Here is a 229,315-nt window from a genome sequence, read left to right as displayed (position 1 = left end):
CTGGGATGCAGGAGGAGGGCACATGGAACCAAACCCCTTTCCGAGTGGAACAGATGGCTTTCTCCATGGTGGCCGCAGATGAAGACCATGGTGCGAGGAAGAACCCGCTCGCAGAGACCCTCCGAAGTTCCAGCGCGCTGCTTCGGTCGTTAGAGCAATTATCTCACTGCGCAGAGACACACTATTAGATCACACCTCCTGAAGGACAAAACCGATATTGTAGGGAAATAAAAGAAAGCAGAATTTGACATTAGCAGACAAGAATCATTATGGTTTTCCATCAAAGAGGATAAAGTATTATTTGGTGAAACTGGGATTAGGCAGAGGGAACAGAAACCCAATGCGATGACTCGGGATGCACGGCAGACGTACTCCCACATTTCCCCATGGATTTCAGGATAACACCACATTTTCAATAGCAGAGAATGCCCCCCCCCTTTCTTTTTTTCCCTGAAACAGCACAGCTCAACGTATAGAAGAGGATTAATCTAGTGTCTACCACTGGGTTTGGCACCAATTCACTTCACAGCTTGGAGGAACCCAAAGTGTCTCAGTTTACTTCTTTGTGAAATGCGTTTTGAGATCCGGTTCATTAGTACTTACATATTAGTCACAATAAATACTTACGCAGGATCCTAGTCCAGTCAAGTGCAGAACATAATTTTTCCAGTAAATATGAATACAGGATAAAGAATAAAATATTGACAAAGGAGGAAAGAAAACTAACGCATCAGCTAGACATTCTAAGAGTCATTCCCTTCCTGCTTTGTGTCTGAATTACAGACCCTATAAAGGCACCGGGTTCCCAGTTACATGTACAGCACCAATCAACAGTGAGACCCAGGATAACACTCATAGCCGTGTTTAGCAAATTTTAAACTTGAGACATCACTTGCCCTTTGCATACTGCACATGCTAAAAGGAGGCAGATTTTTTTTTTAAGTGGAAAAAAATGCTATTAAAAATGTTTTCTGCTTTTTTTATATAGGTTCTTACATATTATAGTTCTAATCTCTGCAACTTCCAGAACTGCACTAAGCTGCGTAATTAGCATCTGTCACATGTAGCCTTTTCTTTCCCTCTTCCTCTCCCTAGAGGGAAACTGCATGAAGAAATTTTAGTATAAATTTCAGTATATACACTGCAGTGCATTCATATTAGGAAAGATCCAGTTAAGTAAGTTTCTGCTCATTCCTAGGTTCATCTCTGTGTAATATAAACTTCACCAGTTTAAAAAAGAAATGCTACTGATCCAACTTAAAAATTAACTGGTCTTTTGGAAAGACAAGGGCGGTGGGGGTGGGGGTGAGATGATCCCCATTGCGTCAGATTTATACCGATGGAATTGCTGGGAATTGGGTGGTAAATGCCGGTCACTCGTCCTGGTGCACTCTCACATAGTCCCACTGAGACATCCAGCCCAAAGTAGGAAGGGATGGATGATATTCCCCTTTAGCCAAAAATATTTCTTTTGAAAGGAATAATCGTATTTTCAAAAACATCAGAACAAAAAGTAGGACTTCATATTGCTTTTTCATTCACATTAAAAGGCATTCCGCTCTTCAATATAAATAGTCAATGGGCACTGCGGCATCTCCTAGACAATCTCTGGACAACCTTAAGAGATGCTGCCTTTTAGCAGTAAAGACTGAAAAGAGAGAAATGCAGCTTGAGAACAATTGCAACACAAAAAACAATGACATTATTTAGCATTCAATTTCCAATTCAAACTCTCTTCTCATTTTTCAAAGTACTTATTTTCTACTTAATTAGTTCAAAAGAAAATTGAGATTATAGGATTGAACATACTGCCAACAACCTGAGGTATGAAGTGCAGACCGAATGCTCCAACTTCAGCTACAGCGGTGGTAATTATTGTAATTGGCCCACGTGAAGCACATATATCAAGTAGTGTAGAGTTCAAACTCATGCCAGTCAGTCTCCGGTTGGCACCGGCAGTTCTATCAGGAGGATACAGAGGTCTCAGCAGGACTTATTATTGGCAACTCTTCAAGAGTTCTCGTCTCCAAGTGGTGTCAAGGGGATTTGGGTGGGAAGAAAGATAATTTTTAACAAATTAAACTACCTAAAAATGGCGAGATGCCCAGAGCCACCTAGTCTGCATGAGTCACTACTACCAAACAACTTTAAAAAGAAGATTAAAAAAATATCATTGCTGTAAAAAAAAAAAACACCTATCCAGCTTTAACAATGTGATCAGATCACTGCAGACACCTACTGTACACCAGACTACATGTATACAAACATGTCAGGAATAAAAGCTACAGCAGAATCTGTACCCAGTATGTGTTTCTCAGCAAAAAAATAGCTCACATTACTGGAATCCAAGTGTTCTTATAAGGGCAGGCCATATAGTTTCAAGAAATTAGAAGACCGCTTACTTTTTAATTAAAAATGACAATAGCAAAGCCCCCACAGGAGATAAGATTAGGGGGGCTGTTTATTTCCCATTAGCATTTATCTTACAGCATTTGTAAGGTGTCCATAATTGCTGTAAAACATAATTTAGATTTGCAGTGAGAGTTTTCACAGGAGGCTCTGCTCTCTGCCATATTCATGTTCAGCTGCTTTGTTTAGATTTTGCAAGAATGCTTTTTTTCAAATGGTGAAAATGTCATTTTTTTAGCAGAGGTCTCTAAGAGAAGATTTGAGTTTCATGCACAGCAATAAAAAGAGGAGTATGAGAATCCTTGTTCTCTTTAGTGTCAGCTTTGGTTAAGACGTATGAATGCACATGAATAGTCTTGTCAGAATCTCTGGGGCTACAGCCATCCAAGATCTAACATATTATTCCTTCTGACCAGAACATGAGCTGCTATGCAGCAAGGAGAAGGGAAGAAGAAAAAGATCAGACCACTCCACAACCATGTATTTCTCCGCTTGGAAATCTCTGAATACAACTTTTTTGCAGTGAAAATACAAAGCTTATTTTCTCCAATCTCAATGACTGTGCAGACTCTTTAAATCTGCAGCAGGAAAAACAAAACAAATCATTGTTTAATGCCTGATCTTGCAGCTCTAACTCATGGAAAGGATCCTAATTAACTCATATAAATAAAGACTGTGCAAGCAAGGACACATGCTTATCAGAAGAAAGCTTCTAATCTTTCTAGCTGCTAACTCTATTTTTCACTTGAATTACTAGTTTCAGATAAAAATAAGATAATTAAATAATTTAGTTAAAATAAGGTAATTTTAATTCAAATGTCAGTATATATCAACTCTGGATACTACTACGAAGAGAAGGTTCATTCACCAGAGACAAAAATCTTACAATGTGCTTCTGGCTGAGTCAAGAGAAAATATATTTCAGATTTGTTGTTGTTGTTAGCAATTTGTTGCCAAATAAAGTGACATTATGCAAAAGCATTAAAATGAGTTTGTCTTCTGAAATTTGAGGTGAATGAGTACCTTTCATTTGTAGTGCAACAAAAGAGAATATCCTGTACTTTGCAACTCAAATGGCCTCTAGTGCACATCCAGGAGTTACAGCGCATCGGACAAAGAAACGGATTTGTTTGGTGCAATAAATGATAGCAGACCTTGCCGTATCTGAAGTGCAACAGATGGTCTTCCAAGAGCAGCATAATGACTGGCAGACAGCGCACTTCGTTAGAGTGGCTTGGAATGTCTTCAGCAATTACACAGAGAGTTCTGGGGGGAAGCCCTGTTGTCTCCATGATTCTCCTCATGTAAATAGCTGTGATTTTCCTGGTTAGATGCTAAAGAATTGTGTCTTCTAAAGCCTGACCAGCTGGTGAACTGGAGAAGGGAGAACCTTTCAAAACGAGGCTGCAAGGATTTTGTCACCTGAGAAAACAGATGTAAGTAAGAAATAAAAATAAATTAGCATTGAAAGGAAACAACTTTGGGGATGTCACTGTAAAGCTATGAATCCATAGCTGGGTATTCCATGGAACTGTAATTTATGGAAAAAGGAAGGTTTAAAACAAGGTCCTTCAGACATTTAGGAGCTGGAAGGTCTAGTCAGGGGGGCAAAAAGATGACAAAATTACTGAATTACAACCTCCTTCCTTCGGGAAACTGATGACTTTCAAAGAGTCCTTTTCAACTGTGGCTATGGCTCTTCAGGCAGGTTAAAGTGAGCTTTTTTGAGGCTGTGAGAGTCTTTTAATTTTGATAGACAAGCTACTCTATAAGACAGCAATTAAGTAAGAGTTATAATAAACGAAAAGAGTAATAAAGCGCTGATCTTAAATATTTCTAACCCATGTATACAGTATTAAACTTCTATCCCTTCCTCCCTTTCCCCTAATCCTAGAATGAGTCTTTTCTGTTATAAAATCTTCCTCACCAAATTCACCGTGAGTAAAATTTTGTGTGGCAACATAAACACAACTAAAATGTGTCCTTTAACTACGTAACTTAGATGTTGATGGAATCATAACTGCATTACTCCCTCTCCAATTAGCAGCGGCATTCTTTATGTTTGCTTATGAAGCGGAAACTGTTCGCTTGTCACTACAAAGACCTTCTGTAGAGGACTTAAAAAAACAGCCACAGCAATTAAAATGACAACAACAGAGGTGGATTGGTCACATTCTGACAGAAAATATCCAGCTGTTTCTTTCCAGCAAAAGGATACACCAACTATCTGAGATGCTATGACCAAATTTTGTCAGTCTACACCATGCTGATGGGTATTCTGGCAAAAGTACGGATTTCCAAGAGAGGAACAGGCTGATACAGAACTAAATCTAACCTCAGAGTCTGGTTTTGTTTGGGTTTTAGATGTGTTTTTGGGTTTTTTCCCACCCAATCAGGATTATTGGTCATCCTTTTTACCCCCACAAATTTCCCTTTCTGCCAGAACTATAGATACTCTGTATGTATAGATATTCTGTGATAAATCCTCTAAAAATAAGGGTAAGCAAGGGAAAAAGTAAAACTGATAGGGTTAGGACAAGTAAATTAGATTTTACACTTATTTGTTCTACTTGTGTTAAAAACATTCTCTTAGAATGTGAACCAGAACTTACAGGTACCTTATAACATTGGTCTTCTGAGTTGTGTTTGTCTCCAGCGGAACTGCCATAAGTGGGCAAAAACTTTAACGTCGTCTTCTTCATACCTTCAGCCACAATGTTTTTCATGAGAACTTACAGACTCAAGAAAATTACTGCAAAATACAGAGGACAAGGGGGGAAAAAATTAAAAGGCAAAACCAAAAAAAACCCAACTAATCAAACAAAACCACCTGTCTTTTCCCTTCCCCAAATTCCCAGAATTCACCTTCCAATTTCAGGCCTGTAAATGAGCTAAAATGTGTTCAGACTATATTACCCTTCTGAATGTCTCTTCTGATACAAATGCTTGACGCCATGCACCTCTTTCTTTGCAAGTATTCTGAAAACATAAACTTCAGGATTACAGCATCTGGAAGTACAACAGAGACGAAACCCCCATGTCTGTCAGGTAGAGCAGGAGCTTATGTCAACAAGAATCATGTGCTCGCATTATTGCTCAACAGATGTACTTGAACTAGAGAGACAAACTACTTAAAATATACACAGAAGGAATGTGCAAACTCTTTTGCCTCTTGTGCCTCTTTCGTTGCAGGGGAAGCGCACACTGGCCAGGACTCAGAATACCTTATTCTGCAGTAAGTGGGGGGGAAAAAAAAAAAACAAAACAAAAAAAGAGAAGAACAAAAGAATCTTGTCAGTACACAATCGTTTGGTGTACGACGAGATGGGAGGACAACCGTGATAAAGCACAAGCACAGATAAACCCAATACATATATAAACTAGACTATAGTAAGCACTCTTACCACTGCAAAAACAATGTAAGTAAATCTCTCTCCTGAGGAAGGCTTTAAGACTGTTTTCCTTTTTCCAAATCTACATCACCAGTGAAGTCCCATAAATGAATATTCTCTTGCAAATAAAGTGATCTTCATTTTTTGGCAGTTGCAGTAAGAACTGTCTTACAGGAAAGATCCCATAAGTACGTTTTATTCCTGTGAACAATCTCCTCAAAGAGCGAGGAGAAAACATGAGCTAAAATTACTTGCGCAATCATGTTTCATAACTGTTCCTAGCCTAGTGGTATTGGTCCTTCCCTTTTCCAAATACAAAAATGCACAAACTTTTCTCCCTCTTTTACTAAGGGGCTGGGGGTGGGGGGGAGGGAGGGAATAACGTGCTTATCCTTGGCTACTTACAGAGTTTGGAGGAGCTGTAAACAATGGAGCAGTGTGTGCCCACTCATCACATCGCCTCTGAAAAAAAAAAAGTATAGAAAAGAATGCACAAAATATGTAATTACTGTTTCGGAAGATAATTTCATTACTAATACATCCCCAAAGATAGCATGCACAGTACTGCAGTTTAATTAGATGATAACTGGAGGGGGTTAGAATTTATGAGGTAATAATTATATTTTGGACTAATAAACTCCAAGGCTGAAGTGTTTATTAATCTGGAAGATGAAGATTATATAGTTGATAGGAGACAACCTCAGGTTGCACCAAGATGCCTATTGTTTGTATATTTGAAAATTAATATTTTCCTTCTTTTGGGAGCTAGATCAGAAAGCCAAGATCATTGTGGATGGTACTGAACGATACTAGAAACTGTTGGCAAAGGCAAAGAATAATTAAGTTTCAGATGCTGTGGTTTTAAAGTTTCACCTTTTAATCCATTTGTCACCAAACTATTAAATACTGCAGATATACACTCTATACGTGCCTTCTGACAGCTGTCAAAGACTTATTCTGAGGGGAAGAAAGGGCAGATGCCTTTGCAGAATAACCAGAGCCTTTACAGGACTAACAGCCCCCTCTCCTGCTCCCCGGAAATACTCAATTCTGATTCTGTTTTCCTGCTTTTGGATTAACCTGCAGGACTACACCATGTGGTGAACGAGCACATCAGTTTTAATGTCTCATTAATTTTTTTCTTTCCTTAGTATTGTTCTATAAACTTTTTGCCTAGTGCAGCACACTAAGGATTTGGAAACTTAACTATTCACCACTGTGTGGATTTATATCCCAAACAGCTGTGCCAAGAAGTCAGAGGAATCAAATGGCATAATCTATTAATTTGTCCTCGGGCAGTTAGAACTAGAGCTTTATAAACTGCCATAGAGTTCAGCCCATTTAAACTACATTTCTGTGTTCTTTTCAAAATGTCAAAATCCCGCACAGGCAAGACAGGAGGCCAAATTTAGCCCAGGAAAAAGTGTGTGCGATTGAAGTCAAAGACCAGGTTGCTTAAGCCAAAGCTTAGGGAGCAGTTAGGCAATCTGGACATTCATAAATCCATGGGTCTGGATGGGATGCACCAGCAGGTGCTGAGGGAGCTGGCTGAGGTCATTGCTGGACCGCTCTCCATCATCTTTGCCAAGTCCTGGGAAACGGGAGAGGTGCCTGAGGACTGGAGGAAAGCAAATGTCACTGCAGTCTTCAAAAAGGGCAAGAAGGAGGACCTAGGTAACTATAGACCGGTCAGCTTCACCTCCATCCCTGGGAAACTGATGGAACAACTTCTCCTTGGTGCCATCTCAAGGCATATCAGGGATAAGAGGGTCATTAGGGGCAGTCAACATGGCTTCACCAAGGGGAAGCCGTGCTTGACCTGGGGGTCATGGTGGACAGCAGGGCGACCATGAGCCAGCACTGGGCTCTTGTGGCCAGGAAGGCCAATGGCATCCTGGGGTGTATTAGAAGGGGAGTGGTCAGTAGGTCAGAGAGGTTCTCCTGCCCCTCTACTCTGCCCTGGTGAGACCACATCTGGAATATTGTGGCCACTTGTGGGCCCCTCGGTTCCAGAAGGACAGGGAACTGCTGGAGAGAGTCCAGCGCAGGGCAACAAAGATGCTGAAGGGAGTGGAGCATCTCCCGTGTGAGGAAAGGCTGAGGGAGCTGGGGCTCTGGAGCTGGAGAAGAGGAGACTGAGGGGTGATCTCATTACTGTTTACAAATATATAAAGGGTGAGTGTCAGGAGGATGGAGCCAGGCTCTTCTTGGTGACAACCAATGACAGGACGAGGGGTAATGGGTTCAAACTGGAACACAAGAGGTTCCACTTAAATTTGAGAAGAAACTTCTCAGTGAGGGTGACAGACACTGGACCAGGCTGCCCAAGAGGGTTGTGGAGTCTCCTTCTCTGCAGACATTCAAACCCACCTGGACACCTTCCTGTGGAACCTCAGCTGGGTGTTCCTGCTCCGGTGGGGGGATTGCATTGGATGAGCTTTTAGGTCCCTTCCAATCCCTGACATTCTGTGATTCTGTGAATCTGAAAGAACCAGAGAGAAAGACAAAGGAAGAAACACCAGGAAACACCTCTCCTTGGTAATGAACCAAGAGTAACAAAGGCAAAGGGAACCCTGTGCACACGTGACATTAAGGGACAAACCCAGGCAAATCCTGGATGTGCCAGAAGAGCCAGAGCACACGGGGCCGCAGCAAGGAGGAAAGGGGCAACACTCATCACATATCACATTTACCTGCAAGAAAACATCCTGCTTCTCTGAACCCATCCGTGTTGAGTGATGGCAGCGAGGAAGTTGTGTTTCTGAGGGTGGCAAAGATTGAAAGATATTTAAGAAAATATTTATTAATTAGCTTAGGTGATCCAAATCCAATCGGCCACGTGTTCAGACAGCTTCCAGTCTGGCTCCGGAGTTCAGAGCAAAGGCCTCAACGCTGAATCTTGAGACGACTACACAGATAATTAACAGGAGATGACGACGATGGCCATTTCCAAAGCTCCTGGTTTTTAATTCCCAAGCTTATATACTCTCTGCGAATGAAACAAGCAACAGAGCTAACTTTCCAATATGAAATCTCTAGGCAGTACGTTATTCATACAGCTTATGTAGATGTCTTTACCCTCTGGAAAAACAAAGTTTAAGAAAAATGGTTCTATCTTTGGGGAACAGTTTAAGTCTCAGGATAACCACGTCAGGAAATCCAGCTCTATTACTTTGTATCTTACATTTTATTACTAGATTGGTAATAGGAAATTACCAAATAAAATTGCTATTTTACTTGGTAATTTTTTTCCATGGGCCTCGTCTAATATGAAAGATGGTGATCATCAAATTTATTCAAGTTTTCCTGTCAACAACATCATTAACCAAATCCCTCAATTTCAAAGTAAATAAAAGCATCTGGGCTTCTCGCACAGCAAGACTGACTTGCATATTTAAGCCTCATATATAGATGAATTTGCACTGGACCAAATTTGCATATTAATGAAGGACTAATTGCTCTTTGCAGTCAATTTTATGCAGATGAATTTACTCCTCTCAGTACAATTTTCATAATGTTCAGAAAGAACCAAAAAAATGTAAAACTTTTTAAAAGTACACAAATGTTAGACAATCAAGGAAGAAATATCATAATGACATCAAACAGCTTTACATTAAATTGTATATAATTCATCTTTTATATTGTTGCTTTATTCTAACAGCCTCCCACAAAGAACGGAACAATTCATAGAATAACTTCAGCATATTCCCCCTCCTCAGTCTCAAATTTTAACAGCTTGTAACAACCCATTATATGATCTTGTTTCCAGCTGGAAGGATGGAGCCTGGATTTTTAGGAGAAGTTAAATTTGCTGAACAGGAATTTATTTCCTTTCAGTCATCCTCATGCCACAGGTCAGTGATGAGATAGATACCCCACCCACCATGATTTTAAGGTAGTTTCTACCCACTTTTGCAATACTAAGAAAAAGCTCAAAAGCCCAAATCCCCATTTGGCCTCTCCTGAGCTAAAGTGCAAAATACCGAGACAAAGAGAGAAAGTACTTGGGAAAGAGAGATATCAATACATGCTGAGGAAAAAGCAGTAAGATTAGGGAGGAGATTTTCCTAATTCTGTCGGAACATAAGGGCAGAGTTGGGAGATGCATCAGGAATCGGAACTGAGAGGAAGGGAAAACGGCCAAGAAGCTTTCACTAGCATTCAGAAAAAAAAAAACAGGCCACAAAACTAAGACCATTTTAGTCATAAAATAATAACAGTAATAATTGGAAAAGAATGAAAAATACTCTACCAGGAAAATATTGCTGAAGAATTTTCACCAAGGAAACAAGACTCAGTTCAGCTGATCAGCCCGGAGGACTTGCTTTTGTAAGTTATTTGAAAACAAACTACAGTTCACTGTGTACTTTGAAAGGACAACTTCTATTCTGGCTTATGAATTCCAAATATCTTTCTATTTTGCTCAGGGAGAGGAACAAAGAGAAATGCACCTTCTTAATAACTTATATACACAGCATTTGAAAACCTGCTATGGGCACTCTCCCTTTTTTTCCAAAAGATGTCTGGTTCAAGTGATTAATGCCGGGTGAATGTAAACAAAGATAATTATTCAAACAAGAACAAGATGTTCCACCCCAAATGATCAGCTTTTTCAGTGGCTGAGATGCCTACTTCTAATCATCAAGAAAGGTTAACCTGACCAGATTTAATTAGCTACTAATACGATAATAAAGATGCATAGATAATTGGCAAGGAAAAGACTGCAGAAGCAACACTGAATCCTAAAGAATTCCTTCCCTCAAGGCCAAAGCCTGGGCTGTTAAATGATTGTACCAATGTAGGAATTCCCTCTATAGCCACTATAGGTACTTTTGCAATTGTCTATGTGGAATTTCACCTGATTAATAATAATAAACACATATTAAACAGACAAAAAACCAAGAAACAACATCCCTAAAAGTCAATGATAAAAACGAACCAAATGATGGTTTTTTAACACTGTGCTTCAAATAATCAAACAACTTGCAGGTATTTAAATGTTATATATTGGGAATACTGCAAAATAGAATTCGTCTCCAAGAACGTTAGGATATTTTATTAGCCTTGTATCTCTGGATAACATGTTTAGCACTTGCTGGTTGAGGCAGGTTGTAGCTCAAAGTGTTACCAAATAATGAGTTTTAAAGTGGAGGACCGGGCACTTTCTTTCAGTAAAGATTAAACATCCCTTCAAATAAACAATTCAGTGCAAACTAATGTATCTGATATTGATTTATTCTATTCATAAAAAGTAACAACGTAATGGTAAATCCAATCTATTCAATGAGAAGTTTATGAGCTTAAATATATCAAAAGGGCAATGAAAGCTAATATATAGTGATTAAATAACAATCTGCGTGAAAAAACCCACACAACTTTCAATTCCATTATACTGCAATCACATACTGACAAAAAGCAGGCTTTGAATTGTTTCAAAGGAAGCTGCAGCCATTTGCCCTTTCTAACAGCTTAGAAGTTTACAAGGAAATATTAATTTATCATTTAAGTGAAGGGTATCTCAAAGTTTTTGATTAAAATCTACATTTCTGAGCCTCCTGGCAGCACCAATATTGCTGAAACAGGACATCAGCTGCAACGCCAGCAATTCTGGAATGCAACGCCATAAACTGTAAATCAGTTTTGTCCCACTATAATATTGGTTTAACAATAAAAGAAGAACTTCGATGTTTAATATTTAAATAGTATAATTATTCCTTTAGAACTAAATCCAGAAGGACCCTTCATGGGCACATGATGTGAAATGACAACGCAGAGAATGTGGTTTTGCTACAGGATGAGGCGCTAATTTGTAGGAGCCACCCAAAAGGTCCAGCACAATCCCTGTGCTGCAGGAATCACAAAATGTTAGGGATTGGAATGGACCTGGAAAGACCATCCGGTCCAGGACTTCAAAAGCAATCTCCATCTCAGTTTTCTACAGTCTGATGATTTTTACACTCCATTCAATTAAAAGAAATTGCAACTTCCTTACTCTCACTGCCTAATTCCAAGGCAGATGTAACCTACCATATCTTTTGCTACCTCCTCTTTAAATTAATAACATTGTTTCTGTGCAGCCTTTCACAGAGTTCCCAGACAAAAAAAAACAGTGTCTAGTGCAGCGGGTCTGTTGTTTCTGGTTATTGCTCACACAGAGCCAGATACGATTCCTTCTTTTCTACCCCTATGTCTACATTGCAGCCAGAAGCACAACCCAATGCACCGAGACTCTTGGGCTGCGCCTCTGAAAAGCAGCAGCTCTGTGGCTGCAGCAGCAAACTGTAAGGTAACTTTCATGATTAAGAGGAGCTATCAATAATCATCTATTTTTAAGTACAGCATCCTATAAATCCTCCTAATTAGTAAACTAGATGTTGTCTTTTTAGCAAACAATCCCCAGCCTACTTCCTTATTTATTTTCTTGAATTCAATTATATTTGCCACCTGCTGGCCCAATCACCTAAATGACAGATTCTGGATGTAAGGTAGAAACTGGGCCATAAACAATAATTTCATTATAGTCCAATTTAAAATACTTGCCTGTACCTATTTTCTCTGCTTTATGAAGAATGTTTGTGCTGTTTCCCCGCAGGGCTCCGTGGCTGCAGGACCCTGCGCTCCTGGCCGGGGATGCAGCAGCAGCCTCAGCAAGAATTTTTCACTGTTCCTCCACTGCCCACCCCATAGGAAACCATAGAAATCAAAGCTGAGCATTTTCTGTAGGGAAGGGACCACTAGAGGCCAAATAAAGAATGGAAAAATGATTTCCAAACATGGACTGAAAAATTGCTAAAGGTACAAAAAATTCAGTCAGTTGCTAAAAAGGGCTCTTGGTAAAATAAATGTTAGCATATATTTATTTAGATGATAAAAATAACAAAACAACTTTTGACATTAAAAGAAATGGAGGAGACTGTACTCCTGTTGTTATTTAGCTATCATAGCGCACTGAAATCTACCTAGTCCATAAACCAAATTATTTACATTTACAAACATCTTCTTGAATGAAATCCAGCCTGTAAAATGCACATCTTGCAGACAAATAGTTTAACTTGAAGCACAAATTCAAATGCTTTGCTTGTTGTAGCGGATTGCTCTCCAGTTTGGTAAAGGTAACCGGGCACTGAAGCCATTCATTGCCAGAAGGGTGAAATGCCACGGAGGTGGGTTGACCTCCAACTGGGAAAGCACAGAGTCCTATCGCATGTGAGCGGGAGGAAAAAATCAAAGACTGAGATCTGGTTTGGTCCATTTTGTTCTTGACCAGAAACCCAGCAACATCCAAACCATCAGGATCCTACAGTTCAGGCCTTCGAAGAAACGCGCATTTCCTTCTATCACCTTTTGAAACATAACTTACAAACCTACCTTCAAAAACTCGCTGCTACCTTCTGAAGCCATTACACTACACCTGCCTCAAAACCACCAAAACCATCCGAAAGCTGCCCTTCTGAAACTGGGTTAACAAAACTCAGCGTGGTGATATGAGATGTTAAAAGTGATGACCCAGATTCTTGAGCATTTTCCCCACTTCCCACTATTACAAGATACAGAAATCCACGCTGCTTCCTTTATAATTGTGGAATATCTTCCATTTTATTTTCTTATAACTAGTGAAGAATGCACATAAACATGAGTTATTCTCTAGCAACTCATTTATTCCATGATTCTGTATCTTTCATTTCACCAGTCCTCTCCCAGATTTATTTTCCATTGATTTCGGGTTTGAAAATTAATGTTAAGCCAATATTGAGTAAAATTATTATTTTACCATACTTATTTTACAATAAATAGTAATTTGAGTGAGTGTGTAAAGCTGTATTATATATTAATGAAAACATTAACCGAACTGGAGGCCTACAGTCAGTTAATGCCCTAACAGAGGAGCCTTGGAGAGAGAAACTGCACAGTATTTTTATGTAGCATGTGGGAAAACTGTGCAGCATGGGAGTATTGAACATTAATACTGCAGCTGTACTAAATCTACTGTGTCAGCCTCTGTCTGCAAGCAAACCAGATTTAAGGAAGTCCATTTGCACTGCAGCATTGGAGGCTGAAAAATGGTTAACTTGGTTGGGTTCAACTTAAAAAAAAAAAATAGGTATGAATTCTGTGTACCTGCTAAATAGTTACAGACAAATAGCTCTGTTTGTAGACAATTACGTGACCTATATAAAGGTTCAAATTATGGATCAGAGTAATGCATTTTACAATTATATTTTAACACCATGGCAATGATGTCTGATAGAGAACAATTACTGTATCGGGATCTGAATGACAAAAAAATATAACACATTTTCATTGACCATAATTTCATTCCTAATGTCTTTTATCCACTCTCACATCTTTCTCTGAATGTACAACAAAATGTTGCACATATATCTGAGTGACCCTGGGTAGGATTCACAGATACTATTTTGCTGTAGCATTTTCGATTTTCTTATACAATAAAAGAAAAAAACCCATGTTCTATTGCACACAGAAATACACACAGGACAAATGCTGTTCAGCTGCTGTTATCACTGTGACGCATTTAAGAAATTTAAACACACCAAATCTGCAAGCCTTGAATTGCTTTTTTTTTTTTCCATAAGCACCAAACACAACGTTGGCCTCGCTGGAGACTCTGCAGAACACATTCTGCAGGCCCTTCCCAACAAGAGGCACAAAGAAATATCCTCTGTACAGAGAAGTTCCGTAAGACGGGATGTGTGACCAGGAAGTTTGGAAAAGTATGTATGCACACATACACACACATATGCAAAAATTTGGGGCATCTATTATATTTGGAGTCCTAACGGTGCTATGATGTCTAATTTAAAGGCTAATTTACCTGTATCTGTATGTACTCAACCACATGTTCCTTGTCCACAGCCCCTGCTCACACAGTTGACATCCCCATTTGGTCTTCTCTAGGAAGCTATAGTCAACATTATAACTGTGATGTTTTCAAAACCAACAAACACCCCCCCAAGCAGTGTGGCGTGATGAACCCAGCATCGAAAGCAGAAATGACAGAGTGGTAGATCAAACTTTTCAAATTGGAATGCCTGAAGTTACACATCCAGATCCTGATTTACACCCCTGAGGAAGCCTGATTTCCACTAGACACACTCAGGCCCCCCAGTTACCAGGACTTCTTGCATCACCCAAAAAAGGTTTTTTATTGCAGTACTTACTTATGGATTTCTTGCTTAACTTCAGACAACCAAGTCCTACAATTTTAACTTATAAACTGGCACTTTAGCTGCTACATTAAAAAAAATGAGTCTGTTGACTTACTGGAGCTTGAATGGCCCTCAGCAAACTTTTTATTTGTACTTTTGATCTGTGAGCAGAGATCTGGCTGAAATCGATGGACGAGACAGTCATTTTCTGCTGGAAACAGAAACTCCGCACTTGGAATCGTGCAAGCTTACACGCTTAATCGTTATAATGTCTTCCGGAAGAAGTTATATATGAGCCTAGAATTATTTCCAATATCCCTTCATCAGTGTTTTACTTTGTAAGTAGTCCTCAGTTAAGCAGTGAGTAGTCTTCCATTAATTCTCTCCATTAATGAAGAAAAGTACTGAGTGAGCTAGAATTCATTCTTACTTTAAGGTTAATTTTATCATAAACAGATGTTTTATTTGACAGTTTGAGGGATATGGGTGTGCTGTGATTTAGTTCAGAGACTATAGTTCATCTGAAGACTCAGACCATAAGATTAAATGAAATTAAATAGCCTCACCCTCATCTCCAATTGTATAAATCATAAAATCACTCTAAGGGACAGAATTGGAGATCTTTGCAGAAAGACACTAATTTTGTTTCATGACGTAAGTGCAAACATGCTGAATTTTCTCAGAACTAGCTTTAAGTACGACACTGCGAGAAAAGTGTACATTACAGCAAGATAACAAATGTGTCTTCTTAACAAACAACAGCCTTATCTCCTTTGAGCAGACACCAAGTAGGTGGCACTATCTCTTAACCATATGCTGCAGACAAAGCCTCTGGCAGGTTGAAAGTTGAACACCTCATACTATCATATATCCACTTACAATATAACTAAACCACTGAAAAATAAGCACACAGCCAACTATGACATACCTATGAAATGCACAGGGGAAAAACTCATTAGAAACATCATTAGAAAAAAGCATTAGAAACAGAGAATTTTATATATTGCCACCAAACTAAAAACAGTAAGTAAATATTAACTTCATGAAGCGCAGAACAAGTTTTATTGACCAGTGAGGTAAATATTGACTGAAGTGAAGCAAATATTTATGTGCTGACGTCAATGGGACAAATCCCATTCAACACGACAAATAAGATTTTGCCTACTGTATTTCTATGTTTGTACTCATTCTGAAAGTTCTGAAAGGAAATATCTGGAAATCTGTCTGTGGTAGCAATGCTTTTTGAAAAACAACTGTTTTTCCTTAGCAACTAAAATGGATATACATTGAGATGGCCAGAATATTACAGCCTTTCCCAGAGGTTTGACAAATCTTTTTCAGACAGAACGTGTTAACTCACTCAAGTCTGACCAGATAACAATATCCAAGGCCTCTGGTTAACTGATCTCTAAAAAGGTAAACAGAAAGTTGGTCAATTTGCAGCCACTTGTAAACCAAAACTTTTTTTACACATATAGTGGTAACCAGTGCCAGAAGATTCTTTATTTCACCATTTGTTCAGGTTACACTCAGTCAAAACTTTTTATGGCCGACGATCTCAATAATTACAAAGAAAGCAGACTTTTCTTCAGAGTCTGCCACCCTGATCAGAAAAGGGCTAAAGCAGTTATCTGGGTAATGAGGCACCAACAGGACTCACTTCAGTCAAATTGGGTTTGCTTCTGTTGACCACGCACCACAGAAGCCCTCTGCATGCCAATAAAAACCTTTCGCACCACAGAAACCCCCTGCATGCCAATAAAAACCTTTCGCACCACAGAAGCCCCCTGCATGCCAATAAAAATCTTTCCCACCCTAGAACACAAACTAATCTAAATTAATAAACCAATGTAACTTCTAAACATTTGTATTTATGAGTTATGTTAGAACATTCATTTGGGTTTTGAACCTAAAAGATATTAATATTTACCACGGAAAATAAAGAATAGTTATGGATATAACTATAAGCAAATACTACTGATTGAATATAAATTAACAAACCTATCTACCCTTCCCAGTAAATCCACTCAGGGAAAGTTTTTACATACCTTCATTATGCAACAGAACAATTCACACAAGTATTCACACCTTCAGATTAACATATTAGATTGGAAAAAAAAAAATAGTTTTGAGAAACGTCAGAGATTCTATTGAAATTCTAGCACCTTTCAGCATGCCTGTTAGAGAATACCAACGTCTTGCACAGTGGATGACCATTACAGTACATCTTCTAACCTAAATACCTTTGTAATGGTCTTACAACAGCAACTAACACACATATTCTAAAATTCTTTAACAGGTGATTTTTTTTTTTTTGAGTAAATGTATTTAACAGATCCTTCAACGTGACTACAAGAAAATATCAGTTCAGAAACCAGCTTCTCCACTTGGTTCTAATGACCATGGGAATCGCTCTTTCTTGCAGATTAAGGCAAAGGCTGAGCACCCTCCTGTGCAGGGAGCAAGAATTACAACTGCCCTTTGTGGCTCCGCTATCTCATGTCCATTCAAGGCTCTGCCTATACACAAAATCTAAGAGTCTGGGATCTAATTCACCAGTTTTAAAGCAATTATATGACACCATTGCCGTGGAACTACTCTCAGTTCAGGATGACTTAACGGAAACGAGCACACTGCTGTAAACAGCGAGCTAGTAAGACATCTAGAAACCTTGGGGAACAAGATGATGCCACTGCTTTATAAAAAATACCTGGTTCAAATTTCTTGTGAGTCTGCTTGACAAAGCTTACATGATCAGACTTCAACAGTGAAATCCAGGCTTCTCTGCCATAACTCAGAATCACAGAATGTTAGAGATTGAAAGGGACCTCGAAAGCTCATCCAGTCCAATCCCCCCGCCAGAGCAGGAACACCCAGCTGAGGTTCCACAGGAAGGTGTCCAGGCGGGTTTGAATGCCTGCAGAGAAGAAGACTCCACAATCCCCCTGGGCAGCCTGGTCCAGTGTCTGTCACCCTCACTGAGAAGAAGTTTCTTCTCAAATTGAAGTGGAACCTCTTGTGTTCCAGTTTGAACCCATTACCCCTTGTCCTACCATTGGTTGTCACCGAGAAGAGCCTGGCTCCATCCTCCTGACACTCACCCTTTATGTATCTGTAAACATTAATGAGGTCACCCCTCAGTCTCCTCTTCTCCAGCTCCAGAGCCTCAGCTCCCTCAGCCTTTCCTTATACGGGAGATGCTCCACTCCCTTCAGCATCTTTGTTGCCCTGCGCTGGACTCTCTGCAGCAGTTCCCTGTCCTTCTGGAACTGAGGGGCCACAACTGGACACAATATTCCAGGTGTGGTCTCCCCAGGGCAGAGCAGAGGGGCAGGAGAACCTCTCTGACCTACGGACCACCCCCCTTCTAATCCACCCCCGGTACCATTGGCCTTCCTGGCCACAAGGGCACAAACGTCAGGGAAGTTAAAATCCCCTATCACTTCACTCCAGTGAAGACTTTTCAAAACCAGTCTCTGTTCCTCAGTGCCTTAAATATGAGAGCACAGGAGCTGTTTTCTTGTGCTCAAAATTAAAACTGAAGTAATTGTTGTATAATTGCAGCAGCTAGTTTTTAAAAGATTGAGCATTCAAAGCCCAGGAAGCCTTCAAATTTTAAAGGTTATTTGAGCCTCTCGGCAAGACTTTCAAATCCTTCAATCAATTTAAACTAAACCCTCTTAATTTTACAGAAGTCTTCCATAATCAACCAACATTTTGTGTAGAATGAAGGCAAACAATAAAGCCTTTGAATATTCAGGACATTCTGCTATTTTACAGACTCCTGCAAGAAAACAAATTTTTATCATGTCATTAACTACAATTTCTTTCCACATCTGAGATCAGTTCCTTTAAGTTTCACTAAAGACGTATGCTGTTCATCTAATTGTAAAGGACTTGTTCCTTCCACACCTTCTGATGAAAAATAGTGACATTACAGTTAATTAGGAGGAATTCTGAAATCTTTCTTGCGTCAGTAGTTACTAAATCCAGAGGTCATTAACAGCACCATGAAAACATACCTGTTAAATAACAGCATCACTGAAGAGTTACATACCTTCTAATGAGCTGTGAATCGGAGATAAATCAGCAGGTGACCTGCATGAGCAAACATTATTGATTAACAAGCTGTCATTAATTAATTTTGTATTTCCAGTGCATATAACAATGAGAAGCAATTTGAGAACAACTTCGATTTAAAACTACATTTGTACTTCGATGCATTTTATAATCATAAAAATGAAACAGCTGAATGAGGCTTTTATATTTATACAGTTCCAAGCAATGTACAGAAGGCATGCATAATTTCCAACCACAAAGTACTATTTAAAAATAAAAGAGTTATAATTGCTTTTCCTGATTCGAGAATTAAATTAAGATTTTTCACATTGTCCTTCATAATCCAAACAGTATGTGGATGACTAACGGAGCGAAGAACAAGAGAATGAAGAATATGGCACAGCATAAGTCAAACACAATAGTTTTGTGTTATCCTTGGAAAGATGGGGACATAGCTATATAATTTTTACAGTGCTTCCAGCTGAGCATCTGATATCTGCATTGGTGCTGCTACTAAGCAGTATTGAGATAATTAGACAGAAGTACTATGCAAATTAGAAGGTCATCTTAGTTCAGAGGGCCTACAGCAACAGCAGGTTTGAGGGTTTGTTTAATACTCAGGCATTTTCTAGCCCAGGTTTCCTCCAACACACCAGCCACAGGCCAAGTGGAATAGAGAGGATAAGGCCTGAAATTTCCAGTCAAAAACTCAAGATGCAGACTCCAAACCTATCCTACAAACAGACCAAACTGCTGCAGATGCCTCCTTAACCTACCTCCAGCAGCGATGGAGATGTGTCCAGCATTTTCAGCTTCTTCCTCGAGTATAAAAGAGAAGGTTTAAGGTTAGATGGTTTGTGTTACTAAACACCCCTTAGGACTTTTAAACACTTATGTCTAAGTGTTTGTCCCTTCCCTCTCCCAGGGTTACTGACCCAACAGCGTTTCTGTATTCAAAACTTTGAATTAAAACAGTATTCCTATTTTAATTCAAAACAACACAGGAGTGTTTTTCAGAACTGCTCAGATATTAGGCACTGTTTTCCGTGTGAGCTGCATACCTAAACACTTTGAGAAAAACATCTGAGCCAAGGAAAACAGATGCCATTTCTGGATGCAAACTAATTTATTCAAGAGCACATTTTGAAAGAAAACTCTGTATCTATTTAATTTTAAGCTTCTCCTAAGAGCTAGAGCAGCATTAACTAGGGCAGCATTTTCCTCAGGTCTCCTAGGAGGCAAAGCCAATTTCCAGCCAGCAGGACTTCCCTGTGGTGAGCACAAATCGCCACTGAGAAGCAACGATACTGCAATATGTATATATACTTACATATATTTTAACATATCTATTAATTTCCTTCGTTATTATTGCCGTCGCAGATTAATTTTAATTGAGGCTTTAAATAAAAAGCAACAAGAACCGCCGCCACCCCCCGCCCCATTAGGTCCCCGGCACTGAGGTGATTTCCCCCCTCACCACCCCACACGGGACAGTCCCCGGCGGGGCGAAGGCCCCAGCCGGCCGCTCGTTGCCAGAGCAACGCCCAGCTCGGGGCCTTCCTCCTCCTCCTCCTCCCTTTATGGCTCCTCCTCTTCCTCCCCACCCACTCGGCCTCGGCAATGGAGGCGGCGAGCGGCCTGGGCAGCCCCAGCAGGGGGGGGGCGCCGGCCGCCTGATGAGGTACCGGGCGCGGGGAGGGCGGGAAAGGGGCTCCCGGCGGCCGCTCTCCTCAGAGCCCCGGGCGGGGTGTGTGTATGGGGGGGAAGGAAGCTCGGACGCGGCTCCGGGGTCGCTGCCGCCCTGCACCGGGGCTTCTGTGGAGGCCGGCGGGACCCCCGGCGCTGACCCGCCCCGAGGGGCCGGTGCGGGGAGCGGGGGAGGCCGGCGCGGCCCGGCGGGAGCGGCACAGCCGGGAAACCGCCTCCCCGGGCGCGGTGGGAGGCACAACCGGGAGAAGGGGAATGCTCGAGGAAAAAAGAGCTTTTATCCAAGATCTTATTTTATCTCATTAGCGGGAAAGAGGTTCTGGAAGCCGGCTGCTGCGCGCGGATTTCTTATGCTTTGAAATCGCGTCTAATAACTTAGTTATTTGAAAGTTCGTTCGGCAGAGGGAACCTGTCCTACTCCAACAATGAGATCACTTCTTTTTAAACACCAAAGTGTCAGTTTTTTTTCAGAAGCGGGCCCTAAAACACTAACTGAAGAGTCCTAATGAGTCCTAATGTTCTAAGAAACAGCATTCGCAGCCTGATCCTGCAGGCACACGGAGTAACACCGCTCACATAAGTTAATACTGTCTCCAGTCTATTTGCTTTACTCCTGTGCATAAAACTACAGAACACGAATTTTGGCTGAGATGTGATGTAATCTTGGGCCAACAAAAATATAGTAGTAGCAGCAGCTGCACGTCTAAGCAGCAGTGAGTTCCCCTATTCAGATATTGTTTAAATTCATGCAGTTTACTCTTCTGATCTCATCGCATCTCCATTTTAAAGGCTAAAGAATTCTAGGTTTGTGCAAATATATTAAGAACTTGTTGCAGGGCAAAAACAATTTTGCTTTAACCTTTTTGTATCCCCAGTGAAGCTGGCTGTGTATATACACTGCACTTTGGAAAAAATAATTTCAAAGAGGAATCTGTAAGACTTCGAATTATTGAAAAAGGATTATAACAGAATTCACAATATTTCAATTATATTATTTGATAGTAACAAGCATTGCGGCAAATCTGGCTTCAAAGCATTCTCCAAAATAATTCCTCTCACGTCACAACAGTCCAGAGAAATAGATTATAAACTATTTGACCAATGCAAAGACTGACAGAGAAGTGAAAAACTGTCCGGGAACACAACAGAAAAACGTCAGAGGAAAGAAATAAAAACTTATTTGGGTCCTACTGTTTGATTACAGCTTCCTGGCTGCATTTCTTTTTTCACTTAGACCATATGGTCCGGGTTCTTTTAAACACTTCTTACAAAATGGACTAAACTGGTTCTGCTCACTTACCTAGACAGGGTAATCTCATTAATCTCATAATGGCTCTCAGTTTTGAGCATGCACTGGCTTTTAACTCGACTTGTCTGAACAAATGCTCCCCGTTTCATGGATGCATGTAAATGTGCGCTTTGCTTCCTTCCTGTCATTGTTGCTCCTTCTTTGGCCTACTACTGTTACTATTTTTGTGAAATTATGCAGCACTTCCGAGATCCCTTCTGCACAAGTTAGTGTTGGGCTCCTGTTCAGGAGCTGTTGCTGTTCTGTTGCACTGAAGCAACTTTAGGTTTTGCTAAGGCAGGCGGGTTCACTGCAGGCCGGCAAATCTGCATGGGAACGAAAGGAAGTAATTTAGTTTGGCACACAGAAAGTTGCCCGACAGAGGCAGGGTGCAAACCCAGCACGCCAGCTTTCAGAACAAAGCCAGTATCTGTCCCAAAGAGGATCTTTACTTCGCCATTCTTAAACTTGATTTTTCCCCTGAACTAGTTATACTTTTCTTCCAACTGTGACTTTTTAACTGTCCCATAGGAGACACAGTAGCAAGAATCTGGACCAGGAAAAAAATCCCACCATGCAACCAAGCTACAGCCATCTCCACAACATCCAAGGGAGCGGGAACGACTCTTCCTCTTCTCAGAGCGCCCACGCAGCGAGGTTGTCAGGAGAGAGCTCGTGCCATCAGAGCGATGTTCGCATCCAGCTGAACTCTGCGGTGGGAGAAGCCAGAGAAAACGCAGGTGCCGGGCACTCCGGGGCAGGTTTCCAAAGCCACTCACATGGACAGGCCCAGGGAGAAGCAAGGGTGCTCGAGGATTCCGTTCCGGAGTTGGAGGAACACGGCGGCAGCTCCCTCTCCGAGCTCAAATACCTGCTCCGATGGCTGCACAAAAGTCTGCCGTATATCGTGATTCTGTGTGTCAAACTGATCATGCAGCATATAATTGGTACAGTATAACACAATAAGGTCTGAGAGGACAGATCCCTCCCCCCAAATAGATATACTAATAACCCTGCCTGAAATATAATTCAATTTATTTTTAGCTTTATTTTTATTTGCTTTATTAATCAGAGAGAGAGATTTTCTAAACCACATTTCAGTGGCTTCTGTTTCCTTTGCTGGTGTATGTACAATGTGCTTAATTTTTCTGCCTTGATAGTCCGAGCTATTAATTGTAATTACAAAGACATATTAGAAGTGGCGGGTTTTTTTAACCCAGTTTGGTAAATATTTTATTTTCTTGTGTATAACTGACCCTTTTTTCCTAATAGGCATTTCTGTTGGAATTGGGCTGCTAACAACTTATATGTATGCAAACAAAAGCATAGTAAATCAGGTTTTTCTAAGAGTAAGTATCACCCAAAGCAACAAAATTCTGTAAGTTAACCAAGACCTTTATTCATCAACTTTTGAAAGAAATATGAACAGAAATAGTTTTACTTACCTAATAATATTAGGTGTCAAGGTATCAAGAGGGAAGTCTGTACAGCGTAGAGCTGCTCAGATAAGGTTTGGAAAATTCAAAAAGGTGTTTTTCCTCCTCTGATTTTGAATATTGAAATAGCTTCAAGTGATAAAAGCTTTTTTGAAGTTATGGAAGAACTTCTGCATTATATTTGTATAATCCAGTAGCAGTTGGCAATTTCAACTGCTGCTGTCTCTGTTCTTTCCCAAAGGAAAAACTGTTGTTTCTTCAGAGTGGGGTGGGTTTTGGTTGTGTTTTTAGGAAAAAACCCTTGATACACATAGAAACTGTTATATTGAAAACATTAAATTTACAGCTTTACCTTTCCATTGAATTCTCGTATTTTATTTGACCTAAAACCACCAAGATAAAATCTTCTAGTGGTAAACCTCTGCTCAGGTGCAACAGACTTAGTGCTTTGGAGATATATTTAAGGCACTGACACTGAGATAAAGACTATATTATATCTTTATGGTTATCTTGCAGGAGCGGTGCTCCAAGCTGCAGTGTGCTTGGTTACTCCTATACCTGACTGGATCATCTCTCCTCCTCTATTACACCTTTCATTCTCAGTCACTGTATTACAGGTAAGTAGAGGAAAATCCCTACTCGCATCATAAATTACAACGAATTAAATATTAACTGGGAACGCTTTACGTGGGTAGCTGCTGGTTTTCTTTAGTTGTGGCCCTGGTTTCCCTTTCATTTTCATTTCTCCTCTTGTGCCAAACTGAACAGGTGAGATGAGGCCTCATACTCAAGTTAACGTTACTCCTGTACCGTGGGGAGCGGAGCTGGGTTGGATTCCTGGCTTTGACCCTGCCACCTTGCCTTGGGAACACCGACTGTGGCATTCTGGGGCTCTGGACATTATGTCACCAGTTTATTATTTTCTGTAGCTTCAGTCTTGGCTGTGGATCAGTCAAAGGTGGTATTTCAAGGTGACTCTAGAGGATGGGGCTCGTAGTGAAGATACAGGAGAGAGGGTTCCAAAATGCAAAGCTTGTCAGGGATCATAGAAATGATCAATTTACCATAAAGAGTTCATTTTCTCAGCAAATATTCTTCCTCTGTATAAACCAGGTTTCCTTTTCTAATGAAACCTGCCACGATAATCTCTAGTTATGCTTTCCTCTAAATAGGGTGCTCCACTAACTTCTAATACTTCTTTTGGTAGCTTAATCTTCTTAAATCCTACTGTGGATTTTATGAACTTCTGGGAGGTACTTTGGATTGTGGGAGTCACAGACTTTATTCTGAAATTCCTCTTCATGGGCTTCAAGTGCTTGATTCTCTTGGTGCCTGCTTTTATGATGTCCTTTAAATCCAAGGTAAGGAAACAAGCTATACTTTTGCTTCCGTATAAAGCACATTTTATGGTAAAATTAGCTCATTATTAAATTCTACCCAGAGAAAATTATTTTTCCTTAAAGGTCTGTATATGATCCACCACTACACTGTGGGTGACTAAACCCTGTGGATTTCATGTTCTCACCTGCTGGGTGCCAAGGAAGGCTTACAGTCTGATCTGAAACAATTGCTTGTATTATGTCATCGGATAAATGGGTTTATTTCTGTCTCTAAGGGGGAGAATGAAGAAACCTTTCATTTGCTGCAACATAAGAATGTATATACAGGCAGTTCGCATGGAGCAGCTGATGCATGGTGAATTTTTTTATGTGCTCGACAGTAACTGACATGGGAGGATTTTAAGACTGTGCAGGCAAACAGCTGTATTTTCTGTCTTCAAAAATAATTCTGGATTTTCTTTTTGTTAATAAGCAATATTTTTACCAGATCAATGAATCTGATTCGTAGATTGAGTCTTCAAAACAGTGAAGTTTAATAATGTTCACAGAATCACAGAATGTCAGGGATTGGAAGCGACCTTGGAAAGCTCATCCAGTGCAATCCCCCCGCCGGAGCAGGAACACCCAGATGAGGTGACACAGGAAGGTTACACAGAGCCTTCTGGCGTGTCAGCCGCTCCTCCCAGCTTGGTGTCATCAGCAAACTTGCTGACAGTCACTCTATTCCCTCGTCCAAATCATTGATGAATATATTGAATAATACAGGCCCCAGTACTGACCTTGAGGCACTGCACTAGATACAGGCCTCAACTGGACTCTGCCCCATTGACCACAAATTGACCACAAATTTTGATAGAAGACTACATTGGTTGGTTGGTTATCTATTTTTATCTGCTTCCCGAGGCGAGACATGCAAAACACAATTACATTTTATGTCAAGATAGCAAATCCTAGTACTGTTTAAAACAACAACAACAACAAACATGTAGTTTGTACCTGAAAACATTTGAACAGGATATATTGGTAGGTTTTATCTTTTCAGGAAAATAATTTGTAATTTATGTTTCATAAAAAAAGAATGGGGCTTACTCGTATTTTATTTCCTGAATGCAGGACACAACTCTGCTTATGACAAGCTTATGTGCACAACCAAATTTGTCTTACTTTCTTTTTTCATGTAACTTCTATTTTCTTTTGTAATGCTTATGAAATTAAGTCTGATATCATTGTTAAGTAAGCAAGCATCTGACAAAGCCATCCTGTTTTAGCCTAATAATTTGATTTTCTGCAGTACAGCAATCAGTTGTGTTACTGTTATTGGTACAGTTGCGGTGCGACTCATCATCTGGTCTTCACTCTTCTTCAGGCTCTGTATTTAGTTGTTTCAAGGTACCATGAGAGGAAATTACACAAAAACTAACAATGCAACTTTAACCTATATTTAAAAAAATCCTTTGTGTTTTTAATCTTGAGCGATTCCTTTGCATGTCTTGCTTAGGGCTACTGGTACATGCTGTTAGAAGAACTCTGCCAGTATTACCGTATGTTTGTCCCCATACCAGTTTGGTTCCGTTTTCTTATTGGCTATGGGGAGCCGGACAGCGGGCAAACATCAACCCTTGGGATATTGCTGGGCCTTCTCTACCTCATCCTAAAAGTACGTAAGCTTTACATTCTCCTCTTCAACTATTTTGCAGTAATTATCACTGGAGGGCTGGAGGCACATAAACACATTTCTGAATGTCTGCCTCTGTTTGAACTGGCTTGCAAGTCACTGCTTCGGTTGTCCCACCCCTTGTCCTACCATTGGTTGTCACCAAGAAGAGCCTGGCTCCATCCTCCTGACACTCACCCTTTATGTATCTGTAAACATTAATGAGATCACCCCTCAGTCTCCTCTTCTCCAGCTCCAGAGCCTCAGCTCCCTCAGCCTTTCCTCACACGGGAGATGCTCCACTGCCTTCAGCATCTTTGTTGCCCTGCGCTGGACTCTCTGCAGCAGTTCCCTGTCCTTCTGGAACTGAGGGGCCACAACTGGACACAATATTCCAGATGTGGTCTCCCCAGGGCAGAGTAGAGGGGCAGGAGAACCTCTCTGACCTACTGACCACCCCCCTTCCAATACATCTCAGGATATCACACTCAGTACACGTTCAGCTTTGAACATGAAAAATACTTTCTAGTTATAAGGTACCTTAATTACAAGTCTAAAGACTATTGCATATGTTGTAAAAATGCTGGTATATTTGCACTCAAGTACTTAATTTCATAACCTCAACACTATTTTAAAGAACAGACACACTGGGAAAAAAACTTCAGGCTAAGTTCTTAGTTTGGTTACATTTTAAGCAACTAAAATAGGGTCAGTCTGAACTACAGCTTGGCTTATGTTCCTGCCAACATCAACCTAGCAGTGAGACTTCTAGTGCTGGAATCTGCACAAAAGCTTGGAAGCTTTTCAGTTTACAGAGAAAAATACTAAGCATAACGTAGATTTTCTTTCCCGTTTCAGCTTTTGAGTTTTTTTGGACAACTGGGGAACTTCAGGCAGGTCTTACGGATATTTTGTACACGACCAGTAAGTACTGAATTTTCTTAATACGAAACAATAAGCCCAATTTACATGAAAATACTTTTTTTTAAATACCTCATTCCTCTATTACTTTCTATTGTTCTAGCAACAGACAACTGCATTTTTAAAGTAAATCCTGCATACTTCTCCCATCTCACTGTCTGAATTCCTTGACTACGCAATTATCTGTCATGTGAACAACACCAAAAAAAACTTGACATATCAGCCCTTATTCCCAATTCCTTTCCATCCTAGAATTCTTGTGTTTTGTTTTGGCTTCCCCAATGCCCCCCAGAAACTAATATCTGCCAAAAATATCTTGTTTTCCAGAACTATGGGGTGCCAGCCAGCAAGAGACAGTGTTCTGAGTCGGATGATATTTGTTCAATCTGCCAAGCTGAATTTCAGAAGCCTGTTCTGCTTCTCTGTCAGGTAATACACATCATCAGAACTATTTTTTGCAGACTTCTGAATAATTTAAAGACCCGATAAACAAAACTACATGAAGTTAGACTAGAGAGTGCGTGTCTCTGATTACTTTTAGAGTTCAGGCTATGCAAAAAACCGTCTTATAAATGGAAGAGCTTAAAAGCTCTAAGTTCTCATTCTTTTCATTACAGCACACATTTTGTGAAGAATGCATCTCTTTATGGTTTAATAGAGAAAAAACGTGTCCACTCTGCAGAACTGTTATTTCAGACCATGTTAACAAGTGGAAGGATGGAGCTACATCTATGCATCTACAGATTTTCTAAAGCGTGTCAAACAACTTGGTTTACAGTTTGTTTGTCCAAGCTAAGGTTTTTCAGTTTACTGCAGATTAAACTGTAGGTGGCACAAGGAATGAGTTTCTAAATTCTAGATATCAAGCTTCTATGAAATGTTCGGTATTTAAAACAGTGCGGAAAATGTTGACCTTCTTAAGCACAGAAACGTAAGTTTTCAGAATGAATGCAGAAAAGCCAGCATTGCTTCTCTTGTTGATTCCTGTAGGAAATAACCCAGTCCTTGCAAAATGCTGCGTTACTTCTTGCAGCAGCTTCTTAATTCAATATTTTGTTTAAAACTTTAACAGAGTTCCAGACTGTACTAAGTCTAAGTTGTATTTATCCTTCTAACATGACTCAACCCAAAAGGTCAACCTACCAATTTTATTAAGATTATAAGCAAATTTTATACTCTGGGCTACAGTGAGAACTAGAGCTACTTGTCACACTTGGCATTGAAGTTTCTTTAATGCTGGCCCAATGGATGGGAGAAATTAGCTTCTTATTCATGTGTCTGTAATAGCAACTATTTCTCACTGTACCTGGAGACAAGCCACAGGAATAAGACGTTTCCCCTTCAGGTTCTTGTAGACTCCTAATGGATCTTTGGCTTAATACATAAACCAACCACTGATGTTAGTTTTTTACTAAGCATTTTATAAAGTTGGTATTTTTAAACCAAATCTTTAATACTATATTTTTGTCATAGCAGGAACCAGATTTTCTTACAGGGGAGAATCTATTTTATACTATATTTGCAATTTGTAGTATGCATAAAAATCAGAGAGAATAAATGCATTTCAATCTATTTGTTTGGTGCATGTTGAATAAAGAAACAAGATTCATTATTGTTTCAGTATTAACTTATATGAAAACACCTGACAACAGCTCACTGCTAGGTATACTTTTCCTGTTGAATGATAATCTCTGAAAAACAAAAATCCTCCAAATGTTCCCACTTATTCATGACTAGTCTTTAAGCTAATTATAGAGCTAACTTACCTACAAATCGCACCTTTTTTTCCTCATCTTTTTTTTATCTTGCTATTCAGATAAGGCTGAAAAAACCCACTCAAATTATTCTGTTGCAGCAAAGTTAACTGGAGTTGCCATTAACGTCAGCTTTTCTGAACTGAGTACCTTTAGGAAACTTCTAAATTAGGGAAAAAGCAGAATTAAAAAGTTAAGCACTTACTTGAATGACATAGCAATCACACAGGCAGGGTGACTGAGTGCTACACGTTGCAGCTGACACGGCCACATTTATAGGGCTGAGAGCACCTGACAGGAGAGTGCCCTTAAAGGTACAGCTGAGTGTAACACTGGGAGAATTTACGGTTCTGAATCAAAATCTAAAGAGAGGGGAGATTAAAGCTAAGAGGCATCACTTCATGTTCAACCTAGGTTTATGCTCTAGCATGCTGTGCATTTGCTAATTGTATTTTTGTTTGAAGTTTACTGTAAACTGCGGCAAATGTGCCCTATGATTGTTCCGCCATGGTATCTGAGGGACTGCGGAAAAAGCCTCCAGCTTAAAGAAATCAGGCAAAAGCTCCTAAGTCTGTAATTGGGACCTTATGGGAGTAGAAGAGACTGGTTCTCACGGAAGCCTCTCCCAGCAGGTGAGGTACTTAGTTGGGAGAATGTGCAGCTGAATGGTGTTAGAGCAGTCCGGAGCGTGGCAGGGAAGAATCAGAGCTTGGCCAGAGCCCCAGCTTGTGCCTGTACCTCTGCTGCAGTCAGAACAAGCTGAAAAAAACAGTGAGTAACTTACATCCGTGACATCTCCTGTTCCGCCCGTCAGCATCGCGTGGTCAAGATGCGGCTCTTCCTTCTCCAGCCCTTCAGGCCAGGGTACCTGCCCCTGCCCACACACAGACACCCAGCACATCTGGCTCTGCAGGCGACAGAACAGACAAAAGGGTGACAAATGGCAATAAACAGCCACTTTCTTAGAGCCCAAGAATGCAGGCGAAGGTCCAGCCCTTGGTAAGCCAGAGCCAGCAGAACCAGCATCTGTCAGGTGCTTCAGGTGGAATTCCTCCTCCCTCCCTTTCCCTTCAAAGCTACCAGGAAAGACAATGATTTAGATCCACGGTTTTACTTAAGGCCTACCTACTTCCTTTAAAAAAAATAGGTCACTTGGATGTTTAAATTTGCATTTAATTGCTATTCACATCCATCTTATTCAGCAGTTGAATGTATTTAGTTCCAGTAAACTATGAAAGATGAAAAACAGAATAGGGATTACCTTTATTTCTACTAAGGCAGCTCAGGTTTGTTTCTTGAAGACGGCCACAAAGGCACGTTAATCTAGAAGAGAACAGTCTGTACAAGTTCATACATAGGAATTGCACACAGTGTGTATCATCAAGGATCTGCAGGAAGAATATTTAATAATTTGCGTTGTTCTTAATAACATCTCCTCTTTACCCTTAGGGCAAAGGGCTTCCCTCTAAACTGGGAAAAAGAAACAGCAATTATCCTGCTGTAGAGACAGGATTTCTTAGAAACAAAGCAAAGCCCAAGCGTCTGTCCTAAGAACAGCAGCAGTGTCCCTCAGTACTTGATGCATTTTGGATTAACAGTGAGAGAAGGTTGGGATTTAATACTAGAAAGAGAACAGACCCGAAGTAAACATCCATGGATAGTTAGACTCAAGTATTAAATGTTCTCCAGCAGTTCAGCTTTTAGATAGCAAGACAGAAAAAAAAAGGGCTATTCGAAAGAACAATTGACTCATTTATTTTTATCTTTTATTATGAGCTAATACCAGATGACATTCAAATGTCAGGATGGCACAATTAAGACAGTCTTGGTAGGAATTATTCCAGCATTCCCAAAATTACAATTTAGTACACGAATGGCATCAAATGTTATGCATCACTCCCACAGAGAAAAATGAGGAAATTCTGAATATCTTAGACCAGAATCGTTTCTGCATCAAATGGGAAAAGAACAACTGCTGGTAACACAGCTGAGCTAGAAACCTCTTGTGATCATGACCTGCGGAACAAAATATTTCCCTATTTAACATCTAGTAAAAAATAATATGACTTTTGTTCAAGTTTAAGATTTAATACTTTTATATGGTTAGCCACAACAGGTATTAACCTCAGTTTTACTATATTTTTGTAATGCTACAAAAATCCTATAAAATCAAATTATAGTGAATTTTTCAGTGATTATAATTAAAAAAGCGCAGCTTGTACAAAATAAAAAAAATAAGATTCTATACTCTAATGAAAAATTTAAGACATTTTTAAATGAACAAAAGAAAGCACTTGTTAAGCTCTCCAATATTCAATGCATTCTGCACTTATCTGAAATAGCCAAACAGGAGCAAGAACTCCACTCCCCTTAGTTCACAACTAGGAATTTTGACACTATTATATATATATAGAGGATCTATGTCTGATATTTTTACAAATAAATACAGGATAAACCATATTGCATAGTGTGTGCTTGCTGTCTGAGTCACACTCCAAAAGTTTCACAGTTATGGTAGGGAATTAAACTTAGAACCCATGGGATGAAACATTGACAGTACATGGAATTTAACTTTAATACCGATGAATTGTATCTGTAATTAATCAGTGAACTCAGACAAACAACTCTTGCCATTCTTGCCAGCCATATTAAACCAATTCTACTGGACAATTCTATCCAGCCAACCAAAAAGCAACTGTTAGCTGTTAACTAGGACCAAGAGAGATCTGGTTTTTTTAGACTAAGTTCCTTTATCCTCGGTGAACACGTTAGGAAACCCACGTGTGGCACAGAGAGGCACTGCTTGAGGTGTTGTGTATCTGCAAATCTGCAAAATACAAACACGAGAGCACTTGGATTGCAGTGTCACAACATGTCACCAGTGGCCATATTACCAAATGAACAACCGCGATCTTCCAGTACAGTTTATGTCAACAGAAGTTAACTTGCTTTTCCTTATAAAACTAAAGAATTTTTGCAACAAAAGGCTTATCAGGAAGAAAAAACACCTCTTGCTCAATCATTACCATCTTTTTTTGGTTCTTTCTTAGTATCACCAAGATATCAGTGAATCCTCCTGACTTGCAAATTTTAGAAAACAGCATTCTGATTGGATTCGACATGCTTCGAGTTTTATGGCTTGGATCCTATGGCTCAAAAAGATTCAGTATACACAGACTTAGCAGAATCTATTAAAAAATCCCTACTGTTGTGAAACGCTAGAAGTAGACTTTGCACAGTTTGACTAAAGATAATGCGACGTGTGGCAGGCAAAAAGTGACAGGACTTGTATGCGGCTGCATGATCATAAACACACGCACACACCATACACACTCTAACTAGTGTAAAGCTCTGCAGATATTAACCCTTTCACCAGCTATGTTCATGGAAATGCTTTCTTTAAGGCAGGAAGTATTTAAGTTAAGGTAAAGTTACCTTTATTTTATTCTTTGTACCTGTAAGTCATTTGTACAGATTGTGACAATTTCCAAAACATAAATAGTGTCCTTAGAACATGTTCGCTAAATGAATTTGCTAAAGTTCTGACCCACTGTGGAAGACATTCACTGAAAGGCCATTTAACTCTTCTTCTCATACAATCAGCAAATTTATTGCCCCAGCATAGAAAAAAATGTTGATAATTTAGACACGTATAATGGCAGGGAACTCCTATAAGCAAAATTGTATTTAAAAAAAAAAAGGAAAAAAATCCTCAAATTCTTACCCACCGGTTACAAAAAGGTTTATTTCCTTAGAACACGTAGAATTTGCGTATGTTTCCTGTGGTATTTCCTATGTGATTCTACTGACCTTGTACTTCAATGCACTTTTTCCTGCTCTTTTCTATGGGTAAGAATCTGAGCATATTCAGCTGTCTCCATCTCGGTGCCTAGCGCGTACAAAAGTGATGTTTCCCAGTGAAATGTCTGCTGAGGACAAGGATGAAATAAGCAGGACGTGTATTTGAGCCCCTGGCTTCCAGTTAAGCCTAGACCATAGCAGCAGCGCCGTTTGATTAGATCCGCTTGTCTTTGCAGGAACACAGATTTCAGCTGGGTAAGCAGGTGAAACAGTTCTCTCCCACCCCACACTGCCAAGCTGCTCACCGAGCGATTCGCTTTGTGATTTGTTGTTTCACGAGGAGAAGAATCAGAACTAGAGCCTTTAGTTTCTTCACAGCAACCAATTATTTTGCATTTTTAATTTTGGGATACTTTCCATAATGAGCTGAATCAAAAAATCTATTTGAAAAAAATATATTTATATATATATAAAAAACTCATTATGTTTCGAATGTGAAATACCAATTAATTTTATCTTTCATCTTTGATTCCACCCCATTGTAGGAAACCGCTTCACCAAGCTTGCATGCTAATTATTCCTCAGACGCAAGCATAGAGGCGTTTCAGACTTTGCCTAGTGAAAGGGCTAAACCCTCCTTGACACATTCACGACTAGACCAGTGATTCTGAAGCAACATCCTGACCCTTAATACTGTCAGTTTCGAGCTAGCAAGCTGAAAAATCCTTGATAAGGTGAGAAGATGTCACTGCGAATCAGTTAGATGATGTGCCTAGAGTTCTGCAATACCATTTCTAAAGTTTTTTTATGCACCATTGATTGACAGAAAAAAAGAATCCATTTTGCTTTGCTTTCCAAGTCGCTCTGTGCAATGACTGACTCTTTGATACTGTCACTTTTTAAAAGTAAACCATACAAGCCCTCGTATTTCAGCTTCAAGGGGGCTTCTGTCCGTTCTTGGTTTTCCACCTTCAAAGGCTTAAAAACAATTGTGTCGTCATAGATTCATGCGCAAGTGCTCCGGTCGTTTGGAAATCATGGGAAAAGCTTGTTTTTTATATGGCCCAGAGTTTGGTTGCCGGATTGGAAGTGGTGCTGAGGCCTCTCCACAGACTGTCACATCCATTTGTTCTATTCCACTCGTCTCCATTGGATATTCCACAGGTGGCTGAGTATTTGATGCGCTGGCAGAAGCACCTCTTCCCCAGAATTCCCCAGGGGAAAACTTTACAGGGCTTTAAAACAAGAAATATAAAAATCAGAGATGAGGATACACACAGCACCAAGGTACGTCCTTTACTCTGCAGGAAGCTGAACTCAAATGCCTATTGAGAAGCGTTTCTAATTCTTCCTTCCACTTCCAGAAGCCTGAGAGGGTTCCCATGTCTAGCTTCTACCAGTTTCTTGTAAAATTCTCTCATTTGAGTAGTCAGGATATATTTCTAGGTGATCGCAGAAAGAATTTTCTGTACTAACATGATTCTTTAGCAGCACATAAGTACTTAGGATGTTCTGAAACAGCTCTAGAGGAACAGTGCACCAAAGTCACCCGACTGAGAGGCTGGATCAGTGGTGAACAGCACGCAAATTAGTGCTGCTTGTGCTGCCAGCCACCACAGATTTGTCTCTAATCACGTGGCTTGTAAAATAGGTTCGATGCTGCACTTCTAATGGAAGTGATGGGCTTGCTGAGCAGAAAGGCCACATTTTTTATTTCTAGTGCAGGTCTATTTCAATTACTTGCCAAAAAGTGTATTACAAAAAAATGGGAAAAAAGAAGAGATACCTGACTGGTGTCCGAGGGCTCCCAATGAATCTGCGAGGTGAGCGGATTTTTGGTTCAAAAGAAAATTTCTCTTTTACGCTTTCAAGTACGGATGGAGCCACATACGTAAAACCCTGTGAAACAGGAATGAATGCACTGTAACTTATAGGCAAGATTTACAGTTGTAAGCACTTGTGCAGTTATGATTGTCATGAAATAGTAAATGAAAATTACAAAAAGGAGAGTAAATGTAGACAGAATCCCAGAATGTCAGGGATTGGAAGGGATCTCGAAAGCTCATCCAGTCCAGTCCCCCCCCGGAGCAAGAACACCCAGCTGAGGTTCCACAGGAAGGTGTCCAGGCGGGTTTGAATGTCTGCAGAGAAGGAGACTCCACAACCCCCCTGGGCAGCCTGGGCCAGGCTCTGCCACCCTCACCATGAAGTTGTTTCTTCTCAAATTTAAGTGGAACCTCTTGTGTTCCAGTTTGAACCCATTACCCCTTGTCCTATCACTGGTTGTCACCGAGAAGAGCCTGGCTCCATCCTCCTGACACTCACCCTTTAGATATCTGTAAACATTAATGAGGTCGCCCCTCAGTCTCTTCTTCTCTGCACCTGGGTGCCTGCACACCCCAGATATTTCTGCTCAGATCACAGATTCCCACAGGCATGCTCAATTTAAATAATTTTGATCTACAGAATGGACATTGTTCTCTCTGTGTGACTATGAAAGCAATCACATGTCCAGGGTTCATAATACAACTATGAATCAGAATGCTGACATTTCAGAAAGCGAGCAACTTTTGTTGGCTGTTTTATCTGTGTAAAGAAAACACCAGCAATATTCAAACGAAGCATTTTCAAAGCCCTTAAACATTTCAACCCTGTTGCAGAATTTGTGTTTCAAATTACGATAGTTTGCTTCAAGTATGGGGTGGTGAGATCCTGTAGAACTAATTTACCTGAAACGCCCTAATTATTTCCAAGTAACACAACATAGCTCTGCACAGTCGTTACACATTTTAACTTACCAGAAAGACCTGGTTGGCACTTTCACTGAGAGTAGAGTCATCTGGGCTATCAACAGGTGTCTGACGTGTAAACTTTGAATCAAACTGGCTCACATCCTCTTCAGATTGCTTTGCAAAAACAAAATGATTAAGGGTTTATATTACAGATATCAACCAAATGGCTTAGCGGTGGCTGGAGTTCATTCCATAGGCTTTTGGCAGAGCTCTGCTGGAGTAAAACCCTGGAGTGGTGTCGGAATCCTGTCGCTGCCAGTGGGATCTCTATGGGCACTGACACTGAGAAATAAAGGCAAGGGGGAGGGGCAAAAATTATGGATCAAAAAGGAACACAAAAATATGCCTTAAAAAAACCCTCTCAAATTACAAACATAAAACCTTTAGAAATACTAGGCCATTTTCTCGCAAGTTTAGCCCTCCTCACAACCAGCCCAGAACAGCTGCAACTATTTGTTTTTGGGAGCCTCTCCAGATAATTTAATCCCATTTTTGCTGATACAGAAGCGTTTATACTGTGAGGGATAGATGGCAACTCGGGTGTAAGTGACTATGAACAATATTGTTTTCTTCAGTCAAAGAACACCAGACATAATTCCAAGATCCCTTCTCTCATTCCTCTGTAACTGAAAAGGCAATATGGATTCATTTGTGCAGGCCTTCCCGCAACCAAAAACCATCTGGTTTGTACAAGCGACTTTTATAACATTTGCTAATAACAGAAAAACCCAAAACTATCTTCAAATAATTTGTTTGGAAATATCAGTCTGTTATTCTGAATTTCATTCAAAAGAGTGAGGGGAAAATAAGGTCTGGAGTCTGCATGCTGTAGCATGCTCCATATCAGTGACGCCCAAGTCCGTTTAAAGTGAGATTTTTAGTAGCTGGGAACTAAATGGGTGGCAATACCCACTGCTGCGGCCCCTAATTGTACCCAGAGGGAAAAAAAGAGACACCCCACACCATCAGAGTGTAACACAAGATAACAGAGGTTTATTCATCACATCACTGGTTCGAGGTAAACTTTAATTACTGCCCACAATGCACAGATGCATTGTAAATATTAATAAGCAAACATACAAATTGCTTAATTAGGTGACTTCATTTACTTTTGCTTATCAACTATTTATCATCTCAGTTTCAACTAAGTACTGACTTATTGGATGGTGTCTAGAAGCTGAAATTCAGAGAGAGCTGCACTTGCAAGTCTGTTTAACCTACAGATTAGAAGCAGGAGGAATTAACACTGAGGCAGAACCTTCTTCCCCCAGGAGACTGAACAGAAGGATAAATCAGCTTTTAGCTGCTTTTTGCCACCTTCTCACGTAAAAAAGCAAGATCCTATTGCAGTGACAGACTAATACCATGACTAGAGGGTAATATGACAGAACAGCACGCTCACGACAGCCAGCATTTCATACTGCGTGGAGATGTAAAGAGCTTTTTAAAAATGTTCATCCAGTATCAGTTCTCAGGGGGAAAAAATATATCTGCATCAGATAGTTTCTCTCTAATTTGACAAGAGTGAATCTGAAAACAAGGAACCTGAGTTGATTCATTTAACTATTTAAAGTACCAGAAATCAATGGCACTTCAGTTTGTAAGAGCGAACGTTTGTAAAGTTTTAGATTCCACATTGGTTTAGACCCTTCCTAAAGGCATCCAAGGAACATCTCACAGCGTTCTGAGTACATACCAATAAGGGTTTAAAAGGAGGTTCCACCTTCCGTGCCAACAGCTCATCCCAGTTAATGTGTCTGAAGAACGGGTGAGCCTACAAGAGTCAGCAATAGCAGAGTCACAATCCGCCCTCTGGGTACAAATCACAAAAATTGAAGAACGAAGCCTGTTCTTTTCAGACCCTCTCTGTGGTGTCTCTGTCCAAAATCACACATGATCTAGTGTAATATATTGTGCAGCACTACACCCAAGTAGCTGCAAGAGCTGAAAATTGATACCATACCCCCCAAGTCAGTCATTTTTAGATATCTAAAAATAATGATGAAACACTATATTAATGACAAATTATCAGAACTGGGCAATAAGGACATCAAGTCAAGCTGTAAGCAACAGGAACTAGGCCTCTGTCTTTCCACTGTGGAATACTGCAAACTAACAACACTTCTCCCTTGGAAGAGCTGCACTAAATGCAAGGGCTGGCAGGTTTTAAAGCATTCAAATTTTGATCAGTTGTCACATGAGGCTGCCTTAGTGCTCGTTACACTTCAAGACAGACACACTCTCCTTCCCTAATGTACCCTCAAAGGTAATGTAAGAATTCTTGAGTTAAGCAGGAGTTACCTGAACTTCTCCAGCATCTCCAGGACCAGCTCCTAGACGTGAGGCAGCATTTCTTTTTAGCAGCTTAAGGACAAATAACATCCAAAAGAGAAAAATTAGTTATACCGTTATGACTAACTAGTTCTGACATGAATCACCACTCGAATGAATCCCATGCAGAATGAATACAGAACAATCAAAATCTGCATTCGTTAGAAAACAGTTGTGTTTTCAAGGAAAATCACTTCCTGTACCACGTAAAAACAATACTGGCTTATAAGCAGTAAAACAAATATGGACTGAATAGCCATAATTGCATCATTATATTTTCTACATACACATGTACTGACATTCATTTAAACTCTACCTTTTTAAGCAGATCTCTGGCTTCTTGTGTGAGGTAGGGAGGCAAGTTGAGTTTACACTTGAGAATCTTGTCAATCGTTTTCTTTCTGTTCTCCCCAGTGAAAGGAGGCTGGAAAGCACCGCAGTCATGGGAGGAAAAACAGGACTTGTTCAGGTCTCTTATTTGCACACACACAACTCACTTCAGTAATTTATAAAGCAGATAAAATTACTGCAAATGGGACTTCCAAACAAGTGCCTGGATGAGAGCAGCTCATGACTGTAATCAACATAAGTGTAGCTGTATTTAGGTATTTCTTACTTGCAGTCTGTATATGTACAAATATATACCTATTTATGCATGCATCTGAATTAGAATACAGGTAACTACAAACTCTACAAAGAGAAATACATGCAATTGTAACTGTGCACCTACTGCTCCAGTCAGCATGTCATACATTAATGCCCCCAAACTCCACCAGTCCACAGCACGATTATGCCCACTCCTCATCAAGATTTCAGGGGCCCTATAATCAGAAAAATTGAAAATATGAACGTCTTTTAACAAGCTTAATACTAATTCTGACTACTGTTTTTCAAACAAAACCACATTTATCAAGTAAAGTGACTGAACATATAAACAATCAGTTAAAAAAGGCAAAACTCAGCCATTACCCCAGACCAGAGTAATACTTCTCTGTTTCATCATGCAGCTCACATGTATTCAATTGTTCCACAGAATGTGTGTGTGACTGTTCCATCGTGAATAGATTCTTTACATAACCCGAAGTCAGTCAGTTTTACATGACCTGAAATTAAATACACAAAATTTAAGACTTGCCAGAATTCTGACATTTGGATAAGTAACGTTAAAAAATAGCAATTTTTAACATGCATATGTAATAACTCTGAACTACTTCCAGGTATCTTCAATGGTCTGACAAAGCAATACAGCTATAAAACAGAATGAAGTAATCACACTTACACATAAAACCTCTGCATTATACCTGCATAAGAAAGTGTGGCAACTTGAAGAGAAACGTGACAAGCTACCAAAGCTTATTCACATACAGATAAATGTATTTAAAATGTATCATTCGTATAAGAATAAGTAGGCTATAGAATTGTATTGCTTGCTTTGAAGTTCAGAGAACAACCTTCAACAAAATGTAGAGTGCCCTGAAGAATTCAGTACAAAGACTTAGACTAAGTAAATAAGATAACATGAAAATACTGGAGTTGTGGTCAATGGGGCACAGTCCGGTTGAGGCCTGGATCTAGTGCAGTGCCTCAGGGGTCAGTGCTGGGGCCGGTATTATTCAATATATTCATCAATGACGTGGACGAGGGAATAGAGTGCACTATCAGCAAGTTTGGACTAGATGATCTTTCGAAGTCCCTTCCAATCCCTGACATTCTGTGATTCTGTGGATGGTATAGATTGCCAGACTAATCAGTGCATTCAGGAATTGCTACTACTGTCAGGTAAAGAGTCAACAGCAAGATAACTCATTTCAGCTACAGATTATTTGGCATCCTACCTAAATTGTCTTTCCTAACCAGCTTCTTTGGTCACTCCCATTGACTACAATGCCACCGATACTATGCTAAAGAGACAGATCTTTACATACTTCACAAAGACACAGCAGAAGAAGAAGTCCAGAGCTGCACAAATAGCACGTCAACCATTCAAAAAATGCCTGTGTCTAGAGACGTGGAACGTGGAGCTTGCTGTGGCCTATTAAACTGTGTCTAATGGCAAGCAATTAGCTTTGGCAATTCTTCAGTTATACCAAGAGTGCTAATGAACATGCTGTTGTTCTAAGGAAATTCGCGTAAGACTGAAGTGTTGTGACCTTTGAAAACGTGTTTTCAAATGACTGGCAACATAACGGTTACTGTATTTCTACCTTGATGATTAAGCATGATATTTTCTGGCTTCAGATCACGATAGATGATTCCTTTTTGATGCAAGTGCCCCAGTGCCATTGAGATTTCTGCCAAGTAAAAGCTGAAAAGAAACATATGCCACAAAATTAGACATATTCAATCATGCAAAGCGTCTTAAGCACTAAGACTATTATGTAGATAGCAACAGTTCCTTGAAAGTATCATTAGAAGTGTATGAGAGAATGAATGAGAGAAACGATGCCTTTGAGGCTGGTTTGCCAAAAGGTGCACAGACTGAATACAGATGAGCTGCAAAATTATGCCATTAGCTTGAGGTTTACCTGTTCAGTAGCTGTCTTATCATGAATATATCTAGAGGAATCCAAATTTACCAGTTAGTGGTTAAAATATGCGTCAAGCTGTGTTACCACATCTAGACGGCAAAGTTGAAGAACAAAAGATGAAGCTAAGGAGGTAGCGGGCAGCACCCAGAGTGCGAACAGTGGTACAGCCCCAGAGGGACACCAAAGCTTTTCTGAGGCACTATCAGCATCTGCTGTGGAAAGATACAACTGTATCTGGGAAAATTGTCTGTGGATCAAGAAAAACAACAACAAAAAAAGGCATTTCCAGCATGTCTTTTCTCCAACACCCCAAACACCTCCATTATCACAGCTCTGTGCAGTTTGGCCTCAGCAATGGACCCTCTTCAGTAACAACACTGGCACAAACCGGTAAGTACAGAACATGTACATCCTCCCACACCCCAGTGAACTGCTCTTTTCTCTAGACTATGAAATGAATGCAGGGTTATAGCTTTTCAAGTCAGAATGTACCATTTAGGCACTTGGGAAAAAAAACCCAAACAATTAATTTAACTTACCAGGCTGTGTCTTCCATAAATATCCCTTCTCTCTCTAACTGCATAAATAGTTCTCCTCCTGTCATGAGAAAAATGAGATTATACTCTATTGAAGTGCATTCTATCATTTTTAGTCAGTCAAAAGACTATTTTCTGGAAAAAGTAAAAGCAACAGGGATTGTTTTGCTCCACAGAAAGTTGTTTCACATAAAACAAATCCAAATTCTCAATTACATAAGATACCAAGAAACAAGTAACAGAATTTCATATACTGACCACTGAGATACTCAAGGATGAGGTAGAGTTTCCCACCAGTCTGAAAGGCATAAATTAAGTCTACGATGAAGGGATGTTTCACTTCCTCCAGTATATTCCGCTCTGCTTTTGTATGGGCTGTATCCTTTGCGTTCCTTACAATCATTGCCTACAAAAAGCAGTGATATGTGAGCACAAGAACGGGGAGGCTTTTATAGTGAATTCCCTTCTGAGTTTACTAAATCACAACACTACGTATGAGTCAGGAACATAATACGTCACCATTTTACCTGGATAACTGTATACATCACAGATAAAGTTTAATTTTAGGTATGTTATATAATTAGATAAATGTAACAGCTAAAGGGAGAGGTGGATTTTTTTAGATTCAGACAGAAGTGAAACACGGACATTCCAGTTACCTTTTTAAGAACTTTCATGGCAAATATCTTCCCGGTGTTTGCTCCGGTTACTTTTCGTACTTGAAACACCTACACAACATCAAGACAAAAGCAAACACACGTTATGACCACATCAGGTGTTATAAGTTAACAACAAAATTCAGTGACAGAGAGACGAGATCACGTAGAAACTGCAACCCTGCCTGAAGGAGAAGAGCTGGGGACTGGAACCAGAACCCGTTTGGGGCATTTTGGAGAGCCACCGGCTGGTGAGGCCCTGCCAGTGAACCCCTCAGCAGCCCCCAGGTTCCCTTCTGGTAGAATGGGAAGATCAGACCTTGCCAAGCCCTTTAAGCACCTCCAGTAGAACAGAGCTCCTTACCTTTCCGTAGCCGCCTTTGCCCAGCACGCGCAGTAACTCAAAGCACTCGGGCCGGATCTTTTCTGGACCTCTGTTTACACTAGTTTCTGAAATCTCAAATTTCTCACAATGCTCCATGCCGCTGGATAAAACCAAAACAAGAATATAAGACTACCTGATACTCAGAAAGGATCACATGAAAGTAAGCAAGCAAATTATTTTCTCAACAGCATACAGTGTATCTGACATAACTGAATGACTGCTTTGGAAACTGGGAGAATTCCCAGCATCAGAAATTTGATTTAGGTGTGCGCAAAGCAGTAAGCTGCAAATTGCACAGAAAATATTACCTGAAAATTTGGGGGATTTATAGGTTTAAGATTTCCTTCAGATTCCTAATACATAATAAATCTCTGTATAACACCAAAATTAAGTTTAAAAGACCAAAGCCTCAAACTAACTTAGATATTCCTACAAGACCTCAAGTAAATAAGCTGTTTTTAAGTTTCAGATGACATCCAGCAGCCCCAACAGTCATGGTAAAACTTCTATAACAAATACTTTGCAGAAAAAGCTGTAATAAAAAGAAGTCTCACAACTGAACATGCCACAAAAGAACGAACCATAATTTAATGATGCTTCTAAATTATGCTTCACTTCCGCAAAAGACTAACAGATTGATCCTGCTAAAGTAAATGTAACTGAGCTGTTTTAACTATCCCTGCTTTCCTCTCACAACATGACACGCAGAAACCACCTGGAAATCTCAAAATGAAGTGATGCTGAATGCAGCTGCCTCCTGAACATCAAATCAGAGCTTGTGAATCCTCACCTGCCTCAGTTGCTACGCAAACCTGCAACTGGAGCCTTTAGCAAATGAACAGAACAGGCAGGGTTCTGTAGACAGCGCATTGCATTGAGATTATGAATATTATTCGAGTACGATAGATAACGTTAGGAGAACCAAGGATTAAAAGACAACAGCAAGTTTCGCCAGAGATTTTTTTTATTATTATTATTTTATTCCAAGATACAATTCACAAATTTTAATGTTAAGAAATAGTGGAACTACTAGAAACAACTCAAAATTGAACAAGAATGACAAATTTTCTATTGAACTTAACAATGTAACAAAATCAGAAGTTTTACGTGGCTGGCATGAATGGTACAGAACATTTTCTAGCAGCAACTTACAGGTCATATTGGCCAACTCCTCCATGGTCCATGCTCTCACTTAACTGACCCTGGGGATGGGAGGGGTAGAAGGAAGATTAATTATAATAAAAGAAAAAAAGCAGTGTTAGAAACAAATGCACTGATGTGTTTTACAACTTCTTAAATTACATATATAGTAATTATATATAATTAGAATTTATATGTATATAATTAAATAAGCCTAAAGGTCAGGAATAATAAATTATCAGCAGAAGAAATCTACTAAATTCCGTACAAGATTTGCCATATTCCCACGTATCCCCAACGGCAACAGGTGGAAGCCCCGTTTTACCTGACTGCAGGGTTACTCCATCACTTAAACATTAGAGGCAACAATTTCACACGCCCCCAAGTGAATGCGAAAAATGTTAAGGAACTGCCTTTTTTTTTAACAGTTGCTCTTACATATGAATTTAAAAATCCTCTTATAGCATTACGGAAATTAGAATGGTAAAGATTATGTGAACAGTTCAACTGGGATTCATACACCCTAAAACCAAATGATCTATTGAGAAGGTTTTATTAGTCTCTATTAAGAGTAATCAAATCCCAGTCGTTACAAAAGAATTAAGCTTTACTCTAATGTTAAATATCTTTTCTGACCAATAATCACTCAGATTGATCAATGCATGCAAGTATTGCTAAAGAAGGCTCAGGCACTTCAGCATCAAACGAGTCACCATTAAAGAATGCAGTTCAATTTCGAAGAGGAATTTTCAACTTGATCCCTTATGCAAGATAATACTTCCCTATAATTGTGGCTCTACATGGCAAAACAAGTGCAAACCAAGCAGACAGCTGGAAAGAATACAAATAGAATTTAATGGGCGAGCTTCTTAGGAGCTTTAGACGATACCTTAATATTTGTATTTTTAAAAATGTACATAAAATAACAACTGCAAGTTAGTGAGAAACAGCCTGGAATCTGCAGACTGAATACTGATATATTGAGGGATGTGTGAAATTCAGAGAATCAGAAGGCAAAAGAAAGCGCATCTGGAGATCTGCAAAAAGCAGAGCAAGCCAAAGAGTGCACTTGTAAGTGACAGAAACTTCCAATAGCTTCAAAACATTGAAGTTTATGGAGGGTGGTCTATTTTGGTGGGTGATCTAGAGGGGAATTTCACTCCTGGTTCCACCTACTACCACCACAAGCAATTATGGAACCCAAAAGTTTGTTTCCGTGTCAGAGAGATGCTACTCACGTCCTCTTGGTAACATTCCTTAGAGAAATCCAGCTTATTGTCATCTGTTTCACAATAAAACCCACTAAAGCTGCCCTTGACCCTCTTGTTAGATGCCAACGAATTAATTTTAAAAAATTCAAACACAGAGAATAAACACCCATCCTATTCCTAGAACAACAACTCGAGTTACTCAACGGTTCTGGCAGAGTTTACACAAGCTGTTCTTGCCCCTGTGAACTATGGCTTTCATTCTTATTAACGTGAACAAAATTCACTTTAGATGCCATTCTGCTGCTTTCAGGGTTTCTTCTCATTTCACAAAACTAAGAAACGCAATGGTATTCTAGTGGTCCTTCAGTCTATGCTTATTGTTTCATTACAACCAGCACCACACAGATTAAACAGGATAGTCCAGACTTGATACCTCGCTCGCTGCCAGTTCAGTGATCCCAACTGCTCTGCCCTTGATTCCTGATCCCTGTAAGACACACATGTGCCTACAGAGAGAACTCCCAGTGAAACACCGGTCCCCTTCAGCTTCACTGATGCTCCCTCTTTTTTCCTGCTCTTATATTCCCTTCTTTTCAGTCCTATATTAATTTCAAGTCCATTCTAACCCTCCTTTATCTGTTTTCCACGACACCTGAGAACCAAATCAAGCTGCCAACGTGTGTTCACGTCCACAGCTCTGCCATGAAAATTTCAGTCATACCAACTTTCTAAAACCCACAATAAGTACTGATTTTTAAAAAAACTATTCCCCAAGACTGAATTAGTAGAACGTGAGCAAGAACAAATTCAACTTGACGCCCCCCCTTAGAACCTGTTCTTGGCAACATTAACAATGTGATGCAAGCAACATTTTTTAAAGCCAAGTACTTTATTGATTATTGAAGTGACAGACGGTGCTTTTTCCTGCAGGTTGAGAAGCGTTCGAGCCTTCAGCTGTCAAACAAAGTCTCGGTTTAAATGTAGTGTGGGTGTTCCAACTGTGGTACAGAGTATCTGGTTATCTCAAAGACTCCATTAGTATTTAAACAGCAAAAAATAAATGCGGTAGCAGTTTAAGCAATAGCAAATGTTTAATATACGAAACAATATAAAAAAAGCGACAGCAGCACTAGAAAAATATAAACAGAGATCTTGCAATAAAATTCCCCCAAAGCCTTAACAGAATCTATATGAACGTTACAAAGTGACAAACTACAGATCACAAGGTGAACCGTTGGTGAAAGCGTGAGATGCACGCTGACCCGTACAGGTGTCTAATGTAGCATTTGAAAGCTTTGCTTTTAATTTTGGCGCTAAAGCAACTTTATCCAGTTCCAGAAAGATTAGCGTTTCTGCACTGACGTTAAAACATGTGACAAGGAAAAAAAAGAAAAAGGAAAAAAAAAAAAACAAACCCAGAAGGCTGCGGCACTTGTGCTGGGAAACGCAACGCCAAACTTCCGAGGGAAAAAGCTCCCGCAAGTTTGGTGCAGCCCGCAGCCCCCGGCCGGGCTGAACCGCCGGCCCGAACCGCCCCGTGTTCTCCGCCGGACGGGAACTCCGGGCGCTGCGAGGCCGGGCCGGGCGCGGAGCCCGCGGCCGCCCCAGCGCTGCCTCCCCAGGCGCGGCTGCCGGGGCAGCGCGGCCGCCTCTGGCCGGACAGGGCGCGGCCGCCTCACCTGTGCGGGCCGGGGCGGCGGCCGCTGCGCTGCGCTCCGCCTCACCCGCTCCCGCCGCCGCAGCGCGGCCCCTGCCGCCTCCGCTCGTCCTCGCCGCCCGGATGTCCCCGGCGGGCTGTCCCCGGCGCGCTGTCCCCCGGCGTGCTGCCCGCGGGCCGCCTCCCGCTCCCTCCCCTCAGGCCTTGCCGCTGGCGCCGCTCCCCGCAGCGGCCTCCCGCTCCCTCCCCGCGCCGGCTCGGGCTCCCCCCTCTCACCCCCTCCTCCAGCTCCTCGTCCGAACCCGCGTCCTCAGGCTGGTCCAGGTCGATGTCGAACACGCCCGCCATGGCGCGGGTGCGAGCCGCGGCGCCGCCGCCCCTTCCCGGCTGTGCTGGGTGCGCGGGGCCTGGGCCGCCTCATGGGCCCGCACCCCCCAACTCCGCCACGGCCTCCATCACCGGCCGCCCAGCCCCAGCGCGCCTGCGCCCCCGCCCCGACTGCAGGCACCGCGCAGGCGCACAGCCCCTTCCGGCATTGGCTGCGGCCGCACTGAGCGTGCGCAGAGGGGACAGCTCTGGCCGGCCGGGCGTGGCGCCGGCACCGAGCATGCGAAACGCGCACCCGCCTTCCCTGCTCCTGGCACAGAGAGTGCGCAGAAGGCGCAGTGAAGCCGCTCGGGGGGAGCATGCGCAGTGCGCTTTGTGAAGCCCAGACGACTGACCCCTGCCCCCGGCCTGCCCGGATACCTTCTGAGCATGCGCGAAGCGGGTTGTTCGAAGGCGCGTCTGGGTCCGAAGCGGCGGGGAAGGGGCATGCGGCGGCCGCGCATGCGCGATCGGCAGCACAGCGCCTCAGCGAGGGGCGTCGAGGTCAGCGCGGGGCAGGGGCCGGCGGCGGCGGGGCTGAGGGCGGCCGGCGGGGCTGGGACCGGCGGTTAAACATCCCAGAGGGCAGCTGTACCGGCGGGGAGGCCCGGACGGGAGGGTATCGGTGAACAGAAAGCCTCTGGAAGCGGGGCAGGGGGCCGAGCGATGTGAGGACTGGGTGGCGGGCAGCACCGAACATGGCAGCCCTGGGGGGGTGGGCGGGAAACCACCGGGCAGGGCGGCTGTGGCCAGGGCTGTACCACACGAGTGGGTTGGACACGAGCCTTTTCGTAAAAATCATTCACAGATTTATTTATATCCTGCGGTGAGGAGGAACTCGGCCTTGCTGTAACACACAGGCCTTAGGTGCTGGGTGGCGGTAGCGGTGAAATCAAGCACAAGAATAAAAATATTGCACATACCTGCCTGCAAAACACAGCAGGATCAAGACATGCACACTGGCTGTTGTCTGAAGAATGCTCCGGCACAGCTGTGATGATAATGAAAAGTAGCAGCCCAGAATCATGAAGTGACTTGAAAAAAATTGATTGCATTTCTGGAAAGGAGAAAAAGTGCGAAGCCAAAGCTACTGCAAAATACTGAATGGGGGAAAACACCCGTCAAAACTTACTGGTACTTACTTTGCTCTCTGTGGGGAGCAAGGGGAATGCTCTGGGGAATCTGTTTGGCACCTCAGAAGATTTTGGCATCAGGCCCATAGCGGTACAGGACTGGAAAACGGGTCGATTTTTGAACAGGTTTCACATTTTTAAAAGCACATGGTAGTTTCTTATTATGTTTTTACAGCCTAATCCGGTAACCTTGTTGGAGTTACAATTATTTGTTTCTATCCTGGCTTGCCAAGCAAAAGTAAGAAAGCAAAGACATTCCTTGCTGTGTGGTTGGTTTCAGCTCCCTTCAGATGGATCCCAACTTAAACTGACTGATTTCCTGTAACCGGCCATCTGCCTTCTTCTGACATTCAGGAGAAAGTGCTGACAGCCCCTTTTTCCCCAGAAATAGCCAGTGGTTTTAGTGCAGCCTTTTCCTTCCCACTAGAAGTTCTCAAAAACTGCGAAACTGCTCAGAAATCTCCTTGTCAGACCTTCTTTTTCTTTCCTCTTTTTTGCAGTTACTGAAGGCATACTCTTCTTTTTTAGGCTTAAATGCAAATCGAATAAAGATGTCAATAGTCACAGTCCAGCTTGGCCAGTGTGGTAATCAGATTGGCCAGGAGGTGTTTAACGCCATCTGCGCTGATGTCCATGGCACACATGGGTTGTGTTCCAAGAAGGAGAATGAATCCTACCGTGATGCTTGCAAGGAATGCTTTTTCAGGGAGGAGGAGTCTGAAGGTACAGCATTTAAACGTTTCTTTCCCACAGAAGGTCTGGTTTCCAGACCTAATACAGATAAGAGGGCAGAAATATTAGATGTCTTTTACCTCCAGTTGAAGAATGGGTTTTACCTTCAGTCTTGACAAATTGTCACAACCCTCTGCCTTCACGATGTTAGTAACAACCATGGAAGCAAAATCAGCGTCTGAGGCCACAGAACAAGTCTGCCAGTAACACAGCTGGAAACCGAGCGTATATATAATAGATAATATATCCATCATGATCTTTCCTTCCAAACATCTGCATTTTCTACTGTAGATAGATCACACCATGGAGTAGGACCCAGAGTATCTGAATTTGGTGTTGTCAAACACTTTAAGTGGTTTATTTCCTGAAAGATTTGTGGTCTCTAGAGTTCAGATTTGTCTTTGGAGCAATAGCTGGTTCTCCAGAAATCCAGAGCACCGCCAAGTCCTTTCTGTACCTGCCTGTTCTGTCCCGTTAAGTTAATAATTGGGCTTATGTGTGTGGGAAGAATACAATCTGGTGCAAGTCTGTTAGTCTTACACAAACAAGCTCTAATATTGGCACATTACTCTTAGCTTTGTTTTTCTTCTTGTCCAGTGCCTGTTGCCCGAGCTGTGCTTGTTGACATGGAACCCAAAGTGATCAGCCAAACCTTATCAAGAGCTGCCAGGTCTGGCTGCTGGAAATACGATGATCGCTCGCACTTCTGTCAGAAGCAAGGGTCTGGGAACAACTGGGCAAACGGGTATGAACAACTGTTTCAAGGTTTGCTGAGGGAACTGGAGAGGTTGATGAGCTGTCTGGACTCTAGGAGTGGTACCATTGCAGCTGTGCGAGGTACAGAGTGTGTGAGTTAAGAAAAGTATCCTTTATGAACAAGCTTCATCTTGTGGCTGTTATTTTGATATAACCTGCCATCTCACTGTTTTGTCTTTTATTCAACAGTTATTCTGTTCACGGGCCTAGACACAAAGAAGCAATAATGAATCTGGTACAAAAAGAAGCAGAGAAATGTGATCGTCTCAGTGGATTTTTCACAATAATGAGCATGGCTGGTGGTACAGGATCTGGCTTGGGAGCATTTGTGACCCAGTGTTTAAGAGATGTTTTTCCAACCTCATTTATACTAAACCATGTTATCTGGCCCTACGGCACTGGTGAGGTGAATGTTGTATTTCCCAGAGATATTCTAGAAGTTTATAATCTCTGTTTGCTTTTACACATAAAATACCTGCAGAAGAGAGATGCAGTTTACTTTTTAAGAGTTCAAAAGGACAGAAGGTAACGTAGCTAATGAATTTTTTGTCTAATGTTTGGTCCATGTCTCACAAACAAAAAAATCTTGATAATGTAAGTGCTAAAGTATAATGCAGTTTCATGAGAAGCTCTATTAGCTAATTAAAAATCTCCCGTTATGACAGTACCTCAGCATTTAAGTAGTTCCCAGATAGATGTTATTCCAGCATGTTTGTATCAAATGAGGATAATGTGATTTTCACAGGTCTTGCTCACTTTCCATGAAAACGCTCTGCTAGCTCCTTACCTCAGTCTGCACTTTGGCAAAGAAAACTAAGCATTTCCTAAATCAGAACTGAGGAAATGACAGCAGTCAGGGGGTTACAAACTAGAAAGAGATTAAATTGTTTGGCTCTTATTTGTGTGTATTTTTTGTTTGTTTCCAGGTCATCGTTCAAAACTACAACTCTGTTTTGACCCTGTCACATCTGTACCAGTCGTCAGATGCCCTTCTTGTTCATGAAAATGATGTGATCCACAAGATCTGTGCTCAGCTGATGAATATTAAACAGATCTCCTTCAGGGATGTAAATCAAGTCATTGCGCATCAGCTGGGGAGTGTTTTCCAGCCCAGTTACACAGCAGAAGGTGGCTCACGCTATAGCAGAAACCCATTAGGTATCTAAATAATAGAGCTGCCTCGTGCATTCTCAGACATCTTGGCATAATCATTTCCTTTTGTGAATTTAAGTTCTTAGTCTCCTTCCTCAAGTATGGGTACATCCCAAGTTTAAAGATAGGAAAAGCGAAGCAAAATACTAAATTATAAATTCAATCCCAAATTTGTAGCAAGAGTTAAAAATAGATCCCCCAGCTTCTGGTTTAATTCTTTACCAAAAGAACCCAGTTTCTCCTTTTTCAGGTGGTCACAGATACCCTTGTACCTATTTACATTCCAGAGGCAATTTGTGCAGGACAGTAATTTTGAAGTGAGTTTTACATTTTGCATTAGGTCAGCAGTCTGTATAAATTGAGACAAAATGCGAGTTTTGTGTTTAGCTCGCATACAGCTTGGTAGCAACAGCCTGGCGTTTGTATCTTTAATGGATTAGAGAAAGTTACCCATATTGCCAAGAGTTTTGCTTGTAAAATTAAACTTTCCCATGTGTCTGTGAATCTCTTTAGCAGCGTATAGCGTCTTAGAGATGTTGAGCCAGACTATAGAGCAAGACATGTCCAGATGGTAGACACGCTTGTATAGAACTCTGTAGCACAGAGTAAGCTTGCATTATTTTGTTTAATTTATATCCATATATTTGTCAAATTAAAACTTTAGGTATCCTGCTTTGTTTCTTACCTTAACTTGCTACATCTTGGTAAAGTTCCTCACACACCAATTTTAGCCAGCCTATGCAATATTTTTGTCGAATGTGAGCAGCTGCTAATTTCTTTTTTCAGGAGACTTAATGGAGACGTTAGTTCCACATCCCGAATTCAAGATGTTGGGTCTTCGTAACATACCACAGATGCCTGAAAACTCCCTCGCTTATAGCACGTTCAGTTGGCCTGGACTCCTCAAACATTTAAGGCAGATGCTCATTGCTAATGCTCAAATGGAGGAAGGTAAAAAAGCATTCACTCATATTCCGTATCCATCACTTTAAGCATATATTTTTACAGATGAAGTAAAGTTTGTTTTGCGGAGCTCACTGACAAGCTTTAGTGAGTCCAGAAATGAGCTGCTGCCATCAGACAGCAGGAACTCGCCTCTGCATAGCAGCTGTTCCTTCATTCACTCAGCTGCCACAGCAGCTCCCAGCTTGCTCCTGTTTTCGCTCCTAGACATCTCAGTTAATTATAACTCTTGAAAACATGCAAAACAAACCAACGGTTTTTGGCCGTGCACTTAATTTACATGATTCATTTGGAACATTCCTTGGATAGTTAGTTCTGCTACGCTTTCTCTTTTTACACCTTCTACTAATAAAAACCACGCTTAGCTCTCCTGTATCATTTACATGGGGAATTCAGTACAGCTTCCAGTTATGCAAAGAACGGGCTGCAGATTGCTAAGTATAGAAACAGGTATCTGTTTTCTCTGGTAAGACGTGACTACCAGGCAAATATTGCTGGATTAGCACTGGTTTTCTCTAAGAATTGTGTAATTGCTGCCCAGCTAACATACAGAAATGACCAACCCTAATATGATCTCAGCTTGGGGCACAGCGTTAGTTACCGTCTGACTCTTTAGCTAGTCTGAAGCCATATTTCATGAAACATTAACTTGCTTCTATATCTCTTTTGCCAAAATCTCATAGGTATTGATTGGCAAGTTCGACCACCGCGTCCAGGCTTCTCCGTCCCCTCCAGTCATCCCACAAACAAGCTGCTGCATTTCAACACTTCCATTGCCAACCTGGTTATCCTGCGAGGAAAAGACACGCACAGTGTAGACTTAGGTAAGAAGGAAAAACACAGTACCTGGGTGATTCTTGTTTCTCATCTCACTGTTTTCTTTGCAACCATATCTGATGAAAGCGAAAAAAACCCAAGGCCACATACTTGACTACTGAGGTCAATATTCCCTCTTGAAACATTTTTATGTCCAAGGCCATGTTGTCTAATTGCTTAAGGCTGTTGTGTTTATAGCCAAGACTTCTGTTTCCTGAAGCACTTCAGGGAAGGGGGAAGTGGCTGAAGTCCATATAGATGATAGGATTCTTGGCTATATTGTCTGAAAATATATTTAGCTGTTTCTGGATTGATGAGCATAGCTTGCAGATGAAGTACTGATACAAGAGTACACTCCTAGATAATATAATGAATTGTTTAAAAGAGTTATATTTTCAGCACACTGCCCACTGCAGGTTATTTTCAAGGCCTGAGCTGATCTGCCAAGCATTGATTAGGTCACATAGGACTACTGAGATCAAGATGTAGCAGCTTGTAGCTTTCTGTTTGTCAAAAAGGCTGTCTTCTTTCTGCTCCAGGAAGTTTCCGAGATCCCTCGTTATACACATCCTGGCTAAACCCTCAGGACGCTTTTAGCGCATGGAAAACACCAAGAGCATTTAACAAGTATGAAAAGTCTGCTTCTTTGGTCAGCAATAGCCAGTTCCTGCTGAAACCTCTTGACAATGTTGTAGGAAAAGCCTGGAATATGTTTGCTTCCAAGTAAGTGAAAATAATTATGCTGATAAGCTCATTTACAACTGCTAGTATCTTCAGCAGTAGCAAATTCCTTGTAAAGAGAGCTCGCTCTTTCAGCAAAGTCAAGTAGTGGTGAAAAAGCATGGAGATTGTTCCCACACTTCAGTGGAAACATTTTTCTGCTCGAAACGTGATGGCAGGGTGAGGAACACAGAACTGTGCTTATGTTCTGTGGTAAGTGAGGCCACATATTTTAGTGCTGTCAATTTGATTATTTTCTTAGTACTAAACGTCCCCAAATTTAGTGCATTCCAGTGTGACCATTCTAAAAATAATATATATAAACTCTTTCATTGATCATACAGTTTCTAAATTGTGTGTAGACATGCTGCATGGGCTGAGAAACAAGTTCCTGGGTCAGTTGAAACGCATTTAGGGGAGTACTTTACTCATATCAGGGGAGTGCTTTACTCATATCACAATTTCTTCTCCTCCCATTTCCCAGTTAGACTTTGTTAGCTGCAGTTTTCCTTGAGCAATATACAAATTCCTTGAGCAATATACAAACTTACAAAAGCTATTAGAAGCAAGTCATGACTTATCAATAAGTATGAATTACAAAATGAGTTCAAACAGAAACTAACCTGTCTGGTTACTGGGTGGAAACCAACCTTGATTTGAAGGTGTTACAATAACTGTACAATCTGATTTCATGTGTCAGATTCTTCACTGATTGCCAATGTCTTATGCATTTTCCTAATGTGCTTTCAACACCCAGAGCCTATATTCACCAGTACACTAAATTTGGAATCGAAGAGGAAGACTTCCTGGACAGCTTCACAGCTCTGGAACAAGTTATCTCCAGTTACACCCTCCTTTGAGTATTTTTTAAATGGTCTGAAATAGAGCTTTCCTGGAAGAACCCAGCGCTGGAAAACTTTCCATCGCCTTCCTGAAGTATATAAATTACTGGACTGTAGCTGTTTTCCAGTCTTGTAACCAGTGTGTGCATGTGTTAGAATAGTAAGAACTGAATCAGAACTGAACATACTCATATGAGCAGGTATTATTCATATTTAATAAATAGCTATTTTTCAATACAATGCTTCAATATTGATAAAAATGCACAGTATCAGAATTATTAATCCAAACTGCATTTGGGTATCAATCATTCAAGAGATGACAGTCTGCCATACATTCCTTTAAAGCAAAGAACGACCTAAATTCTTCCTTAAGGACCTTAACTTTGACAAAATAATGGAAGTTTTGAGCCATCTTTACAGAAAAGTATGAAGAGTTCTTAGTTTTCCTGTCATCTTCAAGTTATATTAAAGATTATAATGACTTACATGCTCTTCTGGCCGTTTCATTGTGCCATGTTTTCAAGTGGCGTTACCTACATCTTGGCTGTTATTAAGGGCAACCTAAGGTTTAGGCAAAACTACAACTCTTGCTCTTCTTCCTATAAATTAGAAGCAAGTAGGGGTTTTTATTCATTTGTTATTCATTTAAACATATTTAGGAGGAGAATTGCTGGTAGGTTTCAGATATAAGAGCTTGTAATATAATATGATAAATACAATTGTATAATTTCAAAAGTTAATTTAAGAAAAGGGCTTTTTTCCCCCCAAATTTTACCACGACCACAAGGTGGTGCCACTGGGAAGCTGCAGCCACTCGGCTGCACCAGGCAGGAGGAGGAGGTTGCGGTAGCTTGTGGGGGCACAGACTGGATGCTTATAAAATAAAGAAGTGCAGGAGACTGCAGGATTATGTCGTAACCCCGAGCCTTCTGCTGCCTCTGTTAGCTTTTCACTTAATGGGAAGGAAAGCCTCTGGAATTCTTGCCATTCCTCTCCTCATATCACACTGTTCTCCCATAGAAATAATCCCACTCACTATTAAATAGACATGCCAAAAATAAACATTACAAAATCAGTCTCAAGGACTTTTCCCCTGACAAGCAGACAAATATCATAGTTTCCATTTATGTTTTAGTGCTGTTTCATACCAAGTCTCTGAGCTTTTAAGATGAGCATGCACATAGTAACATCCTAAATATGTTAAAGATGTTTGCAATATGGCTTATGATGTCCACACAGGAATCTTGCACTGCGAGATTCTGATTTAGATTTTAAGTCTTAATGAACTAATACAGTGGTAGATGCAGAAGTGACCATGAAATTTTGCCAGATTTCATTAAAGTGCAGCTGACACTCTCTATTACTTTTATTTCCTTTCCTGGTTTCATTTACCTCTTTCACTTTTGTCCAGGCCAGGTACAGAAGCACTAAAATCCCTCCTGGAGCACCTGTTCTCATACTAGCTCTGGCACACGACACCTGGAATTGCAAATACGCTTCTCAACAAGATTCAAGTAACCATAGGATTGAATCTGAAGAAAATAAGTAAGTCCTGAGGTACAGTTCCCAATTGCTCCAGTAAACCCTTAGTACCAGCTGATCACCCACATGGCTGTGTCAGTGCAAAGCTCAGTGGATGCTGAGCCATCTCACAGTAGCTTATAGACAAGCAATGTTCATCTCTCATGCCTCCCAAAAGAAAAATGAAGTATTTCAACTGCCTGTTAGTAGCAGGGCAACCGTCAGCAGGCATTACAGTTGAGTCTGGTCCTACTTCATGCAGAGAAATAGCTTGTGTAAATTAAGCTGAATTGGTGCTTCAATTCAATAGCTAAATCATTAAATATACAGGGAAATCAGAATCATCTGTGGGGTGGATGAGGGGAACACAGGAGGGAAGGCAAAGAGGAGAAAGCATGTAGGGTAAACACACCCAATCACTTCTCATATAAGATGACACGTGACAAAACATTTTGACAATATTCTTGCAGACCACAGTACATAATCCAACAACTTTCTCTGGTTTGCTTTCTGTTTGCACTCAGCTGCTCTAATTCCTGTTGTACCAACTCCCTCCCAAAAGCAGAAGACACAATAATCGTAGTTCAGCTCTCCAGCCATACTTCAAGCCCTATACTGCTCAGTAAAATATGAGTTGTTTGCAAGTTCAAACTACATATAACTTTTGTTATAGAGTATTATTTGTGATATTTAAATATTTTTTCCCACTAAATTACTTCCTGGCAGCTCAAGCTGGGGGACTGTTCTGATCAAAAGGGCTTTCCGGTGGTATTTTTGTTGGTTGCAATCATTGTCTTTAACTTGGGGATTTTCACAGAAGAAACTGGAGGAACGATTTCACAAGAAGTTAAGATAAACAGCACAAGCAGTACAAGTTTGTAAGGAACAAAGGGTCAGGAAAGGAGACAGTATGGTGAGCTTCTCCCTCCTCCCTCCTTCAAAAGGCACAGGATGTTTAGCAACATAGAAATCATTTTCCCTCGTGTTTTCAACAGCTATCAGACCGCCTTCCAGTAACAGAAATGAGAATAGGTAACTCTATGTCTGAAAACAAACAAGTCCCAGCAATGCATATTCTTCCTCATTGCTCTGTAGGACAGGTAAATGAGCTTTAAAAAGCTAAGAAGAGATAAGTCCTCTCAGAAACAAGGAAGAGAGCAAAGGGTTATTGTACTGCTGCACCAATGAGTAACTTTATTGCAGAAATAACTTTATCTCTCTGCATTTATAATTCTGATAAGGAAGCAAATACAGCAGGAGCTTATTGCACCTATGAACAACATAGATCCACTTATCCATTCTTTAAATTTGTTATTTATGGCTTATGTAACTTTTCATTAATGGAGCAGGATATTTGGCGTTTGTTGTTTTAAGTTTGATGGCAGAATTTGGGCCACATCAGGAAACGCAGTACACAGCAAAGATGTATATCCCAAAGCAAAACCAAAAAATCCTCATTTAATCTCTAGTTATAACATATGAAAACATCGAGGAAAGACGCTGCAGCTCGAAGGGAGAGCGAGGCCAACAGGTTCCTTACTGCTCAACAAGGATACTTCTGTTAGAACTTGGTCACAGGATTCAGGAAAACTACTCCTACTTCCACAGGAAAACAAAGGTTTTTCAAAGCAGCGATAGAAAAATCCCACCCATCAGCCAAATTTTACCAACACAGATTCCTCAAAACAAGTGTAACTGTTGGATTAACTGTTAAAATCCCTTTCATTGCTCTGGAGAAGAGACTGACAGGAATTGGTTTGGGCATCTCTGGGCTTCTTCCTGTTAGTGTTGTTCACTGCTGACCTCCGTTATGAAATTCTCACACCCTTTCCCAAACTGAGCCTTCAGTTTTTGATCTATGGCTGGATTCCTCTATTTTTTCCCCAGGATGTGGAGAGGGTCAAAAGGACAGGAAGTGAAAAGCTATTACCACATTTTCAACCTCTACAATTACATTAGAAGGTGGAGTAGTAATTTTCTATTTTATTGAGAAAATTAATTATGTAAATAGTCTGAGCCTGGAAGAGGGCCTTTATTTCATTAGTATTAAAATTAATTAGATAGATCAAAGCCAATCGCTGAGGCGGAGACAACAGAACCAGTGGCCTTGACGTGGCCAGTTTTGGGCAAACTACCCACAGGATGTCCATAAACCCAGGAACAATGCGTCAAGTCTCACTATTGTTTTTGCAATGGACAGGTGCAGCTCACTTGGAAGTTGATTCAAGGACTCTAAATACAGCAAATACATTTAAAGAATAGGGCAAATTTTAGTTGGCCACACACACACAAAATTTAATCTGTTAAAAATGCTTTAAACTTAATAACTGTTTGGCAAGTGACAGGACACTAACATAGTTATAGATACAACTTTTTTGGACTTAAGTATATATTGGTGTTTGTAAGATTAGACTGACTACTGCTACAGAAAGGACGGAATCTTAGTGTAAATATATAAGGGGTTTGTAAGAGGATTACCTGCCCAGATTAACCAAACTGAAACAGCTCAAGATTAAGGGCAAAAATCTGTGGTTTCCACAAAAACTAGAATTTTATGAATAAGAAAGAAGTTATATTCCAGTTACCACCTGACACACTACTGGGAAATATTGAGGTACAAAAGGATATTGAACAAATAGTTAATGTCCTTCTGCTTTTATCATTAAACTTAGCATAGATAAATATAATGAAATGAGGGACCAAACATCCAGATGTCCAAGTGTACTTGAACCAAGTCTGAGTTTTGCTGCACACTAAAGTCATCAGCAATGTGATTCATGGATCTGATATGGCACAAAAAGCTTCCAGGTGGAACAGAGCCTCAGCCTTTCCTCCACCGCCTCGGAGGGCAGCACAGGCACAGCCTCACCAGGCACCAAATCCCGGCGTAGGCTTCTCCCCCAGCCTCCACGCTTCCTACCCCACCTCTGCCCACGCTCCACAAACAGCTCTTAACTCTGGACGTGGAGCTGATAATCCGGAATTTTAACTGTAGCCCCTTTCCGGCTCTTTCAGTCAAACTCCAGGGTCACAATGGTCCCTTCTGATTTCTCATTGTACGAATCCTCTCCCTCTAGACAGGCACTTCCCCTCCGGCCGGGTGGGGCCGTGAGTCACCTCCCGTGAATCAGCAGAACCTGCTTAACCCTTTCCCAGAAGCGCCAACAGCTGCAAACAGGGTGCTGGGTCAAACCAGTGTTACTGCTGAGCACAAAGGTGAAGAGAGCCTGAGATGAGGGAATTAGGCAGGCTGCTGCTCATTAAGAAATGTAAAGGCAATTTTTACAGGTATAAATATGCACCATGAGAAAGATCAGGGAAGAAGTCTAAACATTAACCCCATGGCTCATACGAGCCTGAGAGATTCTAAACTGTGACGTCTAAGAGTCCAGTGGTATAAAACAAAGGCACAGGCCTCTGTACTAACCTGTGTGAAACGGGTTGCAGAGACTTTATCTGCTAGTCTGTAAAGCAAAATTTTTAAAATCTGGACTGTTAACACCATAAGATAGAAAAATAAGTAAAATGAGGGTGCTCTTTAGGCAAAGATTCCTATTTTAAAAGTGAAAGCAATAAGCAGAGACACTAAAGCCACTGGTTAATACAAAAAAAGATAGAATAAACATTACTTGAGTTTCAGTGAGCTATGATCTTTTATTTCACTAGTTATAAGTGACGGGAAATAAATACCATCTTATATAGTATATTTGCATTTAAGTGGGTGCGCTCTGCAAAAATGATTATTGTACATATTTGGTTACATGTACAACGTCATGTTTATTTTAAAGCCTCACAAAAATACACTTCAGTTGCCTGAGAATGGTGTAATTGTGGTCAGATGGCATGATTTAATTTGAACTTTTGCCCAGCAGCCTCCAATATGTAATAGATCATTTACAGGAGCATGTAAGCAGAACACTGCCAAGGCAGGCAAATGGAAAGCAGCCTTATCCCACACGCCAAAGGTGTAATAAAATCCTGACTCTGTACTCGGCTGGCAAGGGCAGCTGTAGCTGTTCATTGTAATATCCTCAGTAAGTACGGGGAGAGCTGGGCAACAGTTCAGAGCTACTGCTCTCCAGATGGCTCAGAACAATACCCAGTGCAAAAATACGTGTTTCCATGTCCGCCTCCATGCTGCTGGCTCTCCTGCGCTTCTGCCACTTGCAAAGAAAATACTGGGAAATTTCCTCTCCACCCCACTTTGGGCAACTTCAGCCTCTACTACGACCCGGTTCTGAGTCATCTGGTCAGCAGTTGTATTTACGTGGTTATTTGATGCTCTAAACTAGCGATTTCTCCTTCGTAGGCCAAATTTTGGGGAAGAAACCTAATGCAATTGATAAAACTATTAAAAACATAAATTGGGCAACTGATGAGCATAAATCCAATTGAATACTCTTCTCCCAAGAAGAAAGCTTCCATTCCCCCCCTACCAGACATTAACTCAGGTTTTCACGTTATTTTCCTCTAATAAAGATTTAGGCTTCTCCACCAAGCCAGTATTTCCACATTGAATTATTCTCACATAAAAAACAGGTACAAACCCAATGGGTGCTGTGAAAGGGGAGCTTATTCTTCAGTGATACTACAAGACACCTGAACTTGCTTTAGCCCACATGGAGTCCTGTTCAATCTGAACAAAAGTCCAATGAGCAGGCCTCACCTTGTCCAAAAATTGCTCAGCACCAAGGACAGACAGGGCTACGAGAAGAGACATCAGTGAAAGGGTTAGGTCAGGACTCGCAGGATCAAGTCTGCCAAACAACACTCACAACTCTCTTTATTCACTTAATTGGAACGATCCTCTCTCAGTTACAGGCAAGATCTATTGCCAAAAGGCAGCACAGCACAGTTCCACACTTCACTTAAAAACACCAGCTCTTTGTGAGCAACCGGCACGACTGGAGCTCACACACGGACACTGCAATGTGATTTGCCACATGGTGGCTGTGCACACGCAGAAGTGTTTAAACCAGGTTTGTGCAGAAGTTAAGGGAGGCAACAATTAAAATCACCAGTTGTATTAGCACAGATTAAGTAGAAATACCGCTTTGAAATTTTTGATGGCATCCATTACTTCGAGCTTAACTAAATACCAGCTTCAGGCACCTTAGAAGTTTCTCTGGTTCGTGCTGCTCCCCACCTGGAGTCTCCTTATGCAACACACAGGGAGACACGTGGCTGTGTCACGGGAGGGCAGCTGCACTGAGCTGAGACACGAGAACCAAGGAATCAGAGAAAGGAAAGCTGTGGTTACGAAAATATACTAAATATTACAGCTCTTAGGAAAACAGCTACAGCAAACAGAAGGCACTGAGAGAAGGGTGGTTTCTAAACAGACCAGAGAGATTTTGTGAACGTGGCTGGATCTGCATTGTGTTGTAAATCTAAACGTGTGTTTTCTCTTCATGCAGGTCCAGTTTCTTTCAGAGACAGAAAAGAAACGCTGAGCACGCAAACCTTTTCAACATCAGTCGATGCCACCTTCCTGCGAAAAGGCTTTAGACCGCAGAAGTGCCGTGCAGATCGGCTGGTATGCACATAAGGTAAAAGCAGACTACGTACAGATTGATGGCATAACTGTGGTCACAACCTCGTGTAAACCCAAGGTAATGAACACTTCAGAGTATTTCATAGAATTTGCTTAGATCTGAGATATCTTTGAGATAAGTGCAATACTCCATATAGGAAAAAGCAGCTGAATGGCACTGCCAAGGCCACAAGGACACCAGGGGAAGGCAGAGTGAGACCTGTGTGGCCTGCTCTGTCACATCAGCGTTAAAAAACAACCAACCAACCAAACCCCAAATGCCTTAAATCATGTGTAGTAAACACGCAGCCCTTCCCTCGCAGGACCCCACAAGCAGGACCAGCACAGCAGTCACAGAGGAAAGACGCCAACTCACGCTTTCTGCAAGGACAGAACAGCAGTTTGTGAGGCTGGGGAGAGGGTGCGGCTCACGGGCAGCGATCAGAACGGGGAACAATACCCTGAGCTGCCACAGCCCATCTCTCACCTTTCATCAGGAAGCAACAGCCAGTTTCCTTATTACCAGCTGCCTGGGAAACTCAATTGAGTTTCTTGGGAAACTTAAGAACAATTAAGCTGGGAGTAACTCCCCTGAAACTCAGAAGATTCAGCACACTTACTTATCTGTATCTGAACAGCTCCTCAAATGAGGTTTAAAGAACTATGACCTTTGATTTAATGCTAATGTAGTCAATGGTCTTTGGATCATTCCATGCATGAATAATAACAATAAAACACTCCAGCACACTGAACAGCAGCGTTAAAGGCAAACTAAAACAAAGCTTGGCCCGTTCAACAGGCTCACATGTTTTACCACAACTGAACATCACCAGCAGGAGATAGGCTCGATGACTGCACAGCTCAACAGCCTCTTCACTTCAAATTCACCAGAGAATAATAGTTGGCTTTTTTGACCAAAATACCATTTTGCTGAGTTCCTGCCACACGCCAGTTGCTGGGCTCTTGTTGTTTGTACCTGGAAGGTGACACAGCCAGATGCCTTTTGGACATGTGATGACAACTTCCATGCTTGAGCTCCTTTCACTCTTTTGACAAGTGACCCAGGTTGTTTCAGCCTCTGCCATTCACACCACTACCAAACCAAACTGTTCCGCTGCCTTCCATGAAAGCTGAGTGGATGCATCAATAAACAAGTGAAACAGATAAAGAAATAAGTGCTGCATTTCATGTCCTCAATTAGACACTTGAATTAGGAAAGTCACAGCAGGCTCAAAGACTTTCTTAGCATAATCCTTTTAAAAACGAGCCTGTAAGAGCATATGCAAATATTTGCCGTCAGTGTAGTTCTGGGTGCGTTAGCAGGTGATCCTGGGGAAGGCGGTTGTTGCTTTGCTCCTGTTTCTTGAGGAGGTTGCGGCAATTCCTGGGCCCCAGAAATGACCCCTCAGCTGCCTCCCACCCTCACACGCCCCTAGTGCTGCCATCTGGGGAAGGCTGGGCAAAGTAATTACTGCTCTTTCTTCTCCCCCTCCAATAAACAGAAAATACAAGTTTACAAGAAAAAATTTAAATCTCAGCATTTTCAATTACCTTACATGTAATTAAATGCAACCTATTAACTACTGATTACAAAGTATTTTTAACCATGTGCTTCAAAGAAAACTGGATTACTTTTACCTCCAAGGAACACACCCACTCACCACTTACTTTTACACCTGCAATCAGTTTTGCTCACTAATACTTTTGCTTGATAATCAGGGAAACATCCACTGCATTCATGCTTGCAGCCAGCGCTGCCTGCAGTGAGAGGGAGGCTGGTTCTACCACATTAAATAACAAAACCCAAAAGCACAGCAGGGAAGGGCTTTCTGGAACAGCATTAAGCCATCTCCAAGTATTAATGACAAGTGCCTTTTAGCACGAAGAGGCAGCCGGGTGATTTCAGAGGGAGCTGCTTGAACAAGAATCAGCATGACATTGGGACGGAGGTGAGAACCTGCAGGGACAGGGAGCAGGGGGAGTCCTGCTGGTGCCAGTGGAGCTGAGGGATGTGTGGAACGGCAAGATTCCATCTGACATGGCCTGTGCTGCTCTCTTGCAGACCAGCGTGACCTTTCGAGCTTTGCTGACAGCAGCACAATCCTTGTGCTGTTCGGGAACATGGTGGCTGCCGGGGCGAGGGACGCGCTGGTGTCATGACATGTCACAGGGCCTGCGGAGCACAGCGGTGGCCAGGCACGACCCAGAGGTCTGGCAGCGAGCAAGTGGAGTTAAGAGGAGGATCGGTTGCGATCCTGCCGACCTCAGCTCGGTTGTGCTGCATCGTTAGGTTGGCACTTTGGCCAACCTCCTGCTTTGCTTCCTATTTACAGGGCACTCGTGAGAGCAGATTCAGCCACATTCCACAGACTATGAGACTAAAAACATCTGTACCACCTCGCAGTCAAACATTAGTTGTTACAAGGGCTGATTCTTCCGTGTGATTTTCAGTAATTCCAAGAAAAAAAAAAACCAAGATACTTTATTTGAATAATCAGCTAAAAATACAGCGATTCAAGCACAGATTGTTCCTCTTGCAGAGCTCTCTTTGGATTTTTCTCTAACACACTTTAGATGACTGACTGCTTCCAGCATGAAACTGGAAATATGTACAACAAAAGGAAATGCTGGATTCAGGGAGCAAAACACATTTGCAGATAAAATGCTAAAGGCTCCAGGTCCTTCTTTGAAGCCACAAAATGCAGTTGCAGATACAACTTCTAGATTCACACTCGCTGTATAATGCTTGGGACAACAAATGTCACAGTGTAACAACTGAGCTCAATATACACAAACGGAAACAATCCAGCTGAAACAAACACCAGGAAACAGTTATTTGTTTGTTTATTTAAGCAAACATAAAACTATCCATTTGCAAATCTCATTAGGTTTGCATAACTTTCATTTCTATTATATTTTACCTTTTACCAAGTCTCATTATCTCCCAGCAGCTGAAGCAAGTAGAATGACCCATCCCTTCTTTAAATCATGTTGGAAAGCTTAGAAAGGAACAGCACAGCTTATCGGAATGGACAGGTACAAACATGAGCAGCAGAACAATATTTCTCACTCTGTGTATGTAAACATATATTAAAGTAAGTGGGGAAAAAGCTTTTGTCTTAGAAAGGTAAAGTTTATTGGCTTCAGCTCTAGGAAGAGCTCTTTCCTTATTGTTACAGTCTCCTCATTTCAATTTGACAGCACACAGGGGCCTCTACGTGGCATAAATTGACTCTCATGAAAGGCCTAAAGACACCACCAGCACTGTGAGAAGTAAATAAATACCAGTGTCCCTAAGGCTGGGGGGAAAGGAGCTGCCACACTGATCCCAGGTATCCTGAAGCAAAGTGAAACAAGCAGCTCTGAACTCCTGACAGATCTCTTTCAGTCTACTAAAGCTTTAATTTTGCACTCTCTAAAAGTGAAATATCAAATCAAGCTATGACTTTTTTAATGTGTTTTGTATTAGAACAAGTTCTTTACCACATTATTTTCAAAAGCCGCACCTGGCCAAAAAGTGAAAAACTGCTAGGGCCAAGATTGAAGAAATACTGTTCATCTTGTAAAAATCACCACGGCAAATGACTGGCCTTTGTGCTTTTAACCATTTTGTACCCCCTCCCGGCACTCAGATTTAACTTTAATCTGGTCAGCAGCTCTGCTGAGACAAGTTCATGCTAAAAAGCCTCCCCATCCCTTCAGTAACAGTTTGAAGTTGTAGATGAAGTGTACAAGAGAAACGTTACAAACCTCACACACAGAGATGAGACTTTAAAAGATGTTTCTTAGGCAGACGGCTGCACTGCGTGACTTCTGAGCTCCCGTCCGCGCTTCTAAACATTGATATGCTACTGATGTTCAATGAAAACAGTTGGAGATGGATGAGCAAACGGTCAGATGAGAGATACCAAAATGTCAGACAGCCTACCGACTGTTGTTGCCATGAGATCCAACAGTCAACATCAGTCTGATAAGCTATCCGACAGGATGGTACGGCCATGGACATGGCACGGCGGTTGGCAACACAAGAGCGACATTCAGGCGGGATTGAACAAAATACAAAGTCTCACACCTTCCTTGAGATCCACCCTAACCTTAAAACCTAAATCTAACCTGAGCAAAGCCTAAGCTGCTTTGTCCTCATGTGCCACCTTTTGGCAACACTAATTGAAAGTCAAATTAATTCTTGTTACTTACCCCTAGGATAAAAATAAAAAGCAACAGTTCAAAAATTAGAGTAATAACACACGTAGAGGAGCGGTGGAATGGAAACTACCAGGGAGTGAAAAGACCCACTGTAATTTCGGTTACGTTCATGTACATCACAACTGGCACACACACCAATTCATAACAATGTCTTAAAAAGATCTGCCTTTTAAAGCCTAAGTTTAAGGTTCTGCTGAGTTTGACACCAAATCTGTTTTCAGCTGGAATCTTTCCTCTTCCCCCCCTTCTTCTCCTTCACTGCCCGCGGTGCTGTGATCACTGGCAAACATCTGAGAAGGGTCTGTGATAACAAATATTGCTAACTAGTGAACTTGTCTGTTTTAGCCAGTGAGCCACACTTTGAGCCAGTGATACGCTTTCTAATTCCTCTGCTAAGAAGTTCTTAAGAAAAAAGAAAAAGGAAAAATAAAGAACAAAGGGCTTCAGCACCATTTGTGCAGGAAGGATGAGTAGGGCATGCGATTCATGGGATTAAGGCTTAATAAAGAAACTGAGCTTACAAAAGTGGAGAGGGAAAGAAACAGCTTAAAAAGACTGACACGAATTCTGGAATGATCAAAGATGACTTTATAAAGTTTGAACTTCATTCTAAATATACAGAATAAAAAATGTCAACTTCAGCATTTCGACAAGGATCGGCTCTGGTAACACCAGGAGGTTCCAGAGGGCGGGCGGCTCGTCCAACCGAGAGCACGTGCAACGCAATGGGACACCGAGAATTCCAGCCTTACCATGAGGGACATGCAACGGGTTCTATCCAGCCTGCAGTCATTTATATACATTGGGATGGTCTTGAAAGTTATGAAAAATAGCAAAACAGCCACCCTTCGAAATCAAACGTTAACCCTCAGGTCAGTCTGAAGTTAAATCAGGAAATGGAGAGTATTAAATCATCGGGTTTGGAAGTAATTTGGGTGGACAACATTTGTGTCAAGCTCCATTTAACACATTGTCCGTCCCATATAACACAACTCAGACATGTAAAGCGTCAATACCTTACCTTAACATTTATAAGTTTGTCAACGAAACGTCTGCTCTAATATCCAAATTACTTTCAAAATTAAAGAAAAACTTGCTCTAGTTGAAAATTGATGTTAAAAAGTTTTCCCCCGTTTTGAATAATGCTGATTTTTAAACATATGGAAAGATGTTTCATTTCTTGTGTCTGATAAAACCCATTCCAAGGGGTTTTTTCCGAGCTCATTTGGTTTTTTCTTCAGAGTACATCTTCTGTTGCTGTCGCTTGGCATAGCTCTGGGCCATGGAGTTGATTATAGATAAGATAAAATAACAAACCATGACAATCACCAATTTCTCAAATATCCAGGATAGCCAGTTTTCCCCCTGAAGAGACAAAACAGAAGAAGGAAGAAACTCAAGATTAGCGGACAATGGAGCATTCTCCATTTTCTGGGCGAAAGGGAAAAGCCCAACCTTATAACGTAATTTATCGAATTAAAACCAGGAACCGAGTGCGAGCTGACAGGATTCCTGCAGCTCTCTCTGAAATGCTGATTTTAGTCCCGGCAAAGACAAAGCAGCCGGGTTTGCCAAACGCACCGTGGGGCAGACGATGAACCCTGATCATTACTGGGGTCCTGGCAAAGGGATTTATTTATTACTCCTGGTGTTGTCGCGTCTTCGCTAACAATTCAGAATTCAGAATTAGCAGCCCCTGACTGTCACTCCCTGTCACGTTCATCGCAAAGAAAACAATAAGGTCACTGGTTAACAATGTTTTTATCCTAACTGTGTTATCTTCCCGGTAGCGTCCGACCCTGCTGGTGTCACCAGAACTCACCGACGACCTCGGCACTTCCAGCTTTCCGGGCTGCTCTGAACTTGTGTTCTTTGTCAAAGGAGGGCAGCAGCGCACTGCACAAAACCCACTCCAGTGTGCACAGAAGGAATCTGCATATTTGGTTAGTCCAGCCTGACCCTCCCTAATTCAGTCTCTTTTTTGGTAAGAAACGGGCAAAGAAACATTTATAAGAGCCTCCGGTATTAAATGTGAAGTGTGAGTTAGATTAACGGATTTTATCTCAAAATGCCTCAGTACCCTAACGAATTTCATGTCCAAGTTGCTGTCTCCACTGAAAATTCAGGGTATGTTTTTAAAATACTTTGCATGAAAGGGCACTTCTGCCCCTTAGTACCGGCTCTACACATTAATTTCTTTTCCTTTTGAACACTAAAGACTTGGAGATTTTATTTCTCATATTGGCCACTAAGCCACAGACCCAACTGGTTCTCAGGTATTGATGCTGCACACAGTTTGCTACCGTTTCACATGCAAATGCAGCTTTGTGCTTAAATTTCTCTTTCAAAGTAGGCGCTCTGATACAAAGGCAAGACTTCGGTCTTGCTTTATCATTTTCATTATTCTCCAAGAGGTTTAAGTCCAGTTTCATACAGTTACAGAATTATTTTTAAATTCCCAGGCTGCTTTTTAAAATGAGGTTTTAATCTATTTATTCCCTGCAAAGCTTGGAAAAGCAACCAAGATTTCCATGGGTACGGTACCCAGCGAAAAGGCAGCTGAAGCAGCTGAGGCGGGGAGGCAGAGCAGCTCTTACCTGCGGCACGGCACTGTCAGCTCTGTGGTGAAGTTTGATCCTCTGAGCTTCCAAATATTCTTGAAATGGCTTCTGAAGAGAAGGACCTATACTTGGAATAGCACTGGTGCAAAGTTCATCCCAGAGAACAAGACAAAATAGGAGAGAAAAAAAAAAAAACACAAAAAACATATTTTTTTTTTTTAAACTTACCACTTATACCCAAACAGAATAAAGTTCAGCCTGAGCTACAGGCAGCTCAGAAGAGCATTGATTGCTACTGGAGAAAACAATCACAAAATAAAGCGTATTTCATCTTTTTAACGGATACTTCTGCAAGGGACGCATTTCCCCAGATCCTCAAAAAGTGCTTAAAAATGAAAATACTGCAGGGCTGCTGGTCCGGCAGAGCGGAGCCGTGAGCCGGAGCATTTCCTTGGCAGCAGCCGCGGGGGCTGCGCTGAGAATGAAATGAATGACTTCGGAGAAGTCCCACATTTATCACCAGCAGTTCCTGTAAGAACTGGTTTGAACCGATTAATAAGGAAATGACTTGTGCTTGTGTCATCCCTCCGTTAAAAAAGAAACTGCTCGCCCTATGACTTGCCCCTATCTCCTCCGAGCAGACGGCCCCTTTCTCAAACTAAGTCCTTATTAGGACAATCTGTGCGTCATCCTTCCCCACCAAGAATGCATGAGCAAATTCTGCAGGCGCCTCCCCCAGTCAGTGATTAACAAAGGAACAAAGAAGGAACTATGAACCCTGCTCTGAATCATGCCCTGGGTTATGGCAGATGACTTGCACTAAAGCTACAAGCCGTCCGTAAACACCTTGTTCTTACATGAACGTTCCCCAGCGCACGGACGCGGTTTGGGGAGAACAAACTGCAGCGTGGAGGTGTTAACGCTGGACGGACTCACGGCAGCTCCTAACGCCACAGCCCGCAGCCAGAAACACCCTCGCTCGTTTTTATTTCAACTTTACACACCGGGGTGTTTGGCAGGAGGTCCAAGGAGCTTTAATAATTGTCATGACACTTAAAACCCCAAAGCCTTAAATGCTGCGCAGGAGAAATTACCACGGGGTGAGTGGTGAGAACAGACACACAGCCACGGGCTGACCCACAGACACCAACACCCCAGCTCCAGCCTGAGAGGTCCCTTTGCTGACAAACATGAATTCCAAAGAGAACAGACACATATTTTTAATTTAAATATATTAATATGGTCTTGTGCATTTAAAAAGTCACCTACATTTCAAAACTTGGGGTTTTGTTCTTTACAAAATGACTGCAGGAGGATTTAGTAAAACACTCCGGACACCAGGACACCCACGGGTGGTGTCACAAACCCAAGGACTGAAGCAGGGCTACATCTCATCTTTCAGTTATTTTCCTCAGTGTCCCAATTTGACACAATATTCCCTTTTCAAGGCTAAAGGCCAATTAAAAAGTAACAGGTTTCTAATCTTAAGAATGTATGAAAATGCACAGACTGAGGAACCAGAGCAGCTCACTCTCCTCCGCTCAGCCCATTGCCGTCAATAGCCAGGGGCAAATACATTTTTTGAACAAATATACAAGAAAAAGGTTGCAGCCCTTCTGATTCACCACCACAGTGATACAAATGGGCGAGTGAATTCTATACATGGACTGGTAAAATTTCAGAAAATAAAAAAGCAGAAGGCAAAGCATCTATTGGACATTTTACACAAGAGTACATCTATTTCACAGACTGTTTCAGAACCGTCCCTTCCAAAGCCGACTCATCCCGGTGCAAGTTCTGCTTGTGACTCGCTGGTGATCCCTACCAGTCACCGGTTTAAAACTCACTCCCGTTCTGAGGTTTCTTTTTCAAACGACACTTGAAAGCCCAGAAAAGCTACTGGGAGGTAATAGTTTACTTTTCAACTTCTGCATGATTATGAAATGCGGAATATTTAAATGATGAGAGATGAATGATTAACAGAATGGTTGCTCAAATGTCTCCGCTTTTTCCTGAAAACTGAACTTAGTGCCCAATTAGCATTAAACAACAGAACAAAGACATGAAAACCCCGTTCAGTCTCGAAGGGATCCTGGTGCAACACCACTCTATTGCCAGTTTATTTCATTAAAATTATTCAGTTTAATTCTTGTTTTTCCTCCTATAAGCACGAGTAAGAGTTAACTGCACATTCATTTTATTGAAGCTGTTTTGAAGAATCATAAGATCCTGAATGCAAGGACCTTGGGTTCTAAAAGTCTGCAATATTTTGGGCATTTGTGGAGACTTTAATACTTCAAAAAGTTTCATTTTACTCCTTATTTAAATGTATGTAACAGACCAACATATCATGAATCCACAGTACTAGGAATAAAATCCTTGAGATCCCATTTCAGTGGGACAGTATTGGTTACTTGGTGTCTTTTGACAGAATTCAATCATTTAATCAACCAGCTCACATATACGTCCACGAACCTCCCAAGTTCCACTGGCCAACCCTGTTCTGAGCAAAGGAGGGGGAAGATTCGGGCTCAGTTCTCAAGGATTACAGGTACCCTGAAAAAAGGGACCGATTTGCATCATAATTCTGCACCACTGAGCAACGACTTCAAGATGCACCTTGAAACCTGCTGTGGTTCAGGGAGCCCCATCCATCCACATAGACTGCAGAGGGGAAGGTGCTGGAAGAAAACCCTGTTTAGGGAATAATCTCAAGCCAATTCTTGCATTTTCCTTTGAGAATCGCGTCTATTGTCTTTCAAATACAGAATATGAAAGGATAAGAAAATAAAAGGACCTTAGTGCCCAACAGAACTTGGCTTTGTAGTCTCTATCTGCCAAAACAAAACACACAAAAACCCCCAAACACAACCTGCTGGCCCTTCTTAAAGGCTTGAAACATCGTCCCAGTGAGCTGCTTAAGGACTGCAATTAAAATTTTAAAGTCATTCACTAGAAGTTGTCTGTCAAAATAAGCACTGAAGTACAATTCACCAGTTGCTGTCGTTGTTATTACATTTTGCAGTAACCGGACCAAGGATGCGCTGCTGGGAGAGCGGCTGCTCCGGGCACTTCTGCCCTTTCCACTGGAAAAACAGAGAGACTTGGCTCCAGTTTTACCATGAGATTCAGAAAAAAACGCTTTGGATTTTGTTTCTTTTATTAAAAATACCTCTGAAGAAATTCTGATTCAGAAGGAATTTCGGAAATTAGTATTAAACACCAATTTCTGTTTTAATTCATTCTGATTGATTATCTGCTAAAATGAAATGTTTCACGAGGAATTGAAACTGCTGGGGACGTTTTCTCATTTTGAGGAGGCTTCTAACAGCAAATGATTAAGAAGCCAATTAAGCAGTTCTTAAACTCCATTGATTTTGATGGAAAATAAAAATACAAATAGGAAATGCGGTGGCATTCAGTTCTGAATTTCGTACCCTCGGCAGCAGCTCATATGAACAACTGGAGTCAGCCTCGCAGTTGCAATGATCAAGAAACATTAAGCACTGCAGGTCTAAAAAGATGGAAATCCATTTTATTGTGGAAATAATCATCTGAAGGGAAATGAGAACCGTAATAATCGAAGAGATGGAGCAAACAGGCGCCCAGGCTGGACCCCCCCAAGCCCTGCTTGGAAAGGTGATGCAATATTGAGTCACAACCCCGTTTTATGGCTGATCTCTCTAATATCCACAGCTGTTAATTTGGAAAAACCGTTTAACTGTTAAGACGGGGATTGATTTGTCAGGCTCTGACACGCAGGCTCTGTCCCCGGCCGGCCCCTCGGGGCTGGGGACAAACCAGCACTTACATTTTGCTCAGATCCAGCTACTTGGGCTATAGAAAAAACATCCTTTTAGGAAATGCCAGCCCTACGATTCCCAATGAAGACAACAGGGAAAGACATTTAGAAACAACAGAAAACCCAACCAAGAGGCAAATGTCACCGTGAGCCTTGTCAGCACAAACCCCGGGGACGTTCAGGATCTTGCCCAAGGCCAGAGATTATCTCCTGCTCCAAAAAAAGGGACTTAAGTGGCACTGAAGAATGTGACAAAGGAAGCAGGAGGTGCTGGGATGGAGCTTTCCCTCCCGGGACCTCCAGCTCTTTTAAAATGATTTATTTAAATCAGAGTTGCTGCTGACAGCCAGGCCGGAGCAAAGGCTTTCACCTTGCAAAACAGGGTGCGAAACGTCATTAAATCATCGCACCCAAACCCCGTTCCTCCCACCCAGAGCTGCTCTGTGGTACATTCACAGTTCTATGTCCCCCTGTAAGAACACAAGAAAAATCCGTCCCGCAGCTCAAAAGCATTTAGAGGCATCTCATGGGGTTATTTCAGCCACCCCTCCCTGGAATGAAATGGGTTTGCTCCATCACGATACCAACTTCTCTGCAACTTGTTTTATAAACCACTGAAAAATAGATCCCAGCAGAAATATTTGTATGCCACTGGACAATTAAAGCTGATTAATTAGCGTGCTGTTCACTGTCTCCACAGAGCACCTTTCTTCCCGCAAGTCAGCTGAACCTGCAATGGTTAATTTTTTTCCAGACAGTGATCTAAACAGGCTTAACGGTTAGTATTTTAATGAGCTGTCATTTCCTGTGCTGATAAAGATTCTCACAGTATTTAAACCATCCACCTCCTGAGGCTCCGCCAGCACCAGCCCCTGGTGACTCAGTGGTCCCCAGCCCCACAGATGCTGCAGCAAAGCCGGACCCAGCAAAGCCGGACCCTGCTCCCAAGGATCCTCGTGCTCCAGCCTGCAGCTCCTCTCAGCGCCACTTGGGCCTCAGCACGTTTGGTGAAACTCAGATGTGATCTGCGTTCAGAAATTGCACAAAATAAATCTGGTTCGTGGTCAGGATCAGCAGAAACATTTTGGGGGTTAAAAGGTTCCTTGGCAGATTCATTTGCTTTATGAGATGACGGAAAAAAAAATCCCATTTGAAGATTCCTAGACTAAAATTGTTACACGTTTGACATCATTTATATCTGCAGCTACGCTCCAATACCCACGTTAACCAAGCTGCCTGCAAAACATTTTTTCCTGGGACATTCTGTTACGTTAAAATCAATGCTTTCAAAAATAGGAGTTGCAACATCTCTGTACTTCTGGTTCTTAACTCTGCCCAATATTCCTCTTTGTAAGGAAACTTCTATTTAAAAGATATCGCGCTATTTCTGCACACGATTTATTAAAAAAGCTCGCTTGCTCAGAGTTAAATCCTACAAGCCTTTTGCAAATAAACTTTTATAATTCTGTTGCGATCCACTGGAAGGTTTTCAACACCAAAGCTACTCAGATTTCGTCCACATCTGTGGCCCTTTCAAGGCGTTAAAGCCTTTTTTGTGCAGAGCTGATCCGTGGTGCACAGGCTGGATTCTGAGCGCACAGCCCCACAGGTTCTGATGCACCCGTGGGAGGAGAGTCCCTGATTTATTGTACCAAGAAACGTCAGGTGGATCAGTGTAACCCTCTCGGGAGACTTTGAAGTCACTGCTCGGTTATCCATGTTCTCGGCCACTTCAGGTTATTCTCGGTTGAATTCTACTACACAGGGTTTATTTTAAATATTGATTGGAAGCTATATTTAAAATATTCTTTAATGAAGACGGCGGAAGCAGTGGGATGAGCCGGCAGAGCCCGCGCTGGGGTCAGACCCTGCCCAGGGCCCCAAAACCACAACCACACGGGAACCCAAAAAAGGCTCTGCCTACTACGCCACGACAACTGATTTTTCATGCAGCCCTTTCTATCAACATCGTTTCTTGACTTATAACCTAAACCTACATGGTAAATTATTTTTTGGAAAAAAAATATACAATCTTTAAGCAAAGTTTCCAGTTACATCAGTCACCGTGATTTCATTGGTACTTTTTTCATGAAAGGAACATCACGCTCCTTACGAGAATCAACTGAGATTAAGTTGCGAAGCAAAGAATTATGGCACAATAAATAGCAGCAAACTGGTTTGTCAAGGCAACCATTCAAGTACCTGTTACCAAAAGCTGTTTTTCCTTTGAGACGCCCAATAACCCACCCAGGCCTGCACAGCTGGGGAGCAGGAAAATGGTCCACAACACCCACCAGGTCCAGAAACCCTTCAGAAGCACCGCTATTTTAGGTAGATTTTGAGTTTGTCCAATTACACTTCTCCGTGTTAACACTTCTCACCCACAGAACATGGCACTACAAATTTACTTTTAAAAACCTGTGGAAGCATGCGATTATTTTTTTTACATGCACTTCACCAGCTTCTATTTAAACTTCCATTCACTTTATTGACTCAGATCATTCATTGAATAGATTGGTCTCCTCTTCTCTTAACCCACCAGGCTCAGTCCAGGCAGCAGCGAGCGTCCCTGGGGTAACACCAGCATTTCTCAGCGTTCTTAACTCTAATTGAGACCTTCTGCTTCTACCTGGTTCATCATTAACTCAACAATCAGAGGGATCCTCTGCCCAGGGGTGGGATTTACCCAAAAAAGACACAGCCACCACTTGCCACTGAAGTTCAGAGGCTTCTGAGGTGAAGGCCACGAGCTGTCTAACACTACATAAAATATATTTATGAACTTTCGGATGTCTATTTGAAGTTCTCAAGTTATTAGCTCATTTTCACAAAACGCACAGAACATGCTAAATTAAAAAAAGAAAAACATTATTTTCTTTCTCAACATTTACCCAGAATGGATGGTAGACAATCCATCTTTCTTTTTGAAATGTTGTGTGTGCTTTGAGAACTATTTCTTTAGTAGTTTGCTGGGAATTCTTAATCCACGTTTGAAACTGCCACTTCAAAGCAAATATGATCACGCTTAAAAGCAACACGCTCCGAGTGGCTTCAGAAACAGCCCTGCAGCTGCAGGTACAAAAATCAAACGGAAAGCTCTAGGAGCCAAAAGAAAACCCACAACACACGTGATAATGAAACATTTCACATTTGCTGGGTTGGGCCAAAAAGCAGCAGGAGGGCATTTCACGGGGATGGGCGGCAAGGTCGACTCTTCTTTAAGTGATGGATACAACACAAAACTCTTACACATCATCTTTCCTCACAAAAGCTTATGAATGTAACACAACCCGAGAGAAAACACGATCCCCTCCTAACACTGGAGACAGCAATAACACAACTTTACACTCTTAACTGGTAGAACAGGCTGATCATTCCCAGTCCCCAGCTCTGCTTTCAAACCTCCTGCCCGCTCCCATTTCCCAAACCCATCCCCATTCCCTTGTCCTCCCAACAGGACCTGCTGCCCCTTCCCCATCACACGAGCTACCGCCTAAATGTTTTCTATTCCTGCCACATTTTATATTCCTTTTATTCATTTAATATAAGGAGTATTTGAAGACTCTTTGTAACAGACACCTAGAGAAAACTGTAAAACCAAATAGCCCAGGAAGGGGCACAAACAGCTCTGGGGCCACAGGCTGGCTCTGCAGGTGACGCATTTCTGCTTCGTGAATGAGACTCATGTAGTTACCGAGAAATTCTCTCTGGCTTATAAAATCCAATATTCTCAGACTATATCTCATTATTTAATCTCTCCAGATTTTAGTCACCCTGTATATTAATCTTCATTACTTTGAAGTGTTGTGCTTAGATGTTTCCTATTGTGTAAGAGCAATGTCTCAGACAAGTCATTTTGTTGGAGAGAATTTGATGAAAATAAAGTTACTGACCATTAAATAGATCTATATTTTAATTTAATAACAAGGGGTTTAATGCAAGCTATTGTTTAACATATTTTATACTCCATTCTGAAAGAAATGGATGAGGTAACATGAGCAGACGGCTTGAGAAAAGTCAAGGATATTGGGACATTCCAAAAATCCTACTGTCTCCCGAAAACATTTTTTAACTCTGACATCAACCATCTAATAAAACCAGAATCCAGCAGAGGTCTTGTGAATGCATTCGAAGTAATTTGATGCAAAATTATCTCCAAGACAGATGAAGTAGGAAAAAACTACCAGTTTTGGCTCTAAGATTTGCAGGGGGGGTAAATGTTTGAATTGTACCTGAGCGAGCAGCAGAGCAGATCGAGCAGGAAACTGCTCGGTGTGACTGACACTGAGAAAAACTAACTAATCATAGTTAAAATAGCCACATTTCCTCCCCCCTTTTTTTTTTTAATAAAGAATTTTCAAGGCAACAAATGAATTCTGAAGTTCGTTACAAACCAGACACCCAATCAGAAGATCAGGAAGTAATAAAGTCAGGATTTGTTTCAGGAGGGAAATGGCCTCGAATGTTCCTTTGACACCCCATTTTCTTTGTACGGCATTAGCGCTTGGAGTTCACATATTTTAAAGGGAATGATTTCCAGACATTCCTCCCCCGAAACTGTTCTGGAGGGGTGTGGCTTTTTGGCTTTTGTGTGAAAACAGTTATTAGAGTTTGGACAGCAGTGTCGATCAGTTTGCCCCATAAAACAAGGGAAAGACCTTGGAAAAGTAGAAACGCCTTAGAATTTTTCTGGATCCATATTTTAAATGTATTCAGTAGTTCAAATGATGGAAGATATTTATTGCCATCTTGGGACGCTGCACAAATCACAACACTTCTTTCATTTTTGTCACAGGATGACACGACAACGTTGAAGCAAGTCCAGCACAAACCAGTCTATCGCAGCTCAAGTGTGGTGATTCTAACTGGAAGAGCTGTATCGTATTTCTGGTGAAAGTCAACCCACGACTGACCTTCAGGGCTATTTTATCCTTCTTGAAATACTTGAACCCTTTGAGGTGAGGAATGAATTTGCAAATAACACCTAAATTCTGTGTTGGCCAAAGCTCAGTGCTTGGAACCAAAGCCCAATTTTCAGCACATCTAATGTGACTCCTCTGGTATTTTTTTACTTAATGACTAAAGGTATTAGAGTGGTTGAGAATTACTCACCCGATTAGGGCCACCATCTGCTCCACTATATGTTTGCTGAATGTTACAATAACGAAAAGTTTCTGTAGGAAGGAAAACATCAGTTAGAGAAACATTTGATGAAAAGGGAAGCAGAGACAATGGGAGATGACAATTCATGTTCCTTTCCACCCACTCCAGAGCTCACACCCCCTTTGCCCTTCTCTTTCCTTCAAAATCTTTACTTTTCAATACTCTCTTCAAAAAGAGGCAGCAGAGAGAAACGTTTACTTTATTATTCTACTTCCTCACAGATTTCATTCCTTGCCGTGTTTTTGTAGCCTGCGTTTCTAACCATTCGCATCCTCCCCAAACTGAAATTCCCAGAAGCTCGAGGTCACTTTACTCCGTCAACAATGTTTTAATGGAAAAACAGTCATCACCGTGCAGAGAAATCCACATCCCCTTACACAAACACATGGACTTAAAGATCACAGAAGTGAAAATAATGTATCTTTTAGTCCCCTGGTTGATCTGCTTCAGACAGAAACACAACAAAAAGTACTTAGTGAAGAACAACACGAGAGCCATTGGGTACCTGACTTCCACAAAAACTTAGATTGCCAAAAAACTCAGAAGTGTCTAATGCAACAGACTATTGGAAACAGAATAATTTCAATTTCACGCAGCTTATTTTGTGTGAAATCCAAATGTTCCTAATTTTACCACTCCCTTCTCTTCTAACACAAGCTGATTCTGTGAAAACGCTGACACACTTGAAAAAGACACTTGAAATTTTAGGCAAGCAACTTGAGCTTGTGATTGCCAAATTCAGAGTGTTAGGTAAGGCTCTGAGTTAGCAGGAAAAACTGGACATCCTCTGAAATCAGGCTCTTTCAAAATAATATGGGCTGAGGATACAAAAAATTGCCAACCATGGACAATACGCCCAGAGATGGACTCACAGACCAGCGAGGTTTTCTCTACACGCTCAACCGAGATAAAAGGGAGCATTTAAAAGTGCCGCTTAACCGGTAAAGGCTGGTGGCAGCGTTCTTTGAAATGAGTATTTGTTACCAAAAAGGCAAGTTCATTATGAGTACGAAGTCCTTTCAGTCTGGTAAAACCCGTAGGTAAATAACTTGGCTAACCACCAATTTCCTGAGCGGTGTAGGCAGCGAGCTCATTAGTTTGTAGCTATAAATTATTCAGTTGCCTAAGTTTTTGAGCATAAGAAGCCTAGCAGGTCCTTTATTGTAAATTCTTTGCACCAAATTAATTTCCATTACTTCAGGTCGGGGAGGGAGATTCCAGGATTCGTTACGAAGTAACACAGTGTAACAGTAAAACTTCTTCACCCCAGAGCCCTAAGGGAGGTTCAGTACTTGCCTGGATGTGCATTTTAATTACTGCTTTCCCAATCAAGGTTGCGCCAAAGAAGGTCCAGAAGGGAACCAGAAAGTGTCCACACGTTATCCCGGCCAGGTCAAACAGGGGGTTTGGAATCTGGGGAGTGCAAGGGAAAGAAGTTCAGGAATTGCCGCACTGGAACGCGACAGACTTTGAAACTCTGAAAAACGAACATTTTCCCCTTATTCAACTTGATCCAAAGCCCTTGTATCTTAATACTTACAAAAATGTTAACGTCACACCACATAACTTCAGTCTCTGGGATTCTGCTAGACAACAGCCGAGACAATTCCATTCTCATGGTCCCTCCTTACCCCTGGATCTTAAACAAGCTAACAAAAAGCTTTCCCTGTGAAACGCACAGAAACCACAGCAAAGCCATTCTGAGTGATTTATCAAATTTCCTCCCTGACAAGCACATCCCTCTTGGACGCCAGCGTTCAGATGGTCCCCAGCGACTTCCATCTGAGAAAGTACATTACAAACTGGCATTTATAGTCATATGTATCCAGTTTAAAAGCACTGATTAGATTTTATAAGCATATGCATTTCATTTAAAAGTAAACCTTTTTTTTTTTTTTTAATTGTTAAACTGCTGGCTTGACATTTGGTATTGTGATACTATCTGTAAAATATTTCTGAAATTAAACCAAGAAAGTGTCCGAATTCCGACCCTTCACACTCCAGGCACCACGAGGGCAGACGGTCTGAGTAACGCACGGGCTGTGTGTCACTCACAGTAGCAGCACATTACTGGGCTCAGATCCTGCAGTATTGGTGGTGTTTGTTACATAAACACAAAAATAAAGAGTGTAGATTGCTGAAGACCCCATGAAAGAGAGTAACTTTTCAACTGACTGCATGGAAATCTCTGAGAAAGCTGCTGAGGGTTATACTTGGCTGTTATAGACCAGCAATTCAAATTTATGAGCACCCACGACAGCACCTGCATAGGAAGAAATCCGAAACGGTCCCTAATCGTGGCCCAGAATGGTATCTAAACATGCTCCGCTTCAACTAAAATGGTTCTTTCCCCAGGACAGCTGTGCTGGGCACAGGAGGCTGGTAAATTATTGACTTAGACCACAGGCAGATAATTCTGCTCCTCTGTGCCAAGTCTGCTCTGGGTCTCAAGTTCGCTCTTTGTTGGTTGGAGTTTTCTTGTAGGTTCACAGTACATTTTAATTACTGCATTAATACCACCAGAGAGGGAGCAATGTGCTTTAGGTAAGAATAACTGTGGACATCATCAATACATCAAACATATCACAGTGAAAACTTACTCAACAAGTCCACATTAGGGTGTATTAGCAGGGCAGCGAGGTTTTCTCTTTGTTTTTGAAAAAACACATACACAGAGTGCTGAGAGTTGCCAAAAAGCCCACAAAGACAGGAGGGCAGATTCTCACAAGTCACAGCGAGGATCTTTCAGGGCTAATTCTCGCTGTGTTCACTCCCTGGAGCTGCCCTTACATAGGAACTGAGCCCCAGACAATAATATGGCTTTCTTACTGCCCCTAAACATTACACTTGGTTGACTTCACTGGATAAACTTGCAAAGCTTTAAATTCAATTTGCCTGTTTTTACACAGCACTTCGAAGCCACTGCCTGACAGAACAACCTGCGGCTAGGGCAGTAACTAAAATACTGTCCAATATCCAGAAGTAACATCACAATTATAATGGGAGCAAGTAAAAGCAACACCTCTGAGCACACAGAGAAGCAGCAACAAACAAGAGAAGCCCTGAAGGAAAGTCCTGAAGCTCACGGGTGGACACAGGAACACAAGGAGCACACGTGGGGGCTGCCTTCCTCACCTATAGATGCAACAGAAACCTACAGCTTTGCATCCCTGTGCTTTTTCAATGCCTCTGCCACACTGAACCTCACCCTTCTTCCTGCTGCTCTGCACTTATTCTGTAAACACACTTACAAACCCTGCGGTGAATTCGTGATTCCTCATCCCACCCTCAGCCCGGGGCAGCCTATATAAGCAGAAGGAAGCTGGAGCTCAGAGCGCCTTGAAGAACAGCACAGCAAGTAGGTAAGAAGTTAAGCAAATGTTTAGGTATTAGTAAGCAGGAACTACAAAGAGTTTACACATCACCTCTCGTGTTTACCAACTCCTTCCTCATGTTCTCCATTTCTGCACATTTCACCTTGTCCAGCCAGGGTAACTCATCCCTCCCAGGACAGAGCAGCCCATGGGGCGATGGCTCAGGACGGGGGCTGCAGGGTCATGAGTCAGAGGCAGGGAGGGAAGGAGCAGCCTGAGAGCTTACAGGGTGGAAAGGCTGAAAGAACAGCTTGTAACCTATGTCCCCACTCTCAACATTAAGAGAGTTCAAAAGATTAGTAAATAGAAGTCGTATGCCAGCAACTATAATCAGATTAATTCTTTCCAGCTAATACACGTTACTTACATTTGAGCAAATAGTTCACATTGTCATCTCTACAATTTAGGAAACTAAGAGAGATGCTCGACAGGAGTGGAATGAATGTCTCAGCAGCCGAGCAGCTGGCTGATGGCTGTGGTTATTCCGGAGGGATGGGAGCAGAGGGGACCTACACTCCCCCCTCTGCTGTAATCACATTGCTGTGCATCACGTCCCACATTTCATGGGGGGGGGGAAGGAAAAGGCACACCATTCCTACCAGTCTGCATTAAGCTTCCAGAGAGATATTTAAACCTCAAATGGTTCAATCTTTCTCTAGTCCCAAAAGAACAGTATTATCTTGCTTAAAACAGCTTGTATCACCTCTTGCTTAGAGAGGGAAAATAACCTACAAGTACTTTGTAGTTCACAGAGCTGTGATTCTGAAACTGGCTTCCTCACTCTGCTCTCTCTGGTTCCCAGTGACCCAAAGGTATCTCCAGAGCAGACTGGGGAGAATTACTGTGGACGGATATCCCAGCCGGGGTGTATACAAGTCATTTTCCACCCGTTCTGTGTATCTTTGGATCTGAAGATGTCAAGTTCTGTAAGCTATAGGACATAAACACCTAAAGAAATGAGAATATGGTTCCAGCAGAATCTATAGGTAAGAATACAGCTCTTGCTATATCACACCAGCCAATAATCTGGGCTGGGAAAGTCCCAAATGGGGTAACTGTCCGTGGGCTCATGATCTGATCTGCCAAACACGCACTAACACCGAGCAGCCCCATGCAAACACCAAAGGAGCATCCCTGCTCCAAAACAGAAACGAATTTTAACAACATCTTAGTACAGCTTCTTGTAGTTTAAGCCCCCCTTACTGCAAGAAGCCTTTTGCATGCAAACTGGCCTGTTTTGATCAGGTTTCACCACATGACGCTGAACTACAGAATGAATTGCTTTATCTTTTGGAAAAAGGGGACCCCTTGCTGTACCACTCCTTTCTGATGGATTAAAAAGGACACAGAAGTGTTCCAAACTCTTATCTTCCAAGGAGAACTAGTGTTAAGAAGCCAACCAGTGAAGCCGAAGGAAGGGATAATCACTGTTAACTGTGCTTTTCTGCAGAATTCCCTGTGTTTGGTACTAATCTAGTTCCCCCACGCTGTTGTACTTGCCAGTACCACAGAGAACACAGAAACAGCAAAGAAGGTGCGACAATCCATCCAGACTCAAATAAAACCAAGTCGCAGTTCCCAGCATTAACTCCCCTGCAATACGTTCAATCTGTTATAGAACCGAACTTACAGAAGCACAGGCCAGGATGCCGAAGAACCCGACCTTCTGCACCAGGTTCTGCACAGCCAGCTTAGCCCGGGAGGCAAAGTCCTGCAAGGAAGAAAAGGAAGTGTTAATGAGGGAAACCCCAAATTGTATGTGATCTCAATATCCTCCATGCTGTGGGTCTTCCTAATCAACACCTATCTCTTACAGTGGGATTTTTTTAACCACAGGAGAACATAGAATAGTCTGTCAGGGGTGAATTTGCCTTTCATCAGGATTAACATCTTGGGACTGTGAATGTCTTATTGCAAAATGGAATAAGTGAAATATTCACTCTTTTGTCGAAAACTTGTTCCTGATATTTTTCTGTTTCTCTTCCAGGGTATGGACTTATAATGAACTTACAATAGCAGGTCTAGAACATGCCCACATGACAAGGAAAATACCATTTTTCATGCTTTTCAGTTAAGAATGTGCATTGGGGCACAAACCGGTATAAATAACAAAACAACGTAATTTACCAGAGAACTAAGTCCAAAAAATCTTGCAACATCCAGGGCAGTTCCTTCTCAAACTGAAATTTCCTCACCATTATTTCCAAGTTAGTAATCAAAACCCAAACAAGGTAATTAATATATGGTCACCAATACGTGGCAGCACTAATGATTGAGGACAGAACTGAAAAGGATGTCAGATGTGCAGAGTGTGATCACACAGCTCCTAACCACAGAAATCAACTGGTATTCTAATTCCTTAACCAAATACTAAAGTATAAATATATCTCCAAAATTTCTCTACAAAGTAATCTAAAATTACAAGTGTGCTAAAATATAACAGTAACATTTACAAACCCAGAATTTTGGCTTTGAAAAGGTGAACTGAGAAAGTAGTGCCTGGTGTAGGAATTTCATAAGTCGCCTCCCCTTGTGCTCCATAACAAAACCGAATTTGACCGTGACATTTTCAGTTCCTATTTTGTTCATTTCACAATGCTCATGGGGTTACAACAATATTTTCACTTTTAGAAGCCAATAAGGGTTTTTTTCACAGCTCCATAAATCCCATTGTAAATTATCTTTAAAATAAACCACTACAATCCAATTATTTAAATAGGTCCATGATGTATTTCAATGGGAGATGTTTCTATTCTCATGTTAACATAGTTCCCCATTATCTTTGACTGCATTGCTAATACGCTGTTGTGTGAATTTTTCACAAGCTGGAATTGGAAACAAACTCTGTAGCAAGTGATCTATAAACTAAGTGATCTATAAATTAATGCAGCTTGCAGCACAGCCGGTTTAATAAAATATACTGTTATAATTCTATATAGATTGACTGTATTCATCTAGTATAAGCACAGTACAGCATTTTTCATCTGATTTCTTACAAATAAACAGCTTCCCTCCCATTTCCAGAATGCTGCAAAATTCAAGGCTGCCTTAAAACTATTTTCTTCCCCCTCAGCTAAAACACACAATTTTTGTTATAAAAACAATGATGAAAGTGTTGGAAAAAAGTGCGACACATTTATCTCTCAACAAATCCCCAAACAAACATTGGGGTAATTTTTCCTCACTTTTTAAGTTATTGCACAGATTGTTTCTTCTTCAATATTTTTACATTCATTGTCTATTACAAATGACTGCATGGAAAGCACAGCTGGAGCTCTAAAAATCTCAGTCCAAAATGTCTAACTTCTCTTTTTCAAACCAAATAAACCCAAACAGATAAATTAAGGATTTTTTCCCTATTGTCCATGATCTAATGTAATCATAACTAGGAATAATTGCCACGGTAATACACACAGCAGAATTGCAACAGAGCTGCGTCTTTGCAATCTCAACATTTACTTTCATGAAAACAAGTTCAGAAAAAACTTCTGTTTGGTCGCTTCCTTAAATTTCATTTTTCAAATCTCTGCAACATCTGCAATAATAAAAACCCCAACTTTAAAAGTTTCATTTCTCAGAGAATACAATCACCAGTTTCACAACTTTTACCTATTTCACAACACAATTTCTCTGTTAAAAGCCTGCACAGGGAACAATCTTTTCTCTTATTTTTTTAAGCATTTGAAACAGAAGCAAAACAACTTCCATAATTTATTGCTTTAAATAAAGAAATAAAAGACATAAAAGTTCAGCTACTTACAGGCAAAACATTTTCCCCCAAAATTAAGGTATCTAGACTGGACTCGACTCCCAGCTAATCTGATTCACTCCCTAGAACATTTCGGGATGCTTCGGCTTCCCATGTCCCTTTCAAAGATGATTCGTATTTTTGGTTTGGAAATGGGTTTCCTGTGAGTGCTACAATACGGGCGAAGGTTAAATGATTAAACATGACTTCATTGGGTTAATCATCAGATCTCAACAACTGCAATGGAAAGAAGAGGCATAGAAAGGTCAGGCTGAAACACTGATTCACGAGGCTGGGCTGGCGGAGCTTTGCTCCATAGCCGCCTTCAGGAAAACGGGACGTTTTATTGGTACCAGCATTTCATTGCTACGTGTTGCAAAAGCCAAAACCTCCAAACCTAAAGGGACAGTAAAGCACAATGACATGTTTTGCTGCTAAGTCAGAACTATCACAACGTTCCTCCTTTAAATACGCTTGATGGTACATCTTTGGGTGTAATTTAACATGGATCGTTTATCCCTATTAAAGAGTCCCCCTTCTTGAGAGAAGGGACAACCCTGTCTTAACTACAAGGCTTCATCCCACCCCTGTTTTATTTTGTTTCCATCTATAATTTATATCTCTTATTTCTCCCTTTGTTATCAGTAAGTTGCACATGCTCTTCTGTATTTGAGTGAAGAACGTCTCACTAGGTTTAGTTAACAAGCTTAAGAAAAAAAAACAATATCAATTTTTACTCTTTTCCCTCTGTAACACTGATTTGTTTTTAGAAAACAAAATGCTCACGATTTGTTATTCACACTGAAATGGCAAAGCCTCTTTTTTCCTATTCTACAAGATCATTGATGGGTCTGTAGCAAGTAATGAGTTGACAGTTACCAAGGTGCTCTGAACAACCAGCATTGGATCGAATCCCATAGTCCTTGCAGGAGACACTTTCTTGAAAGGCGGCACAGATGGGCCTATAACAATTATGTAAGCTGTTTATTTACTACCATGAAGCTGCAACCGGGTTTTAGGAGCACCGAGCCACGACTCTGGTCACAAAGAGCAGCGCTGACCGCCGTCAGTCTCGGACAGAGATCATCCGGACAGCCGAGGATTTGAAGCCCAGAAAAACCTTTGAAGACGACGTATGAAGCTACCATCGCAGATTATTAAAATTATAAATCCATTAACATTTAAAAAGCTGCCTGCAAAGACAGTGCTCCTTTTTATGTAAAAATCTGAGTTATGTTAAAAATGAGCTGCACAATATTTTGTTTCTTCTGGCTTTCTATTACAACACAATGGAATCAAACACGACTTATGGGAGAATGACCATTTGTGGTTAGGCAACGAATTCTAGAATTTCAGAGGACCGGGAAGAATTATTAACTCATTGAAATAACGTATTAACTGCAGAAGAGCAGTTTGAAAGAAGTCATACAGCTACCTATGGGCTGAGAGGTTACAACATTCATCCACGCTGAGAAAGCAAGAGATCAGCAACGACGTTTAATGATCAATGCAGTAAATGGAGTTGAGATGAGGAGAACAGAGATCGCTGCCTGTCACTACAAATATGTCATTACTCAGTGACCAAACTGTTTCCTACCTCTCCTGCAAGACATCAAAGGTAAAAAGATCTCATGAGTAAGGTTGCTGTAAGTTGCAAGCAGGAATATTCTGATGGTGGTTCCTCTAAAGACGTATGGAAAGGGCTGTGGCCCTGGATCTCTGTTCCAGCTTTCTCAAAAATACTTCCAGCTTAATGCAAATAAGGGGCAAACTAAAAGGGGCTATTTCAGTCTTGATGCCTGCAGAGAGATAAGGTTTAAACTCACTTATCACTCAAAACTCTGGGAAAGAAAAGCCCTGTCCTGGAAACGGGGCAGTCAAAAGACAAAGTTACACCAGGTTTGCAGGGATTCCTGAGAGCAGCTAAGGGAAGGTGGCAGATCTCTGCGAGCACCACAGTTTGATAAAGAAAGGTATTTACATACGATAGGCACAGGACAGACATTCCAGTTTAAGAGGGCTGGCTCAAATTCTAAGCTTGGGAAGGAAATAAATTTCACTTCACAAGAAGTCTGGGTTCTCCGAGACATTAAACTCAGGAAAAGGAATGGGGTGACCATATGGGAAAGTTAAAAGAGAAAAATACATCTGTGTTGAAAACGAAAGCACAGCTTTAGAAAGTACAATATGAAGAAGACTGAACAGCAAATGAAACAGGGCCCTCGACTTCACGGGCTTCACCGAAGAACTGTGGAAGACAAGAGCGCAGTTCCTACAAAACTCATTACACAGACACTGCCAGAGATCTGAGGACTTAACGCCAGGAAGGTTTCAAACCATTCTTCAGAACATTTGTAGGCAAGGATGAGCACACAGTACATACAACATACGAATCCCGAGTCAACAAGAAATCAAATATACAGAAGAATTCTTCTACCAGCTTTTCCTAGGACAAGAATACTGAATAATACAGATTGTTGAGTCAAACGCACAGATTTATTTCCACATCTGTTTGTGTTCAAATTCTTGAGGTTGGTTGCATGTTAAGGGGTGATGCTGCAATCCACAAAGATAATCAGAAAGATGCTCATCTCTGGGACTTTGTAAACTCAGCCATATGAGTAACTACAATTAGTTCTTGTGCCAGAAGAATTTTCCATAGAAAATACAGTTAAACCTGTTGTCTTCATAATCAGATTTTAAAACCGCCATGAGAAAAGAAAGATGTAAGAAGCCACAGATAGAGCAGTGGGCAGAGCTGAATCCTTTGCAAGCCGTATGGGAACAGAACATACCAGAGTGAAGTGTTCATTCCAACAGCAAGCTTTGCTTTCCCTGGTCATTTCATTTTACCTGTCTTGGAGTAAAAGCCTGAAAGTAAGAAGTCCAAGTAACGGACCCACTGAAGTGAACCATTTCTGCATTAAACACACTATTCGCATTAGGAACTTCTAGGTGTTTTCTTCATTAACCAACTGTACCTTGGTAAGAACACTCAATTTCCCTCACTTCTCCCTCTCCCCTAAACCACCTCAGGAGCTTTAATTTCAAGATTTTAGACCATCACAATTCAGCACCATGCTCATGTTTGGAAGGAGACACCGGAATGAACCCCTATTGCACACCTCACCAGTAAGCACCTCAAACCTACTGCAAGCATTTTCCACAGCTAGACCAGAATATCTTAGACTTCTACACAGAAGTCCTTTTGCTCCACACTGCAAGAATAAAGAAATCTTGTCAAGAATAAGACACAATTAAAGGAAGCAGTCTGAAGGAAGAGGAAGGAGCACGTCCTTTCAGCCTTATCAGATCTGCCCTACAGAGCAGTGGCCCTTGTAACCACATCCCCTGCACCTCCAGCAGGGTCTGTGCAGCAGCACAAAGCAACGTGTCTCCTTTGGCACTTTGCAATTTTATAGTGGTGGGTGAAATAAAATGTATTATTTCTTCGCTTGCTGAAGAACTACTTTTATATTCACATCTCGTAGCAGATACTGCAATCTATTTAGTGGCAAGGGGTTGTCAGTTTGGCATCAGGGAAGCAGTGAGGCCGTTAGGATGGTCCAGCTTGGAAGTGATTAATTACCCAGAGAGGCTGTGCAGCCTCCAGTCTGGGATGGTTTCAAGACCAAACCTGATGATGCCCTGAGGGACCGGAGCTGATCTCACAGATAACGCTGCTCTGAGCAAAGTGCTGGACTAGAAGCTGCCTCAGGTCCCCTTCAAGATGAATTTTTCTGCGATTCCATAATGAGATACTGGCAGCCACCTACGGAGGGAAGAACGAAGCAGAAGAGCATCCTATTGCTCCAGTTCCCATACAGCAGCCACCGACCCCCGCAGCCTTTGCTCCTGCAGCTGAAGGCAGACGCTGGCGTTGCCGCCACCGACGTGCTGCCTGCCTAAAATACCATTGCAGCTGCACAGGGAGTGCTCATTTATCTCAAAGCTACAATAGCAATTAGTTACTGTGACCACAGGTCTGCCCGTCTAGTTATAGTGGTGTGACAAGCAATTCCAGGATGTTGTCAATTTCTTTTTTAATCCATTACAAATTATTAAAGCCTACTTTGGGGCGGATTAAGATCCAGACTTTGTAGGGAAGGGCTTATGATGACTGGATGAATTATTGTTTTGCTTTAGCCACCACCAGCACAAAAGGAAGCAATTTTTGATAACCAAATAGACTGACCTTCTCAATCTGACAAATCAGAGCCAAAGTCACCAGCGCTGACAAAAATACACTGTTCCTCTAGAGAGAGCTTAGAAATAAGGAAGAAAACCCATATGCGGGAAAATTACTTGTGGAATAAAAGCGAGTGACTTCTTACACAGCCGAGAAATCCTTTTGCACACATAGATCTCGCTCCTGAGTCCGGCTCACAGATGGGTGACGCTCGATGCTCGACACACAGACTGAGGAGCGATGCTCGATGCTCAACCCACCTCTTGCTTGTTCTCCCTGGGAAGCAGCAGAGGTTCCCAGACAGCTCGGAGAAGTGGTCTGCATACCAGACTCTTGTATAACACAGATATTTAAACAGTGTCTGGAAGCAGAGGCAAAAAAAAAAAAAAGAGGAGCCGTTTTCTTGATTATGATACCATAATTAATTTCTATCCCTTACTGAAGGCTCTCGCTCAGAAAATATTTTTGAAGCAGCTTATCTGACCCAAACTTTTGATCATTTATTGGTCTTTCTCGGAATACTGGGGAGTGAAATATCAAATATTTAGGACCAAATTGTTCCCTTAGAAACCTGTGAGAGGCATCCCCGACGCACACAGAGCGGGACACGCAAATCCCATGGCGGAGTTCAGCTAACAGCTTCTCCACAACTACAGCGCAAACGCGGCTTGCAAGATCTCCAGTAAACTCGGTGACGCTTTCTGAGAAGGTTCATTTCTGTTGAAAAGTGAGAGATTTGGTACTGAAAAAATACCTCTGAGCTAATGTACGAATATTGAGTGAAAATACTGCAAAGCAATCCACGTTTCTTCGGTGGCTGGTTAATTTCTGATTTATGTACTTAATTCCACATTAAAATGACAGACAGCCGCTTTAACGAGTTCCACGGAACAGACTTTATCACAAAGTGCTGTTCAAAGAAGGTGAAAAAGTCATCCTCAGATCACCATGAGCAAACCTAACATAATGCTGGTGGCTGTTTTTTCCTTATCTGAAAGCAGGTGTGCAAATGAATGGAACAATGCAGGCACAAGGCTGCCCTATTCTCTTGCCAGTGTCCAAAGGAGGTTTGTTACTCACAGCTCCTATTGTCTGCTCTCTGCCTGCATTAACTCTTCACTGCCGCTTTTCTCAGGAAGGTCTCTATAACCAGTTCTCTTATTTAAAGCTTTCACTGACTCATTCCAAAGCTTATTTCGACTTGGTCATTTTGGAGAACAGTTTAAAGTGTTAGTGAGTATATTCACTGCTTGTTATATTGTTTGTGAAAAAGAAAATAAGAAATCACATTTTTACTACTAGTTTACTATCAGTTTGCGATCTCACTCTCAAGCTGTAGCATTCAGAGGAAATTTCTAAAGTGAAGCGGCAAGGTTTGATTAGTTCTGAATTTCCAGTTAATTATGGGTCAAGATAAGAGGCAAGATACCTCTCCCACATACGTTAACAAATGCAGGCATCCAACTTTGGGAATGCAGAGGGTGAGGGACCAGCCTCCTGGTGGCCACCCAGCACCAGCCATCTCCTTGTTGCAGCACAATTAATAAAGAGAGGAAGCTGATGAGGAAAGGGGGTGACTGGAAGCCTGAGCAAGAGCAATTATGAACGGAATTTGACGCTGGGTTTAAACAAGTTATTTCTGGGAAAGCAAAAAAAAAAAAGAAGTTAAGGTTTTCCAGTTATTGTATGTGACTCTACCACTTCCATTTTTGATAAGTGCTGTAGAAAAACCTGCCTGCGGTCTGCTTTAACTTCTTTTTTCTCATACCAAATACCTCTTAAACCTTTTGATTAAACAAGCCAGCAGGCAGCGAATCCTTTTCAAGCAGGGACTTATCAGATACTAGCTGTTCGCTTAATCACGGGAGAGATCCACTTTTAATTTGGCCATCTTGTTCTACACTGTTAATTAAGTAACATTCTGCTTGTTAGTTGGATCTAATAATTCCATTTGAATTAAGTCACAGTGTCGTGTCAGAACACAGCGCTGGGTTCTCCCAGTAACCGTGCCTGGGTGTGGTAACGTACTTTGTTCTGCTCCCGCAAAGAGAAACCCCACATGGAGATGTGGAAAAGCAATCCAGACCTTTCGGAAAGGCTGGAAAGATGGGTTTAACATGCCTCTAACCGTCGCTATCGCAAAAGTTCATCAGTTTAACTCCTTGCAGACGAGGAGCCGGCTCTCCGAGCAGGAAGTTGTCCGGTGGAACTCCTGACGCAATGCGAACCGAAGCAGTGGCAGCTCAGTTTAATACAAAGCCTCTCGAGTCCACGTTGACAAATTCTTTAACAAGCCCTGTGGTTACAGGGAAGCTGGTTTCAGTCTGAGTCACTCCTGTTCAAACAGTTTACTGGAAATGGAGGGGAGGGGGAATTTTCAGAGAAGTCATGTGATGGCCAGACAAACCACAACCAGTAAAGGTTCAGTGGAGGCAAAACCAGGGCCCAGCAACAGCTGACACCCAGCGTGCAGATGGCACCGGGTCATCTGCACAGGGCCCCGGCTGCAGCGCGGCTTTGCGATGGAGTTAACCCTTTTCAAGTTTGGGTTGTTTCGGAGGCAGGACACGGTTCGGACAGTAAACAAACAGCGGTGGCTGATAGTAACATAGGCAACTAGAAAATATTTTTACATGGAAAGTTGGCTGCAGCAGCGCTGCACAGAAGCAAAGCCTGATGTGTAAATCGTTAGTTCTTAAAAATATGCCACTTAATGAATCCAAACACTTAGAGTCATTAAGGATTAGATACACAGCACAGATATCAGGACTTTCTCCTCTTAGCGAGGAGTACCAAGATACAGCAAGGGCCCACGCACTAAGTACCTTGAGGGAAACTGGCAATTAGAAGCTTCATTTTCACCAGAAACCTCCGTCAGCTTTAACTGTTTCAGCACGACAGCGAAAAGATGAGAATGCTAACCAACCAGCAGCTATTAACTGGCGCAAGAGTCCCTGCACACGTGTTTGTAGACACGAAACTGTACCCAGCTCCGCTGCACCGTGTTATTACCAAAGTGCTGCCCCAGCACTAAGCGGTGGATTCGCTTCCCCTAATTGAGAGGTTGGTTTGAGCGGCGGCGCTGGAGATGCTGCCCATGGCGAAAAGGTTTGATAAAAAGCTCCTCTGCTCTGGAATTCGACTGGAAGAGAGTTAACAGCAACTGAGATACCGTGTCAAACGTTCGAGATTTTAAAATACAGCCTCATGTGTTAACAAAGCAGGCGGCGTTGCTGTGTGGCTCTAGCATGCTGGGCTCTGCATTGTGTGGAGCTCTGAGAAATAAAGAGCCTTGTTTGTAAACCACACTCCTTCTCCGGGGCAAAGTCACTCCATTTGAACAAGAGCAGCCACGAGGCAAGAGAAGCTCTGACGCTCCCTTTATGTAACTGAGACCAACTGGTGTGCACGTACTGAAAGGAGAAGTGGGTGTTCCTTAAAACGAGGGGCTTTTTCAGCAGTATTGCTCACGGAAAGTACGACGCAGGCTTAGGCATCATCTGCAGGCTGATGAGTTCTCTCAAAACCGAGCTCAAGGAGACAGGTCACTTAGATCAGAGATTTATGACACAAAACCCATCAATAGGCTCTTTAAATAATATTTTACTCCGTGTAACTTTGAATGGGGCACTAAACCTTTACGCTGGTTAATCCTTTTAGGCCCTTTTTTGTTCTTTTAAAGTGCCAAGCTGGCAGCACATTTCCCAGCCTGAAGGATCCGTGAGATATATTAGACTCGTGGTCTATTCTCACCAGAGAAGCTCCTCATCTGTTTCTCAAAATCACCATTGTTTTTCAGAAACAGCAGCGAGGAGCTTTCTAAACGAAACACACGCAGGCAACAACGTCACGGCATTCGGCTTTGCCTCGTAGGCAAGAACCGGATGGGGAAGCTGTTCTTCCAAATCCAACACACCCATTTTCAGGCCTTTCCAAAAAGCAGGATGAAGCGAGGCCTTTATACTGAAAGAAGGCTGCTGTCACTTGACATCAAGCACTTGTAGTAATCTCCATGGCATACGACACTTGTCACATCCCCCGTGTTCTCTGAACACGGCTTCGGCTTGGGAGACGCTGATGTAGGTAACAAAAATTGTTATTGAGCTGCTTAAAAATAGACATCTTAACTGCTCATGAATAGCAATTACAGGGCAAATAGCGATAAACTATGCTGAAGATCAGGATTTACTCAAGGTCATAGGAACAGGCAGCCCTGTCTCCCACAGACATCGAGCAAAAACACCACCGAAGCCAAAAGCAAAAAGGAAGTCGTATTAGCAAATGGAAAAAACTGAACTGTCAGTTTTACGAGCGCAACACAATTTAATCGGATTGTCAAAGCCTCATGTTAAAAGAGTTTTATAGAAACCAAACCACAAGTGGAGTTTTAAAAGAATTTCTTTTTCCTGGCCATCCATCCGCAAAACAACACGCTTCAGTCCAAATCCAACTGCCAAGAAAAGTACTGGTAAATAACACCCTCGTTTTCCTTAATGAATTACACCAGGCCGCTCGCTCTCCGAGGGCAGTGCATACGGCTCGCTGTATTTTGGCCTGTCCTAGCAAAACGCTCTCTAGCAAAAGTTTTCTTCCCAAGAATCTTACTGTGCATTCTGGAAACCAACTCTGGCTGCTCCCACAACTGCACACGCATAGGACTCGCTGGGCAAGTTTCAATAGATACAGAGAGCGTTTCAGCTCTCCAGTCGTGTTTCAAACTGGCTCCTTTTTTACCACAACTTGATGTTTCATACAGTTGGGGATTGATTTTGCAAAGAAAGGACTGATGACAAAGAACAAAGCAGATTTTTTTTCCCCCCTCGCTGCATCTTTAAAGAAATAGAAGAATTTACTATTTGCAATAGCAGAAAAACCCTTTGGAACTTTCTAGTAGGGGGAGGCTCTAAGAAAACACACGGTTTAATGTTAAAATTACTAGATTGCACTCAGTATTTCCAGAAAAACCGCTGTCTTTCATGGAAGAGCTTCATCTATATTTGAAGTGAAGGAAGGAAAAAAAGTAAAGTATATATTTATCTGAAGAAAATACCCTGGCAGAACAGTTTAAAGACAGCAGTTCACGGTAAATAGCATCTGCTGGTTTTTTAATAGCAGTCTCATGACCCGTTTCAACTTAATGGCAGACAAAACAGGATAAGAAGGGAAAAAAACAGAAGAGAAATTCAGTGGCGAGTAGCTTGAGGAAAAATAAATGTTTCATTTATTCTGAAACGCCATCAATAACTTGAGAACAGGATGCAAACTCCTGACCTGAGTGAAAAATTGTCTACGATAATATCTGCCTGATGTACAGCATCAGTTGTAACTATGCTGCGACACACGCAGCATTTAATCCATCAAGAAAAGAAATGACAAGAGCAACAAAAAGGGATTCAGAGCAGTTTGGCTGCATTTTTACACCAGGAAAAATATGTTTCCTCGGGCTGATGAATGGGTAACGCGCTGGCCCCCCAGGGTGTGAGTGACACACAGGCAAATGTCACCTGAAGGGGAGGAGCTGACTGAAAATCATCTGTAACAGCCGTGATCGTGGAACAGCCCCTGCTCTGTCACCACTTTGTGAGCCTATTTTCTCCCTACCTTGATCGTGCTGCCCTTGCAAGCCTAAATAACTGCAGTATTTGCAGGAATTTCTTTGGCTGCGCTATGGTACGTGCTCAACAAGCTGCATTCTTGTCCTGCCAGCGCCAGAGGTTTCTCTACCCACTGGAGGATCTTTTTCCACCCCTGGGAAGTCCCTTGTGAACTCACACCAACTGCTTCTTGGCCCACTCCCATTTCATTGGGATGGTTATTTACTCCATCGAGTTGTTCTGGGTTTTATTAATTGTGTTGTTTCGCACTGTTCTTACTTGTGCAGCCTCCGCGTGTTCCAGCATCTCCTCGAATTCCTGGTACTCTTCATCATCAGGTTCAGCACCAGAGAGCCGGGCCGCCCGTGCCATGAAATACGGGGGCAGCTCTCCAATGGCTGTGCCAGCACCCTGGGAAAAGAATAATTCTGACTTATTTTTTGTGTTTATTCTTAAATAGGAAACATGTGATACCCGCAGTCCCACGGACAATTATTAGAACTGATGAGACAAGCTACTGGGAGAAGTTTGCTTTTATCCCCCAGCTCAGATTTCTCCCAATTTCAAACAGAAAGGTGTTGCCTTGAAACTCTGCTTCCCCCCCTTTCCTCATCCAGCAAAATTCAGCTTCTCTCAGCACGGGACCATCAATCTGCAGGTCAGCGGCTCCCAGGTTGCCATCAAAAGGACGCGATGTGTGGATCTCTGGGGCTGTGCAGAGCTCCCGGTGCGGCCGCTTGTCCTGACTCAGCACCCCCGACATCCACCACCACGTGATGGCCCTTTGTCCCGCACGGCCTCCAAAATAACCCGGGAACTCCTCCCCGGTGCCGTCGTGTAGTTTTACTTGTCCAGTCATGAGACTTGTGCAAGTGTTTATCAGAAAACAGGCTCGAGTTTTACAACGGCTACGAGCAAGGAAATTAAGGTTGATCTTGAGTTTTGTCTCTCCTTTAGATGGAATAAAGTAAGCCAAGAGGACTCAAGATGAAAGCACGGGCCCCTTCTCACCACAGGACAATTATATTTGTTTTCTCAGGACATCAAATGACTCACTTCAGTCTGTGGGTAAATGCAACGTTAGCTTAACCAAGGAAAGAAAAAGAAGAAAATAAAAGAGAGGCGTCTAAGATTGAACATATGGATAAACAGAGGCTAATGAAACAGGAACTTGGATTAAACTCAGGATGGTTTAAATATAGGACAGGTAACAGCACAATAGTCGGGCACCACGCTGGAAAAGTGCTAAAAACTCGGCTACACGCAGCTGGCTTTTCTCTCCTAGGGTCAGTTGTAACAAATGCTTTTCTATCCCTTTGAAGCAAGGTGAAAGCTTTTCGATTTCCTTTGTTCCTGCTCCATACGCTGCTGCAAGCGAGGGAGAACTCAAGGGAGAACTCCAGCTGCTGTGGATATTCCAAATCAACAGGTTGTGGTTTCAAATACCGCCGCTCTCCGCAGTTACCCCACTGCGAAATTCTCAGTTTAAGCCTATAAAGTGCACGGCCCCATCTGTTTATGCCCTTGTTTTCCACAGAAGAAAAATTTAAACAAGTGCAACAAGCTGAACTTCATTAATCTGCCTATTTCTGGCACGGGGGAAGATAAGCCTGAAAACAGTAGCAACAACGCTTCAGAAAAATTAACTTGAGGTTATGTTCTCAGGGTGATGCAAGAACAAAAAGTCACATTGCAGCTCCGGGCTCTGCCAATTTACTTTGGCTTCATTTCGGTAACTGAGGAAGAGGTTCACATGCATGTACTGGACATGAACTTGCTTTAAATTGGATAAGTCACATGCTCTTTATTACAAAACATTTCAGAAGGGCAACAAAAATCATATGATTTCATGTCTGCTGCAGATGGGTTCGTTAAGTGCACTTAAAAAAAAAAAGCAGCAGTAATTAAGGGATCCAAAGCAGTAACTATTTAACTGCTTTTTTGTAACATTAGCTGGCCATTTTCACCATTTAACTCCAAATGCCAGTTTTATGTGGAGATTCCTTGGACTAACAGCAACTTGGAAAGGCAAATGCTGATCTAAATTCTTTCACACACATACATTCAGAAAAGGAAAGTGCAAAATGACTCCACTAAAAAGAGTCTTTTAAAGCGTTTTGATCCCGGTCAGGACACAGGCCGCCTGCTCTGCTAATCCTGAGCAATTAAACGGTTTTATTCTTTCCCCTTATTTCTTGTAAAAAACAATTTAAAAAAAGGGCTGCAGCACATTAAAAATGTAGGGCACTATTGAATTGCTCGGCCCTGTGGGACGGAAGGCTGTGAAAACTGGCATACACCTACCAGATTGTTCCAGAGTCCTTCTGCAGGCCAGGACCGGTGGAGCCAATTTTTACAGCGATTGAAAAAAAGCATCATTTTCATTTCACCTAATAATTCCTTAGATACAGTGATATTTAATCCTCATAATGCTCATTATCAGCAGAAAACGGCTATCACTGACATGCAGGGGACTAATAATGATTTTAATCACTGGGAGAAAACAACCATTGTACCTGGTTTAAGTCGGCTGGAAGAGCCGCTGGTGTTTTTGTGATCACAATCAGATCCAGATAAATCTCCACACTCAGCCCTTGCAGGATACTTAGTCTGGGCAGCTTTATAGCCAGAGGTCTGCAAAGGCCCCGCTGGGACCGTCCTGCTTTCAGCATTTCACGAGAAAACTTGTATTGCTGCCACCCTCCTGCCTCCCTCCCAACCACACGGAGAGTGGCCGGATTTCGCTGTGGAGCCTTTCAACGTCATTTCACTTTACAAGTCTAAAGGCAACAGACTGTTGGTGCTATCGTACCTATTCCTCACTATTCCTCGCAGGGCTGTGTGTGCTGCCTTAGGAGCACGCGTGTTGGAGATTAACGACCTGAAGGGCAGTTCTAGCCAGGGGGGGATTGGGCTCTTCTCCCAGGCACTCAGCAATAGGACAAGGGGGCATGGGCTTCAACTCTGCCAGGGGAAACTTAGGCTGGAGATTAGAAAGCAATTCTGTGCAGAGAGAGTGGTCAGCATTGGAATGGCTGCCCAGGGAGGTGCTGGACTCACCGGCCCTGGAGGTTTTTAAACTGAGATTGGCCATGGCACTTAGTGCCATGATATGGTCAATGGACTGGAGTTGGACCAAGGGTCGGACTCGATGATCTCTGAGGTCTTTTCCAACCCAGTCCATTCTGTGATTCTGTGTATACAGCCGGTAATTCCTTTTCTTTTGCATCTAGCCAGGGTTCACCTTGGCAAATTCAGGTTTTAGATCCAATTAGAAGTTGCTGGTTCCATTGAAAAATAAAAAGGCAGGGGGGGCAGATTTTATGAGCTCATCCAATTGTACCCAGTTTAGGAATTAAACTTAATATTCTTTATTTCAGTTTAAAAGCAGAAAATTAATTGTTTGCTTGTTCTTAATAAGGTTTTGATTTGCAAAAATCAGCCTTCTCACCTTCTAGAAGTCCCCGCTACTCTCCTGTCAGGATGGACATTTGGTCTAAGTGTGACACAACCGAGAGTAAGTTTCTTCAACAACTTCCATTAAAAAGAAAAATGAACTGGAATTTCGACAAAAGAAACATACTGGAAGAAGCAGCAACAATTGCCAACTTGATTTGGCTTACAGGAAATTAGCACGCAATGTTTATGTACTCATGAAACATTCCAAGAAAGCATAACGTTACACTAGAGCCGCTGGTAGCCAGAGGATGCTCCCGGGGGAGCCGCCGGTGGAGCCAGAGCTCAGCGAGAAGGTGGATGACGGGGAACAGGGGGTGAGAAGAAAGAAAACAGGGGGAAAAAGAGGAATAGAAACAGTCTCACTTGGTCCTGTTTCCTTGTCCTTTCCCCAGCCTGAACTGACACACACGGCTGAGACTGAACTTGTTCTCCCTCCCGGCTGCTCAGGAGGACACAAGTTTTCAGGGCTTGTAACTCTATTAACTCATTTCTAAACGACTTAATTCTCATCGTAGTTCAGTTATTTGACATGCTGGAGATTAAGCAATAGATGTTTACCCTGAGCTACACTTCTATTTTGCAACCCTAGAAACGTAGCTGCAAATGCCATTTTTATGACGCTAGTCTCCATTAAACAAATTGAGCAGAGGGGCACGAGGAAGAAAGTTATAAGAAATTTTATATTTATGGTCTTATATGTACTTGTACGTTTAGCTACTCATCGAGGATTCAGGCAATACTCTCTTCTTATTAAAGAGAGTGAAATTTAAGATGTAATTTGCATCTTGAGAGGGCTGTAAGTCCACTTTCCCTGTATTTTGACATTGGGTACTGCTCCACACGACTCAGTCTGTAACGTGTGCAACCCAGCTGGAGTTTTTGTAGGAAACACAGCTGCTGAGAACTTAAAGTTGTAGTGAGCAAAGCTGCCTTAATGTATCTTTTTATGTCATTAAAAGTAATACGAGGACAGACATCAGATACCGTGTATTTTCAGGATTTCCTCTCTCTACATTTGAATGAGACAAGCAAGAATTTAATCATTAAATCGTCTGTCAGAACAGGAAGTCAGTAGTAAAATAAGGTTAATTTGGCTGGCAGCTCACAGCAGATGCATCTGTGTAACCTGCAGTTCTGAATAATCTACCCGGAATGAAAAAACATCGTAGCTGAGCAAAAGCCTCCAAAGATCAAACTTCTATAAAAAGCTGCAGAAGGAATAAAAGGAAAAAGGCAGTTCCAATCGCAGCATTTCCTAAGACCCCCAATTCACTCAAAACAGGAAAAGCAGGTTGGCTTCTAAGTGAAGTTTGCCATGATGGAAACAGGCCGAGGAACAGAAAGAAAACGCAGAAATATGTGCGATATAACACTCTCTTATTTAATCCAGTCCATCGATGCAACCCAGAAAAACAGCTCAGCTATGATATTAGGGCCTGAGTTCTTTGTGTGAGCAATTGCAGCTTCAGTCAACTCCAGGCTCAACATTTTGGAAATCATTTAGTGCTTAATGACACGCAGGGTAAGACCTGACAGCTGCGCGGTCATTTGGGACACGGATACACTTGCTGAAACTTGCCTTTTACATCGAGAGCTTTGAAGCATGCAAGCGTTTTCTGTCAGCATTTAGAAAAGCAGAAAAGAGCCCAGGAACATTCTTTTTCTTCTCTTTTAAAGAGAGGTTCTCCTGCCCCTCTGCTCTGCCCTGGGGAGACCACAGCTGGAATATTGTGTCCAGTTGTGGCCCCTCAGTTCCAGAAGGACAGGGAACTGCTGGAGAGAGTCCAGCGTAGGGCAACAAAGATGCTGAAGGGAGTGGAGCATCTCCCGTGTGAGGAAAGGCTGAGGGAGCTGGGGCTCTGGAGCTGGAGAAGGGGAGACTGAGGGGTGACCTCATTGATGTTTACAGATATCTAAAGGGTGAGTGTCAGGAGGATGGAGCCAGGCTCTTCTCGGTGACAACCAATGATAGGACAAGGGGCAATGGGTTCAAACTGGAACACAAGAAGTTCCACTTAAATTTGAGAAGAAATTTCTTCTCAGTGAGGGTGACAGACACTGGCCCAGGCTGCCCAGGGGGGTTGTGGAGTCTCCTTCTCTGCAGACATTCAAACCCGCCTGGACACCTTCCTGTGGAACCTCAGCTGGGTGTTCCTGCTCCACGGGGGGATTGCACTGGATGAGCTTTTGAGGTCCCTTCCAACCCCTGACATTCTGTGATTCTGAGATTAAAATTAACCAGGGCTAGTACAGAGGAAGTTCACCAGCAAAGCAACTATTCATATTGCAGATATACCTGTTGGCGTCAGCCACGTAAACCATCCTTGTTTTGCTAATTCAGGAATTATTATTATGTACTGCTGAACAGAGAAATCAACTAGAATTGCGGAAGGTTTCCAAGAGCTTACCCACATGCAGGCCTCCAGCCGCACTTTGGAGATGATGGCCCAGAGCGAGATGGATCCTCCAGCCGGCTCCTCATCAGGGCAGATGATCTGATCGGGGTAAGGAGGCTCCGGAAAATTCACTGAGTTACATTCATAAGCAGCAAGAGTAACGGACGCTATGTGTGGACCCTGAAAAAACAAACCAAACCAAAACAATTTCATACGCATTTTATTTTCATTGTAATAAAAGTTAAAAATTAAACTGCTACATACTCAAAAAACCTGAAAGAATTGCCGTTATTTTCATACAAAAGAAGTCAGGAGCAGTTCAAACGGTCGATGGCCTGAACACTAAACATCGGAGCTAAAAAATAAATCACTTAGCAAAAGGTCAGGGAAACACTGGTCAGGGATGGAGGAGGAAAAACAGTACTGAGTAAAACTGAGGTCTTTTCATAGAAGTCACAGATTTAAATAAATTTTAAAGTTTACTTTACACGCGGAACAAATTACACAAAGCTTAACTTGTGCTATTAATTGATAGGTTTTGGTGCCATATTGGAAAACAGGCTGTCAACAATTTTATTCTATTTTTTTCCCCTTTAAATGAGTCATGTTTTGTCAGGCAAATAAGGGAGCCTGGTACTGAGCTTCATTTAAGGATAATAAGGAGGGAAAGCCGGCAGAGCCCAGCAGGGCCCTTCTCTGCCCAAGGCTTCCAAAGCCCTTTGAAATGCAGTATTGGGGATCCAGAGGACCCCACGGGTTTCATTTCCACATTAAAGGGTGAAATTCCACAAGAAGTGAAGCTCCATTGCTTTTTTCACACTGGCTGGGAAGAAGATTGTAGTTGGGTCCATTCACATCAACATTTCAAGTCCCCCAATGAGACCGGAGCACTAGACCTAAGCAATTGCATTGATAATGTAATTTTTTTAAGGTAGTGAATTAAGAGCATTAAAAAAAGTGTTATATTTTTCTGTATGACAGCTGTGACTACTGTTGCTATATGTAAACAACTCAAAAATTGGTGTAAGACAAGCTGCTCTGATATCAAGGAAATTATTCTCTATATTCCTTGTTGCTTTGCAGGAGACTAATTCAAAGCGCTTCGGCATACTTTGGATTGAATGAATACACAGATAGAGCCTCTTGAGGAGATCAATGAGGCACAGTCTTTCTTAGGGAAAAAAAAAAGGTTCATTGAAGTAAAAGTGAAACAAAAGAGATCCAGAAGTTGATACACGAGAGAGATTTTGATGTGGCAAGTAGAACAAGGAACGGATGAATGAACAAGTGACTAATAACTCGTACTATCGACGTCTCTAAAGGCCCCAATGGCAATGGACAACTGTTTGGTACTTGCAGCAAGATCATCCCTCTCCCCAGCACCTTCATACCTCAAGAAATAATGTATGTGGATTTTACTCAGAGGACAGACGTGAAGAGAGAGTTGAAACTTCCCTAAAACTGTAAAGTACATTTATGGCAAACCCGGGAACCTCTTTGTGCACCGTACTCTGAAAGTGAGGAATTCAACTCCATCCCTGCCTCCCCGTCCCCAGTCTGACAGCACCTTGGGACACGCAAGGTCTCTCAAGCCATCTTCCTTAAATTATGGTTTTCACCGGCAGAAATTTGCAATAAAATTATCTTGAAGAGCCAATTTGCATGGAGGAAATCCCCACGTACTTGAGTTGTAAATGACCATTTCCTACGTCCCCTCGACAGGATGGGTGAAGCTGTCGCCAAGGCAGCGAGATACGGTGTGCGAATCAACAAGTACGGTTTTCGGTTCCACAAAATTTGGAAGACGCCACACTACAGCGTAACTACGGCCAGCTGCCACGGGACACCGCTAGTTTCAGTTTTATAAGAGCAAGAGACAAATTTAGTCGCTAATATAGTGAGGCCCCAACCCCCTGCAAGGTGTCAGGGACAGAGCTACCAGCATTTCTGCCCAAACTGCACACGTGGGGTGTGAAGACGACCGTACCATGACAAATACCAACTGGAGGCTGCTGCATGAGCAGCTTCTTTTTAAAGAGTTGCCATCCTTGAAGTGGCTTTATGGTCCAAACGTTGCCTCCTGTTAAGAGAGCTCTCCCAGTTTCAAATGTCTGCAAAAGGAAAAGTTTTACAAGTAGACAATGGAAAAAAAAGGCGTTTCACAAAGAACCGTAAACGGCCGAGCCACCTGAAGACCAGGCCAACTGGGCATAATTCTTCCAGTGCAATGTAAACTATTCTATAATGGAAAAAAGTTGGAGTTATGGAACCCACAGAAGCCACATCTTAACTGGAATAAAAAATAAACCATAAACGGTTCATTGGGAGCGGTGAAGTGGGGAGTATTGGAGCTCGGAGTGAGCCAAAGGGAAGCAGAACCATCCCATGTCCTCCCAGCTGTGCCACTGCTCCCATGGCCAAGGGCTCCCAGCGAAACATCGCCCACATCTGCTTTAGTTCCAGCTCGGCCCCAAAAGCTTCCGCAGAGCTCGGTGCCTTCGCAAAGCCCCGGTTCCCCAGCACCTCCAGACAAGGGCTGGCTGAACAGGACCAGGGTTGCAATGGGGTGGGGAGCAGGAGGAGTGGAAGAGTCGCTGGAGGTTTCACCACAGAGGTGCCATTCTGCTTTATATTTAGCAATAGTGATGGTTTAACCCTGAACAGAACAGGGAACCTACTTTGAATGAGCTTTAGGTGCCACCTCTGGAAAACCCCAGTCAATATACACTCAGATATTTTCCTTATACTCCTCCCTGTGCCAGAAGGATTAACTCTCATGCCGTTTTTTAATCCTCTTCACAAATAATAACCTTCTCCACCCTCCTCTCCTCCGTGTGGGGCTGCAGTAAATATTCAGGGTGTTTTGTCTCTCCGCAATAGCTCAGATTATTTCAACACTTTAGGAAAACCTCTAAGATATCCCATGTTCGACTCAACTGCTGCTCTGCTTTTGAAAAGGGCATTTGCAGAACTGCGGTACCAGACAACAAATACTAAAACCAGCCCATTTAGCAGACGCGCCGCTTGCCAAACCAGAAAGAGTCACTGAAATTCAAGGCATGTAAAATCCTGAACACCAACTGTCTTTCCCTCACCCTCTTCCAGTGATTTTTGGGTTTAATTTTAAATTGCAGGAGGCACTAACGAGGGCTCACAGAGAAGAAATTGAGAAACGCTCTGCTGACTCGGGTGAGAAGCATTTGCTCGCCCCTACTGATGACCAGAAGGAGCCTGTGGTTAGGCTGGAATGCGATTTGTTAGAAGTATCCGTACAATTTACAAATCAAACAAGACAAGATCTGCTCGTGAAGATCAACTCCACATAAATCAACTTCTTAGCAACAGGAATTTAGGGGGGTTTGGAAATCCCTTTCTACACAACGCTGAGGAAGGTTTGTTCAGCGACCGAAGGGACCCCGGTTAGAACAGACACTGCTAATGTTAGAAATAAGTTACTTTAAATGCTGTATTAGGGAATTTCTAGAAAGTATTATCTTTTAATCTATAAATCATGCTTGGAAATCCATCAGTGCAAGTAGAGAGGGCAGGCACATGTAACAAAAAATAATCAAGAAGTTAAAATCCTTAAGAACATGCTGATATGTATAATACTTACAACAGAATGGTCTTTACCATAAGGAAAAATGACTGTATATCCCATTGAAACTGAATCATATTTTCACATTATTAATCATTCTGTGCACCTAGACTGTGAACACAACTAAGGCTATAAACAAACCCCATATCGAGTGTTGGTGTCTCCCATGCCCTTCACAGCACAGCCATCCCGCTGAAGCCACCCGAGCACAAGACAACTACGTCTAATTTTAACCTTTTATTTTGGGTCAAAATATAATTTTAGACTGGCTCTAATTTAGAAACATTTCACAAAGAAAAGTGATCTGTCTGCCGGCAAGACAAATATTACGCTGAACTCATTGCTGAACTTAATACACTAAAAATGTGTTTTCCTCCATGGATACGCTGCTTTTCATACTGGGTTCACGACTCAGCCCTTCCACAGGGGGGAAACATGTCATGCTATATTTGATTAAGATAAATTGGAAAAACAAAAGCTCGCTTCTCATGGGAAACATCCTGCGAGCATCGCCCCAGGCTGCAACTCATCTCATACTTATCTCTGAAGTCATTGCACCTCTCCAGAAAGTAACACCAAGTTACAGCATCTTTTTTATCTCCAGTAGCAGTGGACAACTACCCACAAAGAAAACGGCGCTGTGACTAAGAGGGGAAAAGCTCGATCTGGAGGTGACGAGTAAACATGTCAATCTAGTCTGTCCGTCTGTCTGCGTTACGAGATTAAGACGTCTCGTGATTTTATATAACGTCTGGTATGCGCTGCTGGCTGTGAAACGGGGCTGAGAGCGAAGAAGGATCCGTACCTAGAGCATCCTCCAGTGACACAAACATCCACCAAGCGGTCAGGGCGGGTTTTAGCAGATCGTCGCGGCATTTCAAGCCACATATTAATTTTACAATCGCGTCTGTTAGCAAGTTTCTATTCCCACTTCAGTCAGACTCGCCCCACAGCGCAGAGCTGATGGAAATTCCAAACGATGAGCCACAAGCTCTGAATATGACTGAACGAGAACCACCGAGGGGGGCGGCACGTGGTACCACCGCCTGCGTAACGGGGCCACGTTGCTACTTTGAGGAGTAACATGAAGAGCAGACGTTTAGAAAGGCCACGCTGCTTTCTATAGGAGCAAACAGACCCATATCAGGGAAAGGCACAATTAAAATAATCCAAGTTTATACTCCGGTGCTGATGGAAGGCAAAAATAAACTGTCAGCATTTCCTCCTTGCCCTTCCCTAGCCACCCGCTTATTATTTCTGAAGAATAAATCACAGCATCGATTCAAATTGCTGATTGACTTCAACGTCTCAAATGAGAGCTCATCTTGCACTGTTATCGTTATTTCCAGCCTGCTCAAGGAAGCAGTGAGATGAAAAGTAAAAAGTTCAGGCTGTGCATAAAAAAGGAGCAGAAACTCCAAGGGAGCAAATGAGGAGAAAGCAGAACGTGACCTCCCTGCAGAGACACAGAACCAGGGAGGAGGAAGCGGAGCAGATAACAAAAATGAGGCGTCAGCATCTACAACGTAAAGTCCACCAACCCTCAAAAGGAAGCAAAGGGTGCAGCAATCATCTCACTAACTCCTCAGCTCGACGCGAGTTCAAATCGCCACGGTTGGCCAAGACCCTTGATATAGTTTAAATACTAAAATGACATCAACATTTTGTGGACTTCCGAAAAGTCGAGTTAAGGTGGCTAATCCTGTACAGATGGAGCCGCTTCGCATTAGCTGTTTATTGCCACAGTTCCAGCTTTAGATAAACCATCCAGACTCTGACGTACGGCGCTTCCAGCAGCACTGGAGGCCGTATATGGAGCTCCCAGTGTCCCCAGTTGGGCTGTGACTCACGCGGTCCGGGCGCTCTCGGTGGGGCAAGACGGGAGGTTATTGCTTCCAGCTGTTCCACCACCCTCGCGGCGGGACCAGCCGCGGCTGCTCGGCGCTCGCCAGGCTCACACCCAGCAGAACTTACATTATTAATACCACCCATTTGAACTCACGTTAATACACCGGGCTGGGGGTCAGCCCGCTGTCCCCAGGCCGAGCTGCAGCAGTCACACGATTGTTCTTCCACGGCATAATCTGAACCAGAGGTGCTGGTTGTGTTGTCTGCAGGTATCCAACACATACAACAACACTGGGTGCACTTATCTATCCAAATGAACATTTTTCTCCTTGAAAAGATCATTTTTAATCTCAGATTTTTTAAATGCAAGCAAGCCACCAGAAGATTTAAGAAACACCCAGGTTACAGAACCGCTCTGGCAGTACCATCCAGTTTAATTCATCACACCCTTGCAGTTCATCAGGATATTAATAAAAATGCACGAATTTCAAGCAGAACAGAGCCCATGTGAGTTGTAAGAGGAGTTTCCGTCAAGAGATGCTTAGCAAAAGTCATTTTTTTTTAAAGTTATATGTTGACTCAAGTATTCCAGGATGTTCCAGTTCATTGTAAAAAGCTTAGGACAGCTGGAGGAAATAGGTTTAAAGGCACGAAGGAAACAAAAGAGAGTAAGAGTCACAAACAACCCTCACACAAACAGGATCCATTTCAGCTTCAGAATTAATTTCTCTCTTCTGCACCCACCATGTGTTTTCCTTTCGACTACCTTACCAAGCCAATAGCAGTAATCTGAGCGCAGATATTAGTCAGAACCGGCTTTGATTTCTTTTCATTTTAGGCTCGCGAGTTGCCACGTGAATTGAAGAACAGAATGGACTGGGAATGAACAGCTCGCTTCACAAAAAGAATAGAGCGCTGGGAAGGGAGCCTTGCCCTGCCCTCCCACCCAAGGCTGCTCCGCTCTTCTCTTTCTTGCTTTACACACAGACCCCACAGTTTTCTAGGTTACCCACACTAGTTTTGAACAATCCACGGGGAAAGAGCAAAACTGCTGGAGCTGATAATCACTATAAAACTCTCCTGGATTAAAGCCACAAGTAAATAAATGGAGAAAAAAAAAGAAAGTTCTATGCATTTCCAAATTATTCTGTCCACTTCATAACAGTGGAGAAAACCCTGTTTTGTGAGCTTTTATTTTCAGAAGCGCTTTAGGAATTTTATCACGAGTCTCCTTACAAGCTCAGCTCCTGGAACCAGACAACTAAAAGGAATTAAGGTTGATTTTTAAAAGCTTTCAGTAGTCCTGGCAGGAACAGTTTGGTGCAGTTCTGTTGTTGGTTGGTTGTTCTGTGGGTTTGTTGTTGCTTTGGGTTTTTTCATTATTTACATCAACTTTTTTTTTTTTTTAATTAACAGGCTCACTATTGCACAAGGTATCTGGATTTTAAATCTTCGGATTTTAACCCAAACCAGTTCAGACGGGGCCAAAAGGCGACTCATTTCAGCTGGGAACTACCACACTTTCAGGAGGCCACAATGTGACCGCTCCTCCAAGCCAAATCCTGGACCCAGTTCAGAACAAGAGTGAGACACTGAACCCTCGAGCCCAGATAAACTCACACCGCCCCTCTAAAGCCAGCGCTGTCAGCACGGACACTGTCTTCTCAACTCACTTCTTACATGCACCTTTCTGTTCTTTTCCACGGCCTGAAATGATTGCTACAGTCTCTTCCATCCTCCTCCGGAACGCCCAGTAGGAATAAAGTGACAAACCCACGTTACAGCCCTGAAAATATGTGAGCTCTTGCGCGACTTCCGCACACAAACCGTCTCCATTGTACCTCCCGCTTCCTGTTTGTGCTGGGCCACAACGCGGCCACCGCCAGCAACCTTGTCAGCAGTTGCTCCACTTGGCTCCATCAGCAGAGATCCATACTTCGGAAATAAAACACAAAACCCAAATGCAAACAACAGCCAAAGCTCTGCACTCTGACCTGTAAGGAATTCACTTCCATTCCCCCCCCACCATTAGATTGTAACAGACCGTACACAGAGGGGACATCTATCATCATTTTTTGATAGGCATTCATTCTAAGCTGATGTTGTTTGCCTTGGCCGCATCTTTTGCAATCTGCTTGCCAGAGCTGAACTGAAACCGAATCACGAGGCAGAGCCTTGCGTGAAGATGGCAACGGCGTCACCGTCCCAGCCCAGCGCTCCATCTGGTGTCCCCTGTCCCATCTCAACCCGCTGCCCACCAGCATCCCCCATTCAGCTCATCCTGCGGCAAACAGACCTCTCCAAGATGTACAAACACAAGAAATTCCTGACCAGTTACCCTCAGTCATCTTCTTTTGGTAACTAGGTGATTCATGCCATTTATATTTTTAATACACCACCAATAGAAGAGAAAACATCTCGGGACTAAGCAAAAAAAGCAGCTGCGCGCTGCTAAAAACAGTATTTAGAGTCGTTAATCATAATAGTTTTATTTCCTACAGAACCACATCATTATTACTATTTTTAAAGTGTTGTTTTTAAAGAATTGTCAAAAACCTTTAATGGACTTTGGGAAAATAAGCCAGCAGACTTGTTTTGAAAGAGGCAGAATAAAAAGGATTCTTGGAAGAGCAGCCCGCTTCCCTGTTCCTGCCTTGCCGAAGCGCTCGGTGCCAGCCCTGAGCTCGGTGCCAACTTGCAGCATGAGAATTGTTTCCCAAAAAAAAGCCATGTCACATTTTACATTTACTGCTGGCTACAACTAGGGAAGCAGCATTAAACTAGGAACTGATAGAGCAGACAACGTTCAGACCCTTTGTATTATCAAGAGTTCTCGAATCACAGAAATAGCAATTAAAAGCCTATTGTCAAACTAGCAAAACTGACCTCTCCCCTCCTAGAGCGAGCGGCAAGAACAACCTGGTGAGCAAGAAAATCTAAATCAGATGTGAACTGGCATTAACCAGGGGCTGTAACTTCCCCTCAAACTGAGACCGCTTCAGATTGTAAAATGTGCAGCAAGCAAAGCGCTTTCAAGCCGTCCCTTGTCAGCAAACCCTAGGATGTCCCCGGGCACTGTAATCCACGCGGCTCCAAAAAGCAGCTGCTCAGAGATGCTCTGAAAAACCCAGATAAACAGTTTTCAACACTGGAAAAGCAGCGAACCAGGCCAGGGAAAGCAAAGAGTCCATCATAAACCGCATCTGTTGCAGAACTACTGTGATTTTTGCCCAGCTCACGGGCTGCGCTTCTGAACAGTCGGATATGAAGGTATTTGTAGGCAGTAAATGGAAAGCTATATTTACAAAAGATGCACCTGTGTCACAGCTGCAGCAGCTCAGGCGGTGTCTGAACAGGTGCCCACATGCCAGCAATTCCTGCTCCTCGGCCCTTCGTGGCACAGACAATACTGCAAGAATCAACAAGAGCCCAGCAGCACATGGGTGGGCCCAAGAGCATTGTTCTCCCAGCATGTAATTGCATTCCCAACAACCTCACTCGACATACACATTTAAAATGAGCAATTAATTAAAAGCAATTTTAAAACACTTACTGAGTCAGCTCTCTATTGCCAGCAAATCTAGGCGCTAAAGCAGAAGAGGATTTAATCTTTTATAACTTTTAATTTATTTGAAATGCTAGAAGTTTTACAATATGAATATAATTAAAGTATATGGAACATGGAAAACAGTTATATAGTAAAACATAATATAGCAAGTTCCCTGCTTAACAAGCTATATTTCTACCTTTAGAGGCAACCGCTGCACAACTAACACAGCAAATCAGTTTAAAACTCCTCCTTTTGAAACCTGGAGCTCCCAATTGTCTTGTGTCCAGGTGGGTTAAATCCAGAATATTATTCAGAAATAAGTTACCCCTAAAAGTTGCATCAATCACCTTCAGTAAACACCCCATGTTCTCCTGCACACAAGGTGTGGGCTCAAACCGAGGCAATATTTCGGAGCACATTACACATACATACTGCTGGTATATCTGTATTGGCAAGAATATTAACAGGGCAGTTATTTAAAATGGCAACAGGCTGCAGGGCAATGAACTTGTGTTTTTACTCTCCCGCTGCCATCTAGTGGCTAAAAACCAGATATTTCCCCTCGAGTTGAGAACCAGGCAGAGCCCCCAAGCCGAGAAAGCGCAATTGTCCGAAATTCACAGTCCACGCTGATCATTAAATCTCACACAGGAGAAGAGTTTAGAAACGGTGCACAACGTTTCTTATTTACTGTATTTCAGACGTGTAAAAATTAAGAATAGGAACTGTATGTTAAGCTCTCCAAACTGCTTTGAAGAGAGTATCTAAATACGTGGAATCTTTGGTTAGAGGAAATCTTAAGTTGATTCTCACTGGTTGATAGGCTAATCAAATATTAAAAATATACAGAATATTAAAATCTATCATTTAAACTGTTCCCTACTTGCTGATTTAAATCATGACCAAGTGATTTCTGCAGCAAACCTGTCCCTAAGCTGTTAACAGCATCAACTCCACAAGTCAGAACTGTCTGTACATTCTCAATTCACAGCTAAGCAGTATCCAGCGTCACAGAAAAATGTTCCGACACTCAGTTTTACTGAGTTTCCACCTCCAATGCTTTAGACTGACAGCAATATTTTGGTCTAGAAGGCTCTGAATGCATCAACTCGTTTCTGTTTAGCAATGGTTTCCTTTCTCCTGCACTTTCTGCCTCCACCGTCCTTAGGACAGAAGTTACTCCGGGAGTAAGTGGGAGCGCTGCAGGCAGATGCCATTCCAGCTACCAGGCGCTGCCCTGCTGGGCGGAAAAGCACGAGTTTCTTGTTTCTTGTAGTGTTTTCTGGTTTACTGTTAATGATTAAAGCAGTTCTGAAAGTAAACATCTGTAATTGTTCCAAATACAAGATGACATGCGTTGCATAAACTGGTTTTAATTATTTTGTGGCCATGAAGCCTTTTCTTAAATCCAGGACAGTGGTTTCATAAACAGGGAACTAATCCAATGGCCAAAAGCAAAACACACCCAAACATTTCCCTAACTTTCCTAGCTGAGATAAACAACATCATACACGTTTTCAGAACAGATATTATTTTGTCTTTGTAGACAAACATTTTTCTTGCTGTTATTTTCAATGCAGAATTATTACAGAATGAACTTTAAAATAGCTGCCTGTTTTGGCGGTTTCAGCCAGAAAAATTATCATTTTAAGCTACTAAAAAGAAGAGTACGCTGAAAAACTCCAAATGGAAACATTCGAGCTGCACACGCTAGAAAACGTTTCATTTAAATGAGGAAATTAGAGGACAGAGCTTGCAGATTTTGACTCACTGTTTCACAGCAAGGGTTAACAGCAGGCTGACAGCTACAAATCTACAACATACAAACTACAAACCAAGGTTATTCAGTATAAAATACAAATAGCATTCACTACAGCCCAGAGGCATTACACCAAGTACCTATTATCCTTCAGAAGTTCTTAACATTTCGGACTCACAGAATAGTCTTTATTCACATATTTTGAAATATGCAACAATTAAAATACTCTATTCAGAAAGAAGATGGTACAGAAGTATCCTTACCAAATAGAGCAGAAAGGTGTGGAGACCTGTTCCAAGTCCAACAGAGGACAGAATGCCAAGTCCTACCCAGTAGGCACACCAGAAGAACAACTTCTCCATATACCGCACATACTGAAGGAGAAAAGTCACAAAAGAGGAAAAAAAATCAGCAAGTTTCCAAGGAGATCAATGAAAAATTCAGGTTCAATAGCAGGGGGTTGAATCGCAGAACAGGCAAACCAGGTGTGAGCGGCCAGTTCAGGGGCCGTGAGCCCCAAAATCAGTTTGCAAGAGCCACCTAGTGGCAAACGTCAAGTGCATCGAGCTCTGGCCTTGTGCTGGTGAGGCCACCAACCAGCGCAGTTTTTAACGCAGCAGGTATCTGCCCATCAGGAACAGGGCAGATTTACCACCTACCAACTTGCTCTGTGTTTAAGTGCTTAGGTCTCAAGCACGGGACTGAGTGAGCGATAATGCGATGAGCTGAAGCAACGAATTTGACTGTATTTGAAGGCTCATCCTGGGAAGGCAGGAGTTCTGCTCCAGCCCCACGCGTCCCTCAGGGCGCCAGGTACACAGCACCGCAGCACGGCTGAGAGCACATCCTGTGACAACGGGAACCTGCTGATTTCAGGGTCACAGTGGTAAGATCACGCAGCGGCACAAAAAATGCCGTGGAGAGTTGAAAAGGGCTGTCTGCCCTCAGGGAAAATCTGAAACTCAGAGAAATGGAGAGGGGAACGGTGCAGACAACACCATCACCTTATGCTTAAGCAGCAGCTTACACTTCAAGTGATGCAAAAGCATCACTCTGCACATACACCAAAGCACAAAGATTTTCAACAACCATCTGAAAACAATAGGTGGTATGAGAAACATTGCAGAGCCACATTCGAACCACTAAATCATTTTATGCCTAGATCTATGCCTATCCTTGCTGGTCAGGACACTTTTGCAGCAAAGCAGAAGAAACACTTCTTGAGAACCACAAAGTTCTATCTTGTCTCAGTTTAATGCTGTATCTCAACAGCTCTCACCGCTATTGAAAGCCCGTTAGCAGCAGAAGTGGAGGAGCGCTGCAGCATCCGAGGTGTGCTCAATCAGGAACGAGTGAGAATTGATCACAGAATCACAGAATGGACTGGGTTGGAAAAGACCTCAGAGATCATCCAGTCCGACACTTGGTCCAACTCCAGTCCATTGACCAGATCATGGCACTAAGTGCCATGGCCAATCTCAGTTTAAAAACCTCCAGGGCCGGTGAGTCCAGCACCTCCCTGGGCAGCCATTCCAATGCTGACCACTCTCTCTGCACAGAATTGCTTTCTAATCTCCAGCCTAAGTTTCCCCTAGCAGAGTTGAAGCCCATGCCCCCTTGTCCTATTGCTGAGTGCCTGGGAGAAGAGCCCAATCCCCCCTGGCTAGAACTGCCCTTCAGGTCATTCTAGAGAGTGCTGAGCTCACCTCTAAGCCTCCTCTTCTCCAGACTGAACAAGCCCAGCTCCCTCAGCCTCTCCCCATAGCTCTTGTGTCCAAGTCCCTTCCCCAGTCTTGTTGCTCTTCTCTGGACCCGCTCCAGCACTCCAATCTCTTTCCTGACCTGAGGGGCCCAGAACTGAACACAACACTCCAGGTGTGGCCTCCCCAATGCAGAGCACAGGGGAAGGATCACTGCCCTTGGCCTGCTGACCACGCTATTTTTGATTTTTTTGATCAAACGATACAGCTGATCGTTCCCCATCTTTAAAGCGCAACTCATCCACACACTGAGAGGAGTCACGACATGAGAAACAAATATCCTAAGCGAGCAGCAGTTCGAAAGATACATCACAATTTCATGAAGACTCCATTCAACTCCCAGAACGTCGACTTCAGCACAGGGTCGGGAATGATTAGTCACTATGGAAAGTAACTTGAAAACCTCGTACCTGTTGATGTGTTCCTTCAATGTAATACGTAGCTGTGAGCACCGCAAGCGTCAGTAAAAGACACACCAAGATACTCCGCCGATGCCACAATCTTAAAAGACAAATGGCAATTAGGGTTTTTCATAATTTAGCAAGCATTTCAAAGTAACTTATTTATCCCTGCGGACTGGGTCTGCATGGATGTAGTCAGCAGGGACAATGGCAGCTGAAAGGTCTGCTATTATAAAAGAATAAGCCTCCCAAGAAAATATCTGGGGAGCCTTTATTCTTTATGGAAAAATCTCTACTTCATTGTCAAGTGAGATCAAAGTTCAGCTATGCTTTTTTCCTTTTTTTTCTTCTTTTTTTTAAAATTTTAATAAAGACAGACAAAGTAACTGTCTGAAAACAAACATCCAGCTTGCGCAGCCGAGCCGGTGTCCAACACAGGGCGATCAACAGCATCACTGCTTAAGCAATGGGCCAAGCAGGCGCTGGGGGACACACGGACGTGCCAATTCCAAACTGTGCTGGTGGGCAGAACCACAGGGACAGCAAGAAGAAAAAGATCTGCACGCTATTTTAGTGCCCTTGAAATTAATCTCTCTCACAACAGCTCAAAGCTTAATATGTTTTAGTTAATTATGAAGCATTAGAAGTCACTACAGTAAGGGGAGAAAAGTGTTTTCCTCTGTAATTTGACATCAAATTACTTCTGAGCCTGTTTAGTTTTACACGCACGTTCTGCTTGATGTGTATGTGGCCACACACAGTAGACTAGCAAATACATTTATTATTTTCTGGGAAACACTATTATACTGTCATCTACTGAAAGTGCCAACATCACTTAAAGATCTCAGACATGAAACAGCAAGCTATGAACGTGAGTTATCCAGACAGACAGAAAGAGAGAGAAATACGAGACCTGTAACAGAGGAAAATAGCCACAAATGTTTTATATTAAGCAAGCTCAGAGTCACTCTAAATTTCCTTTAATTTTAATATAATTTGTGCTGCTTATATTAGTATGACAATTGGCTTTTTTGAGTGATTGTCATAATTGAAATCACAATTTACTCAAGTGGAGCACAGGAGATCATTAAGCTGAGACCTCAGATTGACTCTTAATAGCTTATAATAGTCACTGTGATCTTCTGTAAAGATAGCTAGTGCTAGACAACAGAAACTTGCTGCACGATGGGATGTAAGTGCTATCTGTAACAGAATTTGATGTCTAGGAAGCCAGAAAATGGTCAGCTTAAAAGAAGACCTCAAATGTAACTACTGCTGGGTTTAAAGAGATGCTTGGAGGCTGTCAAAAATGGCTCATGTAAACCCCAATGAAACAGTTCTCAAAGAAACGGTTCCTAATGAGAGCTGAAAGAATGCACATAGTAAAATAAGTAGGTTTGGGGGGTAGATTTTGGAGAGTGAGGCGGGACATCTTTGCAGCACCATAAACATCACTGCAGGTTCCACATAATCCCGAACCCTGCCCTGGCGGTGCTACCGTGAGATCATTCAGCGATTCTAACACATATATTGAGAGATCAGCACTTCACTGCAGTCACAAGTACAATATCTCTTGCCTTAAGGATCCCTAAACACTGTCCCACTCCTTCAAATTGCAATTTTCAACTCTTCAGAAAGGAAGTTTGCAATTTTCTTCCATTGCCACCTTACTGTATTTACACTGCTGTAATTTAGGCAGGAGATCTGGGTACATAGCTAGAAGTGGGATATGTTCCCGTAGCCACCTTTAAGGTACATAAATATTTTCTCAAAGAAGAATTTCATAGTTGTGAATCATCAGGGAAAGCAAGATGTCAGAATGACCTACTGAACCAGAACATGGGTTTCCCCAGAATGCTTAGTAGAAGTTAAAGAAATTATCTTTACTTTATGGTCCATTCCTTCAAGTTTATTAGAGTTTCCAGGAAAAAATACTGCAAGGTAACAAGCGGTTGTTTCCAGAGGACAATATTCAATCTCTCCTCTCGGTCCCTTCGCTTCCGTTCACTCAACAAAGAGGAATCTGCAAACGAAAAGCAAAAGAAATGTTAAAGCGCAGACCAACTGTTCAGATTCTATCCCACCCCAAAATACACTTTATTTTTTTCCTTTTCTTAGGAAGGTAATGTGAGCTCCCCGTCATCTTTTCCACTCATCACAAAGCATTTCCTCCAAGGCCATCAGAAATCAGGTGTTTTTTCCCTTCATGTAGCTGACAACCATTCGAGAATCTAACTGGCCCAGGGCACAAAAACTCTGGTCCATGTTTCAGCCTGTGTGCAAGGTGCTGCGCTCCCAGCTACAAACCAGCTAACACATGAGGTCAACGCAGAGACGCAGCTACAGAGACACATTTCACCCTGGACTTTTGAGCTTGGTTCTCTTCCAGAGCTATTCTCAGCCTTCTCCACTCAAAACAGGTTGAATTACGCCTGCTCTTTACACACTCCAGTCACCGTGTAACTGGAGAACAGCATCCAGCCCCGCGGTGGGGACCTGGGGCCATGGTGAGCGTCACCAAAACCAGTCCGGCAGACAGGAAGTGCTCCCGTGAAAAGGATCCATCTGCTTTGACACCACGTCCTGCGCTGGCCTGACACTATAGATTGGGTTGATTTCACCGCAGTGATTTGGTTCTAATGCCGTGCTCAGCGCTGCTGTCACACCCGTCACTGCACACTGCCACACTAGGACACAAGAAAGCTTCTTCTAACTAATGCGTTATTTTGTACCTACAATACAGTCAATTTTCATAAAAACCCTCGCTATTTTTCGGATGAGAATGCTTGTTCAAAGGTCGTCAAGCTCATGAGTGGTAATGATTTTTAAACTTTTAAAGAAAATTAATTCTGAAATAAGAAAAAAATATAATATAGTATCATAAAACAATGGGAAAATACACAAAAACAACTCTTGTATCCAGACACCAAACTAAACATCACTTATTATACAAATCAAAACGTATTCTGTTTTGCCTACACGTAAAGCATTGCAAAAATATTTAATATTTTAAATGTAACAGCTTTTTACTAATTTCAACCTAATCTGAATCTGCAGCATATTGTAACCCAAGATGTATTACTTCAGTCTTACTCCAGTAATTTAAATTGGTTGCCTTATCAGACGCCAGCATTTACACAGAAATCACATACCTCACCAGCCACACAGCCCATTTAATTCTGTATTCTTGAGCTGTAAGCATCAGTTGCTTTAGATGAACTAACAGTAATCCTGCAATGGCAAATAGAGGGTAACATCCACATTCCCTCGGAGTTACAGAATGATTTAAGCCCTTAAGTAAAAGGCTGTGATTTGTTCCATACACACACAGCTCTTCTTTAAATCCTACCGCATTCATTGCCTCAAGAATTTATCCTTTTTTCCCCACTTGATGTCTAATAAAAATTCTTCAACCTTGTTTTTTTGACTTTGTTTTTACTAAAGGTCATAAAAGACAATGGTGTAAGACCGCACACAACTTGAGAAATCACTTGGTTACAAAACCTAATTAAATATGGAACTGGCACATTCAAAGACGACAGGAAACAAACTAAAATGATGATCATTTCTGTGCTATACCACGCAGCACAGATAATTCAGTGACACAAGGCTCTTCATGAAGTGTTCTCAGCTTATTTTTCATGAGCCCTAAACATTAACTCAAGCCTACTTCAGACATATCAGTAGGAAAAACAGAGGCAAGGCAGGAGATGAAGTAGTTAACTGTTTTGTTAGTTATTTATTGTTGAAATTGATAGCAGAGCTAAATGTCAACAGAAAAGCTCGGAATCGGGAGACTAAAAACTGGATTTCTCCCAGACTAAAACAGATTTTTATGACCAAGTCCTAACATTTCAGTGCCAAAGGGTGGGGCTGTACAGCCTGACTTCTACAGCTGCGTATTTGCCAACATCATTTAGGTTTTTAGCTCAGTCCCATTGCAGCCCCTGGAGGTACCCAGGGGCTCACACACACAACTGCAGAATAACAACTCTGAGGGAGAAAAGAGCGTAAGAGAAATCAGAATGGAAATAAACAGCATAAAACTATTCTGTGTCTTTACAATACATAAATCCTCCAGATTTCAGGTTTAGAGATGACTGAAGTTTCCAAGATTGACTCAGGTGTCGAGGCTCTTTGTATTATCTGGGCATTACGTGCACCAAGATAAATTCCCCTGGAGCGTTGTGTTGCGGGTTTACACACCAAGCTGATCAGCTGAGAACATTAACTCATTTTGTACCTACCTGTAAAGTTTCCATTGTGCTGTTCTTTGATCATTCCTGTGCGTCTCTGGTCACAATCTGTTCCATTCTCTGCCATTTCATAGATCAGTCACGTATGGGGATCTAATAGCAGAACATAAACCATCATGTCTCGGTTTCTGGTTATGAAGACTCCATTTACTCCATAGTCAAAGGATACAGGCAAACATCCAGCACTTCTCCACATCCAAATCACAGTTACCCTGCATTACACCATTAAAAAGGATGAAGTGACTCAACTCCCGCAATGACAACGATTAAAACATTCCCGCCTACGGAAATCTAAATTTTTCACTTCAATGACAAAACTCCCTCACTTCTAACAACAGAACAAAAGCTCGTTGAACAACCCCTTCTGCTACTCAGCCCACTGTTTGGGCTCCAGAAGCAGCAGAGCTTCATACAAACCTCAGTTCAATCCTGAGAGAGGTGCTTAATATTTGATTCTCATATTAGAAAGCAACTGAGTCCTGGTATGAAACTCCCAGGTAGTTACTATGCAAACAGACCTCGGAAGCCTCTCACTAGTGAGATCAACCTTAAAAAGTGCAAACGAACAGCTATGGTTTTCTTTATCTGGGAGAGTAAATAGTGCAATAATTGGAGGCCAGCATAAATCAGAATGTTGCAAAAGCTTCTTTCTTTTTTTCCTAGAAAAAGGAAAAAAAACTGAAAAGCTGACAGTTGTTACACAATCGAACCCAAGGAAACAGCCAGTCAGGCTCCTCGCTGCAAAAATCCTCTTCTTCAATCTTAAGACAGTTCCTGGAATTTTATTTTGGAAAAATTGTCCCACAAAGCTAAAGTATCTTATTTGCATCACACTTCTCCCCGTAAGCAAACATGATTTACAGTTTTGGATATACTGCTTTTGTTGGAAAGAAAAGTAGTAAATATATTAAAATGACAGGTTATATAAAACTGTCTAGTGGAGGAAATTAAAGTTTCACAGAAAAAAACTACTTCCCCTTTGATTTATGTTAGGCATGAGAGCCAACAGCAACTCAGGTTTGGTAAACAGGAGTGAGATCAGCCCTTTGATTCAGACCACGATAATCTTGTCAATTTTTTACAATAAAATCCTAAAAGGTTTTAGATATTGCATTTGGTGAATATGACCATGGTTTCACAGGTCAGTTTTAGACGTTCTAAACAGGTGCAATCCTTGTGCATGACTTGTAATACAGACAGCTAGAATGTGATTATTAAAGCGGTGTTATTTAAAACCTGATAGTTGAAAGCATCGAGGTCTCGGGAAGGAGCCCTTCCTCCAACACCTCCTTCCTGAAACGGGCAGAAATAGAAACCCGTCTAGTTAAGCAAGATAGCAGAAACTCATCTCTTGCACGTTACAGTTTTTATTCATTGCAACTTGGGCCCCCGAGCACCCAAAACTGCCACGAAAATTAACGGAACAGCCTTGTAAAAGTTTGGTTGTGAAAAATGCTGCAGGGTTCCACAGTCAGGCAAGGACAGAGGGCTGAGCTTTACAGTCACTCGCCAGAGAGGGTCTGCTCTGAACTGCCAGAGAACCACCAGAGAAATGTGAACCACACGCACATGTGTATCATAAACAGGTTACAAGCAAAAAGTTCAAATTGCAGGGGGCAATCTTTAAATTGGGCACCCACACTTAGTCTGATGTTCACAGAAAACTGCTTAGGAAGCAAAAGCTGTCAGAGCCATTCCGGACCCAGTCACACTAAAACAATGTTCTGCTTTAGGGAACTTCAGTCACATTGTGTTGGCTTAAACATAACAAACACTTAAAAAAAAAACACTAACAAAAAAACTTAAGTGGAAGCCACATGTTCCTCACTTTGAAATGCATCTTTTTTCCTTGTGCAAATCCAGCCTTCCAAATTGAAGTCTCAATTGGTTTAGTCTCTGCTCTCAGCTTAATTACATTTCAAGACAGTTAATTTACTGTGATATAAACCGCTCTCTGTGTTTGATGCTAAAAGTCAAGGTTGTGCACAAGACTCCTCTATTATCTGAATTCCACTGCAATCCATTAAACATCCTCAGTCTCTGGGGATCTCAGGTGCATCGTTACAGACATATTAAAGGTTTCACAAGCTCAACCAAGAGTCAGTTTTACCCTGGCTGCTTGGAAAGGCACTAATCTGGGATTAGCTTTGTGTAATGCTACCTCAAGCACAGAAGTCAACACTTAGAGCAAAGCAGATAAATAATCCCCTTGCACACTTCTGTAGGGCAAATCATTTTTAAGAAGGTCTTAAAGTTCAACCTTGCTGCAGAAAAGCTCAAAAAACTCATATTTAAGAATACAGTTGACTAGATTTGATACCCATGACATAGCAGGTCCAAATGGGCTGCAATTCAGAAACCAAACCGTTGCTGGTTTCAGAAAAAAACTTTAACAAAGTCTAATTATACTTAAAGTATATTAGTGTAAGGAACTAGAGGACGCGCATCCTGAAAGCTCAGCGCTCTGATCTGTTGCTCTGTTTGATGCCTGTTAGAATCACTAGTCCTGCATTAGTGTCTCCCCATGGAGATTAACTGGGAGTTTGGCCCAAAATGTAGTTATCCTTCATTTAATGAGTCCACATCCTCAAGTCTACACCAAATCCACGACGGGAAATTAAATTCCACCTGCTCAACGGAACTTCACTTACGAACGGTGAGAAAGACAGAGTCCGTATCTAAAAATAAATTTTCCTAGTACACGGAGTAGTTACCAGCAAACATAAAAATAAACTATTTAAAAGAGTGAGAAAAACAATTTTGAACAGTTGTTGTATCAGAGTTGCTTAGATCATGAGTTAGAGCTGCGCTCACACAAGAACTTCTTTGTAGGGCTGAACAAATAGCCCACAATACACTATTCAGCTTTAGTGCCATCCATAACATTAAACATAAAAAGACAATTATTGCTAGTCAAAATGTAAATTGGTCAATAAAAAGGGCTTATGGTAACTGTGACTGGCACTTGACAGCCTAAGTGAGACAAAGCATAACAAGCTTTTAGAGCACGAGAACATAACAAAATTAGGCACTGCAATCTCCGCATCCCGTAATCAGAGAAAAGGACAAAAGTCTCTTCTTTCTGCAGCTCCTCAGAGGCTGCTGAAGCATCCGAGGGTTGGGAGCGCTTATGTAAAAGGAAACGGTTTGAGACGAGGCGGTTGGGTGCTCGCACCTCGCTTGGAGGAGCAGAACGGGGACTCACGTTCTGTACTCAGCATTCTTTGAGGGCTCCTTTGCAATGTGCGAGAACAAGGAAGCTGTTAAACTGCTTTAATGATCTCACTGCTTTCCCAGACATTGTTAGAGTCACTAACTCTTATCACTTCTTACTTCAAGAGGCCTCAGAACCCTGACTCTCATCTCCATCGAAGGTACTTGTCACGAGCTGCTAGAACCACATCTATAGCTTAGACCATTTCGCTGATGTTTTCTCCCAGGCACCTGAGCAACACACTGTTTTCAGTCTTTCGTCATTTCTTGCATTTTAAGGCAAATGTTCCAATCCTGCCAGTATCCTGCTGCTTCTTGCTCCTCAACTTTCCTGCCAACCACTCCTTTATCTATATCACTGTTCTTCAATCACAATAAAGAGAACAAAAGATTAAAAACCAGACTTTCACAGGTGAATAAGTAATTGCACTAAAGCAGACAGCGTTGCACACCTGTAATACAGCTTTGTGTCAGTCATCAAATGCTCTAAATCAGCAACAATTTACACAGGGAATAAGTTAACAGTTTTTTGGCAAAGTAACAGTTTGGAGAGCACTTTCCCTCAAAAGTCAAAGCTAGACTGCATGTGAACACATTTAGGTAAAGGATGAGATCAGTCTGGAAGTGAAACATTACGTACCCTTTCCGCTCTGTACAACTACGTCACTCTTCACTACTTCTGTCTTTGAAGCCAGCGGAACAGGCAACTACGTCCTCAGCTCTGCAGACATTCAAGACCAAAGCCACTGCTCCTCCAAACCTTCTGTCCCTACAGAGTAAGATAATACTGTTCATCATGTGACACCAAACTGACACAGTCCCTAACTTGAAGGTTAATAACTTTCCTAAAGACGACAGAAAATAGAAAAAGTAACCGCTTGATCTTTTCCAGCCCTTTAACACTCGTGGGAAGTGTTCAATTAAAATAAATTAGGACACATTTGAAAGATGCTCAAAATCTCCATAGATTTAGCTATAATGGGTTACTTTGATATGAGTGCATTTATTCCCATACTAAAAACGTTTTTCTAACTAAAATAGCTTAATCCCTCCAAGGAAAAGTAATCCAGTTAAAGACCACAGGTTCCCATTTTGTGGGTTATGCCTCTGTGCACCAGACCTATTTTCCAATTCCTAGCCAAATACTGTTTCAAAAAAGTCATCTTACAATTTAGAGTTAACATTTCCATTTTTTTCCAAAAAGACTTTGGAACATCATTTAGGAAATAATTATTTAATATTGTTGTAATACGAGTTTCAGGGATGCCGTGCGTTTTCTTTTGAGGTTACTAAGAGTTGTGTCCCTGTTGTTAAGGCCATGTATATTAAACTGTTCTCCCTAGTGGATTTTCTCAGGAGAAGCATGAATATTGATGGTTGACTGTGTAGATCCAGCAGTAGAATCAGGTGCTATAATAATACTAGAGTCGTTACACAAAATATAGATGAAAAAGTATGGAAGACGGTAGGATGGGCATTCAGGTCTTTGCGGTGGTCTCTCGCTGAAGCTTAAAAAAGTAAAATAAAATAAAGGAAATGGAAATAACTGGGAAGGTGAACATTATCAGTGCAGCATCTCACGCTACGCTGCGGATCGTGGGTCAGTTGTGTGCTCCTCACGCTGGCAGGAGGCAGCGGATCACAGAAAAAGGCTGCCCTGCTGCTCACAGGGACGACGCTCAATCAGCTGCGGAAAAAACCACTTCAGGGTTACCAGAGAGGGTGAAACACGTTGCTGAGAGGGAGACCCAAGGAGATCACAGGAGACGTCCTTAGCGTGACTGCTGTGCTGCTACACTGACTGCAGTTCCCCAGCTCAGCTCTATCCAGACTGAACGAGACAGCACTGTCACACACGGTACTTCATGCCCTCTCTCAAAGAGCAATTCGGTGACAAGCACAGCCCTGATCAGCGCCACAACAACGCACCTCTTGGCGAGGGCACACGTGTGTGGTCAAGCTGCCCTTTCACCAAAACAGGTAACTTGGAAAGACTGATACAAGCAGAAAGACTTCGGAGAGAGGAGCCACACGGCACTGGAAAAAAAAAAAAAGACCTTACTTAATATTCAGCTGGCTAAACAGACACAGCATCTTTCACATCTGCAGTTCCAGAGGGCTACACAGAAATCCACACACAAAATCTGCCGAGAGGTTTGTCTCGCCGCCCTCAGCCTGCATTCTCCCTTCAGAAGCGGCAGCCAAGCTCTGCCACACTGCCAAAGGGCACGGAGGAAAGAAAGGTCACAGGAATTATCACAAGATGTTAACACCTCCTGCAATAAAAAGGCGTGTTAAAATTTGACTAGGAAAGAATGAAGAGTTAGAAAAATAAGAGTATAAATGCAGCCTCAGGAATTGGCAGCTCTGACTCCTGCAGCAGCTGCGGAGAGGGCAGATCTGCGGGAGCTTTGCCTTGAGCCTGTCTCGTAGGTGCCGGGTGACAGTTTCCCCACAAGATGCTTGAACCTGCCCAGCCATAACATCCAGAGTGCTTCTTCTGCAAGAGGAGGAACAGCAGAGATGACTGGGAATGAACAGAAGTACCGAATGAACCCCATAGAAAACAGTAGCTGAAACGTGCTCCTGAGACAACAAATTCTGCTTTTCAGATATTAACAGTCTCTAATCAATTCAGGCTACACTCTGCCAGCCTTGGCCCTTCACTGAGAACACACTGCCCAGACAAGCTGAATCACAGGCTAATTCTGAGCCTTGCAAAAGAGAAGAACCTTCTTTTAACAGGTTTGAAATACACTCAACAACCTCCTGCCTCACTAATAACACCTACTGGGGCCACCTGGTCCATGCAGCGCCACAAGGTGCTGCCACACAACTGGGGATCCCACTTGCTGTGGGAATCCAAGCAGCTCAAGTGTTGCAACAGCTTCAAGGCCCTGCCCTTTGTTCGCATGGAGGAGCAAAGTCCACCCAACTCACGCTGCTTCACAAGCAACAGAAGTTAAAGTTCTAACTTGTAGGTAATATTTCCCATCATCATTATATCAAAAATACTGGCCTGCTCCTACTGTACATCAAGAGTAGTAGTTTTTTGGTTTGTTCTAAGAGCAAAGCTTGTTAAGAAATCAGAGTTCTCAAAAGATGCACTAATTAGAACATTCTAAGGAGAGGTATTCACAAGCTGGAGTCAGAAACAGTTATGACATTCAAAATATGTTCAAAGACAACCACAGGAAAAAAAGGTTTAAGGTAGAAATAGCATAGACATTCCAGCTAGGAGGTTTGCTTCTAGTACACTCACCTTCCTCATTGCTACTACCCACTTAAAGGCTGCTACATCTCCTCCCATCCTTTCCCACAGAAATTACAGGAACCATTGATTTCAGCTGTTAAGTAGGACAAGGAGCTCAGCCCAAATTAACGAGGAATGCTCACCTCCCATTGCACAACACGTATTTTCAAACTCCCATCTGAAAACATGAGACAAAGCCATCGTTACAGTTGTCACTTATGACCAACAAGGAATAAAGAAAAGTCCATCCCATGCTGCAGGAATAATGGATTGAAAGGAACCAGGGCTGACATAACAAAGCCCATTTCAATAGTCAAATTAAGGTGTTAAGAAGAGCATATATATGCTATCAGATCGCATGAAATACAAAAACTCCTAACAGACCTATCTGACAGGAACCAGGGTGGAACCACCTTAAAAGATCAGAAGTTCTAATAGTAAAACAGTACCAAAGCCGCTGCTCAAAGCAAGCTCGTGCGCTCCAAGGTGTAAAAGTATAACATCGCACTCTCTCCACCTCACAGTGCTCAACCCATATTATCAACATTAACTAAACCAGGATACCCACTCGTTGGTAAAACACCACATCACACAGCAGAGAGAACAAGGAGAGAGCCCCAAAGAAGTTTCACACATGCAGCTGAACATGGGTAACCCAGATTCACAGCACTTAGATAAATGGCCACTATGAGACAAACTTATTACCCCTTCCTTCAGGTCACCTACATGACCTGCTGAATATCCTAGAGACAAAACTGGAACAAGACAGGGATCTTACTGCTTTATTACCTCCTGTCATCACTAGATGACATCAGCCAGAGAACTAAAACCCAAATACAAGTAGTTGCTTTGCTTCAGTCAACAGATATGAAACATTAAGAGTCTTCACAGACTTGGGCCCAGCCACCCAAGTCCGTGCAAGGCACAAAGAGGAACGAGGCTGCAGCTGGGAAAGCACAAGATATTTCCCCTGGAGAAGCTGACAATGACCATCAGTGTCCGTGTCTCTGCAGCTGGAAGGATGAATTTCTCCCTGTGTCATCACACATTGTCCCTGGGGCCAAAGCAGGGACACTCACCCCGTTCCCAGGTTTCTGCCCGGTGTGACACGACGCACTCCGGGCTGAGCAGGTCCCGGCGGGACGGGGATGAACCAGCAGCAGCGCGGCCGCTCCCCCCGCGGCCTGAGCCGGCTCCTTCCCCCCCTCCCGCCCCTTTCCCCCTCACAGCGTTCACCCCGCCGTTACCCACCGGTCACCCCGCCCGCCGCTCTCCCGCCGGGCCTCTCCCGTCACCCCTCCCGGTCCCCGGTTCGCACAGCACCGCCGCTGGGTCACGGTGCCCCGGGACGTCCCCGCTCGCTGGCGGATCCCTCCACAGCCTCCCCCGTCGCCCAGGAGCTGCCCCGACACCTCACACCCGGCCCGGCCGCGCTCCCTCACAGAGCCGCGAGGAACGGGGGCAACCCCGGGACGGTGTGAGGAGAGCGGCCCCGAGCACAGTGCTGAGGGGGCAGGATGGGGGAAGCCGAGCAGGTGCGGCTGAGGGGACGGCGGCGCGGACCCCCCCACCCCCGGGAAGGCCCCGCGGCCGCCGAGCCCCCGTCCGCCGCTTCTCACTCACCCGCTCGGCGCCGGTAACTCCCGCTGGGCCCGGGCCAACCCGGAAGTGAGGGACAGGCCGAGCCCGCCCCTTCCCGCCCACCGGTGCGCGTCACTTCTCGCGCGACCCGGCCCGCTCCGCCCTCCCGCACGTTGGTGGCGTCACTTCCGGGCGGTGACGGGGCGGCTGGTGGCGCGTGGAGGTGAGCGGGGCGGGGCGAGTCGCGGTGCCCGGTCCGGTTCGGCTCAGCTCGGCTCAACTCGGCTCGGTTCGGCTTAGTTCGGCTCGGTTCGGCCTCCTCCGGCCCCCTCCTGCCCTCAGCTGCAGCCCTACCCGGTCCGGCCCGCCCGGTGCAGCCGCTCCCCCGGGGTTGCCGGTTTGCGGGGCCGCGGCTGCCGGAGCTGCCGCAGCGCTCGGGGGAGCGACAGGCGGCCCCGCCGCGGCCCTCGCTCCCTCCCGGGCAGCAGCTGTAAAGCGGGTTTTAGGCATTCACTGTACAACCCTCACCGTTTTACCGTTTCTCACCATTCGCAGGTGTAACTTTAACGCGGTTTGCGGGTTTTTTCTTGGTTCTGCTCCCTGAGCTGGCGCCATCCCAGAATCACAGAGTGGTGGGGTTGGAAGGGACCCATCACCTGGGGTTTTGCTGTGTTTCCCGTCAGAAAAGCTGCACCGGGAGGGCGGGGGACACGCTGGGAAGGCGGCTCCAAACACCCTTCCCCAACGCATGAAGATAGGATTTAAAAAAAACCCAAACAAATACTGTTTTCAAATAACCAGGCGCACTCTGATTTACACCTCAGACACGCGGTGTGAACTGTGGGGTGTCCTGTGCAGGGACAGGATCGGATTTGATCCTGGTGGGTCCCTCCTGACTCAGAACACTGTGATTCTGACACGCTGAAAAACACTCGAGTAAATTCTGCTTATTTTCCTCTCTCTCACAGCCAAATCCATCATGGATTCTCTGGCCCAGCCCGGGCTGCTCAGCGTCATCGCCGGAGTCGCCTGCGGCGTCTGCCTGGGCTGGGGCCTCCGCGGGCGGCTCCTGCGGGCGCCCAAAGCCGGAGCGGCGGCTCCTGCGAACAACCTGGGCAGCGACGCCAACGTTATGGGCGAGTCCGGCGAGTTCAAGATGGTGCTGATCGTCCGCAACGACCTGAAGATGGGCAAGGGGAAAGTGGCTGCGCAGTGTTCCCACGCGGCTGTTTCTGCTTACAAGCAAGTCCAAAGGAGAAACCCCGAGCTGCTGAAGGAGTGGGAGTACTGCGGGCAACCCAAAGTGGTGCTCAAAGCGCCCGATGAAGAGACTCTGATCCAGCTCCTGGCTGATGCAAAGCAACTCGGACTGACCGTGAGCTTGATACAAGACGCAGGTCGGACCCAGATAGCGCCGGGCTCCCAGACAGTGCTTGGGATTGGACCGGGACCAGCCGATGTCATAGATAAAGTTTCTGGTCACCTAAAACTCTTCTAAACTGGGGGACCAAAGAAATCTGAATGCGTTAGTGTGTAAAATCCCAAGTTCTGGGGGGGTTTTCTTATGTTCTCCAAGTATAAATAAAGCAACCAGGTTTTGTAAGAGATTTTAATTTGCAAATCATGACTTTGTCGTGCTTCTGTGTCGTGTTCTGAAGTGAGAAAGAAAACACAAGGATCAGTGGGGTTAAGGAAAGTAAAACTGGCAGAATTTTACTCCCCATAACAAGGAACCCAGTATATTCAAGACTTGTGCCGTTGATAGTGTGAAATCCTCAGTTGGTTTACTGGCTAAATAGAAGCATTAGCAAAGTTTAAGTGAACTAAAAGTGACTGTTTCACCCTCTGCCTTACAGGAGGTTTGTTGGTTGGTTTGTTTGTTTAAGAGCTAAGTTCTTTAATTTCAGTTCTTTAATTCAGTTTAAAATTGCCCCACACAGCTGGGTGTAGCTGTAGCCCATTTCCTGCACAGTTTCTAACAAGAGTAACTGATGCAATAGCTTGGAACTGGTATGAGACTGACCAGGTTGAACAGGCTTTGCAGCCCAGACCTTAAACCTGTAACCAGTTCTGGGGAGAAGCTCTAAGTTGTGCTCCTTTCTGGATGAATCTGTACAGCCACAGTGCTTGCAGGGAGCTCTGTGCCCAGTTTAGCTGAGGTAGAGTTACCCTACATACAAACAGCTTGTTATACAGGGACTAACTTAAATCCTGGTTTACTTGGGATTAACAGGTCCTTCAGGGTTTAAGGAAGCGCTCTGTTGTGGGTGTTACTGGACGTTCAGAGCATGCTGATCTTGGCTTGAGTAATTTCTACCCCTGCAGCTCCGACACTCAGAGGAACCCCCCTGCACTTGTAACTTCTACAAGTCAGTTTTACAACAAAGCTGTTTTGTGAGAACTCTGCTGTTCAGCACATTTCTTCTACAGCCCCTCAGCCACATCTTCTAGTCAAGCATCTATGAAATATGTTGTAAGAGATAACAGAGGGATTTGTCTCAGTCAGATTTACAGATGCAGATGGGTTGAAATGCAAGAAGTGTAACACAGAAGTTTTTATACCACACCTCTAATTTAGGCATAAAACTTCTCAAAGGTCAACACGAGTCACTGCAGACTATTGCTAAACACATTTTTGATCAAAGACCTGCAGCCTGCAGTCAGTTAAGCCCCCCAGCTGCCTTTGCCCCCCATGACACACGGAACCTGCAGCACAGAGTGAGCAGGGAGGGGATTCGGCCCCAGCCCAGCACCCAGGACAGCTCCACATTCGGGGACAGGAGCTTCTGCAGCCATGGCACTCACATATGACAGTATTCATAGAGAAACATTTAAGTCAATTTTATTTGAAGCTAAATATATTTAAGGCAACTTACATACCTAGAACATGATTTCGATTTAACTGACACACCCTACTACAATCCTAATGTATCCTCTGGGCAAATATGCCGTAGTTGACCACAATGCAGCCAACTATCAAAAAGTGCTATTTTCTTCTCTCTGGCATAATCTTTCTATAGAAAAAGCATTCTGTGTGTTCTTGTACTGCCCCCTCAGTGCAAGACACCACTAGTTAGTGGTCTCTGCTGCTGTCCTAATGGCCCCTCATACTCTTGAACATACACACACTTGCACGCCCCGTAACTACGAGCACTGTAATACTTGGTTGAAGTTCAAAGGTCCTTTGTGAAGACAGTAAAGTGAAGCTACCACTATGCAGCATGTCCACAGTCCAGTAATTTATTTTTTAAATTGAGTAATTTCAAATTGCACAAACAAAACTGAACAGCAATATGCTTGAATTCTCTCTTCTGTACACTCAAAACAGTGATCTAAAACACCACAATATCCAACATACACAAACCTCAGGGCAGGGTTAGTAAATACACAGATTGGAATCATGGTGCTCTGTTCCTGAATGGAATGTCCCACAAAAGCACAGGATACAGCACAACAGAAGGTCATCTGTTACATATGGAGTGAGCAAAAAGACACTAGCATTTTCTATATGCATAACTGGAAAAACCTGCATAGGTTAAGAAAAAAAAACTTGTACTCATTTTAAGTCAGGCAAGGTTGTCTGTACGCGTTTTAACTTCTTTTAGAGCTATGCAATCCAACCAGGGTGGGATATGCTGATTAGTGTTGTCTCTTGTCAGCAGTCTCGCAAGGTCAAATACAAGTATCTTCGCTTTAGCTTTCTCCGAATATACAGTGAGACTTAAATGCATTTAGAATAGACAGTACATACTGTAAGCTGCTCACATACAATGAAATTAAGATTCAATATTAGAGTTTAACACTATAGAGTGCAAATCAGAATCTTCACAATAGACTTAATGGTAATAAGCAGTCCTGCAAAAGCCCACTTGAACAAGGTTGTTTAAACTATTCCCCTTTTAAAGTAAAGTCTAAATGACATGGAATGTGAAAAAGATTTAACATAAGTGATTCAAATAGTTTGCGCTAGAAAAAACAGTCCTTCATGAAATAAAGGTTACAAGAACACGAGGCAGAACTCTTGCTTTTCCCTGTTATGAGTTAAAGCGGGGAGGGACGGTGGAGTTTCAGTAAGAAAATACGCTAGCTCCGAACTGACTTGTGCTGCATCCTACATGCTGTACCCAAAGCCCGGCTGCGGTTGCCCGTAGGGAGGTGCGGTGTAGCCGTAACCAAAAGGTGCTTGTGGGGGAACTGCCACACTGGGTCCTGCTGTCAACATCAGCTGGGGCTGACCTGGAAGACAGAACCGTTCCACCTTTATTCCTTGGTATTGAGAGTTCCGCTGGTCAGCGGAACTCCTGCACTTCTCTGGAGACAGTTCGTTCTGTGGTTAACAATAACCCCCTAGTTCGAGCTCAGACGATCTTAAATTCTACAGCAGCACTAGAGCGATACTTTTACCTACTACTTTGGAACACGCTCCCTTAAGACTTGATTTCACATGAAGAACATTCCCATTTCCAAGCACTTCCTTGGGAAAACCCATGACTAGAGAAGTGTTGGTTTAAAAGCGAAATGTGTTACTGACAACACGTGAACTAAAGCATTACCATAAACGATAGGTTGTGTTTCCGTAGCTTGCTCCTCTTCCTTTCTCAAAGACTCTGATGCATCCAGCTTGTCCACCTGGAATTGAGACCAACAATTAAAAAAACTCCTCTAAAAGAAGTATTTATTCATGGCAGAGAAGTGGAAAAGCCTTAGTGGTAGGTTAACACCCATCAAGAAAAGGAGACCATTTACAAGTTAAGATCAATTCAAGTAGCAATGTTGGTACTGGTGCAGTCAAGATTGTCCATTTCCTGAAAAAACTCCTAATTGAGGGATTTGTGGAACTTCTTTGAGAGCTCACTCCAGGCTGACGCTTGGTAGGAAATACTGGACTAGAGCTACTTTGACATCAGTAAGCTCAGTCACCGCTGCTCCAGAGCAACAGCCTTAGGGCAAAAACTTGGATTTTAGCACAATGTCAATTGGAGACCTTTGGTGTTGGAGCAGTTGCTGAGATAATGCCCAGCCCTGGAGATGTTTCCCTGAATAGAACATTGAGGCAAAGTAATCTGGAGTTGGGATTTGTATACAGCAGACTGCAAGAGCATCCGACATGTCACTTGAGCCTCAAGATTTCACTTTCCAAACCCATTCACTCATGCAATTTAAGTTCAAATGCAGAGAATGCATGTGTATAAGACTTGCTTTTTCCACTCTAGAACTGTGTGGCAGTCAGCCTAAACCCACAAATACTCAACTTGGTCAAGCTTAATTAACACACAGTAACAAGACAAGCCTAGCCAGCTTCACTCTGCTGCCGTGAGTGCACTTGTGCTGCGAGCCCACCCCTACAGAAAGGCAAGAGAGAAAACTTATTCTGCAGTGAAATATTGCTCGTTGCTAAAACAGATCCAAGGAAGCTCAGCATCACTACAGCCTAAGGCAAGCCCTGAAACTAAAACCACAGAAATTAGGTATTGGTATTTTACCTAGGAGATAAGATTTAGAATAAAGTCAAAGACAATCATGCCAATTTTCAGACAGTAAGACAACTCACAAACCAGATCAGTCTTTCATTTCATTTGTGTCCTTAATAAAGGAGTTGAAATCAGGTTTCCTGTACTTACACAGGGTCGGCATTACTTATTCAGCTACACCAACATCCAGGAGTTGAACAGTTTTCAGCTTAACTGTGCTACACGAGCAAATATTTGCAGGCAGCTTTAACAGCTATTATCCACTTGGTTGTGAATTATAACACGTGTTCCATAAACCTGTTAATTTGTAACCTCAATTAGAGGCATTAATACAGAAAGTGGCATTAAGACCTGAGCTCTACGAGTTCACTCATTGACTGGGCTTTCCTGGCGAGCCCTTTTTGTTGCCTCACCCCAGTATCTGGCTTGCTGCTGTCAAAGTGCACGGGAGCGTATGCCAATGCTTCCAGACATCGTGCTGAGAACTGCACTGTTTTTAACTCAAATAACACCACACTGAACACAGAAGCACAGGTTTGGAGATACAAATCCAAGGAGAATGTGCAGTTTGCTACTAAGCAGAGGCGTTTGGCTTACGCACGGTTGGGAAGCGTCCAGCCCAGAACGTGTAATGCATTTCTGACCCAGTTTTGATGCCTCCCCTCAGAGCTCAACAAATATTTACAAGAAAAAGCCTGAGTTTGACACCAGCCTGCAGGATGGTTCTTACACCACTTGCTTGAGCATCACCAGGTTCAGTATCCTACACACTTGTAGCAAGATTGTTTTAAAGGCTTTTCCACAGGGACTGCAATAAGCTGCAGAGGAAAAGTAACATGCATTCGATGTTATCGTGTTATGTGTGCATGAAGAAGAGGCAAAAGTACTGAAGCAAGAGTGAGGTCTGAAGATGACTGCCATACAGGCTCCCCCCAAAAAACCACACGCAGCCCACAGCAATGCCTTGGAGCTTAAGGAGTAGTGGGATGTAATTGCAATGACTGCTACACATGCGTAGTTTATGCAAACACTGCAGTTCAATTACCTTTTTTCACACACACGCTTTCTTACTGCCTCACTTACTAGCTGCTGAAGGACCTTACGCTACACAGTTTAGTCAGGTTAGCCTTGAGTTCCAGTGGTGTAATTAATTACACACATCTTGTCACCAAGAAGCAGTTTGCGTTTTGTCCATCTCCAAGTCATTTGTCAGTTTGTTCACCCCTCGCTCAACCACATTAATGGAAAAACTCACTCTAGGGTCAACCTCTGATCTAAGGAGAATCAGAGTGGTGTTTGTACAGAAGCAGATGGACAGAAACCTTAGAGATTGCCCTTCAGAAGGGCAAAACTGCGTAGCAAAAGGCAAGCCTCAGAGTAGCCTCAGAAAAGCAATAAACATTACCTTTTTTCTTTTTCTAAATGAGGTAGCAAGAGAACTTTAGTGAAGCTAAAGAGCTTGGAAGGCAGTCTCTTTTTTTGCACAACTACAGGAAATTTACTACAGGGAAGAAAACCACAGACTTTGTCTAATAGCTGAAGTTACGTTGCTATGTGAACTAGAGCACCATAAGGAGTCAACTAACACCATAAGAACTGGACACCTGGACGAGGAAGAGTCCCTTTGGAAGCAGCTACTGTCTGCTCTGCCTACGGTCAGCACGCATTAGTAACGGTCAAGAGATCAGAAACTGGATCACAGTCCTTAAACTAGCAAGTGCCGTATTGATTTACGGTTCAGAGTGGTCCAAGACTGAGTTATTTCTTATTGGCAGAGTTTCTTCCATTCAGATCAGCCATCAAATAGTAGCACTTGTGTACCGTTTCAATACCAGGTTGACTGTGATCCAACTGATAACCCATGTGCCCTTCCTGAGGATCTATTAGCTTATTAGTAGCAAATGAATCTACTGTTGTCCTACAGCACTAGCTACTTGTAGAGTTACACAATTTGCATATGCTTTAGTGATATTTTGTTGGGGGGAAAAAGCAGTAGCAGCAGTGTAGTAAACGTAGGAAAGAAAAAAAACTCATGCAGAATCCTTAGACTTAGTCCTCCAGATTTAAAGATGGAAAACAAGAATCAACTTTCACCTTTTCCTTTATTGCATCAACCTGCAAAGGAATTCAGAAGGTGCAGCTTAGAAAAATCAAATTCCATATTTAGCATATAAAAGGTAGAAATAAAAGCGTCAGGGAAGAAATAATTAAGGCACAGGCGAGTAAAAACAAAGATACACCAGAAGTATCTGCTTTAGAAAGGCAGCTCCGCTTGTTGCTAGATCTTACTACATTAGCTACACTACAGTTATATCCTCATCCTTTAGCAGATCATAACATTTTAATCTTTAAAGACCACTGTGCTCAGAGGCCTGATATTAGCTTGGTTCATCAGGCCTATCTGAGAAGCAATGTTACTGCTTAGAGAGCTCCCCACCTCCCCCAAAATATAACATTTAAGGACAGCAAATTGCTCTAGGACTACAGACTAGTCCTGCCTTTGGAGTGACAGCCAGGCAAACCTTCCAGACAAACAGGCACTTTGGTCTTCATTGGCTCAAGCACTGAGCTTGGCTTTCGCTTCTCACACAAGGAAACTTTAATCATGAAGGAATTTACACCAGTTTACTGGAAGATACTCTAGAAAGCTTAAGTTGGGCAAATCTTGCTAGTGACAGTTGGGATTTAACTCAAATCTAGTTCAAGTCTGTCAGAGCATTACCAAGCACCTTCCCCATCCTAAGTCATTCAAATAAAAGCTGAGTCATAATTAGTGCCATTAAGTATCAGAGCCACATTTTAGTTTAAACGCACAGCAGACCAAGTTAACTCAAGATCTAGCGAGAAAGCTTTTTTAGTATACAGCCTAGAATTTAGTTAGAGCTTGATCCCAGTGAGGATTCCTGACTGACGGGACATAAGAAAAGCCTGGATTCTGGACCTACTTTAAGACACTACCCATGGTCAGGCAAATACTACTGATGTAGGTTCTGAAATTGGTAGATAGGGTGGAGTCTGCAAGTGTTTCAGTCTCTTAGAGGGCGAAGTCTCTCCCCAGATGGACTGAAAAACAAGTGTGGACATGGACAGACAGACATTTGACAAAGCCCATATCGATGTTAGTAGCAAGCAGACAGTCTCGAGGCAAACACCACAGTGACTGACAAGCCTTCGAGTGCTGCAGAAGCACCTGCTCTTACCTTGGTCAAGTATTCCTTCATGACCTGAATGAAGTACGGCATGGCAAAGTCCATGATGTTGTGCCTCCACGCTGTTTCCAAGACAACGTCCGGCCTCAGGAGATCGTAGCAGGTGAAGAGACAAGCACCGAAGCATTCTCTCTTGTTCTCCTGCAAGAACCACTGCAACAACTCTTCTGCCAACTCAGTATCTTTGGATTCGGAAGCATACTGCATGGCATCCTATGAGAGGAGAGAGCCTGTTCAGCCTCAGGTGCCATAGTACAATCACTGACATGGATGTGGTATTGAAATCAGCTGCAATCTGCTACCGATGTGAGCAGAGAACAGGCATTCTGTGACTTGTTTCCACAAAATCTGGCCATCTGCCATCACTCTGAAGCAAGATTTGCCAGATTAGCAACAGGCACCACTTGGTGGTATCCAAAAAGATGCAGCTTTACTACAAAGTCACAGGTCTCCAGAGCAGCCAAGTACGTTAAACGAGATCTGTGAGCGGTCTTACCTTATACAGTCTGTCTTTCTTACAGAGCTCTACGCTCTGTTTCCAGCGATTGTTTCCTTTGAAGAGATAGGCAGCGATTCTTCGGAACTCTATTAGTTCATGTTTCTCCAAACGTTGAGCAAGAGAAATGTTGTCAAAGTTGTCATAAGCATCTATAGAAGTCCTAAGAGCCTGAGTTAAGTAGAAAATAAAGTTATTCACACCTCAGATGTACAAATGCACCCACAAAGGGGCAAACATTTTCTATATATATTAGTGCTGTATTACTGCTTCCGGAAGGATAAACTGTTCTAGACAAACATGGAGAGAGGGTTTTGCTGGTTTTTTTTTTTGGTGTGTGTGGTTTTCTTTTTGTATAGTTCAGTATTTTTCCACAGTGATTGCTGATGTAAAGAGCCTCTGAATACCAGACAGTTGTTCTCTGAAAACAGCAGAACAGCCAGACATCATAACTGTGCGAGTTCTTTCCTCAGCACCCACAGTTTGCCTCAGATAAAAGCTGATCTGTCACACTGCTAACAAAGCACCCAGACTACACCCAGTAGGAATGACCAGATGACCCAAAAAGCTTCCAGAAATACACTAAGTTCTCCACTTAATCCTTATCTAGTCACCACTAGTTCAGTTTGAATTGGCAAAGAACCTATACTTAAAGAACGCAAGCTAACAGCCAGCAAGTAAAATCCACTGAAAACAAGAGAGAAACTTGTGTTTCTAGATGTTAAGTGCATACCCAGAACATCAGGTTAATACTGACACAGAAGCCAGCTTGAATAGACCTTTGAAACTCAGGAACGCTGCTTCTATCATGAAGTGCATACAACACACAAGTCAACACCCGTTCCAGATATGACCTTTTCAAGGAGGGACGTACCTGGTAGTCTTCTTCAATAATGAAGAGGTTGTTCAGGGACTCGTTCACCGATTTGTTGTTGTGATTTTGAACAGAGCGCAAGTAAGGCTTCACCAGCGGTAGCTGTTTCACCTTCAAGGAATCAAGTAAACAAATTTAAGCAGAGGTCTCCTAGCATCTTCCCTGTGAGTCAATGAAGTAGCTAAGTATTTTAAAATGTTACTACAGATAAATGCTTTTCCAATTACAATTTCTTCTTTGATCTAGATAGTAGGAAAATTACCTTTGTAAAGAAGGTGACAGCACGAGTGTGGTCAAGCCGAGGGGACAACACCATCAGCAGATCATTGAGCAAGAGAGGTTTAAATTCCAAATAGAATTGGATTGCCTTGTAATACAGCTCCACGTTGGCCACCTGGAGATGAGTGAGGATGCACATTCAGAGCAGAAGCTTGATTGTGGAGGAATCCAAATGAAAGACAGACAGAACCTTAGATATTCCAGCACAATTGAGCCACCCATCCAAGACTCATTCTTGCCTCTAGAAATCTCTTTAGTTGCTGTAGTTGACTGGCTTTGAAATTACAGGGCAACATCAAGAACTTCCAATTTTAAACAGTTCTACTAGTGAAGGAAGAGAACTGAAGTGCACACAGCAAGAAATTTGCCTCCTTTCCCTAAAAGAGTAATACCTTAGTGATGATATCTTTGAACTGGCCTTCTTTCCAAGCATCTGTTGGGTGACTCATCATTGTGATTATGGCGTTATCATATTCTTCATACTTATCATACAAGAACACCAGTTCAGCCCAGAGATGGGCTTGTTCTGCAGCTCTCAGAACCTGAGCAAAAGGCATATTAGAAATTCCAGTTAATACACATTAATAATCTGAAGAGCTGCTATTGCAAAAGCTACAGTACAGACAGTCCCGGTAGATGGGTTATAAGTTACATTTAAGGCCTCAGACTTTCACCTTGGGGATGTTGACTCTGGACCAGAACAGCTCCAAGTGCTCCCTCATCTTCTGTGGCTTGAATTTGGAGTAGAGAATCGCTAGCTCTGTAAACATCCCCATGTGTGCTCGCTCCAGTCCAAGTGCTGCTTCCAACATCGTTATCAGCTCTTCAAAGTAGCCACGATCCTAACAGATACGGACAATTAGAGATGTTTCACATTAGGAACCAACCTGGCACTAAACTTCCAGGTTTGGACAGAGTTTCCACGAAAGAATTTAGACTTTAACTGACTCCTGTTGAACAGTAAATTACCTGGTAATAGTTAATTAGCTCTTCCAACTCATCAGCGTGCACTACAATATGGAGACCACACATCTGGGCGAGACGGAACTCTTTTCCATCGACACAAGCAAAGCAGACCTGGAATAGACAATTGCATTATTGCTTATAATCCAAACTTGTGAAGAAGCTGCAGCTTTCAAGTCCCTTAAATTAGTTCAGTTGGGAAGTTTACCTCTTTCCATGTGCGAGTGCTGTTTGCCTTTCGAGCACCGTCCACAGCTGCCTGGTATTCACCTAGGTGAACTAAAGTCGAGGCTAAACGGCCAAAGTTGGACACATTGTTATACAACAGCTTAGCTGCTTCATACATCTTTTCATCGTAACAGCGATCGCCAACCTACAGGAGAGCAGAACCAGGTTATTCTTGCAGCTTTTCAGTCAAGGGCTTACAGAAAATATGTAGCGTTCTGCATATCTGAAGAGACAGAAGTTCCAACACCCCTCTGGTTAGCATGCCCTACAGAGGCTTCTGCTGCGATTCAGCAAAGCCAAAACCCCATCTTACTCACTTGCTGGATATGTGCGTTGTTGGGTCCATTTATGAACTCCTCTAGCTCTGCTAAACGGTTTGTTTTAGCAAGAGCAAAGATCAGTTCTGTTTCCACGTATGATTCCCGGGCCTTCTTGCGTGCCATCTGGAGATATTTCACCAGTTCTTCCCAGTTTCCTATAAAAGAGTCCACAATGATTATTTCCAACCACTGAGAACACAATATGCTATTATACATTAATAAAGTCATCTTACAATGGGCCTAACTAAATCTTGGTATGTAACTTCACGCAAAGACCTCCTGAATAGGAACTGCTCTGACAGAAGTCTCCAGCCAGCTAAAGGTAGTTACGAGACCAATTTCCCATTCTCATTTAGGGCAGTTTTTGAAGGACCAGATTCCTTTGCTTGGATCAAGATACAGGTTTGGCAGAATCACAGTTTGAGCAACAGGCCACAGAAAAGAGCTGAACAACATCAGCAGCAAAGGTTTAAACAAAACTTAATCATACCACTGGCATTGGCAGCTTGAACAACTTCCATGTATGAGGAAGGATCATCTGCTTTAATATACGAATCAATTGCTTCTTTCACCATCCCCTTCTGAAGCTGTGCTTTAGCCAGCTGACTCCACACAGCAGGCTCATTGCAGCGTTCAGCAAATTCATACGCACGATCCAGGTTTCCAATGTGCTCTATTAATACCTAAGAAAAGGATTACCATGATCAGCCACTATCTGCAAAGGTCAGTTTTACAAGACACTGAGCTGTGTTTTATGTTAGTCCTTCAATGAATCCACAGCTGCTTTTAAAACATGGACTACTCTACACAACCCACGTAGCGTGAGTGTTTTTAGGCTTATGAAATTTCACTTACTAGAGGGTTCAACACACAACGTATGTTCAGCTTCATAAGACAAGACACTGAGCAGCTTTGGTCGCTTTGCTGATTGGTGTCAAGTACTGAAGTCACAAGTTAACAGCAAAGTCCCTGCATGAGGACGCACATGTCACAAGGAGTTATTACAGGCTGAGATTTTAAAGATACCTGCACAGCCGATGTGTTGACATCAAACTTCCTGAAGATAGCAAACGCCTCCTCGAAAAGCTCATTGCTGATAGCTATGTTGGCTATGTCTGGAGCATCATAGTTATCCAGGCGATTGATGTATTCCATGACACGGGTGCGATCAGCCTTAATAGCTGTCAGAATGAGAAGGTTCTGCAGATTCCTAAATAGCAAAAGAAAATATTGATACATATCAAGTAATGATCAAAACATTCACCCTCCCCTCTGGAGAAGGTATTAGTTTATTTGCTGTTCCACAGTACAGCAATTTAACACCTGCACCAGGTATAATTTCAGGTTTCCTGTGATCTAATTTTGACTTTACACACCTGTGCTCACTGAACACGGAATTATCAAGAACTATTTTCTCCAGCAGTTCAATAAGCTCATTAGGAAGATCTGCAGTCATGAAAGCCTTCACAGTAACGGAGACTTCCTCAGGGTCCTGTGTCTCAGACAGTGCAGTCTGCACAACCTGCAGGAAGAATCAAGACATTGATAAACCAGTTAAGTCAGGGACCAGCAAGTCAAGTTAAGCCAGCAACGGCTTTTAATGTTTTGTCAGCTGTACCTGGTCAATCAGCGGTCTCCTGTAAGGGTTGCTTTCCAGTAGGACACTGGCCCACAGCTCAGGGTCTTTGCGGCGAACTAAGTAGCGGGAAAGACTTTTGAAGAGGGAGTTCTCATTGCACACCTAGTGAAAAGCAAAAGTTTATTTAGAGTGAAGTCACAGCTATTGAGACTACAGAGCTAATGTTATTGCAACATTAAATAACTCCAACATGTAGACCAGAAATCTCAGGCTTTGACACTTTTATTAGCCTCCCATTCTAGGATGTCCAGGGGACCCTCCCATTTCTCATTAAGCTGCAGAGGGAGATTAAACCTGTTCTATCAGAAGTGACCAGTTCCCAGCTTAATACTTTCTAGGAAATAAATGCTTTTGTCAGTCGTAAACCTGAATATCTATCCCATGATACTCAGGCTAGAACTTAACCCACAAGTCAGCTGCCTTGGCATACATACATTAATAAGTTCCAAATCGCACTGTCCACGCTCGTAAGCCACACAGGCCAGGTGAGGGTCTCTCTTCTCGCAGTACTTGCCGACAACGCGACTATCATAATAAGGGTTCTCACGCAGGAATCTTTCCGGGTTGTTGTTACTATCGATGTAGATTTTGGCCAGCGCATTGTGAGTTGCAGGTTCCTCACACCCCTCATGGATTCTTGCTTCCAGCCAGGGCAGAAGCAGTTTCAGCCTAGAAGGAAGTGGTTTTCATATTAGAGGGGCTGAGTGAATAATTTCTTCGCTACAGAAACCAGCTTCAGTGCAGGCGAGAGTCAGTAACCAAACCAGAGTTACAGTACTCCTTTTTGACCTGTGTTCTCGTTATTATAACGGGACAACTTTCTGACACTATGAAGAACTTCATATGCCAACAACTCGTTACTTGGAGGCCGCTTAAGGGAGGTCCCCACATCAGCCAAGAAGTAAAGCAGACTTTTGCTGCTTGGTCACCCCAGGGCAGCTTCTTGTTATGTCAGTACCAGCTTGAGCTCTGTACTGAGGACATGCACTGGTGGATGAGCAGTGAATCATTACCAGTCTGGCCACATTAAGAGACTTATACAAGTTTAATACCTGTTTCTTTTCTCAACCTCTGCAACAAGCTCATCAGTCGAAAATTGACCTCTCACTACAAGGATAAGGTTCTTTATCACATCTTCAGAGCAATCCACATCAAGCAGTCCCCCGATAACAACAGGCAGACGGCTTGGATTCACCTAAATGGGATCATTTAAAGAAGTCAGTGCGTTGTCATGCAGTATAGACAAGTCAATACTTATCCCTAGAAGCACACGTGAAGGCTGCTTGCAAAGATTAATCTCATCTTTCTGACTTGCCTTCCAGCTTCCTGAGGTTCTGGACAAGCTTGAGAAGCAATTCTTCAGTCGGCAGGTGCTCACAACATGGTTCAATGACTCACTCATGCTCTGTCCCCATGGGAAGAGCTCCTGAGCAAGCCAGTTTGTCCTTGCAGGACACAGAAAGGAGAATTTCCTCTCCCTAAAATGCTGGAAGTTTAAATCACCCTAAGAACTCAAAAGTTATTCTACCAAGATTTTCCTCCTTCAGGAGACACATTAGCTGAGGTTACTGCGCAGCTTGACTGAAGAATAAATAAGAGATCTGACATAAGCACTAACTTAGCAGAGGCCACTCATAGGTACTTCAATGCCAGTCTCGAGTACGTGGCTGTTTGCAGAATACTTACAAATACAATGGCTGTAGTTGAATACTAGAAAGACAGATCAGTTTGACTCATTAAAGCCAAGCGACAAGTTTTAACTCACCTTCTGTACATAAATCTCAATATATTTTTGGAGATTGTTTCTATACAAGTACAGCACCAAGTCGTGGACAAAGTCAAAGCGATCACATACAATGATGAGTGGCAACTGGTCAGTGAGTTTAGCTTCCTAGAAAGAGAAGAGCTTCAGTAACTTGGGTTTTCTTTTTTCTTGAGACTTAAGCAGATAGTTACTAAAAAATGTTAAAGCACCTGAATTTGGAAAGCCAAAATTGAATAGTCAACCAAATAATGACACCTTATTTTTCAACTAATTGTTTGCAATACATAGCAAGTAGCAGTACCCACAGCCACTTTGGGGCCTACAGCAAGAAGCTTTCTGAAGTTTAATCCTGCTCCTTTGCATGGCAGAGTCTACAAAGTTTTACAACACAGTACAACTCTAACAAACATAAGCTATAGACAGCATTTTTAGTTGCCACTGGTGTTTGGTGTGCAGGATTAGCACTCTGGGATTTCAAACAGAATTTAACCAAGACAAGATTAAGTTGTGGATCATAATGTAAAACATACGCAGAATTGACTTCAACTGCCATGGGTCTTGTGATATCTTCTAACTATGGATTTAGAGAAGAGTAAGAATCAAGCTAGTAGCAGTACTACTTAAATTGCTAATGAGATCAGTTATCTAAAAGCATTCCAACTTTCAACATAAGACTATAATGATTACAAGTACAGAAGCTTAGTCTATGTGGCAGACAGTATTCCGGATGCATACTTCAGATCGCTTATTCTAACATGCACATCCCAGAATATAATCCTACATTCAAATTACAGTTAAGGACTTTACACATGGAGGCCTGTACTGGGAGATTTACCTGGTACATGTCCTGCACATTCCAGACATGGAACAGCACAAAAAACAATAGCTTTCATCAGGAATTGGACAGCTTGATAACTTATCTTAGGCGGCTAGATCAATTTACATACCTTACACCTCGCTGACACCAAGTTATTTTTATAGAATTCTCATTTGTAGAGCTTTGCCGCCTTCAGATATGATCAGCAAAATCTAAGACTATGCTACGTAACCAACAAACATGAAGGCAGGAAATGTTCCCAGATAAAGTTTTCCCCTCCCACGCTGTTTCTCAGATATTTCTAGCAATGTTACATTTGTCAATGAGCTCAGCACTAGCAGCAGGCTACAGAGCCTGAACCTGGAGCACATCATCTTTCTCCACTCTTCAGAAGTGTTTCAGCAATGCTCCGAATCCTCACAGTAACAGTCAGCACATACCTGCAGTGACTGGCACACCCTAGCAGAGCTAAACTGCAATTCACCCGGATGAAATATCAGTAGGTGGGGATAAATCAACCCTGATCTCTTACAGCATTTACAGAATCACACTACTCATTTGTTGTTTCTGTAGTTACTCAGTTGAAGCTGATTACACCATAAATGAGCATTAAGTTATGAATTCACTTGCCATTACGGTTGTTCTCAACCTTCAAGTTACCTGTTTTCTACTTTATAGCAGACATCTGTAAAAAGTTCTAGATGAGCTGGTGCTACTGATATAGTTTAAAAGCACCCAGGTTAACCTTACAAAGAGCAGCAAGGAACTTATCTGACAGGTTCTCCATTTTCCAGATATTGTTCCAGGCTCTATCAGAAGGCACTGCCAACACACCAGGTACCTCTGGTTCAACAGGACAGACGGATCTTTAAGGCTCACATCTATTTTCACAGACCTGCCTCATTTCACCAGTGACGCACACTATGTTTTATCAGAACCCCAAACAGGCCAAGACAGTCCAGTGCTACCCAAACATTACCTTGAGGAAGTTTTTAACACGTTCTGGATCATAACAGTTACTTTCCCTGCAGATTCTTTCCACTTCTTTAATTTGTCCTGTCTTGCATGCAGCTTGAATGTACTTGAAGTGCACATCTGGATCCTGGCTGAAGTTTACAATAGAGCCCAGGAAATAAAACAAACCTCGAGGGAAACAGTCAGGATGTTATTCTGCTAAAGCACTTGAGTTGGATCAATATTAGCCTTTAATCAAGCCTTCGAAGTCACAATTACACGAAAATTTGCATCTGACTACTGCAGAAGCTTACAAACTGTCCTAGCCAAGTCAAGCCTGTTGTTGTTCCCCATTAATTAGATAGGCCTTCCACACACCCCCTAGACACATGACTGCAACATCACTTACGTCAAAATTCAGATTTTTTTAAAAAACACATAGGCTGCCTATGCAAGAAACCCATGTACAATAGCATTGTATTCCACTAACCATTCTCCAAACTTCAAGAGTCCAAGATGAGGTTTTCTTTAAAGCTCAGCAAGATACTGTTCAGCCACACACCTGCAGAGCTTTGACCGCTAACGTACCACAGTGCTGACCACACTATACACAGCAAGTCTTGTTGAGAAGTACAAAAGAGCCTAAAACCCAAAGGCTACACAAATTTAAGATAAGCATTTTGGATAAAGGAAAAAGGCCAGCAGCTTCTTCAGTTAAAATTTTAGCTTGTCTACAGCTCCACGCTTTTCGGTAGCATTTCAGAAAACCAAACCATGCAACACTGAATGCTGGTGCTCCCCTTCAAATGAGAACTTTAAGGTTTAGGTCTCAGAGCTGTCTTGAAGCCTGACCTAGGTACTTTTTAGCTAAATACGGCTTTCTAGATTTCAGCAGATAGACAGTCCTTCATATTCAATGTGTAATGAGTGATCACTGGCTTCTTTTGCTAGAGGCAAAAGCATGAACTTAACTTACCTTCAAAGCTCTTGAAGGACTCGAACAGCTCAATAAGCGACTGTGTTGACAGCTGTTCATGGTATTTTGAAGCTACCTGGACACAGATCTGCAGGTTCTGACGAATGTTAGCAGACAGCATAGCACGCAGACACTCCAGAGAATCTTCGACTGATAAGGAACCAAAATAATTCACTAACCACTGCAAAGACACATAAGCCATTTTAGACCCAAGTAGAACACTCCGCACTCTGAAGCCAAATGTTGAAAGCCGTTACTAATGGCCTGACTTTTGCTAGATTCAGGATATTTTTCTCATACCTCAGGATTGAGAAGATGAGTGTGAACTACAGCACGCTTGATGTCATACAGGTCCGTGAAGTGTTCGAGTGCTCTCTGCAGCAATCCAGCTTTCTCACACAGCTGAGCTATGTGAGCCCGGTCATAGTGAGTAAACATTTGGTTTCCCAGGATGGCATCTGCAACCTAGAATGAGTATTGAAAAGCTCCATTTAGTTCATAAACGCTATCACTTGCATTTGATATGGACCAAAATGTAGTGGCTGGTCCAGTTACAGACAAACTCAATCCAACAGAACCCTGAGAGCGGACCTGAGGGGCGTGCATGAGGTTCATCTCCAGTAAACGTGTTTGCAGGGGACCTTCCGAGGGACGATTATTCTTCAGTGCATCCAGCAAGAAGGCTGTACATTGCTGAATTAAATTATACTCCATAAAGACATCCACAATCTGAAAAAAAAAAAATATAGGCTTTAAATTATAAACTGGAAGCATATTTAAACAAAGTAACAGTGAGTGTAGCTTCCAATGCTAAACTGTTTATTCCGGCACTGCACTAAACCTTTTTTTCAGTGTTCTTAAAACCAGGCAAGAAACAGCATTGTCCCAGTAAAGTAAATCTGAACTGGTATTTCAAAAACCTTTCTCTGATGGTGAAAGTATAAGTTAACATTTCATAGCAATAGAATTATTTACTTGTGTTATGTCTGCAAGAGGCTCTTCATCTTGAACAAGCATTTGGGCAAACTGCTGTCCTTGATCAGGGCTGATTCTCATCACATTCCTCAGCAAAAAAATCCAGTCAGGAGTATATCCAACCTGAAGAGATAATGAAGAGTAAAAACTCAGCAAGAACACATCTTGTTAAATACAGAGCTCAGTAAAAGCTACAGTCAGCATCTTACACAACCCAGCCAGGATTTCCTCATTTGGAAAAGGCGACATAAGGAAGTACGAAAGGACACATGTACAAATTCTAGCAGTAATATTCATAACACCACCTTAGGCCAAAGCAGGTACTACACAGGCTCTCAGATTTCCCCAAAACTACTTTTAGCTACTTTGGAACATATACCAGTTATTCTTAAATACAAGACTGATATTACAACTTCATTTCCTCTTACCTTCTTAGCATACAAAACAATCTTCTGGACTTGTCCTGTTTCAGCAAAACACTGGATGACTTTGTTTGGAACGTTGGCTCTCAGATAGACACTGAGTGCTAGTGTAGGATCTACAGATTTCACAAGGTCTCCCAGCTCCTCTGAGCACTCCAGCTGTTTTTAAAGATATAAATACAGTCAGTACGCCCTGACAGCGCCATGCTGAAATGCATTACTACCTTCTTCCTCATTTGTCTTCCTTTTGAGCTTCTTTTAAAAAAAAAATTGAGGCCCAGCTCGATAGCATTAACTCTTTCAGCAGTGATCTAGCGGGTTCTGTTCCTTATGCGCATCTACAGGACTCAGAAATGCATTTGCAGAGCTAAAAAGAATTAGGTGATACATCATATCACTTTGTTTCTTCTTCAGCTAATTACAGCAATGAACCATAGCTCAAAGTACATGCAAGTCAGTATCCAAAGAAGCCTGAAATGGTTTGGTAAAGAACAGCAGCAGCTCAGCAGCATCCTGTACTAAGGTCACTCTGTCGTAATGTTGAGTGAAGCTCTTGGAGTACTTGATCAATTCTCTTGAAGTAACACGGGTTATAGTTTCATGTAGAGTGAACACCTATTACTCAGCTGCTTGATCACACCAGCACATTGAGTTGCCCAGTAAGTTTTCCTGCCAAGCAGTTGTGTGTCATCCTCCCCAGGCTCTAAAGGTATCTACCCCAAATTTACCTTATCTTCTTTCAACCATTTTTCCAAGAGCTGTTTGCGTCCCTGCTGAAGCACCGGTCTGCAGAGTTCCAGCGACTCGTACTTATTCAGCTGCCCCTGGTCAAGCAGAATGCCGAAATACTGGAGTAAAGGAGAAGTCTGTCCTGGCTGAGCTGGAACACTCTGGAACCGCCGTATGGTGTCTGGAGTACGCAGGATTCCCTGACAGAAATAGAGACATGTTTTAGTTTTGTTCTGCTATTGTGGCTTGGCAAGAGTTTCCCCAGAAAGCTGAAGTTAGAAATGCTTGCTGCAGCAACACTATGTTTTGCCAGCCCAGAATAAGGCAGCAGCAGCACAGCTGAATATCAGCTCAATCATTGTCTTTGAGACATTATGGCAGAAAACGTGCAACAGTAGCCTACTAGACTTATTTCAGTAACAATGCAGATACAAGTTCAGAGGACTGTCCTACAGAATTAAGACACCTTTGCCACACAAGCAAGTTCCTCTCATCTGAACTTAGCATGACCTTTGCTCTTGGTCTGTCCTTTTTGTCCTGTTTCCAGGCGCAGCCTCACACAGAAGCTGTCTTTTCATAGAGACTTCTTTAATCATTGGAGAAATAAAGATAAATACCAGGGACATCAAGCCTCAGCCATCATTTATTCCTCTCCTGCTCTGTGGACTTCACACAAGCTTTGAGATCATCCAGAAAACAATCAGTACTCTCAGTACATTGAGTACAGGTTCTTCACAGGTACATGAGGACAGAAGCAGCAACAATTCTGGTCTTGCCACTTAAGCAATTCAGTGAGCTTTCCTGAAGCAAGAAGTTCAAGCCATCAGAGCTCAGCACTACTCTGAATATTGGTCCATTACCTTTGGAGCATTAGCTGCCACTTTTGCTGCCTCGGAATAGTTCCCTTGTGCGAACAGTGCGTTGAATTTCCTGGCAAAGAGTTCCTCAGCACCTGCCAGGTTGTTGCGAACGGCCATTCGTAAAGCTAAGTCGGGATTCTGCAGCACATTCGTGATATAAGGAATAATATTCTCTTCTTCCACACACACTGAAAGCACCTGAATAAATCATCAAGGAAGTTTAAAGTTAGTTCAAATATAAGAAGCAAGCCAAGGGGTCAGCTAACCCCTAAAAGGAAAGCTATGGCATACACAGAAAGCTTTTTGATAATCTGTCCCAAAAAGAGCGGAATATTCTAGTTCTGTCCTCAACAGTAGGACAGTGTTTAGATCACTGACTGCCATGACAAAATTACCAGAATGATGCAACCAGAATCAGAGTTGTAGAAGAAACCAGAAGTCAGACAAGCTACACTTCTGTTCAACTATCTGATCCTACCACATTTCTCATTCTATTATTCTGTCTCGTGAATATCTGGAAACCTTTAGACATGAATGTGAACACTGTAGTGCATCACTAAGGGACAGTGGGATTAGCTAAAAAAAAAGTGGTTTCCAGGCCAGGCTTCCTTACCTGTCCCTTTCTGTTTACTCCAATAATTCCAGCTGTTGCTTCATGCTGCGCAGTAACAAATATGGTCTCTCCGCTGATCCTGTTCATGTAGATACAGGTGCCAGTTTCCAGGTCATACAAGTGGATATAGCCGTATTTTGTTATGAGAAACACCACATCGTGCTTGTCACTGATCTGCAAAACAGGAATAGATTAATTAAATTTGGTACTGGATAAAATGAGTAACTGCTTTTAAGAGTAGGCAGTTAGCTGTGCCACTTCAGGACAACTAGAAGTGCTCGTCTATTTTTACTTAATACTTGAGTACTATCAAAACAGAATTATGTTTTAAGAGCTTCAAAGCTAAATATATACAGATATTTCTTCCACAACTAAAAACAAGCTGCTTCAGTCTCTACTTTAACACTACTGAAGCAGGAACAGAAGTCACACCAGTTTAGTGCCAAGCCCAGGTCAATATATCGACCACCTGGCTTCCAGTGCCCCTTTGCAGTCACATCCACCAAGAGACGCTACAGACTTGTTCTCGTGTTCTGGTTTGCGGCTGTCGTACCTGCATGGCAACAGGAAAGTCGTTTTGTGCTTCAGGAGGAAAGAAGACATCCACTGCTTTCTTTGGGAACGGCTGATTGCCAGTCGGTGGCGTGCCAACTTCAATGATATGCAGCTGTGCAACAGATAAGGTTAGTCTGCTAGTGTTTGTGTTTAATTTATGTAACAATAGATTCAACAATGAAGATAGAGCAATTCTTTTGCTGCAAAGATAAACTAAGTCAGTCTTCCTAAATGTTTTCAATGGCTAAAGGTGTGGCACACCATGTTCATGTACCATAGATGAGGAAAATGGTTGAGAATGATCTTTAGTTACCCCAGGTACTTAGAAGTTTAAGGCTTCTCTTAGGCCGCTTTATATGCGCTCTTTCAAGTTGGTTAACATTCTACAGAGACAGTTCTGAAGATGTTTCTCAGAATCCAGCTTTGGTTTTACTTTTAGCTGCCACAAAGTAACTCACATTAATTCCAGTGTTAGTATTAGACCACTAGTTAGCCTTGTAACACTAGTGGGTTTTGTTTTTCATTCAATAATTTGGAAATAAATCAAGTCTGATATCAAGGATCAGCAAAGACAGACTACAATAGCTTTTCCCTTAAGCTTAGCCTGGGAAGCTGAGTGTCACGTGTTTCAAGCAGCTAATTAGGCTCGCCATGACATGCCACCTCACTTCATGACTCAAAACAGACTCCTGCTGCATCAAGTAGTCCCTGCTATGAAGCTCTGTATGCACGAGCTTTCACACACATTAGACATATAGCATCCAGACCAACACATAGACCTTCACTGTTTTCCTAAAGGCAACTTGGTGTATTAAACTCCTTGATCTCCTGGAAGCAGAAAACCAAGGTGAGTCACTAAAAGTTACAGCATGTTTAGAACCAAGCCTTACCTTACCCCCAGCTTGCCCTCTTACTGCAAAACAGAAGAGAGTGGATTCTTCAGCATTTCCCTCCATCTTGAACTGTGCGAAGCTCGCTGCGTGTCCCTCGATTGGCTGTGACACTTTTCTATCGACAGAATATAGCTGCATTGCTCCCACAACACGATTTTGCTAGATAAGACAAAACAAGAGTCAGAAACAGCTACTTGGCCAGTAATTTCATTTATGTTAGCGTTGGTAAATACATTGTCATATCAAGCCAAAGTACTATGCCATGCTTTCTATTGCAAAGGCACCATTTAACACTTGTACTAGTGTTTATACCATTGCTGTAGATTTGCAGTTACACTTAAGTTTCTTATTTGAAGATCAGGACAAGCATTTACACTCTCAACAATGTTTTTAGGAAAGAAAAACATATCAATCCTGCTCCTACAGAAGAAGGAAAGGAGTCAAGCTCTGGGATTTTCATGGCAGGCTCCCAGTACCTGTGCAGATATGCCGGTCAGCAGCAGCCACTTCTGCTTGGCATCCGTGCGGTAGTTGATGATCTGGCAGCCAGCAAGACTAGAATGGCGATCAAACATTTTCACAGGCTGGGATTCCCCCTCCATGCTCCAGTGGTAGACGGCATTATCCGTTACAAGGGCAACGGTATTCAGAGAGATCCACTTCCAGAAGGTGACATCATCTGTCATCGTGTGAGCCTTCATTTTGCTCTTCATTTCAATGTTAAATATTTGAAGCGTTTTTCCAGCTAGAAAACACAACATCATTAGCCAGGTTGCGGTTTTCACTTGTTACTTCAAGCACTATAACATTAAATCCTCGTGACTTCAAGAAAATGCTGTTACATACTGCTAGTACCTTCAGTGATGAGCTATTACTTTTAACCAGACCACACTCCTAGGGCTAATTTTATCAATTTGCCACTACTGAACCATCAAACAGATGTGGAAAACAACTTGGTAGGAGCCAAGAGCTTCAGCTACATGAAAGAGTTGTACAATACTCCATGTACATCAAAACAAGGTTACAACAACGCTGAGTCTCTTGAAAGTTGTGGGGAGAGCTACGCTAGGGTCATTAAAAACTATTTCCACATCTGTTTTAAGTATAAAAACAAGCAATACATGGAATGGTCAAGTTGGCAGAGGGCTTTCATAATTCAGGTTCAGTAACCAAAACCCTTGGGCTGCACTAATGAGATACACAGAGCTACTGGCTGCAAAACAGACTAACAAACTGCACAAGGAAAGGAATCTAGTGACCAACACAAGCTCTAGAAGATAGGAGGAAAAACTCTCTGAATTACACAGAATGGCCTGTACATACATCCTGAACAGCCACCTGCAGTAGTTTGTACCAGAGCCTTAACAATGCCGTGGCGTATAAGAAATTATTTCTTCCTGTTGAGAAGGAAGGTTCTGACCAACTTCTACTCGTTTTAGGAGACAGCTACTGAAGCACATGCTAGCATAGCCCAAGAGGAATATTAAAGATCACATGAAATTAGGTGCAAGTCAGAATATCTGTTACAATTCCTAACTGTAACTCAGCTTGCTGAAGTCACAATGCCTTGCGGGCAAGTGCCTTCACTCATCAAGTATTGGTTTAGTCAGAAGCCACCGTTAGGTCAGCTATTGACATAAGATGCAGGGTCAGGAGTTTCTCCCACCCTCGGAGCAGACTGTCTAAGGCAGCGTTACTCAGGCTACAGACCAGCAGTTTGTTTCCATCTCTAGTGCAGTTGGAGCTTTAGAGTCAAGGGACATGACATTCAGGTAACAGGTGTCCTACATGCTATGCAAGGCATATTAAGGGGCAAAATGTAGACCTAAAAGGGTCAGTCCTGTTTATAAAAAGCATAATATCAAGATCGTGATAGCTTAAGTACACTTCAAGTTCTTGAGTGGATTCATTTTCTGAATCTTAAGGGTTCCCTTGTTTGGGAGGGCACAAAAAACCTCAGAATTTTAGGCTTTCAGTTGCTTAACACCACTGTTCAGCCTTGTGCACTGTACATCTGAGCCATTTGGTTCTGCTTTCTCTTTTCATAAGACAGGACAGGAACTAGTACAGTCAATTGAAATAACTCACCATCTGCACACACAAGAAAGCATTAAAGTTGTGACAAAATAGTAGCACAGTATTAAAATCAAACTTAAATGACATTGAACACATATAAATCTTTCCATTAGCAATATATGCATTTATACGGTGACATTATCTGAGATTCTTGGGCCTCTTGGGAAAGAGATCAACATTTCTGGAGACTCCAGAGGAATGCTTGCTCTCTGTATTGCCAGAGATACCAAGTTAGCTGACCTTGTGCTTTATCCACTACACAGGTCTTCCCTGCATAGTTTTACTTTTCTTATCACTGACTGATACAATAAATATGCACAAACCGGTGTACCAGCCTCTTCCAGCAAGGCCAGACTGAGGCCTTCAGCAATATTTACCCTCCTCCCCAGTCTTGGTTTTCCTCTCTGTAAAGAGAGGCTTAGTTGATAGACCTTATACATTTAGGAGATCAGGTCTCATTTCCCTCAGATGATTCCAGACTTCAAGATACTTCTGGAATCTCTAGCCTGAGCTTTCCCTCCAGTTCTCGCAGCTCAGAAGCTGTAAGGATTCCGACTGAAGCAAAACACTCATCCTAATGATGAGCAAACAGAGAGAAGCCTTAACTGAAACTTACAGCCCAGCTACCTTCAGAAGAACTGAAAAACACATTAAACTTAAGCTCCCATTAAGCTGTGGAAGTTTGATGAGGGAATCATCCCACATAAATTGCCCGAGAGACTTAAGTCTATCAAACAGAAAGCTCTCCATCCACTTCAAACATTTCTTTATCAAGACTTCCATACCTTTTAATGCGATGACTTTACTGGCAGGGTTCATGATAGCACTGTCTGCTGAAATCGGTCGTCGAATAGGGTTGCTGGGATCATTCATGTCAATGATCACCACTTGAGCCTGTTCTCCTACTTTCTCTCTGATGCAGATGAATTTGTCAGACTCCATTGTCAGAGTGCTGAACCCGATGTTCGCTGGGTTGATTCCCAGATTTTGGAGCTGGAAGAGGAAAAAAAAAAGGTTTAGCATTGTTACTATCTTAGTATAACCACGAACAGCTTTCTGTGAAAGTCGCAAGAGATAACCAGGCTTCACATACCTTTGTGACAATATAACCATACTACCCAACAACATCATGTCACACAAGTTCTTGTCCTACTCCATTTCAGCCCAGCAGGCTTTCTGAAGAAGCCCTGCAGCATTCAAGCACTTAGTGTCTCATCTTCAAGGTCCGTTTACAACCTACGGCTTTGAGAACTCAGCTTTTGAACCCCTCACACGGCTTAAGGCACATTGAACTTGTCTTCTCCAGCAGCTGTGCTGGAGCTGCAGCTTCAGTGCTCACTCTCGCCAGCTTTACTTCCAGAGCCCTCACTCATCCCACCGAGCTTGGCAGCTATCACTGTTTCAAGCTTAACATCACACGTGAAGCATCTGAGCTTTATCTTTATCCCTGTAGAGTTAAAAAAAGCTACCTGTCTAGCAATTAGCCCAGTCCTGTCCAGCAGCAAGGCTGCACAGCACCCAGGAGGCACAGCTAACAAATATGAGATGGACACTATTGCAATCAGAAATGGCTCATCCACAGACAGAAGATCCTGATAAACCACCTCTTTTTCTGCTGAGCCAGTCTGCTTCTGTAAACCTTTGCACACTTAGTTTTAAACATGGCTTGCAACTAAACACGGTTTAGTTACAATATCACTTAACTGTGTTCGCAGCAGGCTAGTATATTAGGTTGTCAGTAGCGAAACAAAGTTTACTTCATTTTTAACAGTGGAAATACAGAATGGTTAGTTCACCTCACATACAGATACCCAGCTTGTGGGTGGATACCACTTAAAAACTGAAGATCAGTTTTCCACCATTTGAGGAGTTATAACTTCTAATACTTCAGCCATTTTTCCTTCTGGGACACTGTTTAAACTTCAAGCCCAAGGTCCCCCAAGAAGGGTGAGACCTTCAAAGCCATTTGAGTACTATTGTACTCGTTTGAAGCAAAACGCCAAGCTCTTATCAGCCATGCTCTGTGTGAGCTCCGAGACAACCACGCCTCAGCTGCTCCGTTCCTGCCTCCTCACGGTTTCTGATAAACAGGGTGTTTTACTACACTTCCCTTTGCTCTGGCTCTCAGCACATGCAGGGAACAAGTAACATCTAAGCTGTGGCACACTAAGTTAGCAGAACCAGCCTACCAAAAGACACTTCAACAGATGATCTATATCCTCCCTTTCACACCTCTCTTTGGGTAGCGCACTCCAGGTCCGCCTGGTATTTCCACATGGGCTGGGCTGTACACAACCCTGGCACACCCCTGCGCACAGACAAGGTTTGAAGATGTAAGAGTTTCACCTGGTAGAGCTGGAGAGACTTACTAGGATGTGGCATTTCTTTCTGCTAGGGCTGCAAGCTTAACAAGTACAAAGTCATTTATCAAGCAACCAGTTTCCTTGTTAATTTGGTAGAGGAGGGTAGTTCCAGAGCGCCAAGTATTCCGCCTGGCAGTAAATCGCAGCACTATACTCCAACGTTGTCAACAGAACAAACCGAAGCAGCGAGTCCCAGCAGATGGCAGACCTCTCAGGGAGGTCTAGACACAACCACAGAATCAAAGTTGCTTAGATATGGCAAGACTTAATCATCTTAATCATGATCTAACTGCCATCTGCTGGGTGTCACGTCTGAGGTACCCAACCCCAGTTGTCAGTGGAAGATGCAGTCCTTTTTAAACTTAAGTCCACTTCCAAAGGTTAGATATTTCTTTGAAAATATTTAGATGAGCAGTGGAGCTCTGAAGCTTGGAGAAGCTTTCTGATGGAGGCACAACCATCAGTGAGGTCTTTAAGTACACAAGCTCTTTTTGTCAACATTTCATCTTTTAATCTCAACAGACCCAAGTCTGCTTCAAGCACCGAGGCAGGACATTGATTCTGACCATGACAGTCTCTGGCTTTGATCACACAAGTGTCACCAGCCAAGAATGCCACTTGCTTTGCTCAGCTGCCAAGGCCAATGGTAACTTCTGTTGGCTGCACAGAACTCTTCGGAGTACAGATCCGTCCCTATACCATAGGTTATTTCCTTCCCCCAAGAGGCTAAAGTTCAGGTGAGCGAGGCAGGAGTGTCTGTAAAGCTGAGCAAAGTAAACAGAGACTAAGATTGCTATTAGAGGACATGACAGCAGGTATTTATTCGGAGGCTTTTATTATGAAAATGTCAATACTATTCTATGTGCACACTCTTGAATTTACACTACAACTAAAGGAGTACAGAGGCTTACAGCATATTTTCTAACCCTTCTCTTACCATAGAGGAAAAAAAAACCCAAACATTTAATATTGCACATTTAAGGTCCACTACCTTTCACCAATTCAGGAACAAGTTTAAAGGCTTGGCAAAAAAAAGAAGGAATAAGATACTCCTGCATTATACTATGAAAACCACTTCCTTGGCTTTCAAGCAGATACGAAAGCAGAACTTGCTAGCTGTGCTTGGGCAATTCATTTACAGTTCAAGCCATTTTACACCAGCACTTGTTGGAAAGTTCAGTTATACCAGTCTCCTGAAAGCATGTTGAAAATAAAGCATCCTGTGAAATAGCTGCTCCATTAGAGTGGAACCATGAAAGCAGCCGCCAGAGACAGCAGCAACTCTGTTCAGAGACGTTGCCTTGAAGGATTCATTTAATTCGAGGTTGGATACTTCAGTCAATTGCAGGCTGTCCTGAACCATCAAATTCTATGTCAACATTTACCTGAGAGGGGAATCATTATAACGCAGTAAGTAAAAGTCTGATTAGTAAAATTATTTTTGACTGGAAGATAATTCAAGTACATCCTTGGTAACTTACCCAGAAAAGCCGTTGTATTACACGCATGTTTGACATCAAACTGAACGGTAAAACTGCTGACAAGAGTCTCTTTGTTGACCCCTTCCTGGAACACTCGCTTTCGTGTGACATTTTGCTTAGCTGTCAAATAATTTCTCCTTGCCTACGAGGAAGGGCACGGAACTGCTGAGCGTGCATTTCACCTCGACAGGATATAACCACTGTTCTTGGAGCCACAAGCAGCTGCTCAGTCTCTGTCCAGAGACTCCTTATCTACACAGGGTGAGAAATCACGTAGCTGGGAAATGCCAGGGAACAGAAATATTCCCAGTCCTTAGAGAAGCGCAGAGCTCCTTGAGGTGCAGCGAGTCACATCAGCTCCATTGTAAGGCCCTGCTTTACTGGGCTTTGACCAAAGAAGGCAGGCACCAGGCTACATTTCAGCCACTCTTTAATTCCATACGTGAAACTTCAACACAAAACTGACGCTACATGAAATATTTATATCTGTGCCAATCTGTTAAAGCTACTGCCTGCAGTTCTGTAACACTGGAGTCCCACAGCCAGTCAATAGCTCCAAAGTGCTTCATGTTTACCAGTGCAAGGTAAGAATTACAGCTTGTGACAGGCTAGGAAGTTATGTTTTCAACAGATAAGAGACCTCTATGATGCTCAAGAGCTCTGTTTCTATATCCTTCCTATTCTCTGCCTCACCCTCCATAGGCTGAGGTAGCCATCCAGTCTCAGCAGCCACAGCCACGCTGGGTGACTATTTCAGTTACAGGTCAGTCTAGACCATACTTGCCAAAACTTGAGCTCAGAACCACTGGCTGTCCCTACTATCTTTGGTTACATCACCACAGCCCCAGCACGAAGTGCTAATGAGCATGGCCACCAAGACTTGAGTACCTGCTGTGAGGGACACCAAAAGAAACAGCTTATCAACTGCTTAACTAATTGCTCCTATCCAATTAGTTGACACACACACACTCCTCGATTCACTTCAATTCTTCGCAGCATCCTTTGTTACAGCTTTTCCCTCTGTACAAATACTCCCAGCTCTCTAGTTTTTGGAATCCAGACCCGTTAAGCAACAGGGGACACGCAGCCCACGAAAACAGCAGGAGGCACAGTGGTTCCTGCCTTAAAACATCAACAAAGGACTTAACTGCTTCAAACTAATGCTGTTATAGCAGAGATTTAGTGGTTTAGGTTATATTAAACTGTCTCGCTAGCAGCACAATCCATGGAAACATTTTGGTTTTTGTCATTGATAGTGTAGTAGCAAATGTATAAGTTGTATTCTATGATGCCTTGGCTGTCCAGTTTTATTCTGTTAGCTCTGTGGCACAGCTCGTTATGATTCTGAGGCCACCCAAGCACCAGCACACCAGAACAGCAGAGCTGCCATTCAGGTTTCTTCCATCAATGACCAACAGATACCCAAACCCTTTTCCTCGTTTAGAAGGGCAGTTCTGTCTCAGCATCAACCGCGCAGCATGAGCTGATGGTTTTCTGTACTGTCTAGACAAGTCTACAGAATAACCTCCTTTTAAAAAAATATATTTAGGTTCAGAAGAGTATTTATTAATGCCTTAAGTCACACCAGTACAGGTGTGCCTGATGCAAGTTCTATTTTTACATATTTCAGGGTAGTGTGGTGAAATTAACCGGCAATCACAGTTCACCACCTGCTAATTTGTCTGGTTGCTTCTTATTCATCAGAAACCCATCACTTTAGAAAAGCTCCACGCACCTGCAAGCACTTGTTTTACTTTCACCCTCCAGTACACCAAGGCATCAACTTATGGAATCCCTAAAACTTGGACAGGAGCAGCCAGATTTGCAATTATACAACATACTGAACTCTGACCTCCCACTACTCGCCCAGTAGACTGTTTCCTCATGGCTACTTAAAAAGAAAGAAGTAATGCTATGAAGTTTTATAACACAAGTCTGGTAATTTTGATAGCACAGGAATCAAGTTTCTCCTTGAAAACTCCCAAGGAAAAAGCTTCTCCACAGTGCGATGCTGATGTTCGTTTCTACAACAGACAAGGCACAGATAACAGCCGACATATTTGCAGCTACTGAGATTTCAGAGCAATGCAATGGGACACAAACAAGACCTGAAGCCAGACTGCACGTTTTGTTAAGACTTCACTCGGTAAACACCCAGAAAGCTTGCTTAGCCCTCGTCAGCTAACTGCTTCCCAGACCTTACAGGCCCAGACTAGACCTTCAGGCCAAATTATGGGTATAAAGCCCGCTGTACTATGTACCCAAGAGACAAGACAGTGAGCAGCACACAGCACAGGGCAGCTGGAGCCTGTAACTCCTCACTCCCATGTCACCAGCCATGATGCTGACACAAAGATAACGCCCATGTGCCTTGGGCAGCGCAACACAGAGCACAGTGGGGCTGAAACTGGAGAGCAGGACAACCTTTGTCCAGTTACTCGACCATTTTCTGACCTGCAGCAGTGGACTCATAGGGAACTAGTGTCATACTACATGTAGTGCTGACCGCCAGTCTTCTCATTAAAAGCAACTTTCAATAGTAGACTTGCAAGAACTTTCCCATTCATAACCACCACCTGCCTTTTGATGAACACGGCTGCCGTTGAACACTTTAGCCAAGCAGCAACTGCAAACTTGCAAGTGTTGTGCAACACCTGTATGACGAGTTTCACGGCCAATGTAGGTCAGGCACAGTTCAAGAAATTGTATTCTTGAGTCCCTGAGGACATCCTACGAACTGCCTGGAATACACTAAAACAGTTCTGGACCAATATCAATGTTTCCTCTCTCAAGATATACTCCAACAGCAAGTCAGAAGTTTCAGCATGAAAATAGCACCTCAAAGATTTCAAGTTCCTCTGAATTTTTTCAATGAAATGCAATGAGGAAGTTCAGTAGGTACAGCAAACTGCAGCGTTACGGGCAAGAGCCACGTGCACGTAGGCTCAGAAGGCTGGACACCCAGTCTTATGAAGGATCAGCTCATATATACAGTTGTAAAACATACTGGGTAAACCAGGGCTCTACATTGAGAAGAAATAAGTGAAAAAAAAAATAGAAGAGAAAAAAGAAAAGCACACAGATAGATAAATGAGACTTCGGTCAGAACAGTCATGCTCCACACAGTAGTGCTGGCCTGAAACCTGTCAACACTTCTAGAGTGAAGCTGATGAGTTTCCTTACGTAACAGTACTCGTGTCATTAGAGACCTGCAGTGGGTCACATGCAGTGTTTGTATCTTAAATAATGTATCATAGATGCATTTCCACCATACTCTATTAAGCGCTGAGCTACCCATAGGGATGAGTTTCACCTGCGTACACAGACCCTTCTCAACACCCAGCTCCAGCCAACACCATCACCAGCGAGAACTCTTGCTCAGAGCTGAAGCTCCGGTCAACTCAGGAGACTCTCCAGTCAGTGCCGCTCACTAAAGCAGAGTCTAGTGCAACATCTAAGCTACACGTTCTGGCCTGGTTTTAAACTGATGCTGAAGTAAAATTATCCAATGCACAACAGCCAACAAGCTAGCTAGAAAACAATCATAGCAGCATTTTTTAAAATCTGAAAATAACATTATGGATGGTGGTAATTTACAGGATAAAATAAGTATTTTGCTATTGTTCTTTTAACAAAGTGTCTAGAAATCAAACTCTTTCCATTTGGGTTAGAAAAGAATCACTACAAACCATGCAAACTCATCGCTATGTTAGTGCCCACTATTAAAACTGAGCACAAAGCACATCCAGACACTGATATCCCAGAGAAGCGGGGCTGTGGGCGGGCTGATAGAAGCCAGAAGACCCTGCCTAGGTACATCAATATAACTCCTATTATACAAGTTCTCCTTAAAAAACACTCCTCAGCAGTGAAGCCAAACTTAATACAACTGCAGCTACAGCAACTCTAGAGAAGCGTGGCTCGTAGTACTTCGCCCCATAGACTCCTCAGATAGGAAGCGCACATTGCACAACTGTGTTACTGCTTCCAGACCCCTCCCTGTGCTCCAGCTACACCAAGAGACACTGGAGCTGCACGTTTATTTACTCGAGAAGGTAACCTTGCATTCCTGCAGCGAAGCAACTTGAGAATTTGTTACTAGCGCCTTTAGAATGTCACTTTAAAACAAAAACCTAAAAGCCATCACTCAGAAATAATCAATTAGCATCTGGTGATGGTTTAATGACACCCAAACCTAGGATTTGGCAGAGAGCGGGCACCCTGTGCCTGCACTGCCACAGCTGCACCGCAGGGTAACCCGCAGTCACTTCTACCTTTCACTGCAATATGTGCGGTTTTTTCTTTCCAAATGATGACATTACGAGTCAGGACGTCAATGAAACTATTTAATATGTCCTTACGATTTCAAGAAGCCCTAGCTTCATTGAAGAAAATGTAAAAAATTAAGCGATACACGGAGAAAACTTGGCCTCCCCGGTGATTTCCCGCTGCCCCCCTGCAGCAGCGGTTTCCCCCCTCGGAACCACCCGCACTCTCCCCTCCCACCGCCGCACCGCCCAGCAGGTGCTGCCGCGGGCCCGGTGCCAGCGGCGCCCACAGCCCCGGGCCGAGCCGCCCGCAGCCCCCGGAGCAGGGAAACCACGGGGGGAGGACGGGGCAGGCGCAGGATGCCCGGCGGCCGCACCTCGGCCCCTCGCCGCCTCCCCGGGACACGCGGTCCCGCAGCGCCCCGGCCCTTCCCCGCGGGAGGACGGGAAGGTGCCCTTCGGGCGCGGCGGGAACAGACAGCGGCCAGGCCCGCGGGAGGGAGAGAGGCCGCCCCGCCGCCGAGGGGCCCAGGCCGCCCCACAGCGCTCGGGGAGGGTCCACGGACAGGCCCGCGGCCCCACACCCATCACCGGCCCCGGGCGGCTCCCCCGGCTGAGGGAGCGGCCCGTCCGCCCCAGCACCCGCTCCCCCGGCCCAGCCCCTCCGCGCCCACCTGGAGGTGCTCCTGGAAGCGGATCGGCAGGATCTGGGCCATGGCGGCGGCAGCGGGCTGGGGCTCCAGTCCGAGGCCGGACCAGAGTCGCACCTCAGCGGGGTCCGGGCGGCGCGGGGCAGCGGGACCGCAATGGCGGAACGGGCCAGCGAGCGGGGAGAGCCGCGGCGATCCGGAAGCTGCCCCCGCCGGCGGAAGGATACCGCCGCGGAAGGAAGAGGCCTGCCCTCACCTGCCGGGACCGCCCTTAACTGCGCCGGCCGGGCGGAAGGATCCCGGCGAGCGGTGTGACTCACCCACCACGGGGCCAATGGGAGCAGCGGAAGGATCCGCCACCGGAAGGGACTATTTCGCTCTTCACCACCCCTCCCCTCCCCGGCCTTTTTTTTTGCCACATCATGCGACCGAGGTGCGGCTCCGTCACTTCCGCTCCGCGCTCGCCGCCGCGGCGGGTCACGTGCCGGGGCCGGAGCGGCCGGACAAGGTGACTCGCCCGGGGCTGGGGGCGGTTGCCATGGAGACCGGGGTGGTTGCCATGGAGACGGGCGGCGGCTGAAGGCCCCGGGGCCTCCCCAGTCACCGCCAACCCCGGGCAGCCCCGCCCGCCCCTTCTCCGGTTCTGCCCGCGGTGTTTCCACCATCCCGGGTGTCAGGCTCGACGTTCTGCTGCTGCACAGCACCCTAATAGGTAGAGGGTGTGCTTTTCCTAATTAATCATAATTAAAAACAGAAAGGGGAAGGGCTGTAAATGACGGGGTGTGAGTGAGCATCCAGGGATGGTCCGAGAGACTCTTGCCCTGTCACTCTGTTAATAAGTACAGTAACATAATGAAACTTCAAATTTCCTCCTGCTGTTCATTAACTCACAATGTAACTCCAGCCCTTGCAAACAGGTGAACACTTCACACTTTTTACCTGAGAACTGCAGCTTCCAAGGGATTTACCGAGAGGAACACACGGGGACCCCTGTGGACCCAACCACGGCTTCTGTATCCATCCTGATTTTGCAATCTCACGGTTATTTCCTCATACTATTTTGTATTAAATTCATCATTTCAAAACCTCTGAGGAGCCCTGGAACTCAAAGGGAAGAAACCTCCCTTGCTAATAAAAGTTTAAAAGCACTGAGCACTGCCAAGAGATACACAGCGCCAGGCAAGCGTGGTGCAGATGTCACTTGACTCGCAAGCGGCTGTGACATTGCACATGTAAATCATAAACAAAAAAGGGACAATTATCAAACTGTCATCCTTAAGAATAATATTGTATTCTCCAGAAGAGAATCCCAAGGTTTTTGAGAGCAGATGATCAGCTACAGCCTGGGCAGTACGGAGGTGGAATGCTAAACATTTTACATCTACTCTCAACATGAGATTAACAGCTGGTTACCTGAAAAGCAACGGACGGTGACACAGGGCGCACACAACTGAGACATGACAAATGACCTTCTTCCAGTCTTTTGGAAATTGTCCTGTACAAAATGTTACTCTCTGAAAGTGAAAAAACCCAGCAAAATAGTCAAACTCCGCCCTAGAGCACTGCAACGTTTTCGGGTTGTTAAGGTGACAGCAGGGGATTACCTCTCTACTAAGAAACAAACTTCACAATGACAAAGCATCACTGCTCTTTGCTTTCTTATGTATTTGCATTGAGGAAAAAAGCTATTATTTCCTTGTGTATAGCTTCGACACATTCGAAACGCTTGTTCTTCAGACCAAAATCCATCTATTTTAAAAATAAAGTCAGAAGAGCAGCCCCCCCAGGGGTTGATCGACTGTGAGACGGAACCTGGCTGAGTGCTGCGTTGGTTTTTTCCAAATAGAAAACACACAGTCACCCTGACAAAAATTATAAGTTGGTAGCGGGAATGTGAAAACATTTACTAAATACTTTGCATACAAAGACTTCTTCACCCAGAACCATCGCTGTACACAGTACAGCACAACACGGAGTAGGAACAACACTGCCTGGGACAGAGAATGCAGGTGGTAAATGCCCTTTTGAATTTAGATCAGGATGGTTCCACCATTAGCAGCAATTCCTACGCATTTTCCTGAGTAATGGTATAAGCATGAAGATTGTACAGCCACAACCGTACAAAGTAAAATGGATAAAAAGTGACAGTTGCACTCCTTTGGAAAAAAATTTAAAACAAATAAAATTTTATTAATCGTGGCACTGAGACCACCGAGACCTTTCCAAGTTGACTAAATGCCACAGAATTGGCACCACAGTAAGTACCACGTCTTCATCCACGTTTCAGGTCACTAAACCATTGCCAGTGACACGCAGCAACAAAACTCCTCTTGGTGACTTTTCCTTGCTGGATGCAGCAGAGGCAGATTGTGTTTTTATGCCTCGGCACTCCGACTCACGCAAAGTGGAGGTTTTCCTTCTTTCCAGTTACTCAGTTTGCATTATGCAAACGCACCCAGAACAACTGCACCGAACGGCCTTTACCCACAGCGGGAGCAGAGCAGCCGCGAGCGTCACCCCATTTCTTTCACTGCGCCGCTTAAACCCTGTGCTCTTTGCTGTTTTCTCTCAAGGTAGCGAGCGCGGGCATCCAGGATTGATTTATCATTATTCCTCCTCTCCATCTTCTTTGCAGAATTGTCTGCGGCTCCTTCTGGAGGCAGAGGAGAGAAAGAGAAATACACTCTTCTGTGTCACAAAAACCCAAGCAGCATTCCAACTCCTCCTATTTGTAAAATACCCAAAAACCCCCAACAGAATCTCAAATGATTTTCAAGTCCCAGTCAGTCACTGGAATGACTTCCAGAGAGGACAAACTGTACCACAGTGGGGAGATACAAATCAAAGCCTTAACTCCCACGTCAGTATTTACAGCTGGGCTCATTGCGCCCCCAAATGCGCATCTTACTTTTTAATTGTAACATATTATGCATCTTGTGCAATGTGGAACCCATTTCTTCTCTAAATTACACATCTCACACTCAGGTTTAGGCAGGAGAGGGGCAGGAGGAAAACAAAAACAAGAGCTTAGACTAAACTATCTTAAAATGTCCAGAGGCAGGAGGAAGAGGGAGGATAACACACAGATAAAGCAGTGGGAAAAGTCAATACTCCAGATCAGACACCAGCAGAAATGCACATTCTCCCACTAAGCTGTGACCTTGGGAGTGTTTCTCCCAGGAGGAAAGAAAAGCAAGACATATTATCAGTTTAAAATAAAATTTAAAACAATAATAATAATTTTTAAAAATCATTCAAAGGCTCCGAGAGCTTAATTATTGTGTGAATAAAGCAGCTACTGCAGCCTGCTCCGAGGTCTCTGGGGCCGGGCGCCAGATTCTTGGATATGAGCAAGAAGCTTTAATCAACATTCGCTCTTGGAAGGTTTGTGATTGTTCTGTTGTGGAGTCAAATAGTAATTCAGCTCATGCTGCGGCCCTTCCTTCCACTGGGAAGACTTTGTCAGCTATTCGACCACCTATTTTTATGAAGTTCCAAGAAATACAACAGCTGTAAAGTCAATATTAATCTCAAATGAATTTAGTATTGCCTAGTGAAGCCAAAAAGCTGAGGGAGGACGAAGAGAACAAACCTCAGCTCCTTGGACTTCAGATAAATAGATGAAGCTCCTCTGTGTTATCCAGTAACACAAATATCCTTTCCAGCAAATTTATAACCAAATCCAATTCATGGTTTTATCACTTAAAATGGTTGTTTTACACAATAATGCAGGACAGAAAGAGATGCTGGTCTGAGCACTGGAGTCTATACTTGTTTCTATTCTTAAGGAAACCGAAGAGAATCTGCATTGCCAGTGCCTGTGCTGTACATTAATAGTTTGGAAGGGTCAGTCGGGAGTAGAGAGGCCCTTTGAATACTTGGCTGCTTTACAAAACCTGCTGACAGAAGAATTCAGAGAATGTCAAGCAGCCAGATCAGTTAGCAGGCACCAGTTTTAATTAAAACTATTTAAACATATGGCATTAAGTTCATCGTCAGAATGAGACATTCACCAAAATGTGATAATTTTTCCTCTGTGGTTTTTGTTTGGTGGGGTTTTCTGGGTTGGTTTATTGGGTTGCCTTGTGTATTCTTTTCTCTCCCCTCACAGCCCATAGGACCTCTCTCTCGGGACAGTATTATTTTGGGTATCTATGGCTAGATACCCTTTGCAAACTTAAACAGTGGTTAGACTCAAAATGCTTTATCCAGCTCTGTGTTAAACTCCTGCTCCTGTCAGCTATAAAGGGGGAAGCACAGCAAGAACCAGTATGCGAACACCACTACACACATGGCCAAGGCAGGAAAATAGGGATCACAGAGCTGTACTAAGACAAGAAAACACCTAAAGCTACACATATTAAATGTGTTAAGCACATTCAGATTAACACCCGCTAGTCCCAAACATGTTCAGTGATATAATATACACACACGTCCCACGACAACCAAGAAAACTAAACATGCCATAAATACGGACTAGTAAGGTGCTCACCATGCTGCCTTTTCAGCTCCTCCTTATGCTCCCACTTGGTTATTTCCTCTTCGGTGACTTCTTCGCGCGCCACACTGCTCAGTTCATGCGCATCAATTTGATGCAATCTGGGCAACAAGTCTTTGACCCATTCATAGCGAACGGGACACACCGTCCGGACATAGATTTTGGATGTCACTGTGACATCATGGAAGATGATCCACTCGAGGCGAGTCTCCTGGTTATATAGCTGAAAAAATGAAGATATTATTTCAGAACTGATAAAAAATAATTCTTCTTTCTACATCACCCTCCACTGGAATATCTTCCAATGCTTCAGGTGCAAGAGCAACATAAAGCTGATACTTTTAGACAGGGAAATGGAGGCAAAATGACTTTCTTAAAATTGCCCAGGAGATCCAAAGAGGCAGAGATAAAGCTCAGTCTGTGTCCCGCTCCTTTCATAAACCAAACATTTACTGAATTTGCAGAAGTGAGGCTCTTCCCTGCTCTCAAAACGAACCCTGCAACAGTGCTTCTCGTGGCCACAAATTAGCACGAACCAAACAGAAGAGGAAGATTTCACAGGGACCTGTCTCTTATCTCTTGTCTAGATCCTCTGCTCCTTTATTAAGAGAATTTGTTAACTTACTGTAGATGAGGGATGGATATAGACAATGCTGCCGTGTCCGTCCATCGTGCAGAATGTCCTGGCTGCAGATCTAAAAAGTTTGTGAAAAGAAATAAATGTACAATGCAACATACTCTGCTGTGATTAGACAGCAACACACAACTAAGCAAAGTGGCAGCAGCACAGAAGAAAATACTCAAATGTATACGCAGAGGAATATCCTGCCAGAATTAAACCATAAAAAAACAAACGAGGAATAAAATACAATCTAATTTACCACAGTAACACTGCAGATATAACAACATAATAACAAGCAGGGTTTGGGACTGAAATCTTTGACAGCCATGGTAACTGGGCATTTCCAAGCCTTTTCATTTAGTATCTGGAACTACTCATCAGCTTTCTAAGTCCATTTCTTCTCCAGGAATGTAATGAGAGTCAAACCAGAGACTCCACCGGGCTGCCAGCCCCGTGCAGAAACATCACCTGCAGCTGCAATTCCTGCGGTCAACAACGCACAGCCCGACTGTTCCATTTCAACATGCAGCTGCATCTTTAGAGAACATGCATCATACCTTTTCCACTCCGTTCTCCAAACTTCATCACTTACCTCCTAGCTACGTTGATGAAGTACCCTGCACATAGACACCTTCTGAGAATTTCAGTTCTGGAGCCTTCAAATGTCTCTTTAGGGAAGTCTGGCAGCTACGTAAAGAAAAAAACACCACGAATCAGGATATTTCCTAAAGAAAAAGTGGCTATAGCCCCTCCACCCAATGGATTTTAAACTCTGGGTTTCTCATTCTGCAAAAACCATGAGGAAAGGAGGAAAACCCTCCTCCTTGCTTGTAGTCACCATCATACCTACAACAAGGATGCTCTAATAAATACTTAAGTGGATTAGTTTCTACCAGAGAAAGGCAGCAGCCATCTGGCAAAAGCTCAGTAGTCCAGCACATGTCTTAAATACAAACTTATATAACGCAATCATACATAAAAATTACATTTTTTACCTGTTTCAGTTTACTGATTATTTCCCGAAGTTGTTTTTCCACACTAAAAGCAGATTTTAAAGCTCTCCAATGGATCCAGTATTCGTGGCACCAAGCTGAAGGAGACTTGCTGAGAATAGAAATAATTGTATTATAAAGAAGCCCTTTGTAAGCTGAAGGCAGAAAATTGCCTCTATTTTTTGTTATGGTCGTACAAAGAAGGCAACCTACACAGCCAGATACTTTGTGAGCTTAAATAATAAGTGTCTTGATAGAAATTTCAGATCCCAATAAGGAATAAATCTGCCAATTAGGTACAAGTACATGCATGTGCACATACGCAATGTATTTAAAAACCATCAGCCGCTGAGAGTTATGAGCAATGCAAAACCACTTACTGTAAGGAATCATTTCATACCTTGCTTTGCACTGTTCAAAAATATTTAAGAGGGTGGCAAAGTCGTTGCATCCTCCCACTTGTGAGGCAAGTTCCTGGTGTTGAAGTTCTGCCTCCTTTTGCTTCTGAGGATCACCTGAGGAAGTAAGTTACATCTCACTTCAACAAAGTCATTTCTATTTATGGCTCCTACTTAATTTTCTGTTAGTATCTCTTCAAAGTGTGTTTGACAGTCCTGGCTCTTTATTCACGTTATTTTTAGATTTGTCTCCTCCACACCTGCATTTACAGTTCTTTCCCCTTCCACTGTGGCTGAACGAGAACACGCAGATGTTATTCAATCTGTGATTAATCTCATCAGTCAGCACTAGAGATGAAGACTTCTCATCTCTCAGAAAGAAAGGTTCTACGTATTGCTCTCTCACAACCAACTCAGATGCTAACATGCAACAGCAGCTTTAAACAAACAGCTCACAGGGATCAAGAGAAAGTTTTGCTCTAGGAGAAATAACAAGACTGTTGAAAGCACCTCATCACGGCACCATCTCATCTGTTTAACTCGGCTTTTGTCCTAGTGCTCAAGTGCCACACTAAGGGGGGCCTTAACATAAATAAGAGCCTCGAAAAGACGCCATCTGTGAGTTCAGTGCGAATTTGCTCTCACTAAATGCTAGGAATGTACTAGGCAAAACCAACATCTCCAAAGTGTTATTTCAAGTTTCAACCCAAAGAATTTCTTCCCCAGCACAACCTACCCCTTTTCTAGAGAGCGATATGGCTGCAAATGCCAGCGCATTGCCGCTGTGCTGCAGGGGACGGCAGAAGTTTGTGGGTATCACAAATAAGGAGGCCTGTTCACACACATATGACCCGTAAGCAAATTCCTTCATGATGGGAGTCTCTGTGTTTGTGTCCTGGTGTACGGGGTTGCCGGAGAGTAACAAACGTGTGTGCGTTAGCTCGCTGACCAGATAACAAGGGCACATCGCCATGTGGAGGATGGGAAAGCAAAAGCACATTTGTGGGAAAGGGAAAAACCCCAGAGCAGGACCCAGGCTATCAGCACTGCCAGCAGGGTCTTTAGCTGTTGCACTAACGGGCACGGTTAATAGACGACAGAGATAACTGGACAAAAGCCAATGAGTGACTAGAAAGGACAAAGGTCTCCCACAAAGACTGTGCTACACATAAAGACTACATATGTAACACGGCTGGGGCGACAGGTTGGGGGCAGAATGGAGGGGAAAGGAGAGAGTAGGGAGGACATGGGAGACTGAGTTTAGCGCTGGTGAGAGGTGTTAGTTTGGAACCACAGCAAAATTACATTTTCCATTTAGAAAAACACTGGAAATGGAGGCTGCGATAAGCTGAGCTTCTCACAGTAACTTAAAAGGTCTATATGCTTAAACAGAGTTATGGAACAGAAAAGCCAATTCAGAGGCAACCCCATCTCTTAAAAACAAATTAATTGACTGTATTTAGATCAACAGCAAAACATCTGCTGTGCTGCATTTTGGTTTTCTGGTGGTTTGGGGTATTTTTTCTCTTTGCCCTGCTGTAACACAGCTTTCCCTCTCATGACCTCCCAGCAATCCACTCGCTCAGTCATATGTTGTGTTCCAGCTCACAGCCTTGGGACAAATGCAACCCAATTCCATGCTATTTTGAAGTCTTCGGAATCACTGTTATCAATTCCTAGCGTGCAATGTGCCCCGACTCCAAGACCACAGAAAGCTGTAAAGCATAAGGGTAAAGTGCCATTGTATATTTGTCTTAATCTTATGATTCTTCCCTACAGATCTGTTACAACACACTCTGGGAGACAAAGCATTGTCCTTGAGGAACATTCCTCATGCTGCAACATAAGGGTTATTTAAAGCATTAGGTTAAGGTAAATACATATGTCTTCCACCAGTGTTTGGCCCAACTAAAACCAGTTTGTTCCCTGGCCAGAGCATCCTTACTCTCAAGGACGTACAAAGTACAGCATCAGTTCCCACTTTATAACCTTGAGATACATCTACAAGATACTGTGGCCTCACTAACTATAAGCACTTAAAACTACTGGGAGCAAAAGCCCTGTAGAAAAGGCCTCCTGGTGAAGCGGTGTGTGTGGCCTCATCACTGCCTGAGACGTCCCTGTGCAAGCACAATTCCTCACCCACCCGCGGCTGCTTTGGGATGAGGGGTTTCCCACCTGGACGAATGAAGACGTTTTCCACAGACAACATGGCTGCGATGGGAAGCAGCAGATCTTCACAGTCGAGAGAAGCAGCTTTGATGACAGCACAGGTCAGGTTGGGAGGGAGGGGAAACTGCACCAGGAATTCACCCAGCCTTGTCACGTGGCCTCTCCTTATCCCAGGAAAGAAAGATCCAAATATCAGGTTCAACAAAACCATGTTTAAATGTAAATCATAACACGCACACACAATGTCAGCCACCATATACAGATCAAGAGCAAGAAAGCAGTATTTCCCTCTGGATTGATCTAACTCCACAGCCTGAGTGTGCCCAGATGGGTGCTGGACACACAGCAAGCCTCCCTAGCCAAAGAACGTTTCACCCTTCTCCCGTCTGCTTATGCCTGCTTCATAGCAGACAAAACCAGCTTTTCATGTGTATCGGATGCTTAAGATGTATATTTTTGCCAGAAGAATTCCTGGAAGCTGAGGATAAGATCTCGCTTCCTGCCTGGAGTTCTTGAATGGGGCTCACAGCGAACGCCAAAGCACCTTCGTCACCACGGCCCGGGAGCTGCTGCTGGAACCGCGCTCAGAGCTGAGGTCTTGTCTGAGGTCACTCAGGAACTCCAGGACAATGCGGACAAGTTAATCTGTACCTCTCGAGCCCTAAGCCATGTCCTAACCCTAATTTTACACAAAGTATATTAAAACCCAGTAGTTAACTTCCTGCTCTAATAAGGAAACATATTGTACTGCTGGGGGAAGTCCTTCAGTGCACATGAACAACTCACTGACACCAGTTAAACCATTAGATTTTCAATTCTTGTAGTGATTACACCCTTTTATTTTTTACCTGTCAATAGCATCACACTGGTAGAGTTGCTTGAGAGCTTCTAAAATGTGCCTTTCTTCAGGGCAGTCCAAATAGGGAAATCTGTAGTAAAAAAAAAGAAGTAGAAAATCTCACTGTTCAGACTCAGTATAGCTTTGTTAATTTTCGTATTTATTAAAACACTTTTGTAACCTTCCAATCCAGGTTTCTGACCAAAGTGCACGGGTGTGTTCCTACATATGGAGCTTCATGCTGAAGAATGATGGTGACAGATCCCAGCACGGCAGATGCAAAGACAAGCTTTATTTTCTGCACACGTGCGATCTCAAAATTGAACAATTCCCCAGAGGTGAAGGTTTTGGGATATAAACAGCAATATTTTAAAGGAACATTATTAAGTATTTAATTTTGCAGACGAGGGGTTAGTTTTGGCACAATCTCTAACTGAACCTGAGCTCAAGATCCAATCTGGAACTACAGACTGAGGAGAAGAGCAGAAAAGCTGATTGTACTGGAGTGTCACAGTTGGCCAGGGACCTAATCCCCTCTCTTGCCAACAGGCTGCTGGTGTCTGCGCTGCCAAGACTCCGTGACAAAACGATAATCCCCCCTCCATGGGGGTTACCTGATGACATCGTGCACGGAAAGGCACTTCAAGGTCAGGATGACGGACGTCAGGCTGGTTCTCTTGATCTCAGGGACCGTGTGGTCGGGCATGCATTGCTCCCAGAACTCTTCGCTGTAGAGCCGGTAGCTTTTTCCGGACGATGTCCTGCCAGCTCGGCCAGCTCGCTGCTTTGCTTCGCTCCTGCCAAAACAGACAGATGGGGAAAAAAAGCCTCAAACTCTTGATCCCTTCTGTTATCACACGAAAAAGCCCACTGTAGTTATAATAAATAGCAGCAATTTCCGCGCTTGTAGATGGAAGATATATTATACTGTGCAACAACCGAGAAATCCAGCTATACAAGAACCAGCAGAACAAAGAATTCCTGTGCAAGGGAAGATTACTTTAAATTTCTCTGAATCAGGCTGTTGTGTTCAGCAAACACAAGCTGACGTGCGAGCTGCTGTTCAGACTACAAAGCATTGTAATTCCTTCTTAATGTCTGTAACTTATACGAAATTAGATGTCCTGAACCACTTTCTATTTCGGAGCAAACAAAATGGCTTTAAATTAGGGAACCTCAAAGCCACCACCCCTCCTATTTTTATTTTTTAAAGATCAAGCGGTATGCTGTAGTGTCCAAGCAGCTCCCAGAAACACCAAGCAAACGACCTTTTAAAAACTTACTTTGAAATGGGAACCACCTCCAGCACGTCCAAGCCAACTCGGGGGTTGTGATTTAACTGCTTCACAAATCCACTATCCACGACGTACCTGTCAGAAAGGAAAACAGCAGAGGCCTCAGCAGACAGGTACATAACTGCCATGTGCACACGACCAGAGCAAGAACACGTCTGCCCCACAAACACTGCAAACAGTTGCACTTGGCCGGTCACCTGCAGCCCTGACACTGTTCAGCCTATGGGATGTTACATATAAAACCTCTCGCACTCAAGAGCTGCGATTTGATTTCAAATTAGGGTCCAATAATATTAGTTATCTGTAATACTATATAATAGTATCAAGGGGGTTTTTATTCATTACACACAAAAAAGACAACAGGTAATAATTTGGTAGGTATAGTAGCAGAAGGATGTCAGACGTGTCTTCTCAAATCTAGTAGAATTTTCTGAATTATTCCCACTCTTACAGCTTTTGTGAAGAATAGGAAACAGTACCTGACTCCTTCAATCGTCAGAGAGGTTGCAGCAATGTTTGTGGACACCACACATTTCCTAACGCCCGTGGGAGCTGGCAAAAATATTCTTCTCTGTTGATCTGAAATGACAGGTAATCAGTCAAGCTGCTTGCTCCGATTTCAAAGCACATCTCTAACACTGTGCAAACTTACCCAAACACTTAGCAAAAGTAATCTGAATGAAATGAGAAAGTGAATCACCTAACATTTTAAAATATAGATTTGATATTATTTTGGCATATGCCTGAAATCAGTGAATATCTTCTTTATTGTTTGCATATTCAAGACGATTTTGAGATCAAGAAAGGCCAACTCTCCTGGGTACTTCCTAACCCAGAGCCAGGAAAAACAAACAAGATGTCTGGTCTTAATAGAATCCTCATGAAGGATTTAAAGGGTTTTAAAAAGTGAAGATGAATATCAGTTAAGCCCCCTGTGTTTCCAGCAAATACTTTACCATGTAACAAAGGAGCACATGCAATTTCCATGAATTCATTTGGCTTTCCAAGGGAAAAAAAAGGGGAGGTGGAAATTAAACTCTCCCCTTAGATTTTCTCCCTTATTATTCTTGAAAAACATCAAAATCTCTTTGACAAAAGGTCTCTCTTGTGTATTTAGAAATACTGAAATACCTCTGAGAAACTACCACAAAAGAAAAATAAAATATCACTCTGAGTCAGGAACCTAACGCGTATCATTGAGTAAAGAAAGAGCTACACCTTTCTTTTATGCAATTTTTAATTTTGTTGTTTCAAAAAGGTAAAAGCTTTGCTCCCTCTCTGCAGATCATCACCAGATCTTTCCCCTCAGCCCAGAACTGGCCATCCTGCTCCTCTCAACACTTATTCAGCCTCTTGGCATTCCGCGTACTACACCCACGCACTTCAACGTCTGAAAATACAGCGTCTGTGTGCAGCAAAGGTCAAAGGGCCTTTGTTTTTAACTCTTCGAAACTAACTGTGGCATTGCTGCCAAACAAAACAGACTGACTCACCCCAATAACCTGCACTTTTCTGTGTGTGTCACACTGGGCTATCCTCCCTTACAGGTCTGCTCTCATCACCAAAAACCTACTGGCAATAGCTTTTCCACGTAAAATAAAATGTAAGGGCCCAAGTAAGACATCTGAACTTTGAGTTACATGATACCCACCCCCCGAGCTGGAGACCTCGACGCCATGTGAAGCCATTTCCAGTGGATATGAATTTTAACTGGAGGCTGAAGCTTGAGTATAGTTTATGACCACCACTAAGAAACCCAACCGAATAGTGCCATAGCATTGTAGCAAATGGTTTAATGAATGCCATTTTTTCCAATGCAACAGGAATATTTTATATGTTTATATTTATAACAACTCTTGCAGTTAACGTATATGTGAATTAAGTTCCATGTGACATTATGTGCTCTTACCTGTTGACATTGACCCATACAATGGTAAGATAAGGAGGCCTTCAACAGACCGGTCGTGTACTTCATATCGGTAATCGATGGATTCTGCTTTCTTGAAAAGTAAGTCACAAGCTTTCTCTATCTCAAATTGACCTAAAAAACATACAAGAGCATTTAAGCAACCTACAGAGTTAAAACTCTGCCTTCCTAGTTTGCAACATTTTCAAACAAGATTGTTTTGCCAATATTACAGAGTCATCAACACCGTTACAAGGAGGAAGCAATATTTCTAAGAGTTCATTTAGGAGGTGACACCCAGGCTTTCCCCAGTGCCTCTCACCAAGAGATAACTGCATAAGGCATAAGCCTGGCCCACACACTGGTGTGGGGTTTTGCAGCTAAAGGAATTCTCCCTTCCTGAATTAACACCAAAATAAAACACTTAGACAACACCAGCAGAGTAAATTTGGCACAGGAAGAAATGACTGCATGCAAATTTTTAAGTTAATATTTTTCTGACTTGATCTCATAGGCACAGACGTACCTAAACGTGCTCTGAGATCTGTCACTTCACAGGACTACACGTGTCAACCTGCAACTTTCCCTTCTCTGCTTACTGCTCTGGGACAAAATAGAGTCCCTGAAAGGATGGAAGGCTTTGCTGGCAACGCCACGCTTCACCGTAATAACCATCAGCATTCGAAACAAAAATGCTCACCTGTCAGGAAAACCAAGATGTCTCCTTCTGGTTCATTTAAGTGGATATCCAAGGTCACTTTTACAGCCTGAAACAAACAGCAAACAAGTCAGTAACAGCGGGAATCTCACTCAATCTTTCTAAAACTCATAGGTCCAATTCTTCCCGAAGTTCTGCGGGGATGCTAACAACACAGAAATACACCATCTAATTCTTGTGGTCTTTCACAGATAATAATCGTAACAAGAACAGAGAACACAACAGAGAAAGGAAGTAAACCAGGCCAGACCTCCGTGACATAGGCAGAGCTGCCCGTGTCCCGCGGGCTGAGCAGGTTGCAGAATATCTCCTTGACGGGATAACTTCTTCCTGGAATATGCAGCACTGAGCAGTGTCCAAAGAACTCCGAGAGCTTCTCCACCTCCAGGGTGGCTGACATCACCACCACCTTCATGGCCGTCTTTCTGCCTGCTGGTTCCTTCTGTAGAAATAGTTTCTTCAGCAAACCAAATAAAATATCCTAACGGAAAAACAGAGGCGACTTATGTTAGTACCCCATTTTTTTAGATGTGTCTGACAAAGTGACTCATGTTTACCACTGATATAGTGAAGACAGAAAATCACATTTTCAGGGCCTAAGCATTCAGAAGAATAAACACCCTTACCCTGGTTTCCATAATTTAATCCATTTTTTAATCAGCTCTTCTCACACCCTATAAATAGAATTGTGTAACTCAAAATCCTTTGGTTTTCATTTCTTATACTCTCATGGGTAAGTAATTTGCAAGCAGCTGCCACAGACCCATTTTAAAGAGTCATCACATATTTTGTACTATTTGTTGTTATGGCTTCAGCAAGTTCCTTTCACTGTGCAGTGCTCTGGATCAAAAATCTGCTCCTTTTAGTAAGAAGCAGGCAATGGAGCAGTTACTGTTTACATCACGCTGGTTCAACGACTTGCAATACCCACAGATGTGCAGGGCACAACTGGGGTTCAGAGAGCGTGTTCCCTTGTCCCCAGCTGGACTAGTACGTTGTTTGCTGGACTGGAGGGTTGATACACAGCACAATCTCTTGAGGACTGACTGACCCGAGTCTCTTTGTTTGCCATGGAAGGGTCAGAGTGACATTTGATAACTTTTGGTACTTAGGTCAGTCTCGATACTTCCATGACCCCAAAAACCATAATCTCTTTGCACAGTCAAACACATCCCTAAGACACATTATGCCTTGGAGTGAAAGAGGTGTTTCAGGGTTTTGTTTTTGTGCGTGTTTGTTTGTTTCAATTAGGATTGTAATTCAGTTAGGATTAAAGTTTGTGTTCACTGTACTGGCTTCAAACTCCTGGAGATTTTGGGAAAGTATCCAATAACCAGCCAAGTTTTAACTGCTTACAAATGCAACAGCTACCACAATTCCAACAGGATTACAGTCTGTATTTTATTTTCAGGTCATGCAGCATGTAATAAATGAAGAAGCAGCTGTATGGTCTTAGGACAGCAAAAGGATAAAGCGCATCCATGGAAAGTCAGCCAAAATCTCTGGGGATTGTGCAGAAGTGAAAGAAAGGAATAAGCAGATGTCAGTAAAGGAGAGACTTTTGACTCAAAAGAACAGATATAAGGTGACACTCACAGTGCTGAGGCTCCGCTCATGAGCTTCATCCAAAATGATGATACTGTACTTGCTGAGAAGGGGATCTGCTAAGATTTGCCTCAATAAGCAGCCATCGGTCATATACTTGATGGCAGTATCCTGGAAGGTTTAATTAGACATTCAGTTGTTATCCTGGATTTCTACTTCAAAGTAAACGCTTCTACAAAGCCCACGTTCTCGCCCAGAACACACACTGAGGCTTATGTACCACATCACAAGTACCTGGCATCATTTTGCTTGTCAGGTTGATAAGTGAGTTATATGAGACATACAACTGCAGCTTCATCACAGCTGGGGCAGAAAAGGCTTGGAGTCCTGCACACAAACCCCAAGGAGAGGCAACGGGGCCGTGTCACCCCATGGTGGCACCTCCACAAGCAAACTGAGCCACCAACACCACCACACCCCGCGACAGCATCACCCGGGCGTGCAGCCCAGCCCTACCTCGCTGGTGCAGTCGTCGAAGCGGACCTGGTACCCGACCACACCGCCCAGCGAGCAGCCCATCTCCTCGGCCACCCGCTGCGCCACCGACATGGTGGCGACGCGCCGGGGCTGGGTGACACCGATGGCCCCATGCTCCGCCAGGCCTGCGGAGAAACAGAGAACGGGGACTCTGAGCTGTGCCGCTCAGAGGCTGTTTGTGCACCAGCACCTGTAAGGAACATTTAACCAAGAAATGTTATTCTTACATAACTGAGGACCTGGTGCCTGACCCCAGCAGGGAGGAAGGACCAAGAGACATCGGACTATGAATCCTTAATGTAAAACAGTCTCTTCCCAGAATATATATCGATACCTGTATGCATACTGATAATTATATATACAAGTTAATTTAGGGGGAAGGGTAACCAAAGTACCAGGAATCCATATTTAAATAGATTGATAAGGGGAAGGGTACTGTATGTAAACTGAGGCTGGCATCGGGTGGTCTGTAAACCCTAAAGTACCCAACAAATGGGGAACAGGGGAGGAAAACTGCGGTTGGGATTTTGGGGGGATATAAGCAGGGGCTTTTTGCCCTACTATGTGTGCCTACCTTTAGGTAGAACAGCCGGTGTTGCAATATCGTTATTAAAAAGATTGCTTTGCTGAGAGACCCCGAACCTATTATATTTGCAAAACAACTGTTTCCTACACAATATACACACGGACACATTGCTTTAGTTGGAAGTTTCGCTCAAGCCGCCTCCTCTCCCCACACGCACAGCCCGGCCCGGTTCCCTGAGGGGACAGCACCGCTGCCTGCGCTGAGCTGGGCTCGTCCCCCGGCTCCCCGCGGTCCCCCCCGCCGTTACCTGCCTCCAGCAGGTACTTGGGCAGCTGCGTGCTCTTGCCGCTGCCCGTCTCGCCGGTGACGATGAGGAAGGGCCGCTCCCTCACGGCCTCCACCAGGGCCCGGCGGTACCGGCGGATGGGCAGCTCGGTGCCCGCCATGGCGGCTAAGGAGGCCCCGGGACACCCCGCGGGGCCCAGCCGACCCGTCGGGTCCAACACCACGCACGTGACCGGAAGCGGCGGCGCCGCACGCTGATGACATCTGCTGTTTACGCGCGTAGCCTCAACGCCCCGCCCTCCATTAAGCCCCGCCCCTCATTAAGCCCCGCCCCTTCTTGAGATCCGCCCCTCCCTGAGATCCGTCTGCTCCTCGAGGCCCGCCCCTCCTCAAGCCACGCCCCCTTCAAGCCACGCCCCTGTCGCCAGTGAGCTGCCGCTGGCGGGTGCTCACGCTGTTCAGCCGAAAACGTGGTTTCTTTCCTCAAATCCGCTGCAGTTTTTCACAGTGCCGCTTGCTCCTTCCCGAGGGACGCTGCCAGCGCGGGGGAGACCCAGCAGCTCTCCCTGTCCCACCCCGGGGCTCCCTCTGGTCAGCGCGGGTCCCTCCAGCTCCGGCACAGTTAAACCGCTGTGTAAAATACAGGATTATAAACAAATACAGAATATTGAGCGATCTGAGTTGGGACTGGGTGCCACAACCAGTCGTTGTCTCTCAGCAGGTCGCACAACCCGTCGCCACCAACACGGTGCACGAAGAGACGCGATGGGGAAACAGCTCCATTAAATCAAAGTCCGTGATTCACGGACCCGCGGCCCCAGCTTCCCGGCACACCCGTGGGTTCCCGCACGGCCTGAAGGTGGCAAGCGCTGAACGCTCAGGGGACACGGGCCCGCGGGCCAAACCAACCGCTTGAACCAACCCCTTGTTCCTGCTACAGCGCGATTTTGGCGTTGTGTTGTGTCTGCACGTCATACCGTTTGTCCCCCTTACGGTCCTGCGTGTGTTCGTGTTTCGCTCTGCATTGGGTTGTACCGGTCACAATAATCACCCGGTAAGTTTGTCGTCACACCAGGAGCAAATTCCAGCCACCTACTGACTCCAGTTTTCCCAAATCACCTCAATTTGTACTGGAACACGGAATGGGAGGAATATTTACCTGCTGGGAACATTTGCAACGCGCTCTGAAGCTTGGAAAGCGTCACATCAGTCCCTGATGTCACCAACTTCAGATGCGCCTCACCTATACGTATTTGTTTAGCCTGTCTACAAACTGGCGTTGTGAAATCACAGCAGATAAGCCATTTTCCTGCTATTTCTTATTAATGTAGCCAGAGAGAAGAGAACATCGCAGTAACTGTTTCATTACAGTACCACAACTATGAGAGATACCTGCTATTACGTCTCTGGGTTTATTGCTCTGAGATGTTTGCTGCGATCTGACCAAAATTCAGAGACAAATCCCAGCGTTTCACAAACTGCCCATCAGCTACTGACAAATCATTCGCATATTGGCCTTTATTTGCAACGTGCAGGTGATTCCTGCTTTGAATAACCGCATAAATCCTGCGTTTCTGTCTGAGGCTTTCCTGTAGCAACCACCTAAAATTTCTTAAATGCTCCTCTATAACATAAAAAGCACATCATAATATCATAATAACCAATCTATAGCTCTGTTCGCTTCAGTACGTAACAGAATGTGCCAATACGCCGTATGTTGTGATGTCCCTTTATCAACGTGTGTCACATTTATTGCCACACGATGTTCTAATGCCCTGTCGCCATGAGTAACTCAGTTCCTGGCGATCACGTACACTGCTTTATTATCCCTGATTGGAAACTTCAAACACACCCTCATTACACTTCTTGGCATACATTTAATAATCATTCTTTAATGTTTTTTTATAGATAACGCATGTATGCATGAATGCACGCACGCTTGCACATTCTGCTTGATTTTATTTAAATCACATACTGCTTCGGGCAGACTTAGGGGTGGGTAAAGCTTTCCAATTGTCTTTTTTTGTCCTCCTAGCCTGGGAATAGCAGATTTGGGTTTAATCAACCCCCTTGCAGTCTTGAACTTTGTCCTCCTGGAATACAGCGCCATTCATTTAAGAATTTTCCTCTGTCTAATAAACATTAATGAGTCACACTCTACAATTCCCTTGTGATCTTATCTCAGTTTCACAGATGGGGAAAACAGAAACGAATTAAGGGGTCTGCACACACCACAAATCAAAGGGAGAGCTGGGGGAAGGACCAGCGAGCCCAGCACAACTCCCTGCTCCAGTAACTCTCCAAATGCGTTTCTACCCTCGCAGCTGCTCCCTCGGCAGCTGCCTTGCACAGGGCAGCCCCGTTTCCTTCAGGTGAGCCAGAAAGACCGAAATTGCTCTTTTCCCAAGGTCCAAGTTTGCACAAAACTCCAAATTCTGCGAGGTGATAGAGCTTCCTGTACTGAATTATTCCCAAGGGTGTCTGTCTTCCCGTCTGAGCAGAGGATGCGTTTTCTTTTTGGATGAGCAGAGATGTAGCAGGATCTGGGGGATATTCCAGTCCCTCCCTGTACCCCACGGGTTCATCCATCTTCCCAGAGGAAAGACCTCGCATCCTGGGGAATTTTCTCCTCCTTGCTCTGGACAAAGCAGCCCCTTCCACAACGAACACACCATCCCTCGTTACCCGTGGAGAAAACCACGTCCATTAATTACATTGAGCGAGCGAAGACAGATAATTGCCTTGTGCCTGGAATCTCTAAGTAGAGCCGCTTTCTAGAAGAAAGATCCTCAAGTTGTAGCTTCAGCACAAGCAGAATAAACCCATGTTCCCTATGAGCTGCTCTCCTGTCAAACAACCAGGAGTTTTCCTGAGAGCCCGATTTTTGCGGCACTGTCTGCGAGTCATTATTGAAAAAGCCTTATTCTTAAACCAGAGGATGAGCGCTGTAGAAAGGTGTTAGACACAGCAAATAAACAAAACCCTTTTACACCTCCATCTGCCATCTCACAGCGCCCCGCTACAAAACATGTACAAGCTGACAAGTTTTATTTCAAATTTTGCTCCGCTTCTTAAAAACTGCTTCTTTTTGAAGGTGGAATCAGAAGCCTGAGGCTTTCTGCTACATAATGAAAAGATTTGCCTTGTGTTTAGCTCCATGGAAAACAATTTCTACAGTGCTGTGTTCCACCAAGGCAGCCGGGTGACTCATAACGGCGTTCACAGGTTTTGGTTAAAAAAGGCTGCAGGAAACAGCGCTGGCAGCCATCGGCGCTTCTGGCCCAGCTCGTTTTCTTCAGCAGGTGGCAAGGGGCGGCGTGTGGCCACGTCCAGGCTGGGAATTGCTCGACCAGAATAAAATACCCGTATTTCTATGCTGGGAAAGGATTTGCGGTGTCAACAGACCCCGAGGGCACATCCCGGTGCAACCACCGGCATGGTAGAAGCTGATGTAGGAGCTCCTCAGCCAGACCTGGCTCAGCCCTGACGGCACAAAGGCTGATGTGGCTACAGAAGCCCCTCTCCCACTTACCGCTGGCCACATGGCTTGTGTGGAACCATCACCCCGAGCCCTTCCCGAGCGTGCTGGGCACCGAGTTTGATCTTCATGTAGCCACAGACCTGACCCGCTGCGAGTCGCAGTGACGGGTTCAGGTCGCGGTGCCCAGCGATTCTGCACAAACCCGGTTGTGTTTGGTAGAACAGACCTGGCTCACTCCCTGCAAGCCTGAGCTCTTAAAAGCCTGTTTTCTTTTGTCTTTAAAGTTGGTCTATGACGGGCCAGCAACTGATTTTGTTAATTTACCACCCGCACACGTATGCCTGCATCACCCTTTTTAAATTTAACTCCAGTGTCAGACCTGCAGCTGTTTCCACACACATGAATGATTGGTGCTCCTGCCAGGTGCCAGTGTGAATAAAAAGGTCGCGGGCTCGAGGAAGGATTAGGCTTTGGCTCAGCTGTTCGCCTTCTCACACAGAGCACGGTCCGTCCGTCCGTCCATCTGTCAGCCCGCATACATGAACCAGACAGGTGAGGAGCTGAACACTGGAACAATTCAGTGACGCTCGTACAAAGCCGCTACCAAGGACGTGCACCCTCTGTGGTTTTAAAATAAGCTTTTACAGCAAATCCTCCAAGCAGCGTTTGGATCGGTGAAATTGTCTGTGCAGAGCTATGAATGCGGAATGGCGTGGGAACGGTCTCCCCGGAGACTGGGGTAGGGTGGGTTGGAGAATACCTCCATCTTTAGACAGTGCCTGAGATTTTCCTCTTAAATTGGAACATTTTCTTCCCACGTTCACCTAAGAAGAGGAAGGCAGGCAGGTCCTTATGGGCAGTTCCACACACGCCCACCACCGAGAGCAACCGAGGAACAAAATCCACCAGGCGTGAACCAGATGAAGTATTTCACTAATTGTAGCTGCCTAATGAAAGCTGATGGCCGTTTTAAGATCTTCTCACACTTGCATTTCTGTTACAACCCATGGGAGGCTTCTAATATATTTCTGCGTATTAGACATCAATTTCTCTTCTGACTTCCTTATCAAATGTGGAAAATAATCAATAATTCACTTTAGGCTCCACATTCCCATTAGAGTGCACCATGGCTGTGATTTAGATATGTTTCTATGACTGTAAAATAAGCAGAAATCCCAGGTTATCCTGGAACTGTCCTCTGGTATGTGACAGCACCTCCTGCCACCCAAAGTAGTTTTATTTCCCCAAGTGTTAAATCTAGGACAAAATACTACACTTTTGTTCTATATTAAGACCATCAAATAAAAGCAGCTGACTGCTTTCCCAGCCTCCCTCCTCGCGGAGGGGAACACGGGGGTGAATAATTGACCCCTGGCATGAGCTCGTCTCATGATAAGTCGTTAGGAAAAGCCACATCCCCTCGGTGCTCTCCCAGCATTAGATGGTGATGGACTGGAGACACCCATTTTCCTCCTCCCCTTCCCATAGCTGTCACTGTGCGCTGCAGCCAAAGGCTCCCCTGTGATTACCGGCTGATTTCCTTGTTTTGAGGGACCTGAGATTCACGGTGCTTAATCCATGGTCCTGCTGGCCACGCTAGGTCAGGGTTAAACAGGACTGCAGGAGGTTAAGTGACTTGACCAAGGTTACGCGTGTCAATGGGGTGTTCAAAGCACAAGATGCCCAAGTGCCACGTCGCCCAGTTAAGAGTTCTGTCGAGACCCAACCATCAGCCTTGGAATGCAGTGACAAGGCGACAGGTCTGTCAAACTCACCACCAAAGAACAACTCATGTATTTTGTCTGCGAATCTACAAACCAGAGGTTGTGCTTTCCAGTTTCCTCATGTCCCCGTGTTTAACCATTCCGTGTCATCCGCGGCATCCAGAGCAGAGCACGTGGCAGCCGCACACGTCCTGGTCATGGCTCCATTTCTTCCACCAGCTCTGGACAAAACAAAACCAAACCCAAATCCCCGGTCCTGTGTAATTGTGGCCCTGTTATTCATGGATCTCAAATTGTGCTCCTTCATGAATTTTAATGTGCAGTCCATTTTCCTTCCTCTAATCGTACATTAGGCTGGAAACCTTTATAGACTGAACATTTGCCCTCCGTCGCTCTTCACTCCCCGCAGCATCGCGGTTGCTGTGTCCCCAGGCATTGCCCTTGTCTCGGCTGCTCTGACGGGCTCAACCAACAGCAAACTGTTTTCTCATTAAATCTCATCATTATGTGCGTCCGTGACAAAAGCCACAGGCCAGTTGAACAGACACCCTGCGAACCGCAGCTGATTTATTTTGCCCATGATTTGCTGATCTATTGGTGCGGGTATTAGTTGCAGAGCATTTGAGGCAACACCTGTCCGCGAATCCTTAACGCTACGCTTCTGTAAATCTCTTTTGCCAGCTAAAACCAAGTCCACAAGTGATCAGGAACAAGTGAAAGCTCTCCTGGAAATTCTCCTTTCCAAGGAAGGGCAGAATTTCTGTGTTGTTGCTGCTCAGCAACACACAAAGGCAAAACACAGGCAGCCGTACACCGCCGCAGACCGTGAGATGCTCAACGGGCTTATTTTAAATGGCATTTGGATTTGAAAGCCAGGCAGGACCATTAGATACTCCAACCTGACCTTCTGCAAAATGCAATCTGAGCCTGTTATTTCACTACTAAATTTAGGAATTTGTTCAGCTGAAGTGATGCTTCCGAACGGAAGATACCTGGACGTGATTGGAAAAGGTGCTGAAGCCGCAGCTTCAATTGGAAATTGAGCTGCCTGAGGAGCAGAGGCTACAACACATTGAGGCAAGATGCTCTTTTTTGTGTAAATTGCTAAGAATATCAAGCCCTGCCCTTCCATGTGTCTCGCAGAACCCTTATTAGATGAAAAAGGAATATTGCACAGTCCTAAGCTATAAAGTTCTAAAAATATGGGAACTTTGATGTATAAATGCATGTTAAGGACCCTCCTGGCCCTGACTACAAACGCTCCCAGTTGCCACTGATTTCGCTTCACTTGCAGAACCAGCGGTAATATTTCTTTCTGAGATCCACAGAATATACTTAGTGTTTTAAGGATTCCAGCCCTGGGGATGCTTTGTGCTGGCGTGTGCCATCAGTGCAGCAGGCAGGAACAGACTGAAATGAATCTGACTTAAAATCTGAGTTTACTTAAACAACACTGACCTTAAGAGAAGCGTGGAGTCCAACCCAGCTCTGCAAATCCCATCTGTTTCTTATTTCTATAACGGGCAAGCTAAAACCCTAAATCCAAACAGCCCTGAGCTTCAAATCCAAATTTTGCAGCCTGAGTCCATTACTAGAAAGGACAATGGCCAGTCCGGCATGGACTCGCTGCTTAAACTGAGCGCTGGGATTCATAACACAACACTAAATGAAGGAGACTTATTGCTGGTTGACTAACAACTAATTTGGGAAGGTGCTTGGAGAGGGGTGATCTCAGGGTTGCACGCAGCTCATTAAGCCCATTTAAACCCACTGCATAAAACCACCTAAACTGCAGAACGACTTTTTTCCCTCCCATTCAATACTCAAATATTGGGCCTAAACTAACCTAAAGCTAAATGTTGAGCATAGCTAAACTCCTTACAAACAATGCACTAAAGCATCTGTGCAAACAAAATCTCCTCCATCCATGATAATTCTCCTATGCAAAGCTCAGTGTTAATAACTCGCCCTGGCGCACACTGAGAGGCTGAATCACTGATCTTACCCAATTCATTTCTTCTGTCTCGAAACATGGTCTCCTCCACCTAATGTGAATCGATCTTTTCACCCAATCTATTTGACAGATCTACAATTTACTATTCAATTAACATTTCAAGAATAAAATCAGTTTGAGCCGCAGACACCAGCTCCTGGTGTGAGCTTCAGATGTCCATGTTGACCTGACATCTCTCCACAAGGCAACGAGGAGACCCCGGAGCTGCTGCCTCTGCTCTTAACGCCACAAATAAAACAAGTGCAAGAATGGGAGAGGTTATCAGGGAAAAGAAACAACGCGGGGTGGTTGGAACCGTGTTAGGGGTGTCTGGGAGGTGGTGGGATGGACACGGATCCCACTGCAGGGGGGGATCTGCCAGCCCTGCCTTCCTGCGACTCCGCAGCTAGAGCATAACTGGTTTATTTAATTAAATGCTTTGAAGCGAAAGGCCTTAAACTGCTATTGGAAGGAGTGTGAACAGTGACTGAGAGGGATCCTAAACACTGCTCGCTGGGCCGGGTTTGCAGAGTTTGAGCTGCACCCACATCTGCCACTGCCCTGGTTGGGAGCCCGTGGGTGCAGCAGCATCTGCTCCTGCACAGGAGGCGACTCCCGGCCTCAGCCCAATTAATCGTCTCCTAATGACTTTCTGAACCAGGAGGATTTCCTTAATTATACCGCCCGTTAAACTTTAATCAAGAAATCAATCTTTCACGCTGCCTGAAACCCGAGGGTACGGCGCGTTTGGCAAAGAGGAGCCCGGGGCGTCCCTCGCGCTGCAGGAGGAGGTCCCTGCGATGCCATCAGCCATCTCTGCAATGCCACCAGCTGTCCCCACACACCACATCGTGTCTGAGCAAAGCCCAAGGACTCACCGGTCACAGCCCTGGGGGACGATGGTGTTGCCGTCAGCACCGTTGTGTAACTCTCCCTTTGCCGGTGCAGGACTCCGCTGTCACCCGCAGACCGTGACCTGCTGAAGCAATCGCTATCCAGAGATACAATAAAATCAGTGGCCAGGACCGCAGGGCAGGTCACATGCAGCCCATGTTACGCAGGGAGAGGGGATGGAGCCTGTTTCTGGGACACAAACACAGCGGAGCTCTGCAGAGCCGGGTTCGCTTCGTGCTCCGGAGCATCCCTGGATCCTCCTGCCACGGGATCCCAAAGCAGCTGCACCAGCCCATGGAAAGACAAATACAAACATACAGGGACACTCTGCAAAATATGAACAGTTTGGCTGCTGCCCCACAAAAACGATGCTCTGTGTTCAGCTTCCAGCAGATGCTCTTGCTCAGACACGTCCTGCAGCTTTTGGCAAACCCATTGCTTTCCCCTCCACCCCGCCTGGTGATGGCAAAGCAGCTGCTGGTCATTGGGAGCAATCCTGGACACCCCCTGATCCCCACAGGGTCTCCCCGATTTATTCCTTTAACAGAGAGCAGCAGTGTGTTATAAGCAGCATTTTGAGGCAGTGCATGCCGGTGCAGGGCTCGTTACCAAATCTGGCTGGAAGTGATTTAATTAAGACCCCGCACAGCCCCGTGCCTGCGCCCCAGCTCAGCCAAGCCCCGGTATCTGTGTGCTTTCCCTCGTGTGCCGCCTCCATGCCTTTTTGCCCAGCTGGATGTGGTGGGGAGAGATTTTGCATCTTTTGGCTTCACCTGCTCCCATCTCACCCCGAGACCAACGCAGCCCCGTGTGCACCTCCTGCCCCCGCAAACCTTGAGAGAACGAACATAACCCTGGGGTTGCCGCGATCCACTCCGGTGTCAAACACGGCGCGAGGTTGCTGCCATCCGAAGGAAATAACGTGTCTGATTAAACATTAACCTCGCTTTTTTGTGTTCCAGTTTACGGGATGCTGAGAGACCGATCGCAGCAAAGATTTATTTTAAAGGATGCTGAGCATCCTGCTCAGACAGCCCCAGTCAGTATTATTTCCCCCAATAACAGCAGGAATTTTTTTTGCAAGCAAAGACCCAGAAAGTTAACAAAAAATACAAGTTCTTGTGGTTCTCACCCCCAGATTTGCTGGGCCTGGCTCTCCCCACACCCCACGAAACTCCCCCCCATTGCAGCCAGGCATCGGCAGCGATGGGAGAGGAAAACAGAAAGGGTTTTTTTCCCTTCTCTTTAGCGAGGTTTTTTTTCCTCACTAACAAAACGCAAACACAGGAAGCAAAGATGTGACGCAGCAAAATGATTTAAGAAAGAGCATTATGGCACGAGAAGGGAGGGAGACGGGGCCGAGCTCTGAGCTCGCCTGTGCTGCTCTGAGTGCAGAACAGCTCAGCTGAGACCCGGCGGGTTAGTGGGTTTTAAATTGAGGTAATGATGAAAATATCTCAGTGCATGTGTTTCCTATGCAGAGCCCTGTGCCCCCATCGACCTCCTGCCCGAGCGGGGCTGCTCGGGGACCACGTCCTTCCCCCCATCTTTCTCCTGCTCGGATGATGAGGACGCTGCGACAGGGAGGGGATTTCGAGTACCTGCTGCCTTTGCAAGAAGCTAAAAATAAGAAGCACGTACTAAAAATAATGAATGATCAGGGAAAATATGCTAAACCCCTGCGATCTCCCTGGATTCTGAGGATTAATTTTAATTTCCCTTTAATCTGGATAGAAACAGCCACGTCAGTGCTGGAGGGTTCGGCTCAGCCCCGGGGCTGCAGTCAGAGTTGTGCTCCCCTGCAGCACCCCGAGACCCCCAGCAGCACCCCGAGACCCCCAGCAGGACCCCAAGACCCCCAGCAGGACCCCACTTTGGGTGCATTCCAGAGCCCTGCAAGCCGGAGCCCACAGGGCTAAAGCTGCTCCTGAAAGGGATGTGGCTTAACCCTCGTGTCCCAGATTGCATACCAGGCTTTTTAAAAATAAGATTCAGCTTCTAGTGGGAAGAAAAATACTGATTGGATCAGGCTACTTAACTGCTTGATTTTTTTTTGGGTCTCTTTGGAAGATGGCAAAGTAATTTTGAAAATGAGCAAACAAACAAAACCCAACCCACGTTTATAGGAGCAAAGGATGCTCCATACCTGAACACCCGGGCTCCCCGAGCACCGCCCGCCCTGGCTGACCCCGCACCACAGGATGCAGGATTCCTCCAAATCCTCAGAAAACATTTGGCTGGCACCATTAGAGCGAGATAACATCAATAACAGGAGGAGAGGAGCCCAGGCTGGGCTCTTGCTGCAGTTCCTCGCTCCCCATGGGCATCGGGGGGTGGTTGAGCATCATTAAATAGAACCATTGCTCCCCACTTACCTGCTGCATTCAGATCTATGCAAATACACACATGCAACAATTTACGTGCAGAACTTGCCTGGGATTTTGCTTCGGTGCCGGGAGGAAAACTCCCTTAATTCCTGGGACAAGCGCAGGGCTCGGTGCCCCCATGCAGCTGCTCAATTTGGGGTTGGATGGGCTCGGAGCCAGGGGGACTTTGGGGCTCTTTGTGCAGCAAGGTCTCAGCCTCAGAAATATTTAGAATGCTGAGAGCCTTTGAAAAGGCACAAGGACTCATAGTCCAAGGTGTGATGTATACGCACCAGCGCATAAACACCTGAAATAGGGTCTTTAAAAATGCCTCAGACTTCACTATAATGCTGCTACTGTGGAGCTGCAGCAGCTCTGCATGGAGCCAACACGTGTCCCCAGAGCCAAAAACTGCTTGAAAAACTGGGGAAAAATTAAGAAAAAATCAGATCTAAGCAATTCCTTAGCAGCTGCACCAACTGTGTTTTCAATTCAAGAGTGACTGGAGAGGTAAGTAAATATTTTTCTGGAAAGGAAATTACATTGTGTTTACACCTAATGCTGTTTGCTGAAGCGCTGCCTGCAGTCAAGCTCCAGCCTGCTTAATATTTACCCAGCTGGAGGAGACGCTCAGCGGCGTTTGGCTGTGCCAGGCACAATATAGGTGAAGAATTCAGCGTTTATACGTATAGGAAGCTCTGCGGTTTCGTGCGCTGCGATGCACAAGACCTGGCGCCTGTTTGCTGGGCCGTGTTTTTGCGAAGCCACGAGCTGGGACAAGGGGCTGCTGTTGGGTTGGGGCTGCGCGGCCACTTGGCAAGGGCAAGCTAGATAAAAAGCAAATATTTAAGTCAGGAGGGCCCAAACTGCTGCCCATTGGGGGTTAGTGCTGGTCTGCAAAGCTCGTCCCATGGTGCGGGGTTCACTCTGCATGCTGGGGAGACCCCCAGGGCTTTCTTTAAGACTCACTGCTCTGAATCCTTGAAGGCGACTGACCCAAAATTTGCTGTTCCTGCAAAGACCTTTGTGCCCCGCTACCGTGCCGGACGCAGCGATGCTGGGGGGATGTGGGTGCCACACGTCACGTCCCCAAAGCGGAGGGGACAGCCCCATGGGAGCGAGCTGTGGAGCAGCTTCCCCAGGGAGAGCCCGCACAGCGAGTTCCACGGCTGGTGCATCCTCCAGATCCCACCTGGAGCCTCTGCCCTTTGCTCCCGGGCAGGGGCTTTGCCCACACGGGGTGTCTGTGTCATACAGCAGAGCTGACCCCGCTGGGGCTCGCGTCTCCTGCAGAAACACATTACCCAGGCCCTGAAAATAGTGCGAAAATCTAAATATTTTCCTCAGACGCAGACAGGGCGAAGGCACTTGCTGCCACATTGCTGATTCAGGCAACCTGTAGCTGCCAACTTGGGTCACTTGAAGCACTAACAAAGGTGCCTCTGCAACACCTTTGGAGACGAGCACTGAGATCTCTCCCCAGCTCCCACCTGCCAAAGCTGCCAAAGGTCAGGCTTAAGCTCCATGGACTTTGGTGAGAGTTTGTGCAACGAAATCCCCTCCGACACCTTGGGAAACACAGGGCTGAGCTTTGCCTGCTGTTAATCATTGCCAGGGGGGTGGTTTGGCCGGGCAGCGTGGCTGGAGCAGGCGGGGACACGGCCGCGTTCCCCGCGCCACCAGGACCTGCTCCAGATCTCCCAAATCACCCAGCCCTTAATCAGCTTTCACCTGGGATTAGCTCAAACATTCCCAGCCTCTGCTTCAAAATAGCTTTTCTTGCTAGTGGGCAACTAATCCAAACCAAGCCGTCTCTCCATCAGCCAGCATCACCAACAAGGGTGGTTTGGAGTGGGTTTTTATTTGGAGAGCCCCAGAGCAAAGAGCTGCCAAAAACCCGTGCTGCAAATCAAGAGCCCGTGATTTCCGTAGGCACCCATCAGAACGAACCGGGTGAGGAAAGGACGTGCAACCAGTCACATCCAGAAATGCCGCATATGACGCGGCTACAATTAAATAAAGGACATTATTGCAGCTTTGCTAATAGCTTGGGGCCCTGGCAGCGGAGCCATCCAGCTGCCGGCAGCTGCCAGCTCGTCCCCACCAGGCAGCAGTGTTTAAAAGATTAAATTCACCTTTACAAGCCTGCAAAGAGGATGCACATTAACAACTCCCATCACAGCCTGCTGACAACCTCCTCCCGCAGCCCTGATAACCAGGCACATGGAGCCACAGCAGCTCAATAAACAGCTTGAATAGCACATTCGGAAGGCAAGCTGAGCTTAAATTAGAGACAAAAGGGACTCATCCCTTCAGCCAGTTCAGCTCCTACCCCATAAAACCTGCTCCCCCCAGCTCCTTCCCTTGGTCCCTGTGCAGCAGCACTGACCTTCTACAAAACCCAGCCTTGGGAGATGAGCTTGAGCTGCTAAGCCAGGATCTCAGCAACACCAAACTCAAGATAAATCTCCCTCCCAGCAGAAGTGTGTCATGGTTTCTCCAGAAATCAGTAAAACCAGGTCAGGGGAAGGTCTTTGTGATGGGGACACCTGATCCCTCACTAGCGCTATCTCCACCATCAGCTGCTGGTGCTTCATTACCCTGTGCTGGCTTTATCTCATCAGCAGCCATCTGGGTGCTGATGAGCTGCAAGCTGGGAGATAAAGGCCCCTTGGCTGGCGGTTGGAAATTCACATGGACTTGATGAGGTGTTTGTTTTGTGCCCTCTGAGCGCGAGTTTTGCACCATGAAGGCTCCAGCGCTTTCCCCATGGACACCTGGGTCTGTGCAGCATCTGCACCGCGGGCACTTCGCTTCTGGGCAGGAAACTCCAAAAAAAACCATCCCTGGGAGGTTAAGGATGGAGCAAAGCCCCCGTTTGGACAGGATGAGACGTCTGCTAGCGAAGTGACTTGGCAAAGAACCTGCGTCAGAGGCTGAATCCTCCAACGTCTCAGCTCCTCCGACACTGCGCTAGGAGAGGCCCTTGATTTCTGTCCTGAAACCTTCATAAAAATAGCACAATTATGGGAAAATCCTTGTCCAAGTGGAAAAGAAAACACCCGTCTGGGTTTCACAAGGAAGCAGAGCTACATAAAAGCGCACTCCTATAGCTTTCTGTTATTTCTGTAAAGCATCCAAAGGCTCGCACAGAAACCCTTTACCGAGGGGCACGTTTCCACGAGCCAAGGGCGGCCTCCCGCTAAAGTATTTTATTTCTTTTTCCCCCAGCGTTTTACTTCACCTCATCAGAAGTTTCCATACGTGGAGAACAAAACGTCTGCAGAAATGTCCTCTGCAGGGCAGCCCCTGCCGGGACCTGGCTGCTCCATCCCGAGCCATAAATCACAGGGCAGACTGGAAAATCTCTATTTCTTTTTCATAGAAGGCGAGTCGGCGATGTCTGTCACCCCCGTCCCCACCGTCCTGCTTCCCCAAGCCCCCCAGTACCTGCCCTTGTGGGGATGATCCCCCTGACAAACTTGGGGTGACCTGACTGATAGATGTGTCTCCTGCACAGATTTAATGTTGAGTTGATGTGGCCACCCCCGGCATGGCTCGGCTAAGGGGCAGCTCCGTGCCCACCCTTGGGATGACATCTCCTTCACCCCACATCCCAGGGATGTTGCTCAGCCAGACCGGCCAGCAATGGGGAACAGCCTTGACACTATTTATACACCGGGCTGGAGCCGGGTAAAAATAACCGTGTGTTTGGCAGCCTGAAAGCGCTACTGTAAATCTGCCTGTCAGCAAGAAAATCCCCAGCTCGGATCGGAGCTGCTGTCCCCGTGGGAGAGGCAGCGTGGGGTGAACAGGGGGTGTCTGTGGGGCTGAACCCTGAGCGAGAAAGGAAAAGGAATGAACCAATGGAGAAGTGACCAGCAGCAGCCATCCCCAGCTCCCCTGTCCCCCAAAAAAGGGCCGAGGAGCAAAGCGGTGTCAAATTTCTCTGGAACCCGGATTAAAGGCCACCGGTGCTGCTGTATTTATAGCTTTGTGATCATCTTTTGAAAAAAAACCTCATTGTGACTGGTCGGATCTGAGAGGAGCCCTGGGAGCTGCCCCGTGCTGCGTTCTGTTGATTTTTATAGCCCGTCCTCTGGCCGCGGGTAAAGGTCGCGGTGGCTCCCGCGGCACCGTCACCTTGTGTGGTGGCACCTCTGGGGGAACGAGAAGGGGGTTTCATGCACCGGCATCCATCCATCCATCCATCCCTCCATCCATCCCTCCCTCCATCCATCCATCCTTCCCTCCCTCCATCCCTCCCTCCATCCCTCCCTACATCCATCCATCCATCCATCCCTCCCTCCATCCCTCCCTCCATCCCTCCATCCCTCCCTCCATCCATCCCTCCATCCATCCCTCCATCCATCCATCCATCCCTCCATCCATCCATCCCTCCCTCCATCCCTCCCTCCATCCCTCCCTCCATCCCTCCCTCCATCCATCCATCCCTCCATCCATCCATCCCTCCCTCCATCCCTCCCTCCATCCCTCCCTCCATCCATCCATCCCTCCATCCATCCATCCCTCCCTCCATCCCTCCCTCCATCCCTCCCTCCATCCATCCATCCCTCCCTCCATCCCTCCCTCCATCCATCCCTCCATCCCTCCATCCATCCCTCCCTCCATCCATCCCTCCCTCCCTCCACCCCTTCCTCCCTCCAGCCCTCCCTCCTTCCACCCCTGCGGATCTGTGGGCCAAGTTTGCAGCAGCGAAGCCGCAGCCGCTCGCCAGAGCCCACGTCTGCTGCTGTCTGAGTCAGCTTATCTGCACCGGGATATTAATAGATCGCTTTGGCTTGCTCGCGCTCTAATTGCAGTTTAATAATACACCTAATGGAAGCCAGTGAGAGAGCTGCCCCATATTGCAAATATAGCAGCTGTTCCCTGCGACTCCCCTCACCCCGGCAGCGGGGACACCCCGTGTTCCCCACTCTGTCCCCACCGAGGAGTTTCCTCCACACTTTCGGTGTAGGCGCAGCCCGAGGCCACGTCCTGGTTCTGGCTCTTCTCCACTTCCATCCTAACAGAGCCCAAGGGCTGACATGGGGTCAGAGGCTCTTCCTGGGACTGTTGCCAAGAGAAACCCCTGAGTGGTCCCCCCTGCTCTCACTCGGATGCTCGGGATGGGAAATACTGAGCACAACGCCTTTTTCCTGCAAGGAAAACTTCCCTATAGGGACGCGGGCGCTTGGGCAGCTGCCCTCGTAACGGAGGGATTGCTTGTCTTGACACCACAGCATGGAAACGGGGTTAAAACCTTCGGGCTCTCTGAGCGACTGGGCAGCTGCTGCTCGTGTTCAGCGGCGCCGCGGGTTTGCAGGAACCAGCCCGGCGGGGTCACAGCCCCGGGAGCCGCCCGCGCCAGCCCGTGCTCCTCTCCAGGCACCGCTGGGAGGACCGGCCTCGCATTTTTCGGAGATGCCATCACCCCCGAGACCTTCCTGCCGCGCAGGGTGGAGGCAGCGCCCGGTCCCATCCTCCCGTCTCTCACGGGTGCCGCAGCAGCCTCCCCAGCACACACCCAGCACGACGGCAAATTAAGGTTTTGGCGAAACCAAGAAGTCAAATTACACCTTGAGCCTGTTGGGCAAGCAATTAATTCCATCGAGTGTCCCATGGGCTGAACCTGTTTGCCCACACTACGGGCACGTTCACGGTCGCGTCTTCCTCACCTGCCTCCCACAAACCCCCGGCTCCTCCTCATCTCCGGCCTCTCAGGTGCAGCTTTTCTGGGTCCGGCCTGAGCTCTTTAGCAGCCGCCACCATCACATCCTCTCCAAAGAGGGTTAAGGTGCTTTTTCAGACACGTGGGGAATTAAGGGCACTCAGGCGGCACGGTGACCGGCGGGGCACGGGGACAGGGCGCGGGGTGGGTTGGGGAGGGTCACATAGCTCACCCACAACCACCGCGAAGCGCAGGATCCGCTGCCCACGCTCTGATTTTCTTTGCTTCAGGACCAGTGTGGATGGAACCCGGGAAAATCCCGTTTGTGGAACTTCCGAAACAGACGATTGACTTGCGAACAGCCAGACGGCTCGAGCAACACCGCGGTTTAACTGCATACAGGTACCTCCTACAGTCACCACGCGACTTTGCAACACACAGAGCTACACACCGAGTTCCACCAACACGCAAACCCTGCAAACCCCGGGGGTTTTCTGACCTCTGGGAATCTCTGGCCTCATTCTACCCATGTGGGCACTGCTACGTAACGGTGCTGACAAACCCTTCATCCACAGGGAAATGATTTCATGACAACGATGGGATTTTATTTAATGGGTTTCTTGCTGTTGTCACTGCTTGGAAAATACCTTAAAATCAGGTAATTCCTCACCAATGTGCTTCCCTCGCTGCTCTGGTTTAGGGGACGATGGTGTCGGGTGGCTCAGCACGGTCTCTTGGCCCATTTGGGGTTTCCTGTTGTACTAAATCCTCCACTTCGTGCTGTTTGCTCTGCCCGATGAGATTCTTGCCCGTGACTATGGAAAAAAGGATAACGTGGCTGTTCTCAAGGCAAATGTAACATTTCTCAACCAAATTTTGCCGCCTCCAATTTGCACGGAGCGTAAGAGATGCAAACAGAAACACCTGTAGTACTTGAAAATTTTATTTTCTCAAATGAGCACCAACACATATTGTAAATATGACAAACAATACGCCTCCCTCTAATACTGAAGAACTATTTACAATGTACAAACACATGAAAAGGTGAAAACCAATTCTTTCAAAACAAACGATTGCATTTATTACCGAAGCAAACAACCTGAAAGAATATGCCAAAAAAAAGAAAAATAAAATTAAAACAAGATCAAAGAAATAAAAGTATACACAGTTTGTAAACACAAGAGCATCAATAGACAGGCTGGTATTGGAAATATCGTCCTTCCGTTTTGTCAGTGGGGAAAGCATTCCCATTTCCTTACGAAAAACGAAACAAAGGATACATAGAGTTCGTAACTACGAGAATAGCTTATTTGTGGTTGTACCTTACACAATGCCATTCTGCTTGCGCTTAAATATGTTGGTTTTTTATCTGAATTCAAGATGGTTTTGTTTCCCCTCTTCTGCTTACTCTTTTTAAACAGGATTCTGCAAAATCTCTGCCTAGCGTCATTGTTTCCGAGCATTTAACTTGCGAGGCGTCTCACCTGGGAGAAGAGGAGAAGAGGCTCCTTCCCACCGAGCCGAACTCCGCTTCTGTCACCCCGCTCACGGTGTCACTTTGGGTGTCACCTCATCACCCAAGCACGGGTTCCCATGGAAACGCGATGCTCCCCCCGCCACGCGGCAGTGCAGTGAAATGCATGACGAACACACAAAGGCATACAGAGAAAACTCATCACAAGAACAAGAGATTTCACTCGGAGGTTTTGTTTTTCTGTACGGCTTTAAATCGCGTGCACCAAAAACGGAGAATTAAAGAGCATGCAACAGTTCTTCAACACTGAAAACGGCTCCTTGCTCGGCAAAACGCGGTCCAGTGGTTTGTGCTGTTGGTCCAACTTTGGGATGAACGAGAGTCAATGAATTAAAAACGAAGAAGGGGGGAAAAGGGGAGGTTAAAGACAGAAAGGAAAACAGGGAACAAATGAACTTGACTGCCCCAGAGGTAAACTTGTACTCTGATCTGTTATGGAGCAGCCTGGTTTAAAAATAAAAAGGAAATAAAACCAAACCAAAACACAACCAAACAACAAAAAACCCCAAAGAAAACCAGGATCCATGTCCAAAGACTTATGTTTTAAAAACAACGACCAGATAGAAACCTCCATCCTCCATCCCCGCTGCCTCCCAGGGACTCGGAGGCTGCAGCTTGTGCTCAATCCTGTCTTCTGAACCTCAACCTCTACCTCACTCCAGCCAGTTCTGGTGCAGGACAACATCTCAGGCCTGGACCCCCCACACCAGATCTCCCCAGGGAAGCTGAGCCCAGATGGAACCCACTGGTTTGGGGGGGACTCGTCGGGGGATCTCACACGGGACCTCGGGTGCTAAATAAAGGTGTTTCGCATGTAATTCCAGCCCCTGGTGCCCTCCCCAAGCGTCCGGAGCCACCTCGTGTCCCACACGTGGGGACCACAGGCTGCTGTCCCCAACCTGCCACCAATGCTGTCCCCAACCTGGGACCACTGCTGTCCCCAACCTGGCACTGCTGCTGTCCCCAATCTGGGACCACTGCTGTCCCCAACCTGCCACCAATGCTGTCCCCAGCCCGGGACCGCTGCTGTCCCCAACCTGCCACCAATGCTGTCCCCAACCCAGCACCGCTGCTGTCCCCAACCCAGGACCGCTGCTGTCCCCAACCTGCCACCGCTGCTGTCCCCAACCCGGCACTGCTGCTGTCCCCAATCCGGGACCACTGCTGTCCCCAACCTGGCACCACTGCTGTCCCCAACCCAGGACCGCTCCTGTCCCCAACCTGGCACCACTGCTGTCCCCAACCCGGGACCGCCCGCCCCAGACACCAGTTCTGTGGGCTGGAAGCCGGGGCGATTCCCCCTCCTGCCACATCCAGAGCAAAACCGGATCAACTTAAGAGGACAAGGCATACGATGATTTTGTTTCCCTTTAAACATATTTTCGAACAAATACAGAAGGAAACAGGATCATTTATAAACAACACAAACGTGCTCTCGGGGAGGGGCTCTGAGAAAACAGCACCAAATATATTATTTAAAAAAAAAAATTAAATAGTATTTACAAAAGTATATTTCACAAGATAATTTTTTTTCACGCTTTGTATATATTATCATCTGAATATTTATTACAGGGATCGGGATTTCACACCAGCTAATCCACCAGAGCAAAAAACAATTGAAAGACTTAGTCAAGCCTGAGCTTTGGGGGAGATGGGGGTGATGTAAACTCCAGGATAACGCAGCTCGCCAGATTAAATGCCACATTGAAAAATTAAAGCAGCAAAACTCGCTGCGGTTGGTGTTTTCTCAAGGGGGTCACCGGGGAAAGCAGCACAGGGACGCGGGGAGCGGGGTTCTTTGGTTCTGCTCTGAATGAATCACTGTAGGAGCCATCGATCCGGCTGTGGTGGCACAACATACACAACATACAGATCCCATCACCCGCGGGGCCACCGGCTCCCCAGGCTGCCGCGTGTCCCGATGCAGCGAGTGACAGATGAGTTAGCAGCGGAATAAGGAGCCCTTTGTATTTAATGGACACGCAGCAGAGGACAAACGCCAATGAGCCTCACCAGCCCATTTTTCTTTATCTCCCTGGACAGTGCATTAAAGTCACTCTACGGATAATTCTCTGGGTGTTGGGGATGCTCACAGGCACGTTTTTTATTGTATCGGGGCTTGAGGTGAGATTCTCAGCAAGCGTGAATCTGTGGATGCTGATGGGACAACACCAATTAAAACCAGATTAAGATCTCGCTGTATTCAGGCTTAGACTGGTTGCCATTAAAAGCGTAACCCCTGTGAACAGCTAAAACCAGCCTGATCTGATGTATCATCATCCTTTCTTGTCCCAAATACACGGATAAAAACCTTTACACCTGGTAGCGCTCTGCAGTAAGGGTTCTTGTTTCTCAGAGCACTCCTCTAGACAGGCCTACCATTTAATAGCTTTTTAATGGGTGATGACTCTAAATACCAACATAAAACCATGAGCCCATGTCTGCTCCTTTTCTCACCCTCAAACAGGAACGATTTGGGGTGATCTTTCGCTTCTCCCAGCTCCAAATAGACCCCCCTAAGGCTTCGGGCCTGGGGAGACTGAAGAGCTCTCCAAAGAACACAGATGATTTCCCGCTAGGTAAAACCCCATAAATCGCTGTCGATCAGCAACCAAAAGCAGGAAAATGGGACCAGGGCAGTGCCAAAGTCAACAAGGTGGTGTGTAATGCAGAATTTTGATTTCTATTAGATTTCTTTCACTGAAGGGAAAGCGGGTGATCGCTTCAAGAGAAAAAACAGCCTTTGCTGAGATGGGCCATCAAGTCTGGGTTTCAGCACAAGGACCCAACGGGTAAAGTCCACCCTGATCCATACGCAGCGTCTCTGCTCACATCCCCTTATTTAATTTGAAATGACTTTCTCACCGCCAGCTCTGTCCCGATCCCCACAGCCCACTGAGAGCACAGTGGGGTGGGGGTGACAACAGCGTTGGTTTCATAAGGAGTTACAAACCCCCCCGCAATACTCTTTCCTTCTGGATTAAGATAGATTTCCCCCAGTGGATTAACCTACTTGAAAGAATTCCACGAACAAAAAGAAAACTCACTCAGAGAGATAAAAAACTAATTCGGTTAAATAGTCTTGGAGTTATGCACCAGATACTGGCTGGACCGTTGCAGAGCAAACTTTGCATTGTCACTGACGCCTACCACAGCTCCCCTCTCACATACCGGGTCCCTTCCCCACCAACCACCTTGGGAAGGTCCACGTTAATTAAAATGAAAACATTAAAATGGGAAGGACTTGTTCCTTGCAGTTGACACCCACACCTACCCCTCCTCCCCTTTAAACTCCAGGGCACGGACAATTTCAGGGGTAGGGGGGAGATGTTCAGTTGCTTTTCTTTCCCGTCCCCCTGTGCCTGCAACAGGCTCCTGGGAGCGGGGAAAAAAGGGGGAAGGTTTTGGGGAGGATACCTCATGGCTTGAAATATCCACCTGTGCAACACTGCTACAAGTGCCGGGCTCCTCCGCTCCCCACTCTCGCACCATTTCCCTCAGCTCCAAGGTGGAGCTGATGGCTGGGGCCTGGGATTTAAGACAAAGATTCTGTAACAGCGTTTTCCTACATGCACTTTGCGAGGGGTTGGTAAAAGACCCCCAAGGATGCTCAGCGGAGGCCAGGAAATCAAGGGGCACCCTGCGTGATTAAGTTTGTCGCCATCCTTCTCTATGTGATTTCCTCTTTCTCGCCTAGCACGTGCCTTTATTTCCCCCCTGTCGTCTCTTCTAAGCTGCAGCTCCAACCCCTCGTGCCCTAAGCAGTTTTCTCCTCCTCTCTGAGGGGCTCAGCAGTCAGGATTTGGTTTCTGCAGCGGTGAGGATGCTCCCCACAGCTGTGTTCTGTTGGGATGTTCGGCCTACCTACCGACCCTGAAACGGCGAGGAGAAGGAGAGCCGGGGAACCCCCCCAGCCTTCGGGTCCTCCCCCACCAAACAACAAGTTCACAAATGGCAAACGAAACACACAACCGCGATCGGCTTGCGGGGGGAACCGGTTGTGACTCGTGCTCAGCCGGCTTAGACTGAAGCTCCAGCGATGGAGCAGCGGTTTTACGATTCGGAGAGAACGCAGCCGTGAGGTATTTTTCTGTCCATTTAGACAAGTAGATAGTTTCAAGCCTTGGTTAACCAGGACTTAAAGGAGAAGAATTTCAACTTCTGATGACTCCCCTTGGGGCCCGCTCCCCACCCCCTATCACCTTCTCCTGCCCAAACCTCAGGTCTTCCTCCCGCACCGAGACCTTCTGATCAAACGCCACCACAGAGCCAACTTCAGTTTGTACTTCAACATTCGTCAACATGGAATGGCTGTCGGGCGTTCGGTGCATTCTCTTAGCCAACGCCAGAACACAGAGAGAAGCAGCCAGGGTCAACTCACAAACAGATACAAAGCAAAGAGACAGAGAGACAGAAATTTAGAGGCCGGTCACCAATAAAGATGGAGAAGGGTGTGAAGATGCTCCCAAATTGCAGAGCCTCTAAATGCATGGAACCAAGCGTTCAGTCACTCTCTCACTCTTGGATATAATGTTCGGTTGGATGGCATTCTCTTACACGCTGGTAGGGCTGGGCTCTTTCTGTTCAATCCCAGCCATTATCCTTGATCATGTGAGCTAGTTCAATGATGTATTTGCCTTCTTTATACTTCTGGCTGCTTTCAAAAGCGTGTTCCTAAAATAAAAAAAGGGAGAAAGAATGAGATCAAGATGGTATCTGACGGTAAAGTCGCTGTTACAAATCAGATCCAGGAATGCAGGAAGTCTTGTCTACAGTCAAACTGCAGGTTCCCCTCTCGGCTTTCAGGAAAATTGATGTTGGAATAGTCTGAAATCCTGTTTCCAGCCGTCTTTACAGACAGATGTGTGCTCGCAGCTGTGGAAACACGCGGTGCTTCAACCTGCGGAACTAAGCGAGGAAATCCATGGGATCCCTGAGCAGGTGGGACTCTGGGTCCTGAGCCTGCACAGTTGGGTTCTGCTCAGGTGTGCGTTACCTGCGCGCACCAAATGCCTCTTAGAGAATGTAGTTCTGTCACCACGGAGGCTTGGGCTCACTGCTGTGTTTACGAAATTTTGTATTTTGCCTCACAATAACCTCAATTTCTGTACTCAGTGTCCTTCTCCATTTGGGAGATCCATGCTGTGTTTCTGCATGAACTCCTACCACATCAATTTTTGATGCTTTACTTTTTATAGCCTTCCAACTGATTTATTAAAGAATATTTCTGTCCAGAGGCCACAGATACAATATATGTTTTGTACAGACACTGGCCAAAATGTTTTGACAAACAAGTACACTGCGTGCCTCCTGAAGCAGAAATTGGGATGTAGCGTAAGCCTTTATTTGAAGGCAATTGAATTTACAAAGAGCAACAGACAGCAAACAGACAAAACTCGTGTTCAAGAGCATTTCCAGTGGGAAGGACACAGATTAACAATATATGGATCGTTCTGTTATTCTGATACTGGCTGGGAAAAAAGACAATATGAACCGCTAAGACTGACTGAAGTTATCCTCGTGTTAAGTACCGCTAAGGGACGCCCAACCAAAACCAGGCCTGCAGTGTATATATTCTTAGTAAAAAAATCGGCTACAAAGCTCCTGCTCTTAATGGATGCAACAAACACAATACAGGAGGGAAAATGGAAATGCAGGAAGGAAAAATGACGTGGCTACAGAGACCAGAACCCGCACCGCCGGTTCCCAGTTAATGGTCTTTCCACGAGACCCCGTTAACCATGCACACACCTTCCGAAAGGGCTGGAGCAAAGATGTCCACAGGAAAAGCAAATTATACTGATACTCACATATTTCCAACCCAGTGTGGTTTTGCAGTTTTCACAGTAAATATCTGCAACCGCATGTAATCCTGTTAATAACACCCGCTCCTCTGCAGGGCCACAACCCACATTAACTCTGGGGAGAAAGGAGAGATGCTCCCTATTAGTGTGTTTTTCCACATCAAGACGCTGCAATGAAGCTGACAGTGATTTTATTGCAGTATTTAAAACACAAGCGAGAGGTTCAGCGTGCTGAGAACCACAGCTGGGCCTGAAACAAAGGTCTCTTGCAGCTCCAGAACACAATGAAAAGGTGAAATAGAATTTTTATGCGACTCAAAATTCTATAAAGCTTTGGACAGAAGATGAATAACCTTCTGGTAAATCGCACCGATTACGCAGTTGAGAAAGAATTTCATTTTGAAATGGATAAAATGGTACTTTTACTGTCCCAAATAGAAACTTGAAAAATGTAACTGAAATCAGCAGTTCTTCTGAAAGACATCCCAGCAGTGATCTCGGCAAAACTGTCCTCAGTTATTGGGAAAATGACACTCAATTTTTATGCTAGCTCTAAAAAATAAATGTGTATATAGATATTATTCATTCTCCACATTTACGAAACTTTGACTCTTTGGTCCAACTCCATGCTCTGAGAAGAGGATGACTCATCTGTTAGCTCTTATTTCTCAATCAAAAAACCCACCTTTTCCTAAGCTGCTTATCTGAAACCTCAACATAAAATCAAATATGAATCAGTGCTGCTTCCTGCCTCATTTTCCAAACATTTTCAGCAAGCTCCCCAGTCTCAGGCAGAGGTTTCCTAAAAGAAGATTAGCCTTCTGTTTGCTTCTTCATGAGGGCTTTGTTAATTTTATCCTATGAGACGCAGAGACGACACGTCCGAAGTTATACTCACACTGAGTTGAAGAGGTATGCTCGTCCTTGGCTTCCTTGAAAGGACTGAAAGGCAAGAAAACAAAATTCAGTTGGCTGGTTGATGGAAAAAGGCTAAACCAGGACCTGCCCTCCACAACTGCATTAATGGCAATTATAGAAAGCGTTGGCCACGGCCTGAGAAACGCACATCATTACAGCCTCTGAGATGGAAAGAGCAGGGAGCGCAATGTCAGGGGATGAGCCCCGAAGAGCAGAGTCTGGTCCAGCACCCATGCCACGAATGGCACCGGCCGCCCACCGGGAACTCACCTGGATCACCAGCACTGCCGGTGCTGGACAAGCCCAACGTGCTTTTCAAGAGTGAAGCTGTTTTCCCTCTCGTATCCCAGCAATGTCTATTTTTACCCTTTCGGTTCTGTTTATGGCCTTGCTGTCCAACGTTGACTGCAATCTCACAGAGGCCTCCCGTCGCGCTGCTGCAGTTTTTAAACATCACTGCATGTGAATTCCCCTTCGGACGACCGCACAGATGGATGCTGAACCGAACGGAGAGATCGGACCTATTTGTGCAAGGCGCTGTGCACACAAATACAACCTCTACCCTAGTGATTTTACAAGACTTCAACCTTGCTGAGCTGTCGGCAAGCCTTCATATCCCCACTGACGCCAGGGACATCTTCAGGACTCCATCTAAACAAGGAATCATTTTGGTTGGAAGAGACCCTCAGGGTCATCTGGTCCAACCAAAACCTAACTCTAGCACTAAACCATGTCCCTAAGAACCTTGTCTAAAGGTCTTTTAAACCCCTCCAGGGATGGTGACTCCACCACTGCCCTGGGCAGCCTGTTCCAATGCCTGACAACACTTTCCATGAAGAATTTTTTCCTAATATCCAATCTGGCACAACTTGAGGCCATTTCCTCTTGTCGTATCACTTGCTACTTGGGAGAAGAGACCAACCCCCTCCGTGCTCCAACCTCCTTTCAGGCAGTTGTAGACAGCGATAAGGGATGAGATACAACCGGACAGAGATGAACACGGACAAGGGAGAACGTCGCAGCAGCAAAACCACAGCGGATCATCACCAGTTGAGGCCAGGGCCCGCTGGAAGATCCCCAATTGCAAGAACATTGGCAATCGGCCCCTTTCCGTGGAGCAGAGGCACCTCTGTGGGCAAACACAACTCTGCCTGTGAGGTCTGGCTGGCCTGGCCAGGAACCCACTCGGTTCTGCAGCAATAGCTGCTCTTCAGAGGAATCCAAAGCCCAACATCCATTGCCACCCAAGGCACAGAAGAGCCACTCTGGATTCAGAGAGCACGCCCGAGGCACTGGGATATCTCTTTCACTCAGACAAAAGCAATGCCCTGAGGAATGCCTCTTTTCTTGGGTAGGAATTAAATAGGACACATGGCTCTAGCATGTTTGTGTAATTGCATTTATTAGAGAAGCTTCTTTTAATCCTTCTGCGGCACTCAAGTTCTTTATTATTGTTGCTGTCAGCTGGCTGATACCCCACACGCCAACTCGGCGTAGCCCGAGCGCTACGAAACACACGCTGCATTGTTCCAGTGTCCCGGGCGGTAAAGCAGGAACCCACACAAAGCTGAGCCCCCCCAGGCCAGAAAAAGAGGCTAAGCCAGAGCCAGGCCAGGCTCTACCTTGCTGCAGCAAACTGCAGGGACACGGGCTGTCCAGGTGCAGAGGGACAGCGGCCCGGAGGACAGACAGGGGATGGGGTGGAGGGATGAAAGAGAAGGTTCCCCCACCAACATGTGCGCCATCAAAGCAAAATGAAAGCAGATGAAGCTTGCTCACCACCCAGTCCTGCCCTGTAAATACTTTTCCATAAACACCAAAGTGACTAAGTTTGCCAATAACAACAACCATGGGAGCAAAGTTTTTATTGGTACAGAAATAGGATTTTCCATTACCGCTGTACAAAGGCCTGTCTTTAATAAACAGCAAAACCAAAGCCATCAGCTTTGTGTTCGGGGCTCACAGGACACATTCCAGCCCGCTCCCAGGGGACAGCAGCATCCTTTGAGAGGTGCCCGTCCTGCCAGCACTTCAGGCTATCTAAGGGTGGTCACCACCAAAAAAAAAACCTATAAAATCACATTAATTATCCCCTGCCTGAGCAGAACTTTTCAACATACCACTGCTTGGCTTTCAGGGCTGCTGCCTGTCTTAATTCACCCTCCAGCCAGCTAATGATTTGGCAGATCTTAGAAGAAGAAGCAAGAGAAGCCTGGCAAGCATCCCCAGTTCACCAGTGCATTTGGTCCCTGTGAGGCTAACCCGCCTGTATCGCCACAAAGGTAGCACAGGCAGGGTTTATCTGGGTGTTATAACCTCAGCATTTTCTGGAGATGTTCCTTCTCTTCTGAGACTCCAGAAAAACTGGCACATGCTGTTCTGGGCACTATGAAATCAGAAGGAACAAATATATTTATATACAAACAGATGCTCCTTTTTTAAAGAAACACACAAAGATATTTCCATGACACGCTTGGTTTTCACTGAACAGTGGCAGTCACCTACTTTGTATGCTATACATTTTCTCAGCGTAGATTTTCACGATACGCATTCAAAGGCGTATCTTACACGTATGCTCATAAACCCAGGCTTCTTATTCTCTGAAACAACAGCTCCTGGCATCACTTCCCAGCTGAAAGAAATGGAAAGGACTTTTTGTTGTTGTTTCCCACTGAAAGCCCAAGCACATATTTTTCTCTGCGCTGCGAACGCTCAATGTCTGGCTGGAAACACATCTGTACATGCCAGTGACAAACCTCTCCCTCCCTCCCAAACCCTCTAACGAAACACACGCACAACAGCTTATTCCTCCTGAGCACTCACATTCAAAAACCCTCCCCGCTCCTGGGTGCTGCACAGGTAAAAGCCACAGGGCCTGAGGTGGGAAACCACCAGGCTGGATCAGGCGCTGGGCCGCGATCCTCGCCTGCCAAGCTGCCTCTCGCTACAGCAGAAGCTCCACGTTAAGATGCCTTTGGCAGCTGCTCTGGTTTTAGAAGTTCCTATCACCCAATCTACAGACACTCATTATGGCCCCCTCAGCTGTGATGATTCCACATTACACCTGTGAAATCATTATTGTTACAAAGACTTGGTGGGGGGCGGGTGGGTTTGAAGGAAATAATTCTTTTTCTCCTTGTAGCATTATCATGAATCCAGTTTAAAGGACAATCACACATAATAATCACCGTATGGGGCAGACACGAGTTGTTCGGAGTAGGAAGTTCTCAAACTGAATTTGCTGGCAAAGCAGCACAGTGCAGACGGTCAGCGGGACAGGGCGCTGGGTTCCACGGACGCTGGGAAACCAGATCTGCCGCAGCAGGACGCGGGACACGCAGCCAGCGACCGGGAAGCGCCAGCGCCTCCTCTGCTCGCTGGAGATGGGCTCAGCTGAGACTCAGAGCTGAATCCTTATACACAGCACACCCGCGACCTTGGCAGCTGTCAGTTCGCTTCAGCCCATTTGTTATATTCTGGCGTCAGTGTGAAGTGCTGAATGTGCCGTTCTGTTTGCTCCGAGCGAGATGCACAACTCCTTCAGAGCGTTCTTTTGTAGACAAATAGCACAAGACATAGGCAGAGAAGGGCTCATCCCCTCCATCGCTCCACCCTGTTCCACCTGCCTTCCCACCCCATCAGACACTTGCACATTCCCATTACTGGTGGAGACACAGAAGGAAATTTTTACATTTATTCAGTACAGCCAGGGAAAGGCACGAATTCTGAATGTGCTCCAAACACGCCCCCACTCCCTACCCCTTCTCCCTCGTACCTACAGCGTCTCATTCACCGCACAGCCCACTCAGCAGTTCCGCATGCAGAACAGATGAGAGGATTAATACCCCAAGTCTTTGTGGCGGCGTTTGACAATAGGCTCAACACAAAAAGAGCTGGCTGGAATCATCTGGAATAACAGGAAGCAGTTGCCAGGACTAAATGGCTCCGTACTGATGCTTGTTCTCTGCAGACTGCAGCAGAGAAAACCCCCGCTTACCTATATCCAGCTGGCAGCCTTTTAACAAACCAATAAAGCAAAAATGAAAAGGCAACTGGTTCCAAAGAGGTACAAGAGGAACGGAGTGTGCCCCTCCGCGCTACGCTCTCCAAAGCCACCAAGAATTCTCGCTGTAAGGATGCAAACGGGATCGAGGGCCCAAAGCCAGCGCCGGAGAGCGACGCCGCCGGCACATCCCGGGCGAAGCCAAATGACCACAGCCATCTGGACTCTTCAAAAAAGGACATTTTCTGCACTTGCGATGTCCCCACTGGGACGGAGCTGTTCAGTGAGTACAGAAACAGTTATGAGCTCCTGGGTTTAAGCGGCGCTAAAGTCCATGCAGAAAAAATCACCCAACAATCTACTCCGAGATAGCCCTGTTATCACTTCCCACCTACACGTACAACTTCTGCTTTTAAGTTACTACTGTCATTTGCACAACGCTGACTGCAAGATTTATCTATTCTTGCTGCTGATTTAACCTTTAAATGTTTAATACAACCCTTAAGCATCTCTAGCACAACCTGAATAGGAAGAGACCTTTAAGTATGACCAACGCATTAGGTCAACCCAAGTGGAGTTTGCTTATAAAGATGTGCTCCAAAACACGGGCTGTCCTCACGCTCCTCCTCCGCCCGCTAGCACCCCATCCCAGCTCCTATCGGCTGCTATCTCACCTAAAACCCAACATCGCACAGGATGCTCTGCCTTAATAGCACCTCACAAACCCGATTAATTACGTCAGCAATGATTTGATTAAAAAGATAAGTCCTGCAATGTGTTCAGAGGAACCGCTACGCCTGGTGACAGCACCAGGTACACGGTGATACTAAGAGGAGGATACTCATCAGTCATGGCGCAGTGCAAAGTTGGGTGAATTTAACTACGAAAATACCTGTTGCAGATTCCAGGGGCTGCACAAGAGCCATTTCAACCCTCTACTTGCATTGTGTTCAAGTATTTCCCAAGGGAGCACGAGTTCAATTACTTGGTCCCTGCATCCGCACAGACTACAGAGACCTCCTCAGGGTTCATTAATTCCACCTCGTTCTTCCCCACAGAAGCGACAGTCAATGATCAGATTAAACCGAGATTCAATTTTGCTCCGATTATGCGCGATACAGACCCGTGTCAAGGGAACCGGTTACATTATTCCACCTCGTGCACGGATGTGACCTTACCCTGTTCAAACTGCGTTCCTGAGTTTTAATTGGGTTTTAACATGGGTCCCTAATGCTATTTAAAGCCCAAAGTCGATACGGAATTAGTGGACCAAACGCATCTCTGCAGTGATTCAATTAATTCAGCACAGCCTTATTCCCCAGCAGTTTACATTGCTGTGCGAATAACAGCAAATAACTACAAGCCTGCCATGTTTCATCCTAAAAACAGCCACATCTGAGCAGTTTTACAGCGTGTTTGTGTCTCAGGTTACGTGAGAAGGAAGGTGCACAGACTGCAAAGATGAAAGATGTTGCCGCATTTATTTATTTTTTATTCTGATGGGAGATGTTACTACAAATCTCAGTTCTGCCTCCTGGCAACGGGAAGCGTTTGTTCAACCCCTTTGTTCCCTCCAGGCCCGACAGGAGCAGGGACGAGGGTGTTGCTGTCTGTCCTAACAGGAACCAGCTCAGCCCTTTACGCACAGGACGGGTGGGGAGACGCCACGGCCAGACAGTGCAAAGGTCTGGACACACACCCCCAAAACCACCCGCGGTCACCCTGCTGGCATCACCTCCCGGGGAATAAATTCTCTGACGCTGGCAAGGAAAAGGTCAATGTAATGATTACCAGCGACCGCAGAACCTCACGCTTCTGCTCCATCCTCCTTTTGGGGGAAACACTGATTCCTATTGTGTGCGCATAAGCTGGGTCTAAGCCCTTGACCCCCCAGTGTCACAGGCAGCAGGACTGAAGGGCAGACACTCCAAAAAAGCTGAAAGAAGGTTGCAGCTGAAGCCACTTTCAGATCTACTTGAACCTGCAAGAGCCTTCACATCACAGACTGTGCTGTGCTCTGAAATGCAAGCGTTGCAGTGCCCCATGCCAGCCCCCCAGCTCCCGAGCCTCAAAATACTCAGCTTGGCTCAAAATCCATACAAATTAAACCAGTTTTATTTTTTTAAAACAGAGATTCTATCTTCTTTCCACATTTCTAGGAATTGAAACTAAGAAAAAAAATCAGGACTGTTCATAAGAATCTCAAAAACACTGAGGAAAACGCATCTTGAACCAAAAGATGATGTTTGGCGCATATTCCACGGTGTTATCAGGAAGATGAACAACAAGGGGGATTCTACAGACACCTGAGCCCACGGGAACCGGGCCGTGGAACGCCGCTCCGTCCCGTTCATCAGAGCGGATCCCGAACGCACGTCAGCACGGGCGAAGGTGGCAGGGACGGGGCCGCGCGGCTCCCGGGCACACAGGCTGCACAAAGTGATTTAAATGGGTCAGGATCCCGGAGCGAATTCCCAGTTATTAATTCATGTGTCAGCGCGACTGTCCATTACCACCCGAGGGGAGAGCGGGAGATTTCTTTCAAAGGGAAATTTTACATTGCAGTTGCAGAAGAGAGATCTCTTTGGAGGTTTTGCAGCTAATAAAGACTGCCTAAAAATCAAGGGTTTTGTTTTTCCTCAAGTGCAGGAAAGCAAAGTTTTCCACTTTGCTAAGCCAGAGCCTGAAGCAAAGCTCTGTAACGCATGACAAAATTCAAGATGTAGCCACAACCTTCTCTGTCCCCTTCTCCCTCTGACGTGCCTGGCGGGCTCCCCTCCAGACTTAGACTCGGGTCAAATGCGATGCTGTTAAATCTCATCATGTCATGGTGAGCCCTGGGCTATCCGGTCTCCCCAGCAAAGCCCTGGGCTGCCGGACTCCGCTTTTATTTATTTTAAAAAATGTGTTTCAAAGTGAAATTTCAAAATGTGAACACTAATGAGACAAACAACTGAAAGCAAATTAAAAAAAACATGATATCAAATTTATTAAAACTTCAATATTTTAGGTCTCCTCTTGCGATGCTGATGGTCTCTGGTTGCTGCCACTGTTGTGCTTCAAAACTTTCCCCTGTTTTTGAGCGCTGCTGTCTTCCTGCGGGTTGATTTTGGCTCAGAGCATCCAACAATCAAACCATTTTAAAAAGGGGTGGCGGGGGGAGGCTAAAGCCCTTTCTTTCCACATTAATTATTGCTACCGCATGGGTTTTAGAGATAAACAGAAAACAGAACTGGGATGGGAAATGGAAACTGCTAATGCAACAAGTTATTGAATTAGCAGCATAATAGCGGCTGCCCATGTATCAGTGGAACGCTGTTTTCCATTAATACAGCCGCTCGGGCTCAAAATAGCAGCAATGCTGACAATGAGAGCAGACGTGCTTTTCAGCAGCAGCAGATCCGTCCCGGGCAGCAGCTCCTCTCTGGCCCTGGGTAAGATCCACCGCAGTGAGATGAAGCTGCTGTACATTCACCTTATTGCTGAGAAGGCTCATCAAAAGTTATCTCCCGTTCTTCAATCTGTTGCCTAAATTCTGAATGTTCGTGTCCGCTATAAAACAAGCGTTTGGTACTGAAATTCATTTTGTTACTGTGGATGTGCCCCTGACTAAAATGCATATTAAACCAGAGGTCTCAGAGTTGTGAAGCTCATATCTGTGTTTTTCCTGGGCTTGTTCTCATCACCATAAATCAGATTAAAAGCACACGTGTCCATGGGAAGTTCACCCCATCAGCAAGGCTCTGAGCCTGCTGGCATCTCCTCTGCCAACTGAATCACCCAACGAACCCAGGAAGGCTCAGATCCCATCAGCTCCGTGCTTCAGTTGTTCAGGGTTTGCAGCAAAACCCCTGATGATTCACTGTCCATTGTCCCTGGCAGTTCCCTGGATAATAAATGGGAACAATATTTTATTTATGCCCAGGTCATCAATTCTAAGGCAGATGAAGCAGCAGATGAGAGTTATTGCCACAAAGAAAGTGATGGATTAGAAAAATCCATATTTACCCCATCCCTCCTCCTTGACAGGGAATTCTAAACCATTTTGAATTATGACCTTTTTCCTTCTTTTTTGGAACAGAATGAAGTATTTTAAAATCACACAGCAATTAATTGCTGTATAAACACAATTATACAAGGACGTACAAATTATCTTGGGCTTTTTCTATTAAACAACCACATCCTGACTGTTTCAGATCCTATTACGGACAGTAGGAACGGAGGGAGCCTGGGAACTTGTAGGGTGAGCCCCAGAGGATGCAATTACACAGGACAGGAAGATCTAACGTAGGTAGCCGCGCTATGGAATCGCTATTGCAAATCCTCAGCACACAGCTCGCATTTCATATCCTGACTTTTTCCTGCAAAGGGCATTTTTATTTGTTTATTCCCTCTCAAACAGGCTGCTCAGAGCTGATGAGAAGCACTCAATCCACAGCCCAGCAAAGGTCCCAGGGATGGGTTTGATTGCAGGAGTTCGTCTTCACCTCATCAACGCTCAGTTCTCCTGGTCAAAATGCTACAGAAAAGGTTCCTATTCAACAACTTTGCTGACACATTGTCCTACTGAGAACTGAAGTCCTCTCAACACCCATTTAATTCTAAAGGCAAGAACTACAAGATACCTTGACGCAAGTTCACAGCAGCGACAATGGGAAGCTAAAAAACTCCCAACTTATCACAGAACTGCTTTGCTGTTTGTCACTTACAGCTTGAACTCTAGCAATACTTACTATTCAGAGCTTGCTCTTAATTGCATCTAGAAGTGACAATTCATTAAGGAACAAGAGCTGAAAAGCAGGATCCAAAAGCTACTGGACAGCTTCGAGAAATGTGCATAAAACTGATAAACCCGGTGCATAAAGAGCTAAGAGCAAATAAATGCACAGAGGCTCACTGTGCTGAGCCAGTAGGACTAATACAATTATGAAATGTTTATGCTGTGAAGATGTTACCGCTGAGTCTGAGCCTGGAACAGTGAGACCAGCCCTGTTCCCATTCCTAAAAAGATGTTGAAATGCTAAAGAGGTAGAAGAGAACCATAAAAATGATATAGAAGTGGAAAAAGTGACAATGCGCCATAACAAAGCCGAATCTAGTTAGCCTATCAAAAAGAGTGATCAAGAGTAACCTTGGCTACTGTGTACAACCTTTCATAGGAAGAAACAGTAGGTACTATGGATCTATTTCTGTAGCAAAAGAAAGAAAATAATGGCCAATGATGGGAAGCACAAGCCAGACAAACCTAAACTCAAATCTCCAGTTTTTTTAACAGTAGGGATGATTAACCACTGGAAAAAACGACCAAGGGGAGCACTGAATTTTCCCTCTTGAAGTCTCCAAATCAAGCCCAAATGCTTTTTCTGAAGGACGTGCTGCAATCACGATGAACGGTGTGATAGCTGCTCTTGGCCTTGAGAGTTCATCCCCATGAAGCTGGGAACTTAAACTCAAACTCAAGATCTACTTTTTAAGCAAGAAGAAACCCCGTGTAATGAAAAATAGTAGAGAACTTTACCCAGGGAAAGGGAATACTCACCTCACCCCACACACCATTATTTTCATTTGACCAGCCTTGGACACTTACTAAATCCCCCTTTCCATTAGATTAAAGTTTTGAAACCACCACATTGTCATTTTAGGATAATTTTGGCTTGAGTGCACGTTCCCCCCACCCAGCAAATGCCTCCATGTCTTCAAGGTGAACTGACATCAACATTTCAGCTGGTTCATGAAGAGCGAAGCACTGAGAACATCACACGTTGCCTTGGCCACGGACTCAGAAGAAACCAAAAACCAAAAGGACACATAAAAGCAAACACCAGAAAGCCCAACGATTGCTGCTTACTTCACCTATGCACGTTGCACCAAATGCCTCAGCGCAGCTGAATTAATCCACAACTTATCTACCTGAAAGCCAGCACCGAAGCTCCAAATCCTTGTAAGATCCCCCAGTTGCAACACAGAGCAAAGTTCGATGCTGTGAAGCTCAGCGAGAGGCCGTTGTACCAAGCAGCTCAGGCTCCAGCAGCCTCTTCGCCAGGGAAGCAACGAGGTCGCAATGACCAGGAGCCACATTTGCCTACAAATCTTGCAACTCCCACCTGAGATCATTGCGAAGATCTTCTATGTGCTCCCCAGGCAACAATCCAACCCCAATCGAGAAATTCGGGCACACACAAGTTGTGTTTTTTTCTAAATTCCCCATGCTGGAGGAGCTGCAGCCTTTTGTGTTGAAGGATTTCATGTTCGCTAAGGGTCCCTTGAAGACATCAAAGGAAAATTAAACCTCTTCAGCAAGCCTCAGGCTAACTTCAGAGGACACAGCACCGCACAATGCTGAGCAGTTGGATCACAGTAATTCATGGAAAAAAAGAAACTGCAGGAGCCCACAAGACATTCCCTACATATTTCCATAATCGGGGACATTTCTGCTGAATTACTGTTCACATAGCTAAAAAAAAGCCAGCAATAAAGACACCACCACAGCTGTGTTTGGCCTGTATTTTTCTGCTCTTGCTTCCCTCTGTTTTTTTACTGCGCACCAGGTACGTATGAATTCACTTAGAAAAGGTTGACAAAGAACGTGAAGAGCACAGAGTAGGTAGAAACCAGCATCACATCTGCCACTTTAAGATGTCATTTACACTGGTAAATGTCTATTTTGTCGGCTGCTCCCCCAGGCCCCACTAGAAAATGATGCGGAAGGCCCATTTCTCAAGGAAAGCCCCTCCATCTCCTTCTTAGAGAAGTTCTGCCACCACTGATTATCAAATATAGATGTTTCTCAAACATTCTAAAAGCCATGGGAATGCTGTGTCTGGGAAGGATAAACGTAACAAGTATCTTTCACTTATTTTTTGGCAATTGGAAGGCATTGAAATATGCTTTTGAACTACAGTCGCCTGGCATGGTATTTTTGTTTTTACAGTAAAGCCAAAGAGGATTAGGACACACTGTACTAATTCATAAGAGCAGACAGTACCTGCTCCAGAGCTTTATCTTCCAAGCAGACTGGACAAACCAGCAGCATTTCAATTGTACGGGTGGGGAAAGGAGGAACAAAGAGACGAAGGGACTTACTCGAGGTCACAGATGAATCTGTTGCAGGGCAAGGCTGAGCTCCCCAAGTCTCAGTCCACTTAGGCATTGGAAAAAGCAATGAAACAAGAGAATGTGCTAAATTTGGCACAGATTTTTAAATGATGCTTCGCTACAAGGGAACAAGAACCTCCACTCATGCTAACCCAGACACCAAAGGAATGTATAAAAGGAAACTAGTTACTTACTCCACCCAGTCTATCTTATCACCTTATATTTCCTAAGTCTATAAGGCCTTTCTTGGCCAGACGATCCAACCCACAATTTAGATCTTATTACAAATCAGACATACCAAACCACTTTCTCCCGTCAGTTGCAGAAGATAAAAGGCCAAGCAATAAGGCAACATTTTAGTCACCGGCTTCATGTAACAGCTTCAGATCTTCTTAAAAGCCTCTGCATCGATTATTTTCTTTAAATAGCAATAGCTTATTGAGAAACCTTCCACCCGTTTTAATGCACAAGGTTTTCCTTAAGTAGAAAAGAAAGCAAAAACTGCCCTGCCAAGGCGTATTTGTCAAAGAGGTTTTGGATACGTGGTCCCGGCAAAACACTTTGAAGTCAGAGTAAGTTAACGCTGGTGCTGAAGGGCTAAGGGGGAAACTTGGAGATGAAGAGGAAATAAAGTATTGACTGACACAGAACAATACTGGGATTCAGCTCCAGCTCGTGTTCCAGCCAACGGCACGAGCCAGTGCTGCGATCCGTGTGGATCCAAAGGAGCTAAAGCTCGTGGCTCTTATGTGGTCTCTGCACAACTTGGGGCAAAAGGAACGGAGGAATTAACTTCATCAAGCCAAACCACCAACACCCTGCTGTTACATAAAAGCTTGTTTTCTGGGGAACTCTTCCAAAGATGGTGTCATTTGGGCTGTTCTGATTAAAGTGTCATAGTCAGGTTCAAGATGGGATACGTTTCAGTCTGACAAAATCTTCCCCTCCCTTCCCAGTCCTCACGGTGCTTGTTTCTTCCTTCCATTTGCCACATTTTCACATGGAAACCAAGCATGGCAACTGCACTGCCTGGGTCTCAGATGCTAACACCAGGCTGTGATGAAAGAACTGCAGCAGGCCTCAGGGAGACGTTTAAAACCTAACTCAAACAGATAAAAAGATGACTATTTAAGTTTGCCTGGGAAAGTTCCTACACATATTGGAAACCCCTTGAGGCAGGGACTGCCCTTCTGTTCTCAGTTTAACAGCCAGTTGTACAAATTACGATTGCACAATTACTTGTTTTATAAAGTTTTTCAGTTCTACAAAGAATGTATCTTACAGGGTTTAGAACTATGAAAAACAAAACCTAAACCTTTTACATCCAAGCTGCATTGCCCACTAGCAATGTGGTCCAAACGCTATTACAAATTTACATCGCGGTCTACAATGAACTTCCAGAAGGAGCAGATAAAAGCACCGTAGCACACCGTAGTTAATACTTCCATGATTCAATGCGCACAGCCTCATATTGTGCTTCCATACCTTCCCTCCCGCGTCCACGTTTTAGCAGTCAGCATTCTTGGGTAGTTACTTCATGCCTCGACGGCTGGAAGCTCAAATTCCGAGCAGCCTGCAGCGCTGGCGTTGCCCTGCTGGGAGCTGCTCACCTGCAAAGCTGGCTGCACCGCGCAGGACAGGATCGATCGTGGACGTGGAACGAGGAGGGGAGGGAACGTCAGAGGTGGAAGCAGCAGGCGCGCACAGCCTTGTGTTAGCGCTGGCTGGGGACCAGCCGCGTCGAAACACGAAAAAAGCAGAGTGCAAATTCTCATCCACCGTAAAAGCAATAAGTAGAACAAGTCTCCTCCTCCAACACAGAATCCAGCTGGTAACAACTCTTGACAGAAAGGCAGGGGAGTGACTACCCCATTTTACAGATATCTCAACCGAGCACATGAGCCTAAAGTCACATAGCTGGTCAGCATATTTCACATCCAGGTTGCTGCTGCCGTTCGCATTTCAAACCTCCTTTCTGTTGAGGAACTGTACAAACTCCTCCTCGTGAAGAGCCCGAGGCTTGGCGGTCCCCAGGGACAGCTCTGCTAGGAACAACTGAAACTGTACCAGAACAAGAGGAACCCTCATCAGGCCCGGAATGACTCACGAGCGAGTCCTAATAGGAAGCCGGCCTATTCACAATTGCAAAAACCAAAATTGTAGCAGTCCGCAACCAGCATTATTCATACCAGAATATTTAAATTCAATTGTTCGGTGTGGAGACACCACCACGGAGGTGCGGATCAACCTGGCTCATGCAACAACTGAGCGAAGAAGGATGGAGGTGGCCTCTGATGGGAGAGGAGACGTCTGAGCACCCAGCACAGAGAATCCGAAAGGACACCCAGAGCTGCTCAGATGTCAAGCCTGGAAGGACAGACGCCCTTGGTGCAAGGTGACACATTGCAGTCTTTCCCATGCCAACAGGAAGGGGAAGCAGCACACGCGTTCCGACGGGCAGAGCACCTCTGTCCCTTCCAACCCCGGCCTTTCCCTCGAGGCTGCTCCGAGAAGCTGAACTGGTTTAAGTTGTGCACACTCACACAGTGCTCACAGCACTATTTCCTCTCAGCTAATAAACCTTATGGTGTGTCTGCTTATTCTAACACAAACTTTATAAGCTGAATGAACTTTATTAAACAGTTGATTGCCGAGGCAGCCAGAACCTGGAAACTTGATGCCTGACCACAGCCAGGCACTGCAGGCTCCAACAGACACCCGAGAACGTTCAGTTTTCATGCTTCAGAAAGAGATCCTCTTACTGGCCCGCTGCTTCTGTAAAGGCCCCTGACCTACCAGCTCTGAAAGCTTTTAATTTAGCTTATCCTCAAGCCTTTTTCCCTTGTGATCAACAGGTCAGAAGACAGGAGAGAATCCTTCCACCCTCCCCAGCTCTGAGCACAGCCCACCATCCACCCCTTGCTTTTCCACTGCAAAGTGTCTTGTTAGTAGACTGGCAACAACAAGAGGGTTTGAGCAACAACTCAGGGCTTCAGTGTAGTTGTTTGGTGCAGCTCAGAGTTAACCAGAGAGAACATTTCCAGACACTTTGCCTCCAAATCACGACCATGCAACAACCCTTTGGCTGTGCTGAAAAGCACGTACACGAACAAGAAGTAGCGGGAAGGTAATTCACACAGTCCTGGCCATCAGGTAGTGCAGTTTTACAACTGGAAATGAGAGGGAGGAGGTGGTATCATGGGAGAGATGGGCCACCTGTAAGCGCTCCGAGGCCCAAAGGTGGAAAACTGTCCCCTACAGCTATTTTCAAGATCACAGAATCACAGAATGGTTGGGCTCGGAAGGGACCTCTGGAGACCATCTAGTCCAACCCAAAGCTTTGAGAAAATAAGTAAGGGCAGCGGGAATCACTTAAAACAAAACCAGCAGCTCGCAAATAGGTCCTTCAGGCTGACAGCCAATTTTCCAAGTAAAAAAACGGCGGTACCGGTTCAGGCCACGCCAAGTGACCTGCAGGGAGGGCGAACGCACCTTCCGCTCCCCGGGGAGGAGGCGTCCGCCCAGCACCTGCGGGCGAGGCCACGCACGTACCTTGGAAATGAGCTCATCGTGGTTGGCGAGGTGAGCCCGGCAGTGGATGCAGCTGTAGGTCCTGTGGCACGAAGGCAGATACGCCTGGAAAGTCTTGGACCTTGTCATCTTCACCATTGGAGCCACGGAGCGCTGCGTGAACTCGGGGGTGGCCCAGGAGGCGCTCCCGCAGGATGGGTCGCACGGGAAACAGCGGAACACGCAGGTAAAGGCCGTGGTTTGGCAGGTGACGGGTGTGGGGCAGGCTCCACACGCTGGTGACCGCTTCAGAGGAAGAGATTCGGGCAGAGGGAACGGGGGAATTCGCACAAACCTAAGTTCAAAAGAAAAGAACAGAGACAGAACACTCAGCTCACAAAATGGTCTCTGAGCCCGCGGAATGATCCAGCCTTTGATGGAGAGAGCAGGGAAGAGTCGGAGCAGCGAGGAGATGGGTGTGATGTCTGCAGCTTGGATCAAAGAGGACAGAGTTTCATTCACAGCTCCACCACTGATTTGCTGACTGCCCTCACATCTCCCTGCTTCTGTTATCTCCCATCTTCCCATCGCAATCTCTGTTCTTTCAGCAGCTAATGGATTTGCAAGTGACTACAGAGCCACAGAGATGCTAAAAAGATCATTTTCACCAAGCTTAGTCTGTCCCAAACGCCTTTGCAGAGATGCACGCAGAGGCCCATCTCCAAACCAACGCTTGGAGAAGCTGGGTCCTGCTGGACATGGAGCAAACCGGGACCCTCAGTCAGCCCTGCCGGCTGCTGCCCAGCGTGACCCGCTGATGGGACACCCCAGAAACCTGCGGGAAAGCTGGGAGCTGGGTCTCCTCAGCCACCACGAAAGCGCACGAGCCACCAAACCAGTTGTTCTCTCCATTCTGCCCCAGTTTCCACATGGGAAATGGAGGTTTACTGCATTACGCTCTCTTTTAGAACTCCTGGCAAGCTCTGAAGGTAGAAGCTACTCTATAAACCACACTCTAGCATTTATTATTTTTTTTAAACTCGGAACGTCTGACAGCAGTCAAAGCAAGGATCAGCCTCCAAAGACCATTCTTGATGGCAAGAGACAGTTAAAAATCCTATTCAGGATGGAAACACCGTTTTACAATCTGACATCATCTGACAGAACCTGCAAGGCAGCTCAAGTCTGGGTCTCTTTTTGTTGGCAGAAATCAGTTTTTCAGATCCCACACCTCTAAGCCATACCAGCTACAAGTGTTCCTTCTGAGGATGGAAGAAGCATGAAGGATAAAGGAGGCAGCTCCCCTCCCTCCCCGAAACATGGCGTGCATACATGTTCTAGAAATTAATCATGAACTCTGGCTGCTCCTCCCAGGAGGATTTTCGTTGCCATAAAACATGTGATTCTGTTCAGTTTCTGAGTCTGCATTCTGTGTATCAGATACTGGAACTATGTTAACCCAAACAGACCAAGAAAAACAAGAAATAACCCCCCCACACCTGACCTGCAATGGGGATTTCTGAAGTGGACAAAACAGAAGAGTACAAGAGCTTAAGAGCTGGTCTCTGAGCCAGCATGCGTAACTTGCCTGAATCACAGCTGATAATCTTCTAGGTTAGAATAAAGCCAGCCCATGTCACTGTGCTGCTACATCGCTAAAATAGCTCCCTGCTGGAGAGCCTCACCGTCAGACAGCGAGATCTGCAAGAAACCCTCATCATTTAGGTAAAGCACCATTTATGGAAACCCCCATCTTCAATATTCTGCTCCTTAGTCTTCTTGTCATCATTGAAAAAGAAGATTGAAGGAACCCAAGTTCTTTAGTGCTTCTGAGAGCATCATCTGCTGGTCCACCCCTGAGAGCCGGGTACGTGGTCCACAAGCTGCCCAGTGAACAGCTCCTCCAAACTCTACATGGAAAGGTTGGCACAGGCTCCCACGGGCATCATTTGGTGATAAGGTTCATTATATTACAACCGTGCACAGCGCTCAACGGGGGACAGGCACCAGCCAACAACAGGATACCCACTTTTTCCTTTTTCTGAAGTATTCTTCTTCTGCTCTCCAGAAGGCAGGTCCCTTACACTCAAACGGGAAAGAAGAAAAAGACTTACTCATCCTGCAAACTGCTGATAAAGCATATCTATCATGATCATAACAGTCAGCACTTACGTAGCACTTTTCATCCTTAAAGCTCTTTGCAAACACTAAGTAAACAGATTAACCTTTTCCAATTAAAGTTACAGTGAGAGCTTTGGAAGACCCATCCTGACACAGAACTGCTCACTTTGCAGATGGTTAGGAACTAAATCTCCTCTTGTACAGTCAAAAAGGCTCTTGCAAGCGATTCATGTGGCCAACCTGTAACTGAGCAGACTGCCTGTGTGCCATTTGCTACGCGGCTGCATCTCTGGGCATCAGCAAGATTTACCTTTTGCACTAATCTGAGAAATAAGAGAAACCAGGCAGTCCTCACCTGTATCCTGCCTGAGTCCTCCACGTGCAATTTTGTCCAAACTGAGGCATTATAGCTCCAGGTTATAACAGTTTTGCATTAGACAGCATTGTTTTCCCCTCCACGGTGACAAGGACTTCGATGACTGAACCTTAAGTTTGCAATGGGGCAGAAACAAGATGCAAACCAAAGCAGAATCCGTCCTTATTTTCTGCTGACTAGATGTAATAAAAACAACAGATCTGACCGCGCACCAGCCTTTACACTCGCAAGGCAACAGAACCATCCCCAAATGCCAAGCCCCGAATCCAGCAGCCGGTACCTTACATCCCAGCCGCCACAGAACTGGGAACCTGGAATTTGTGAGCCACGTGCCTTGTCCTCCAAGCGCACGGAAGCAGGAGACCGAGTGTGCTCTTTCTGGGGCCAAACGCAATTGGATTCCAAGGCAAAGCACCAAGCGCTGTCTAGAAGGAACAGATTACATTGGACAGACCATCTGGAGGAAAGCGCTAGGACTGGCAATCACCTCACCCCATCTCTGAATGAGAAAACAGATTGTGCCTAAACCTGAGATTCCACTGATTCGCAATGAAATGCTGCAATCCCCCGCCTCTCCTTTTCTTCAGCACAGACAGGTGAATATATCCGCCATCAGTTTTACTCCTTCCCTCCCATCCTGCCGTGCCAAATGCTTATTTTCTGATCAGCTGCCTAGTGCTGCAGCAGAATGGCTGGAGAAAGCAGCCCACAGACATCAGAGCCGAACGCAGACACAAACGGTACCCAACCAGAATAATATAAGGGCAACCCCTTTATTTGTTGTTTGCCAAGCCCTCTTGTCCAGGCCTCCTAAGCACCAGGAGTAAACCACGAAATCCTACAGCTGCGTTTATGTAAGAGAAATGAACACGCACAAACAAATTATCTGCTGCACGCAGCTTTCTGCAAAAGCATTTCGTGAGCATTCACGTATTTGACCTCCTAACACATTTAACATCAACAAAAACATCTGACCTTTTCGAAGCAGACAAAAACACAATATTAAAGTGAGATGATATCAGAGCCCAGACAAAGATTAATTGCAATTCCTGTTCTCAGTACTGTGCTGAGAAGGCAAATCAAACAGATCTCTCTGCTTAAAGCAGGCGTGAGAATGAAGATTTGCAAGTTAAGATGTTGGTGGGAAACCTCAGTAAGAAACTACTGTGAAAAAACCCTTCAGATAAGCTCATATATGGCAGCCACGCTTTATAAAGGCACTACCTTCATACTGCATTTAGTGCATAAGTGACCAGGCTGTTGGGCTATCTCACAAAAGCTCTGTCCTCGCCATAGCATAGGAGAGGGAAAAACAATAGCAAATACTTACTTACATCCTATCAGCACAGCGAGCAGCTTATAAAACCCATTTCTGTCTCGAATATTATCTCAAAATGTATTAAATAGGATCTGTGGCTCTCAGCAGCACAAAACCTTATTTTTAATTGTTTTTTCTGGCCTAGTAGCAAACACCTTTGAATTAAACTGCATTTAACAGCCAACGGTGCATCCATTCTACTGTAGAACAAAGGCAGGGGGATGATTTTAGGCTGTGCCTCTGGTTTATCAGCACGATGGGTTTTGATTACTTTATCGTCACGCTCAGCACTGTTAGAGAGAGTTAAGTATCTGTCACCAGCAACATAAACCAGCATTTTCCTTTTGTCATTCTTCAAGAGAAATTTATGTCTGGGATGGACGCACTTGGGATGGAACACAAATCTCTGCATATCAATTAGTTCACAGGAAGCCAGAAAACTGGTCTAGAGAAAAGGAAAGAATTCTAGGGGAAAAAGCTTCTCAGCATCATCTGTTGTGGTTATCGGGGAAGGAATCAGCTGCACGCACCGTGTGTGCCAGGGCTGCCCTGCTCGGTTTGAAGCAGACGCCACCTCCACGAGGGAAAAACCAGGACACACATTCCGCAGTTCCAACATCTTTTTGGTTCAGCATTCACCCTCCACCTGTGCAACATGAAGCTGTTAATGATGCAGGAAACGCAAAACCGAGAAATGCCAAGTCCGTGCCAAACGCTTGCCAGACAAGGCTACTGCTTGTATGAGTCCATATGGCACAATGGCAGAGAACAAAAACCACCACTGAGAAGCCTAATTTTGCATAAAACCCATGTGCAGTGCAGCTCAGATGCAAATGTTCCTGTTCCTTCTGGCAGGGCAAACAACAGGTTTGTTGGGTCTGAGAGTTTGTTTCATGGATTATTTGATTTTTAAGATAAACTTTAGTCCATTTAAGTATTTATTCAAACATAACAAATGCTACAGAAAGCTGCCTGTAGTAGCTCTGAAAAAAAGTCCTTCTCTTTGGAAACCCAGCCTTCCTTCTTTGGTGTTTCTTCTCATTAATATAGAAAGAGTCAGAGATGTATGTATGGCAAGTGCAATGAAAGAACAAGAGGAATGGGGCTTGGAGAGTCTTCCATTTTCACAAGGTCACAAACCATTGCAGCAGCTGCTGTGCTGCGGGGTCTTAGTACGATTCTGAGAAAATGTTAAACACATTTACTTACCAGAGTTTTCTTGACCTGGAAACTGCCTAAACATTACTTAACACACTGCGGTTTGAAAGGGGAAGGTTGGTCTCTAAGGTGAGACTAAAGTTTAATGCCCAGTTTTGCCGGTCTTCCCTATGGAATAAAAATTAGTTTCGGAATTCCAGGTGCTGAAGCTGCAGTGAAGGAGCTTTGTACCCTGATGTGGTATTGCAAGAAAAGACCCTGCTTGGAGGCAGCTCTGGAAAAGATGGAGCCAGATCATCTGAAGGGAGGAGGGTGGGATGCATGTTGTGAAAGGCCCTGAAAGAAAGGATGACCATTCTGAATTTAAATGTGGAACACAAGGGAAAGCCAAGAAAGGAGTTTAAATAAGATGTGGGTGTACATGACGTATCTTTACTCCTTCTTGATCAGGTTCTGAAATGCACTAATTTCCAACACTTGATGAGATGACACGGCACGCAGCGCAGCGCAATCAACACAAGTCACTACTGACACATGAACCGGGTCCTTCTCTAATGCCTGTGCTCCCGCAGCTCATTCTCCAAACCTTGTAAACCCTTGGAGATGGGAAAATACCAAGAGAAAGGGTGGAAGATGGGCAACAGGAAACCTCTGCACTTTTATCAGATATATGGACACAACTGCAATACAAATAATAGTATGGAGCAGGTTTCTCATTTAGATAGCCCCCAGTTGGAAAGATATTTAACCCCCTTTATTCCTCTGGATATCTCCTACCAAGCCACTTGGTTTCTGCGGTGCTGGTTCTCTCTGCATGCACTGGGGACAATGCCCTTCACTGCTGGGAAGCATCCAATGACTCTGGGAAAAAGGATCTGGAAGGATGGATGGATGGATGCAAACGGCAATTGTGATGGCAAACGATATTGCAGACAACTGCCAGGTAACCACTAGAGGGCATAAAGAAAAGAGAGATTCAGCAAAAAGCAATTGGAGACTGTCTGGCCATAGTGAATGAGGGACAGGGACGCCAACTGTGCTGCACCTGCGGCGCTTCACATACCCCAGCCCGCAAAAACACTGAGTTACTGTTCTGCCGAACAGTATCAACACTAAAACTGTCACTGCGATTCTAATAATCACATTTTAAAGGTGTTGTGGGTTTCTTTTCTTTTTTAGAAATGGGCAATATGTCAGTCTATCAACAACCTCAACATCAAAAATAGACTCAGCAGCCCCACAACCACCTTCCTGCTCTCTCTCCAGCGGAAAGACTGTCCATGGAGATGATGTGGAAGGCACATAAAACGAGTTGAAACTTAAAAGGAACAAAGTACAAATCTTTAAAACTCACTTTGGGTTTAAGTCGATCTAGCTCTATCACTGTCTACACTATTAATCCATAACTTAGTAAAACCAAAGTGATTTTAAAACAACCGTTCTTCACGTAGTTGATTTACCTTCTGCCAATTTGGAGATTAAATAAAATTCTAAAGTTTCACTGTCTTTTTTAAAGAGGTAACACCCACATCGGTGCATTTTCAGGTTCTCAAGTGCAACCACAAGGTGAGCAGCAAGCCCAGCCGACCCCTGCATCCAGAGCAAGAGCTGCTCGTCTTGAACCGCAGCGCGCGACCGACCAGAAAGCAAAGATCAGGTTAGAACAGCTCAGTGGAAACAGGGCAGAGATGCTTCTTTCTGGGCTGCAGACTACAGGGATCAGACGACCACGACATCTTTCTCAATTTATTTACAGATCTACGGCTGGACTTGGACCACCCAGTGTCAGAACCGCTAACTCGCCTCTCCCTGCATTTCACAGAATCACAGTATGTTAGGGATTGGAAGGGACCTGGAAAGCTCATCCAGTGCAATCCCCCCATGGAGCAGGAACACCCAGCTGAGGTTCCACAGGAAGGTGTCCAGGCGGGTTTGAATGTCTGCAGAGAAGGAGACTCCACAACCCCCCTGGGCAGCCTGGGCCAGGCTCTGCCACCCTCACCATCAAGAAGTTTCTTCTCAAATTTAAGTGGAACCTCTTGTGTTCCAGCTTGATCCCATTACCCCTTGTCCTATCATTGTTTGCCACTGAGAAGAGCCCGGCTCCATCCTCATGGCACTCCGCTCAGACGCACCAGACACCACTGGGACGCAGGGAAGGGAAATCATTCTGGAAATTTTAATCAAATTCTTCCCTTTACAATTTCATCTCAGAAGGCACAAAACAGCCAGGACAGGCATCATCTCACAGGGCCGCCTCCAACATTTTAATCTTTTCTGGGTCTTTCTACCAAACCGCATGAACAGCGACTGCAGGATTCGGCTGTGCCGAGGAGTGACTGACACCTCCGGCTGAATCCGCTTCCCACTCCCCCCGAGTTGCCTGGCAGCCGTATCTTTGCAACGCAGAGGAGCCTGCGCTGCTGATAAGGAGCGGCACGGCGAGCGCTGGCGCTGCGGGCTGCCCACCTTCACCGCAAAGGTACCATCCAGCTCCAAACCAGTGGCAACGGATGCCAGCACGCGTTACCCAGTGCAGGAGGAAACATCTGAGCAGCAAAGCATCACAGTCAGCCGGGGAAAACGTGAAACAAGCCAGCACTTGGGTTTGTTCCTACCAGCAAACCCCGCTTTTGCCACAAATAAACAAGGACTGCGAGCTGAATTAATTTAAAACACAAATGGCTCCATTTCCTCCTTTACATCTCAGGAAACCTCCAGTAAGCATCCCCTGCAATGGGCTCACAGTTCTTCAGCTGCATTGGCCGAGTGGATATGAAGCACTCGAGTGAAACAACAGCAGTGGCTCAAACACTCAGGAAGATTCAGCTCTTCAGTTCATACCCATCTTCCCGCCGAAGAAAGCAGCACATCCAACCTGAGAAAGCAGCACGTCCAACCTGAGAAAGCAGCACGTCCAACCTGAGAAAGCAGCACGTTCAGCCTGATGGCCGTGCCTGGAGCCACAGATCAAGGACACCAGATTTTGCCAATATTATGCATATACAGGGTTCTACACACAAAGATGAGCCTCATCTTGCTATTCTAGTTCCAAGCTGAACAAAAGACATCAGGGAAAAGCTCTGTCCCCCCAACTGAGCAATTACTGACAAAATGCAAACACTCTTTACCTTCCCAACTTCTCTTCCTCGTTTGTTTTAATTGCAGAACAGTCTAACTATCCAAATCATCTCTTATCATTACATTTCTTTGTGCTCCTTAGATTGTTTTATTACATTTCTTTTTGGCAAACACAGGTATGACTAGATTTAATTAATTTGGTCTGCTGGATGGATCACCTGTTTCCCTGATAACGGCTGGGTGCTGACAGGGAACACGGGGAGAACATTATCTCTTGCAAGCTTCCTCCCAACATCCTCAAAGTCATTTGCAGCTGAAGGGAGGATCTGCCACATCTGCCTGTCATGACTTAATGTCTGCAGGCTCCCCTGGTCAAATCCTGGAGGTTTCCATCTGCTCAGAGGGTTCTTCCCACAGCATCTCTCACCCAACCTCACACTGCGCACAAGTGCAGCTGTCACAGGAGGGAGTCGCTTTATTTATCTACATCGGTCTCTTTTTCTGAGTAAAGCCAAGGGTAAGATGTTGACTTCCGACCGACCTCTGCCAGTAGCACTTTTTATGCAACGGTTACTATATTAATGAGGTACTAACTCTCCGTCTTCTTTCTAGCTTTCATTTCCATTGACGGAGCAGCAATCCCTATGTCAAGGAGGCAAAGTCAGGTGAAGATTTATAGCTCGAGTCTTCATACGACAGTTCCTTTATAACTAAATCTAGCGTAAGACGGCCCGTCAGCTGCTACCCTGCCAGTTTCTGTCATTAGTTCCTCCTGGATTTCCCCACGAACCCGCGGCTCCTGCCAAGGTATGTGAACTGACTCACCTCTCGCAGCTCTTCAGCTGGGAGCTCCTGGGATTCTCGTTAACGAGGTTTTTTTCCCCCCCTCTCCACAGTTAATTATTAACTCCATCTTTTTTGTGTGTGATGCTGGACAATCTGTTTTTAATAACATACTGCTCGAGCCACCCTTCAGGAATATTTCATCACTGAAATGCTGAGTTCCGTGGCTGAGCTGCGCTTCTGTCCTCGTAGTGAAGCCACCGCCAACGTGAAACAGGAGAAGCGAGAGAGCAGCGTTGACACTGCTCTGCCTCCCCTCTCAGCCCATCAAAAAGTCCTCTGAAGGGCGAATTCAAAGCATCCTTGGCTTTTGAAGCTTTTAATAGACACGCTCGACCTAGGGACTTTGGTTCTTTACAAGTCACAATAGCAGGAAAAAAACAGCGCCACATATTTTGGTGAGTCAGCAAAACATCGCACCTTTTAACACACTATCCCGACACTCGAACAGGTGTAAAAGAAACGATCTCTGCTCAGACACATAAGCCTGCGCAAAGAGACCGGAAAGCAGCTGTTACGGGTTGGATTCCCATAACTTCCAGTGACTCACATTGCCTGGCACTATCATTTGTTAAAGCAAGAGTGAAGCAGGGATAATAGCTATTTACTAAAAACAGAGGAGTGTGATTAGCTTTAATTAGCATTGTCAAGTGCTTTGAGATTGTCAGGTACAAGATGCGGGAGAACTAAGTCTCATTAATTATGTTATTTCCTGCAGCCTTAAGTGGCTTGGCCAGTCCGGTGACGCTTCCGGAGACGAAGCTGCTCCCGACGTCCGACACATCCCGTGTCGGCGGGTAAAAAACACTCCCAGACAGGCCTGGCAGACGTGGCTATCGAGTCGAGGGCTGCGAAGCCAGAACACACGAATAATCAGCTTGTTATGTACTGCAAGACAACGACTTGCCCTGACAAACGAGGAATGAAATGGCAAATAAGACATGGCACAAACAGAGAACCGACTGCTGGGTTTTGTGCAGGATAAAGAGCAGGGACTCCTGGGGGCAACAGGGAACATGATTCAGGCCTAGGACCCAGTGCTCTGGAGCAGCAGCACACCTGGAAAACTGCATTTTCTTCCCCCCAAAGAAGACAAACTATAAAACAACTTAATTTGGGGAAAAAAAGAGGTCCAGATCCTCAATCAGCGTCACCCCACCAACAGACGTGCTGATTCACCAGCTTAAGATCTCTTCTAAAGAACCGAAAAATCCCGGAATCACAGTAGTCCATCTCTCCTGTGGACTTGCCTTGGCTTCTGGAAGGAAAAGGAAACCTATCCTCAGTTTTTAGTGACTGTAATTAGATCCAGAAGACAAGACCTCTGAATTAGCAAGCACGCAGAAGAGGAAACATCCTAAAGGACCAACTTACAGCTCTATCAAGGAGGGGGAAAAGAAAAAGGAAACAGTATATTTTGCTCTGGTTTCAAAGTGATAAATACATCCAGATATCCCATTCTGCCTTGAACACCATGGCGTCAAAGCAGCTAAGAGAGCTGAACTGGCTGTTTCCATTCCAGACTCCGCTCTGTGATCCCCACTGCTCCAGCCCTTCAGAATCACCTCTAACGAAGACCCTGCTCAGGATCAAGCAAAGGTTTGCCAGTTACTGATGGAAGCCCAACGAAAGCCTGTCTTTGTTGGTGTTTCTTCAAGAGGCTTCCATGCACACAGTCCAAGGCAAGGCCGTGATGCAAGAACACGAAATAAATGGTTTTTACTCCTCTGTAATCCTTGCAGCGCTCGTGTAGTACAGCACTCGATCAAGGACCTTCTGAACTGCCAGTCAGGACCTACACCAGAGTGACCAGTTCCTTAATTAAGTTCTCTCTCAGCAACAGGTATTCAATGCGTGAGTCAAGGAGCCTTTGAGGGAATGTGGATTTACAGGTACTGATGCCGGCTTCCTCAATACAGCCCTGACACAACTACCCACAAACAGCAAAGAAAGGAAACCACTCATTCAAAATCTGGTGATCCAGAGGACACAGGGGAGCGTGACGACCAACACACTTTTGCCAGTTATTCCAATCCTGGCACCATGAAAGAGACACCTGCAAAGAAAGCTTAAAAAAACCAGGCACTTGACATCTCCATGAGATGAAAGCAACATCTCTGCCCTCCCTACAGCACTTCCAACTTTCACTTCAAAGCACAGGCTCACTTTTAGCAGGAAACAAGAACTAGGGATCCGGTGAGAAAAGGAGAACATCTCAATTCGCTGTTCAACCACTGCCGTTACATGTCACACAATGTTTACAAGAAACAAGAGGTGTGGATCCCAACACGATAAGATCTTAAAACAAAACAAAACATCGATGTGAGCGCTCTGCAAGAATGAAGTCACAAAATACATCCTCTACAGGCAGAATCCTCTCATGGATTAGAAGCAGAGCTCTTCAGTATCGGCTTGTTTACAACCGCCTAACTCAGCAAAGGCCTCTCTGTGCTCCCCAGCATTAGCTTTAAGTAACTGTAAACGCATTAGCAGAAAATCCTGATTTGGAGCAGGCAGTGGGGCCTGGGGAGGCCGTGTCAGGAGGGCAGGGGAACCAGCCCACCCTTCCCCGCTCTCTGCAGCTCAGAACACCCTTCGCTGGGCCATCCTCCTTCTGTGTTTAAGGACAGAAGCCAGAAAAAAAGTGGGGACAGATTCACTCCAGTAAGTTGTGGGGGAAAGGGGTGATGATTCAACTTCTTTTCCTACACCATTACAACCACATTTTGAACTGAACCATTTCAAATGCTTTTGGCTTCAAAAAGAAATCAGCATTAAAATATGAAGCTATGACCCACAGCTCACTTCACGGCTACTTTTGTCATCTCAAAACTTCTCTGGCTTTTCTGGATCGAACCCAGAAGTTTCTGTGGAGAAGCACAAGGCAAAAGGACCCTTGACATGAATTGCACCTTCTGAGCCCGGACCTCAGCACACGCTGTGCAGAAGAGGAACCTTCTGCACCTTAACCGGGGACCAGAGCAACAGCACAGCCCAGCCGAGCTACCCCAGCTCGCTCTCCGTGAGGAAACCGCCCGCCGAGCATCCCCCAGGGCTCCCGGTGTCCCGCAACCTCCGCTTTGCCACACCAGCCGTGATGTCACCCGTGCAGACCGAGCAGCTGGGCAAGGCCTGGTCTCCAGGGACTCGGCAGCACTGTTGGTAAATACAGCAGCAGCAGCAGCTTCTCCCTGCCCACAGCGGCTCAGGAGGCGCCCGCAGCCCCCGGAGGGAGATGCTGAACCTCCCCCCGGAGCCACCAGCCCCCCGCACGGCTTCGTGTCCGGCGCGGATCCCACCCGGGGGCTCAGGCTGTTATTGTGCATTTACTCGCCACAAGGAGACGGTCGGTCGGAAGGGCCCCGCTCCTCCTCCTCCTCCGGCGGGCACCCCTGCCCCGCAGCTCCCTCTGCTCGCCCCGGCTGCCCCTTGGACACGCTCCCAAGCCCGGACCTGTTGCCCTCCCCCGGCCCAGCAAAGGCCTCCCGGCTCACCCGCTGCCGGCCCCGCAGCGCCCCGGCCCGCTCCCCTCAGGAGACCCTGGGGAAGCGCCCCCCCCGCTCCGCGCAGCCGCCCCCGCTGCCCCACTGCGGGAGGGACGCGGATGTGGCGCAGCTCCGCGCGGCGGCCTCACCCCGGCCCCGCCGCCCCCGGCCCGGCCGCCCGGCCCTCACCCCCCGCCGCACTCACTGTCCGCGGCGCGGCCGCCTCCAGCGCGTCCCCAGCGCAAACGCAGCGACGCGAAACGGGGAGCCCCGCAGCGCCCTCCCCCTCCTGCCGGCTCCCTCCCCTTATAGGCGCTCCCCGCAAGCCTACCAGCCTTGAGTGGCATCGCCGCTAACCAATCGCCGCCCGCTGGCACATAGCAACACCCCGGCGGTTGGCTACGACCAGCCGCAGCCCATTTTTCCGCAACCAATCAAACTGCGAAGCCGGCCAGGGCGCTCCCGCCCCCCCCGCGCCGCGCACACACAGACGCACACATCGTCCCCCCGCCCTCCCTGCCGCTGCCTCGCGCAGACAGCAGCTGGGGCGGCCGCAGCCAATGGGAGCGGCGCTGGAGCGGTAGCAGCCAATGGGAGCGGCGTTGGCGCTGCCGGCGTGGGGCGCGCGGGGGGGGAATAACAAACAGATGCGGTTCCTCTTAAAGGCGCCGCGACCGCGGGTGGGGAGACCGGGGAGCGGCCGCGCCGGGACCCTAGGGCCGGTGCGGCACCGGCGTTCCCCGGGGAGCAGCAGCGGCCGCTGGATGCTCTGTACACACGTAAAAAAAAGCAGCGTTTGCCTGCGCGGGGGATACTGCACCAAACCTGCCGCAGCACTCCGGGGCTCCGGCCCGCGGCACCGAGGAAACCACCACGTTTTCCCTAAGCGACCGGTTTTCTCCGAAAATGACTCATAAACCCTGAAAATTTGTCAGGAGGCACTGCAATTTTCAGAAGGTGTTAAACTACAGATGCTCCCCCTACACCCAGAACAAGGGGGATGCGCTGGGAAACCCTGGGCAGGGGGACAAGGAGGAACCACCATCTCATTTCAGGCTTTAAGTGCCCGGGTAATTCGTCCTCATTAAGCAAACAGAGGTCTGGACTCTTCCCTCAGCCATCCATAGACAGCCCCCAGCTGGCAAATGAGCTTCCACCAATATTAACCCGACTTCTGAAACACGCCATAGCATCATAATTAGCACAAGGACTAATTGTCAATGAAGATATCACATATTTCTCCTGGAAATCTCCATTAGCTTCATCCTATTGCTTACCATGATCTTGGCAATCCTATACCCACTACGTACACGCACATATCGATATATATGCATGTGGCAGCACGCACAGCTAAACCAGAAAAAGCACAAGGGCAAAATGAAATGCAATTACCTCAAAGCACCGTAATTAAGAGACAAACAGCGTGCCGGCTGATTCAAAGGCTTCTCACGGCACGATATCCACACGTGGGGCACACGGTCGTGCGAGGGCTGGTAATGTGAGCTCATCGCGGGAGAAAGTACAGATTTAATAACATTTTATATCGGTCCTTTTCTCACATCCAGGGATAAAAGGCACATATCTAATTGGCTGAATGATACTTGCTTTACGAGTTTATTCTTGTTCTAATATTCTGCCGCTGTAGCAAATTCTCAAGAATATTTTAAGCAATTCGCTAGTAATTGGTAATTCATGGTAACTGGAAGGGCAATGATCTGTTCTATATGTGAAACACATGGACTCTAATACACAGGAAATAAGGGGTGATACAAGGTAATATTTCTACTTGTTGTGACTTTTTTTAAATTACACATGGGTAGAAAAAAAACCACTTACCTCGTGATATAAACTAAATGCAGTTTTCTTCCACACAAGTAAAATACACCCCTCTGGTCGCATCACTGAAGCACACACCAGATAGCTGAGGGATTCTACAGACCACATCTTAAAATGCAAAATTACATTTTTTCCCATAAGGTAGTGGTACCACCAAGTGCAATTAAAATCTGCCATTAACAAAGATCCGAGCACTGTGGTAGTTAATAACCACTAAATAGACTCAAATTCAGCACCATCATGGAAATTCAGGGGTTCACATAGCTCTGAGGTCATAGAAAAATAAGGCAATAAAAAAGCCTAATTTTCTCCTTTAAATTATGTGCTAATCCCTATGATTTAAGAAAACTGGAAGCTTTTAGAGTACCAGTGCTTCATTAGCAGAATTTCACTTGGTTTGGATGAATAAAATCGCACCTGGGCCCTGGTTACTTTCTCATGCAAGCTTGAAATCCCATTTTCACATTTGATTCTGCATTACGGAGTTTGGCTGCAAACTTTAGGAGCACAGCTTATTACCATCATTAATACCTTTACCGGGCTAATGTCAGACCAAAGAAAGGTGTTTTCACCTATTAACAGCAGTAGGTTTTCCCCCCCGAATTGCAGCATCGCTATTTTTGGTCCAATAACAAAATGCAAACGTCCCCTGCACTTCATCTTTTCCCCCAAACCACAATGATTTCATGAAGCTGTAAATCCGGAGCGTGCCAACTGCTCGTCTGACTTCCCATTGCAATATTCTACGTCTTACAATGAGGAACTAGGCTAGTCCAGCTTAACTAGTCCCAGAATCATGGCAAAACCTCACAATCTGTAACTGAATGAGCTTTACTTTAATGCAGCCCTGCAGTGCAGCGTCCCCATCAGCTCTCCCTGCTGGGAAGGGTTTGTGTGGAGGGACGGAGCAGATTCCTGCTGAAAATCAGCAGAAATGAGCGGGGCTGTGGCGGCCTCCTCCGGCAAGAGGCAGGAGAACAGGCTCCCAGTTGACATTCTGCTTTTGTGAAGGTTTGGTGGCTTTTCTTTCCTCTGCTATTTAAGCTGGGGAAACGATCCGTCCTCCACACCCACAGGAAATTCCAGGGACAAACCAGGACCCCTGAGATCCCAACCAGCACCAGCGATCTCACTCATCAATGTGGAAAAGTATATCCTGAAAAATGTATTAAAATAGCTGCACCTTGAGCCGTCTTACTTTGGAGCAAGAGCGTTAAGTTCTTCCAAATATTCTTAGTCCAAACATTCTGAGTACCAAGTCTTAATACTGCAGATATATACATTGCACAACCTGAAGTGATCACAGACAAATACTTCACATGCTAAAAGATACCTGAATATTCATTAATGCTTCCCAATTCCCTATTGTGGTTTACTAACCTTTTAGAATGTGTAGGAAGAAATAAAATACTGCCCGGAGCAATGTGGGAAATCCTCTCATCAGCCTGCCAAAAACCTTGAAAAGTTACTAAATATGTTACATACAA

General features: G+C 44.4%; 8 protein-coding genes and 1 long non-coding RNA gene across 24 annotated transcripts; 3 read left to right on the top strand and 6 right to left on the bottom strand.

The window, feature by feature from the left end:
- The first annotated feature begins 20,592 nt into the window (after positions 1-20,592).
- On the top strand, positions 20,593-28,982 carry RNFT1 (ring finger protein, transmembrane 1). Its single transcript, XM_065853366.2, has 9 exons — positions 20,593-20,708; positions 22,554-22,969; positions 23,295-23,371; positions 23,975-24,075; positions 24,666-24,819; positions 26,297-26,455; positions 27,311-27,376; positions 27,701-27,802; positions 27,991-28,982. The coding sequence occupies exons 1-9, from the start codon at positions 20,608-20,610 to the stop codon at positions 28,123-28,125; spliced, it is 1,311 nt and encodes a 436-aa protein (XP_065709438.1). The 5' UTR covers positions 20,593-20,607; the 3' UTR covers positions 28,126-28,982.
- Positions 28,983-30,871: 1,889 nt separating this feature from the next.
- On the bottom strand, positions 30,872-46,648 carry RPS6KB1 (ribosomal protein S6 kinase B1). Its single transcript, XM_065853160.2, has 15 exons — positions 46,441-46,648; positions 43,309-43,358; positions 42,136-42,256; positions 41,775-41,843; positions 41,374-41,521; positions 41,119-41,176; positions 40,256-40,356; positions 39,064-39,154; positions 38,782-38,872; positions 38,368-38,475; positions 38,022-38,084; positions 37,417-37,494; positions 35,727-35,834; positions 34,715-34,827; positions 30,872-34,163 (listed from the first exon to the last, which is right to left on the bottom strand). Exons 1-15 carry the CDS (start codon positions 46,510-46,512, stop codon positions 33,926-33,928), a joined length of 1,509 nt encoding a protein of 502 aa, XP_065709232.1. The 5' UTR covers positions 46,513-46,648; the 3' UTR covers positions 30,872-33,925.
- A 225-nt stretch (positions 46,649-46,873) lies between these two features.
- On the top strand, positions 46,874-67,952 carry TUBD1 (tubulin delta 1). Of its 8 annotated transcripts, none has more exons than XR_011741966.1 (12): positions 46,875-47,034; positions 48,192-48,386; positions 48,993-49,140; positions 49,341-49,557; positions 50,078-50,309; positions 51,090-51,254; positions 51,950-52,090; positions 52,622-52,805; positions 53,560-53,844; positions 55,056-55,189; positions 60,583-60,714; positions 66,695-67,952. XR_011741966.1 is itself a non-coding variant. In XM_065853159.2 (9 exons), exons 2-9 carry the CDS (start codon positions 48,215-48,217, stop codon positions 53,660-53,662), a joined length of 1,362 nt encoding a protein of 453 aa, XP_065709231.1. In that variant the 5' UTR covers positions 46,875-47,034; positions 48,192-48,214; the 3' UTR covers positions 53,663-54,129. The 8 variants fall into 8 exon arrangements, 1 of the variants encoding a protein (XP_065709231.1); XR_011741963.1 differs by having other exon boundaries at positions 60,583-66,847; positions 67,412-67,952; XR_010652568.2 differs by lacking the exon at positions 66,695-67,952 and adding an exon at positions 62,761-66,123.
- VMP1 (vacuole membrane protein 1) lies at positions 65,470-124,561 on the bottom strand. Of its 4 annotated transcripts, none has more exons than XM_065853161.2 (13): positions 124,452-124,561; positions 120,216-120,344; positions 116,354-116,455; positions 113,994-114,129; positions 112,116-112,206; positions 110,209-110,319; positions 99,203-99,370; positions 93,615-93,746; positions 81,435-81,515; positions 77,727-77,843; positions 76,380-76,441; positions 67,502-67,604; positions 65,470-66,269 (listed from the first exon to the last, which is right to left on the bottom strand). In XM_065853161.2, the coding sequence occupies exons 3-13, from the start codon at positions 116,427-116,429 to the stop codon at positions 66,126-66,128; spliced, it is 1,221 nt and encodes a 406-aa protein (XP_065709233.1). In that variant the 5' UTR covers positions 116,430-116,455; positions 120,216-120,344; positions 124,452-124,561; the 3' UTR covers positions 65,470-66,125. The 4 variants fall into 4 exon arrangements, with proteins under 4 accessions (XP_065709233.1, XP_071673212.1, XP_065709234.1 ...); XM_071817111.1 differs by lacking the exon at positions 124,452-124,561 and adding an exon at positions 122,972-122,991; XM_065853162.2 differs by lacking the exon at positions 124,452-124,561 and adding an exon at positions 121,505-121,612.
- Positions 124,562-124,565: 4 nt separating this feature from the next.
- PTRH2 (peptidyl-tRNA hydrolase 2) lies at positions 124,566-126,030 on the top strand. Of its 2 annotated transcripts, none has more exons than XM_065853271.2 (2): positions 124,566-124,632; positions 125,378-126,030. In XM_065853271.2, exon 2 carries the CDS (start codon positions 125,389-125,391, stop codon positions 125,905-125,907), a length of 519 nt encoding a protein of 172 aa, XP_065709343.1. In that variant the 5' UTR covers positions 124,566-124,632; positions 125,378-125,388; the 3' UTR covers positions 125,908-126,030. The 2 variants fall into 2 exon arrangements, with proteins under 2 accessions (XP_065709343.1, XP_071673213.1); XM_071817112.1 differs by having other exon boundaries at positions 124,600-124,646.
- A 1,603-nt stretch (positions 126,031-127,633) lies between these two features.
- Positions 127,634-158,564, bottom strand: CLTC (clathrin heavy chain). 2 transcript variants are annotated; one of them, XM_065853341.2, is made up of 33 exons: positions 158,310-158,564; positions 150,309-150,516; positions 147,924-148,192; positions 147,445-147,606; positions 146,553-146,666; positions 146,000-146,173; positions 145,387-145,584; positions 144,526-144,726; positions 143,804-143,956; positions 143,376-143,498; positions 142,992-143,129; positions 142,701-142,865; positions 142,401-142,581; positions 141,450-141,613; positions 139,654-139,779; positions 138,941-139,083; positions 138,323-138,557; positions 137,868-137,990; positions 137,626-137,771; positions 137,276-137,459; positions 136,740-136,932; positions 136,247-136,404; positions 135,910-136,074; positions 135,708-135,815; positions 135,413-135,580; positions 135,131-135,280; positions 134,722-134,853; positions 134,460-134,570; positions 133,586-133,756; positions 133,081-133,302; positions 131,975-131,995; positions 128,963-129,038; positions 127,634-128,645 (listed from the first exon to the last, which is right to left on the bottom strand). In XM_065853341.2, exons 1-33 carry the CDS (start codon positions 158,349-158,351, stop codon positions 128,521-128,523), a joined length of 5,049 nt encoding a protein of 1,682 aa, XP_065709413.1. In that variant the 5' UTR covers positions 158,352-158,564; the 3' UTR covers positions 127,634-128,520. The 2 variants fall into 2 exon arrangements, with proteins under 2 accessions (XP_065709413.1, XP_065709414.1); XM_065853342.2 differs by lacking the exon at positions 131,975-131,995 and having other exon boundaries at positions 158,310-158,562.
- Positions 158,565-160,454: 1,890 nt separating this feature from the next.
- On the bottom strand, positions 160,455-174,881 carry DHX40 (DEAH-box helicase 40). Of its 3 annotated transcripts, none has more exons than XM_065853433.2 (17): positions 174,644-174,881; positions 173,786-173,931; positions 173,321-173,440; positions 171,975-172,205; positions 171,707-171,773; positions 171,010-171,141; positions 169,580-169,679; positions 169,089-169,175; positions 168,420-168,602; positions 167,816-167,896; positions 166,974-167,131; positions 164,798-164,912; positions 164,401-164,509; positions 163,998-164,092; positions 163,409-163,478; positions 162,778-163,006; positions 160,455-160,938 (listed from the first exon to the last, which is right to left on the bottom strand). In XM_065853433.2, the coding sequence occupies exons 1-17, from the start codon at positions 174,879-174,881 to the stop codon at positions 160,799-160,801; spliced, it is 2,301 nt and encodes a 766-aa protein (XP_065709505.1). In that variant the 3' UTR covers positions 160,455-160,798. The 3 variants fall into 3 exon arrangements, with proteins under 3 accessions (XP_065709505.1, XP_065709503.1, XP_065709504.1); XM_065853431.2 differs by having other exon boundaries at positions 174,640-174,860; XM_065853432.2 differs by having other exon boundaries at positions 160,455-160,935; positions 174,640-174,860.
- Positions 174,882-176,474: 1,593 nt separating this feature from the next.
- Positions 176,475-183,828, bottom strand: LOC139829406 (uncharacterized). The gene is made up of 2 exons (XR_011741892.1): positions 182,694-183,828; positions 176,475-180,043 (listed from the first exon to the last, which is right to left on the bottom strand). It is a non-coding gene; the product is annotated as an uncharacterized lncRNA (long non-coding RNA).
- A 7,845-nt stretch (positions 183,829-191,673) lies between these two features.
- YPEL2 (yippee like 2) lies at positions 191,674-226,289 on the bottom strand. Of its 2 annotated transcripts, none has more exons than XM_065853113.2 (5): positions 226,198-226,289; positions 213,653-213,965; positions 198,983-199,026; positions 198,091-198,199; positions 191,674-196,954 (listed from the first exon to the last, which is right to left on the bottom strand). In XM_065853113.2, the coding sequence occupies exons 2-5, from the start codon at positions 213,767-213,769 to the stop codon at positions 196,865-196,867; spliced, it is 360 nt and encodes a 119-aa protein (XP_065709185.1). In that variant the 5' UTR covers positions 213,770-213,965; positions 226,198-226,289; the 3' UTR covers positions 191,674-196,864. The 2 variants fall into 2 exon arrangements, with proteins under 2 accessions (XP_065709185.1, XP_071673257.1); XM_071817156.1 differs by lacking the exon at positions 226,198-226,289 and adding an exon at positions 217,956-218,051.
- Between the last annotated feature and the right edge of the window lie 3,026 nt (positions 226,290-229,315).

The sequence above is a fragment of the Patagioenas fasciata genome, chromosome 19 (assembly GCF_037038585.1).
Source record: "Patagioenas fasciata isolate bPatFas1 chromosome 19, bPatFas1.hap1, whole genome shotgun sequence".
Taxonomy (NCBI): domain Eukaryota; kingdom Metazoa; phylum Chordata; class Aves; order Columbiformes; family Columbidae; genus Patagioenas; species Patagioenas fasciata.
The sequence above is the reverse complement of the archived record's forward strand: the minus strand, read 5'-3'. Positions and strand labels throughout refer to the sequence as shown.

Bases quoted from the DNA above. Each gene is read 5' to 3' on its own strand.
- RPS6KB1 (XM_065853160.2), bottom strand. From the start codon at position 46,512: ATGGCGGGCGTGTTCGACATCGACCTGGACCAGCCTGAGGACGCGGGT. The intron at 39,155-40,255 runs GTAGAAATACAG...ATTTAATTTCAG, and splicing joins TATCATGCTTAATCATCAAG to GTCATGTAAAACTGACTGAC. The intron at 34,164-34,714 runs GTATCTCTTCTT...CTTGTTTTAAAG, and splicing joins AGCCCTCGGACACCAGTCAG to CCCTGTAAAGTTTTCCCCTG.
- RNFT1 (XM_065853366.2), top strand. From the start codon at position 20,608: ATGGCTCCTCCTCTTCCTCCCCACCCACTCGGCCTCGGCAATGGAGGC. The intron at 24,076-24,665 runs GTAAGTAGAGGA...TTCTTTTGGTAG, and splicing joins TCTCAGTCACTGTATTACAG to CTTAATCTTCTTAAATCCTA. The intron at 27,377-27,700 runs GTAAGTACTGAA...CTTGTTTTCCAG, and splicing joins GGATATTTTGTACACGACCA to AACTATGGGGTGCCAGCCAG.
- VMP1 (XM_065853161.2), bottom strand. From the start codon at position 116,429: ATGGCAGAGAATGGAACAGATTGTGACCAGAGACGCACAGGAATGATC. The intron at 76,442-77,726 runs GCAAGTACTGAA...TCCTTCCTACAG, and splicing joins TAATTAAAATGCACATCCAG to AAACTTTTCGTTATTGTAAC. The intron at 67,605-76,379 runs GTGAGTAATTCT...ACTTTGCACCAG, and splicing joins CAGATGGTGGCCCTAATCGG to TGCTATTCCAAGTATAGGTC.
- DHX40 (XM_065853433.2), bottom strand. From the start codon at position 174,881: ATGTCATCAGCGTGCGGCGCCGCCGCTTCCGGTCACGTGCGTGGTGTT. The intron at 164,913-166,973 runs GTGGGAAACCCC...TTACTTCCTCAG, and splicing joins AAACGTCTTCATTCGTCCAG to GTGATCCTCAGAAGCAAAAG. The intron at 160,939-162,777 runs GTGAGCACCTTA...CTCTGCCTCCAG, and splicing joins GGAGCTGAAAAGGCAGCATG to AAGGAGCCGCAGACAATTCT.
- CLTC (XM_065853341.2), bottom strand. From the start codon at position 158,351: ATGGCCCAGATCCTGCCGATCCGCTTCCAGGAGCACCTCCAG. The intron at 143,957-144,525 runs GTAAATTTGGGG...CTTTAAAAACAG, and splicing joins AATGGTTGAAAGAAGATAAG to CTGGAGTGCTCAGAGGAGCT. The intron at 139,780-141,449 runs GTAATGTTTGGG...TTCTCTTTCTAG, and splicing joins GTGTTAAAAACTTCCTCAAG to GAAGCTAAACTCACTGACCA.
- YPEL2 (XM_071817156.1), bottom strand. From the start codon at position 218,044: ATGTTGGAACTGCGGAATGTGTGTCCTGGTTTTTCCCTCGTGGAGGTG. The intron at 213,966-217,955 runs GTGCGTGCAGCT...TTTTGAACTTAG, and splicing joins GGGCAGCCCTGGCACACACG to GTTTGTGCGAATTCCCCCGT. The intron at 198,200-198,982 runs GTGAGTATAACT...CTTTCTCCCCAG, and splicing joins GCATACCTCTTCAACTCAGT to AGTTAATGTGGGTTGTGGCC.
- PTRH2 (XM_065853271.2), top strand. From the start codon at position 125,389: ATGGATTCTCTGGCCCAGCCCGGGCTGCTCAGCGTCATCGCCGGAGTC.
- TUBD1 (XM_065853159.2), top strand. From the start codon at position 48,215: ATGTCAATAGTCACAGTCCAGCTTGGCCAGTGTGGTAATCAGATTGGC. The intron at 48,387-48,992 runs GTACAGCATTTA...CTTCTTGTCCAG, and splicing joins CAGGGAGGAGGAGTCTGAAG to TGCCTGTTGCCCGAGCTGTG. The intron at 50,310-51,089 runs GTATCTAAATAA...TTCTTTTTTCAG, and splicing joins CTATAGCAGAAACCCATTAG to GAGACTTAATGGAGACGTTA.